At 46.9% G+C, this 288358-nt stretch overlaps 3 protein-coding genes across 5 annotated transcripts; all 3 read right to left on the reverse strand.

The window, feature by feature from the left end:
- Positions 1-11754: 11754 nt before the first annotated feature.
- Positions 11755-19385, reverse strand: SELENOS (selenoprotein S). Its single transcript, XM_045560881.1, has 6 exons — positions 19223-19385; positions 18392-18526; positions 16812-16918; positions 14101-14190; positions 13936-14008; positions 11755-12404 (listed from the first exon to the last, which is right to left on the reverse strand). The coding sequence occupies exons 1-6, from the start codon at positions 19296-19298 to the stop codon at positions 12325-12327; spliced, it is 561 nt and encodes a 186-aa protein (XP_045416837.1). The 5' UTR covers positions 19299-19385; the 3' UTR covers positions 11755-12324.
- Positions 19386-24369: 4984 nt separating this feature from the next.
- Positions 24370-35791, reverse strand: SNRPA1 (small nuclear ribonucleoprotein polypeptide A'). The gene is made up of 9 exons (XM_045560444.1): positions 35611-35791; positions 33839-33986; positions 32830-32908; positions 29906-29952; positions 29526-29628; positions 28842-28921; positions 28361-28436; positions 27607-27700; positions 24370-24633 (listed from the first exon to the last, which is right to left on the reverse strand). The coding sequence occupies exons 1-9, from the start codon at positions 35690-35692 to the stop codon at positions 24575-24577; spliced, it is 768 nt and encodes a 255-aa protein (XP_045416400.1). The 5' UTR covers positions 35693-35791; the 3' UTR covers positions 24370-24574.
- Positions 35792-40195: 4404 nt separating this feature from the next.
- PCSK6 (proprotein convertase subtilisin/kexin type 6) lies at positions 40196-200188 on the reverse strand. 3 transcript variants are annotated; one of them, XM_045560660.1, is made up of 22 exons: positions 199830-200188; positions 153806-153910; positions 141301-141411; positions 140625-140768; positions 139016-139092; positions 136929-137017; positions 115920-116092; positions 110912-111124; positions 107138-107238; positions 102361-102464; positions 100586-100703; positions 90399-90587; positions 87405-87541; positions 61085-61264; positions 60893-60931; positions 55653-55755; positions 54364-54560; positions 52329-52416; positions 48374-48477; positions 43752-43881; positions 41994-42106; positions 40196-41603 (listed from the first exon to the last, which is right to left on the reverse strand). In XM_045560660.1, the coding sequence occupies exons 1-22, from the start codon at positions 200118-200120 to the stop codon at positions 41506-41508; spliced, it is 2904 nt and encodes a 967-aa protein (XP_045416616.1). In that variant the 5' UTR covers positions 200121-200188; the 3' UTR covers positions 40196-41505. The 3 variants fall into 3 exon arrangements, with proteins under 3 accessions (XP_045416616.1, XP_045416617.1, XP_045416618.1); XM_045560661.1 differs by lacking the exon at positions 60893-60931; XM_045560662.1 differs by lacking the exons at positions 40196-41603; positions 41994-42106; positions 43752-43881; ... (4 more) ...; positions 60893-60931; positions 61085-61264 and adding an exon at positions 73572-74664 and having other exon boundaries at positions 199830-200157.
- Between the last annotated feature and the right edge of the window lie 88170 nt (positions 200189-288358).

Consider the following 288358-nt stretch of genomic DNA (forward strand, 5'->3'; position numbering starts at 1 on the left):
CCTCTCGGGATCCGTCCGCGCAGCGCGATTGGCGCAAAAGTGAATGGGGGGCGGTTCACGTGGCCAAAGTTTGACATTAAAAAAAAAAAATCCTCCCGCGCGCCCCGCCCGCGGTCTGCCACTGGGGCTGCGGGCGGAGGGGGCGTGGGGGCCGGCGCGGCGCCCGCGGGGCCGGAGCAGCCCGTTACCCGCGGCCACGCCCCCGCCGGCCTGCGCTCGGACTCCCGGCGGCGCCGGGGCAGTCCGCGAGGGCGCCGTGCCCGCGGCCAGCCTGCTCCCGCGCGGCGGCGTCGCCCGCGCCCATCTGGGCAGCGAGCTTTGCAGAAGGGGCTTCCTGGCCCCCAGACTCTCCACGAACCGCACGTTCCTCCCGCATAGACTGTCCTCAGATAAACCCACGGCCACGCCCTTCCCTCGAGCCGGGCCGACCTCCGCTCCCTCGCCCGCGTCGTCCGGATTCACACTGTACCTTTGTGCCCGCCGCTCTGTGGGCAGGAGCGGCGCTACAGAATCAACAGCTGGAGCCGTTTGGGACGTGCTCGCCTCGAGAGTGAACCGTGAATTCAGTTACCTTGTTCCCTGTCACTGGATTCTAAGCTAAATAAGAAAAAAAAAAAGCCGTATTTAATATTTAATGCCCAAACTCCTCACACAGTGCCAGCATTTAATGGATGTTGAAGAAATGGTAAATGATGTTAATATTCCGCATGGTAAACACTACTTTTATTTACGTTCTATGTGGGCAGATAGCTGGCTAGTTCCCCTAGCCTGAGTCTTTGTGTGTCTGTGTGTGTGTACATACGTGTACACACACACACACATACACACACACATATATATATAATTTTTTCTTTTTCGAGATAGCGTCTTGCTGTGCCGCCTGGGCTGGAGTGTAGTTGTGTGATAATGGCTCACTGCAGCCTCAATCTCCTGGGCTCAAGCCATCCTCCTGCCTCAGCCACCCCAGTAGCTGGGACTGCAGACATGAGCCACCACACCCAGCTAATTATTCTATTTTTTGTAGAGACAGGTTCAGGTTCTCGAGATGTTGCCCATGCTGGTCTCCAACTCCTGGGCTCAGGTGAGCCTCTCGCCTAGGCCTTCCAAGTGCTAGGCATCAGCCACTGTGGCAAAGTCATTGTCAATATCTTAGTATAGTCCATCTATAAACATGCTGTGGATTTCTAAAGACAGGTATTGGATACTAGCTCTTCTATGCTGGATTTTAAATTTTATACATGTTCTCTACAAAAACTCAGCTAAGGCAACAAAAGCTGAGAAGATACCCGTACAACAAACTTTATATAGAGTAAATATCAGTCTTGTTACTTAGTTGCCAATATATTGGGGTTTTCCCATGAAACTCTTGAAGAACAAAGTATTTCTCTGGGCCGGAAAAGTTCACTTCATTGAATCAAATAAACCCAAGAATTAGGGACAGAAAGTAAGCATGCGTGGGGTAATCCTTGGATCTTTCTTCATTAATATGACCAAATGATTGAAAGATTACACAGTTTAAAATACCAAGAGATGATAGCTGCATATACCTTCTCTGCAACTGAATGGTGGTCACTCTTGTTTATTCTTTGGATATTACCACTTTCTTTGACACTTGTGATTTATGTCAAAAATAGTTCATTACCCACCTTCCCACAGACTCCCTCCCTAAGAGGTGATCCACATCTAAAAATAAAATACTCATTATACAGTGAATACAGGATTCTAGCAGTGGTCTTGGGAAAAATACAGAACATACAACCATGAATTACAGGCTCAAAAACCATCCAAAGAGGTTTCCAGTAATACCGTAAACCACAAATGCCGAAGAGTCACCAGATCCCCCAAATTCAGCAACAGCCCCATAATTCACAATGATTTACATAAAGCACAAATCTGGCAAGATGCAGATGTTCAACTTAGTGACATAGTCAATGATTACAATATTTTCTAATGTTCTGTAGACTTGTCTAGTTTTCCTCTTCTAAACTAAAATCCAATGAAAAGCACATAAACGTGATGGGAATAATATTTTGAGGATGATGAATATTTTGTCCTCCTCAATTCCCTGGTTCCTGGCTGTCCCTCAGTTCCTAGGTCAACAGCCTCAGCTATCTCACCTGCAGGCTCAATGCGGATGTTTCTTTTGACAGGTAGAGAGGATACCCTTTTCTCCATAAAGGCTGACCCCGAAGGCTTACAGTCCCCAGGAGAAGGAGAAGAAAACATAAGGGAAGTCCTTCTAGGAAAAGAGGAATGCCAGGCCAAGGGAGGGTAGGAAGGAAAAGAGAAAAGCTAAGAACCTATAGAAGTCCAACAGGGTAGCAGGAGCCTGAGAATATGGGGACAGGGGCCACTTCCAGCAAGGAGCCAGAGTGGAAGCTCCAGCACAGCTGGAAGAAGCGGAGGCAGTTCTCCTGGGGAGAAAGCCAAAAGTGTCCCAGCAAGGGGCCTGGATCAGGAGACAAGGCTATTCTAAGTGGGGAATTCACATCCAGAAGCAAACACCTGGAACCAAGGACTTCAGTGACAGCCAGAGGCCCACGAGGCCAGACAGAGCTGGTAGCCCCAGTACGGAGGCCTGTGCAGAGACCAGCCAACACCAGCAGGGATCCAAGGAGGTCAGCAAGGGTCTCAGACATTTGCCCCAGTGCACACACATGCACCCTTCTTCCCCAAAGCCTCCTATAGGGCAGGGTGTCTTCTTGCCCTACTTGCCCCCCTCGCCCTAATTTATTTTTAAAGATGGGGAGAAGGCAGGTTAATTGCATTTTATGGGCATTTCACTGCAATAAAGTGAGGAAAGAATTTTCATGATATTAATACCAGGTTTCTTGATTTTGCTGCACTTGGAACTTCTGTGTTAAGTTGAGGTAGTCATTGACAGTTTTTCTCAAAAAAAAAAAAAAAAAGAGGTGTTAACCATAGTCAGGAACTCCCATAAGGGAAACCCACGAAGAATCCTAATGGCACATACCCAGCCCGAGAGGTGGATTTATGCTGGGTCCAGGTGAGGAGGGTGGGATGGGGTCTGAGTGCCACACTGAGCGAGTCCCACCTGCAGGGGCTCAGTGGCTTCGACTCTTTGTTTCTAAGTGGATTTTTGCACAAAATCAAGCTAAAGGCTCCTCTGTAGTAATTCTAGACCAATATTTAGAAATTTGTTCAAAAATGCCAGATTATCTCACTTCCTGTTTTCATGAATGTGATTCTCTGACGCAGAATTAAAATGCATCTCTACCTACTTTACCGTTACTAAACATTTTCTGACAAATTGCAACTTTGTTCCCACACAGGTTACACTTTTTTCTGTTACTAATACATTGAAAGCTTGTTACAAGTATAACATTTCATATAATTTGTAGCAATTTCTTGGAAACTCTTGGTAAATACCTCAATTGTTGGCAGCAAGCCTCGAACAACTGACAAGAGTTCCCTGTGAGGGCTTCTTTAAAGATGAAGCTTCTGGACTCACGCCTCAAACAGGGGTCTCTGGAAAAAGTGGTAATAATTTTTAAAACCTTTAGAAATGCCTCTTTTAAGAAACAGTGAATGCCAAGGAGAGAGTTATAATAGTACATCCTTTCAGAAGGGTCTGATAGTTGCCTGCAAAGAAGAAAATCTATAGTGACCACTTTACTAATATTACCACTTAACCTCTCTTAACCTAATAAAACTTTGCTTCATTATTAATGCTTCTATTAAACTGATAGGCAAGGTCTCCATTTGTTTATTAAGTTTGCTCCATATTTCCTTCTATTTGCAGCATTTCCAGTCAGATGCAAGAAAGGGCAAGTGACCAGGGCTTATGTTATGTTCTGGCTTCCAAACACTAGTTGTGCTAGAATGTCCTTCCATGCCTCACGCGACCTTGGGCTGCTTATCAGTTCTGTACATTCTGACATTGGAGTCAGTTTGAGAGTTTCTCACACAAGTATGTGCTTGTATGTGTGTGAGTGTGTGTGTATGAGAGTGACAGAGAGAAGACATTTAAATCTAGCACAACTCTGCATGCTGGCCGGATGGGATGTCATCTTAACTAACCAGAAAATGTTGGCCGCCACCAGCACAGGCACTATTGGGAAATAGCCTGAATGTTGTTTGGGAGATAAGCTCACTGCAGAGGCAGAGGAAAGTTTGCTTCTGGTCTAAGACTTAATCCTCGTGTAGCAGAGAAGTTTGCCTTTCCCAGCCTCTGCCAAGAAATGCCATTGATCTTTTAAAGCGGTACCAGGGTTTCCACAGCTGGAGAGTTTGCACAAAGACAAAGCTTCCATCCACAGGAGGGACCCCTCCCCCCATGGGAACCCAGGCTCTGGTCAGCTGGGCAGCAGCATGGCCACCTGAGGGCTAAACAGCTGGGGTCAGGTCTGGGCGCCTTGTGGAGATGAGCCAGATGTATACCTCAAACTCTGTTCCACTTGAGGCTTAATGAAGCATAAAATTGCTTGGGAAAAACCTTCAAGCTGCACGAGAAGGTTTAAACTACAAATTGAGGTAACAGAAATTTGGATCTACAAACACCTAGGGTATAAGGCAAGCATAAGAAGACATGCACACCATAATGCCTGCTGCTAAATGACCCGGCTTCATTTATCTTTCATACTTCCTGTTATTATGCTATTAAGCCCATGCCAGGGTGGGTCGCAAATACTCTTATCACCCACCTGATCGTGATAGAATTGTTTCATGGACCTGGCAATTAAGACCTCTCTAGGAATCCAAATTAATAATGGTACGATGATACATTCTGTTGGGGAGTCTATGGAAAGGAGGCTTTCCCAACATGCCGGTGGGAGAGCAGTTGTACAGCCCATTTGGAGGGCAATTTTGTCAACATTACAAATTACAAGTGCATTTACTTTTGACCCCACAATCCTGCTTCTGAGAATTTGTCCTCCAACCATAGTAGCACAGAATAGCACTTGTATGTGGTTATTCTCTGCTACAGTGTTTGTAACAGTAAAAGATTAGACCCAAGGGTCCATGTACAGGGGAATGGATTAAAAAACAAAAACAAAATGATGGTGCATCTGTCAGAGAATGAAATACTCTGCAGTGGTAAAGACAGCGAGGAGGCTTTCTTTATGCTGAGTGGAAAGAGTTCCACATGGCGCAAAACAGGAAGCAGAAAGGATAAGAATTTTGCAAGTGTTTTCATAACAAAACACTAGAAGGATACACAAGAAATAAAAGTGATACCATGGGGGGCCAGGGAAAATGAGGGGAGTTAAAAGGAAGGATGTGAGTGAGATTTCCCCATGGGTACTTTTAAATATAAGTTTGACCTTTTATTACATGATTGTATGACCTAACAACCACAACAAAAAATAGTATCAATTTTTCCACAAGTTAACTTCCCCCAAAATGTTTGCAGAGGCCATAGATTCTACTTGACAGTTTGTTTAGTCCAACTGCTTTGTCTTACGTAAGTAGAAACTGAGGCCCAGAGAGACGAAACTAGTTACTCACCTAGTGAATGCTGTGACCAGCCAATGAACCAGGCAAAACCCAGGCTCAAGATCCTGTAGATTCTATGTAAGAATCCCCAAAATATTTCCTTTCAAATTGTGTCATTCACCCCTTAGCAACTGGTTAAGGAAATTTCAGAGAACTGATTGAACTTTTACTTTCTAGTTTTCTGAACATGTCATGTGAGTGTTCTTCCATTATGGAAATATTAAGAGCCTTCTTAAATCATTAAAATGCCTGTAATTAGAATCTATTTCTCCACTTGTTTCATACTTGTTCCTCTATATACTTTATTGTTGGATCTTCCATAATATTAGGGTCTCGTGCCATGCCTTTTTTTTTTTTTTAACCCTTTACTTATAAAAGAATCTTCCAAAGTCTTAGATACTGTGATATTGAGCACAACAAAGGGTTGGGCAAAGGCAGTGTTACTTTGTGACAATGGCGCCCTCCTGTGGTATGTAGCTATTCCTGTTAAGTGAAGATTTGTTTAATCTTGGACTCAAATAGAACAATGGTCATTTTATTTTATGGCCAATAATAACCTATTTCTAATTACTACCTATTCTGGCATTTTCCAAGCTGATATCCTCCTTATGGATTTGTGGTTAACTAGCTGGTGACACTGTAAAATGTAAAATGAGAGGAGTTGAACTAAAAAATGTCAACTAGAATCTACCATTTGCATCGTGAAACTGAATGAGAAACTCTGGGGGAGGGGTGTGGGTTTCACACACACCCCAAGTGATTCTGACACTTAGGTTGATTTGAGAGCCATGGGTCTGTGTTTTCATGTGAGAAATGGGCCACTTATCTCCCAATGGATGCAAAACCTCAGCCAGTGTAAGTTATTGTGTATGGCTGTAAATGCTAGTTGAGAAGCTTTTGTCTTCCTGCACCTGCCCAGGCACCACAAGCTGCAGAGGAGTTCACACGGGAGAGGTTGTCTGGCAGCCCCTCGCTGCTGAAATTTGAGAGTCCAAATAAGCACTACATGTCTGTACAAAATCGGGAGTCGTTCAGGACACTATACTGCGCACACTGCCTCCAACAGCAACAAACATGCTGTGCTCATGATGCAAAAGCTCATCTGAATGCCGTCTCGAAGCCTGGCAAACCCTAATGTCTCATGGGGGCTGGTGGACATGGAGGAAGGGTGCAGTGGGAGGAGGGGTGTGGTTAAAGGTCAGAGAGGTGGCCCACATCATCAGGCCTTCATCAGTCTCCCCAACACCAATGCAAGCCAGTGAGCCCATCTTTCTCCCCTCCGGGGGTGGGGCTGTTAACCTCTGAAACTTCTGTTTTCTTTTCAATTCTCCTGAAAATGCCACTTTTAATCTGTTGGCCTTCATAAACTGGTGGCATGGGATTCTACAGACTATTTGCCTTGGCTATGTCCTCCTAAGAAAGTTCAGAAGCCACCAACACCTGAACTCAGAGGGTACTCCGAAAATGTGTCCTCATAGCTAGTAAACCGAAAGGAAGTCTCAAAGATAACTTGCTTTCATTATCACAAACCAGAAGTGGCCTGAAGATACAATTAGCCCTGGTATCCAGCTGCTGCCAGCAGAGCAGTTCAATGTCATTTCAGTGACGTTGAAATTAACAGGACATTCTACTGGGTTGTATAGTTTGTTTTCTTCTCTACATTTTCTGAATTCCATGAAATTTCCCAATCAATGTTTTGCTTGGTTAAAAAAATGAACATTTATGCATTTAACAATTGTCAAATCAGAAATGAACATTTATGCCATTGCAAAATATACATAATGTCTAAATATTTCATAGTGATAAAGCCAATGGCCTCACCTGTAAGCTACTGCATATACGAGTGCAAACATCAGGAAAAGGTGAGAAGCTGAGTCACTTAGACTTGGGCATGGGGCTGCCCGTGACGCTTGCCTGGAACATACGCCAGGCCAAACCACCTCTGCTTCACTCCTTTCTCAACTTTTATGATGTCAAAGGAGCAAAGCTTACAGAGACTCTAAGATCTCACACAGAGCTCCCACCCTGCACCAGAGCCACCTGTGTCATCGGGTTCCAGTCAGGCGACAGAAATCTTGCCAATGATTTGAACAGAGAGAATTTTTCAGAACAGTTTTTTTGACGTATAACTGATAGACAATAAACTGCACATTTAAAATGTATAATTTCAGTTTTGACATATGTATACACCTGCAACACCATCACCACAACCAAGACAGCGAACCCACCCATAGCCTCCAAAAGTTTTCTTGTGCCGCTTGGTCATTACTCCCTCCCTGTTCCCACCTGCCTCTTAGGCAACCACAGCTCTTTTCTCTGTCACCATAGATTAGTGTGCATTTTCTAGATTTTTGTAGAAATGGAATCATATAATATGTACTTTTTTTGGGTCTGGCTTCTTTCACACAGCGTAATTATTTTAAAATCCATGCATGTTCTGGCAGGTGTCAATAGTTCATTCCATTTTACTGCTGAGTGGCATCTCGATCTATGACTACACTGCAATTCATCCATCCACTCACCTGATGATAGACATTTGCATTGACTTCAGTTTGGGTTATTACATGTAAAGCTGCTGGGAATATTTATGTGCAAGGCTTTGTATGGACACGTGCTTTCATTTCCCTTGGGCAGGTATTTATGAGAGGAATGGCTGGATTGTATGGTAGGTGTAATTCCACTTTTTAAGGAACTGCCAAATTGTTTTCCATTTTCAATTCCTACCAGGAGTGTTTGAGCATTCCAGTTCATCCACATCCTCACAAACACTTGGAATACTAAGTTTTTAAATTTTAGCCTTTCTAATTAGTGTGTAGTGGTATTGCATTGTGGTTTTAATTTGTATTTTCTTAATGAGTAATGATGTAGGCCTGGGAAACCTATTCTCAAAATGGTAGTGGGGGACTGGGTTGCTCAGCTATTTAAGGAGCAACAGGAAGCTGGTGATGTATGCAGTGGCATCACGGGCATTCAAAGTATCCCTGGCCGTGGTGTAGGAAAGTGGACGAGAGCAGAGCAAGGTGATGGAGACCAAATGGCTGTGAAGTAGGCACCATGGCAACAAGGGTGATTCTGAAGACTGTGGGGTCACTGGCTGCTCCTGATGGCCCTTGAGTGTGGACACAGGGAAAAGGACAAGCTGAAGGTGCAATGCAGAACACGAGGAAAATCAGAAGCCCTGTTGGAACTCCCTCATCCTTTCAGGGTGCAGGAGAGAAATGGCTGAGGCCAAGTCCAGACCTGGCTGTAAGGGTTGCAGAGTGGCATTGCCAATGAAGCGCTGAACCCTGTCTGATCTCTCAGGCTAAGGACACTGATGGGAAAGGAGTGGGCCCCTGAAATATGGGTCGACACAGAGGAGGCTGAGAACTTTGAACCTCTAAATCCCTTCATTTCAGCCCCGCCGTCAGCGTCCTCCCGCAGAAACATCTTTCAGTGGGTGCATCTGGGGCAGCTGCCTGTCCTCTCAGGCCTCACCCCCATTGCTCGTCACAGCCTCCAGGCCACAGGAGTTTGATCCACCCCAGCAAATCCCAGATGGGAAAGTGCCAGGCCCACTGTGGGAGGACACAGCAGGAGGCTGGGAAGAATCCCAATAGTGGACTCCAAGGTGTCAGAAGGAGGAGGATGGATTATGAGGCCTGCTGGAGCCCATCTTATCAAAGTGGGATTCAGGGTTTATCGTGGTGTTCATATCTGCAGGGTGGCTGGCGGGCAGCACCCCAAGGGCTGGCCCGAATGGACTGCACGGGTGGGTTCCCTGCAGCTCAGACAGTTCGGCCTCTTGGGGCAGAACCAGGTGGAGAGTGGATACGGAGAGGCTGACATACACCATCCCCACTGTCCTCAGCCAGCCTCTCTCCTGATGGCCACCACCAGTGCCATTCAAGAATGCTGGTGGCCCTCAGCAGCACCTGCTTTGTGCTTTGATGAAGGAACATCCTTTGTTCCATCTCTGGAGAGCACTGTCGGGCAGGGGTGGCTGAGCAAGTTACCAGTGGCCCATCCATGCAACACGTGTCTCCTGAGCCTGGTGATTCCTCTTGGGGGCATCAATGGCTCCCCATGATAGCCACCGCCCCCAGGGTTGTATCATGCCTAAACCCTGCCTGCACCTGGACAAATAGTTCCTCTGTTTAAACACGTTCCTCAGTCAACCAGTGTGTGCGTGCCATGTTTCCTGCTGGAACCCCGACTGGCACAGGCCATTTTCCAGGCTCTTTGGGGGTTGGTCAGAGCAGGATTCTTTCCATTTGCTAGGCAATTCTCTTGATTGTAAATCTTCGTGACGGTCCTCACTACTCAAGTGGGGACAGCCTTGGTCCAGATTGGGAGAGGCGTCACAGGCTGAAAGGTGTATATGGGGGCTGAGTTCCCCGTGAGGATTTACTTCTGCAAAGGGCCAGTGTCTTCCCCTCCCTGCAGCCACACCTTTGCAAGGTAACTTTACAGCTCCTCCCACCACGAGGCAGTCTTTGCACTGGGACTGGCTTTATAAATTGCTTTGGCCAATGGGATGTTAGCAAAATGTGGAGCAAGCAGCAACTTGAAAAGCTGTGGCACACTGTTTTTGAAATTGCACCACCATGAGCACAAGCTGGAGCCAGCCAGTCACCTGCTGCCCCAGCTGACCACCAGCCAACTGGCAGACATGAGCCCACTGGGCCCAGCCTCCAATTGACCCACCACAGACCACAGATACATGAGTGAGTGCAGCCAAGATCAACTGGGCCAAGCCCAGTCGAATCTTAGGGACAAATGGTTGTTTGAAGTCATTAAGTTCAGAGTGGTTTGGGATGCTGGAAAAGCTAATGGATACATCTTTCAAATCAGAGGTCACACTGGCAATTTCATTTGTCTTGCACGTTTTGAGTAGAACCTCCCCATCTCCTTTGTTTTTAGAGATGGGGTCTTGCTATGTTGCTCAGGCTGGATTAGAACTCCTGAGCTCGAGTGATCCTCCTGCCTCAGCCTCCCGAGTAGTTGGGATTACAGGTGTGTGCCACCACACACCTGGAGAGTTTAATTATTACAAAGGATGCTGACTTAAACTAAGTATTGAGAATGACCCATCAGACTTATCACCACAGGTGACCTTAAAAACAGGTTTAGTGGAATGGATTTAATACATTAACTGCCATGAGGGTTGTATGTAACTCACTCTAGTTTTGACCCAGGGGCTACATGAAGTATAATAAAATCTTACTTTTTGATGTTCTTATTGCTACAATTAATAATAATTTAACTCTAAAAACATGGATTAAAAGAAGTCAATAAATTTTTTCTATTTATGTTTACCTTTAAATTACACTTGAAGTTTTTATTCTATTTTCATAATAAAACACTATGTCCCCAAGGAAAAGTTTCTGATTTTTTTGTATGTGGCAGTCAATGTGTTAACAGCAAATAGAGCAAGAGAAATTGGAGAAATACAAAATGTTTTCAAGAAAACCGGAGGCCATGGCAGAATTGGCAAAGGAGAGAGGTGTGTGCTGTCACAGGTGTAAGACCCGGAGTGCAGTGTCATAGATGGCGGAAGAAGGGAAGGCTGCAAGGAGGGGCATGTAGAAAATGTGCCATCAAGTCAAATGAGACCAAAACCTCCCCTCAAGCCTGAAGTCTGATGAATCCAGTAAGAGCAAGGGTCTAAGACTTCCCCAAAACTCACAGGGCCCCCCTTGTTCCCACTGACCTCTCTTCTGCCTGAATCCCCCAACTTCCTCCACAGTCCAGATGAAACTCAAATCTCTCCAGACTGAAGGACTTGGTCTTGACTATGCTGAGCTGTTTGTAATCACACAGCTCATGTGTCCTGTTTCTTGTCCCTCACCCTTTACCCATGGCCCTCCCCAAGAGATTTTAAGTACCACTCAACCAGACTGCACTTTCTTCCTTTTGTGTCAAAAGAGACAACCATGGAATATCCTACCTGCATCAGATACTCAATAAATGTTGACTAATTTATATAATCTACTGGCCAAATCCAGCCCATAATTCTTAAAAAATGTAAAAGACTATGCAAACAGAGATTCTATGTGGCCTATAATGTTTAAAATATTTACTATCTGGCCCTTTATAGAACACCCCAATATAGCTTCTAGACAAGAACAAATGAGTCATGGCATAAGGGATATAACCGATACGGCTCTCAGAAACCCGGGCAAGATGTTTCCTTACCCTATTAATTCAGCAAACTAAGCCACAAGTGCCTGATTTTGTGGATAAACCCCAAGGAGTCTGCCACTTGCCATACTCATTCCGGGGGAAGAATAATAAGTAGAGAAATAAATAGTAATAGTTGTGAATAATAAAAAGCTGTTTAATGTTTGATAGACAAATTCAAGTTCATAAAGAAATTTCCTTGAATTTGATAAAGATGCTAAAAATGTTATTTGCAAATTTTTTAATATTTACAGTTTTTTACAAAGTTCTGTACATAAAAATAAATATACAGAAACAAACCCCATCAACTGTCTGCATCAGTAATCCTTACTGGTGGGCTCACCATTTATAAGGAAGACATCATTCAACGCAACCTGTCACAGAGACTGTCCTAGCAGCAAGGACTTTAACTTTAAAGATCATTACGAGGCCTCTTTATCAAGACTACTGATCATTTAGAGGCCTTTACTTACTAACTAGCAATTAACCATGAAATCAACAGATGTAGTCACTGTCTTTAAGTGGAGTGTGACCAATGACCTATGCCTAGTGGCAACGTCTATACCATATGCTGACTGTAAAGAACAGAAATAAACCCCCTTCCCCTTGGCTAGTCACTGTGAAAAGCGTGCGTAAGGCAATTGAATCGAGGGTTAAGGATTTGTCTCGTTAATGTCACAAGTGACACTAACAAGATTCTTAGCTTCATCCGCCCGAAGACGGGCCTCTGCGTCCAGGTCTCCAGGAGCAGGTTCCACCTCCTTCACCAGACAGAGGGTTATAACCTGGGATAAGAGAAGGGAAGCAGAACAGTATTGACGGTTGGAAATCTGGGAACATTTTATATCAAAAATAGAATTCTGAGTCTGACAAGCAAAGCACTACAAAGATATGATTCTGTTCTCAAGGACATTAAAAACTTTTAGCTATGGTATGAAAAAAATACTTTATATCACAATTGCAGTTTGAATTGATTTTCTGGTGGGAAAAAAAGAAGCCATTCAGCTTCTTGGTCTTAACTTCCCAAAACACATGCAAAAAACTCACCAAAAAAACTTTCAGGATGGCTTGATTTAAGTAAATGAAGGATCCTATCACAGTGCTTAGAAAATATATACTTTCAAACAAGGGCTGTTCAAACAACAGAAAATAGATTTAAAAAAAATCAGAACAGAATGGACCTTGCCCCTTCTACACGTCAGAACTAGGTCACCTGTGTCCTCTTCTCCCTTTTGCGCATGAGCTTCCCAAAGTCAACGGACAACTGGTGACTTGGTTGAAGGCTCAGGCTCTAGCGCCTGCCAGACCTTAAACGAGTTGGTTTTGCTCCTTACTTGCAGTGGAATCTCTGGACAATAAATCCCCATGCCTTACTTGTAAAACTAGGCTAGTTAAAGCCCCAGCTCAGCACTGCTGGGGACACTGAAAGAGGCCATGCATGCAAGCAGGCCATGTATTACGTTTTCTGTGGTTTCCACTCCTCTCTTATACATCACCACTACTGGTGTCTGAACACAGGCTTCCAGCAAGAAAAAGTTTTAAAACAGCATTTTCTTTCCAGATGCATCACTTCCCTACAGCAAGCCAGGCTTGGTTCCCGACACAAAGGGGATTAGAGCTCAGCCTTTAAGGTCAGCCAAGTCTGCAGCCAGGCTGCCTTGGAGCCCCCGTCCCAATCTCCTTCAGTCCTCAGAGATTCCATCCGGCCTCCAGCCTCTGCCACCTCAGAGGATACAGCCTTCAGCCTAGAACTGGGTCCCACACAGTGTTCTAGTGTCTTTGCTCCCTGCTTCCTCAGCCCTAACTTGCAATTCCTAGCCAGAATCACAAAGGATTACTTATTTTCATTTGTGTGCAAGTCCCACCTTCCCACAGATTTGAAATTCCTCAAGGACGCGATAAAGACTGCTGTGGTATCACTTAAAGTGCCCAGGGCGGTGTTGCACACAGGAAAACGCTCTGAATCAACATCTGTCCACATCTCCTTGAGAAAGTTCTTTTTAAGAAACAAGGTGGCCCTAGCTAGAAAGACCAAAATCACGCCCGCTGACGCTCATTTGCACGGTGGGCAGGCTAGTCTCTGTTCTACTCAGCTCTCCCTGACAGGGCTGTGGGTGGAGAACACAACACCACAACTACAATCATTCCAATTAGGGCCTAGGAGGCGCTCTGCATCTGTTTATTTAATCTTCACAATCCAAAGCTTAGGAATTAGTCTCAATCTATGGACAAGGAAACAGAATTCTGATTTTAAAAGGTAAGCATATCCTATAAACATTGAAAATCCATTAACAATTGACATCAGTTGGTGCTTACCACCTCCCCTCAAAGGCTTTCTGTCAGATTTCCGTTTGGGGATGACAGAAGAAGTCCCAGAATTGTCTTCTTCCTGTTTGAACATACACAGAAACAATTAAAACATTCTTCTCGACAAATCTTCATCTACTAGAAAAATGTCAGCTGGCTGAAATCTCCAGTCACCTGAGGCTTCTTTGCATTTCCTTTGTAACTTTTTCCTTCTTGCATGCTGTCCCACATTTCAATCTTCTGTCTCCTTTTTTCTTCTTCAAGCTGAGAATCACATATAGTACACAAAAAAATTAATAAGCTAGCATCTTTCTTAAAGAAAATGCTAATTATGACAATTTTTTTTTTTTTTTTTTGTAGAGATGAGGTCTCGATACATTGCCCAGGCTGGTCTCAAACTCCTGGCCTCAAGTGATCCTTCTACCTCAGCCTCTCAAAGTGCTGGGATTATAGGAATGAGCCACTGTACCTGGCCCATGACAATTCTTAATTTAAATGTCCTTCAAAACAAAACTTCACCTTCATTTTCTTTGGTTAATCAGGAGTGAGTTTAACTCACAAACAGAGCCTTTGTTTTTTGTATACTATTAAAGAAAGCAAAAGGTTTCAAGGAAAAAAAGAATGCTAATTCCACTCTTCTGAACCTCAGTCTTATGTGGAAGAACTCAGACTTGGAATGGCAGGCGTGGCTAGCAGGCTGGCTTTGTTGCCTCCTGGCTATGCTCTAGGGAAAGTTATTTAACCCCTCGACCTCAGGCAGTGAGGATCAGATGAGAGATTTGAAAGTGCTTTGGGAAGTCAAGCATTAAGAAAACATAAGGAAAAACTAATCTCAGCAGAAAATTATGCTCAATAATAAGCACCTGAGAAAGCTCACAGTCAGATAGTGGATGGCTTCCCACGGCAGAAAGGAACACAACACACTTGACCTTTCCCTCTGCTCCCCACTGCTTGAAGAGCAGCGCTCCTGCCGGCAACTGAGTACTGCAACTCACATGCCAAGTGCATGCCAAGTTCACTTAAACCTCTCACTGCCAATGGAATCCAGACCCAAACTGCAGTTCATTCTGGTTCCAATTAAACTGTGACCTCACAAGGATATGTGAAAAGATGTCTCAAAAAACACATATACAGGAAATTTCTCCACGGCATTCAGGATCTGTTACTACCAAATCCAAATACTTGTCAACTCCTGCTTCTACTGTCTGCAAGTACACAAGGTCAAGAAGGAACCACTTCTTGACATAAAGGTTGTTTCATACTTACAGCCAGCCCTCAAGAACAGCTGAATGGAACCATAGCTAAGAAATTCTGACAACATAAACAAGAGTCTGATTTAACTGTTAGGCAGGCAGGTTCAGTCAGAACTACATACGCCATACAATTTCTAAACAGAACATAACCTTTCTGTCCCCCTTTCAATGTTAGGAGGCTCACATTACAATTTTTAACAGTGACCTTTTAAAAGATTTTTTCAGCTACATCAGCAAAATGAGTGAGCAAGCCATGTTACTAACACACACACACACACACACACACACAACTCAGACCCCAAAGTCATTGAATTCTGACACACAGAATTCAACTTATTGTATGGCTCTAGAAACAAAACAATAATTAATGGCAGGAAATCAGGGAAGAAAAAAAATAAAAATAGAACTGCTCAAAATGGAATATATGCATACTACACTTCCAGCTCTATTAAGAAGGGACCTATACATGTGTTTTTTATATAGAGATAAAATATTTCTGGAAAAATACCTAAAAAACTTAATATGGGATGCTCAGGCAGTGGAGGATGGAGAAGCAAGGAGGGGAGAGAATTAATTTCCACAGTATAGATTCCTACACCATAAAATCTGTTTTTACATGTGTGGTTAAAAAAAAGTTAAATAATAGTACACTTTAGATTAATGACTGCGTCAGTGAAATATAGGCAACCACTTCACATGAACCCTGAAGGCTGTTGGGACAGAGTGACCAGGGAGGGAGGGAGGGAGGGAGGGTAGGGTATGGTTCTGCCCTTTCCCTTCAGGCTCCCACCAAGCTGGGGAGACCAACGCTAGTGGATGATTATACGGAAACAACAAAGCTGCCAGCAGCAACAGAAAGGCACGTGACCTTGGAAAACACTAGAGAGACCCAGGTAAGACCACAGTAGAACCAAATTCCCTGCTGCCTGAGAGCTGGCAGAGACTTCCTTCTGAGGGAGTGAAGAGGAACCCAGAACCATCTGGACTGAAACTGGAAAGCACAGTCTACATTTGGTCCTCTCGGGGATCAGGTCACATTGGTGGGTGACCTTACTCCCGTGAAGAGTGGCACGATCCACCTGGCTGCTCACGACAATCCTTGGTTCCTCCTTCCCCCTCACCTACCGCCCCCAACCAAACCCTGTGCCTTAAAAAAAATCTTTCAATACTCCATCTCCAATATAGCACGAGCCTTGGCACAGCCCACTGCTGCCGTCCCCTGGCTCTCCTTTGATCCACTGAAGAGCAGCCCCACCACGCCAGCTTAAAATAGCTGGTGAGACACCAGCTTAAAATAGCAATGGAGCAAGAGTACACTGAATGTATATTCTGTGTGTCTGTGGCATGAGACCTGGACACACAATTCTGTTGGGTGATACTGCTGTAATGGAGTCACTAAAAAGCAAAAACAGGAACATAAGATACCTTTCTTTAAGACTATTTCTACCCTGAGCAGTAAAAAATTTCTACAAAGTTAAGTGGAAGTGATTCAAACACAATTAGTTCAATCTAACGGGCTAGGACCCTCTCCTAGAAGTTTATAAATAAAAACATACACACAGAGGCATTATTACCCACTAAGCCTCAATTTCTTAAGACTACATACATCCTCAAAGTAAAATCAGTTCATACCTGTCTTAGCTTTTCCTTATGCTTTTCAACTTGCGCATTTAGTTCTTCTTGCATTTTCAAACGAGCAGCTGCTAAAGCCTCTTGTCGTTTAACAACAACATCAGGTTCTAAAATGTCAGAAAAAATATGAGATAAAGCACCTTGTGCAATATAAAACGGCAACTCTGGAGTCTCCATGTTATTAAGAAGTATAGAAAGGCAGACATCAGACAATGAAAAAGCATGCTTTTATATGAGTAATCCTACCCTCTCTGCAAATATTTTCCTGCTTAAAGGAGCAGGAAAACATGTTGTTTAGCCATAGTTCTTAGCCCTAAATATCCACATAACCAGAACCTGTTAGAAATGCAGATTTCTGAGCTCCCCTCAGCAATTCCAATTCATAAAGTCTGGAATAGTGGCCCTGCAAACGAAATGAAAGTGGTCTGATGGCCATACAGAGATTCCATTACACAAGTTGGCTACCTCACTAACATCCACAATCTCCAGGTTGACCAGAATTCCAGAAGACAACTAAGGAAAGATAAAGTTTTCTGAACCCATCCCTTAATTAGCCCAGATCTATATCAGAAAGAGGTAAAGGTTCTCAGGTGTTTGTTTCTATGGAAAAGAAAAAAATCCTTCCAACCAGCATTAAGAATAGAAATGCACATAGCTTAACCTATGTTTTCTTTCTTTTCTCTCTCTTTCTTTTTTGAGACAGTCTTGCTCTGTCTCCCAGGCTAGAGTGTCATGGCATCAGCCTAGCTCACAGCAACCTCAAACTCCTGGGCTCAAGCAATCCTCCTGCCTCAGCCTCCTGAGTCGCTGGGACTATAGGTGCATGCCACCATGCCTGCTATTTTTTTCTATTTTTAGTAGAGACCGGGTCTTGCTCTTGCTGAGGCTGGTCTTGAACTCCTGACCTCAAGCAAGCCTCCCACCTCGGCCTCCCAGAGTGCTAGGAGTACAGGCGTAAGCCACCTCGTCTGGCCTTAACCTATGTTTTCATCTGGTTTGTAAACCAAAGCTTTCCACCTCAAAGTTAGTACTATACTGACTCAGCTAAATGCCAGTTTATATCTGTTTAATTATACGCTACTATTCTCAAAACACTTAATGTTTCTTTCAGATATGTTCACAGAAACTGTAGTTTCTAACTAGCGAAAAGGCTATCCTTTCAGGAAATCAGGTCTGTGAGTAAGTGAAAATCAAAATGAGGTGGACATGAAGAACTAAGGTGGAGTTGTCCTTACTCACAACGGTTCTAGAGATAACTCAGCCTTAGTAGGCAGACCCACAGGAAGAGAGAAACTATGAAGTTTTCATTTTAATCCATCCTAAAATGGAAAAACCATCCAACAAGCCATGCACTGATGAGTGTTCTTCACACCACCAGAAATGTTTTCCATTTCATTATCTAAAATTTTTTTTAAAAAATGGCACATGCACCAAAATCAACTTCAGAAGCATAAAATGGTTCCCCGAGCCCATACAAATGAGATTCATGTACTTCTTACTCTCAATTACAGACTAACTTTTAAATAATAAAAGAAGTAGGTGTAGAGCCACCGCCTTCATTTCCATTATCAGGCACTAACCCACAGCAGCTGCGGCTCTGTCCAGCTGCCTCTGCCTCAAGGCTCTCAGCCGGGTGGAAAGCTTCTGAAAGACCACGTAGAGAAGGATGCAGCTGAAGACGATGTACCAGCCATAGGTGGCCAGCAGGGAGCCCACTGAAAAGAAAAAAAAGTTTTCAAAAACTAAAAATGACACTACTAGTTGACTTTTCCATAAAACTCAACAAAGACAAAAATAATCGTAGATCCTGCCCTCAAAACCTTCACGGTCTACTTGAGGAAATGGCCTCCTAAGTAAACCATTAAAATATGAGCGAGAAGCGCAACAATTCTGGGGTCACTAAGAAGTAAGACTTCTCAACCATATGGGCCGTAAAGGAAGCAATCCGGAGCACGGAGGGCACAGCAGCCGGGTTTTGAAGGGTGAAGAGGAGCTTATCCGACTCAAGAAGTCAAAGAAAGACCTTTTAAATCTAGGGAACCATACACAAAGGGATGACAACTAGGGGTGTTAGAAATGTGTATAGACGTGGGGGCGGGAGGTGCCTAGAAGCAAACGCCAAGAACCGAGTGCCCCAGCAACTGCGACTGGAAGGGCTTGCTGCGCACAAAGTAAAGGACCTGCGCAAACAAGGGCCTCCCTCGGCCCCCCGGCGCCGCCCATGGAAGTGCGGCTCCGGGGAGGCCTCCGGGCAAGATCCGGGCCTGCTGCCCAGGGCCTGCGTGCGTAGCCAACGCCCGGCTGCCGGCCACCCGGCCCGGCGCGCTGCGGAGAACGACTCACCGAACATGGCGGCGCCCCGAGAAGCTGGCGGCGCGAGCCCAGCTGCACCACGGCCCGCAGCGACTTACCCGTGACGTGCAGGAAACGCAGCCCCTCGGTCTCCAACGCCGGCCGCGCGGACAAGGGCTCTCCGTCCAGCTCCATGGCTGCAGCCGTCGCCGGCCCAGCCGCGTCACGTCTAGCCGGACGCTTCCTGTCTGCCCTTACGTACACGTGGCGCGCCCGGGCGCCGCGGTCCCGGCCAATCGCAGATTGACCCCGCCCCGGCGCTCGGCCTATCGCAGAGGGGGTGTGGCCGGGGGGGGCGGGGCGAGACGGCACGACGGAAACCAGCCCAAGGCTCGGTAGGGGCGGGGCTAGAGCGCCTGGTTGCGGTCCATGCTCGCTGCTGGTCTCTGTGAGGGTGGACGTCTGACCTGTTTCACTTTATCGAATTTCTACTTTTTCACTAATTGGACACTGAAGCCAAGGAGGTTAGGGGTCGCCCGGAGACACGATTTGCGCCCACATCCTTGCCCTGGGCACAGTGGCAACGGGGCCCAGCGGGTTGACGACTCTCAGCCATTGAGGTTTGCAGCCCAGGTCCGCCCTCACAAAGGTGTAGTCAAGAGGAAATACGGGCAGCCAGTGTTACCTTTCAGGCCAAGAAAATCCACCTCAAAATCCAAACCTCCTGGGAAAGAATGATCAAAGTAATGGCTCCAACATGTGTCGAATTTTACCATGTGTCATAAGACATTATCACATAATTATAGTAGTGCTCTTGCTGTTTCCTCTGCTTGCAATGCCTTCCTCCACTCTCTTCCACTACTCAAATGTCACCACCTCTATGGTGACCATAAATAACCACACTATTAGATATTTGACCTTGAGGTTTCTTTGGAGAAGCATTTGAAGTGCGCCTATGTAGCTGTGTCTCAAAAGAAGGGCTGGGAATTATGAATATAACAAACTGAAAAGATAAGTGAACAGGTGATGACATCAGAATGCTGTGGTGCCACTATCGCCAGGAACGGCATGGGAAAGCCATGACACCAAGCCTGAATACAACCATTGTTTCAATCGCTGGTTTTCCAAGAAGTTTCTCAAGGGGGAATGGCTGCAGGGACTCATGCACGCACCCCATTAGGCTCTCCCAGCAATGTGTTCAGAAAGCAATAAAAGAGAAGGAGATTCCTATTGAAGGACTGGAGTTCATGGGCCATGGCAGAGAAAAGCCTGAAAGCTCTTCTTCCACTTGACAGCCACCTTGAAAGTAGACTCCTCAAATCACAAAATTGAGGACTCTGTATGTCTATTAAGTCTGTGAAGACAGCTCATTGATTTAGTAAGAAGTTTAGGAGGGAGTAGTTTTTTTTTTCTTTTTTCCCCCCTCATCTCTGTGTGTGGTAAGGAGGGGGATTTATTTCCTCCTTCTCAGTGTTTTTCTCTCACTTGTAAAAGATGATGAACCATCACTCTGCTTTAGAGTGATTTCTCACTTGCTCTGGCATCTTTACGTGCTAAAACTGAACATTTATGTGCCAAAACTGAACTTCTTGGGATTATGGTTGCAATACTTGGTGTGGAATCAGCTTTAAATATACCTTGTATATAAATACTGGTAAACTAGACAGGATGAGCAAGGTTGCCTGACCTCTTTTGCTATGATGCAAAGGACATTAGGTACACCATGCTGGGGTCATTGTTCATGGAAGCAATTGGTTTGGGCCTCTTTTTTCCCTCAGGAAGCTCATAGCAAAACAGCTTCAACCAGTGCTTGGGAGCAGTTTTATTGTAACTTAACAGGACTGGTGGCCTGGGTTAGTTAAGAAGACAGCTTTTAACAGACAGTTCGCTGTCTTAAAAAGAGGTGTCAGATTAAGATTTGAAAACTTCAAGAATATTGCAGTGAACACCATTTCAGAGCTCACAGTGTAGGTCGGGAGTTAAGATAGAATAGCTATGGAGGAAGATCCTAATTGCAAAGGTTTGCTGTTGCCAGCTTTCAACCCACGTCAAAGAATTAAGTCCACCTGTACATCATAAAAATGCCAAAATGCTGCATGTGGTTAAATGGGGGGAAAAAAAGAGTTTGCTTTATTTGCCTTGTTCATCCTCCCTGCCCTGTAATGTCTGTAATCATGAAGATGGAATAAATTGTAACAATTAATTTCTATCATTAAAAAAAGCAAATAATTCTTTTCACTCAGAACTTTGCAATATAAAATGGAAACCAGTACCACCAACTCATGAACATGCATTTTAAACATACACAAAGAAGTACCTTTATAAGCTATTGTGAACTACACTGTATACATATGTACACACAGTATAATGAATAACATATTCAACTAAAATCTAATAGATTTTAAATTATTTGAGTGGGTGATGGGCTTTCATTTCAGCTCCTAGCACATTGTTCTTATAGCCCCATTGATAGAAGTTACTAATTCTTCCTAGCCAGGGTTACCTTTGTCCCTTTAATCAGGTGTATCACCTCACCTAGCTTGTCTAGAACCATAAATTATTTTAGCAAATATGTTACTCAATATAATTACAAAAATAGGACAAAGGTGGACAGTAACCAGACCTGCCACCTGTCACTGACCACAGTAGATGAAATGATTGGCTGTAATTCATCCTTCCTTCTTGCAGCCATATCCTTGCTATGGTGTCAAGGTGGGAGGAGTGTATTTTCCCATCCTTTGTACTTTGTACTTGGCCAGGTGGCTTGCCTTGGTTAATGGCAAGTGGGCAGAAATAACAGTGTGTCACTTTTGAGTAAAGGCCTTGGAAGCCTCTAGTGTTTACTTTTTGTGCCTTTGCCAGGTTAGCCAGCTTGTCCTAGGAGACATGTAAAACCAAACCAACCTAGTTAACCCAAAGACCTGCACTGACAAGCAGAGCCTGACATGAGACTAGCGGTTGATGAAAACCCCCAAGTTTTCGGGTGGTTTGTTATGTAGCACTATTGTGGCAATAGTTAACCAATAAAAGTATATCCAATTGCAATAAGGGGGGATTAAGGATGTTGGTAGCTAAGGGCAATCTCAAAGATGGCAATCAAACAACAGTGTTTTTCAAACATGAATATAAGGAACCACCCCTTTCAACAATAAACATTCTTATAGACTCCCAATGTAACCTTTAAATTATGTTAATTATGCACATATATAAAATTAGACATGTATTTCCTTAATTTATAATTCTTAGACCTCAAAACCAGGGCATTTACTGATTATATACAAACACTACAAAACTAGTAATATTCAAATCACCTTAATGCAGTTCCATAGAAACCACGTTCTTTTGGGTGTTGCATGACTATGTCAACTGGTACAAAAGCTTCTGCTATAACATGATAGAAGTTATCCTGAACGAATCGCAAGCTCTGCAAAATTGCACACTGAAAATGTTGTGCTTCTGGGAGAATTTGAGTTGGGCCAAACCCAATTTTTCCAGTCCTGAAACATACAGATAGAGGTTGAGCTCTGAGCACACAAGGCCTCACTTTCCTCTGGTCAGTTTTGTCCTCACTTGGGACAATGGCATATATAGTATAACAAGGCACCCTTTTACTTTTTTATTACTAGGCCTCAAATATTAAACTTTTTGGTGTCAAAGTAATCCTACTCAGTCCAGATCAATTAAGGGAATGGCACAGAAGTCTCGTATCAGTGCTAAGTGCTACAGTGTAGTCAGGGTCACAGACCCAAAGTAAGCTACTCCTTAGAGGTAAGGAACATGATCAGAGAAAAGCTACCTTAGGACATTGACACTTAACTGCAACCAACTTGTCATCACTGAGGCTGTTGGCCAGCTAGAGTCCCACCCAGTAAGGTGGCTCATAAACGATGAGAACAGGGAACCTCCCTGGATCATAACTGTGGAAAAGAAAAACGGAATCATTTCAGTTGTCCTATCAGAAGCAGAAGCAACAGGCAACCCTGCGTTAACAGAAGGGCTATGTGGGAGTAGAAAAGGCCCCTCACTGGCCTGGCCCAGGCCACCAAAGACATTGCGGGAGGGGGACTCTGATCCACCCCAGGGAAAAGCGTAACTTAAACAGCCCCACACAAGTCCTTCTGTTCTAATCCCAAAAGGGTTCTTGGTGAGGGGTAGAGGAGAGCATGAATTATAGACATTAAGGTACCATCCTCTCAAACTAAATTAAGACTTTGGGTTTATAAATCCATCTACTGTACATCTGGTTTATTCCCTAGGTACCTACATGCCCCAGAAATTTGTAAAAAATGTTGATCTCCAAATCTACCAAGGTGAGGATAACACTTGAGAACAGAGCAATGCAATCTGGTTTGGGCCATCAATAAACAGTTTACAGAGGAACTGCTCCTTAAGGAGTTGGGAGTTGGAAAAGCACTGTCTTAGGGTCACATTGATGAAATCTAAAGGCCAGGTTCTCCTGAAGCCCAGGTGCCACCTCTTTCCCAAAGTATTCTGGAATGCTCCACCTCATTCTTATCTTTCAGTTGCTACTGCACTGAGGCCTAGCAGCACTATTTCTTGTGGTTGTCTTCTCAGCCAGACTGTCAGCCCCTGAAGGCACAGTTCCTTCCTGTCTTAGGTATTTTTCATCAGCAATCACCAAAAACTGTTCAAGGGACTATTTAGAAGAATGCTTCTCACAGCCGGATTCACCCAGGAAGCTTTAAAAAACACCCAAAACAAAGAAACCAGAATACCTAGAGGGGAGCCAAAGGCATTAGTATTTTAAAAATCCTTCCTATTAAGTCTCACATTCAGTCAGGGTTAAGGAATCAGTAAGTGATGGAAATGAAATCACTGTTGAGGGGAACTGCTGACTAGTGAAGGCCGGCAGATAAAGAACACAGTAAGCATCTAGGAGCTCAGCAAAGTGTGCCTAGCCCCCCCACCAGCGAAGCCACCACTCCCCTACCATGTTCTAAATGTTGCAAAATGCTGCTCCTCTGCTCATATTTCAGCACCTGACAAGCATAAGCCACACTTCCCCTCTAATTTTTCAAATCAACACTTTATTAATTTGTATAATGTTTGCAGGCAGAGTTAATGAAAAAGATCAAAGGATGCTGATTCATGAAAGTCCTAAAACCTGGTTGTCTTTTATGAAGAATTTGAAAATGTAAACGTTTCAGAGGGCAGGAAAGCCTACCTAGAAACACCACCCTGCCACATTTCCATCTTAAATTATATCTTTAGATCTCACTGCAAAAACACCTCAATGACACATAACTTGGCAACACAGTGAGTGGCCTTTATTTTTACTATTTATAGAAAACTGACGTTTAATTTCAGAACTTATATTACAAAATCATCACCAACAGTTTTAAGAATTTCAACAAGGCTGACAGATTTCACTTTGCTGACACAAACAAGGCTATTATCCCATGTTCAAAAAACATGTCCCAAGAGGGCTTATTACACATCTGCCACACGGTTCAGGACCCATTTGTGACTGTGTCTTCTTCCATCTCTTCTTCACCATCATCAGTCGGCCCTAAAGAAAACGACAAAACCAGTAGTCATTTCAATTTTAGAGACTCAGTTTGCTTAGTACGTGAGTGCCCATTCTGCGAATCCTGTGTGCCAGGCACTGGGCTAGGTACAAAAATACCGAAGGCAGCCCCTTGAGGAGTGTACAGTCCAGGGACAGTCTGTCCTTGGGCAGGGATCGGAAGGGATGGGCAATTTCTAAGGAAAAGGGTCATAAAGGTGTTTTATGAAAGTCAAAACCATTGGTTCCCATTATAGTTGAAAATAGTTCATATTTTATGATGGTAAAAGGTTATAATCGTGTATAGTTCTTGCCATTTTTTTTACCTTGGGCAAAGAAACTGGAAACAATCAAAAAACATCTGGGTATTTTGGGTATTACATGTCAGATACTGGGATCAGGCAGTAACATTATTGTCTCTAAATTAGGGAAATTTGGCAACAACCATCAAAAGAATGTTATATTTGTTCAATAATTTGTGGCAACGTATTCTGGAAAAAAATATGTTTTGGTCAATGTATTCCGAAAAAAAAAAAAAAAAGTTGTAACCCTGTCAATTGGGAAAATTACTACTGTTTGAATCTATTATTTCTATAGTTAGATCCAAACATCAGGTTTCTAAATATAAAACTATCAAGGAACACCACTAGGAAGCGCTACTTGGAAGCCTGGGCCTGTTGCGACCTAGCAAATGGGACACCAAGAAGGATACCCTATCTTCCTCTCCGCCATGTGCTTTCAGATTACATTTAAAGTCCCAAGGGACTCTATGGCCTATATAAAACATTCTGTGGGAAGCAAATCAATTCAGTAATTCAATCAAACTATCGTCACAATAAGCAGTTTTGATATTGCCCTCTCCGAAACTTCTGTTTGCACTGAGCCTTGAAAGCCTTCGAGAGATTTTCTAATGTTCTCAAGACTAATGACCTAATCCATCACACAGCCCTCAGCACCCTGCATGGGCTTATTCCCCATCATCTCATCTGGCCACATTCCCTCCCGCCCTCCATGCCTTGAGTTTCACTCACACTGGCCTGCTTTCAGTTCAAGTGGGCCTGGTATACTGTAGGGTTTTGGCCTGTGCAGTTCCTTCTTCTTAGGATGCCTCTCTGCCCTTATCTAGTTCAGCAGTTTCCATACTTTTCAGTGTTAGGACCCAAAGAGCTTTTGTTCACGTAGATTGTATTTATTGATACTATATTAGAAGTTAAAACTGAGGATTTTTAAAAACAATAAATCTATTACACGTTAACGTTTATATCTTTGCATATCTCTGTAATGTCTGACTTAACAGCAGTAAGTTGGATTCTTGTACTGGCTTCAGCATTCCATTTGCTGCAATATATTTTGAATGGACGGTATGAAGAAAATCTGGCCACGCAGACATATAATTAGAAAAGGGAGCAGTATTTTAATTGCCTTTGAAGATAACTGTGGATATTGTTTAGATTCTATGCCAAAACTTGACAAGTGGTAGTTTCTTAAAGGTTAGTTTGCATCGTGAAGTCTGAAACCTCATCAAATGAACTTTTCACACCCTCTTACTTAAAAATTCATTGGTCTATTTTGTACTTTGAGTGGACCCTTTACCCATGCATGATTTTGTAACATCATTTGGAAAACAGCGGTTCACTGAATTTTGCAGATCTTACAAATTGCTGAGCTATTTCATTACATAATATCAAAAAAGTCATATCCATTAATTCAGATCCATTAATATTACCATTGATTTCCCCAGAAAAGTCTTTAAATACTGGGAAGCTGTCAAGATTACACTGACAGATTCAAGTTTTCCAAATTTTAATTTTTTCTTGAAATATTGAATTTTATCATTGGCAATCAATAGTCAGTTTTTTCTGAAGTGACAGGCTCATTCATTCATGTTCGAGAAGATAGCTGCCTCTCAACTGAAAACGACTGCACCAGGGCATGGAGGTAACCATCCAACTCAGGTATGTAGATATGCATAAGTCCCATTCTGTCACCCAAAAAGGGGTAATATTTAATAAAATAATTTTCATTGCTTCATTTAGGACACTCTTAAGTGAAAATGGTATATATTTTACCAGGACTGCATAGCAGGGAATATAATAACTACTATCATTTTGGCCACTGCCATGAGGCACCAGTTCTACCCATCATTTCCCTTGCCCCATCAGTGCAAATGTTAATACAATGAAAAAACCAAGTAACACCTTGGTGGTATCACAGAAACCGTTTTGACCTCGAAGACCCCCAGTGGCCCACAGACCACACTGGCAAGAATAGCTGGTCCTAAAAAATGTCTTACCCATTTTTTAGCTCCCAGCTCACACATTCTTTCCCCAGGAAACTTTCCCTAAATTACTGGTCTAGGCAAAAGTCCCCAGTTATATTCATATCAAAACTTGTAATATGTATTTGAGTATTTTTTTTATTTTATATGCCCACTGCCCAACATGTTGCACTTGATTATTACAACAGTTAACCACTTATCAAAAACTCACTAATGTCGAACCTTGTGCTAAGCACAGTCTCTTAGTTATCTCAACAACCTTCTGAGGTTGGTACTATCATTAACTCAGATTTAAAGATGAGGAAATAGACTTGAAGACACTTGACCAAGGACAGAGCCGGTGAAACCAAGATTTGAGCCTCATGCTGCTTGGCTCTAGAGTCCATGCTCTTAACTACTAAGCTACCTCACACACACACATGTAACAGTCCACATGGTCACTTCCAGTGTTAAGTTTACTCCATGACTTTGAATAATGCTTGCTTCAACTTTTACATAAAAACCCCCCATAGTCCTATGACTTAACTGTCTTCATCAAATATTTTATCTTTAAAGAGCATTAAAAAGGATTTCATGTATATTAGATCTGAAGTAAGGAGGAACTATTCTGGCTTTCTTAGATTGTAGCATCTACACTGAGTCACACTTTGAGTGTGACATTAATTTGCATGTACAAAGACAGAACACCGCTTTCTGACCTGATCTGCGTTCTCTGCCAGGGATCTGACCAGACTGCAGCAACCCCTTCAGCCGCTCCACTTCTGCCAGAGTCGATGCATTTGCTATAGCATTCTGGAGGACGGGGGACAACAGAGATGGACAGTTAATGTCTACTAGTATCAATCACCCAGAAAACACCTCCAGAAATTCACAGCCCACTTTTCAAGTTGGAACAGTAAATAGTTTTGTGTTGGGGGAAGAATTTCATTGGTACACTTGAAATTAACCTAGAAACCAAATCATAAATTTTCAAAATTGGTGAAGAGATGCAGGCCCTCTTCCAAAACAGAGCAAATTATCATTCCACATGTCCTAAAATTTTAGCTACGTGAAGTACCTATTTGAGTTGTTACTGGATAATTTAGGAGGCAATATTATTAAATTAAGATTTCCCATTGATCACCCAACAGGATTGTCAGACAGCAAATCTTTGAAAGTAAAAATTAAGGCAAACACTGAGACAGCATAACAAGGTAACTAACTGTTCAAAGTAACAAATGCATCCCGGGAAAATGAGACAGAGAGCTGCCTCTACTTCAATTGGCTCATTTAATTAATTCAAGTCAAAATCTGGTCAAATAATTTTAAGTCAGTTTTTCCTCAAAACAGAAATATAGTTGTTTTCTAACAACTCTGGGAAAATGGAATCTGCAATGTTCACAACTTGTTTATTACACATGTCCTAAACCCATCTCAGATCTCTCCAGTCCAAGAATCCTAACACATTGTTACCTTGATTGCTTCCACATCCCCTGGAGATGGCCCACCTTTCTTTTTGTCAGTTGGCAAACCAGCACCTGGATTAAAACTTGGGGGGGGAGGAAAAACACAACTGTTAAACCCAGATCAATAGAAATTGCTTCTCTTTTACTTTCAAAAACTTTTGAAAGTAATTCAACCAGTGTAGTATCTTATCTTTGTTAACAAACTGATACAAGAACTCTCTCCTTCAGAAACACCACCCAGTTCATCTTCCTACAGAGAACACAGGACGTACATAATATCACAATAAGACTGAATGCTAAAATAGTTGCTCTGCTAACCTGGTAGAAATTTCTTCTGATGTTTGGACCACTGATAGTCATGGACTACCAGCACTCAAATTAAATACCTTATTAGTCACAGTTTTTGGGTAATTTTGTAGGAGGCAAACTGCCAGACAGACAGTGTTTCTGAAGGTGAAGTGGAGTTAAGTTGGATATCCGTATCTTACGTTTTGCTTCTCCTGGCAATATCCTTTGCAAGCTGTGCACCCCGTTTGCCCTTGAACATTTTCTCTGCTTCCTGACGCTCCTACAGCGACACCACACACAGAGTTAATGGAAATAGGAATACCACATGCATTTAGATGCATTCCTTAGAAACATGGAAGAGAACGCTCCTAGAATACTCTGGGCTGGTAAAAATAGCAAAAAGCCAATTGCAAATTAAAAGAAGACACAGTGGTCTTGCCTTCTCTGGTGAAGCTCCCTGAAGAAAGTTTCTTCTCTTACTAAGGAGGGGAACTAAGAAGGTAAAAACATATTTAAATAAACAAATAAAAACTGGACTCCCAATAAAGGGAAAAACCATTCTAACAATCAGAGTTGCTCAAATGTGGATTATGCTAAGCTCCTCACTGGGAATGTATCTAACCAGACAATCTACTGTTAATACTGTTCACTGTGGCTTTGACATCCTGTAAACTTTGGAATGGCCAATACTATATAAAAAGCTTTAGCTCAAAGTCATACCATAAACTCTGTTACGAGAAAGAAATCCAACCCACCATTCCCTCCCCAACATTTCTATTATAAAGGTTAAGATTTACTCAAATAGGCAATTTTAAAAATCAATAACAAAAGTATAAAGAAAACCACACACCTTTATAATGACTTACATGCAACAGAATACTTACTTTCAGTTTCACTTTCTGGAAATCCAGTACTCTGACTTGTGGAACTTTATAAATCACATATAGTCTGTAATGCTTCTTATTTGTTACAGGATTTCTTAGAATACTACAAGAAAAGGAACAACACAATGCCAACCTTGCTCATGGCACAGCATTCAAGAGGTCCATCTGAATAGTTTAATGAATCTATAAATCAAGGGAAAGTTCACTATTCTTCACATTTCAACCTCATGACAATTTAAATGACATTAAGGAAACATCTACAATATTTGTTTTTAAAAGATACTTTTTAACTAACTGAATGCACTAAGGTCAAGGCTGCTAAAGGTGTTATTTTAAAGGACTTCCTTAAGCTTTATCACCACAACAAATAATTTCCATACCTTAGATAAGTCAGTGATTTGAGAGATGCCAAAGGGTCCAGATCACCCTGAAAAGTAACAGTCACAGGTAAAAATGCTAATACCATATGTTATTTTGAGATTTTTGAAATGAAGAGTGTCTTTGGAGCAAGTATCCATATTGTCTTTATTTTTTCAACACTCTAGCACCAAGCCCAATACCAGCATATCACAAATGCTTAAATAATTTCTATTGAATAAACTAGTAAATACATTTGAGCTTCTTAAACTTAAAATCTTGACATGAACAGATTCTGTTTCAATAGCAGAAGAGACCAAAAAAGAAAAAAAGATTTCCTATAGCAATCTCAAAATGACCACTGAACAATGGTCTGGAAAAGAAAACAATGCCAAAGTTGATCTGACTCTCGAGCAACTATTCACACAGGGAACCTAAAGCCACCATTTTGGTGTAAGGTGCATTTTCCTACTAGCATCACCTTCAGGCGTGACAACTATCAGGGAAAGCACCTTTATCCTAGGCCTCCCACAAACCTCTTTAAATAAATTTTCAAAGATAAGGAGCAGTATGGTTTAAAAAAGACCAAATCATGAGAAGAAGGCAGAGTAGTTTTTGAACCTTCCCAAATTATTCCATAAAATACAGTGTAGCAGAATAGCAAAACCAAAAACATATGGTCAATAGCTACAACCAAACAAGATGACAAGATATTCCCTAAGAATCTTAAAATACGAACAAGTAGCAACAAACCATTTTGAGAGCTACAAGACTTGCATGGTGAGAGTATCTGTGCAGAAGAAGCAGAGGGAAGGCAAGGAGGCATGTGACAAACTGGAGAATTCTAAAAAGACTTGACAGGTACTCAGTTTGGGAACAGCAGGTGAAGGATCGACACATTCTAATAATGAGTACAACAAGCCTGCATGCAATAAGGTCTAAAGGGGCTCGAGCAATTTGGGTTCTCACTCTTAACACTAACCAGAAGTTGTGTCCTTTCCAAAACAAGACTTTACAATGAGAAAAAATTGCTAGGAACAGATCTAAATTCAGTAGACAGAGGCAACAGGCACAATGAGAAAAAAAGTCCATATAAAAACAGGGGTACACAGCCAGGAGTTCTCAAAAAGCAAGATGCCATCTTTAAATACTTCACAAACAACATCAGAGAGAGCTCTATAGCTTGATACTGTCATACCACCACTAAAGGTGATCCAAAAGGAATAAAGAACAGAAAAGTGGAAACTTTTATTACATATACACAGTATAAAAACATGATGATGATGTATTGATGAGACAAGAAAAAAGGTAGATTAAATATGTAACAAGTTGAGGGGGTGCTGAAATGTTTAAGGTCACTGTACTGTATTATTTAGGAGGTAATGGTATTGGTTAACTTTAAACTTTGATAAATGTGTATGTTTTAATTCCTAGGAAACTGACTAAGAATAGAAAGAGTAAATTTCTAAACCATTAGAAAGAAAAATGAAATGACAAAAGGGAGAAAGCATGCACAATACAGGAGAGAAAAAGAAATGCAGAATGGGTGGTACAAAAAGCCCCAGAAAAAAGACAAATTGGAATACACCAGTAATTACATCAAATGTAAACAGATTAATTATTGATAATTCATTTAAAAGACTTCAGACTGGATTTAAAAAATTGCAAACATGCTGTTTTTAAGAGACAAATCTAAAAACATAAGGTACAGAAAAATTGAAAGTAAATTTTGGATAGAAGATATCATGCAAATACTAACCAAAAGAAAGCTTTTTTGGGTATATCAGATAAAATAAATCTCAAAGCAAAACAGTATTAACAGAGATAGAGGGTCGCAACATAATAAAAAGGTTCAGTTCACCAGGAAGATATTAATAACTTAAAATTTGTATGTCTAAAATGAGATAACCTCAAAATATACAAAAGTAAAATTGACAGAATTTAGGGGGATGGTCAAACCCACTATCATGACATGAGATTTTAATCTTTCAGTAACGGAAAAGACCAACAGTCTTCATCTTTACAAAAAGCTTTAAACAGAACTATATATTCTCTAACAACACGTATTATGGGATACTTTCCTTATGAACGAGAATTTCAGGTTGAATACTTCATACATTTTAGAAAGGACATAGCCACAGACTAGCGCTTTCTTACTTTTGGCGCAAGTAAGCAACTCTTTGAGAATCTGAAGGGTGCTATGGACCCTGCCCACAGGGAAAGGAACACACAGTTCATTCTAAACAATGAGGGAAATAGGGAAGGAAGCTAGAGTCATAATAACGCAAATTAACTTACACAATATGGATTTAAACATCGAGGCTTGATATGAAAAATTTAGGTTACAAAAAAGTACAGTAACTCAATTTTGTTAAAAATTAGACATTCAGAGCAGAAATTTAAAAAGCATAAAAATAAATAGATCAAAATGATCACATACATATACTACCAAGAAAATCTGCCTGTATCTCATACAAAAATTAGTTCCAGGTGGACTGTTCATCTAATATGAAGAGTAACTGTTCAACAAAATTTAATGCATGTCAGATACATAATTTAAAATTTCCTAGTAGCCACATTAAAATAAACAGGTGAAACTAATTTTAATAATACACCATTTAACCTACTATTCAAAATATTATCATTTCAACATCAATGTAAAAAATTATTGAGATAGTTTACATTCTTTTTTTTGGACTAAGTCTTTGAAATGTGGTGTGTGTTTGACAATTCTAGCACATCTCGATTCAGAATAGCTACTTGTGCATATATAACCCAAAAGGCCCAGATCCTGAATTAAGAAAAAGACAAAGAAAGGATGATGAGATAATTTTATGTGAGATTTTCTGGATTTTGAAAATGTTCTTTAAAAAGCACATAATACCTTTAACACCGCCCCCCCCCACCACCCCGGCCCACAAATTCATTTTCTCCCTATGTAACTTACCAGTTCCACAAGACTATTGTTGGTGAGGATGAGTTCTGTCAGACAGGGCAGAGCCTGATCCAGTCCCTCACCTATACGGCTAAAATAAAAATAGACTCTTAGTAAAAGTGGAAATTATATAAGCTAACAGTTTAATCTACCTCCTTGCTCAGAGGATCTCAGACGGCAACACTGGAGGAAACTTGGAGATCCTTCTTCCAACATCCCTATGTGACAAGACGGGAAACTCGGCACAAAGAAGAAGCCTTATCTGAGCCCACAGGGTCAGTGATGGAAGTGGGATGATTTTAGAACCCCTGACTCCTGGACTCTGCCTAGGGCTCTTTCCACTGCCACACCATCTGGTAGAACCTAAGAAAAGGTAAGACTCCTGGGTAGGATAAACTACTTAGCTCACTTGGTAGCAGGTAGCACAGCAATACAAGTGATTCTGCATTCACAGCTCAGGTACAAGACATACAACTATACCACAGAGAACTATTAACGTGAGAAATATTTCTATTTAAAAAAACTCTAACTCACCACCCAGTACTTCTATAAACCTTCAATAACTTTTTTCCAATAAAGTTTATATAGAACTGCTGGAGGGTCAAAAAAGATCTCAATTTCAATAAACTAGAAATCAGTTATAGTTAAAAAATGTAGCAGAAAGTATGAGGTAAAGACAGATGCTCGGTCAAAAATATAATTGTTTAACTTTAAATATCCTTTTACTATGACCCCTCTGATTACTGTTTTAGAAGCCAAAAAGTGTACAAAGCAGCATCTTTTTAATTTAAATTAGAAACTTACCATGATTATAAAAATATATGATTTCTAAATAGATGCAAATAAGAGTAGACCAATGTCAAGTTACTCTCTGGATCTCGATGGGAAAAGTGCAGCTCATTTCTCATTTTAAGAAGGAACATGTAGGTTTAACAGGCAGTATGTGCCACAACTTCTTCAGGGAACACTGAAACATTTACTCTATGTGGAAAGCAATTACTTTCCACTACCAGCCACTTACCATATTCTGTTGTTGTTCACTAATAATGTTTTCAGTCTTCTCAACAAAGGAAAACCATCCAGTTTCCTGATTTCATTGTCAGAAAAATCAATAGCATCAAACTGGTCTAAGGTAGCGCCTAGATTTTCAATGACAGGAATTTTATACCCTGCAAAATGGAGAGGAAAACACACACACAAAAGATATAATTAAAAGGTCCCTTAAAACATTTAGCGATAATATTTCATGGTAATTTGACTCAAAGCTTTGATTCATTCACAAAGTATTTACTTAACGCCTATGCAACACCAAACACTGCAAGGTACTGGAGACAAAATGAAGAAACAGAGTCACAAATCTCCAGTGCCATGAAGCTTATGGTCTAGCAGTGAACATGAAGATGTTGATGACAACAAAGCCAAGGGCAATGATAATGGGGATTTATTAAGAGTAATATTGGTAACTAACATTTGTAAGAACACTTACAAGGTGCCTCACACTGTTCTAAGACCTTAGAGCTAGTTAGGCGGCACAACAGGAATTTACACTTTTGAGTTCCTTATTGTCAGTGTCCAAGCCTTGTTCACACATTGTGGACAACAGTCTCAACCTTCTGTGTTCCCACAAGCCAGATTCATAGAACCCATCAAGATCCTTATGACATGACAGTTCCCCCTTACTTACCCTCCTTCAGCTCCAATTCAGAGTTAAATAAAGGTCAAGGGTTCATACACGATGATAAATCACACTGTAAACTATTCACTCAAATACTAATTTGGGCGTAATTATTGTGCTAGGAGAAGAAAAGAAATGAACCCAGCCAAAATTTAAATATATAATTCAGAGTTGTACATACTAATATCAAAGGAAGCAGAGCATCAAAATATTCTCAAAACTGAATGCATTTCATACAGAGATCACCAAACGTATGCCACGAGAGTGACAGTGGTGAAGCTCTTAAACGGAATCTTTCTCTAAGAAACTTAATCTCAACAAAATCTGAAAGCACTGGGATTTCTCAAGGAACCTAAAGCCCGCCGGGATGGTTCTGAGAACGTAAGTCCCCGTGGGAGCCATGACTGCATAATCTCATCTTCAGAGAAACTGCTCTTCGAAACCTCTCTAAAGCTGTCTCCTGAAATGCTAACTAGCTAGCTGCGCTCTCAATTTCTTAACAAGCCCCACTAAAGTTGAAATAGCTACCGGAATCTGAATAGTTCGGAGCGCTTCCGTCCCTTATACATGGCACCCGGCGGCGCGAGCCTTGGTGAAACAGTCCCATCTTTACCATGTCTTCATAAAAGAGAAATACGAGAAAACTTAAGCTAATAAGTAGAAAATATTATTAGGAAGCAATTGCTTTTGTTCCAGGACTTAGTTTCCTCCCTCACAAATCACGGATAATTAACACATATCCTACCTACACTCACAATATCATTTAAGAACCAAGCACTCGCCCTGTACTAGGCTTACAAACACTAGTAAGCCTATCTTCCCCGTCTTCAAACTGTTCGGACTGAGAAACACGCTAGGCGAGGCCTAGCAGAGAGCCGCACGCACGCACCAGGAAGTAATTCAGTCAGCCGCGTCGGTGAGCAGGAGCGGGGGTAACAGAAGGCTCACTAGAGCCCAGCCGGGTGGTCGTTGGGCAACAACGGCAAGAATCACGCCGGGGCGGTCCCAGCGCAGCCTGGCTCTGGGCCCAGTTCGGGCCTTCGGCGCACGCCGCGGGGCGCGCACCGTAAGACCCCGCGGGGCGGCCCGCGGACGACCCGCCCGCTCCCCGGACTCACCCCGGAGGTCCAGCTCCCGGTCCCGCACGGCGTTGGTGTACTGTGCCGCCTGCTCGATCAGCTCCGCCGTCAGCTTGACCATCCTGCCGCCGCCCGCTGCCCCGCGCCGTAGCCAGCCCGCCGCCTCCCGCCAGCGAGATGTCCCAGCGTGCTTCGCGCCCCGCCGCCAGGCAGCACCAATCGCAGCCGGCGCGTGCGCGCGCAGCTCGACTGCCAGGCCGAAGCAATCGAAAAGCCACCTCCCCGCCCCGGGGAGGTTCTTACCTAAAGAACGTCCTGACGGGCGGGCTGGGGCTGTTTCTGGTTCTGGGTTCTTTCCTGAGGCTTATCTGGACTCTGAAGTGACCCTGATTCCAGGCGTTTTTGTCCAAAAGTTAAGGAAAATGTGGAAACACTGGGGGGGGGCGGTACTTTCTCATACATCACTGTACCTCGAGGTGGGAAAGGGAAGCTGTGACAGTCCTCACTCCACCCAGGAGGGGCGTGGACCGGTGGGATTCAGTGAAGGTTCCCGAGTTCAGGCTGCAGTCCGGGGCTTGGGATTTGGCCCAAGGCTACAACGTGAGAACCCGGGCTAGGTCATCTACCCGCAGTCCGGCAGAGGGCACGGTAGGGTGTGGGGTTAAGCCTGTGCCCTCTAAACATAAATATTTGTATGAGCTGTGATGTACAGGAAAGAAGTCTACAGTGTGATGACATGACCACTGAGTGAACACATGCGTGGCCCATGCCGGGGTCCAAAAAAAGAACACCGTTCTGAAGCCTCCCTCTCTTCCCAAAGGCAACCGCAAACCCAGCACTACAGATTGGTTTGCGTGCTTTTAATATAAATAGAATCATTTACAAGGCAGGTTTTGGTTTTTGTGTGTGTGTGGTTTTTTTGCCTAGTTTCTTTGAGTTTATATAATGTCTGGAGTCAATCCAGGTTGCATACAGCGACGGTTTGTTAGCTTTCGCTGCTGTGGAGCGTCCCATTGAACATCTTATACCGTAACTTACTCACTCTGCTATTGATGGACATCAGAGTTGTTTTCAGTTTGGCGCTATTCTGAATTATGCGGCTGTGAATTTTCTTGTACATAGAGCTGATGCACATGTGCCTGAGTTTCTGCTGGAGTGGAATTGCCGGGACATAGGGTATGGTATCACCAAGAGGTAATGCCTGACAGGCTAAAAGGCTGAAATAATATACACACCTAGCGGTGTCATGACTTAGGAACTGTTCCAGATTGAAGAACATTGAAGAGACATCATAACCACATGCAAAGTGTGATTCCAAACTGGATCCTTTTGCTAAGAACATTATTGGGACAACTGGCAAAAACAGAATTCCTTCAGAAGGTTAGATGGTATTAACATATCAATATTAATTTCCTGATTCTGATGGTTGTGTAGGAGAATGCCTTGTTTGTAGGAAATACCCACTAAAGTACTTGAGGGGGGGATGTCATAAAGTATCATATCAGCAACTTGCTCTCAAATTGTTCGGAATATTTCTTTGTACTGTACTTGCAACTTTTCTATGATTTCACTTTATTATTGTTTCAAAATAAAAGTTAAACAAAATAAAACAATCAAAACTTCACTTAATTCCAGAGAGGACCACCAGGTGGAGCCCCTAAGCCAGAAAGCTGCTTTTTCTTGGCCCTTCTTTTGCTGTATTTAGAAAAAGGGTGCTGATGGAGTATTTCTTTACTTTAAAAAGTGAAAGTTATACAAGTTTCCCTTCCTTCAGCACAGGAACAGGGACAGAAATCAAACCAGATGTAGTTTTATTCATTTTAGGGTAATTCTATGAAGTTGCAAGCAGAATTTTTTTTTATTCCATTTCTTTTGGTCAGTGTTTCTCCACCTCAACACTATTGACATTTGGGGCTGGATAATTCTTTGTTGTGGGCACTGTCCTGTGCATTGCAGGATGTTTAACAGCATCCCTGGCCCTTACCCATTAGACTCAAGCACATTCCTCCAGTTGTGACAACAAACAATGTCTCCAGACATTGCCATTTGTCCCCTGGAATACAAAAATCACCGCTGGTTGAGAACTATTTTTGGCAACAAGATGTTCTCTGCTCTGGGCACTTTGGTTCCTGTTGGCTCAATGGGGAGGCTAAGTTATCTGGTCACCCTTAGTGTGGCTGGTCCATAGTGGTGGTGGTGGGGCTTTGGGTGGTGGGACTGAACCCCAGGATCTGAGGTTTGGTAGCTCAGTGATGCATCACCAAAGGGTGCTGTTCTATGCAAAGACAAGACACAGAGCCTGGGATGTCAGGAAAGGCCTTAGACAACTAACCAGGAAGGTTCATGGAAGGAAAGCAGCAGTGAAGGCCAGGGTGGGGGAGCAAACTCCTCCCTCTCCCCCTAGTAGCCAGTACCCACTTGCCTCCCAGCTGGCTGGGCAGAACCTTACCATGCTGGAGAATGGCCTTGGTGTACTGCTTTCCATCACCCCTGCTTGTTCCTATGAAAATGTCCTCCTTTCATACTTCATTTCTCTACCTCCTTCCTTTTCCATCCTCGGATCTGAACCTCACCTGCTCTCAGGGGCCCCAACATACCCAAAGCTTTCAGGCAAAAGGCCCCCTCCCACCATATTACCAATGATGCAAATACAGTGGATGGTGGTCTCCCCAAGTTCAAGGACTACTTCACTCCTGGACACATTTGCCCTTTTACTTTTTTAAAGCTCTGTCCACCCTCCTTCCCATTATAGGTGTCTTCTCTAAAAAGTCCAATTCTCCCCAGCCCTTTGAAGAGCTACAAGATACAAAGTCGGTGATGGTGTCAGGAGGGATGGGGATATGCACATGGGGGCCACTGTGAGGTGCCAAAGAATTTGGGGATAAGGTCAGAAAAACTCACGCCCTGGGAATGTAGCTAGTTTAAAACAAACGCAGCATGGCTGCATTTGGGCAGCTGCAGACTGATACTCCTCCTGCAGAGAGCCAGCCCCCCTCCCTGGGCACAGGCATGGGAGCAGCTTTCCCAGAGTGTCATCCAAGGCAGGTCACTTCACCTCTGCGGGCCTCAGTGTCCTTGTGTGGGAAACAACAGATTTAGAGGAGATGACCCAAGATCCTGTTACTTAAAATCCATAAACGTATCCTGCCCCAACTGAGTCCAGACAATCTTAACCTTAAGGCTGGACCATCTGTGAACAGGTACTCTATGTGGTCAATTCCTTTTGACAAGGTAGCATTTAGCCTTTAGGACTTTGTGAACAGCTTCTCAGCTCCCCATCCCACCTGTCAGCCCTAGGACGGGGCTGGCCCAGCCACTTGATGAGGGTTCCTGCTCCTGAGGTTGCCTGGTTGCCTTCCTGTAATTGGTGTCCCCCAGGATGTAAAGGTAGTTTATTTCTGATTCAGCTCCACATGTTAGACTGTCAGCTCTCAGTGGGCAAAGAGCTCAGGTTTATTGATATCTGGCTGAGGGGCTAAAAGGGTGCCTTGCACCAGGGATAATTAACAAGTTGCTGGTTTTAATTCCTTGTCAGTCTCATGGGGGAGGTTGATTCCATATCCATATTCTGCTGAGTCCTGGCCACAATATCCCAAGCATGCACACTCACTCCTTCACCGCTTCACATTGACAACTCGGGTTAGCTCGTGCTTGCGGTGGACAGCTGTTGGGTTGTGTGTGGCTTTCCCCACTTTCTGAAAGCTGCACACTGCTCCCCTCCTCTGGCACAAAGGTCCTTGCAGCCACAATCTGCTGTGCAAGCCTGTCCCTGTGGCCACAGTGGATGGTACTGGGTGAGCACCAATGCAAGGCAGGCTGACCAAGTCTTGTCCCTGGGGAAAGCAGGGCCAAGAAACAGACCCTGAAAGTTTGCTCAAGGGGTTGGACTTATGCCAGTTTCACTTGGGAGGCGCTGATGGTCTTGCAATTTGTCCTATCAACTGGAGAAGCGGGCTATGGAGAGACAGAAGGGTGCCTCTGCAGTGCAAAGAGGGTCCAGGTGACATTTAACGCTGGTCCCAGGGTTCCCAAGGCCCTGCCGCACCCTTCCTTGAGACTCAGAATCAACCCTGCATTCACAAAGCAATGACCCTCACCCACTTTGGTTTTTCCTAAGTTGGTTCTAGTTGGTACATTTCCTTTACTTGCAGCCAAAGGATTCCTAGCAAGTACAAGCTTCTGACCTCACAGAGAGGCCATGGTAAAAATCCCATGCAGCACATAAGCCCTGGGTGCAGGGATCTCAGTCACTGTGCGAAAGACAAGCTGTCACCTAAGTAAATCATGCTTGGCAGCTACAGGTGGAGAGGCTTGCAGTCTGGGCTGTGGAGGGCTCCTCCTTGACAGATGGAAGGTGTTCCTATGTCTGGGGGAGCTCTAGACCCTCCACCCAAGGGGGCCTTCGAAACCTGAAGAGGGTCTCTTTGCCAAAGGATGTCCTGGGGTTGGAACTCTGGAATTTCCCCCACTGCTTTGTTACACTGACACTTGCTAAAGCTCAAAGAAGACCTTCTATTTAATGACATCAGATCCCCAAACCACGAACAAAGCGATGTCCGTTTCACACTGTGGTCAGCACTCATGTTTAATTTTTTTGTGCCTTGGAAAGAAATACAGGCTCCTATGCCATGGGATGTTAACTCTTTTATTAATTTAGGGTTAACATTGTATTTGCTTTGTCGATTTCTCTTTCGGCATCGTGGACTTGATGAACAACAGCTGGGTTCTCTCCGGCTCATGGGGACAAGGCCAATGTGCTGTGGTCACAGAGAGGAGCAGGACAATATGGAGAAACAAGAGGTCGAAAAGATTTAAGGCAAATGTTACTCCTGTCATACAGGGAATTGTTCAAGCAGATCTGTGCACTTCAATGAAAATATATGAAACATTTGTCAAAATAATTAATATTGGTAAAAATTAGAACATGTAGCTTATAAAATGCCTACACAGGTTTGGCAGAATCAATCCGACTGCGTCCCGTAGGCTCGTAATTTACACAGACACAGAAGCGTCCACCTTAAGAGCAGGTCTCCTGAGGGCAGAGGCCAAGTGGACCTTAGAAGCAATTCCATAATGTGGGACGTGATGGATGACTAACAATTCGTGGGCTGGGCTTACATTTTGTTAAGAGGAATTGCTCGGTGTCTCCTTAGCACCCTCCTCAGAAGGCTCTGCATCAGGTAGAGGTGGGCGCTCGCCCCTTAAGACTCCTGGAGACACAGGTAGAACACAGTCCCAAGGAGAGCGCGGCTCACTCAAGGGAGAACGCTGCAGAGAAGGAACCTTCCGATCTGGGTTTGGCATTTGACTTTCTAAGCCACTGCTGCGGTTTCAGAAGCAGCCGATTATGTAGAAATAGATGCTCCGTCCCCAGTGGTCATACCTTTTAGGCCCTCAAACCTCTTTTATTTACAGTCTGACCAAACCGTCCCCTAGACTGGTTGGTGGCAGGAGATGAGCAGGTAGACTGCTGGCCCTTTGTCACGCATGAGGATGGCCCAGGGCTCGCTGGCCAGGCCGGTGAGATTTACTATGGAGCTGCACAAAAGCACGGGGAGAACAGTGACGTGTTCTGCCAAGCGTCTTTCCTTTCAGCTTTGGTCTTGAAGATTCAGTAAACTTATGGTCCCAGAAGCTGCTCCGAAGCCGGAGCTGTGGATTCCCAGAATTCATTTTGTTCCTGTTTAGAGTTTACCAGAAGACTGTAGCCAGCAAGCAGTGTTTGAGAGGATATCACCGTTTTGGGAACACCTCCAAAAGGGCCACCACCCACCTGGCTTGGGTGCCCAGAGAAGCTGCAGAAGGACCTTGCTCCTGGGCAGATAAAGCTGTCAGATGCAGGGCGCCGCCCCTGACTGGCCAGTAGTCTGGAGGAAGGTGGACGGACAGATGGGTGGACAGGAGAGCCCTGCCCTCTGCGGGTGGCAGGTGCCCCTACCCAGCCAGCAGGCACGTGCGGCAGCAGAACTGAATGAAGAGCTTCCGTTCACAGAGCCGGTTGGACTTCACCATCTCACAGAATGTCTCATCAGCTGGGGCCCCGCGTCAGGAAGAAAAAAGGAGGGAAAGATCAGCCTTCAGGGCCAGTTAAGATTGTTTCCATCCTTCCATGTTTGCTGTGGTGCACCGGGTAGGGGGAACAGAGAGGGAGGCTGGTGGCACCAGGGCAGCCCCTGGAGTCTCCCTCCTGCAATGCACTTGACTGTGCAAGCGCAGCATGGCAGAGGTGGCACCTCGTGTACATGGGCTCTTGCTAAGTCTAAGTGACCTGGGGGAATTCACAAGGGGGTGTAGGGGATGGCGTGGGAGGGGTCTAGGGAGAACACCTGGGCTGGGCCAGCAGGGCCCTTGGCGCACATGTGCATCTTTTTGGACAACTGTGCTGGTGGGGGCTGAGGGCCTGTCACCCTGCCGGTGCTCACCGTTGCTGCACGTGTGGTTGGTGATGCAGGAGGTCCCCAGCTGTGTGAAGCCTGCCTTGCACCTGCTGCAATTCCTGCTGGAGCCTTCACAGCTCAAGCAGTTCTCGTCACACCTGTGGGAAGATACGGTTCCTGCTGCAGCTCGGGGAAGAGGCCCCACCGCTCTGGGCACCCTTCCTGGAGCCCTCCTACCCTCCTGGGACCTCCTCCTGGCCCCCTCAGCTTTGGTTACCTGTTGAGAGGCTGCAGCTGTGTCCCCCACGATGCCCTGAGACATGGGCCGTGTGTTTGCATGTCCTTCCTCCTATCCGACCTCATATTGCCCTGGGAGGGCGGAGACAGCCACGCCCAGTTGGTAGGAGTGTGCCCGGGATAGGAGGACAGCCCTGCTGGCCACTGGCACCCAGCCCACACGTGCTCCCTCCAGCAGCTGCCGGGCTGTGATGGCTGTAGGCTTGGGGTCAGGGCCAGACTCTACCCAGGGACGTGACAAACCTGACTCTGGAGCTGACTGGAGGGGCTGCTGCTGCCCACCAGGCTGAGCCTTCTTTCCAGCATGTGCGCCAGGGAGGCGGGGAGATGCCCTACAATCCCTGCTCCTCCCAGACAGTTCTGGCCCAGCCTGGGCTGCCAGCTTCCCCTCCCGTGGAAACGAGTACCCAGGAAACTCCCATCCTCCGGTGCCCAAGGAGAGGTTTGTGGGGCTGCCTGCCTCCTGCCTCCTGGGGGCAGGGGATGCCAACACCTCTGGGTGCCCAAGGGGGTCCAGCTGCACAGTTGTGTGCATACTCAGCATCCCCTGAACTCCAGGGCGTTTGACAAATGACAGTGATTAACACTGTTTGATTCCAAGTTCTCCCTGGGTTGCTGTACTTAATTATCTGCAAACCAGCTGGCTGTTTAAAATGAAAGGTTTACTTCAGACACCTGAGCCCTGGGCCCTGCTGCACCTTGCAGGTGGGTGGCAAGTTTCCTATTTCAACTCAGTAGATGGGGCTGATCCTTGCACAGAAATGTACCCCCAACCAGACCCCTTTTTTTGTGGGTCACACAAGTGCAAGAACTTAGTGGTCTCTCATAGGGTTTTGTTTGTTTGTTTTTAAGGGAACAGGTTACAACCCACAGCAGTTCTCATGCACAGCCTGGGAGGCAGACCCCTGCGTGGGGTGGATCTGCCGGTGCTGCCAGGTCCCCAGCTGGAGCTGCCCTCCCCTGTGCCTGGGCTCTGGGCTGTGATGTCCTGATATAGGACAATGTTCAGCAAGACACGAGGGCACCAAAGCAAATGGCTTCTCCTTTAACGGCCCATGTCCAACAACAAAAGGGAACACTGCAAGGCCCAGAGCCACCAGGTAAGAATGGTGGAGTGTGTGGGCACGTGGGGGAAATGGGCGAGGAGGGTGAGGAGGGTTAAAGTACGTGCACACGGACTGCATAGGAAATGACCTTAGAATGAGCAGACTGTTGGATCTTTTTACTTTCTCTAAATATCTCATAAAAAAATCTTTTTTAAAACCCAAAACATGGTTTTCCTGATCACTACCAGTGGGAAGGATGCACCCTGAGCTGGGGCATAGACGGGGGCACCCCGTGGAGAACGCAGTGGGGAGTGAGCTCCCTGGGGCAGGCACCTGGCTACTCTGCTTCCCTGCAGCAGCCCCTCCCCCAGCCCCAGACTCAGCCCTCTGGCCGCACCCTCGCTGGACACAGCTGACCACCAATCCCCAGCAGTGTGGGTCTGAGCCGGGAAGACCATACCTTCGACACACTTTGTGGGGCAAACCCGGCATCTCCTCTGGGTAGAACCCCTCACCACAGGTTGGCACACATTTCCAGTCTTGGAAGTGAAAGTTTTTCGCACAGTGAATACATTCTTCTCTGCTGGGCCCTGAGAGGTGCAGGAAAAGAAGCAGATGACAGGGACAGCCACTGATGACTGCGGTCCAGGCCCGCTGCAGCACCCTGGGAGAGCCAGGGTACCACCCCAGGCCACTGGCACAGCTGGCATTTCCCAAGTGCCTGCCGAGGGCTGGGCTGTCTTCACCCACTCCCAGGGGTGGGCATCCCCATCCCCGTGTCTCAGAAGGGGACATGGAAGGCATGAGCCGATCTCAGTGGGGAGCGCACCTCCCCACAGCCCGTGCCACGGTGATCGGCCCTAATTCCAAACACTTCCTTTCTCCTTTCCCATGGGGCCTGGGCCCACTTCTGCTAGAGCCAGTGCAGTAGCCATGTGCCAGCCACGTGTGGCTTTGAGCACTTGAAATGTGGCTGTGCCACACTGACATGGCTGTGAGTGCACCTTCCATATGCACAGGGTTTCAAAGTCTTCGTATAAAAAAGGATGTACAACAGCTTGTTAATTTTTTATATGGCAACATGTTGAAATGGTAATATTTTAGATGCATTAGGTTAAATAAGATATGTTGCTAAAATTATTTTTGCCTGTTTCTTTTTACTTTTTAAGATGTAGTTACTAGGCAACTTAAAATTGCATCTGTGGCTTGCATTTTGACAGAGCACTGGGGAAGGTGACATGGGGGAAATTAAAGATTTTTACCAACAGAGGAGAAAAATGACAAAGGGCTCATGGGGCAGGGAGGAGCGACCAGAAGAGACAAAAGCTCTGAAGGAAGGATCCAGAGTCATGGAGGAAAACCTTCGGCTTGGCCCGGAGTCAGAGAAGGACTTGTCTGCCCAGGCCAGATGCTGGACCACAGGGACTACACTGAGTGCCTCCTCTGGGCCAGATGTCCCCAGGGAGCACCTGCTGGGATGTCAGAGAGGCAGCGAGGTGCCATGGCTGACAGCCTAGAGGGTTAGATGTGGCAGGGACCCATCTCAGATGCTCTGTGACAATCACAGTGCCTGGGGAAACCTTTGCCCCACCCACTTAATTTGATTGTGGTCTTAGGTGGGGGCCTGGCAGCTAACGCAGTGGTATCTCTTCCTCCCGGAGTAAGTCTGGACTAAGCTGGGGCCTCTCTTTGTGTCAAGGGAACACCCTTTGCAAGATTCTGGAGCCCTGGGGGCTCCAGGCACAAGGCTCAGGGCTCTGGGCTTCGGTCCATATCTTAGAACCGCAGCTGTAAGCCTGGGAGGGGATTCTGAGCTCCTCCTTTGATAGCCAGGAAGAGTGAAGCCGAGGAGGCCACAGGATTTTAAGCAGGAAGCAGAAGCGCAGCCCTATGGGGCAATGGGGCTTCTGTGAGGACCAGCGTCTCCAGGTAGGGGGTCCTCCCCTTTTCCTGCAGCACAGTGGAAGAGCTCCCCACCCCACCCCCGCCCCATAGCATTCTGTCTGGTTTGTGTTGTTCTAGAGTGGAAGCTGCTCTCATGCTTTGGCCAATCCTACCTCTCCCCAGGGCTGATCTCCGGGTGGGGGTGTCCACAGGTCAGGTGTGGCGGGTGGGTGCACACGGCAGGGCGTCACTCCGCATCGGGCCTCGGGAACTGTGCAGTGCCCGCCACTGTCCTTCTGCTCTTACCTCACCTGCTGAACCCCGTCACCCCCTCCACCAATACTAGGGCCGCTCGTTCTTGTGTGTACTTAGTTTCGTGCTCAATTTATGAAACTTAAAAGTTAAACGCATTCAGTTTGGGAAGATGAAAAAGCTCTGGAGACGGGTGAGATGGTTGCATAACAATGCGAACGCACTTAATGCCACCAAACTGTACACCTAAAAATGGTCAAGATGGTAAATTTTATGTTATGTGTATTTTACTACAATAATAAAGCTGATTAAACATACATTTTCTAAGCAAACTACTTTTACAACTATTAAAAATTATGAATTTCAGAACTCAGTGAAAGTCTTTTAAGGATTCCATTAAGTCACAAGTCTTTATAGGCTTTGAACGCTTTAAAAGCACCCACGCTCATAACAATAATAGCAAAATGGGTTATGCTTATACAGGACTCGCTATATCATTTGCGGCCCCAGCACAAAGTGAAAACATGTTGTTCTTGTTCAAAAAGCAGGAAAAACATGCCACTACAGGTATTATGATAGAAAACATTTTCTTTTCTTTTGCTATCTCTTTCTCTCTGTCTCTGTCTCTGTCTCTCTCTCTCTCTCTCTCTCTCTCTCTCAGCCTGTTGCAGTGTTTTTATTTGCTATTTCAAGTCAGGCTCTCTCAGGCACTGGATGCTCGGGAGCGAGGGCTGACCCTCACAGGTGCCTGGCCATACCCCTTGACTTGGTGTGCACGTGCCCACGTGCATGTGCCCCACTGGCTGGGTAAGTCGAGCCCCGCAGGTCTATTACATCAACCCATGGTGGACAGGCCACCCCCAAGCATCACGACCTCCATGCACCTGGGACTGTAGAAGGACGAGAGGCTCATCCTCACTAAGTCTCCCGCCAAGAGCACCGGGACACTGAGGGCTCAGGGTGGGGACAGATGCCACCACACTCTGCTCTGAGGATGCCACCAGCCACTCACACCTGCCCCTGCTCCCGCCCGTAACCCTGCCCAGGCCCCTGAGTGGGTGGTGGGCAGCAGTGATCACGGGCAGGGGGTGGGGAGCAGAGAGGGGAAGGTCAGGTGGGTCTCCAGGGCACAGGGAGTGGGTGGCTGAGAACAGCTGCCTCTAAGGAGGTTCACACCTGACCTGGAGCAAGAAGCCCCCAGGTGACTTGGAGCGGGGAAGTGGGTCTCTCCCCACGGTGGCCACCTGGGCATGGATGTACAGGCTTCCAGGAGCTTAGAGAGAACCAGGCGGAGGGTATGGGGAAGAGGGGGAGACCCCTGTCCCCACCCCAAGAGGTTTAGACTTGCACGCTGTTGAACTAAACACCTGAAGTGACAGAGAAGTCACCGGATTGAGATGAGAAAACCTCCAAGTGACTCTATAAAGCTTTTTGCCATCAGGCAGTCTGGGGGCTTAGAGAAAGGAAAGTAAATGGAATTACTGAAATCAAAACAATTAGTTATAAAACCATGTGCCTGAATGTTATGAGTTCAAGCAACTATGAAATTTAAATAATCAACATCAGCGATGCTTCTTCATCAACCTGGGCTAACAAACAAGTCAAGGAAACAAAGAATGAAAATGATGGAGCTGGCCTCGGTGGTGTGCACTTGAAGACCCAGCTACTCAGGAGCCTGAGGCAGGGAGAGTCATCTGAGCCCAGGAGTTCAAAGCCAGCCTGGGCAACATTGCAAGATCCTGTCTCTTAAAGAAAAAAAAAAAAAGGAGAAAAATGATATATAAAAAGGCAACAGAGCAAACTGCTAGGGACACTGCAGCAGGTGGAACCCTTCCAAATGCTGGGCCTGGCGCCTTTTGGGGCTGTCCCAAGAGGGAACTGAGGAGGGCACATGTCCCACAGGTAGCCTGGGGTCAGCCCCAGTCATCACTTGAAGCCATAGCCTTGGCTTCTCAGGCATGTCTACTCTGGGACTGCACAGCAAACGGTGACACGGGGCTCACATGGCCGCACCAGGCGGCATTTCCGATGAGAACAGTATCACGGCAGCTGTGATCTAGCAGAGACTGCTGCAAAAGCTCAATCTCACGTGAGTTTCTGAGAATGGACCAAAGTGCTGGGAGCAGGAAGAAGAGCTATGAGGAGACAACTTAACCCAAACATATCTGAGCCCACAAACTCATGGTGTGCTTCAACTTACCTGCGCAAAGAACTCTGCAAAATAAAACCCAATAAAACAAATGAATTCCCCACTTTGCTGCATAAAAGCTGTGCCTGGGAGACATCTGTGCTATCATCTTTGTGGGGAATTATAAAACATGTAAGTTGTTTATAGAAGTCTTTTCCTCTTTGAATAAAATGTTCAGAATAAGTGGGTATAGGTACCAAACACTAAGGCTGTGTTTTAAAACATCCCCACTCCCATCTGGATTCATCTCTGCCTCTCGGAGTCCTCTGAGCGGCAGACAAGGCGGCCCCCAGCAGTCGAGCATCTGTCACCCTGTTCACCGCTGCCTGGCTGGGTCTCTAACTAACGCCGGAAACCCAGGCTGCTGTTCAAAGCGGGCCCTTTCATTATTTGGGTTATTGTTTGAAATTTTTTAAATTGTGGTAAAACATACATAACACAAAATTTACCATCATAACCATTTCTGAGCATATAATTCAGTGGCATTAAGTACACTCCCAATGTTATGCAACGATTGCCACCATCCATCTCTAGAACTTTCTTCATCTTACCAAACTGAAACTCTGTACCTGTTAAACATTAAATCCCCACTTCCCTTCCCCCACCCCCCGTAGGGCCTTTGTGTTTTGTTTTGCTTTGGGAGTGTTTTAACGCTGCAGTAAATGAAGAAGCCCATGAAGTCCTAGGGCTTTCCCGGTTTCAAGATAGCCTATCCATGCCTGTCCCTGCAACGAGACAAAAGCAGGCCGCTGACTCACCCACGCAGGTGCGGCAGGTGTGATGGCATTCCCCGCATCTGATCTGCTCCGAGTCGAAGTAGGTGCCCGGCCCACAGTCTGGAATGCAGCTGCCCCGCGCAAGGCTGTGGAGAAGAAAGAGGCAGCTTTCCACATCTGTTCCAGAAGTCCCTCTAACGCTTTTCCCAGGAGGAAATGAAGGTTGCTGGACAGGGATCTTTGTGGCACTGCAGGTGCCCAGCTAAGGAAAGCTGGGAAGCTGTCCTGGAGCCGGCTGGAGGTCACGCTGGAAGGGCCGCCCTGGCTGGAGAAGCCGAGCCTCCACCATCAGGCGGTGGGTGCCGGGCTCCTTCTCCAAAGCCTGTGGCCTGGGTCCCCTGGTCCCTGGGCAGGGATCAAGACCTCACACTTTCTCCTGCTTTGGGCCGGCTTCTCCTTACTGCCATTTCTCCAACTCAAATCCAAATGCAAGAGGAGAAGTGGAGCCATATGGGTCACCACTGGTGGTATGCAGGCTCAGTCTCATGGCCAAGTCCCCCTCGAAGTGTCAGCACTTGTGTGTGTGTGTGTGTGTGTCAGGCGGCAGGGAGGGTGTTTGGCTGCAAGGCTGACCCTGAACCCGGATCTGCTCCTGCCTCTCCTTTGCTTCAAACCTTCCCCAGCTTCACAACAAACTTGAAATAAAATCCCTCCTTGGGCCCTGGCAGGCCTGTCTGACGCAGCTCCTGCCCTCCTCTCACACCTTCCCTGCCTGCCCTCACCCCACTCTGGCCTGCCCAGGGCTGACAGGGGCACAGACTCCAAGCTAGACCACCCACGCCGACCACCTCTGCACCTCCGGCTGTGTGACCCCAGGCAAGCCAGCCAACCTCTCTGCACCTCTGCTTTTTTCTCCAGTTAATTGGTTCCTGAATCCTAAAGTTGCTTGGAGGACTCAATGAGCAAATGCATGTAAACCTTCCGGTGTCTGGCGGACAGCAGTGTAAATAAATGTCACCTACCGTTATTTCCTCAGTTCCTTAGATTGTAGTGTGTTTGATGCACACACTGTAAATGGGTTTGCCACTAAACATGTCAGATCCAGAGATTCCTATTATGAGACTATGATTTGTAAGAGGAAATATATATTTGGTCTTTGTCCCAGAATGCAGCTCCTAAAACTCTTGGAATTACCACAGTGACAACTGACTTTTTGTATGCTAATGACTGGTGGGGGGTGGGCTTCTGGATAGCCTCGGGATGGGGGCTGGTTGCCAGGGGAACCAACCACATGATTAGAAGGTTGGAACTTGGGGCGAAGGTTGAATCGTCACCAACAGCCAATGATGTCAGCAGTTGTGCCTATGTAATGAAACCTCCATAAAACCCCCAAAGGACAGGGTTTGGAGAGCTTTGGGGTCAGTGACCAGGAACACATCCCAGGTGCAGGGAGGGTGGCGTGGTCCAGCTCCACAGGGATGCAGGCTCCAGTGTCTGGACCCTTTCAAACCTGGCCCGTGTATCTCTGCATGTGGTGGTTCATCTGCTTCCTCTGTAACACCCTTTACAGTAAAGGGGTAAACGTAAGTCCAGCGTTTCCCTGAGTTCTGGGAGCCGCACTAGCAAACTAAGAACCCGAGGAAGGGGCTGAGGTAACTCTGATTTGTAGCCAGTCAGTCAGAAGCGCAGGTCACAACCTGGGACCCGTGGCTGGTATCTGAAGTGGGGGGCAGTCTTGTGGGGCTGAGCCCTCAAGCGTGGGGTCTGACGCTCCCTAGTCATGTCAGAGTTGAGCTGTATGTTACAGGACACCCCACTGGTATCCACTGGGGAACTGCTTGGTGTGTGGGGAAAACCCACACAGATTTTGGTGGCCAGAAGTGAAGCGTGTTGCATGGACTGCGTGGGAGGAGGAAACGTCTGCAGGTTCTCACGCCCCTCTGCGCCGATGCTGGACGCCTGTCCAGGGCTCTGCCTTGTCATGGGGCCAGCGCTGCTGCAAAGGGCAGTTAAATCATGTCTTTAATAACTGACACTCCCCTGCGAGCATTTATCCCCCTAAAGAGATGGATAGCTGGGAGGCAGCGGCTTGGCTGCTTTCTCGCTTCAATGTGACAGCAATGATTTGAAGTCACAGCTTAAGAGGATATTGGGCAATAAAGGGAAGCTTTCTGCTCATTACTGCTGATGATGTTTTCAGAGTCTGCATGCCTCTCCGAAAGCTCATCACTGCTGGAACCACTGCTTCTGTTTGTGCAGCTACCGCCGCTCTCCCCATGACACTATCCCTGACTGAGTGTCTGACTTCCCACCTCCCCTTCCCCTCCTGTGGGACTGGAGGCAGAGATGTGGTCCTGGGACTGCTCAGCACTTCTCTCCTGGGAGACAGGCAGGTTCCAGGGAGCTGGGACCACAGAGCCTCCTCTCCCTGACACCTTCAGTTACCAGCCTGGGGTAAGGACCCGCTCCTGGGCTGCCTGGCTCCCAGCGCCTGGGCCATGGCAGATGGCCTCTCTCAGGCCCCCAGCCACAGCTGCAGCTGAATGTCTCCTCCTTCGTCTTTGGCTCTTTTTCCTTTCGGGGATCTCTGTCCTGGACCAGTTCAGTCTTTCCCTCCTAATCCTGCCTCGTCCAGCCAACAGGTTTAAGTGACAGCAGGTGTGATGTGTGACTTTGGGGGTCCTGCTTCCCCTTCCCAGCCCCGGGGCTCCCAGGTGCTTGGGACCGTCTCCTCCCCAGTACTCTGATCTAGAAGAAAGGGGCAGGCTGAAGGAAACCTCACGAAGGCAGCAACATAGTGCCTCCTGGGGATGGCAGGTTCGTCTCCCCTGTTTGCAAAATGTGAATAATAACTACATCTACTTCATAGGTTGCTGCAAAGATTAAATGAGGCGCTATGTGAGAGCATGTGGAATAAGAGCAGACATGCTCAGTGTGTTTTCTTCCTTCATTCCTTACTCCAATAAACTCCTGCTCTATGACGAACTCCAGGCCCAGCAGCCTTTGAGAGGAGACAGGGCTGGGGCAGGGGGCTGCAGCCCTCCAGTGCCTCACTGGGTGAAGGCTGCTCCCCACCCGGACAGCAGCATCCTCCTCACCTGCCAGCCTGCGGGAAACACAGAGGCTCAGGCTCTTCCCAGACCCACTGCACCAGGATCTCATTGGAACGTGAGCCCTGGTGATCCCCGAACACCTCCCCTCTCCACCTCTGCAAGAGGAGCTGCTCTCAAGACCCCTTCCCTTCCTTCCCGGCAGTGCAAGCTGGGTGCTCATCCTTCCATTGTGGGAGTGGCCGTAGCGCAAGTTCCACCAGAACACTTTGTAAGCTTCTAGAATCTAGATAGTAATTTGGAGGAACAAGTAATGTATATTTGATTACATCAAATGTGATTTGGTTGCATTAAATAGGCTAAAAAAATGTTTGGAAATATTCCAGTAACAATCATTCACCCAGTAACAAGTTTCTAAAGGAAATGTGTGCCGAGCCTCACAGTGCTTAGCTTGGTGGGACAGGGACAACGAGGAATCTAAAATGCATCCTCAGGGAGCGATGAGGATGGGGAAAAAAGAGAGAGAAGACCGAGTGGGGAGGAGGGAAGGTGGGTCAGGCACCATTGCCGAGCCCTGGCCCAGACTGGAAGGGGCACTGGAGCAGGGGGAGTTACCGGTGCCTAAAAGAAGACCTTGCTGCTGGTTGGAGCGCCTCACCCTCCAGCAGCAAGCGCTACTTTATGTGATGTGATCGAGTGTTGCTCTGACCAATCCTCCAAATGCTGTGTAAAATGCAGAGATTGTACCCGTCCTCTCACTTTCCGTCTCAATCAACCATCTCTACGTGGACACATGGTTTCCACACACTCGGAATCTTTACCCTGAAATGCTTTGGGTTTTTGAAATTTTAGCATTTAGGAAAAGATGCAAAAACTTGGTAAATCAACGGCAGAAACTAAAAAGCGCCTCCACACTTTGATTCTTCAGGTTTCCAGGGGAACTTTACCTGAATCCTTCTTTACAGACAGTACATTTCTCGGGTTCTTCCACGCACTTTTTACAGCTTGGGTGGCATTTAAGGCAATTTTTCTGACCTGGAGAAAAAAAGAGGAGGGAGGGACAGCATTGATGGGAATCAAATGTGGGCAAACGAGCCCCAGCATTTCCAAGCGGGGTTGGTAGGATGGCTCTGGCCCCGTGTCCCTCTCCAGGATGGATGCCACAGTGCTCAGCCAGCAGAGGCCACGTGACACCATGCGCCCAGGGCTTTGGGTCACAGGTCCTCACCTTCCTTTTCTAGGGTGAATTGCTCCTGCCACCGCCAGGCTTTGCAGGCAGTCCCTTTCCAGAGGAGACGGGCCATGCTTCTGCTTATTCAACAGTGACTGAGCGGAGTTTAAGCAGGTGGAAATCCTTACCAATGTGACCAGGTGTGTGTGGCAGAGGCCGGGGATGCTACTAGCTCCCCCTCAGTGCGTTCACAGGGGCCTTTCCTGAAGACTTGCAGTTCTATACGGTGAGATGGGAACCTAGGACGAGCTATCATACCTCCCAGGGGAATTCTGGGTCACCCCTCCCCCCACCTGCATCTGCAGAGGTTGTTATCTGGGTCACACACGTTGGCACCTCATTAAACACCACCTTGAACCACTGCTAAGTGCTTGGGTGCTCCGGGCCTGGGAGCCAAGGGCTGCCTGCTACAACTCTGTGTGTCCCCCTCAGGGCCCCACAGGTGGCTTTACACACACGAAGTGGCTGCTTAGCGAGGATGTGTTGGGTGAATGACAATGGCTGATTCTGTGGCCTGGGGAAGGGGCCAGGGACAAAGACACCCCCACCCTGAAGGCAGGTCTGGCTGGCAGCCAGGGCAGGTGTTTGCAAAGGCTGTGAAATGCGTCTTGCATGACTTTTTGTTTTCTCTCTAAAGAGTCTGGTTATTTGATGGCTTCATATGTTTTTAAAGATTTCCTGGCTCCTTCTCCACAGTGGCAACAGCAATGCCATGACAGGGTGGATCAGTGACCCCTCCTGTGCAGCAAAGACCCAGAGAGGTGGGCTGTGGGAAGGCCTGCTACCTACAAGACCGCACACATCGAATGGTAGCTTCTTCAACTTGTTTGAGAATTATTCCCCCATTAATTTAACCCAAACCCTCTCTTGTGTCTCTCCCAGGGTGAGGTGAACTGCTGGGCATGTGGTCCTGGTCCTGGGCCCAGAGCCCCTGCCTATCCCCCGGCCCTCGTGGGACAGGTGGGACAGCAGGACACCTGGTTTTGCTGCTCTGAGCTTGAGTCCCAGCTCTGTCACAACTAATGGTGGGCCTTTAACCTCTCTCAGCTTCGATCCCCATCTGCAAGATGGGAAACCACTGCCCACCTCTTAGGGGTGTGGTCACCCTCTGGCCAGTGTGCCACAAAGGCTAACCTGTTCCTTCTGAGCCCAATTTACATCAGTCAGCAGGCTCCTCTTCATTTGTGGAGGTCTGCAAACCTCCCCACACTTAAACCCCAATTTCAGCTCAGCAGCTCTTCCTAGGAGGGCCTTTCCCCCAGCTTCAACCACCAGCTCCATAAGCTCTGGCTGAATGCCCCGATCCCCACCCAGTGCACATGGCCTGTGTTACAGAGAAGCTGACAGCATAGTTTTTCCTGGAGGAGAAATTATAGGATAGACAGCAGGACATCTTCTTCTGGTATCTCGAAGCAGACTGAGCCCAAGAACGGCTGGCCTGAGCCATCTCTCTGCCCACCCTCAATAGTGGACATGGACTTGCTGATGTGTGAAAAACCCTGGACTGTCAGGATTCATTCCAGCGTCACTTTGAACTGCTCCTGGCCAGGTCTGGGGGTGAAACGCTGTTAGCCGACAGGCCTGAGAGCTTTGATTTCACCGTCCCCCCACCTCCCCTGTTAAGGGCCCTTACTCAGAACAACACAGTACAGGAAGCAGAGGGCCGGGAAATTCTCCCAGTAGACAGGACACCAGCCCAGAGAGGGCAGAGCTGGCTCCCCCATTCTTGTGCCCAGGGACATGCCACTTACTCTCATCGGCATAGAATCCTGCAGGGCAGAGGGTCACACAGGTGTTCATCTCCTGGTGGTGATAGAACCCACGGCGGCAAGACAGGCACTGCGTGGGGCTCCTGCCAGAGCAGGTCTCACACCCCTTGTGACACCGGCGACAGCGTCTTGCTGCTGTGTCCCCAAAGTAGCCCAAGGGGCACACACTCACGCACTTCCTGTGGGAGCAGGAGCAGGAGCGGGTGAGGACCCGCAGGGCCTTGCCAACGCAGCTCAGCCCCACGCCCGCCCTGCGGCACCACCCTGAGTCAGCAAAGGGCCCGGGGGGCAATGTCAAACCCTACACCCCTTGTCTTGGTGAGTGCAGTGTGAGGTCGAGGACTTGGATAAGAACCTGGGAGTCCTCTCCTTTCCAAGCGGGCCCAGTGGGAAGTCCTGAAGCTGTGTGTGGCTTCCCATAGGCACCGTGATGTTGGTATTTGACTTTTGCAGCTTTTGGCTCTGGCAAAACCCACAGCATCTCATGGGCAGTGAGAAAGCCAGGAGGGTGACTGCTTTTGCAACGTGGCAAGTTGAGTGCATGTTGGGAACTCTAGGATACCATGAGAGCCACGTGGGCACCCTGCTCCACCGTGCAGGGCCACACCCCTGCTAGGGCCCTTGTGGGTGTGCACCAGCAACTTGCAGGTGCATCTGTCACCCAGGCCTTTAGGACACCCAGCGGTGCCGTCATCTTGGCCTCCTGGGCCTGGCATGTGTAGCACATGGTAGGTGCTCAGGAAAGTTTGTGAAATGCATAAATGGACAAGACAGCAGCTGCAAGACCGGCCAGGAAGGGAATTTGAGAAAGTGGTAATGCCAGGAGCTGGAGGAGTTCAGGGGACAGAGCTCAGGGCTAGACGACAAGGCCACACAGGAGTATACAGCCTGATGGAGAGCTAGGTCCCCCCAGCTAGCCCAGTGAGGCCAACCGGCCTGGGCTCATGAATCCGGCTTGTCTGCAGTCCCCCTGCAGCCGTGCTGTGCTCAGTGTGATCCGTTTCTGTCTAACAGTGTGGATAGAAAAAGGTTTATAAGCATGGATGCCACAGTGCCACGGCTTCTGATTTCTCCATAGTAGATATTACTTGTGTGATCAGAATACAAACCACTAAAAATTTTAAAAGTCCAAAGCAGTTAACCACAATGTGATGTTTTTTGGGGTGTTACATTAATTCCTAATTAGAGCATCGGGTCGTGGGGGGGCTAAGAACACAACTCAGAACAGGCCGCCTGAGTGGCACGCCGCGGGGCTCCAGGACACGCATTACCTGCCGGTCTTGACGTTCCCCAGGCTGAAGTGGATGCAGTTCAAGCACTGGTCTGCGTTGGGGCCGTCACAGCCTTTGTCACCACACTCCGGATGGCACGCACCTTAAAGAAACAAGCATTGCCTTTCATCCAGAGAGATGCCTTCTTGAGCAAATGCAGTCCCATGGGTCCCCTCATCTGGATGTCACACCTCAGCAGGCCCTAAGGAGTGGCCGGCCCTGCTGGGGAGTTCGGTCACCCCCCGAGCTGAGCCTCAGTGGGCTCCAATGGCAGGCAGGGAGTCTGAGTGCTCTCGACAGCACAGAGCAAGCCAGCACCCAGGGGTAGATGTGGGACCCAGACCAGTGGGGAGAGGGGGACTGTGAGCGTGTGGAGGAGAGATGATGGGGACACAGAGGCTTGGACAACTCTGTTCAGTTTATTCACTGGCACCAGAGAGGCTCATGCTGGGGCCAGCTGGCACTTTTGATTTCCAGGGGAAGGACGAGCATGGCAACAGGGGGTGTTCATGGTGTTAGGGAAGCTGCGATGAGCAAACACGGATTAGGCAGGAAGAGGGGAGAGAACTCCCCACGTGCCGCTGTGCTGGGAATGAGGATGGATGTGCCCGAGTTCAGGACTACCCCATGTGGCTGTCGCCAGGCAGGTCTGGGGTGGGCAGAGACAGAGCCTGGCCGTGCCACCTGCTGCTGCTGCTTTCTGTGCACAGCTGGGCCCCTTTCAGCACAGCTGAGCCTCCCTCTGGCTCCCGCACTCCGGCCCTCAGTGCTGGGCCACCAGTGTCTTCCCACTAGTCCCCGAATCCTAACTCTGAGGGCCTGTGTGTTGTTGGAAAAGTGACGGAACTGTAGGGGAACTCAGCCGACTCTAGCAAACATCACCCTTCTAGGTCCTTCCCAGGTAGGCCTCAGAGACGAGCCCTCGGCTGGGGCGGGACACGTCTGCAGGCATCCTCTCCTTCCTCGTCTGCAGAAGTGACACACTTCCCAGCGCTGGGGTGGGCCTCCCCGCCTATCTGCCCACCTGTCCCTCCTGCACTGGTGAAGTGGCCCAGGAAAACTTACTGGATTGTTCTGAGGAGATGCAGGGAGGACTAAGCAGGGCATACTACCGCTTTGGGTTTGGAGAAGAAAAAACTTTTCTCCAAGGTGTCAGTTGTTGGGTTGGGGGCTTGGGGCTGGGGAGTGAGTTCCAAAGCAAAGAAGAGTTTATCTGCTGGCCAACCACGTTTAGTGGGGACTTGAGGGAAAGACAAAAGTCCTCATTCTCCGCTGCCCACAATGGGGCTTTGCTGAGGCACACAAAGCCCTCTTCATTCGCCCTTAAAGAGTCTCCTGCCCCTCCCGGTGTCAGACTCGGTTCGTTGCGCTTCCTCCCCGGAGGCTCGAAGGCTCGCCATTGCGTAGTGCCCAGGTTTGCACTGTGGGGTCTCTGCTGCCTCTGTTCCCACCATGCTGAGTTCCCCTTCCAGCTGAGTTTGCGTTGGAGGACGCTCTGGATGCAGCTCCTGGGTGGCACCACCAGCCATTTCCAAAGCCCATGGCTGAGCCAACACCTGCTCCCTCAGCTCCAGGCTGTTTGACTATCTTGGAGTCAATTCTCATCTGATTGGATTCTTTGCCCACCTCATCCCAGGCCACCTCTGAGGGTAGCCCCAGAAACCCTTGCTGCTTTGTACCATTGTTTTTAAGGACTCATTGAGCCAAAACATGAGCCCAGTGCTGGGCCCCTGCCTCCCACCAGGCGCAGGCCGCCCAGCGGTGGCCTTGCTGACGCAGGGACACTGGGACGCCAGGGCTTCCCTCCCGCCTTCTCCTGCAGCACTTTCTCCCTGAGGGCCCAGAGGCAGCAAGTCTGTCTTGCTTGATAAAGTGAACAATCTCCTCAATCTTAAGAAGAGGGGGGCGGGGTGGGACAGGGAAGTGACAGGCCGATTTCCTCACTCTGTCCAGGCACAGGAGATGGGAGCTAGGCAGGCAGGATTTGGTCTAGCGTGTTCCCTGCTATGTTCCCAGCACCTGGAATGGCATTTGGCTCAGAGCAGGTGCTCGATACATGCTTGCTGAGGGGCAGAACAGTGAGTGTACAGACGAGAAGAGAGTGGACGGGAACATGGAAAGCGTAGACGTGGATGCCTTCACCGTTCACAGACAGAATGTTCCAGGATGTCCCAGGCGGGCTCAGCCTTGGGGAGGGGACTGGTGTGGTGCTTCTAGCCGCTGGCCCACGGTGTATGGATTTCACCCCCAGCCCCTGGCCTCTCTGCAGTAGAAAGTTTAATCAATAATCCCGAGGGCAGCCCCATGCAAGGCTGGGGGGCACTCAACAGTGAGGGTGGCAGAACCTCCCCACGGCAACAAGGTGACCCACGGGCCAGGCTAAGACCCCATCCAAGGGCTGAGGATACCCAGATAAGCATCTATAAACAAACCTCCCCAGCACGGCTCTCTGCCTGAATTGTGTTTAAAAGCCAAATATCAAGATTCATCTCTCCCATGAAGTGTTCTTGAATTAAATCCACCTGGCTGGCCATCTTGTCCCAATCACTCTATCACCCTAAGAATGTTCTGGTACAGCTGGAACTCATTCTCTGGGTGAGCATGTTATTTATGTTGCAGTTTGTACTTACATCTGCTTTTCCTCCGTCCTCAATTAGCGTGAAAGTTCCTCCCTGACCCACTCACTTCCCAGGTCACTTTCCATAACTCCTAGTAAGAGGCTCCGAGACAAGGGGGACTCCAGTAACGTGACGAACGCACTGGCTGACAGCTGGTCCCCCTCTATGTGGGGTTAAAACCAACACAGGTTTATTTGAAAATCCCACCTTAAATCCTTTGCGGAGCAAATCCAGGATAAAAAAAATACCCAAACAAATAAATGTTAGAAAGCAACCTGGGAGTCCTCGGTGGGCTTTGTCATTATGTGCTCAGACCAACTGCTGCAGGAAGAGCAGGGTTTTGTATCACCATCTTTTTTGCCAAGAAAAGTGTGCTGGAACCTCATCGTAACACTCCTGGACGCAGAGTGGCACCCAAGAGTGGAGCTGGTCGACTGCAGACAAGAGGTGCCAACGAGAGTAACAGACCACGCTAATTACCAGTCTGGTCTCTTTCCTGATTGCTGTGTGACCTCAAGTTTCTTAATGCTTCTGCGCCTCTGCCCTTGTCTGTTGAGTGAGTGTGGACCTGCTGAATCTACAACTCCACACCGTCCTGCTCTGGACAGGCCTTGCAGTCTATGAATCAACTCCCTTGTACCCTGTCCTGGCACCCTGGCTTCCAGACAGCACCGTGTGGGCTCCCAGATCCCCCTGCAGCCCCGCAAGGATGACCATACTGTCCCGGGCTGTCCTCAGCCCACTCAGCTTCTCTGGCTCAATGACTGCTTCTTTCCTGAGACCCAGGCTTCCCTGCATCCCCACAACAGATCTGTCCTGGCCTCTCGGCCACTCTCTTGTGAGCCCCTGCCTGCCTCCTGCCCTCATCCTTGCTGGTTTCAGCGTCTTCCAGCCCCCAAGCCCACGCCCCCTCGAGTCACCTAGAGTGCTTGCTACAGGTGCAAAGTCCTGAGCACCCCAGACCTGCTGACTCCAAGTCTCTGTGTAGGACCAGCCCCGGGTCTGCTCCTCAATCCAGCATCCTGGTGGGTCCCTGAGGTGGCCTCCAGCTACACTTCTGACCCAGTGGGGCAGCCGTCACCACAAAGCTGTGGTGCCACCTCCAGTACTGTGGCACTGATGTCTTCCTGGTACCCTGCTCTGCCCTCTGAGGCTGCAGCCTTTCCTCCCCACTGGACCCTGGTCCCCAGTCCTCCCTCTCAGCAGGCGATCTTGTCTGCTGCCATCCTGGAACCTTCGTCGTCCGTGATCATTTCCTGGACTTTCCTCTTGCAACTCCTCCATTTCTCAGCAATTGCTCTCTTATCCACAGGGTTCAGGGGCCCATCACGCCCAGCACACCATGCCCATGGCCAGCTCCCCGCATTCCCGGTGCACCATCCCACAGCCTCCTTGGCCTTGCCATGGACTCTAAGGTTGCTGCTCCCCCTTCATCCTTTGCCTTCCACACCATGGCACTCTCTGGTGCTGGCCCCTCTTTCACTCTGTCCCGTCTCTGAACCGGCTCTCCCTGCCATTCCTGGTCTGCCTGTCCCACTTGCCCCCAAGACTACAGAGTCCTTGAGGGCTGGGAATGTATCTCATTCCCATGGAGACCCCCTCTGTCCATCTGGGCCGTGCTCGGCAGAGACTGGCTGATTCAGACTACAGAACAGAATTATAGCGAGTGTGCAAGGCTGAAGTAAGCAGCAGATTTTAAGGAAGAAAAAATCAGTCCTTTATTAATAATTACTGAATCTTGCCACAGTTTATAAATCACAGGGGGAAGCAGAGAAGATTAGTCCATACATAATTCAATGCTCCATTTTAAAGGAATAGCAGGAGAAATTTAAAATGGAATCAACCATAATTTATGCTTGATTTGTGTTGGTAGAATTCTCCATTTTGTTATTTTTTTTTTCAGAAGATATTAGATAACTCAAATCCTCAATATTCTTCGATATCACCCATCATTTATCAAGTAGCTGTAATATTTAGCTAAGGAAAATATGCCCAACCAGAAACACCCCATTTTGAACAAATCGCTGTTGGATGCCTCAGAGGGAAAGGAACAGTTTCGAACCTAACACGCTAATAAAAACTGGGCCTGGCTCAGCAGCTGGAGATGTCCCAAGCCCTCCCTGGGCTGCTGTGGCTCTCGGCCACCTTGCAACATAAGCTGGTGGCCCAGAGCCAGGGGCCACCTTGGCAATGGGTGGCTGGAGAAAAAGGATTTAGACAAAGCGTCTTTACGTGCTGTAGGATTTTTAAGACTTTTTAGGCAGCATCAGTATCTACTGATGTCATCTCTTGAGACCCTCTCCTGGGTCTTCCATCCCTCCCTCCGGGCGGTTGCGATCTCTGGGGCCAGCTCCTTCCCTGGCTGCGCTCGCTGGACCCAACCTTCCTGGGCTCTGTGAGTAACCTTGTCCTTCCCACATCCCGGCCACAAGGACTGGAAGTGGATGGACCCGAGAGAGTCTGGAGGCTGAGCCGTGAGTGGGGGCCTTTGAGGAAAAGGGGGTGCTCCTGGAGCCAGCTGTTTAACCAAGGGGCAAGTCCTGGTTCTGGTTGGGCATATAGGACCTTGCTTTCCCAGCCTGCGAAGGTTGGAGAATACTTACTGGTTTGAAGCATACTTACTGGTCTGTAAAATATTAGGAGAGCCTTGGGTGGAGGGAGCTGTGTGAGTGCAAATTACCATCATTATTATGACTCCAGGCAAGAGAAGACAGAATCATCACCCCCACCTTTTGCCAGGAACAGCCCATTTCAAGAGTTACAGTGGAAAAACAAACTTGCAGAGGCCCTATCCTCTGGCTTCAGGTTCATTACCTGTGTAATCTTCTTCGTCCTCGGGAACCTCAACCTGGGATGGTGGCAGAGCAGGCTTGGGTGGCTCCAGCTCCGGGGCCGAGAGCTCCAGCATCCGTGAGCGGGACTGATGGGAGCTGAAGGTGTGGTACGGGTGCTCGGCCGTGCCATACAAAATGAGGCTCCATTCTTTCAACTTCCCTGCAAGGCACCAACCCACAGAGTCACCTTGGGAAGCCCTTGATGCACCTGTGGCCTCCTCGGCCTGTGCAAAGGCCTCTGTCACTCACAGAAATAAGTGTCAGGTGCTACCTGGCTCCTCCTCTCACAGCTGGGCTCTGGCCTGCCACCTTCACTTCCTGGTTACCTGCCGACCGGGTACAAACCTATTGCCCAGGCCACATGCCGCCTCCTCCGGGGGGTCTTATTGCTATAAGCTGACGCTTCTCTGCTCTTCCTGTCCCTGCTGGGATGAGGTCAGCCCAAGTCGGACTCTCCACTGTCCTGGAGACTGTCCTCTGCTCCCTGGCCTCACTGCAGCCCCTTTGCTGCTGCCTCCCCCATGGGTGGCACCGCCTGTCCTCCCCTCTTGTGATATCCAGTGGGTAGATCCGGTGCCAGGCCTGGCCAGAAGCCTTGTGCCAAAGCCTCCAAATGTGATGGCTGGGTCACACCAAGGAACCCTGCTACTGGACCACGGGGAGACTCAGTCTGCGGCTCTCTCCTTCGCAGCCAGCCCAGGGTGGGTGGGGAAGTTCTGGCGGGTAGCAGTGCTGGCCCAAACTCAAATGTCTACAGAGGCTGGGTGGAGAGAGAACCCAGCCAGACTCTGGGGGAAATGAAAGACAGCCAGGCCTGGGGAGGGCAGGGCTGGCAGGAGAGCAGCAGGGACCTTGCTCCACTGAGTGCCTCCACCTGGGATTGACGATCCGTGTGGCTAGGTGTTCTCAGGTGTACAGAGAAGTGCAAAACCTATCCTGCGATTTCCAGGTGAATTTCTGATGTTATAAAACACATTACAGATCGTCTCCAACTTAGGACAGTTGAGCTTACAACTTTTCAACCTTATGATGGTGTGAAAGCGATGCACGTTCAGTATGCTCCTCGAGACTCCATCTGGACAAACCCATCTTAAGTTGAAAACACCATCAAAATAAGTCAACTTACAATATTTTCAACTTAAGATGAGTTGTTGAGGAGCATCTATACAAGTAAGCAACACGTATTTGCAGGCTGGCGCAGCTGTAGGCCACTGAGTTCAGCTTCTTTTTCTTACTATAGTGTCCCCAGATTCAGAGCAGGGGAACTGTGTTTAGAAGGTCATTGCCTTGTACAGATGAGGGGGACAAGGTCCAGTGTGACCTGCCCAAGGACACGCTGCTCATGCTGACGGGACTCCTTGTCACCCAGCCTGTCAGTGCATATTTATAACTGGATTGGCCAACAGGAGACACACGCACACCAGCTGTGAGCCCCCTCATTGGACCCTCATGACTGGCTGCTGGGACTCCAGCTGGGGACAGTGCCTTTGCCAGCTGCATGTCCATGTTGGCTGGAAAAGTCCTTGGCTTCCTCTTCCTTTTCTGTCACTGGGTTTCTTGGCAATCAGGATGCTTTGGGCAAGGGGAAATATTGCTCTGATTCTCGGGTATTTATTGGGTTTTTACTGTCACTTCCCTCTGCTCACGCTAACTACTCCTGCTCTTTGCTCTGAGCGGCAGGCCATCTGTCTTTAGATACCTCCTAGGTCCTGTTTCTGCAATGCGGGCAGCTCCACCTGTACAAATTCATCTTTTGTTTCAATTCTGGGAATCTCTTGGCCTCCCTAAATCCCAGAACAGGGGCTCCTGCTCGTCACCATGCACAAGCACATGGGCTGTGACCCATGCCATCTGGCCATGTGGGCAGGTGGGACACAGGCAGGACTGGCCCTGCAGTTCACTAGGCCAGACTCTCGTACTACCCTAAGTGGCATTTGACTTTGACCCGGTTACACAATGTGGCACATAGTAGCCCTGTTTTGTTTTAACTGTCGCCCTCGCTAGCTAAGCACCAGGTCCCAAAAGCCTATAGCCCCCAATCAGACCCTGTATTGTCCAAGCCTCTCTCAGCCTGGCCAGGATTAAAGGATGTAGGCAAGGCTCTTCAATTTGGAAAAACATTCCTGAGCGGACTATTTGAATCCTTTATTAAAAGGATTTGTTCTGTAAAATTTGGATTCAATCCAAAGGCTGCACTGAAGGATCCAGAAGGCCACGTGTGGCCCCAAGGCCGCAGGTCCCCCACCCTGACGTACAGCAGCTCATCCCCCTAACACGGCTCCTAACCCAGGCTCCACATGTGACCATGGCAACATAAGACGTGCTCTACACGGTCGCAGGTGCAGAAAACAGTCACTGGTGATGAATCTTTACCCCTTTCTCAACATCTTAGGATCCAATTAAAGTCTTATTTCAAATCACAGAGGAATCTGAGCACTTCACCTACCGAGTGATGAGCTGAGATTAAGGTGGGGTATAATGACTACAGGACAGGGACTACAGGCTCTGAAAGCCATCATTTGAGCTGGAATTTATTTCAACTCTATAGGATGTCTCCAAAAACACCCACAAAAAGCCTAGTCCCTAAAATTAGATTTTTATTTTTTGATATAGTTTTGGAAGCACACACACAAGGAGCTGCTCCCCACTCAGGGTGAGTGGTGTGCCCCGGGCGCAGGGAGAGGGAGCAGGAAGGAACTCAGGAATGGAAGAAAGACTTCATTTTTATGATATTCCCCTGGAACTTTCTTTTAAACTACAAACATATATTACCTGTTCACATATATGAATTTTAAAAAGTTTTAAGTTTAAGTTTTAAAATCTATGAACAAAGTGATTGTACGGTCAAAGAAAAAAACATTAAAAAGCAATGGTACTTGGCTTTGATTTATGTTTCTGAGTAAGTAACAGATCAGGATGGCTCAGAATCCAATCCAATCCAAAAGTATATAAGGGAGCCAGTGGAAGTCTCCCTCCCATCCTGTGCCCTGGTCACCATCCCTCTTCCCATGGGCAACCATGGTTACCTGTTTCTTGTGTAGCCTTTCACGGACATTATATTCTTAAGCAAATATGAACTTTTTTTGCCCTGTCCCCTTTATTAACTCACCTACTAGCACCTTCTACTCCTTGCTTTTTCCATTAGCAATGTATCTTGGTGACGTTTCACGAGTGCATTGGAGAGATGAAACATCATTTGCTTAAACAATCCCCTATTGATGGGTGTTTAGGTTGGTTCCACACTTGTGCAATGACAGTCATGTGTCACTTAATGATGGGGATACATTATGAGCAATGCATCGGTAAGTGATTTCATCATTGTGCATACAAGTTGTATGAGTCTTATACCAACATCACAGAGTGCACTTACACAAACCCAGATGGTACAGCCTACTACACACCTAGGCTGTATGGTGTAGCCTGTTGTTCCTAGTACAGCATGTTACTACAGTGAATAGTGTAGGCAATTGTAACACAATGGTGTGTATCTAAATATAGAAACAATACAGTAAAAATATAGTATTAGAATCTTATAGGACAACTGTTGTATATGTGGTCCACTGTGGACAGAAATACCATTTTGTGGCACGTGACTGTACAAACAGTGCTGTAGCTTTGGTCACACAAGGCGGGAATGGGTGAGGTGGGCAGAGCAAGGGCCCTAGAGCAATGCGGTCTGAATCCTGGCTCTGCTCCCTACTAGCTGTGTGACTCTTGGGCAGATTACTCAATCCCTGTTCTTCAGTTTCCTCATCTGTAAAGTGGGGGTAATAATAATATCTACTTCACACAGTTATTTAGGAGATTAAATGACTTAATGATGGTAAAGCACTGACGGCATATAGGAGCTGCTGCGTAAGTGTTTTGTTAAGGAAAATAGAGTGCACATATCATTTCATATGTGTGTACATATAACTGTAGGCTACATCCTACAAGTAGAATTGGGCATCAAAAGAAGTGTGCTCTCTCACAGCCTGGAACTATGGCTGGGATCGTCAATCTGATAATTGGGAGAGGTTAACTTTGCATTTCTCTTATTATGTGAGAAGTTGAACATCTTTTCACAGGATTAAGAGCGAGACAACTTTCTGATTTGATAAAATTTGAATCAATTTAAAAAGTTGGAAATTTACCAAAAACATTTGCTGGGAACAAGTAGCAACACTTTCAAGATGCATAAAAGCAGATCTTAGCCACATTCATAGCAAGGACAAGCAGAATGAAAAGGCGTTTTGCTCAGACCTGGTTTATATTTTTGTTCTTTTCTCCGCCTGCAAGATATTCATGAGCCCCTACCAAGGGCCAAGCCCTGAGCAGACGACTGTGGAGCTGAGAGTTAGGAGACCCACAAAAGAGCAGGCAGGGAGGGGCAGTGGGCAGGAAGCAACCCCTTCCTGCACATGCCCCAAAAGGAGACCTTCCATGCCTAGGTAGGTGCGATTTGCAGAACGTGACCTAAGGTTAAGCTTTACACAATGGAAATTTTGGATACATTTATCTCTTTTTCTTGTACATAAATGCTCTTTTCACTTCCTCTACCAAGAGAGCCACTTAGGTTTCTCTGCCTTCAGAAGATGTAAAAATAAGTATTCTGTATCTATGGCATAAAGTGTATGCAGAAATCTAAAGCATGATTCTTTTTTAAAGTTATTTCTTCTCTAGTTATAAAAGAAGAAAAATTTATTAAATACTGAAACATATAAAGAAGAAAATAAAAATCACTTCTTTTGGCATATTTCTGTTTGGGCTATTTTTTTTTTTTTTTTTTTGAGACAAAGTCTTGCTTTCTTGCCTGGGCTAGAGTGAGTACGGTGGCATCAACCTAGCTCACAGCAATCTCAAACTCCTGAGCTCATGCGATCCTCTTGCCTCAGCCTCCTGAGTAGCTGGGACTACAGGTGCTCACCACCACACCCAGCTAATTTTTTGTTTCCATTTTTAGTTGCCTGGCTAATTTTGTATATTTTTAGTAGAGATGGGGTCTTGTTTTGCTCAGGCTGGTCTCAAACTCCTGACCTCAAGCAATCCTCCCGCCTCATCCTTCCAGAGTGCTAGGATTACGGGCGTGAGCCACTGTGCCCAGCCTATTTGGGCTATTTTCTATGCATGTGTATTTTTTGTTGACAACGTGGTTCACTATTTTCTCTTTTTTTCTCCCCACTTGGCATTTTATCATGTTAATCACATTCAGAAGTTATCTTACTTATTTACTTGTTCATTGTTTTCTCTTCCTTCTTCAGACTAGAGGCATTACATGAGCAGGGAATGTGTCTTTCTTATTTGGTGCACTAGCTTTAGGGTGTAGCAAGTTTCAGGCACACAGTAGGTGCTGAATAAATGTTTGCTGAATGAATTATTACCTTAAAACATAATATTTTTGATAGCAAAACATTTTACCCCATGAATGTAACCATTTATTTAACCAATCTCTCATGACAGGTTATGACAGAACATTTATTCCAGTTCCCTTTTTTTAAATACATAAATCTGCCAGAAATATCATTTGATGCAGTCTGGACTACTTTCTCCTAATAGAGTCCCCAACGTGGAACAACTGGGTCAGAGAATAAGACATGGTTAGGGCTCTGCACACATAATGCCAAATGACCCCACCAGTGTTTGGCATCCCATGAGGCTTGATCCCAAAATAGCCAGGTGAATGACCACAGGCCACCTGGGTGAATCAGTTCCCTTCCAAGAATCACACCCCATACACAGTCCCTTCCCCAAACCCCAGCCCCAGCTTAACTGTGGCCAAAGGGTCTGATACCAGTGACTTAGCACAGCAGACTAAGGCATAGACACACAGGGTGAGCTGCTCTGGGGCTCTGGTCTTCAGGGGGACCCTGCTCCTCTCTGTAAGTCAGCACGACCCACCAACCACGGCACCAGCACGCACGCCAGGACAGGCTTGCCAGGGCCATCACCGCCCCCCCACACTGGGCATTCCCCAGAGGCCGCACTGTCATTGGGAAGATGAGACACGTGGATAGAGAAGAACCAAGGAAGAGGAGAAGGAGAGAAGGAGAGAGGGCAGACCACGTGCTGGCCACCGTGGCCAGAACAGAGTCCCCACTCAATAGAACTGCCACCTAGAGGCAGAAGGATTGTAGAATGTTGGCCCTCTTCAGACAAAGCATTTAATAAGAATGTATTATTTACTATTCAAGATACTCAGCAAGCCTGCTCAAGTTTACTATTATAGAAAGCCAGCTAGTACCATGAATCCCTTAGTTTCCTGGAGGGGGGTCTAAAAGATACCCAAATCCAAATTCTTTGGCTTTTGTACCACTAGATTTCTGAGCCTGTAGAAGAAAGAACCACAAATCCACCTGCTTAAACATTTGGGGACAGCACTGCCAGCAAGCTGCCTCCAGATGTCAACAGCAAAGGCCAGGCGATTGTCATTGTGAGAGGCAGAGTATAATCCGCGGCTAATGCCATCTGAGGCTGCCAATAAACGGCTTTATCATCATTCACTATCTTCAATGCAGCATTTCCCCTCAATGCATTAAATTCATAATGAACAAACAGGATTATTCCTATTATGCAAAGAAAGAACCAGAATTAAGGGAAGACTAAGGTTGCATTTGCCGATAGGAAAGTACCAGCGGTAATAAAGCTTTTCTCTGCCTGGCATTTTGAATTAAGCATTAAAAATCCTTGAGAAGGGAATTTACAATTGGAGACAAAGCAGGTAGGGGTGAGGGGAAAGTTCTGTTAGATTAAGGATTCTGAGCTAATACTTTTGAATCCCTGGGTTTTCTTGGCCATGACAGAAGTTATTAACAATAAAGAGTTTATTAATTCTCCCCCTTGCACCCCCATACCTAAAATATGCAGGAAGAAATTCTTTAGTTGAAACATGGTAAAGAAAGAGGCCTGGAAAATCAAGTAAATATATTTCAGTCTAACACTCTGGTGGAAGTTTCTTCCTTCTGAGGTCCAGTGAACCAGTCACCTGAGGGCTGCGTTTAAGTTATGCAGAGGTTTAGGTGGAAGGAATAAAAAAGACTGGCCTCCATCTATTTATAAAAATATACAAGAACACTTTAAAAGGGTGAATTTTATGGTATGTGAATTATATCTCAACAAAGCTGTTATTAAAATAGTGTGTGTATGTGTATATTATAAATGCTGAAATAGCACAGAAATAGCAACCTCTACTCATTAAATTTAACACATAATTAAAAATGCTCTTTAAGTCCACATTATGGAAAGCAAGAGGGAGGAAGATAAAGGGAATTTAGGAGATGGCTTGGAAAGGAGGATAAAGAAGAGGGCACATGTGTGTGTGTATTCCCCATGTACACACACATCCATGCATGCATGTGTGTGCATACAACATGCACACATGTGCATGTGTACATACATACACGCACACACAAACCCTCAAAGTCTCAGGTGTAAGAAAGAAGAAATGGAAGAGTCTTCCCTGTGCTACTGTAGCCATAAAAACCTGGAAAGATGGTATCTTAAGTGCCAGGAAAAGGGTCTAAGAATCCCTAAGTTCCAATTTTTATTTGAGTGAAACGTAGAAATATACATTCAGTAAAGAACTCTGTACGACAATGTATAGCATGGCACTTTTCTTAATGATACCTATTAATATAAGGATAGACAGGGAAGACTAGAGTACTATCTTTTAAAATTTTTCAGTTTTTTCCAAGTAATAATAGTTTGAAAAGCCAAGTAATACTGTAAGGTCTATAACAAAGACAGCATTCCTCTCTACCTCTTGGAGTCCCTTCCTTTGCTCCATAACAGCCTCTTTTAATACTTGGAACTGATTTTTCTGGCATTTACCCCTTCATTGCCAATTAAAAATACTCATTTGTTATGCGCTAGGTTCTTGATTTTAGACATTGATCTAGGAAGTTGAGAATTCAGTTCTCTTCCAACACCCTGTACACACTCACGTTGCTCCCCTGCCCAACCAATATTCTTCAAACACAACTTCTCACTGTGTCAATATTTAGTGTCTTCCCACCCCTCCCATTTCATTTTCTGGGAGATTTCCTCAAGTTTGTCTTCTAACTTATGTGTTGCATTTTTAATTTTGGCCTCATATTTTTCATGTTTAAGGCATTTATCTTGGTTCTCCCGACGTTCTTTTTAAAAATTCAGCACCCTGTCCCCGTCTCCTAGGTGAAATATTTTCTCATATCTTCCTAGAGGGTACCGATCACAGCTTTTTAGACATTTTCTTTTGCTGCCTGATGGCTCCTTCTGCCTGGGAGTGTGTTCTTGCCTAGAGTCTGCTTCGGCTACAACGCTGGATAATTTCCTCAGTCAGATGCCTGGTGATGCCTGGACTTCCTTTCTTATTTAGTAGTGAGGTGCTCAAAAGCTGATTAGAAGTTGCCTGTGTGTTCTAGGAATATGGAAATACAGTTTTTATTTGTTTTGTATACAGCAAACGTGTGAGAAAGAAAATTTTGTGGTCCATAACATACCAGTTGGCTCAGATATATTAATAAATAACATTTACATGGCAAAAGTAGATATTTCCTATTAGAAACAACGAAGGTCAGAAGAAAAGTAGTATCTTTAAAGTACTGAAATTAAAAAAAAATACCCCCAAGCCAGAATTCTACATCCAGTGAAAATACCATTGAGAAATGGCATGAAATAAAGATATTTTTCAAATAAATCAAAGCTTAGCAAATTCACTGCCAGGAGACCAGCATGACAAGAAATGGTAAAGGAAGTCTTTCAGGCTAAGGGAAAATGATACCAGATGAAAATCTCAATCTATAGGAAAGAATAAAGAACACCAGGCATGGTAAATATGTAGGGAAACAAAGAAGATTAGTTTTTTTCTTCATTTCTTTAAAAGACAAAAGACTGCTTAAAGCAAAAAATAATATTACCAGTAATATGCAATTTATGAGGTATACCGAAGTAAAAGAACACCACTGTGGCACAAAAGAGGGAGTAGAGGGATGGAACTACACTGTTATTAGCTTCTTACGTTTGTGAAGTGCAAAGCCACTCAATGTTAATTCTAAGTAAACTGTAATAAATTAAGGATGCATATTATAATCCCTAGAGCAACCATTCCAAGTACAGCTAAAAGCTAATAGAGGAAATGAAATGGAATATTGAAAAATATTTGATTAATCTAAAGTAAGGCAGGAAAAGAGAAACAGTATATTACCTTTTTAATACTTTTAATACTGTTGGATTTAGTTTGTTGATATTAGACTTAAATTTTTTGTATTTATGTTCTTGAGTGAGATTGGCTGAAAATTGTCCATTCACAGAATGTGCTTTTGGGATCTGGTATCAAGGAGGTATTGGCTTCATTAAACTAACTGGGGATAGCCTCCCTCGTTTTCTACTGTCTGGAAGAGTTTGTGGAACATTGACATTATCTCTTCCATTTAAATGTTTTGCAGAATTTGCCAGTGAATTTGTCTGGCCTTGAGTTTTCTTTTAAATTATAGAATCAATTTCCTCAATAGGACAATTTTAATTTTTACTTCAACTTTTATCAATTTTGATAAGTTGTATTTTTTTCTTGGAATTTATTTGTTTCACTTAAAATTTCATTTTGTGGTCAAAAGTTTATCATATCCTGATAATAATAGAGATAACAGGATCTATAATAATGTTCTTCTTTTCATTCCTGAAATGATATATTCTCAGCTTTTTCCTTGATTGGTCTTCTTAGAGGTTTATCAACTTTATTAGTTTCTTCAAAGAACTAACTTATGACTTTATCGATATTCTCTACATAGGTCTGTTTTCTATTTTATTAATTTCTGCTATTTTAAAAATTCCTTCCTCCTGCATTGAGTTTATGTTGTTAGTCTTTTTCTGCCATCTTAAGTTAGATGTTTAGCACATTAATTTCCAGACTTTTCTCTTTTTTCCATTAAGGCTTGAAGAGCCAGTGTATTCTTCTGTTGTTGGGCATGGTGTTCCAATGTGTTCGTTTGACCTAAATTGTTAATTGTGATATTTGCATCTTCTACCCTTCCAGACTTTTGCTGTTGTATCTATCAAATGTATTGGCGGTACGCTAAATCTCCTCCCTGCGTATGGAGTTTGTCTGTTTCTCTTTGTAGTTTTAACAAGTTTTTGCTTTATATACTTTAAGGCTATGTTACAAATTACATAAAAGATTAGAAGTGAAACTTTCAGAATTGAACCAAACCTTTGATCAATACAGATGGACCCTCTACACATACATGGAGCTACATACAAAGCTCTAATTATGTTTTTTGCCATAATATTTTTGTTTGTCTGATGTGAATATACCTGCAACAGCTTTCTTTTCATTATTTACCTACTATACGTTTTCTAATCTATTTTTAACTTTCCTGTTTTCTTATGTTTTAGTTATCTTTCTTGTGTATAGTTATAAAAGTCAGTTCTAGCAGGAAGCAGATAGCACAATTAAACTAGGATAATACAAGAAGGCTTTAATAAATAGACTATTTATAGAGATGTGAGCAGAAGGGAACAAAGCCACAAAGGATGGTGCAGGTCCCTGGGGCCAGTAGTGTTTCACAGGTAAGGGGAAGGTGAACCGTGACTTTAAGGCATGCTGGCTGCTGAGGAATAGCTAACTCATAGATAATTATCTCCTCCCTCCTTCCACTCTTCTGCTGGACTTTCCTCTTGGCTGAACTAAACCATAAGCCACAGGCAAGGGAGTCTATTGGGTGCAGAAGAGTACAGAATGGATCTGGAGGGCAGATGAAATATGCCTGGTCTGGGTGCAGTGGCTCACAGCTGAAATCGCAGTGCTTTGGGAGGCTCGAGCAGGAAGATTGCTTAAAGCCAGGAGTTTCAGACCAGCCTGGGCAACATAGCAAGACCCTGTCTCTACAAAAATTTAAAAAAAGAAGAAAAAGAAAGAAAGAGAGAAAGAGAGAGAGAGAGAGAGAGAGAGAGACAGACAGAGGGAGGGAGGGAGGGAGGGAGGAAGGAAGGAAGGAAGGAAGGAAGGAAGGAAGGAAGGAAGGAAGGAAGGAAGGAAGATGCCTGGCACTACAGTAAATACATTTGGGAAAAAACATCCAATATGACAATCTGTCTTTCAAGAGGAGTGATGAGTCTATTTGTCTTGATTGAAACTACTGATAATGTTAGACTTATTTTTAACCACTTGTTTTGGGTGTTCTAGTTGCACAGCTTTTTCTGTGTCTTTTTCTATCCTTTGGTGCCTCTGAGATCCCAGGGTTATCAGGTCTGCTACGAAACTCTTTTCCCTAGGTGGGCTCCACAGACTCAGCAAATTCCCTAAACCAAAAACTGGTATCACTATTCCATTTGGTTCTTTGGCTATCAACATTTCAACCAACATCTTAAATTCTTTTCTGTGGAAGGGAGATTTCAAGACACCTCATCTTCTGTATTGTTGGAAGTGGAAGTAAACAACATCTTTTAGCATTTTGATTCTATCTTTGTTTTGGAGTAATTTGTTACCAATTTAGAAAAAAATAGATTATACTAAAAAAAGAAAAGACCAGATTATGAAGAAAATCAAATCATAAGCAAACAGGGAACTTTTAAAAAAGGAAATAATTATCAAAACTCTGGAGGGGAAAATTTAAGATTATTTTTAAAAAAATCAAAAGCCGAATAGCAGGCCAGAAAAAATATTTATAGGAACTATGACACATAAAGGGTTATTGTATCTATATTTTACACTTCATACATAAAATATTTTTGGATACATATATGGAACACTTATCAGCTTGATAAGACTGGAGACTTCTTAGGATAGACAGAAAGGGCAATTTTCAAAAGGAAAAGCACACTAGTACAGAAACATTTGGAAAAGCATTCACCCTCATTAGAAATGATAGCAACGCGTACTAAGGAAAGCATCATCCACCTTACCTAGAACTGGCACATCAGGGTGTCCATCTGCTCCTGGCGAGACTATAAATTGGTTCAACTATTTCAAAAAGCAAATTGGCAGTATGTATCAAAAGCAGGTAAATTTGTTGTTTCCACCTCTTCTTTGTCCCAGAAATTTTACTTCTGGAGAACGATCTCAAAGAAGTAACATTAAATTTAGGAGAAAGCCTTCTGTACTAAGCTGTCCATTTATAACAGCAAAAAACGGGAAACAAACTACATATCCAACAATAGAGAGATGCTTAAATACATTATGGTACTTGGTGAAGTATCATAAAAACCTATAAAATGCTGCTCACAAAGGATAACATTGAAATGTTCTTGTGATACAAGTAACAAAAAAAAATAACAAGTTATATACGCAGCATGATTAGAACTCTGTAATATGTTAGGGGAAAAAAAGACCAAATGGAGACCTGTATAGTCATGTTTTTGAACACGATGTGTTTCTGGAAATAAGTAACAAAGTCAAATGCTCAGAAATGCAACGCACTCATATACCCTGGGGCAGATTTGGTTGCCAGAACTCGGAGCTGTGCAAGCAGCAGGAACCTCCAGGCACACCTTTGCTCCTAAGTGCTGACTGAGGATGAACCTGAGAAAGGGGTTTTAGGAGAGCTCTTCCTCTTCTCTACTTGTCATTTTCACTTTCATTCATATTTAGTATTTTATTTGCAAAACTTCAATATGAGGGGGGACATTATCTTTTTGCTACGTTTGCTCTCGGGAGACAGAGATCCGACTAAACAACACCGTGATTCATAATGTGCACAGTGGCAATTGGTATCCCTCACAGAAATAAGTGCAGATAATACACTTCTTTGTTTCTGGAACTAGAGACAGTCTAGGGAAAGCTGCCACTGTAACGGCCCCTCAAAAGAGAAGGGAGGCAAAGAGACCCAGTGTGATATTAATGCAAATGGGGTTAAAAATGGAACCTTTTGACAACTGCATGTATGGTGACTGGAGACTACGCCAAGTTCTTCAGTTCTGTTTCCAAGGAAGTGGGAGTGATACTCTATAATCACACTTTCCAGAAATGAGAGTTTAGTGACAAACTTTTAAAGTCGGCACAGAAGGCATGTGCTTTAAATCTGTCTTCCTTTCTAGCGTCAAGCACAAGATAGATTGAGCCATAGAACGCAGACTGCAGAATTTCAACTCTTATCTTGGAAATAACGATTAGCTTGAAACAGATGTCAATAAAACACAGACCAAGAAAGCTAGCAATAAAATGAGAACAGTTACGTTCTTAGGAAAAAAGACATGTATGAAAGGGACCCAACAGGAAATCAAAACTCCATGGAACTTTTTATGATAAAAAAAGGAAAAACCAGTCACACAAGAGAGACTAATTTCTTCCCCTTTTACTCGATTATTAAACATTTTACTGAGTATGCACAGTTGAAAAGAGTTGATTAAAATTATATGAGCTCCTGATTTAAACAAAGCTCATGCTAACACACACATTCACTTATTCAATGATTCAACAATTATTAATACTTGTTAACCGTGTTCTAAGCACTGAGCCCTCAGGGGAGAGAGCTGAGACCCCCAGTTCTGGGCTTCCAAAGGCGATGCAGTTCTAAACTGGACCAGTTCTACACGATGCCTTTGCAATATTTCATAGAGATTATCAAAGCTCTTGTTCACTCTGATCACGTGTGTTTTAGCCCCAGTTCCCTAGAAAACAAGGGTCTGAAGCGAAGCTCATGGGCTGAGGCTTTATGGGAAGGTGCAACTCCAGGGCAACAAGAGTAGGGGTCAGGGAGGAGCATGAGAAAGAGGGGAAGCAAATGTGAGGTGGTGTGTTCCAAGCTGGTGGCAGCTTTGCAACAAAACAGGGCAGTTGGTAGGCCAGGGGAAGTCTTCCAAACAGGGCTTGCGGGACTGACCTGCCACTGTCAGTGGGATGGGGGTCAGCTCCATGTCCCTTTTTCACTGGGTAAACCTCCTTTCTGGCTTCTGTTACCTGCCCCCTCCAGGCAGCTACATGCTGGGGAGGCCAGAGGCCAAGCCTCACTTGCAAGTGGAGATAAAAGCCACAACCCCCCCAGGTCCTACAAGGGTTGACCTGACCCCTGGAGTCTCTGCAGCTCCTACCTGGATGGGCACAACAGCAGCCATGCCAAAGCCCAGCCTACACCACAGGGGAGGCTGGGGGTACCCGAAGAAGTGAGAACTGGATCCCTCCACCAGTAAAGAGGCAAGGCCCGAGCGCAGCAGGGCTGAGCCCAACTGGGAAGGCATGTAACGGGGCCAGTATGACACTTAGGGAGTAAAGCGTAATCAAAATACATGCTTCGAGGTATACAGCAAGAACTGTCATGAGTAATGATAGAAAAGAACCTACTGCCCTGGGCTTTCTCTCGTCTTCCATTCAAGTGAGCACAGCACCTTGGTGAGACACTAGCTAACAGTACAAGGCAGAACTGCAGAGTTTGGTATGTAATTGGCATGTGTAGTTGGTGCCAACGGAGCTTAATACCAAGAAATACTATTGGTGTTTTTGACGTTACAGGCACTATGGACAAAGACAGATCATGATCCTGAAACCTTTAAAATTCCTCGTAAAGGATTTGTTCATATAAAACTTCCTTACATTTGAACCTCCCTCAGGCCTGGTGAGGTAGATACTGTTATTCCCACCACATACGTGCAGAAACAGAGACACAGAGGTTCCACGTCTGGGCCAGCAAGTGGCCAGTTGGAACTCAGAGTACACCTGCCAGACGTTCTCACCATCCTCAAATCTGAATCCTGCCCAGCGACTCCAGTGTCCGACTCCAGTTTCCATGGCAACCTGGTCTCCTCCCATCATCCTCCTGCTCCTCACACAGGTTGACGGGAATGTGGGTCAGGCTTGGTCTCTGTAATGTATCTGTGCCCCGACAGCTTACTCAGCTTACTTTTCTTCAGCTCTGCAAGTTTTGGCAAAAGCACTGACTGGCCCTCTTTGATCTCACCCCGGCTTCAACTTTATGAGAAGGAGAGAACCAAAGATGGGATTCCACGGAAGCGAGCAGGTGGTATCCGATGCACTGAGCTGAGCTCCAGAGGAAGCCAGGCCATGTGGGCAGCTGTTTAATGGGGTGCACACAGAAGCCACTGAGAAGCCAAAGCAGTTCTGGGCTTACTATCTTCTCCCAGCAGTCTCAAACCAAAGCTCTTGGTTAGCCATTTGTATTTCGCTTAGAAAAAAAAATGTTGCTTAAGAAGAAGAAAGTTAGAATAGAAATGTACCTGCTGGGTTCAAGAGTTGCAAGAGCTTTCCACGTGGGCCAGTTAATTGGATGGCAACCCAGCTGCCTCCAGCACAGTAACCCTGGATGATCCTCTTGTTTCCAAGCTCCTGGGTTCTCCAGAGGTCACAGCCAGTTTGATCTTCCCCAAAGGCACAGAGGCAGGTCTCTGCCAGTTACTATGGGCTGGGACTTTCCCCGAGGGCAAATGGACCAGTTCCTAAAGACTGTAGTAAAACCTACATTTGCAGCAGCAGATGGGAAAAGGAGAGAAAAGGAACCTGAGCTTCCATGAAAACCTATTACAGGTTAGGCTAGAAATGTTGACTGTCACCAGGTGCTCACAAGATACTTATAAGGGAGTTATTACTCACAAAGTCTCCTAGCCAGTAGTAGGTGGAGCTGGTGTTGGGACCCTGGCCTTTCTGCCTCTATATCCATGCTCTTTTCACCAAATCACACTGTGGCCCCAAGAGCAGAATGCCATACACATTCTGGTATTTGTTTTGCAATCCCTGGAACTTCTGCTTGTTGGCTTTCTAACATGATATTTACCTTCCTGTGTTTTATATTTTCTTCAATTACCACAAAGGTTGACTATCTTTTGTTTACCGGTTATTTGTATTTTTCTTTATGAATTGCCTTTTTAGGCTTTTTGTCTATTCTTCCAATGCGGTACTTTGATTATTTCTTAGTGATTTGTGAGCACTGTTTATATATTGAGGCTATAATAATTATAATGCTCTATTTGTGATCACCTAGCCTTGGGGGCTAAGATATTAGAGATAAAGAAGGTGTCTGCCTATGTATTGGAATTTTTTATAACAAATATTGTTTTAATTTCCCCCTTTGGAAAAATGACTTTTTAGCATATTCAGAATTCAAATGATGACTGTTTACTGATAAGATATTTAATCAGAAAAATAGTGTGATTTATTAAATAAGCAGTTAAACCAATGGCAATTAGACCTTCAGTCCTCTGAGTGGGTCCTGGAAAGACACAAACCAATGAAACAAGGGCCCCTAATTGTGATGTATAGTTCTGGGGGAGGGACCAGGGCTCTACTCAGAGGGGCTGGCTCCTTATGGATAAACAGAAGTCGGGGGTGGGGAGTAGGGTACTTTGTAAGTCTAAGCCTTGGTCATGCATTGCATACATGCATACACCCCCCTTAAAGTTTGCAAAAGACAACCCTCTCCCTATTCAATTCCCAGTATGCAGTGGTGTGCAGGGTCTGGCTAGCACTGATTTAATAGAATCCATTGTTAATATTATCAGGAACTTTGTGAGCTGGTTGTTAAACATAGCTTTTATCAAAAATTAAATTACATAAGCTTATAATTAAATAAGTTATATTGAAAACAAAGGTAACAAATACTCACAAATCAACCCTTTCTCATTATTTTACTGTATTTTGTCATTATCTATGCTTTGGGGTTACTCACATCTGTTGTATCTAAACAGCAGAAACACCACCCGATGTGGCTACTGAGCCTCTCCTGCCAACTTGTCTTCAATGAAGTCACGCTGGCAGCTCAAAATTGGCCATAGTGGGAATATTTCCACACAGAAATCAACAAATGCTGCAAATAAGGGCTTAATTTACTATTGATTTTCTGGACTTAAGAAAGTGATGGAGAAAATGTTAGGAATGCCGATTAAACTTAAAAGCCTTTTGGGTCTGTAGCCATTACATTGTGAACAGCATAAAAAACTGAGGAAATATTCTTCTGGTACTTGAAAACTGTCATCCAATTCAGCAAAGAAGTTGCTCATGCCATTGACAAATGAATGAAGTTCCAACATGTCTTTGTTGTTTCTCTGACAAAAAATATTAGCCAACATTTAAGTTGGAAGGATAAATGTTCATGAATTACAACCACAAATTGGTTATGGATACAAAAGTTTGTGAAAAATCAACGAAAGCATTCTCTGAGGATCGATTGGCCATATGAAATTTACCACATGAACAATGTATATTTTATTACTTGTAAATTGTTGGCTACACATCCTTTATATCAGTAAAATTTATAATAAACGTACATGATGCATCTGTATCTACACATAATTTCCCTACAGACGGTTGTTAAACATTTACCAGCACACGGGACAATGTGGAGCCACAGGTGGGAAAATGGGGACAGGGTAGGATGTCTTTGTAACAAAGAAACAGCACTGAGTGCTTGGCAGAAAACACATAAGCACTATTTATCATCCTAGTCCCCTCTTGTTCTTTTGACAAATCTGACTTCTTCTCTAGGTTGGTGGGAATCTGGAGATCATGCTGTTGGAACCAAGAAATACAGAGCACATGTGGGTTGCTACCTTTTTGGAAACAGAAGAAAGATTAGAGGAAAAAAAGAGAACTTTTAATTATGGAGAAAGAGTGAATTCTCAGAGTTCAAGAGAATGACATAGATTTTTTTAAAAATGCCATCAATTGTCTCAGACAGCCTATTTATTACTATGTGAATACCAAGTATGTAAAACTAAAACTCTTTGGAGCCATGAAATAAGATACATGGTGTCGATTACAGAGAGGAGATTAGAAACATGCTTGACCATTTTTTCCATTTAAACATTGATGCCTCACAGTTCTCTCTGGCAGGGAACATGGTAGGAGGTGCCATAGCTCCTTAGGTGGGCCCTAGGCCATGCCAGTGAAGTTTGGGCGCAGCGCGGAGAGCAACCATACCTGGTCGAGCTACCTGGAGGCCACTGGGTTGGGCCCTTGGGGTGTAGGGGGGCAGGGATAAAGAAGAGGGAAGCACGCTTCACTCTGTGCCTACCAGCAAACCCGAGTGTGCTAGGTGTGCAGTCTAGGTGAGTGTGTGCTCAAATGATTGGAGAAGCACCAAGCAAAGCCACCCCTGGTGCCACACAAAACCAAGCATGACTCCTGCTGAGCAGGGAAGACCCTCGCTTCATGTGCTCCAGGGGTGCTCACAGGAGCTGCAGGACGGGGGGGTGCAGGGCCCTTCCTGTGCCCGAGGGTGCTGAGGGGACGTGTACCTGGGCAGGGAGGCTGGCCTCACCCCAGTAGACGCACAGGCTCTGCCTTGTGGCCCAGGTGCAACCACCAATGTGGGCTTCCAGGGGAGGAGGGCAGGATGGGGAGGCCCCTAGCCCCAGTTGCTTGGTCTGGGTCACCACTTCTGCACAACCCCATCTCACCAGAGAGGGGCTCGGCACAGGCCAGAGAGGCAGGAAAAGTGAAGGCAGGAGGACCCAACCCCAGGCCTGTCTGATGCCTGATGCAGGAGAATGAAGTATACATGTTTCCCAGAGAACTGAAACTTTCTGCACTCAGTGTCCAAACTTAAAATCTGGGGCATTCTGGATGAAAACTCTCTAAAATGCAGCCAAACTTCTCCAAAAGATGCTCTGCAGGACAGGACCCCGACCCCTGCTCTGACTGTACTGTCGCCGGGCTCCCTGCACAACGACTGGCATGCGGCTGGCGTGGCCTGTGGGCTCGCCTGCAGTGGAAGCTGCCCCTCTCCCACACCTGCACACGCCAGGACTGCATACGCCTCACACTGCACGGGCAAGGTCCTGGTGTCTCCAGATCTAGTGCTAAGAAGCGTTCAGTGTAGGCGTGCTGAATGCAGGGACGGATGCAGCGCCACCTGCAAACTCGGCAGGGCTGGGAACTGGGATTTCACTCCATTCCATTCCTAAGTTGTCTCCTAAAGGAGCCTGGTCCTGGGAGAAGACACACCCTTCCCTTGGCCCAGGAACTGAAGAGGAAAACAGATGATTAATTTGCTATTCAGTTTTTAAAAATGGTTTTTAAAACTAATCACATAAACCAAGCTCAATCTGACAGGAGGTGAGTATTATACGAGCTAGCATATCATTCAGATCACTTAATTACTTCATAAATGCTGGTTTCTTAGCCTAGATTTTAAAGCACTTTTGCACGGCACACCACTGGAGCTGAGTCCCCCCATGTACCTTTCTTTAAAGCAATTAAACTGCAGAGATTTGAAGGAGGTTGAAATGAACAACACAGAAACAAAGCACCTTGTCCCAAGCACAGCTTCTCGGGATCCCCGTGAAGAAATGAGGACGGTGCTGCTCTTTCTGGGTGCTGTGCCTGTGTCACACTGGTACCAAGGCCAGTGACCATGAACTCACAGGCCACCCTGACCAGGCAACCAGGGGGTGAAAGACTGTGCCACCTGGGATCAGTTCACACCTCGGCACTGACGACACCAGCAAGGCCCTGACCTGGCCCACATTTTCCTGGCTCCAGAACTCTGAATCCTGGAGTCAGCAGCAACCTCCTGGGTCATCTGGTGTCAGCTTCCTGGACTGGGGTCCCCTACAGACACCATCAGGTCGACCTGAACATTCCAGTGTGGGGACCATCCTTTCCCACAAGGCAGACTGGCTATAAGGGGGATCCTCCTCCCCCCATCATTGTGTGACACATCCTGCGTTGACAATAATGTATGAGTCCCCTCTGCACCCACACACTGCCGGAGCACCCTTCCCATGGCTGCCTCACCCGCCCGGCGTAGCCTCTCAGGTGTGTCCCCAGGCTTGGTCTCCCTGGGAACAATGCCTACTCCGGGAGCCAGGTCTGCGGGCATGGCGTAACCAGTGCTTAGGGAACGTTCAGCAGACACAGCACTTTGTTCTTAAGCATCCTCTCACCCCTCCCGCCAGTAGTGTTTCGGGTTCCGACCATTTGCAGAGATCTTCTCAGATGCCCTCCATGCCTCAAGGCCCCGTTTGCACCGCAGCCCTGCCTCAGTGCACCGACACGTCTGCGGGCACGGAGCGTCCTCCCTGAGGTGGTGGTGGCCCATCCCTCAGGTCAGCCTGGCCAGGAAGCCTCCTGCCTCTGCTCTGCACTCAAGGAGGGCCCCAGACCTGCCCCTGGAGAGAGTGGAGTTGGCGGGGTATCACCGAGGACCATGTCCTGGCCTGACAGCCCCTCGTTTGCCCTCGGGGTGGGGTGGGAAGCCCCTCTGCAGCCCCTCCCCTGGCTGTGAGCAAGGTCAGCGCTCGGGAGCCCTAGCCCGGCCCAGTGTGGCAGGTCATCTGCAGGCATGCTTGACACTTCATTTTACAAAACCAGAGGGACAGCAATATCCTCTGGGCCAGTCTCCATCTCCTGATGGCCTGTATTTTCTGTCCTACTTAGGTAAGAAAAAAAAAAGTGACACAGGGGAGGTTGTGAAAACCCAGTAGGCCTTCAGCAGACCCTTGCTATAAGCCCTTCCTTGCTCTTCTCAGCCAGAAGTTGCCACCTGCTCTGCTGAACTCCAAGGCACTCCCCCCAGACTTTGGTGGCTCTTTGGGGTCTTGCACACAGTACTATTGGTTCCTGAAAATTAGAACATTCCCGACCGGCCTTCCAGCTCCTCAGAGGCAGAGATGGCATCTCAGGGCTCTCTGTGCCCCTGAGCACCTGCATGGTGTCTGGCACGTGGTGGGACCTCTGCAAACACTCATTGGGTAAATGCCTGTCAGGGCAAGCAGATCCCCCGGCTTTGACATTGCAGGGACACCTGGGAGAGGAGACTTTCATTTGGAGGCTGAAGAGGGCTTATCCCACATCGACCTCAAAAGCACGAGGCCCCCACACCAGCCCAGGAAAGGGCTTCCTGGCCTTCATTCGAGCCCCTCTGCCCTGTTTGGGCCTCCATCCCATTAGCTGCCACACTGAGCAACGAGCTCAGAGGCTGACCCTCGACTGAGGTGAGAAACACTGGTTGGGGAGATTCAGAGGTGACCGCAGTGTCCCACGGGAGGGCCCCGTGGGTCTCCACTGTGGAGAGATGCTGAGCTCCCGCACCGAGGCCAGCTGCAGCCGCACTTAGGGAGGACGATGAGTGAGCAGCCGAGAGAATGGAGCCTGTCCTCGTCATGCACGCAGGAAGGGCTTGCCCTGCATCAACAGTGGCGGAACACTTGCCTGCACTTGCTGTTCCTGGCAGAGACCACGTTCAGGAGTGGCACCTCTTTACAGGGCAAAACTTGCGTGGAATGAACCGACCACAGAAGCCACTGCAGGAATGTGCAGGCTCTTGCTGACAACACTGGAGAATGTGTCCCCGCCCACCCAAATCACCATAAGTCACTGGAGGTCAGAGCTAGAAGGTACCATGAGATGTTTATTCTGCTCCTATCTCAAGCTTCTAAACACAAAGCCCCAGATTCTAACCATGCCTAGGGATAGAGACTGGCCTGTCTCAGGACCTAATCTGGGGCCACGCTTGGGGAGTATCCACTAATCCTATGTCCTCATAACAGAGCATCTGCCCATGTGGTGATTACAGAGGGTTCCAACCATACTAATTACTTCACCAATATCTATTGTGTATCTATCTCAAACCACACCACAGGAGTCACTGGAGACGCAGTAGGATCCGGAAGACAAGGCCACAGACAGCAAACATGTCAGTGTTAAAGCCATGGGCAGAGCTGGTGAGTGCCGTGTAAGCAGGAAGTAGGGAGCTGACACGGCAGCAGGGTGGGCAGGAGGAGGTGTGGGCAGGTGCACAAGTGTGCATGACATGCGATGCTTTGCTGTGCACTGCTGCACCCTCAAAGCTCGCTCAACACCTGCATCCAGTAGGCTCCAAACATGTGTTCATCATTGCTATGTAAACAGATCTCCTTCCCTCGCCCATCCACCTTGAGGGGCTGACTTAACACACCTGATGTGTATTCCTAGCCTGGTCCCATCCCCAACCTCCAGGTACACATCTCCACTTGGACTTGCCATAGACATCTTCAATTTAACCCACTCAAACCAAGCTCCTGATTTTCTCTTCTGATCTTCTCGCCAGTATCCTTTCTCCCTGCAATGTTCCACATCTAGGAATTACAACTCCATTCTTCTATTGCACAGGACAAAAACTGTGGAGTCTTCCATGTCCCCTCTTTCCTCTCATAGCTCACATCTGATCTGTCAGCAAGTCTCTCAACCATACTTCCAGCATCTGACTCCCCAGATGCTACCCTGGTCGGAATCACCTTCATCTGATACTGCAGTGAATTCCCAACTGGCCTCCGGCCTTGGTCCCTCTCCCACCCCCACTTCCATCTATTCTATTAAAAACTGTGCTGTCAGTGGACCTATTAACATGGCAGTTCATATCTCCTCTCTCCTCTGCTTGAACCCCCTGGGTGGCTTCCCACCAAGTCCCTGCAATGGCCGACAAAACCCGGTGCGATCTGGTCCACGTTCCCTCAATGAATGTCCCGTCCTGTTCTACTCCTCTCCCTGCTGCCACCTGCAGCCTCAGGGGCCTCTCTGCTGTGCTCCTGCCCCACCCAACCCCTTGCCAGGAATACCCTCTCCCCATGTCTGCAGAGGTCACTCCCTCATCTGCTCCAAGCTTTTCTCAAACGCCCCTTTAATGAGGCCCCCCTGGCCACCCTGTACCCCCTTTTCACTCTTCCCTGCTTTACTTTTCTCCTTAGAGTTTCTCCTCATCCATTGGACAACTCCCTTCCTAGCGATCTTGTTTAAAGGCCTTCTCCACCCTGGAGAAGGTGCGCTCAGCGTCTGTTTTGCTCACTGCTGTATCCCCAGTGCTTACAGCTCAGCAAATGCTCAATAAATATCTACTGGATGAAGGCTGCATTCTTGGAGGGAGTATTATTCTTTGAGTAAACCAATGAATTCCAGTTCCTAATGTTTTATTTAAGATGTTTGTAGCTCTATTCAAATTTGCCTATAGTTCTTTCTCTTTTTTCTTTGCATATCAATCAATTTTTCTTTACTCTTATTTTCCTCTAGTGAATGGGAAGTTCTGCTTCTTGGTTTGAATCTTGGTTATCTCTATATTATTTTAAAAAATTGAGTTTATACGTCTCTATCAGTGCTAAGAATAAAACAATCTATCACTCTCCAGTGAAAAATGAGAATCTTAGCAAATTTTCCCTTCCTCCCCATTCTCATCTCCAACCTCTATGTTTCTATAGGAATAATATGGGGTAGAAGAGCAGGAGGACACACAGATATTTAGACAAGACCTCTCCACGAGGCCACGGCCAGCTGCAGCCATGGGAAGCCGGGTGGCGCACTCCCAGTGGAGGGAGCAGCAGGTGCGAAGGCCCTGTGGTGGGTTGGACGCCTGTTCGGGGAACTGATGGGAGGGCAGCGTGGGGAAGCAGAGGAAATGTGGTCATGAAAGTGATTAGCAGAGTCCATCATCATCTAAATTATATTTTACAAGGATCATTGGGTGCTGTGTGGAGAGTGGGTCTAGCCAGCAGAGGTAGAGACAGGAAGGCTACTGGGAGCAGGAGGTGAGAGATGGTAGGGGACTGGACCGAGGCAGGAGGCAGACGGTGGAGGTGAGACAGAAGCATTGAAGGTTAACTCCTGGGATTCGGCTGAGCAACTGAGTGCACAGTGAGGTTGATTACACTAACGAGGAAAACAGGGAGAAGCAATGCAGGAGTTCTATGTGAGATGCACGAGCCCAGGGCCTGTTAGACCCACGCCCAAAGCCCAAGAGGCTGCCATAGATCAGTTCTGGGTGCAAGGGGGCAGGGACAGGTGGGCTTCGGGCACCGCCAGCAGGTATGAGGTGTTCAGTATCACAGGGCTGAGTGAGGTCCCTGGGTGGGAGGGAAGACAGAGCCGGGCCCCAGTAGCAGCCTGTGAGGGAGAGAGCCCGTTGGGTGTGCAGTCACTGTAGCCAGGCCCCGAGGGCACCTCCAGAAAGGGGAGAGTGCTGAGTGCCGCCATGTGCCGGGCCCCGCTCTCAGCACCCTGACTGAATTACCTGATTTCACCCCACTACAACCTGACGACTTGGGCATTATCACCCCATTTTCTAGATAAGACCACTAAGGCCCAGAAAGGCTGAGGGACTTGCCCAAGGTCACAGGGGTCAGTAAGAGCTGGAGTCAGCAACCACCCCCAGGTAGTCGGGATCCCAAGCGTAACCATGGGGGCCCTGGAGAGGATGCTCAGCATGTTAGAGCCACACACCCTGCCTTTACCTGGTGAGGACAGAGAAGGGACCACCAGCTTGGGCAACAAGGCAAAAAGGACTGTGGGGGCTGTGAAAAGCCCCAGTTTTGGTGCAGTGGATGGGAGTGAGCAGGAGACGGCCACAACAGGCAGCCTGTTCTGCTGGTGTCACTGTAAAGGGGAGCAGAGAAGTGGCTGGCAGCTGGGGGGATGCGGGTTCAAGGACACGTCCATGAGCCCAGCGGGAAGGGGAAAGGGAAGGACGAAGCATGAGGGCAGCCTGGAGCAGCACAACCCCATGGGGGTCTGTCCTATCCCCTTGAAGCTGCCCTGGGACACAGGGAGAGCTTGTTGTATTCTGCCCATGACACAGAGTAAAGATCACAGGCCCAGAGTGGTGAAATGACCTCGAGGCCTACGCTGCAGCCACTGGCCACTTGCTGCCAGGGAAACAGGCGGTGCAGGCTGACGCAAGAACTCCGAGTTGTGGGAGCAGTGTATGCTTGATGATGCAGCTTGCTTGAGGAGTCGACCCCGACTTTTAATAGTATGCCAATATGCTTTGGGGCTTTTAAAAGAAAGAATTTATGAACGAACTTCTAGTTTAAAAATATGTAAATTTTAGATCGTTTAAAATTTTATGGTTTCGTATTTTTAGAATTTGTTATAGTAACACTTTTTTAATGATATTTATTATTTTAAAACCAGAAAGAAAGTGATTTGGGGAGGTACATGTTCACTATAGATAGCTTGATTATTTAAAGCCAATTTTCTACCCCAGGCAAGTCAATGCTCTTCCTTTCTTCTTGGTAAAAATATCCCTAGAAACTGTGTATCACAGAGAATCAGAAAAGAACCAGGGCAGGGGCAGGTTCTCATACACCCCGAGGCTGATCAAGAAGCAGAGTGCATTTTCACAGAAAAGGGTACAAGGAAGAACGGAACAGTGAATGCAAACCTTGAGGAAACTCATCCACAGAAACTTAAGACCCAAGCAGAGTCTGTGAACTTGACTATGAATGCAACAGAGGGATCAGAGGGAAGAGATTATAGAGCTTTATGGATAACTACAGGATGAAATCTGATGATTTTTCTAGTTCTCTTTCCTGGCTATAACCCCATCATGTAGATCAGTGCCTGGCATTCAATAAAGATAAGTTCAATAAATGATTGATTATTAATTAAAAGGAGTTAAAAAAAAGAGTACAAGGATTATCAGAAAAATAAACAATCTGAAAACAAAATTAAGAAAACCATTCCATTTATAACAGCACCAAAAAGAATAAGATACTTAGGAACAAATTTAGCCAAGGAGGTAAAAGACTTGTATACTGAAAACCACAAAAAGCATTGTTGAATGAAATGAAAGAACAGCTAAATAAATAGAAAAGCATCCCATGTTCATGGATTGGAACACTTAATATTGTGAAGGTGGCAATATTCCCCCAAACGATCTACAAATTCAATCTCTATCAAAATTACAACTACTTTTTTTAAAAAAAGAAATGCATAAGCTTATCCTAAAATTCACTGGTGTAGCCAATGTGGAAAACAGTTTGGCTGTTCCTCAAAAAGTTAAACAGAGTTACCATATGACTCAGCAATTCCAATCCTAGGTATATACCTAAGAGAAATGAAAACATAGTTCCACACTAAAACTTGAACATGAATCCTCATAGTAGCACTATTTGCAATAGATGAAAGGCAGAAACAATACAAATTTCATCATGGATGAATGGATAAACAAGTGGTCCATCCATACAATGGATATAAGTAATGGTATAAAAGTAATGCAATTCTGATACACATGTATGAACCTTGAAAACATCATGCTAAGTGAAAGAAGCCAGACACAAAAGGCTACATATTGTATGGTTTCATTTATACACAAGAGGCAAATCCATAGTGACAGGCAGTGGATTAGGGGTTGCCAGCGGCTGGGAGGGGAGGAGGGAATGGGGAGTGATTGCTTAATGGATATGGGGTTTCCCTTTGTGGGGATTAACATGTTCTGAATTTGATAGTGGTGATGGTTGCACGACATTGTGAATGTACAAAAAGACACTGAACTGCATACTTTACAATAATTAAAACAGTGAATCTCATATGATGTGAATTTTACCTCTAGAACACGAAACAAAGAATTCCCAGAGGCACTATAGTGAAATAAAGGCCAAGTTACTAAGAGGATTGAAATACAGAGGTTGCCATGGAATTCCTAAGAGCCACTGACCTTGTTTCTCCGGGTTGCGGACCTGGGATGGCATGTCTTGGATTTCCAGTGTCCATTCCCCTTCAGCCTTTTCTCCCCAACAGTGCACAGTCATGAATTCCCAGTTTGTAAACCCTTCGTTGGAAAGATCCAGCAATCTGCAATTGGAGATTTGGTGTCAGAAAATGAAGGTCCTTGTCCTGGGTGGCTTGGTGGAGGGACCAGCCCAAGGAAGGTTCTCTCCTGTACTGGAAGAATCAGTCTTCAGGAGACCTACAATCCAGCTGGAGCACACCCCAGGGCAGCAGGGGTGGGAAGAGGGGAAGAAGGGGCCTGGCCCTCAGCTGACATGAGGGTGTCAGGTAAAAAGCCGAGTGTTTCAAATTCTTACAGCAGAGTGTCTCCTCCATCACCTCATTGGACCTCCCTAACATCTGAGAGGCAGGCAGGCCTCACCCAGCCCAGTAAAAGATGGGGATGTGGTCAGCAGTGGGCTCCTCCCTCACATCCTAATTTATAGATGAGAGAGACCCCAGGGATACTGGTTTGCTGCAGGTCCAACCACCAGTAACCAGCCGAGCCAGGACTTGATCGAGGACATTCTGCCTCCTCATTCTATGTTCTGTCTACTACCAGCAGGTGTTTTTGAGGTCACCGATGATACCCTCAATCCTGCCACTTTCCTGCAGAAGGTGTTTGATTCCTTCCCACCCCCGGGAACGATCTCACAGGGCCCACGGCCCCAGTGGCTGGATGCACAAATGCAGACAGAGGCTGGGCCACACGAGATCCTTCCACTTAAGCCCGAGGGTGTTCACAAAGGAAGCCTTTGTAAGACGCTTATTTGTGGAATGAATGAAACTTCCACATTTGTCTTAGAGCCAGCTCTGTGCACTGTTCTCCAGAAGATACAAATAAGGAAAAAGGAACAACTACTCAAACTTGTGGGGAAAGTTTTGTCCCTTCATCTCCAGGGCTTAACCGGTTGGCAACAGTTGCATTTGGGGGAGGTGACGATGACAGGCCTGGCTGTTTTCCAGTGTGGGTGGAAGGCACACCTGGCCAGGAGGCGGGGAGGAGGAGGAGGCTCTCATTCCCCAGAGAGGCCCCCCAGAACCCGCCTTGCAGGTTCTGATGAATGTCTCTGCCCTTCCAGACTGGAAGGTATTTCCCAACTGTGCCCAGCATGCCTTCAGCCTCATGTCTGACTCAAGCAGAAACAGGAAGCAATGAATCGATACCCTCTCTCTTCCAACACCCAGTGCTTTCCTGAGAAGGAACTTAGAGGAAACAATTACAGGTTCTTTTCTCTTACTCTTTCTTCATAGTATAATATTCTACCTCTATTTTAGAATAAAACTTTTTAACATGGGGCTTTTTATTGTGCATCAGAAATTCAGGCCGGATGTTGTGGCTCATATCTGTAATCCTAGCACTTTGGGAGGCTGAGGCAGGAAGATTGCTTGAGGCCAGGGGTTTGAGGTTGCAGTGAGCTATGATGACGCCACTGCACTCTAGCCAGGGTGACAGAGTGAGACCCTGTCTCGACAAACAAAAAAACAAACAGAAATTCAAACATGTAAGTTTTGTGTAATGTAAGATTCAATTTCCGATTTGGGGATTCTCTGAACACTCCGTGCATGAAAGTGTTTATCAAGGGAACATTCTTTGCACGGAGCACGGTGTTGGGGGTTGCGGGGAGAAACATCCTGTGCCTTCTTCTAGGAATCCACAAAGGTCAAGGCTGATTTTAACACGCAGTGCCAAGCTGAACCCAACACCATGGGGACAAAACAAGGACAAACTGTCTTTTAAGTGCTGAGGTTTAAGAATGTCAACTTACTCTTAGTGAAAAAATTTGGCAACCTGAAAAAGCTGCCAAAGAAAGATGTGAAGTAAGGTAGAACGTAATCGATCCTAAAACACAAATTCTTGATATAATCACAAAATCTGTCTTAGAAAAAAACAAATTCCCAAGACTCAGGTGACAGCCAAGTGGCCTCAGGGCAGGTTTTTAAAGTGCTTGATGGCATAGGTACAGCACTACCCAGCAAAACCTCGCTGTGTCCGAATCTCCACAGCTCCCAGGGCCCCAGACAGCTCACCCAACAAGTCAAGTGGGCCAGGCAAGTGGGGAGGGGCCGCAGCCCAGTGGACAGGGCAGGCTGGTCTGGGTGTTTCCTGCGGGGCGTGGGGGATATAGCTGTCAGCTCTGGTTTTCAAGACAAGCTAGAAGTGCTGATTTGTCTGTGAAACCTTCTTCTTTCTCGCTTTGCTTCTTTGCTAGAGAGAGACACACAGGTACCCTAATCATTCCCAGCCCCTCCAAGTTTCACAAACCCCTTCATTCTAATTACCTGCAAATCATACAAATGCATCAGTGAATTTCCCCTCATTTCTAAGTTTGTTGAAGAAATGACTCCATAGCCTTCCACAAACCAACTGTGCACGAAGCTTCAGAATTCCAAGTCCCATGTCCCAGCACGAGACTTTAGGGGAGAAGGTGGCAGAGAGCAGTTTGGGAGCACCTTTCCCTCACCCCATTCATGTCTGCGTCTTCCCGGTGACAGACCCCGCCTGTGTGGTCCTGAAGGACAGCCCAGGACTGGGGGGCAGGTGGAGGGGGAAGAGGGGCAAACAAAGCCCCTAGTGGTAAATGCTCCCTTCAGAGGTCAACTGAATAGGATAAAGGGACCTTCGATGCACTCGTTAAGGCACAACTGGAATGCCACAACTCTCTCCACTGAAAAACAAAACAAAATGGAACAACTCGTTTGTCACTTCTGAAGGCGAAGGTCTTCCACGGCCTTTATGAAGGCAAGATTTCAGACAATGGTTTTTCAGGTTTGTGAGGTCTACGTGTGAGGGTCTCCCAGAGGAAGGAAGCTGCCAGCAGAACCAGTGGGATCCCCTGCGTGCCACGGGACGCTGTGGGCCAGGCCTGGACAGGTGCCCTTGTGCAGCCTAAATCCCAGGGAGCTCCTGCACTACCCTCCTGGGCCTGCCTCACCTTACCTCTTTGCCAAAAGCTGAGACTTGGTTCCTGAGGGAGAAATCAGGTAGATCTGGAGGTCTCCCCGGCGCGGGTGCGAGATGGAGATCCGAACGACCACGTGCTCCAGGTAGACCACCCGCTGGTCCGAGTGGTCGGCACAGGCGTTGGTCAGGGCCGTGGTCCGCAGCGTCTGCACTATAGGGATGCTCCTGGGGGAGGAGGGAGGGGCTCAGTGCTCGGCATCTGAATCACCAGTCTCACACAGGCACCCAGAGTGCCCCCGGGTGGCCCCCAGGGAACAGCAGCAGCCTCCCTACGTCTCACTCTTCGGTGCTGCACTGTGAGTTACATTACCTGCCCAGAAGACATTTTTGGTTCTGGAATTTGTTTACAGAGATTTAAAGAATGGGCTCTCATGCAGACTTGGGTCAACATCCCCAGGGATGCAGGGATCAGCCCTCTTTGGTGCCCAGGGGGTGGCTTCTCTTAAGTAGCATCTGGCCCACTCATTTCCTCAATTGCTTGGGGTTTGCAAAGCTTTGAAATCTCATGACTTTGTTTCAAAGACTGGCTTCGAAAACAGAAGTCACAAAGCCAAGTATTAATAACAGTAAACACCTCCTAAACAGACTGGGCACCAGGCACCAGGCACTGGTCTGAGAATTTACAAGTATTAACCCATTTAATCTCAAGAGAAATTAAGGACTGCACCCAAGGTGCAACTAATGAGAGGTGGAGCAGGGACTTAAGGCCCCAGGGTCCACTGCCTGGACATCTGTGCCCTGCTGCCTTTCAAGGATGCTTGTACGGACCCACATTCAAGGGACAGGGGCTCAGAGGCCGCCCTCTGTGCAGGTCGAGGCTGCCCCAAATGTACCAAAATCACTGGAGCTGGTGACGTTCCCCAGCTGCCCTGCATAAAGTCTGGTGTTCCCTCCCTCTCCTGCCCTGTGACGGAAATGGACGATGGTTCTCTTTACAAATGCAGGGCAGTTTCACCATATGGGATGGAATCTGAGGACAAGCACAAAGACTAATCATTCAAGAGTCATTTCTACCAGAACTTTCTGATCCACTCCCCAGACAAAGCAGACACAAAGTCTGTACCCAAATGTTGTCCTTGCATCTGAGCTACCAGGGCTCACATCTCCATGAACCCCGGACCCCTCACCCCACTGATCTGCAAACTGAAGAAAGATGGCATTCTTCGGTGCAGACCCAACCACCGCCCAGCAGCACGTTAATAATTCCCCACCACACAACCGGCACTCGGTTTATTATGGGGAGCGCTTTTCCCGTTATGCCCCGACTTCCCTCTCGGGAGGCTCGAGGCTTATGCTCAGAGCCTCTCAGGAATTACATCGCTTGGCTCTACTGGGCCTGAGTCATAAAAAACAATCAAAACAGTTATAAACAGTGATGTAATTCCCTCGGAGACTCTGTAAATATTTGAAAACATGCTTTGCATGCACCATAAATTGATTTAGAGATGCTGACTTCTTTCATTGCCTTCTCCCAAGTTTTACTGCTGGTGTTTACCGGTCAGCGGGCGCCCACCTGGCAGATACAGAACACAACAGAAAGCTCTGGGGAGTTCCAGGCCCTGCAGGGCCCACAGACATCTCCAGGTAACGTGTTCGTTCACCCATTCCCCACCCCCACCGCACACAAAGTGGGTGTGTTGGGGGTATCCCGAGTGTGACAGTGGGGCAACACCTAAGCCCGCAGACTCACTAAACACTCCCCTGGAGCTTCAAGATGTGGCTCCCAATGACGACCCCAATACCCAGGAATAACCCTGCACTCTTCAAACTGCTGACAGTTTCTCAGGGCTGAATCGCAAGATCAAGGTGAAACAGAAACAAAAGCCATAACAAAGCTTAAAACACTATCCCACTCTCCAACCATTTGCTAATTAATTAGCAGGGAAGCAATCAGTCTGCTCTAGAAATAGACCGAGAATCCTGCTGAGGAAACCTTAATCCTATTGATAAGTCCCAGGATTTAAGAGAACAGGAAGAGATCAAAATAAAAGACAACCGAACCCCACCCCTCACCTGCCCCACCGCCCTGCATCCCGCCCATCGGGTGTACACCTAGAGAAAAAATCGGAGTATTAAAGTCTCTTGCATCTGACTTTTTTATTCCTGCTAAGGCACTCCAGCGGCTGGGTAAGAAAGGCTGGGCTGGGTCTAATCCACGGGGAGCCACTCTGCGGGGCCTGCAGGGTGACTGCCTGGCAGGGGGCCCTACTCAGCTCCTCCAGAAGTTAATGGCCTCACTAGGTTTAGTTTTCAAAGCGAGACATTACCCTCACCTGGAGGCTAGGAGCCGGAGCCCACCTCTGGGAACTAGGCTAACTGTAACAATTAGTTTTTATATGAAATCTCTTAACTGTGAAATCGCTCAGTTACAGCCCGCCAGGACTCCTCACTTCTGCAAGTTCCAGGGCAGCGTGGGGAGCCCAGGATAGCTACCGCAGGGACAGCGAGTTCTTACCTTCCTTATAGGCAGTTAACTCTCCACACATTTTATTTCTGCTGTTGCAATCGAAACAAATAACCTAATATCCCAAATTAGGGGACTTTTTGATTTCCTTAAGAAAAGAAATAAAAGAGGAGGCTTAGAAATGTATTATGATAGCTGAGCTGAAATCGTTCTTAATTTCAGATAGAAACTCCAAGAAGTAGAGATGAAAAAAAAAATGGAAGTTATTCTCCACCCTACAGTTATTTCAAAGATAACACAGAAAATGCAAGTTGACTGCAAAGTAATTTATTTTTTAAGTCAAACAACATGCAGGGATTATCGTTGTCACACGAATACAGCTAAGTTGTATTTTCATCGTGAAAATTGATTTAGAAAGATCTTAAAGTTCCCAAAATAACCGAAAATGTTCTTTTGCTATTGAATTCTGAAACTGTTGCCTGGGTACATAAAACCATCTTCCTAGGTCCCTAGAGGAACCCAGGGAATTAAATGATCCCACAGGACCTGCCTGCAGATTGAGCAATGTTTAAGCCAGGGAGACTGCCAGACTTGGAAAAGACGTCTAATGACAGAGAAATGCCACTTCCTGTAGAGCCACATTTCAGCATTAATTAATCCTCGTTCTCCAGATGTTCTCCATTCATCCTAAACTCTCTTTAACAGCTCCCTTCTCCCAAGGAGCTGGAAGGCTACCAATGGCAGTGCCATAATCACTTCTACTGTCACCAGATCACTGAAATGCTGGCCTCCTAGTCTTCGCCAATGCATAACACCATCTAATAAATATCTCATGAAGATGTAGAAAAGTTCCTAGTTTGCTAAAATCACAACACTTAGAATCTTGAGGCATCAGAGTAACATTCAGAGTCAAAAATAAATGTTTGCAAGTAACCACGTGGCAAGGGAGAGCAGGCAGGGCAGGCCATGGGCCAAAACCCTCCGCCCCGCCAAGCCTCCCACTCCCCATTTGTCTTTGTGTTCTACCTGTGAAGCTGCTACAAGTCAGAGTTTCTCCCTCCCACCTACAAGACCTCTCGCCAGCTTGGCTTCGTGGGCAGACCTGGACCGGTCCAGTTCCTTACTAGACAATTCCAAAGTCACGCCGGGGGCCCCGCCAGAATCAAAGGCAGCAGCGTCCTCCCCTCTGCTGTATTTGGCATCTGGCTGGGGGAGAACAGCTCCATGAAGAGCTGAGACCCATTAAAGCAGAAGGTCACCCAGGAAACTCTTTCGCCAACCTTCTAAAGGGCACGAGTGGAGTGGAGAGGGGTTAATTGGCACAGACTTGTTAAATTAAACTCGGTCTGTTGTAGGGCACAGGGCACCTGTGTGAGGATAGCGAGAGGCTTCTGAGTCGCTTCTCAGACCTCTGCTGTAGGATGAACGTTCTCGACAACACCGGTGTTAGGGTCTGAGGCAGGCTGTCTCATTAATCTGTTGACTTGCTTATTCATAGCAGTTCAAGCTGAGAATCTTCCTTAGATAAAATTACTTTTGATTATCAAACCATGGCACATCATTTAGGCTAGAAATAAAATTTAACCAAAAAAAAAAAAAAAAGAAGCTAATCCAGTACATTAATTTAGACAACACTGTCCGTGATTAATTGGGCTATAAGGTGTTTTAATATATAATGTTTAAATTTATGGCACACGTTTTTCTTCTATGTGAAATGAGGGGGCTCAATTAGCTGCCTTTAAACCTGCCTTTTGATTCTAACACGCTAAGATTCAATCTGATGGGGAGTAAAAAAGACAATAAAACATAGTCAATTCTCATTATTCACCGATTCTGCATTTGCATCTTCACCTACTCAATAAAATTTATTTGTAACCCCCAAATCAATACTGTGGCACATTTTTTTTTTTTTTGAAATGCAGTCTCTGTCTGTGTTGCCCAGGTCGGTGGTCTTGAACTCCTGGGATCAAAAGATCCTCCGGTCTCAGCCTTCTGAGTAGCTGGGATTACAGGCCTGCGCCACTGTGCCCAGCTTTTGTGGCACTTTCGTGATCATGTGTGGACGTGCACAGAGTATCAAAGTACTTGAGAAGGCCAACGTGAACATTCCCGGCTGAGGTCAAGCAAGGCAACACTCTGCCTTGTTGCAGATCTCATGCTGTAAACAAGTGTCCATTTCAGGATGTATTTAGTGCCATGTTTCGCATTTTTGTTCTTTTTATGGGTGATGTCACTGTTTAAAATGGCCTCCAAGCACAGTACTGAAGTGCTGTCTAGCGTTCCTAAGTGCAAGAAGGCAGCGATGTGCCTTACAGAGAAAATACATGTGTTGGATAAGCATTGTTCAGGCATGAGTGATAGTGCTGTCAGTTGTGAGTTCACTGTTAAAGAATCAACAATATATTAATATATTAAACAAGGTGTCTTTAAACAGACACATACATAAAACAAGATTCCGTATTGATAGGTTGGCAAAAATGTTGTGCCCAGATGCTCATAGGAACCTAACTCCGCATCTGCCCTAGGAGCAATGGTTCAGTATTCGCTAATTCAGTGTTTGTGGCGACTCTACAGAACGTAACTATCATGGATAAGGAAAATCAACTGCATTCAAATTCAAATACTAATTTTAGAAGAAAGTTGCCTTTAGAATTTGGGGAAAAACAGGTTTGCTTTAAAAACTAAGCTAGGAAGGGCAAGGGCTGCAGGGACATAGGCTGCTGGTTAAGTTCACTAGGGCCCGCAAGGGTGTCACAGGAGACAGGACAAGCGTCGTGGGCCTAGGATGGCTACCCCCAGGGCAGGACTGCATAGCACCCCACAAATGTTCTGAGAACACCCGGCAATGCCGTTTATAATAATGGCCTGATACGAGAAACCAGAAGCAAGGGTCTCATATGGCGGCCAGGTGTGTGCAGAGCTCAGATGCCCTGGAGGGAGGTGCTGGGTAAGGTGGGAAGAGTGTGGGAAATCTGCATAGTTCAGAGAGAGCCCAAAGGAAAGAGGGGCTTTCAGCTTCTTAAAAAGATGTCAAACCAGGCTGTGTGCCTGAGCTCAGCAGAGAGTCGGGCTGACCTAGGTCAGAACCATTAGGCCACTGCAGTACCTGGCTTCTCGGGCCACCTGGCCTCTCGGTGGTTTGCCTAGTTAATGTGTTGCACATGGGCCACCAGGGGCTGGCCTCTCAGGTGCTGGCACCTGGCCAAGGCTGGCCGGGACCAAAGTGCTTCCCATCCTCAGAGGCAGTGTGCCCAGCTAGCAGGGGTCACGGAGGGAAGGGAGGAAACATTTTCTGTGGGGCGTGCAGGTTACCCTACTTGGCTCAGTACTGCCCGAGTTCCTACCTGGAGGGGCAAGGCGGACTCTGGAGACAGGCAGCCAGGGTGGAAGCTCAGCCCTGTAGCACCCCAACCCAGGGCCAGTTTCTTAACTCATTTATGCCTCAGTTTCTTCAACCATAAAATGGGGAAAAAGTAGTACCCAAACCTCACACCCTTGTTGGGGATTTTTATGTAAAGTGCTGAGAACAATGCCTGGTGCATAGTAAGTGCTTTTATAATCATTATCCATCATCTGTCATGCATGGTCATATGTCTTCATACGGGGAGTTGTTTTAAAATGACCATCGTGCACAGTCTGGTTTAACAAGATACCAGAAAAGTAAGCAGTATGTGGTTAATCCAGAGTTAATTCCCAAACATCTATAAATAGATTATCTGCTCTACAGATAATCCTTGATATTCAAAGCAACACATTGGCTTTTGGGACTGATGTATTATGTGAGTGTGTGAGTGTGTGTCCTTTAAATGAAAGACAGGCTGAACTCAGCTGTAAACTCTGCTGGGATGGTAACTTTCCAAACAAATAAAAACTAAAGACATGCAGGTAAGTTCTTATTGCTTTATGTTAGTTCAAAAGACTCTTCTGTTATTATCTTTCCAGCATTGAGGCTGGAGTCACGGATGTCATAAACTATCTCACAGGAGCCTGGATTTTTAAAGAAGCAAGAGAAGTACTGGCTAGAAAATTCCAAAGGGTCAAATAAGATGTTGAATAGCTGCGCCTCCATTTCACTCATAGGAATCATACTAAGCTTGATTTTCTTTCTCATTTGAAGAAAAGCTATAAAGTATTAATTTTTTCCTTCTCTATTTAATACACATAGATTCTTAAGTAATTTTGCACTGACAGATGTCACTGGTCATGATCCTACTTACCTTCTTTTAATTGAAGAAAGGTTCTAAATAGATGAAAACTATTTGTGTTCAAGATCAGGTAAGAACATCTTTGATCTACTACACCTGTTTAAATATCACAGCAGAGGCCCGAGTACAATTTGTACTTTCATCCAGGGTCATCTTCGAGGACTCTAGCAGGTCATTCTCTTTTGCAAAAAGTACCTGTCACTCAGTTCAAGTGATTGTCCCTCTCCCTTGCATCTAAATTTAGCTCTCATGGAAGGCTGCCTAGGACAGGCCTTGTGCCCTGTGGGCTTCTGGAGAGGTGGCTCAGACACCACGGCCTCGGTTCTGGGGGCCCAGTCATTCTGGGGTGGGGTGGACGCCAGGTGGTAAAGAGGCTGTTCAGTAAGATCTGGTGGCGCCCACCCCCACCCCTGGAGTCCCCTCTCCCCTGTTGGTCTCCCTGACCTTCTCCACACTCCTAGGAACTTCCTACCTCCCAGGCAGATCCAGACAGAGTCAGGCTAAATCCCTAAACCTCACAGTCCCTTAGTGGGCAGTGTCCAGATGAGAAATGCCAATGTATTGCTTAGGGTCCCCTTTTGGCTGGTCCTTTTTCACATCACATATGGCCTTTCTTCAAGTGACAGAGCACCAACACAGCTTCCTCCTGATGGGGACTGCATCTGGTGTGTCTGCCATCATAGCCCAGCTCCCTCACACTGCAGTCCTGACTGTGCAGTGTTGGTGATCTTTCTGCTCCTTTTGGCCTGAGCATGACCCAAGGGCAGGCAGGGGCTGCGAGGTATCTGCTGGGGCAGTGTAGGAGACTGCAGCTCAGCTGGGGACACCATGCCTGACTGAGCACAGACGCTGTGTGATCACTGAGGACACAGAGGATGCAATGCCAGTTTCTGAGCACAGGCTGGGTGTGCATGAGGGGTCTGCAGAAGGGGTGGCCCATTTGACGGCTCCTGTAATTGCCATGAGAACTGGTCCCTTGAACCATGACCACATCCCACCTGACGGACAGATCCCAGCCCAGGGCTGGGGACAGAGAGAGGTGTCAGGGCTCTTCATTCCTGCCCCTGCACGTACGTGACCAGAGGGGTAGATGCATCAACATCCCAGCCGCTCTAACTCAGGACCTCACGTGACATTACGGTAGACACAGCAGGCCTGGCAAAGGTGCCTTCCAGGAATCCTGTACTTATGTCCAGTGAACATACTTCTCTCACCTTCTGCTCAAGAGCAAAGGCAGGTAAACATATTCCATGCACAGGTATACACAAGATGGGCATATAAAGAGGCGGCCACTCTCCGTCCCTCCTTCCCTCCCTCCCTCTCTTCACCATGGGAAGCAGCTGAGCCAGGTTGGGGACATTCACAAAGTCCTAGGATTCCACCATGAGAGGAAGAAACCAGAATAAGGCCAAGAGAATGGCAGCTGGACTGAGAAATGTACATGAGCACATGGAGAGGGAGCAGCTAGAATAAGAGGGAAAAAAGATGTGTGGGGACACTTCCTTTTCATTCTTAAGCCAAGTGATCCAAGTGGCTGGGGCAAAGCTAACAAGAGCCCTGGTGAGGGAAGCTACCCATAACCGCAGGGGCATGCAGCAGCCCTGGTTCAATGAGCTCCAACAGGCAGGCAGCACTGCCAGGGGGGAAGCCCAGGGTGGAAACGGGCCCAGGGTGCAGCTCCCTTCGGTCACGCCCCTCTCTCTCTGGAGGCCCTTACATCCTTGGGAACAATTGAGTTGTGGACTTAAGTAAGTGGTTTGAGACAGTAGGTCGGCTGAATATTCCAGAAAGAGTCTGAAACTGCTAAAGGTAAAGATGATTTTTCTTTAGAAACAGAAGTCTGATTCTTCCCCTCTCTTGGAATTTGTGGAGCCCTTACTTTCCTCAAAGGACAGGAACAATGTCGTATTGTATGTCACGGTGGGTTGCCTGAACCTGTCTAGACTCTGTGCGCTTTCACTTAAAAAACAAAATAAAATAAAAATAAAAACAACCATTCGCCACCTAGGCACCACTCTACCATCTTAAAACGATTTCTGGCAGGAGAAGAATGCTTCGTTCAGGAGCCACCCTGACGGGGGAACCAGCAGGAGGTGAGGGCTGCCCGCTGGCCACCGCTCCCTCTGGGGCAGGGGGCAGCCACGCTGGTCAGGTCGGGTTGGGAGCAGACCCAGGAGCCCAGCCTCAACTCCCCTGCTGTTTGATTACCTGGGTCGCAGGCATTTTCCAACAAACAAAGCCAAAGAAGGCAAAAGGTCTCCGTTATCTCAGAGAACTTTCCACTTTCTTTCAAATTTGACAGTCTAATGCTCTTTAGAGAAATCGATGCCTTAGAAAGTTAAGATTGAGACTTGCTGCTGCCCGGCTGACCTGTCGGGGCTTGGAGTCATCCCCTACTGGTCTGTCTGCACAGTCAGCCACGGGATGGAAAGACGATTTTTCAAAGGATCGCTCTGTGGTTATTCAGCCTACAGATACTTTCCGAATCCCTACCATATGCAAGGCATCCGCGAGAAACACTGTTCTCAACATTTTGCGGCAAAAGAGCATGTTATAAGATGATAAGCACATTCAAGGAAGAGGAGTCTCAAAGACAGTGATCTGTATTTGTTGACAAAGCAATGTATTACTTTTAATCACTGAGTTTCTTTTCCAAACACACATTTTCCAAAGGGAACAAACAGTTATAGGTAGAAATGTACTCATTCTCTATCCGATATTAAGGCCTAGAGAAACATCATTCTCCCTCTTAAAAGGACAGCTGCCATGGCAGAAATCAAAAGAGTCATCTGATTTCTTCCCCTAATGGGATAGAGTTCTTGCTTTCTAATTTACAGCTCATTTTTTTCAGCAAAAATTTCAATGAACAAATATAATACAATGCACTTAGAAAAACTGACTCCAAAGTGTGGTGCCAGGGAATGCCCTGCGCAGGGAAGAGAGATGACGCCAGGGTCCTGGGCACACTCACTGCTCAAGGCTTGTGAAAGAGTCCAGCCCTTACCCCTTAAGAAGGTTGTAAGAAGCCAGATAAAAGCCACACGAGCAGCCACACACTTTGAACGACAGCCCCAGCCCTGCAAGAGAGCAGGAGCAGCCGCAGCCGCGCCTCCCCACGCCTGATGGATTCACATGTAGCCGCGGCTACGGCTCCAGCCTCTGGTGGTGGTGACAGAAAGGACACCTGTGACCGCTCCTCATTTCACCCCCCTGGGCAGGGCATGCCCCTGGTCCGGCCGGTTATGGTAAACGTTATGGATAAGAATTGCCAACACTAGGTCTGAGGGATTCAGGCTGGGGGACCGACTCCCTATCATGGACCAATCTGCTGCAAAAGGGGAAGGGGCTTCAGAATGGTCACCGATTAAGAAACAATTCTTTTCCCAGCCGTACAACCCACAAGAGCAAAGGCACACACGTACACACACGCACCACCACGCGCACACACGCACACAGGAATGCGTGGGTAAACACCCCCTCTCGCAACACCTGCAGCAGAGTCAGGTCCAAACCAAGGTGTCTGAGAAGTCACCGGTGCCGGAGCAGAGCCTTACCTGGGCCTCTTGTCCGAGGTGGCCACACACGTGTGCTGGGACGGCACTGCTGTCCACTTCTTCGCCTCCACGACGAGAGCTTCTGCATCCACCAAGCCAAATCCATAGAAATGGCTAACTGAAAAGACAGGCCCTTCAGAGCTGGGCTCTCCTGCCCCTCCCCAGGAAGGGGGCAAGGCGGGTCCTCACACTCTGCTGGGCTCCCAAAGAGGACAGACTCACTGTGTCCCCTTCTGGGCTCCTGAGGGTCTAGGCTATAGGACCAGTCCCCTGAGGGCTGCTCCAAGGTCCCAGCTGCTTGGTTCTCTCTCTGAACCCAATTCCTTCCCTTTGGTTTAGGAGTACGGGCCAGGAAAGGTGAACCATGTTGGTACAGAATAGAAGTATAGATAGGCTCTAGGACTTTCTTTTTTTGAGACAAGGACAGGTTTCTTTACATTAAAAGGATGTGTGGGCATCTATACTCCTTGAATCTTAGACCAGACAAGAGAAGCAAAATCTGACACCTCTTGGTTCACCTGACTATGATATGCAATAAATGCAATAAAACAAGGCTGCGCCCATCTTTTTGCCGTTTTCTTTCACGGCTGAGTTCCCCGGGCATTCAGGGAAAGCAGCATTGTATAGCACCTAGATGGGTTTGTGAACTGTCCGGATCCAGTGTTTAATTTGGCCAAGGCAGGAGAGTTTCAAAGTTTAAATTAAGAGGCAAGATCGAGAACTAGATACAATCTATTTTCCTATTTAATTAGGCCCAAACTGAATGTAGGTCAGCTCTTGTTACAGCATACCACTACCAACAACATTCCTGCAAAACAAAGATGAATTAGGCCCAGTCAATGGCCTTCTTATTAAAAGGAATGTCCCTTGGCACTTAGGTAACAATGCTGGACCTATATTTTAAAGATAGTGATATCAGGGTTGGCATCAAAATAGTTAGTCACCTGAGCTTCAGAAAAGGTTTAAAAAAAAAAAGTCCTCCCTAGCAGCCCATGGCTGAACGAAATCTTTTTCAGTATCTCAGGTAAGAAGTCAGACAAACAAAGCCAGAGGCACTGTCCTATAATTACCTGACCCTGAGGGCCCAAATATCTAGGTTAATCCAGCCCTGACTGTGGGTTGATTTCATGGTACCTGGGTCTGCACAGGCTGGGCTGGGGGTGGAGGCCCTGCTGTCCTATGGGTTACTTTACAACATAGGGGCCGGCCAACAGGAGTCTTACAGTTAGAAAGTAACTTACGGAACTATCTCAATGTCCTCGTACAGATGAGGAAACTGAGGGCAAGTTTCAAAATCACAGAGTTACTCAGGGCTAAGAATGTGCGTGACCCTTAGCACACAAACAAGCGTCATTTGTTTTGATAATTATGGATTCGTTTTAATGTGCATTAGAAAAAAATACATAACTACTTATCAAACTCATGATTAACTAGGTGTAGTAAAGTTTTCTTTTAAAATACATTTCTTTTATGTAAGACAAAAAGGGAGTCAGTTTAAAGAGAATTATTAAGTAAATACTGCTACAGGTGGCACCTGGTTGTGGCCAAAGTCATGGAGTTTAGGGAACCCTGGACTCCCATGACCTGATGGTTCTCCCTTAACATCAGTGAGGTTTCCAGGATACGTTTCTTAAATCACTGCATATGTGTTTTTCATTCTTGTAACACACAATAATAACAATGTCATTTAGGGATTCCTTTTAAGGAATTCATGTCACCCCTTACTACACATTCCAGGGGTCCCCCCAGGGTCCGCCAGGACGCCACTGCCGCACCTTTATGCCCAGCGCCATTGACTTTCCAGTCGCTCGCTTTCAGGTGGGCCGGCCGGGATGTCTTCACTAGCAGGTGCTGGACGTCCCTCCAGGTTAACTGGCTGCTGCAATGACACAACAGACCGCCGAAGCCCACACAGGTCAGTGACGGTGGCAGCACAGGCCATTGGAAGGTGGTGTATCGGGAACCAACCCGAGTCTGAACTTGGGCATACCCCTGAGGCTAAGGACTGCATTCCTTATGAAGGTTTATTTCACAACCTCTTTGTAAAGAATAGTTTCCAGCAACTAAATCCTGAGAAAAAAAATAGGACAATGGGTGACCTCAAATCCATACGCATTAAAACCCAGCCTTACTGCCAAGCTCTACTTGAGTTTGAAGTGAGACATACAGGAAGTTTTGAAAGTAGAGAGAAGTACATTTCACGTACCAGTAAATGTTTATTAAGTATCTGGGGCTATTCTTCCCATAATGAGCAAAAGCTGCGACACATAAGAGCATGCTCAAGGCACGATCAGCCTAGATTCCATTTTATGTGGACCCACGAGCTACAGATTATAATTCAAAATTTTAGTAATTCTAAACTTATAAAACATTCATTTTAATGCAAAGAAGAAACATTACATGAAAAATCACATGCCTACTAATAAATATACAGATGCTATTTTTTGATTCTAAGATACATTTGCCCACCTTTTTTAACACCTCTGAAATCCAGATTTATCTTATGATTTGATGCCTCCTATACCCCTCTGTCCACAGCAACCAGGACCAGGTTATACCGCCTAGGGGTGCTGAACTTGATCCTGGTTATTCACATTGTCATTTCCAGGTCTAAATAACTCTTAGCCTAAAAGAACTCTTCAATAGTTGTGAAACTTCTAAGAGATATGAAAGTATTGTATTATTAGCAGCACTTGTGGTTTCTGCGGTACATAAAAAGGGTGCATCTCACAGCCTATGGCATCTTGGATTCAGTGACATACAGTATTTTTCATACTATCTCTAGGCAGAGGGTAGTATAAAATAAAATCATTGTTCCTTTCTTCTAAGCAGTATTGATTGTTATGAAATCTGCACATTTGAACATATACGCTTTCTGCAAGGCTGCTTTAAACTATGGTACATATAATTCCTATATGAGTCGCCAAAAAAGGAATATATTAATATTTTTGTTACATAGAACACCTGAGTGAAAAGAAAGATGTACAAATTCACAGTTCCACCCACAATTTGACAGGTAAATATGTATAGATATTTTATTCCTTTTTCAGTCCATTAAATTGACACACATCTATGAACTTTTAATCAATCAGAAAATTAACCAAGAATGAATGAGCCTCTCTTGTGTCTGAGACCCTCATTCCCTAATATTGTAAACACACATTCTTTCTTTTCAGACTATATTTTCAGGACTCTTTGGGATAGAAATGACAGGAAGGACAATCCCCAGGCCTCTCCCAGGAACTTAATCCCTATGCGGGTTTGTTTACTAGGAAGGCATGCCACGCCACGTGTATCTACAGCAAGTGCCAACCCGGCAACCTGGGACTAGAAATAGGGCTAGAGCTGCTGCTGCTAAGGGCTAAGGATATTTCCAGTAGCCAATTGTGCGTGCGTGTGTGTGTGTGTGTGTGTGTGTGTGTGTGTGTGTGTGTTAAAATGCACATACACAAAATTTACCATTTGAACCATTTGTAGGTGCACAGTTCAGTGGCATTAAGCACGTTTCACATTGTTGTGCGACCATCACCACCATCATTCTCCAGAAATTTTTTTAATCTTCCAAAACTGAAACTCTGTACCCATTAAACACCAACTCCCCCTCCCCCTCCCCCAGCCCCTGGCACCCACCATTCTACTTTCTGTCTCTGTAAATTTGACTGCTCTAGGGAATTCATATAGGTGGAATCATGCAGTATTTATCTTATCTCACTTAACATAATGTCCTCGAGGTTCATCCATATTGCCATATTATCAGAATTTCCTTCCTTTTTAAGGCTGAATAATATTCCATATTATGTAGGTACCACAGTTTGCTTATCCACTCATTCACCTGTGGATACTTGGGTTGCATCCACCTTTCAGCTGTTGTGAATCATGCTGCTATGAACATGGGTGAGCAAAAATGCGATGGAGCCCCTGCTTTCAATTCCTTTGGGTATGTATCCAGAAATGGGATTGTTTGGTCATATGGTAAGTCCATGTTTAATTCTTTCAAGGAACTGCCATGCTGCTTCCTACTGTGGCTGCTCCATTTACATTCCCACCACATACCCGCTCTTTGCCTGTTGTCCTATGAGGAGCTCACCTATGGCGTAAGTCCTGGGGTACGCTCCTTTCCTTGGGGCCCACACTCTCCAGGCTGCAGCCCTGGCCTCCCCCGATTTCTCCGTGTTCTTGCTGCTGCACTGGTTACAGGCCTCTGCGCTGCCTGCCTCCCCTCCCTGCCTGGGCTGACCTGCTCTCCTCCACCATCCACTGAGCCTCCTGTGGGCCCAGAGGCTGGCCTCAGCCAGGAGAGGATTCCGAGACTCCGGGTAGCCCGTGGCTGTGTACCCTGGTGGAGTGATCATGGGTGCAGGCTTTCACGTTCAGACAGAGTTGATGAGACTGCACCCCATGCTAGCCGTGCCTCCTGGCAAGTTACTCAAGGATGGCTAAACCCAGTGCTCCTGGAAGTTTAGCGCTGAGATGCCAGGAAGCATGAGCTTCAGAGTGGAGGACAGAATGCATCCAGAAAGCGAGAAAGATAGAAACCATTTTATTACAGCAAAATCTATTTTATTCTGGACTCCAGTAATAAAATCACAAATATAATAGTATGGAAAACAGGTTTAAGAAATGGTGTTGAAAATTTTTTTTAACAAAGAAGGGATGAATGGGAAGTACCAGACTGCCCCAAACTATGGGATTACCTTTGGACAATTCTTATACATGGAGGTCTTTCTTCACTCTCCTCACACACTGTCCCAGGCCTCCCCATCCCCCCTGGGACTTTCTCCATCTGTGACCATTGGCTCTGTCCCTGTTTCCTTCCCCAGCTATAGTGGGCAGAGAGACAAGGAAACCCTGAGGCCATGCTGCCTAGGCACAAGCTAGCCCAAGCTCTAAATCTCCTAAACTTAGGCTTTTGGGTCCCTAGACTGCATTTGTTCTGTCCTTGACCAATCCTGTAGGTTTAAAATGCTCTAAATTGATGCTGTTTTCAATAGAGTTTGCTTGATTTGCCACCTGTAAATTTCTGAGAAGGAGCTAACAGGATGAGAAGATGGCTATCTGAGTCCTCATGTGTCTGCCGGCCAAGTTTAACAGACAGTCTGGCACGAAGCAGGGTTGTTGTTTTGTTTTTTTTTCTCCTATTTAATTTCGACTAACAAAATTCCTTGCATGTTTCTAATAAGCAATGGAAGAAAATATAGAGCAATGACTCACTATGTACGTGAATGCAACTTTCCACACAAGTAACTAATTATTTAGAATTTTTTAAAAGAGCCTCAGGACACAGAAGCTAACATTTCAGCCTGTAAATTGAAAATATTGAACTGTTTCTTTGTTAAATTGGTAGCATTTGAGTGTTATGCTCTCTTGTCTTGCGCAAACCAACATGCAGACATGCATAATTACAAGGACTTAAGCATCCCAAACATTCTTTTTGAATTATTTAAAAACTCATCGACAACAAATGACTACTGCAAAGAGCTGGGCTGTTCTGTGCCAGTTTTGATGTCTAAACTACAATTTGTTTTTGACCTCATGACTGCATGTGCAGTTGACTCTCTTGACTTTCTGACCCATCCACACACTAACAACTCTCGAGTTTTTCTTTGGCTTATAACAGACAAAGCTTCGCACTTTATTGTCAATTTACATTACCAAAGAGAAACCTAAAGTGAGGTTTTGGTGTGAGCTGCAGAATGGGAGGAAGGCTTGGGTTTCTGGCCCACTGAGCCCGCGTGTCCTACAAAGGGCAGGAGATTGTGGGCTTTAAGAAGGGCAGGAACTACTTCATGGCCATTAGGACGGCCTAGAAAGGGAAGGAGATTCTGACACATGCTACAGCGTAGGTGAACCTTGAGGAGATTATGTTAAGTGACATAAGCCAGTCACAAAAGGGCACATACTGTGTGACTGCACTTATATGAGGTCCCTAGAGTCATCAAATTCACAGACACAGAAAGTAGAATGGTGGTTGCCCAGGGCTGGGGGGAGGGGGCAATGGAGAATGTTAAGGGCTGAATTATGTCCCCTCCAAAATATGTATGTCGAGGTCACAAGCCCCAGTACCTCAGAATGTAATTGCATTTGTAGAATAGGGCCTTTAAAAAGGTAATTAAGGTAAAATGAGATTATGAGGTTGGGCGCTAATCCAAAATGACCAGTGCGCTTATGAAAAGAGGACACAAGGAGAAGGCAGCCATCTGCAAGCCAAGAAGAAACTAACCCTGCTGACACTTTGATCTAGGACTTGCAGCCTCCAGAACCTGGAGAAAATAAACTGCTGTTGTTCGAGCGCCCAGTCTGTGGTGCTGTGTTACAGAAGCCCGAGCCAACTAATACCGGTAGTCAGTGTTTGATGGGTACGGGGTTTCGGTTTGGGAAGAAGCAGTTCTGGGGCTGGATGGTGGTGGTGGTTACACAACTGTGTAAATGTGCTTAATGTCATTGAGCCATACACTTAACTATGGTTAAAATGGCCAGTTTTATGTTACTTGTATTTTACCACTATGTAAACATTAAAAAAAAGGAAGATCAAGAAGGGAAGTGGGAACTTACTTTGCTTCCAGAGCCAGGGCAATGATGCCGGCCACCATGGGCGCCGAGACTGAAGTCCCGGTGTGGCCGTCGGTGCAGCGCTGCCGCAGATCCGTGGTGACCTGGGTGAGAGGGTGGCACAGTGAGGTGGCAGAGGCAGAGGCTAAATCGCCCCCTGGAAAAGGTTAAGGCCACTCAAGATGAGGCTAACTGTTCCAGGAACAGGAAAGGCATGGGCAAACGCATCTCGGCAACTGTGGTTTTCCACGATGCCTGGTGCTCCCTGTGAAATCGCTTTGCTCTCACGCGCAAGATGTGAATCCGCTGTGGGAACAGGCTAGTCTCGGGGTGAGAACAGGGAGACAGGGCAGAGGAAAGGAGAGCAGCTGGGAGCCACACACCGCGAGCTCTGGTCATGGCTCAGTGCGTCCCCTCACCCCACAGAGGTGTGCATGGAGAAACAGGTAAGGCAAACAAAAAAGGAGGGGCCCCCCCAGAGGCCCTGCTCATCGTCTCCTAGCATTGTGCCCTGTCCCGAACGCCTGAGGGTTCCCATGGCAAGATCATTTGCCAGAGCCCCCATTAGCAACTCCTAAGTCATCCCCTGACTTCAGAGCAGCTGGAGGAGCCAAGGTGGCTGTCTTTAGCCAGAGGGTCACAGGTCAGGTTCTCCACCAGGACACCCTCCTCAGACAGCTGACAGGTCCTGTGCCCAAAGCACCCGATTCCACCTGCAGAAGCAGATACACCTGGAGCATTCTTGACCTCCTAGGGCCTGCTGAGTGGGAGGACAGGGCTGGCCATTCTGTTTGTGAAGGTGAGACTGGCTCTGCCAGCTGGGGGCTCTGCCTGCCCTCATCGGAGGTGCTAACACCAGGCCGGGTCGGGTGTCGACTCTGGACCTCACCACTGCTTGGCCGGATTTGTACGTCCCCTTTGAAATGGGGAGCAGCTGCTGTGGGCTTGGCCCCTGTGGGTCCCGCTGTGCTAGATGGGATTGTGGCCCCATGACCTTTGCCCTTGGTGTTATTCCCATGCACTTTGCAGATGGAATTAAGGTTAGTAAGCAGCTGACCTTAGACGGGGAGACTATCCTGGCTGATCTGGGTGGGCCTGGTGCAATCACAGGGCCCTTCAAGGTGGAGGAGGAAGGCCATAGGGTCTGTCAGAAGACATAAGACACGAGAAGGACACAGCCCATCACTGCTGGCTTTGAAGAGGGACGCAAGGGACACAGCCAAAGAATGTGGGTGGCCTCTAGACGCTGAGAACTGTTAGCTGACAGCTTGCAGGAAATGGGAACCTCAGTCCTATAACCACAGAGAACTGAATTCTGCCAACAACCTGAGTGAGCAGGGAAACAGATTCTCCCCCAGAGCCCCAGAGAAGATCACAGCCCTGCCAGCACCCCCATGTCAGCCTGTGAGACTCGAAGCAGAGACCTAGTCGAGGATGCTGGACTTCCAACCTATAGGACTGTGAGATACCAATTTGTGCTGTTTTCAGAGCTGCTGCATTGTGACAGTTTGTTATGGCAGGAACAGGAAACTAATTAGCAGCTGAATCGCCTAACCTTTAAGAATAAATTCCTCCAGTGATAACCGTCCAGATCCTCTTCCAAACTGAGTACCTTCCCCGCGCATATTTTAGCTGGGCCGACAACCACCTGGTGGGTTTGGCCCGTGTCACACATGCACAGGAAGACTTGACAAGGATGCTAGCACAGACCAGCTTCCTCCCTGCCCATTTCAGCAGGGCTGGGGCACCTCAACGTGGGGAGGGCAGCTCAAAGCCAGGGAAAAGGGGTAAGAAAACAAGCTCTCTGTCTCCGGCATCTTCACATGCAAGTGGACACGTGATATGTACTTCCCGGGGCTTCTGTGCAGATCACAGCTGGGCACCTGCACATATGTGTGCTTGGTAAATGGTGGCCAGTGAGAGAAACCAGGGGTGGCTGGACAGGAGGCCAACCTCCCAAGAGCATGTGAGGTCCATGGCTGGCTCTCCAGCCTCAGAGAAGGGGGCTCCCCTAGGGAAAGTAGGTAGCCCCCTCCTGAGTCCTAGTGCTGTGCCTGGGACATGGCTCATGGTCAAAGAATGAACAAACCCTCCTCTTCTGGCCAGAGACACTTGCTTTAGGTTCTACTCCTTTTATCAAGAGTCACACCTCACTACCAGGCACCCTCACGCTGGGTGGACACTGGTCAGCATTTGCCAGACAGAGAGGGATGGAGAACATGAGGGGACAGAGCTTTGGTTGCCATCACAGACCTGCCTGAACTCTGAGACTGTGATAGCCGACAGTCCAGAGCAGCCACGCAGCCCCCTGCAGAATGTCTAAGAACACTCAGAGCCACAAGTGGGCCCCAGCAGAGCTGGGAAAACATGCCACCCACACTGCCAGAGTTCACTTCCAGGACAGCAACCACGACTATGTATGTTTTCCTTTCACCCCTCTCCCAACTATACCCTTCTTACCTATATGTTATTACTCAGAGAATATTTTTCTATAAAAAGACAACTAAAGCATTTTCTAGCTAAGGCAGGCATGCACACACTCACGCACATATAAACACACACCCTAGCGTGATTCATTAAGCAAATAAAGCTGCAAGTTTTGCTTGCAGTATTGAGGGACACCACCTCTCTGGACACAGCCCATGGCACAGCATCCCTAATGTGAGCCAGGACTCCGCATCCGCTCGGCCAGCAGGCCTTTGTCAGGTTCCAGCACAGCGTCTGTTTAACAAGATCCCAGCAAGTCTGCATTCCCATGAGCTGGATGCCTACACAAACAGGACACCATTCAGAATCTCAGCTGCCTGTCCCAGGGGCGCGTGCTCTGGCAGAGAAGGAAAATAACAACTTAAATTAATACCTTAGTTAACCAGCCCAGGTCACTGCCAGGCTGGCGGTGGAACAGCGGCGGTGGCTGACCTTTCGTGGGTGCAGAGCAAAGCAGAGAACAGGAAGCCTGTATGCTCCCACAGAAAAGTGTAAAAATAAATGTGCAAATAATTTCTAAAGATATGGCTAAGCAGCAGGAGAAATGAAAGGATGCTAGTGAGCTTTAAAAGTTAACTATGTCTGGCCAGCTCCACGATTTCATTTTTAAAATGTCTAAAAGTCAACTTAATGACTGCACATTTCAATTCTGCATTAATTTGGACTGGAAACCCTCCCTTCCTCTTTTTTTTTTTTTCTTAAGTAGGAAAGTAGGTAGGAAAGGAAGAAGCACAAATTCCACCCATACACTACAACAGTTACTCTTTAAAAGAGAAATCACACGTATATTCACTAAAGTGAGCAGAACACACAGAAACCACTGCTTGACTTAGAATTGCCCAGCGTAAGTTTGTAGCAATGGAATGCCCAGAGCACTGGCATTTCTAGAATGTCTCAGTATAAAACTTTCTCTTACTCTACTGCACACGTTGGAACGGGACTGGTCAATTGGATTCCAAGTGATGTGACCACAGAACTTCAAAGAGCTAAAACAAGACAGGATGAGAATGAACCCCCTTCTTAAATGATATTTTTAGCTCTCTAAAGCCAGAGAGGATCTTAATTGTTATTTCTGTGCAAAGATTAGAAAGGCAGGGTCCGAGGAAGGCTGCCAAGGGACTGGGGTTTACCTCGAGGCTCAAACAGTTCAGTGCTGGGTAAGGCTGGGACCGTGGGATCCAGAACAATCTAGCCTCGACTGAGTCATCTTTTTGTTAAGGGGAAAAGGAACTCATTCCCATGGGGCCGAGGCATGTGTTATAAACTCTGCAACTTGCCAAGAGAACTTACAATTTTGCGCTCGTAAAAGGCCCCGCTGCTGTAGGTGGTGGCGAGGGTGGAGGCACACTCTTCCAGGTACCAGGGCTTGTAGCCGTTCTCGGTGGTGCTGCTCACGGAGATGGTGTAGATGCTGTTGGTGTAGCCGTCACACGAGCAGTAGTCGCCCTCTCTCCCGCCGTTCCCGGATGCCCAGACAAAAATGGAGCCCAGGCCCTGCCGGCCCTGGAGGGGAACAAGAGGAGCAAGACCTCAGCCCCAGCAGCCAGCACCTCTCGGGGTGGGTGTCATACCCAGCTCAAGTTCCTTCAAAGGGATAAGAAGGATGCGTTCAGACCATCTGGAGAGCACCAGGGACATGGCTTTGTGGGCTCTGTTTTGATTTTAATAGAGCACTTCTGCCTGCGGCAACAGCATTAGAACCGCAGAATCACAGGATCGTATGGGGCAGGGGTGGGAGTGCAGAAAGACTCCTCTGTTCTTCACAGGAAAATCCAGGGGCCTAACAAAAGCTGCTCTGTTTCAGAGCATTGCCAATAATTTCCATTATAATGGGCTATGATCAAAGAGACCTAGCAGCGCCGCAAGTAATACTGAAATGATAGATGATGGCAGAATTTATAACTAATTTTTCTGAATTGAAAGAGCTGGTCTGGTAGGGAAGAAAATGAATTTTCCTGAAAAAATTTGCCTGAAGAAGTACCCTCCTTGGAGGGCAAGCTGATTTTGCAAAGAGGGATGGGGACCATGAATTCTGGATGAAGATGGAATAGGTAAAAATGGTCACGGGCAGGATGCCGGTGGCCGCTGGTGGGTGTGCTGTTCGAGCTCCCTGGGTCTCCACCGTGGGTGGGTAAGTCTTGGAGGGAGCAGACCGTCACTGCCAGCCAAGGCCAGGGGCCTCTTGTGCGCAGGCTGTCATCATTAGGAATGCACGCATGAAAGCAAGGCCTTTGAAAGACACTGGCACAGCGGGGCACGTTCCTGCAGCTCTGTTTGATCCCACACCCAGAGGATCATTGATTTCTGACCAAACCAAGCATCATCCCAGCCACAAGCACCAGCTAAAGGTTAGCTAGTGGAAGACTGAACTGACCGAGTCTGTCCAGATGGCTGGACCTGCCAGGGGTGCACAGGCAGCCCCAGAGCAGTGTCAACATCTGTCTCCACCTGAAACTGGACCCATGGGGCTGTTGACGGCAGTGTCCTTACTGAGGACCCTCTTTTCCAAACACACAGAGGAAATTGATACTTACGCCCAACAATTGGCCAATTTAATGATAACTTTCCACCAAATTCTGCAATCTCTATAAAGTCAAAGTGAAGCACTACTGCTGACTACACTCACCCTGAGAGTTCAAGTCCACCCCTGCTGAGAAGGCCCATCTACTCTGTAACAACCATGCCAAGGGGCTTTGTAGACCAAGGGAACCCCGTTTCAACTTGGGGCTCTCAGTAGAGCCCACCAGGAGGTTCCTGGTGCTCACTCAGCCCTGCTGTTTAAATCTGCCTCATTCACTCTGTTTTCTGCATCTCTAAGGTGGACCAGTCCAACGGGCCAAGAGCTTAACAGAAAGGTCACTCATGTTTAGCAAAAAAGTTAACCTTCTAGAAAAAAGGCACAAAGTATGAAGGAAATGGGTGGGTCTGTTCATATAATTTCCTGTAGGAAGAAATTCATCAGAAGCTAGTTTAAAGCAACAAAAATCCAAATAGAAAGGTATTGAGCCCATCAGAGCCTGTCTTTGTTCCATCTGCCCTAGCCACTGCCACTCTTAACCCACCCCACTGAAAATGATTTATCAAATGTTGTGATTTTGCAAAGTAGAGCATGCAACTTTATTGCTCCAGGAGCAGAGAGAATAGCCTAAAACAGTGCCCCTCAAACTTGCATGTGCACACACTGGAGTCCCCTGGGGATCCTATTACATGTAGGCTTGGACCCAGCAGGGCTGGGGTGGGCCTGAGATTCTGCATTCCTCACACACTCGCAGGGGACGCCAACGTTGCTATTCTGCACCCCACTTTGAGTACCAAGGCCCTAACATGCTAAAGGTTTGCATTTACTGCTCACACTGTGTGGTTTACACAAGATCACTCCATTCTCACAAGGCGTCAAGGTATCAACAGCCTCTTTCCCTTCTGAAAGCGGTTTTCTGGAAAGAGAACCTAGCAATGAGACAGAAAAAACACCCAGATCCGAGGTATGAAGAGATGTTCTAACTGTTTCTGAGAACTTCATTTTCACTTTCCAGATCTTCCAGTGGCTTCAGATGGAAGCCATAGGACAAAAGCTATAGGGGACATTTCAGCCCTAGCCATGAACTTGAATTTCTGTTCAGTAAAGCCACAATTTCAACCCAATCCCGTTGTATTTCAGTGTCTTCCCTGGGGAGCAAGAGTTTACCTGTGAGCTCACAGGCACTGCTCCTGAGGGCCAGCAAACACCAGCCGCCTGGATGTGGCCAGCGTGTTTAGCCACAGTGAATGACAAGCTATGTTAGGAGTAAAGCTGTGTAAGGACCAACATTAAATAGATCTCTGTGCCTAACTATGGCTTCTAAAGCCTCCTCTTACCAGAGCACATTGTCTACCAAAGATGAAGTCAGATTTCACAGGGGAAGACCGTAGGTGACAAATGGGAGGCAAGGAGGAAAACAGATGGGGTAATGTGGTTTGGTTTGAGATCATCAAATCTCTAGGAGAATTTTCAGTGACAGCTTTAGACAGCTGCGATTTAAGGCTCTCTCTATGATATATTGTACTTCCGAATGACTGAAAAAAAGAAGTTAAGTGACCTCAGTATTTTGAGAAACTGTGACAAAAATGAGGAGGAACCACATGGTCCCCACTGCACCTTCCCCACTCCCCTGACAGTGTGATGAAGCCAACACTGCGCAAGATGCAGAAGGCAAAGGCCCCTCCCTGCAGCTTCAGCTCCGCAAAGTCTTGCCTGGCTCTGTCAGCGCAAACCCAAACCACTGCTGCAGAACCACCATTACCTCTCCCGGAAACATGGCGCCTCACCCTGAGATCTCACATCTTTAGAAATCATCCCACAGAAATGACAGACATTCAGCATGAACCCCGTTCAAAGCAAAATGTTCCACGCAGAACATGCTGATGTCTGACTTAGCCACCCTCTCTGAAGCTTAAATTGAGCTTCATTTTGAGGATGTTCCACTTGTCATCAAGACTCAGATCTGAGTGATCTCGTGGGCCGGAGCGGGGAGTTGAGTAATGGAGAGATGCGATTTATTTACTGGGCGGCCCCTTGCGGGCAGTGGCTGGCTCGGTCATGCCTGAGTCAGACAGCACTCACTCGGCCCAGCCTGCAACCCAGCCCGGGTGCTCGGCGACCAGATGGAAGCTGCCTTTGAGTTTTCCTGGAGTTGCGGACATAAAGAAGGCTGTCCAGTGTTCCAAGCATGGGCATGAGGTCCCTCTTCCTTTGCTTTTTTTCTCACATTGAGTGTGTGGGTAAGTGCTAACTCTGAGGGACACACGGAGGGACACCCCTGCATTTGGTCACCAGCGTCCCAGGCATTCAAGGGCTGAGCAGTTGGGGGTGGCGGCTACAGAGGAGGAAGCCTCTGTCTCACACTTGCAGAGCAGCCTGGAGCAGCCTCGGAGCAGGTGCATCGGCAGGAGGTGGAGCATGCACCTGACACCCGGGAAGGGTAAGCGAGTGGGAGAAACTGTGGGGTTTCAGCAGAGTTGGGGGTCGGGTGGTAGGCTGGGGGCCTTCCAAGAGAAACATACTCATCCCCCCGTATGAGGAAATTCACAGATAGTGACCAGACTCAATGCACCCAGGAAAGCAATCAAATGATATTTAGCAAAAGGAAATCATGAAAAGAGTTAAAAAGAAAAAAAAAAAAGATTCCTCCTCTGTGGGCAGGACTAGGGTGGGGTGGGCAGAAGGAGACAAAGAAAGACCATTTTCAATATAATCCTCTGGTTCTATTTGATGGATTTATTAACTATTTATTAACCACATTTTAATCACTGTGCATGTGTTACAATAAGAATTTTAAAAAAAGGTTTAAGTGACATAAACAATAAAATGGGCTCAACTTCTGCCCACCTTCCCACCAAATCTCTGGTCTCCCACAGGAGAAGTCAGAGCAGCCTGCACTTCCTGCTGGGACCCCCCCAACCTCCATGCCAGCAGTCACCGGCCACACCTTATGCTCTGGGCTGGGGCCTGCTGGGCCACCCAGGGCCTTCTGGATGCTGACCGCAGCCCGGTCTGCCTGCTCCAAGAAGCTGTCCTCACCCAGAAATCCGCCTTGCCACCCCGCCTGCATGCACTGGTTCATCTCCAGCCACCCTTTCCCCATCTCTCAGCCTTCCTGACCCATGAGGACCCAGAATCGATGACAGTATGGCTGGTGGGTGGGCCTTCCGGGAGGAGCCTGCCAGCCTTACCGGCCTCCCCTTAGCTGGTCAGTAGGGAACCAGCCTCTCAGACCTTTGCTCTGCTCAGCCCCTGGTGAGGTGCTGCCCGAGAAATTCTAAACGTGCTGGGCTAGGTGCTGGCTGAGGGCTGCCTACACCATGGCTTCCTTCTGTGGTGGGTTAGAACACACCCTATGACGGATGCGGAAAGCCCCATGGCTGGTGTTTCTCTGGGCAGTGGGCTGAGGCCCAAGACGCCCACCCACCCATCCACTTGCAGAGTCGCAGTAACAGGCCGGGTGATCTGACTCGGCCCCCTCCCACCCCTTGCACCTGCACTTCAGAGGGACAGGCAGACTCCAAGGCGGTGGATGACCAGCTGGCTCTCACTGGGCCTGCTGTTCTGGAACAAGGCGGAACACTCCCGCTCTCCTTGGTAAACAGCCACTTCCCTGAGCCCCTGAGTGACTCTTTCCTCACTCTGGCCCTGGCACCTGGCACAGTAGTGCCTTACTGTCCTGTTCCTGGGCTGTGGCCTATGTCGTTGATATTTAGTTGTTACAAATGTTTACTGTCCCCCTCGCCCAGAGAGCTCCCCGTAGCCCTGGGTTACTCACACCTTTTTAATGCCTTGCTCAAAAGCCTGTTTAGCCAGTCGGCCAGGCCCGTCCACCGTCTTCCCGTCGTCGTCCGGCCCCCAGCTCGCGCTATAAATGTCGATGTAGTTGGGTCTGATGCCCAGCGACTTTGCCTCGACCACGTCCGTGACGTCCCCGTCCAGCATGCGGATGCCTGAAGGCACAAGAGGAGGCTGGATGTCAGTGCCCAGTGTTCCCGTGCACAGCGGTGGCCACCCGGGGCCCAAATAGCTTGGACGGTGACACTGTCACCGAGCTCCAAGCAGGAGCTTCTCCCCGTCATTTTGGAACACTTGCTCCCCCTCTCCACGCTGGCTGATGTGAAAGAATTAAAATGACACCTTGTAAAGTGCTCCCATTGTGAGAAGGCAACACAGGAAACCAAGCTACTTCTAAAAGAGAGGATTCCAGCAGCTTCCCTCAGTACCATGACGTCAGGCTGGTATCTAAAAATGCACATTTCTATAACAGAACTCCGGAGCCTTTTTCAACTTCCCCGGCTGTTGACAGTTTACGTCTACCTACTTCTCTTTCCTTTATGACCCCATCCCTGAGGTGTAACTTTATGATGAACCAAACTGAGCCCGAGGCCACGCCCTGGCCTATCGCAGAGGGGGCTGGGGGCCTGGACTTCGCTGGCCATCTCGTCTCCATCTGGGCTCAGGTTCTGTGTGCCCTGGAGGGGTCGTCAGAGGTGGGGAGTCCACCTTCCTACCAAGCACCCCAAAACAAGAGCAGTGAGTGGGCTCCCTCTAGCCTCTCCCAATCCTGCCGCTCCAGCTGGGGGTCTCCCCTCCTCGCCCCATGCCCAGCATCTGCCTCTATTGCTGACGGCACTCTGCACCCAGCAGGGGTGCCCCCCACAACATGCCTCCCCAGAGAGGCAGTCGGCGAGGCCTTGCGTACGATGGGGAGGAGGGGCTCATGGCAGCCACCTGCACGTCTTTCCAGATTCTAGTAGATACACACAGTCGGACTCCTGTGAGGCTCAGGAAACCCTGCCACCCCAACTTGGGTCAGCACAGCGCCCACAGCCCCCGACTCAGAGGCCCCAGGAGCCCCCAACACCAGGCCCAGTGCTGTGGGTGTGACAATCACGCCTTTCATCAAGTTCTCAATCTAAATCTTAGAGCTATTTAAGATATAACAAAAGAGGAGACTTTTTCTGATTGTAAGAATAGCACATGTTCTTTGCCTAAAGTTTGGGAAACAGAGAAGTAACCAGTGATATTATTTTGGTTATTTTCTTCTTATTTTTCTTTGCCTGCAATATGTACTTTCTTTCCAAATCCTTTTTTTGTTAACTTTATACAGAGCCTTTCTCTTTGCCATTGAAGACCTTCCCAAGGCATGGTTGTTAATGGCTCAGGCAGCAGCACCCCCAGCCCAGGCAGCCCTCCTTCTGGGGCTCACCTCACCAGGCAGGGGGCCCCCACCTTGCCTACGCTGGGCTGGGCCTATTCTTCCTCTATCTCAGAGTCTGCATCAACACATAGTGGGTACTCAAAAGCAGAAACTTGGAATATGACTGACTCTAGAAAACAAAATCATGACTTTCCCCTGAGGTTAAAAGAGGTGGTATAGGATGCCAGCAGAAGAGTCACAGGAAGGAGACCCTCCCCAGGTGCTCAGGGACAAATGTCTTCTGTGAACAAAACCCCACTGTCTCATCCACCTAAGCTATCATCGTGGGGGGTGCTCTGCTGTCACTTTTGATGGAAACTGATGGGCAGAGCTCCCTAACATAAATTTCAAATTCTTTGTCCTATAATCTCTCCCCACTAGTGCATGGATTGTAAACAAATAACTAAATGCACTTTGTGACTTGCCAATGTGAGAAACTTCCTGCCTGAAGGAAATTTGAAAAAGATTTCATTGCAATAAAATTTTCCATCTACCAATTCATTCCACCCAGTGTTGGAGGTTCAGATTTCCCTAAGGTTCTCCCCTTTAACACTTGCCCTGAAGCTCTCCAGCCATGAGCCAAGAGAGAGCATACAAGAGTCACTGCTGAGGGTCCTTGGGAGGCCAGGGAGGGTGGCCAGTGGTGGTGCGGAGGGAGGGCTGCTCTAGGGCACAGCGTCTTAGGTGGGACACGAAGCTTAACTGCCAATTCCTGTTCTGAAAGCCAGTGAATCATACTCAAAATCGATGTCAGAGAAATTCACAACAAAAAAATAGAGAGGTTGAGGTGTGGGGGACACCAGATTTTCAACAACAGTGCTCACAGCCATTTGGCAGTGCCAGCCAAGCGGGCACAGGCCAGGGCTGAGGACGGGGCTGAAGCCGTGGGAAGAGCAATCTCTTTATAACTCGAAGGCCTTAAAAGTGAGCAGTCAGAATAAATTTAACTTTGGTGTTATCCGTTTTCTCTTCTGGCTCCCTGTCCATTTCCCTCCCTCTCTCTACAACCTCAGCTACCTGGCTGTGGGATGGCCCGGGGAAGCCACCCTTGTCCAGGTACTGAGACGGCACCACAAGGCAAGTGGACTTAGACGCCTTGTCTCCTGCTCCCAAGGGAGGGCCCCTGGAACAGAGCTGTCACCCACAGTGTGCTTCGGACCCAGCAGGAGGGAGGCAGGCACGCCATGGGCAAGAACCCTGCCTTGACCATCAACTGTGGCCAAGTGGTGACTTTGGCAGTTGTCTTGTCTCACTAAGCCTCAGTCTTCTGTACCCTGCAACGATAGAAGTTATTGCATCCATAGGGGTGCCGAACAAACTAGAAAGGATGGTTCAGGGAAAGTGCCTGGCACCCAGGAAGCATTCAATGCCCATATTTGCTGCTACTTTGACCCCACCGAGCCTCAGTTTCCCCATCTGTAAAAAATGGGGGTAGTAAAAATAACTGATTACTTTTTCTCTTTATTTTCTAAAAACATACTATTTGATATGTGCGAAGGATTGTATGCCACATACATGTTATAAAGCCTAACAAAATAACAGACACCCATGAACCCTCCACCTGATACAAGAATAAGGACGTGACCTGGCCCCTACCCACCCCTGATGCCCTACCCAGCTGTCCCCCCAGTCACCTCCTGCCTCTCGGAGGAAAACGATCAGAATTTTTGGATTATGCATTCCATCGCCTTTTATTAATCAAAACTGCTGTTTTAATATAACTTTATGTATGCGTAAACAATATAGTGTTTAATTTTGTTTGTACTGGGAATTAACCCTTTATTGGTTACACAGCTTATAAAAATCTCCTCCTAGTTTACACCTTGTCTTCTCACTTGGTTTATGGTGCCTCTTGACAAGCAGAGGTCATTAATTCTAATGAGCTAAAAGCTCATTTCCCTTTGAAGGTCAAGGGAGTCCTGGTGGGTGCCAGATCTTTCCTGGGTCTGCTGGCATCTGTGGCAAGTTTCCTTTCTCCCTTTCACAGGCAGGCAGAGCCACCTCTAGCCACAGCCCATGTCGGCTGTGACATCAGCTCATTAGGCAGAGAGGAGGGGTCAGGCTGGCCACGAAGCGCTGTCGTTCCCCACTCTCTGGTCTGCATGCCCAGCACTTCTGCCTCCATGGCTGTGTCAGGGACACTGGGCCCAGGCACCCAGCTCTTCCAGCCATGAACCTCCAAGAGAGGGGCCACAACCAGTGCGGGAAGTTGGCAGTGTGGTGTGGCAAATGTGTGGCAAGATGCAGAGCAGGTCACAGACAGGGAAAGAGAGCTGGAGTCAGAGAGTCCTGGGGTGAAACCTCAGCTCCACGTGCCCTTGGGCCATGCTCGCAACCTCTCTAAATGTCTATTTTCCACAATATTTACCTGGTTGGGTAGTTGAGACGATTAATGAGAAGATAAGGTGTGGCCCTGGCACCCGGTGCTGCTGGATAAATGGCAGCAACGTTCTTTATGCCCTTGCATTCGGAAATGGATGGTCCAGGGCAGGAGACCCACTGGCCACACAAGTAGCCAAGACCAAGTCTGATGTTCTCGTGCTGAAATTGAACCTGCTATTCTAGGACTTCTCCACACAAGTTATAGGTGGTGAAATGCCTATTTTTGAACAAGAAGCAGAGGATGCCAGAACACATCCAAAAATACATAAAGACATATGACCAGAATGATTTCCCAACACCTCTCACAATGCTTTTCATCTTGGAAGAAGACTGACTGATGTGTGTGAAAGCAACTATCATGTATTTAGAGTTTAATGAAGCATCTATTTTCCCCAACACTGACAAGTTGCCAACAAAGAAAAGATAAATATTTTCAGTAGAAGCCTGCTGCTCCAACATTAGCTTTAAATGTGAATGGCTCTCTGGCACTGCCAAGTAGAAGGAAAATAGTAATCATTTCTCTAATGAAAAAAGAAAGACCCATTTCACTATAAATCACTGGGTATAAAAATAATTTGGACAAATCATTTTGATGGCAAATTAACTCCCCATTGTTAGCTTGCTAATTGATCGCCTGGGTTCAGAGCTTCCGGCGGCCGATAAACATCCTTGACTGGTCCACTCTAAGGATGCGTCTGTGAGCTCGAGGTGGAAAGAGTGTTGAGCAGAAGGAAGACGGTTGCTTTGGAGACCTGGTGACTTTGTGCCCGGGTGAACAACTCAGAGAGCTACCAGGGCTCAATCCCCCAACAGGCAATTCGGCTGTCCACAGAAGCTCCATCCAGAAAACAATCACCCAGGTTGGCCTCACTTTAAATAATATACACAGTCCTATAAAATCGCCTAAACCCAATAATATTTTAAATGCCCTAGGAGCTCTTGCTGAAATAAATGATTTTATAAGTCTCTTGGTAAAGTTAAAAAAAAAAAAAACACACCACTTTTTTCATAGGGACCCGTCTCTCTCCCCTGTCCCCTGCTTCTGATTTATATCTCGGCCTCCCAAATAACAGGCTGGTATACGGCAAGGAAAACCTAGCAACAGGCAGGCGGCCCCATAAACGCCACAAGACACAGCATTTCCCCCAAACACCCTCTGAGGAAGCTCAGTGTTAAAGGCAACGGGAAGCACACCCACCCACACGCACCAACACGAGACGTCAGCCACCCTGCCCGGGCTGTTAACGTCTGCAGGAGGGCAGGGGACCGGGATGTGCTGGGCCCAGTTTTGTTTACTGAGAAGTAACGTATTTTGCCTTCGGCAAATGAATGGCAACACAGGAGCAATGAACAGCAGCGAGTAAAATTAGATTGTAGCTTCCTGAGTGTGACAAATAGGCCTTCCCAACAAATTTTGCTCATTAATCTTGGGTTTATTTGAGTAAAGCCACACAGAATTGGGTTTTTTTATTTTTGGGGTTTTTGTTTTTTTCAGTAAAACTATAGTACATTCTGTTTTATGAGCAGCCATTCTGGGCCAAGTAAGGTTTCAACAGTTATTCAGAAATGCTACAAACAGAAAAGGTTTCTGTCAACTCTCATTATCGCCTAAGACAATAACAGAGCTCTCAAATGGCTAAATATGCCCCCGAGTGACAACCGTGTTCTAGGAAGCCCAGGGAGCCGTAGTCTACCTCATTGTCAAGGCATGTCTGTGTTCACATTGTCACATGATGTGCATGGAGACCAGCGGGTGACCAGCAAGCCAAGTCTGTCTGGGCTTCCTGCTCTGCTCCTGGTCTCCTGACAGAGCCATCCCATCTCCTTCCAGAGTGGCAACGCGGCTATACGTGGTGATGCACCAGTAAACTCAAGGGCATGTCCTGCCACGGAGCCCTGGATCAGTGAGGTAAGGCCTGTTCTAGGTAGGGTCTGGTGCTAACTGTGTCTTTTTATTGTCTGCGTTCTGATGCTTTGACATTGGGGGCTTTGCTGACGTTGGAGAGACCAATCCTTCCACGTCTAGCCAACCCCCCAGGATAGTAAATCTGTCAACATCCCAACCACCTCTGTCATTGGGCTCTCATATTCCTGGCCACTATGCCCCTATCCTAATCATGCCACGGCCAGGTAGCAGGCAACTAGGGGCAGCCCCAGTGCCCCAGAGTCTGCTGAAATTATTCAAATCAGCTGATTCTAAACTTGCTTTTCATTGGCCAGGTACAGGGGCTCACGCCTGTCATCCTAGCACTCTGGGAGGCCGAGGCAGGAGGATCACTTGAGCTCAGGAGGTTGAGACCAGCTTGAGCAAGAGTAAGACCCCATCTCTATCAGAAATAGAAAAAATTAGCTGGGCATGATAGTGTGCACCTGTAGTCCCAGCTACTCGGGAGGCTGAGGCAGGAGGATCACTTGAGGCCAGGAGTTGGAGGTTGCTGTGAGCTAGGCTGACACCACTGCACTCCAGCCTGGGTGACAGAGCAAGACTCTGTCTCATTGATTCATTCATTAATAAATAAATAAATAAACAAACTTCCTTTCCCTGCCTCACCGCTTCCTTCCCACAGAAACCACAATAAAGGCTTCTGCCCATGTTTCCCCCTCACTTTCTCTCCCTCCTGACCAACCCAAGCACTTGCCCGTGTGGCCCTGTGTGGTGTGATTAGCCCCATCCCCCAGGGAACTGGGAGCAACAAGCTACCTTTTCAATCAATGGCAAACCTAAATAAGAATGAAAACTACTGTGTGTTTTTAAACAGGATTCTCATAATCAGGTCCTATTGATGCTTCAAAGAATAATAAAAAGCTGGAAAAGCCTTAGTCATTGTCTAGAGATTTGGCATCTAGGGAACAAGGGCTGGAGAACACAAGGGACCTGCCCAGTGAGAGCTGGCAGCTTGGGACGCAGGACGGAACCCCTCTTCTGAGCCAGAGGGAGCAGCCCTACATCCACACCGCAAGCCAGGACAGCAAGGAACCCCGAGGGGATGTGCACTTGCAGAGAAAGCAAATGCGTGGCCTGAACTGACTTCTGAAGGAGACAAAGAGATGGTGAAAATGAAGCACTGCCGCTGCCATAACACAGGCTGCCTGAGAGCTTGTCACTAAGACTTGGATGTGCTCTTTGCTTCTATACTACCTGTCTGTCTTTCTCACATACACCAAGGAATAAAGCGACTCCTCGGCAGTGTTTGTGAGGACAACCTCAGGAACCGAGATCTGTGCACCTCAGCACTCAGGAGACAGCCTCACCCGTCCTCTGGGTGTGGCTGCAACGGTGCAGCCTGGGAAGGGCGCAGCCACCAGAGAGACACAGGGCCGAAGGGGCTACGGCTGGGTCTTGTCCATCTCCTTCTCTCATGGCTCCTACTTAGCCTGGGGTGCTCAGGCCCAGCAGGGAGGGCCATGGATAAGAATGTGGGAGTAAAGGAGGGGTCCTGGGGAGCCCCTGTGTCCTGACAGCACCAGCTCCTAACATTCACCAAATCCCCCCAAACCTCCCAATGCATTTTAAATCCCACTGCCGTTAAAAATGCACTTGGAGCCTTTGAAGATTAATCTGCAGCTTAAACTGTTCTCTTAAGATGCTCACATGCCTTAACTGCTTAATGGAAACGCTAATGAGACTGAATTCTGTGACTGAGAATTAACATAATTAACCAATTTATGGGCACAGATTAATTTGGCAGTTATGTACTTAACATTTTCATGTTTATGGAAGGAACAACATGATTCAGTTCCCCAGTCAAAATATGGAGCAAAAACACCAACAGAAATTTGGCTGCTGCTGTTTACTTTCCCTTTTGAGAAACAAGAGTAAACACAGTCTGAAAGGACGTGCGTACTTCTCCAGGCCTGAGCAGGGGAGCTTTTCTGTTTCGAAGCATTTGTCGCGTGTGTCAGGCTGGACGGGCATCCTGGCGGGCTCCAGCTGTTCCACTCCCTTGCTGTGTGCTCCAGATGCTGACTGCTCCTCAGCAGCCTTGGAGATCCCGTCCCTCGTGCTAGCGATGCTTCTCAAAAACAGGGCAAGCTGGGCCAAAACAGTGTCCCTCATGACACCCCTTCTGCCTTAGGAAAACGTCTGAAGCGTGCAGAGCATTGGCGCAGGTGAGGAACTTGTCAAAGGGTAGGCACCTTGTAGAGTTAAAGGGGCTTCCCTGACAGGGCAAGTTTTGCTTAGGCTGGGGCAGCACATCTGGCTCCTCAGTGAACCTGTCTCAGAGGATGCTGGGTAGGGCACGAAGCCAGGACGACCTGATGCTGTGGACAGGCTCACAGCCTCAGCCTGCAGTCCGGGAGGGGCCTTCACACCTCCGCAGGCCCCAGCAGGAAGGGCTCACCATGCAGCCCACCTTGTAGGTGAGCTTCTGCTGATGGGCTGACGGCAGGTGGAGGGAGCCAAGTCTGAGAGCCCCACCCCCAACCAATGCCAACCAAAAGCAGGTGGGCTAAGAGGAAAGGAGCATTAGAGAGAGCAAGAAGGAGAAGAACATTTAGGGCTGAAATTTTTTAAAAAAGGTTAATGAAGTGAGAGAGCAAAGAGAGGTTAAATGAGAAGAGAGGCCAGGAAAGATGACAGCCACTCTCTTGCTTCCTTTCTGTGCTGTTCCCATTATCGTTATTTTTTAGGCCAGGAGGAAGAAGCAAGGCCGAGTTAGATTTGGGAGGAATAGGAATTCAGTCAAGAAAAAGAATACACTTGCACACCAGGAAGGCTTCCTTTCTGCTTCTGTTTCTGGCCACTGGGCCGGGTGGCCGCTGTCTTCATCCAATCGTCACTAGGATGACTGGATGATGACTGCTACTGCAAAAGGGAAATCCAGGCTTCGAGCCAACAGGCTGGAGTTCACATCTTTGCTCTGCCTCCTGGCAGCTGTGGGAATCTGGACATGGGGACCCACCTGATTGTTAGTGCCCCCTGGTGTAAAATGGCCATAGTAATGTCCAACTCACAGACTTGTTCTGGGGATTAGATGCAAAGATGACTAAGAATGCTTGGGGTAGTATCTGGCAATGAACGGCAATCAGTGATAGCTGTTACTATCATCACAATGCAAATACTAAGGAGCTTGGACCAAGAAGGAAGACTGAGCGCACAGCCCACCTCTCCTCAGAGCACAAAACCTTAGAAATAAAATTTAAAAGAAAAGGAAAAGAACAAATCTATAACAGCCCTGGAAAATAAGATCAGCACAGATGAGATGTTCTGAGGAACACAGCAAGCAGATGGGAGCAACCAGCAGGAGGAGCCAGCGGCCTGGTAGGAGAAGACTTCTGCTGAGGTGGGACCGATTCGTGAGACCCCAACCCCAGGTGTGCAAGGACAAGAGGGACCCTAAGCAGGCATCAGTGTGAGGAGCCTGAGGTTAACGCAGTCAGACAGGGCACCTAGGCCACAGAGCCAGGACGGTGCCCTGGGAATAGGGAGTCCACCCACCATCCTCCCAGAAGAAATGCTACCCAACAACAGGTCCCTCCCCCTCAAACATCACAGAAAGACCCCTGCCATAAGACGAGACAACCACCCCCAGCCAAATGGGGATCTGTGAGCACAAACGTGAGTGGCAACCAAGAAGCAGCAAATATTTGAGGAAAACCAGTAACAAGAAAGAGAAGTGCCAAATTAAAATGCAATATAAACAAAAACCAGGTGAACCCAAGGAGAGAGAGCTAACAGAAAAAATGTAAAAAATCTTCAAATAAGTAAGCCAAACACTACAGAAAAAAATTGTGACAACACCTCCACCTATGGCAACAAAGACTGAGTGGGGAGCCTAGACCTTACCCTTGAGAGGATGTAACAAGGTGCCCCAACCTCCCTGCTGGGTCATGTCAGAAAAGAGTAGTAGGAAGCAGGGCTTTTAACACCACCAAACAAAAAAGAAGCCCACCCCCATGGTGTCAGTGGATACCACATGGTGAGCTGGGTCTTCCACCCACACTGAGCAGTAAAAAGTATCTCTCCTCCTCCTCCCTGGAGTTGTATCAAGAGGCCTGGTGGAGAGTTGGGATGTTCACCACTGTCCACAGTAATGAGGTAACCTCCACTGTGGTGTCATTGCAGACACACAGGGAGCTGGATCTCCTGACCTGAGCAGCACTGACAAGAAGCCTTTCCACCCTCAAGTATCAGCAGAGGGTGAATGCGGAAAGTGACCACATATCCAAACCTAGCAATAATGAAACGGTGCTCCCTTTCCCTGCTGTAGCAGTGCCAGAGTGAGCCAGCTGAAACAGAAGGCTTAAATAAGATCTAGAGTCTCACACCATCATACAAAAATGCACAGGTTTGAAATGAAGGTCACACATCATACCAAGAACAACTAGGAAGATCTCAAATGCATGAAAAAAAAGACAATTGACTGCTAAGAACACTGAGGTAACAGAGATGTTAGAATGATTTGACAGAAAGATTTCATTTATTTATTATGTTTTTCTTTCATTTATCTTTTTAAAAATTTATTTCTTTTAATTTTTGATTTTTATGGATACATAATAGTTGTACATGACAATTAAAAAACAGAAAACAAAAGATAAAATGGTAGACTTAAACCCTAACATATCAATAATTGCATAAATATAAATGGTTTAAATACAGTAATTAAAAGACAGAAATTGGCAAGGTGAATGTAAAAACATGGCCCCAAACTATGCTGTCTACAAGAAACTCAATTCAATTGTAACAACATAGGCAGCTTTAAAGTAAAAAGATAGGAAAAGATATACAATGCAGCCATTAATTAAAGGGAAGCAGGAGTAGCTATATTGATGTCAGATAAAGTAGACATCAGAGCAAAAAAATTTACCAGTGACAAGGAGAGACCCCTTATCAGCAACACTGGATACCAAAGACCATGGGATAATATTTTAAAAATTCTGAGTGAAAATTATTTTGAACTTAAAATCAAATCTCACCCAAATTTGTAGGGAGAAAAATAGACATTTTTAGACTTCAAAGACTCAGAAAGTTTACTATCCATATAAATATTCACATATATATTCATATATAGTAAGCACTCAAAAATATCTTTCGAAAGAATAAATGATTTACTAGATGAGAAAATCTAGTGAAATAAAACAATCAAAATAACAGAAAGATACAAAATAAACGAAACAATGGTGGCCAAAAAAGTCAGTCAGTCTTTATAGTTAAGCTCACAAAATCGTTGATGCATAATGCAAAACTGTTAAAAATAACATGGAGTTAAAATCCTGGATGATCCCAATTTGGGGAAGTGATGAAGGAGAAGAGAAGATGGCAAAGAGAAGTGGAGCTATGGTAAGGTTCTCATTTTGCTCAGCAGAAGGGGATAGCACTGATTAGAAATATAAATTCAAATGTATGTGTCTCAGGATAATAGACAAACAGAATTAGAATATAAACATTTCCAGCCATTAGAATGAAAGAAAACAAAGAAGAGAGAAGAAACTACATCTACCCAGGAAAAGGCAGGTAAGGTTATATATAGAAAACATATATAATACATATGCATATATTATATATAATATATGTATACATCATATCACATATATATGTATGTATATATATCATATTATATATGTATTTATATTATATATGTATATATTATATATAATATATGGGAAAGCAAAATACAGTAACAGAAATAAATCTAAATATATCTGAAATAAGCATGTGTGAATATTACAAATTCCTTCTTTAAAGACTCTTCAGTTGTGTTAAAAATAAATAAATCCAGATACATGCTGCTTTCAAAACCAAGGTTAGAAATAAGGGAATAAAAAATATATCAGGAAAGTGATGATAAAGTAGTTTAGCTAATTTTATCAGCCAACTACAGGTGTGATATATCAGCCAAAGTATAATTAAAAGCAAAAAAGCTCAGAATGAGTTTGAGAGAATTTTTATATTGATTAAAGCTGCATTATACCAAGAAGAGATATCTTTTATGCACCTTGTAACATAGCTATAAAATGTGTACATCAAACACTGAAAGAAATTGACAAATCCATGATCATCATGGAGCCCAACATCCCTTCTCAGAGATAGATCAGGGAGACAAAGAATAAGAAAGACTCGAGAACTTTTGTATGAACTCGATCAAACACACAGGTAACAAGAGCAGATGCCTACAGACACCAGGCAGGTGGAATAAATGGCTGAAGTATGTAGGTCTGTTAAAACCATGTGGGGATGGGTGAATTGCCCTTTGACTTAGGAGCAGCCCCTATGCAGCTTTGGCTAACTGTTGCCATGAAGGAATGAGGGCCCCTCATGGCCAGAGCTTCTAGTTTTTCTAGAGAAATCCCAAATCTGTATTTTTACATAAAATCTCTTGACTTATAAATATTTTCTCAAGCTTTTAAAAATACATTGTGTGGGTCAAGCAAAACAAGCCTGCAGGCCAAAGGCAGCCTGTGGGCCACCAGCTGCGACCTCTAACCCCACATAGATTTGTGCTCAATAAGCATAGAATAAAAACACTCTTCAAACTCCCACTGGAATATTTACAAAGTTGAACATGCATTAGGCCACAAAGAAATTCTCCACAAATTCCAAAAGGCAGAAATACCATAGAACAGTCTGTGATCCCAATGCAATGAAGTAAAAAATTTGCAACAAAAGGAGCACCAAAAAAATGTATTTATCCAGTTGAAAAATTTTATAAATCCCATCTAAAAAAAAAAATCCTCCTGGGTTAAAGAGAAAATCAAAGCTGAAATTTAAAATTATTCAGAAATAAATAGCAAAAAGAGCACTATATAATTAAACCAGTAATAAAAAAGGAAAACATATAAAAATTTATTTCTTTATTAGAACACATAAAAGCCTGAAAATACAGAACTAAACAAATATTCAAGGAGCAAGAAAACAAAAATTAAAAAGCTGAAAGAATTAATAAACAAGGAAAAGTAGAAATTTATGACATAGAAAATAAAGGAATTCAATCAAAAACCTAGTTCTCAGGAAAAAAAAATCTATTTTATAAGAAACAGCAACTTTTCATTTATCAAGGGAAAAAGAAACAGTATCACAAATAAGATTAAAAATAATTATAACTATAAATATGAAGATTTTTTTTTTTTTTTTTGAGATGGGGTCTTGCTATGTTGCCTGGACTAGAGTGCAGTGGCATCGTCATAGCTCACTGTAACCTCAAACTCCTGGGCTCAAGTGATCCTTCTGCCTCAGCCTCCCGAGCTGCTGGTACTACAGGCACCCACCACCATGCCTGGCTACTTTTAAAGTTTTTTTGTATGTTTGTTTGTTTTTTCTCTAGAGATCAGGTCTTGCTCTTGTTCAGGCTGGTCTTGAACTTCTGGCCTCAAGCAATCTTCTCACCTTGGCTTCCCAAAGTGCCAGGATTACAGGCCTGAGTCATCATTCCTGGCTGAGAATATGTTTTTAAATTGCAAGAATATGGCCAGGTGCAGTGCTGCATGCCTGTAAGTCCCAGCTATTCAGGAGGCTGAGTTAGGAGAACCACTTGAGACCAGCCTGGGCAACATAGCAAGACCATGTCTCTAAAAAACATTATGAGACTATGATATTAAGTTTAAGTCAAATACTTGAAAATTTGGAAAAATGGATGATTTTCTAGGGAAATTTAATTACCAAAATTTTTGCAAGAAGAAATAGAAGACCTGGACAGATCTAGTCCTTTAAAGACTCATTATATCCAATCAGATTGATTAATCAGCTCTACCAATACTTCAAAAATCAGGCAATGCCCACAATATATAAACTGGTTCACACCACAGTATAAGAGAGAAAGTTTCCCAATTTATTCTACAAGACCAGCATAACTCTCCTACTCAAACTGGAGACAAATATCACAAAACACAGAAACCATAGTTCAATCTGTCTTATAAATAAAGATACAGGCTGGATGTGATGGCTCACGCCTGTAATCCAAGAACTTTAGGAGGCTGAGGCTGGAGGCTCACTTGAGACCAGCCGACCAGCCTGGGCAATAGCAAGACCTTGTCTCTACAAAAAAAAAAAAAAACTAAAAAAAGTAGCCAAACACCTGTAGTCCCAGCTACTCGGGAGCGGGAGGCTGAGGCAGGAGGACTGCTTGAGCTCAGGAGTTTGAGGTTGCAATGAGCTATGACGATGTCACTGTACTCTAGCCTGGGCAACAGAGCAAGACCTTTGTCACAAAAAAAAAAAAAAAAGAAAAAAAAGATGCAAAACCATATGTAAAATATCAACAATTGAATTGCAGCAATGTATTTATTAAAATAACAATACTCATGATCAAATAGAACTTATTCCAAGAATGCAAAAAATAAAAACTATTAATATAATTTACTACTTTAAACAGATTAAACAATAAAGTTGAAAAATGATATAATCATCTCAGTAGATGCTTTAAAAAAGAGCTTGTAAAAAATTCAACATCCATTCCTAATCAAATCTCTCAGAAATCTAGGAATACAATAAAATTTCCTTAACTTGATAAAGAGTAACTACAGGAAACCTATAAAAGATATCTACAAATGGTATAAAACTAGAAGCATTCCTGTATAAAACAGCAGAACCTACAAACCACCACTATTCATCAGTAGACCCTTAAGGCAAGGAAAAGAAATAAGAGTTATTAATATTAAATAGATAAAACCACCATTATATTTATAGATATCTATTATTTACATCTATCTAGAAGAGCCAAGAGAATCAAGGGAAAAACAATTGCATCAGTAGAGTTCAGTAAGGTGGCCAGAACTAAAAACCAACACACAAAAATCAATAGCTTTCCTATATCCATTTCAATGATGACCAATTTGAAAGGTAATTTTTTTAAAAACCAACCTAGATATAAACCTAATAAGAAGCACATAAGATCGATATGGAGAAAGTGATAAAACTTTTTTAAATGATGCAAAAGAAGACCTGAATGAATAAAAACATACCATGCTCCTGGGTGGGAAGACTCAATATTGTATAGATGTCAATTCTCCCCCAATTAATCTATAATTTCCATGCAATTCCAATCAAAATCCCAACAGGATTTTTTATGGAACTTGACAAGCAGATTCTCAAGTTCATCTGAAAGAGAAAATGTGCAAGAATAGCCAAGAAGTTTTTGAAAAAGAACCGTAAGAGAAAATTTGTCCTATCATTTATCAAAAAACAAAAACCAAAGATAAAAATTCTCTTAAAGTATAATAATTAAAAGTGTGGTACTTTTAGGGCTTATAAAGAAATAGACCACTGAAATCTAAGGGAGGACCCAGTGTCCATATGGGGATCTAGGATGTGACAAGGGCAGCACTGGGAGATGACTGAACATTGATTTAGGGGGAATGAAGCTGTATCTCTCTTTCACACTATTCACAGAAATAAATTTCATATAGATTAAAAAGATAAACAGAAAAGACAAAAACCATAAACGTTTTAAGACAAGCTATTGTTCTTAAACTAAGTTTTTAGAGGAAATACAGGAAAATAGGTATATTACCTGGGGCTTTTCTAAGCAAGATCCCAAGCCCATGAGTCATAAAAGGAAGCTGAACAAATTTTAAACAGATTTTTATTGAAATATTTCACATAGAAAAAGGGCAGAAACCATCAATGTACAGCTTGACAACTTAAAATAAAATGAAAATTTCTCTACAATGAAAGACATCAGGGACTTCCAGTTAACATGCAAGTGTACCCTCTCTCCTCTTTGAAAACAATGAGGTTAACATGTGCCCCTGTTGGGTTCCTGAGAGTGCATCATTTCTCCCCAAGGCAGGTGACACATCTGAGGGCAATATGACTGGGGACACTGGTGGCAGAAGAGTTTGTTTTTAAAGATATGATTTGGAACAGTTCCACTACTTCTTTCATTTGATTTAATTATTTTTATGTGTCAAAACTTATATATGAAATGCACAGTTTTACAAAGAAACTTGGTAAAAAAAATTATCTAATTTATATAAATATGTAATCAACTTTTTAGGATCCCATCTGTGGTGATTTTAAACTATGTCCACACAATTTTTGACACTTTTCAATTCAAAAGGTACAGCCAAATTTCTTTCCCCTTGAGTGTATGTTAGACTTAATGATCCATTTCTAATGAATAGATGGCTGAAGAGATGGTGTGTGACTTCTGAGACTACTAGGTCATAAAAGACTTTGCTGGCTCCTCCTTGGTTTCTCTCTTGAGTCACCTGTAATGAGGGAAGCTAGCTATCATGTTATGGGGACACTCGAGCAACCCATGGAAAGGTCAGGCCTCCTGCCAACAGCCAGCAAGGAACGGAGGACTCCAGCCAACAGCCAGGCAAGTAGCCCTTCTCGGAAGTGGATCCTCCAGCTTCGGTCAAGCCCCCCCTACAGCCAGCAGCCAACGGTTTGACTATAACTTTATGAATGACCCTGAGCCAGAACCATTCAGCTAAAGCACTATCTGTTCCGGATAACAAATGTTTGTTGTTTTAAGCAGCTACATTATGGAATGACTATCATACTGCCATAGATAACTAATACACAATTAAATTGATAAAGAAATACAAACCACAAGCTTTAGTTTCAACAATGGCAGAGTAGCTCATATCAGACAAACTCTTCTACAGCTAATAATTATAAACTCTGGACAAAATATTTATTTGGAAAAACCCAATTTTTTAAGAGCATTGGAGAGCAAGCAGAAGAAGGCACAGATAGGCAAGGCATTCAATTCTTGAAAGAAGGGAACCATACTGGGTACCATCCAACTTTACAGGACTTTTCCTCTGAGGAAACACCCCATTTCTCTTAGTGGACAGAGGCTAGAACTTAATCAGGAACATGTGATCATATTCTCCTGTGGAGTCAGGGGATGGAGTTTGGGACAGCCAGAGCAGCTAGAAATTGAGAGGAGGAATCTCAGAAAGGAGACAGCTACTGACGAGAACATAGAAACTCCCCTCAACCACGTGGTTGACCTCTGAACTACACATGGGCGACACTCTAAGAAATCCAGTAGGAAAACAACAGCTGAAAGGCTGAATAAGCTGAGCAGATATTTCAGCTGCTGCCCACTGCAGGGGAGACAATTTGGAGTTTGAGTCTTCTAAATTAGAGGTCTTGGTGAACATTTCAGGCTTTCCACAGAAATACCAAAAGGGTCATGGTCTAAGAGTAAAGACTTCATGCCTGGGCTAAGGGATTTTTCCTGAGGCTATGGGCAAATCAGAAAGTGACCAACCATAAAAAAATGAATAATTGAGTCTCCACCAGTTCAAATTTGACTGCTAGAACAAAACTTAAGAGTATTCAGACAAAGAAAACAGAATCCAGAGTCTCCACAATGTAACATAACAAAGTCTACTGAACAATAGAAATTACTAGATGTGCAAAGAACAGGAATACAGGACTCATTGCACAGAGAAAAGTCAATCATTAGAAACATACCCATGAATGGCCTAGGTATAGGAATTAGTACAAAAGACTTAAAGTAACTCTTACAAACTTCTTAAGGAGTCTGAAATAAAAATAAACACTATGGGTGAAGAGATAGGGACTCTCAGGAGCGATCTGAAAACAGTAAAAATCACCAAATGGAAATAAATCACAGACACAAAAGTACAATATCTGAAATTTTAAAAATTCATTGGGAGGGATTAAGAACAGACTGGACACAACAAAAGAATGCATTAGTGAACCTGAAGTGCAATAGAAATCATCTAATTTGAAGCACACACAGAAAAAAAGACTTTAAAAAACAAACAGTGCCTCAATAACCTATGAGATGTATCAAACAGTCTAACAACTATAACTGGTGCCCAAAGAAGAAAAAGAAAATGGAATTGAAAAATGTTTGAAGATATAATGACAAAAATATTTCCAAATGTGATTTAAAAAGAACTACCCACTAAAAAGCACAGCAAACCCCAAGCTGGAATTAATATGAAGAAAATTACACAAAAGGACATTACAGTCACAGGCAAAGCACAGATAGAAAAAACATGATAAAAGCAGCCAGAGGAACAAATCACATTACATAAAAGGGAATGACAATAAGAATGACAACTGAGTCATCATCTGAAACAACTGATGCCACTAGACAATAGAATAACATCTTCAAAGTGTTGAAAGAAAAACATGTCAAGTCAGAAAGCCATGGTCAGTAAAATTTCTTTTAAAAATGAAGATGAAGTAAAGATTCTTTCAGATAAAATCTGAGAGAATTTCTCACCACCACTCCTGAACCTCAAGAAATACTAAAAGAAATTCTCCAGGCTGAAGAAAAATGGAAGCAAGATGGAAATCTGAAGCTAGGGAAAGTAAGGAAGAGGACTGGGAATGGTACATATGTAGGTAAGTGTGTTTCTTTTCATAAGTGTTTTAAAGTCAGCCAAACATTTAAAGCAAGAATACATAGCAATGCACTATGGATTTATAACTTATGAAGTAAAATATATAACTACAATAGCACAAAGGATGAGAGTGAGTGTGAATTGAAACAACCTGTTTCAGATTTAAACATTATACATGTAGTAGTATACTATTAATTCTAGATAGACTGGGATAGGTCAGGATATACATTATAATCTCTTGAGTGCCAAATAAAAAAAACCGATATAAAAAGGTATAGCACTAGGGTCAGCTCCAGGGGCATCTCAGAGAAATTCCCTGCTGTGTGCCAGCACATTCAGAGAGGGAGGCTATGTTAGGTGGGCTTGGAGGGAGAGGCAGGAGGAAGGGGTGGCTGCCTGCGTGGAAAGAATGAAGCTGTGTACAGCAGCTTTGGAGCCATTGGCTGTCACAGTATCCTCAGGTTAAGGCGAGTCTCAACCTGCCTTCCTGTACAGCCCACTTCAGGTCCCTTGTCTCTATGTGGCATGCTCACGCCCAGCTCCGTTTGCTGCAGACCCCATTGTTTGCTTGGCAGTCAGACATGCAGTCAAATCCTCCCTCATCAAGCTCAAGCTATGCACTTGTGCTTCTGCTCTCACTAAGAGCTTGCCCTGCTGCTCCTGTGGTTCCGTGTCTGCCCCCCTCATTTCAGCACGTGGTCCTGTACTGTCTTCCATATTGGTTCCCTCCAAAGACCTGCTGAGCTCCCACCCTAGAGGCCCCAAACTGTGTCTGTCACCTCCTTCTTCTCCCCTTCAATGGCTGGCCCCATATCATACATGCAGCACATGCCCAATGATATTCAACCCATTAATTAAAACATATTCCTGTTCCAAAGCCCAGCAAGTAGAGGCACTCTCTCCAGATTTTGGAAACTTGTACAATTCTGAGCTACCTAATGAAAACAAACTATATTTACTGTGCGCCTTCTCTGGGAGGATCTTTATGTACGTTACTGCAACTGACTCCTCCCCCCAACCCATGATATAGGAGTTACCTGCCTGCGTGATCCCCGAGAGTCTGCTAAACCAGCACTTCTCAAATTGTCCTTTGTAGACATATCCTCTAGGGATCTTGTTATAATGCCGATTCTGACTCAGTAGGTCTGGGATGGGGGTTTTTGCATTTTTAACACCTCCCAGAGGATGTCAGTGCTGCCAGTCTAGGGACTTTCAGGAGCAAGGCTCACACAACCAACCCCAAAGATGCGGTCAACCCCCTCACTCAAAGCAACACAGATCATTTTTATTCTCCCTCTGAGAGTTTCAGCAGGAGGGCTGGCGGAGCTCAGCGACTGCCTGCAGAGTCACCCTGGGCCCGGGGTTTCACACATAGCATCTGACTTCATCATCATAACACACCTGGGGAGGCAGCTGCAGCGTTGCCATGTTCTCCCGTAGGTGAAGAAACCTTGGTTCAGCGAGGTTATGTAAGTTGTCTACAGACACACAGCCAGCGAGAGGTGGGAGGGGAACTGGAACCCAGGTGAGCCTGACTCCACAGCTCATGAAGGGACTTCTCAGGGGTCTCCACTCAATATCAAAGGCTCCCAGGAGAACGTATACATCTCAACGTATAAGAACTATCCACAAAGGAGTGAGGCCGGTTGATACAGTCTCCTGATTTATTCGCAGAACATACCCTTGGGGGCTAATTCTGTCATAGAATGACAAGTCTCAGCCACCTCAAAGATTTCCAAGGGAAAAGGTAGGCAGAGAGTCCTAATCAAGTAAAAGCTGAGGACCCTCTTTTTGACATTCAAGAATTTCCCTAAGGACTGGTGATCCAGGGAACCCCTGGTCCAACCTCCCCACCTATGCTGCTTGTAAGTGGAGCAGTTGCCCTCACGAAGGCTCAGTGGCAGGAATGGCAGTGGCCTGGAAGGGTGGCTTTCCACCATGGCCATCTGAGAGAGCACGAGCACTTTCAAACCTAGAGGCAGAGAGGCCTCCAGGGTGAGGTCAGCATTCCCTGGAGGCTATCCGGCAGCCCACCCTTCTGCCCTCACCTGCTCAGTTCCTGGTTCAGTGATGTGCGCCTAGCGGGCACTTCAGAATACTTGGGGACTGAGCTGTCACGGTCCAGGCTCCAGTAGGGAACAGAAAGACATGTGACTCTACTACAGAGCGCCAAGGGCAGCTTGACTCACCAGTGTGAGAAGCTAAATAACAAAGCCAGACACACCTGGGGTCAGACACTGCTCCTAAATCACTGGAAGAGTTGACAACTCCGGTGAACAAGATGGGGGTGCAGCTGGATTCAGGGTGCACTTCACAGAACAGGGTGAGCATGAGTGGCCATATGTCACAGGGGGGCTGAGCCAAAGGGAGAGGTGGAGGAGGTGGGGTGGGAGTGGTTCAAGCCCAGGTGTTCTCAGGGAAGACAGGGCGTGTCTGCGGGATACTCATACTATGACAAATGTCCTCTGGCTAAGGCCAAAGACAGCGACAGAAGTGAGCCAGCAGGCTTGCGTGGGAGTTGGGACCTAGGAAAGTCCTTCGTCCCAGGTAAAGACTGTAACTGTGTCTGGGAAGTGACAGGGAGCTCCTGAAGGACTGTGAGCAGGGGACCCCACACAGCCCGTCAGGAGGGGTGGTCCGGGTGCCAGCAGGAAGTCAGCAGCCAGGCTAGCAGGACCAGAGGAGAGCAAGGTGGCAATTCTGTCATAGATGGGCCCTGCGATGGATTTTCAGGCAAAACCCTGAGCAATTCCTCTGTCTCAGGGCCCCAATCACTGTGTGCCAGCTGCCTGGGCCATGGCACAGATGGCACAGCTGCCTCCAGCCTAAGGGCCTGACATGGCCAAGGCCAAAGGACGGAGGCTGCTGAGACCAGCAGAAGGGAGCTCTCCAGCCCCCACCCCAGGCCCCACAGCCCCCAGGCTTACCTCCTATTTTTGCATTGTATGCGATGCCCACGATGCAGTAAGAGTTGTTTGCTGAAGCGGCAACTTCTCCCGCACAACGAGTACCATGTCTGAAGCAAAGGAAAAAATGAAGTTAGGACCCAGCCCAGCAAGCTCTAGTGAATTCAGTGCATTGCTCAGTTCTCATGCAACAAGACAGTCAGCTGTCCTGAGACTGAAGTGTGACATTAAAGCCCATTTCTGAGTGTTCTCTGGGAGGGAGCATCCACTCGGGCTTGGCACGGCCCTTCCTGCTGCCCTGCAAATGGCAAGCGCTTGCTCACGGGTTGTCTCTGCCAGGATGCCTCCCTGACTCCCAAGCTGGAGTCAGGGCACCTGTGGCCCTGCACCTCCCTCCTCGCAGCACTTGTGGTTGGCACTGCCACTGCTGTGTACAGGTGGGGGCCGTGGTGGCTCAGCCCTGTGTCTCCCATGAGCAAAACCAGATTGCTCAGCAAGCACAGGTGCGGCATCAACACTTGCCTGACCAGCAGGATGGAAGAAAGAGCAAACAGGTACTCTGTGTCTCATGTCTCATCCCTGTGCGTCCACAACACCACACTCACCCCGAGACAGCACCCCCTTCACGTCTACCGCCATTGAAGCGAGAACGGAGGGAGAACGCTCTAAACTGAACACTCAGCAGCAGCTGCGGGACTATGAAGGAATTACCGGAAAAACAAATTGCTTTCCTCAGTAATGACCCCAATCTCCAATGTGCCAAACTGAGTCAATTCCTCTGGCAGGGACCAAAATATGGGCAACTTTAAACAGCACATCTTTGAGAGGAGTCCACAGGGGATGCGAATCACTGATTCACATTTAAAGTCGCCTTCAGAAAAGTCCCACAGTCTGTGTGCTAGACCTTTGGAGGGAGTCACCCGTTGTTCTCTGGAGCCGGCGGCCAGGGCTGCTCGCAGGACACGGAGCTCCATGGCTCATGACAGGAGTCAGTCCCGCCCTTCAAGGGTCACTGCATGGCATCTGGATCATCCCTCCCTGGCTCTCTGATATGTGGCCATGATCAGGCCTCTCTGTCCCAGGCGTCCTCACTGCTGGCTGGGAAGGGCACCTTGGGACGTGAGAGGCTGCAGCCTCTGCGGCCCCAGGGAGCTCTGTGTTGAACTCATGGGGCCGAGCCTCCCTGCACAGCACCGTGTGAGCACCGGCGTGCAAACCTCAGAACCGAATCAAACACAAGCTAAAATACTACAGTGGGAGGACGCACCTTGGCAAGTGTCTTATCGACAGCAGGGAAGAAAGAACGGGCTTTTGTTATTTTCCTCTAAATATGTTAGGAAGAATGGTAAGTGCTCGGGGCATGGGACAAGCAGGTATAGCAAACAAACGCCCAGGAACAACCCCACGGCTGCCATTTACACTGCACAAGTCACCTGATGTCTCTGGACCCTGATGCCTACACTTGCAAAATGATGGTGACACAACAACCCCCTCCCCCATCATTTCCTGAGCACCTGCTGTATGCATTCTTCACACATCAGCTTACTGATCCCTCCAGCAACTCCACAAGGTAGCGGGGGGCATCATTGCCATGGAGAAGCCTCTGAGACACTTAAGACATGAGTCTTGAATAGGTTGCCCACTGCACACAGAGCCACACAGCCAGTAAGGGGGAGAATTGGGACTGAACCTGGATGTGCCCAGCATCACTCAGGCCCCCTCATACCCCTTTCACCTCTCTCATAGGATCACAGACAGAGTCACAGAAGCATGTGACCTGTGTTCAAACAGACCAAACTGCTGTCTTAACACAATTGGCCATGGAAACCACTAGACTTAAGGGTTATTCTCTTAAAATATTCCAAGAAGTTTGGAAATAGGAACACTGTCAAACATCCATTTCTAGCTAAATGCACAGGAGCTGCCTCGTGCCTGAAGAGCTATGCCTGGTGCAGCTTGTGACTCCTAGATAAGCATCCCCAGCGCCCAAGCAGGGGAAGAAGTGCTGACAGCCTGTCACCTCTCCAGATCCCTTGTGTGGACATTTAACTGCAACTCTGCAGGGAGAGGAGAGGAGAAGCGAGGGGAGAGGAGACAAGGCAACATACTTATTTTCATTGCTGGCATCATATCGTGGAGATGGGTCATAATCGTTTCCATTGACATCATAGCTTGCAAAGGAATCCTAAGAAATTAAATCTTGGTGAGTGAAAAGCAGTGACGCAGCATATTACAGCCCTGTTTTAAATTGTTTTTATGCCCTATTGGAAAATAGAGAAAACCACACAGAGGGTTTATTACTGTAACTATCATCTTAAACATTTTTTTAGTACAGTAAAATATACATAACATGAAATTTACCATCTTAACCATTCTTAAGTGCCCAGTTCAGTAGCATTAAGCACATTCACTGTTGTGCAAGCATCACCACTATCCATCTCCGGAACTCTTTTCATCTTGCAAAGCTGAAACTCTGTACCTATTAAACGGTAACTCCCCATTCCTTTCTCCCAGCCCCTGGCAACCACTACTCTACTTTTTGTCTACTAATTTGACTACTCTAAGTACTTCATGTAAGTGGAATCAGTATTTGTCCTTTTGTGACTGGCTTACTTCACTTAGCATAATGTTCTTAAAATTCATCTGTGTTGCCGCATGTCTCAGAATTCCTTTAATTTTATATTTTTAACAGGGATGTTTTTGTTTACATACTTTTAAATAACAGTATTCATATAATTTTGTACCCTCCTTTTAAAACATATGATAGGCCGGGTGTGGTGGCTGACGCCTATAATCCTGGCACTTTGGGAGACCGAGGTCAGGAGTTCGAGACGAGCCTCAGCAAGAGTGAGATCCCATCTCTACTAAATACAGAAAGAAATTAGCTAGACAACTAAAAATAGAAAAAATTGGCCGAGTGTGGTGGTGCAAGCCTGTAGTCCCAGCTACTTGGGAGGGTGAGGCAGGAGGATCACTTGAGCCCAGGAGTTTGAGTTTGCAGTGAGCTAGGCTGATGCCATGGCACTCTAGCGAGACTCTGTCTCAAAAAAAGAAAAAAAAAATGGTAAAAGCTTTCCAGTGTTATTGATGTAGTCTTCAAAATTCATTTCTAAGGGCTGCATAATTATATATCAAATGGACTCAGTACGGTTTACTTAACCACTGTTAGGCACACAGGTTTCTAGAGTATTTACTGCCAACCTCTCTTCTTTATATTTATGAATGAATTAATCCTTACAGTAACTTTAGGAGCTAGCAATCTTCTTATTAACCCCATTTTACAGTTGGCAGCACTGAAGCACAGAGAAGTTAAGCACTTTGCCCAGAGGTCTTGGAGCTAATAAGTCGCAGAGCCAGGATAAGAACACAGGGGTCTGGATCCAGGGCCCATCTTTTAACCCTGTAACTGCTCATGTTGCTAATAGCCATATTATGACTATCTTCACACGTGTTTCCTAGTTCTTTAGGCTCCATTCGTAGAAGCATATGTCACTCCTCAAACATGTGGCCGAATCCCTCCCCAAAACCTCTCTCCCTGGCACCAGGACAGCAGCAGGTAGCAGGATATTTGTTTCCCCAAACTTCTCAGCATGCTTTTATTTCCTAATCTAATGGGGCTAGGAGGGAAATAGCACCTTACTGTTTTTCAAACTGGCATTTATTTAATGACTGGCACAGTTGAATATCTTTGCATGTTAGTTCCAAGGCTTGACTTACATAATTTGGGGCCAGGTCGGGGTGATTCCGCTCTATGCCATCATCGAGGATGGTGACCACCACGTTTTTCCCCGTGTAGCCCCTCTTCCAGGCTGCCTGGACATTCATTTCTGATCGGCAGCGACTGTTCTTGTCACCACAATGCTGTACAGAAGACACAAAGCCCCCCCCCAACATGGACACTCCTGACACAGAATGGACATTCTGTCCACACCCGCAGGGAGGCACTTATAAGTGCAAGTAAATAAGAAGGAAATGTGTGGTCTTGTCTCATACAGTGAAGATCCTCTTTCCCCCACCCTGATCTGGATGAGTAAATGTGGAGGGCTCCCCTCGCTTTTTCTGCACCTGCAAACTGTCTATCATCGTCCCAGGGCATCATCTGTCTTCAGGGACTCTGTCCAGGGCTGGTCATCACCGTTGAGTTAGTCCTACAGGCTGCATCAAATAGCTTCCCTACTCAAAGAGCTCCCCTTGGACCTTCACATAATTTCAGAAAAAATTTCACAAGAAAGTGCGTGCTGCACAGTCTTGAAGTAGGAGTTTTACACACTCAAGATGAAATGTGTCTGTCTGGAGCTGTCCCACCAATTTAGCTTCGTTGGGGGAAATTAATACATTTCAGACATGTGGTGCTGCAAATGCCCTGGGGCAGAGAGAGGCCGGTCCTACTCACCAGGTACCACATGTTGGACCAAATGGGGTCGTTGAAATAAAGGGCCTGTGGGTCACTTCGCACCTGCCTCTTCACCCTGCGTTTCACTTCTTGTTGCTGCAGCCATTTCACCTACCGGGAAGAAAGGCAGTTACTAGCCATTTTAAAATAATTTCCTGATTTTACATAGCCTCTCTGTAGATGCTATAGGTTTCCTTTTGCATGAATATCTGTGTCATGGTAGATGTTTAGATGATACGTTCCAAGGGGATCCCTTCACTTCAAAGTGACTACATTTGAAAAATAAGAACCTGTTTGTGTATATGTGTGTGTAGAGGGGGAAACAACACCTCTGACAGATTTTGAAGTCATTCTATTAAAAAAAAAAAAAGGGGAAGAAAGAAAGACCTTGTGAAGTTGCAGATAAATTGGTGACCCTTGTTCCGAAAAAAAGGGAATACATGTATGAAGCAACAGATGAGTGAGGAAACTGTTTGGTCAAATTGTTATTAGAAGTTGCTTGACAGTGAGGGCATGAATAAGTCAATTATGACAAGCCATATATTGAAATTTTTGACAGCCACTAGAAACATGGTACCAAAACATGCACAGAGAAAAATCTAGAAAGGGATATAGCAAAATATTAATAGCAGCAATTCCTAGATGATGACATTATTGCTAATTTAAAATTTTTAAATTACTTTCAGGGTTTTACAAATGTCTTTCAGTCAGCATGATTTGCTTTCATGATGAAAGCGGAAGGGTTTGAGAGGTAGCGTGACTGACATTTAAGTGCCAGGATCCAGGGGCCAGGCTGCTGGATCGCAAGCGCAGCCCCACCCTCGTCCGCTGTGGGACCTGGAGCGGGCAGTCGGCAGGCCTTGGGGTGCTCACTTGCAGAGTGGGAGATCCGGGTTGTCTCGAGGGTTAGCACACGAACCAGCGTGTATAAAGCGCTAACCAGTGCCCGGCACACAGCTGTTCTTACCGTCCTGTGTGTACATTCTCGTAAAGCTGGAGAAACTTTTTCATTTTTCAAGGATCTTGAGGAAGAGAATCCCCGGGCCCTGAGTGAAAACGTTTTCTTTGGTCTTGCTGCAGGGGCTGCACCTGATCCAGTAATGCTCCAAGCTGGAGTTCAGCCTGGTGCTGGGGCCTGAGATGGGCAGGATGAGGATGAGTACCCAGCCCCTGCTCTCAAAGAGTCTGTGCTATAGTCGGGGGCTCCCAGCAAGCAGACAAAGAGTGTGATGTGAGCTCCAAACAAGGCAGGCTGCCTAGAGGAGGTGGCATGGGGGGGAGAAGAGGAAGGGAAGGAATGTGGCAAGAGAAGCAGGAGGAGAGGGGAGGGAGCCCAGGGTGACCCCAGGCTGGTGATTCCAGGCAGTCCTGGCAGCTAGAATGGCTGTCACAGTGAGGAGCTGCCTGAGGCTGAGCAGACAGGCATCCCCAGGCTGGGGGAGAAAATTTCCCTTCCTTCTCCCTCAGCCTTGACCTGTCCACACTGTCCTGAGGGAGGACAGCTGAACACTCTCACGCACAGCCTCACATGGAGGGGTAGGGATTGACCTCAAAGGCATCCTTGGTGTACAAGACAAAATGCTCAGAGAGAAGTATCATAGGCTGCCCCACCACCAATGTGATTTGTCTATAAAACACCAGTAGAAACACTGCAATGAGCTCAAAATCAATGCTGGTTCAGACACTTCAAAAAGCCTCAGCACCGAGCCCTAGATAATTTATAACAGCCGCTGATAGATACTTCTATGGAAAATAAAACGATAAAATGAGATATTTTGTTCATAACACTCACTGATGGCATTTTGAAACTTCCCCATATATCACCACCTGAACTAGAAAGCTTTTACCTGGTATAAAATACCGCAGGCAATATTTCATAATCTGTTAAACACCCTATTATAAAATACAGTGGTATGTAGATCTCTCAGAGCTTCAGGTTCCTGGGATGTCTCCATCCCCCTTGCCAGGCTGAGCCCTGATTGTGCTAAAGGGCTCCAGACTCACTACTTGACCTAATAACATCTGCAGGGCCCTTTTGACCGCTGGGCCCACCAGGCCACGCTCCCAGTAGGAGAAGGAGGCAAACTCTGCTCTTCCAAGCCCAAGTGGACACTTCCCCCAAATCAGTTAGGTCACCTGGGAAAGCATGTTACCAGATGTCATGAAAAGTTCCCTAGCACGACGAGGGCCATTGAGCAGATCCCTCATAACTTTGAATTTCAGACTTTTCTCTTTGTGAAAAATGTACAGGAAGAGACAGTCGTGCACATTTACTCACCTCTCAAGGCCATGGACTTGGAAAATTCATCCTAAACCCAAGTAAGCCTACAAATGAGTGGGCCAGGGGCAAAATAACATTATTGTGGCTATGTGTGTATGGTAAGAGTTAAGCTCCTATAGAGGGGCCCCCAACCTTCTTATGGAGGAGAGAAATTTGTACTTTCAAAGCCTTCAGATCCCTGGGCTGAAGGAAGAGGAAATAACTGCAGACAGCAAAGTGCCTGATCGTTCTATTTAATTGTCTTTAGGTTTTGGATAAAGGGTCTTTGCAGATGGAATCAAGGTAAGGATTTTGAGATCAGATCTCCCTGGATTAGCTGGGTGTGCCCTAAATCCAACGAATACCATGTGTACTTACAAAAGAGAGGCAGAGGGAGGAGAGGGGGCCATGCAGAGACAGAGGCAGAGAGTGGGGTGATGCAGCCATAAGCCAGGAACACCTGGAGCCCCCATAAGCTGGAGGAGGCAAGGAAGATCCTCCCCCAGAGCCCCTGGAGTGAGCGTGACTCCAACCTTTGGACTCCAGAACTGAGACAATAAATTTCTGTCATTTTAAGCCACCCCACTTGTGGCACAGGTGATTTGTTACAGCAGCCCTGGAAGATTAAACAGGTTTAAATCACAGCCTTAGTCAGGGTTGAGATTTACAGTGTTTGAGGATTTGTGAGGCTGTCCTGTGAGAGAAGGGTCTGGAAGCCCTGGCTGGTGCTAGTGGTGAAGGCATGGGGTCCCAGAGAGGGAAGGGTCATGGTGGCCGAGCCTGCAGGGAGGCGCATGGGGCAAGAGAAGGGGCTCGAGGCAGGGGCTCTTTATCAATACTCTAACCACTGGACCAGCCACCCCCATGTACCCACTGGTGCCGTCTCTGGCTATGACCAGCACCCCCCCACACACGAAGACCACCCGGACCCCTGGCGCTCAAGCTGACCGCTCTCTCCCCTGCACTACATTGGGTGTTGGACACCGGTCCCCACTGGCATCTCAAATTAAAGCTGCCCCATAGTGAAACCTGCTCCCCACCCAGGTCCCCTGGATCTTCCTCAGTCTCCTGATGTGACAGCACTAAAGTCCACCCGCTCCCCACACCAGAACAGACTGGGACCCTCTCTAACCTGAGTGTCTCACACTGGTCTTCTAAAGCTGCCAGGATCCTGTGCCCTTCACTCATCACTGTGTACTCCCTGTATCTGGACAGACACAAGGGCCACCTACAGGGTGTCCCTGCCTCCAGCCTCCACATGACTGCCATATGACCAATCTATGATATAAATCTGACCCCCTACACCCCACAACCCCCTAGGGCCCCTCTGAGGCACCCAAGGCCTCCCTAGCCTAGTGTCCCACATCCAGAAGGCCTGCGCTGCTTACAGCATCCCTGCAGGCCGGGCTGTTCCAAGGGACAGCTCTGTGCCTCTGACAAAAGGCCCTTCCCCTCCTCACTGGGCCAACCTTTAACCCTCCATCCTTTAACCTTCACCACCTAGAAACCTTCTCTGGCATCCAGGCTGGACAGGATGGGAGCCCCCTCCTGGGATCCTAGGCCCCTCTACAAGTATCTTTACCACTCCGTCACCCCAATACACGGATATTATCTATTTAGAATCACTTCTTTCCCTTTAGAGAGAGGGATGTGTCTCAACCATCCTTGTTTCTCCAACTCTACACAAACATCTGCCCTGTAACAGGTACTTGCTCAGCAAAGGTTTGGACTAAAGTACTGTCTCCTCTTTCTTATGAAAAAGCAAACTGAGAATTGTCCCTGGATGAAAGCAAAGTCAGGTGTGTCTCCCTCAAAGGTAAGGGCCTGTCTGTAGCTCCCCATTCTAGCACTGGCCCCAGTGTGTGACAGGATGTATGTGGGGTGATCTGATCAACCTCTGCTCCCTCACTGGTCTGTATCCTCCATCAGGACAGGGACTGTGTTTTGTTCTTCATTGTATTTCATTGTGCCAGGCAAGGCATGGCATACAGCAGGAGCTCACTAAATGCTTCTTGAATAAAGAAACGAAGTTACACTTGAGATTGTAAATATGAATACATTTAAGATTATAAATATGCTGCCACCACAAGGAAACTTTTAAATACAGGCTACTGAGTAGAAAATGGGATTGGGTCTTAATGATGCTTGATGACATTTATTGCCTTTTTTGTGGAAGATCAACTATAAGTGATTTGGGGCAAGGGCTAGGTTTGCCAAATGTCACTTTTAGCCCAAACACAAATTGTATCTCTTTGCAAACCTGTATAAAGTGTCTTGATTTTTTTAAAGTCATATTTTGAAGGTGGAACTTCACTCTGACCTTTTCCTCTCATCTGTTTTCCAAAGGTTTGCAGGTTTCCTGCTAAACATGCAACACCCTTCTAGATAAGTTATTTGCTCTGGGGAAGAGAATACTAATCACCAAGAAGCCTTCATAATCTTCTCAAGATTAAGTTAGTAGCCAACACTTTCTTTTGTATCGTGTGCCCCCTCCAGCTTTCTTCTTGAGCAGCCAAATTAAAATTCGGCATCTGTTGAATGTCCTTCTGCTGATAAGATAAGGTAGAATTTAAAGATCCTCATAAAAACATAACATAAACCAGCAGAGACCCAGGAGGAGTCTTGCCATGGTCCCAGTAAATGGTCAGAGATGTCACGGGTTATCAGTGCTACTGAGTCGTAATAATTGTCCAAGCAACTTTCTGGCGGGCAGCTGCAGGCAGCCTTGGCCACGTCCTCTTCCCTGTGGGCCACAGGTGGGCCAGAAGCCCTCCTGACACACAGGGCCTGGGGCTCCAAAGTCTTTGCTCTGGGATGGCCCTAAGGCGACAACGGGCATTCACAGAGGCCCCTCCCCAGCGGTCCCACAGGGCATCAAGCGGAAGGGCCTACACTTGAACAAGCTGCTAAACTTCCTTAAAGTAGACACCGGCAGGGCTGCGACAGTTGGGTTCATGTAGATTCTGCACTGTGGTATCAGAGCAAGAGGCAGCTCCATCAGCTGCCTCTGTTCTCTTTCCCTTTGTTTCATCAAAGTGAAAGTGAAGGACACTTTATTCTGTAACTGTGAAGGGACAAGGAGGAGTCCCTGTACTGCAAGCCAACCCCAACTGCACACCAGGGCACATCTGGGGAGGAGGTCAGAGGCCAGACCCCCAGCATCCGGGAGCCACCAAACCTTACAGCCTCCTTCAGGAGAGAACAATTGCACTGGAAGTCCCGTAGAAAATAAACCTCTTGCTCTCTCTGTGTAGGAGGTGGGCACACTGCCTGGGCCTCAGCCTCAAAAATGTAAAGCCGGTGGTGAGATCAGCCCCCCTCTGAGCACCTCTGCACCCATCTGTCTGTGAGGCTTAGATCACAATTACCATCAGCACGGACTGCTCCTAGCACCTTGCTGGGCCAACACCCAGCCCACTCGAGAGCTAAGTGAGAAGGCTGAGTGATGAATTTAAAGCAAGAAAAATATTGCTCCCTGGCAAGTGTGTGTCACCTTTCAGGGTGCAAGGTGGCCCTTCTCTCACTGGCAGGCAATGGTTTAATGCACATGTGACTTAAGTGGGGAACAGCTGAGGACCTCTTGCCCGGGGGACCAACAGTCCCTCAAGGAATGTTAGGACAGGCTCAAGTCCTGGGAAACCTCAGAATGGTATGCAAAATGGTGTGGACATGAGCATATGATTTCTTTTTTCCTCTGGAGAGAGAGAGCCCACAACTTTCATCTGGTTTTCAAAAGGGACTGTGATGCCAAAATGGTTAAGAGCCATCAACTAAGCTGGACTCACAGAGGCAGAAAATGGATCAGCGTTTTCCACATGTGAAGGGTTGGTACAACTGCTATTATCTTCCCAGAGGGCAGAGGGGATTGTCACCATAAACAAGCTTCATTAAAGCCTGTCTCAGTGAGATGCCCAAGCCCACCTGTGGTCACCTTGGGGTGGGGCTGGGGGTGCCAGGCTGCTATGGCAACTGCACAGCTGGAACCCAGTGATTGAGACCAGGCAGTAGAAGTTGGAGGAACTAAAAAAATAAAAGACATTCTAACTCCTCCTAGAAACCCCTCGCCCCCCTTGTCACCCAGGCAACGGGGAACCCGGCTCCCTCTCCACTTCCTTACTGCAGCAGTGTATAGACCAGATCTTGAATTCTTCCTGCAAAAGCTGAACTGCATTTGCCAGAAGAACACAGCTTAACAGTCATAAGAGAGGACAGTTCTCATTCTGCCAGTTTGGAAATGGGACAGTGGGTGTGAAAGTACTTGGGGAAAGTAAAGCCATTCATGTGTGAGTCAGTTCTCATTTTGCTGCAAGGGGACAGAAGGTCCCCTCTCCCCATTACCTGCCACCTGCCTCCATTCATCAACAATGGAATAGGGGGAAGGTGCCTAGCTTCACCTATTGTTAGGGGCTCAATTGTGTCTCCCCAAGTTCTTATGTTGATGTCCTAAGCCCCAGTACTCTAGAATGTGACTGTGTTTGGATATGGTGTCTTTAAAGAGGTAACTAAGTTAAAATGAGGTCATAAGGGTGGGGTCCTAATCCAAACTGACTGGTGTCCTTATAAGAAGAGGAGATTAGGACACAGACACACAGAGGGACGACTATGTGAGGACACAGCAAGAATGTGGCCATCTGCAAGAGACCTCAGAAGAAACCAACCCTGCTGATGCCTTGGACTTCTAGCCTTCGTAATCATGAGACAATAAGTTTCTGTTTTTGAGCCACACAGCCTGTAGTCCTTCATTACAGCAGCCCTGCAGACCATACACCTACGAAGTCAGATGCTGGACAACAGGCCCGAAGTCCAGTCAGTACTTCTGTTATTTTAGCTTTAGCAATACAGGATACTGCCTTGGTAACTCCAGCTCTCATTAGAATTTCTGCTGTAATTTAGCCAAAGTGTGTCACAATTTATTTCTAAAGTATTTACCTAGAAAGACATTGATAAGCAAATAACATACAATGTGCTTAAGTGAATCTAATCTGTGAAAACTGAGATACATTTCCATAAACATGTACTATGCATCTGTCTACTATTCACGGGACAGCTGCTGGACCTGGAAGGGAGTAGAAGCAGTGAGATGTGGCCTCAGTCCTCAAGAACCTTCTATTGCATTGCCAAGAGCGGAGCTTGCGTGCTTCCAACTACACGTTCCTCTCCCACGGTGCATCTGCGCACCAGGTCAGCCTGACTTCCCATCGCCTCTCCGCCAGCTCTGGAATACTAAACACTCTCCCCACCCTCCTGACGGTCCAGGCCTCCCAGGAATCATCTGCAGCTCCCCTGCCAGCCCTGTCTCTGTCGCTGTCCAGATCCCAAGCAAACTGAACCAGTCATCGTTCCCACTCTGGGGCCAAATCTAGAACATAAACATATAACTGCTAGGAAGAGCAAGCCACGCCTGAGGACTCTGAGCAGGCTTTGTGGCGGGGGTGCTTGAGACGAGAGCGTAGGGCAGGGAAGAGAGAGACAGCAGGGGGAGGTGGGGAGCAGTCTGTGCAAAGGCGATGCAGAGGGGAAGAGTGAAGGTCATTTGAGGAGGATTGTAAAGGCCAGTATGGCTGGGACACAAGGGGCCACAGGAGGCCAGACCAAGGAGGGCCTGGGAGGTTGGGGCAGGTGATCCTACGGATAGTGACGCCATCAGACCATGTATGTCAGAGGACCCCTTGAAAGCATGGAAGCTGATCGGTGGGGGGCAAGGATGCCCACAGGAGGCCAGTGAGGAGGGCAGTGCAGTGGTCCAGGTGAGAGAAGACAGGAGCTTGGCCTAGGGCAGGAGACACAGGACGTGGACGGGGTGGAATTGTACAAAATGCAGATGAATGCTTCTCTCTGAGGCATGTGGGGGCAGAGACAGTGAGCTGGCTTTAGAACATGTAGACTTTAGAGTTATCCTTGTGATGTCTAAGTTTAAGTGCTAAGCATGCAGGTGAAATAATAAAATGTTATCTTTTAAGGAGTATTTTAAAATCCAAACTTTTTACTAATTCATAGTAGCCATGCCACTAGAACCAGTTGTTGGGTTGTGCTGAAAATGTGAAGAGACAGTTTGTCACCGTCATCTGATCACCCCAGATGGGAGTGATGGTTTATAAAACAGCCGGTTAGAGCAGCCTCAGATTTCTACCGGGCAATTCTACTGGGCAGCAATCTGCCCCTGCCCCCCACCCATTACACAGTTCATCAACCCCTGAGACCAATTTGGTCACTTACTGTCTATGTGCTTTTATTTGCCAGGAACTTTTTGTTTGTTTGCACTTCGAATGGCTCTAGCACACAGAACTGTCAGATAAAATTCCATCTGTGGTTAATGGAAAGATCTGCTTAAACGTTGCATCACTGCTGGAAAGAAACCTGAGCTGTGATTAAACTCTGGGGGCAAAGTCCCATCCTACAAAACAGAATGCCTACTCCAGTCCTTGAAATCATTTCGCAACTTCTGAGCTTTTAAAGCACTAAACGAGGCATCAAACCAAGGGCTCCCACCACCCTGGAAGGAGCTGTCAAGGGCCTCCCTAAGAACAGCTTTATCCTTCCATTTCCATTGTCAATCCAACTGAGGACTGTAGCGAAGGAAAGGGCTGAACCCAAGTCATTGTGCTAAAATGTAAGGTTTGGAAGACACAGGCAGCAACGTCTAACTATAAGCCAGCTTGGAACACAATCAGAACAAGTAATTTAAAAAAAATTTGTGAGCCCTTTCAGCGATTGGTGGATGCTTCTGTAACATCCACCCTTCTCCAGACTTTTGGCAAAAGAACAAGTTAAAAACAAATGCTTTCAGTTTGCTTAAATGACAGTCCTTGGAAAAACCCGGTGACTGATACTGCACACTGAGAACACTGGGGCTGCTCCCCCAAGGATAGGGCTGAGCAGCAAGGCAATCCCAGCAAAATGGCCCTTTTCAAAGATGATTAAAAAAAAAATCAAGTGAAGGTAATTAAGAATGAAGGAAAATGATTGCACAATTCTGGTACAGGATCAATGAAAAACGATGCTTAATAAGTGTGTGTGCGTGTGTGTGCACGCACATGCATGCAATTAAAGAAGAAAGTCCTGTGCTTGACTCCTCTCCCACCTTGTGTTTTGTTTGGTTGTAAGAAATGTACATTCTAGCTTTTATGTGACGTAGGGGTGGATTGTAAATTCCATCACTTATCAAAGCACTTTTATACAATAGAGACTGGAGCTAATTAAAATAAAATACCATCTGCATTCGATTGAACTTTATCCTAAGCCTTATAACATTCATTTCCAGTTTGGTCATTCAAACACAATGGCGCTTTTGCATTCCAATGTCTCTGTATAATATGAAATCATCTTTTCCTTTTGTTAATAATATTAATTACACAACCCTCCAGATGTTAAGGTGTCACAAAAATACTTTGCTAATGTAGGAAAACGTTCCTGATGTGCTGCAAAAAAAAGATAACCCTAAATCCTTATATAAAACAACCAATTTCACCAAATATTTAATTGTAATGACTAGGCAAAGTAAATATTAGTCAGACTGACAGCTAATTGATTTGGTTTGCATTAAAACTAGACTCATTTAAACAGAGGTATTTCAGTTACGATTCTGAATTCATAATTGGTGCGGATGTCTATATGCTTTCCCTGGGGCTAAAAATTTAATTAGAACTGTGAGAAACAATCACCCAATCACGTGGAAGTCCCAGGCAGGCTGGGATGCCCAGGCTGTTTACCTTTTTTTCTCTTTCTTCTTTACTGGCAGGATGCATTGATAGCAGCCCTGCCAGGAGCTTATTAAGAAGCTCTGCGACAAGGAGATTTTTATTTGAAAAAATTTAACTGCCATCGCCTTTGCCTAGGAAGGCTAGCCTTCCTTCTGTTTCCTTCAAGAGACAACTGACTACTGGGAATACTTTGCCCTCAGACCCTAACTGACTACAGTCCTTTAAACACACCTAAAATGAATAAACCAAGCAGCCCAGATGCGGCAGAGACAAGGTAGGTCTGGGGCACAGCAGCGCCCAAGCCCTCCACAGACTCTCCCTCTGCTGCCCCTGTGAGCACCGTTCACACACGGCTCTCCCATGCCTGACTTCACTGTGGGCGCACCAGCGCGGAGACCTGCCAGGCACCTCTGCATTCCCCGGGCACAGGGCCCTGCACCCAGCAGGTGCACAGTTAACATTTTTTGGAAGGAAGGGAAGACAGGTCAAGTTGAGTACCTTGAAAAGTTTTAAAACATAGTCACCAAAAATAGAAGATGTAGACAAAACACAGATTAAGTCTCCTACTTCGACTCTGCCTTAGTGCTAACAATTGAGAAACTGCTTAATTAATTCTTGGAAACCTGCACGGAAAAGGGATCCAAGAAATCCCCTGTCCCAGTCTCTTCTCAGAGCCCGCCTATGGGGGGGGGCTTCCCACCTGCAAACAGCTTGCCCCTCACTGTAACTATGTGCATGGTAGGAGCTTAACAACTCCAAAGACTTCAGATGAAGAACAAGCATATTGTCTTCTCCAGACAGATCAATTGCTTGCTTAAAGTGAAACCAACCATAGAGGGTGGCTGCAGTGACTTCCTTCCAAGCTTAGAATTTCCTCCCAGATGACAGATGACAGGCCACTCTTCACCTCACAGAACCCACGCCTCCTGCAGATCTGTCTGCGTGCTCTGCACGGAGCACCCTGCTGCTGTGTTCTACTGATCCACACGTGGTTCTGCTCGCACACCCCCGATTTCCCCACCTTGTGGGAATGAGCAAGCACAATCTGGCTTTCTTCCTAGAGGAATTAAATACACCGGCCCTCTTTGAAAAACACTCCTTCACGTTCTATGGTGTGAGCACAAGAAGATGTAATCACATCCCCATATGATGAGATGAGATGATGTATGTTAAAGTGCCCAAGCACATAGTAATCCTTTAATAAACATAAATTCCTTTCCTTGCTCTGAAGGAATAAGAGGATTATCATAAGGTTCTACATCTGTCTCTACCTATCCATCTATCTATCTATCCACTCACCCATCTGTCCATCCATCCGCCTATAAAATAAATCCACAAATATATTCAAGACATGAATGAGCTCTATGGGGACCACTTCCTCATGTGCTTCAAATCAGAACTGCCACAGAGTGATGCCCCAGAGAAGGGTGATTCAGGTACAGCGCCTGGGATAACCCATCTCTCCCCACCTCCCCCAGCTCAGTCAATACAAAAGGAGTCATGATTGTTAGTGGGGTGGCTTGGGGCAACACCCAGAACCCATTTTTCCATGGAAACTAATGTTTTCTGGGAACAGTCTAAATAGCATGCACTAGCTGGGGAGCCCAAACTGGCATTTAGCATGTTGGTTTTTAAGAGAAGATGATTTCCATGTTCTAAAACTATGATCTACCAGTGGCCACGTTTCCTTGTTGGAGCTACTACTGCTTCTCACATGAACTTGACTTTCCCTCACAGCACTCACTGTCTTGTGATATGTCATACATTTTTCTATCTCTTGCTTCATGTTCCATCAGCCTCCTTGCCAGCTCCACTGGCCCTGCTGTGGACAAAGTCAGCCACATGGCAGGTATTCCAAAAATACCTGTTGAATGAGTGAACTCATCAAAGGCTCACCTGGCCATCTTACATTTTTAACCTTACCAAGTATCTATTCACTGATATTTGTCAAATATTAATTTCAACTCCAAGCAGAAAGTATAATTAACCACCCAATAAATAGGAATTATATTAAAACTTAAAATGTTAACCTCTTTCCAAATCACATTTCTTTTAATCTCAAAGATCACATGAATTTTTAAGGAAAAAAAGCTATATTTACTGCCCCAGTTTTCAAATTTATGATAACCATTAAGATATGTGTTATGACAACCACCAAAACATCCATCTGCCCGATCTGTGATTTAATTATTAAAATACTCATTTGAATTGCCTAGTGTTTTTGCTTTATGGGCAAGATTCACACATGTATCTCCTGCAATTATTGTGTATTTTGTTGATTTTAAAAATATCCATAGATCTACAGTCATGTGATTATTGTTTCAAACTAAGATCAAGAATTTAAATTCTCAAGTCTGACAAGGCACCTAAATATTTGGAGCATTTAGATGGTCTGATATGTATCTACACATCTGTCTTGTTTTATTCAAAATGGATGTAGAAAACTAATGTCATCTAGAATCATATTAAAATTCACACTCAGCCATTTTTAGGGCCATTGACCCAAACACTCCAGCCCTTAGGAAAGTATCCTGCCCATCTGTACCTGAGGGTCCATTCTGAGGAAGTTGTGAGGGCCTCTGCTACTCAAGGTCGATCTTTTAAAGGTTCTGCTATGATAAAAATGGTAGTAATCTTCCAAGGTTCCAATCTGCAAAACAGGAAGCAGAATACTATCAATTAACACAGTGGTACAAACAGCTTCGAAAATCTTCCATCCCACAAGACTCTTCCCCGTATCTGAGAGGCTTATTTTCCCAGAGGAAACACTGGCTCCCTCATGCTCCCCCCTCACATCTTGGCATTTGTTCAGTGTTTATGAACATGAGGGTAGATTTAGAGACTCCTTTTTAGATAAACACCACTAAGTAACGTTTCCCATGAAGCACACACTCCACCAAATCTCGTAGTAGATTAATATCATTGAAAGTGTGCACTATCTTGGCCAAGTGTTTTAGGCAGAAATTAATGTTCATTTAGGGTCAAGTATCCCTGAAGTAGCTAAGTTAGTGTCAAGTCAGGTCTACACCAAAATATTCATTTATAAACAAACTCCATCCTCTCCACCCCATGGGTAAACTGAAATATCGAAGAAACGAACACTCGCTCTCAAGTGCAACAAGGAAGCCAAAGAAAACACGTAGATCCATCTGCGTGGGGATTGTGAAAGGGTCAGATGAGAACATCCAAACCCCCGGGTGTCCCAGTTTTCTGCCAGGGGCAGCTTGTCAGGACAGATTTCGGCTTGAGGGCTGCATGGAACCAAGAGCAGCCCTGTGGCTCTCCCCGCAGCACCGACGTGCCCTCCTGTTTGACAGCTCTTGAGCACCGAGACATTGTTCTCTGAGGCCTGAGTCTCATTCTAAATCTCACTCATCATAGAAAATTGCCAGTTAATCACCAACCTCAAAAGAAACCTTAAATAAAGATGGACTAACTATTATAGAGACTCTCAAGTTGACTTTCTTGGGTAAATCACCCTAGTTTCTTTTCCAGCTTCTGGTTAAAAGATGAATTTAAGACTAATTGTCCTCTAGAGTAGTTCTATGTGGTGGTTATGAACATAGGTTTTTAGTCAGACAAACCTGGTCCAAACCCTGCCCTCCCTCCTCCCAGCCATTTGCTATGTGACCTTGGGCGAGGATATTCAACCCCTGTGAATCTCATTCCTTATGTGTAAAATGAGGATAAAGCCCCTTGGAGTTCAGTAGGACTAATGTCTACCCCACTGACAACAACCCCTTGCATGCCCCCACCTCAGTCACGGCCATTTTGTCTGCTATGACCTGATTTCAAAAGAGTTGACTGGCCTAAGCAGAGACGTGGAGGAACTTGGATGGTGTGAGTGGCCATTTCCACATCTTTGCACAAGAAGTTAAGGCAAGTGTACAAAAGAGAGCCCTCCGGCCTCTTTACTACCTCCCACTTCTCATTTCCAGCAATCCTGGCCATCTTGTTGCCTCCTGTTCCTGGGCTTAGGAAACACCCCTTTATCTCTGAAATAAAGACCCTCCTTTTTCACATAAGCTTGCTTCCAGTGTGTTTCTGGCACTTACAACCACAGAACATCAAATACTAAGATAGTCATGAAGATTAAAATAGGTATTATCTACATAAGTGCCTGGTTTAGTGCCTAGAACCTAGTGGGTGCTCAACAAATGGTGGGAGAGCTGGAATTCTCTCTGGATCCTCTCCAAGCCATCTCCATTCCCTCTCTGGGTCTGGGATGCTTTGGATTTTGGCCAAATAGAGGTTTGCACCTAACTTGACCCCTTCCTACTGGGTGACCTGGGCTTACCTCTTAAGTTTCCTCATGAGAGTAATAACTACCACCTTGAAGGGGTTGCTCCAAGATTTGAATGAGATATGTATGTGTGAAGGACCTAGCAGAGTGGCCAGCAGGTAGCAAAGTCTTGACAAATGGTTTTCTACCATTCTGATTCTCAGTTCATTTTCTACCTCAAGACACTTTTTCTGCCATCACAAACCTCATTATTCCTGCCCTATTTTGCATGCAAGCACTTTTATTTTTTTCCTACAGATAAGTCACCTTGCTCATTTCTTCAACAAAGTTAATTGCTACATGTGTCAAAAGGTTCCTCCCAACTCACGCTACAGTGGTTATTTAACCACAGAGGCAATCATGGAGTCTTAACTTACAGCAGTGTTTAATCAACATGTTTGCTTATAAGCTGCCACCATCCCTGGGAGATGTTACACAACTTTTGGTCTTTTAACTCTGGGCATTCAAGTCAATTCCCATTCAGGAACATGAAGAAACTAAGAGTAGAATGAGACTTGGTGGCGAAGGAATGGATTCATGGCAGAGCTGCTGACTCTTAGCAAGCCTATGTCAAGGTAGCTTTGGATGCCATTCAGGACAGCACCTGGTCTTTGGGCAGCTGATCCAGGCTAGAGGTAGCCACCCCTTCCTTTGAAGGCCAGTCCCAAGGCCGTCCAGCCCCCTGGGCTGCCATGATCCTCCTTAGCAATGGTCAACAGGGTCTGGGCTGACAGTAGCTATTCTCCTCAAGCAATCCAGGAAAGGAACAGACAGTTCCCATGGCACTGACCAGGCAAACAGCCTCTGGGGGCACCAGTGGCCAGCACCACATCTGTTTGGACACTTATGTCCTGCTCAGCATGGGGATTGAGGGTCTAGGGAGGGCTACTCCCACCGCATGGGAGAAGGGGACACCAGCCAAGGCCACCTGTCTGCCCTTGCAAAGCCAGCTGCAGAAGAAGCTGGAACCTGACCACTCCAGTGAAATGACATAACATTTGTCCTTTTGAGACTGGCTTATTTCTCTTAGCATAATGTCCTCAAGGTTCATCCATGTTGTAGCATGTGCTAGAATCTCCTTCCTTGCTTTTTAAGGCTAATATTCCATTATATGCATATACCACATTGTGTTTCTCCATTCATCCACTGATAGACACTTAGGTTGCTTCTACCTTTTGGCTATTATGAATAGTGCTGCTGTGAACGTGGGTGTTCAAATATCTGTTTGTGTCCCTGCTTTTAATTCTTTTGTGTATATACTCACCTATTTTTTGATATAGTTTTATTGGAACAGAGCCACACCCATTCATTTACCTACTGTCGATGGCTGCTTTTGTGTTACTAATACTACAATATTATTACAATATTTTGTAATACTACAATAGCAGAGCTGAGTAGTTGCAACAGAGACTCCATAGCCCACAAATCTAAAATACTTCACATGTGAACTTTACAGAAAAGTCTTGCCAACCTATGATTTAGAGCATTCACTGTTGGGGGTATTCTGCGAGTCTACCAAGTCCTGGTGTCAAGCATGACTTCTTGAAGGTCAGGAACTAGCAGTCCGTACACTGAGGGACTGTTTTATAACAATAGGTATGGCTGCAATCCTAGACCTTCAGCATCTCATTTAGTCACTGAGCTATCCTTTCTCTTGAACCCTCCTTGCCAGATGCCCCAGGAGGCCACACCCTTCTATGTGACCCACGCTGTCCTGCCCTCTGCCCTCCCTCCCTTTTCCCCCCACCGCCTCATCAGGCATCAGGTCAGGAATGTGAGGTTTTCATGGTGGCAAAACGCCGGAGAGAATCAGGGGTGGCAGAGCAGGAGGCAGGGGCAGCTGACAGCACCTGGAGCACGGGCTGGAATAATGGGGCATTTATGACGCAGCTATTTCCTGCCTCCTGCCATTCACCAAGATACGTCCTTCTCCAACTCAGGAGGCTGCTCCTTCAGCTCTTGGGGGGCCTTCTTGGGGAAGGAGGACAAGATACCAGATCCTGAGGGCCCCAGGCTTGGACAGGGTCACTAATGGGAATGTGGCTACTGGCCTGGTTCAACATGCAGTTCATCCTGACTGCCCTCTGGCCCTCACTCACAGATTGAGGTGTGGGAAATGGGGGAGGGCCACAGAGATGGCCCCATTTTACAGATGGGGAGACTGAGGCCCAGGGAGGTTAAGCCCAATGTCACACTGTGGGGCTCCCAATTCCTGAACCAACAGTCTCCCATTCTGCCCACAGACGAGCACGTGACAACATTTGACACCAAATGACTTACAGATACACAAAATAGGGTGTAAGATTATCGCTACACTTTGGTGCACCTTCAGGGTCAAATTGACAGGGGCTGGACTCAGAAGAACAGACAAGAAAGTGGGGAGGGGGTGGCATAAAGACTTTTTAAATTCAAGGCAATCTAAGGAAAAACATTCTGACATTCAGATTTTATTTGACATTTGCATTGATATTAAAGTAGGTGTTCCTCCCGGTTCAGCAGCCTGGCCATCCTGGGCTGCTGTCACTCGGCCGCAGCCTGGGACAGTGTCTACACCAGGCATTGGCTCTGCTCTTGGGATTGTGACTCAGGGGCTCTGTGTGCCCCTTCTCAAGCCAGTGTCTAGCAGTCTGCCTTTATCAACGCAGAGCAATGGCTTCTACGGAATGCTGCTATTGGAGGGTCCTGGCAACTTCCTCCTCGAGAACAGAGACTCTGCATCCACCATCCCAGGCTGTCCCCCAGGCCTGCTCAGTCCCCCAGCTGTCCATCTGCTCTGCATCAATGAATCTGACCACTGGTCTGGAAAGCATTGGGTTTTTAAGTCACAACATACAATTTCAATATGTTCACGTTCTCTTTCATGCCCATGGTATTTTCACAATGCATTAATTAGAGCCAGTCTCTCAATGCACCATTCAAGAAAATAAATAATTTGCTGAATACGGAATGCTCACATTTCTTTACTTAACATTGATATGTAATTATACACATTAGTTGATAAAACTGGTAACATCATTAACACATCATTAAAAAGCTTGCTAATTATTCCCAATGAGAACGTTGGAAGAAATGAGATCACAGAACTCACAGTGAGGAAAGTTGAATGTAGTGTAATTCTCTTTAACAGGATGCTTTATTAGACATTTAAAAACATCTAGGTAATATAGGCACACAATACAAAATATGGAAGCTACAAAAGGATACAGAGTTCGTAGGGAATAGCAATTCCCCCTCCTTCTCCTGTCCTCCAGCCAGAGTTCCCCAACTTTTACTGAATGCCTCTGGCTCATAACAAGAGCAGCTGATGCTTGCTGAGCACACACCCCGTTCCAGGCAGCAAGCTCAGAGTTCAGATGAATTCATGAGTTTAATTCCCACAACAACCCTGGGGGTAGACATGATGATTATCCTCATCTGGCAAATGGGGAAACCAAGGCACAGAGCAGTGAAATTGTTCAAGACCACATATGTAGTCAATAGCACAGCCAGGATTCTTTTATTTATTTATTTTTGAGACAGAGTCTCACTCCGTTGCCCAGGCTGGAGTGCAGTAGCATGATCATAGCTCACTGCAGCCTCAAACTCCTGGGCTGGGCTCAGGTGATCCTCCTGCCTCAGCCTCCCAAGAAGTTAGGGCAACCAGTGTGCACCGCCATGCCTAATTTTTTTATTTTTTATTTTTAGTAGAGACGGGGTTTCGCTATGTTGCCCAGGCTTGTCTCAAACTCCTGGCCTCAAGCAGTCCTCTGGCCTCAGCCTCCCAAGTTTTTGGGATTACAGACGTGAGCCACCGTGCCTGGCCTGCACAGCCAGGATTCTTAACCATCTTACACCTTCTGTGTCTTGGCACAGTCAAGACCACTAGTTGCTATGGGGGATTCCAAGCACGTGGTCCTGTCCTCAGCAGTAGGTTCTCCCACATAGAGGAATTACCTCACCACGTGTTCCCTTTCCTTCATTCCAATACAGAAATCATGGGAAATACATATGTCACATGTACATATACATCTGTCTGTATATATGTGTGCCCGTGTATGTATATGGATGTGTGTTTATATATATATATATGCACATATTTGTACCTCGGTATCCATGGGGGATTGGTTCCAGGACCCCCTCCAAAATCCATGGATGCTCCAGTCCCTTATATAAAATGGTATAGAATCTGCTGATCGGTACTCAGACACATTATTCATTGTGCCAAAGACTTCTAGATTTGATAAATGAATTCAGTAAAGCTTCAGCATATGAAATCAATATACAAAAATCAGTAGCTTTTCTATATACCAATAATGATCAAGCTGAAAACCAAATCAAGAAATCAATTCCACTTATAATAGCTACAAAAAAATTCCTAGGAATACATTTAACCAAGGAGGTGAAAGATTTTTATAAGGAGAACTATGAAACACTGATGAAAGAAATTATAGATGACATAAACAAATGGAAAAGCATTCTATGCTCATAGATTGGAAGAATCAACATCATTAAAATGATCATACAGCCCAAAGCAAGCTACAGAGTCAATGCAATTTCTATCAAAATAGCAACATCATTTTTCACAGAATAAGAAAAAACAACCCCAACATTCATATGGAATAAAAAAAAAAGCCCAAATACCAAAGCAATTTAAGCAAAAAGATAAAAACTGGAGGCATCACATTACTTGACTTCAAATTATATTAATACTACAAGGCTATAGTAACAGCATGGTACTGGTATAAAAATAGACACATAGACCAATGGAACAGAATGGAGAACCCAGAAATAAAGCCACATACCTACAGCCAACTGATCTTTGGCAAGGCTGACAACAGACAGTGGGGAAAGGACACCCTATTCAATAAATAATGCTGGGAAAACTGGATACCCATATACAGATAAATGAAATTGGAACTCTATCTTTCACCATATTCAAAAATTAACTCAAGATGAATTAAAGACTTAAATGTAATACTTCAAACTATAAAAATTCTAGAAGAAAACCTAGAAAAACCTCTTCTGGACATTGGCCTATGCAAAGAATTCATAACTAAAACCTCAAAAGCAAACGCAACCTAAATAGACAAATGGGACTTAAACTAAAAAGCTTTTGCACAGCAAAAGAAATATAATAATCAACAGAGTAAACAGACAACCTACAGAATGAGAGAAAACATTCACAAACTATGCATCTGACAAACGACTAATATCCAGGATCTACAAGGAACTCAAAAAACTCAACAACAAAAAAACCCCAAAGGACCCCATTAAAAAGTGGGCAGAGGACATGAACATTTTTCAAAAGAAGACACACAAATGGCCAACAAGCATATGAAAAAATGCTCAACATCACTAGTCATCAAAGAAATGCAAATTAAAACCACAATGAGATACCATTTACAGGAGTCAGAATGGCTATTGAAAAGTCAAAAAATAACATATGTTGGCAAGGATGCAAAGAAAAGGAAACTATTACACGCTATTCGTGGGTATGTAAACTAGTACAACCTCTATGGAAAACAGTATGGAGATTTCTCAAAGAACTAATAACAGAACTACCATCCGATCCAGCAATCTCACTACTGGGCATATACCCAAAGGAAAATAAACCATTATCATTACATCAAAAAAACACCTGCATTCTTATGTTTATGGCAGCACTACTCACAACAACAAAGATAGGGAATGAACCTTAGTGTCCATTAACTGATGATAGGATAAAACAATGTGGTATATATATACCATGGAATACTACTCAGCCATGGAAAAGAATGAAATGTCTTTTGCAGCAACACAGATAGAACTGGAGGCCATTACCTTAAGTGAAATAACTCAGAAACAGCAAGTTAAATACCACATGTTCTCATCTACAAGTGAGAGCTAAATGATGTGCACACTCAGACAAAGAGTGGCATAATAGACATTGGAGACTTGGAAGGGTGGGGGGGGTGGTGAGGGATGAAAAATTACTTAACGGTATAATGTACACTATTTGGGTGATGGTTACACTATAAGCCCAGACTTCATAACTCCCCACTATGTCCAGGTAACAAAATTGCACTTGTACTCCCTTAATCTATAAAAATGTTTTAAAATTTTTTAATTAAAAAAAAGTCATAGTTTATTTGCAAATAACTGATGCACATCCTTCCATATACTTTCAATCATCTTTATATTACTTATAATACCTAATACAATGTAAATGATATGTAAATAGTTGATATACTGTTTAGGGAATAATGATAGGAAAATAAGTACATGCAACATCCTTTTTAAAAATACATATACATTTTTGATCCAAGGTTAGTTAAATCCACGGATGCAGAACTCACGGATACTGAGGGCCAACTGCATGTATTCAGATGTGTGTGTACACAGATATGCATGTGCCTGTATATGTATTTGTGTGTGCGTTTATGCAAGGTGCATAAATAAATGGCTCTGAAGCATACTGGGCAAGTCCCTGGTCTTCCCACAGCTCTCACATCCAAGTAGGCCTCCTGGGACCACTGCTGGGTTTGGGCTGCCCGGACTCAGAACCCCCGAATCTGCGGCTCACCACCTTGGTGCACACCAGAATCACCTGAGCAGCTCCAGCAAACCCACCGGGGGCCCGGGCTTGATGCCAGATGGAGGTCCTGGTTCCAGAGGTCTGAACTGCCGCTGGGCATGTGCATTCTGGGGAGGGAGCCCCAGGAGAAGCTGAGCTGTATCCAGAGACTGTGTCACATACCGAGAGGACGACCCTTTCAAGAAGGCCTTCCTCTGGCCAACCCCTGCTGGCCTTCCAGGCTCAACTTCACATCGTCTCTTCTACGGAGCTGCCCCGTAATGGCTGAGTCATCCTGGGGCTGGGCCATATCCTCGCCATCTTTGTCCCCTGGGTCCAGGCAGAGCATGTGGATCAGCAGACAACTTCCACCATAACTATAGCAGCACCTGCATCACTGTGCACCCCTCGCCATGCCCCCCCAAATCTGTTTCTCCTCCCGAGGAGTTCCTTGTCTTGGTGAAAGGCACCACCAAATCCTCCCAACGTGACTCCTAAACAGTTCCCAAACCCGCTCCACCTGTCACCCTGCCCTGGTGCAGGCACCCCCACCCCTCTGCTCAGACCCTCTCTGGCCTCTTAGTCTCTTCTACAATGCTGACAGTCCCTCCCTGGCTCCTCCTGGTCTTAGAGGATAAAGCATGAGCGCTTATGGGGCATATGAACGTCTCCATAACTAGGCCAGGTCATCTTCTCCAGCCATAGGCCTGGCCCCTGCCCACATTGTCTTCTGTTGTCCAGGGAGGGACCCTGCCCTCACTCGCTATCACCCGTGTCTGCTCAAGCCAGTCCCCTCACACCAACAAGACTAACTCCGACTCTGTTTTTAACCATCACCTCAGCTGTCACTGCCTCTAGGAAGCCCTCCCGGACCTCCGAGGCCCAGGCTGCCCACACGTGGCTATCGCGCCCTCCCCTTCCCTCTCTCCACTGTAAACTCTCAAGGGCAGGAACTATGTCCTCTGTCAATCAACCTCAGGGCCTGACAGCATCTGGTACACAGAAGGAGCTCAGACAAAGTTTGGTGAAATGAACAGACTTTTGGCTCCACAAGACACTGGAAGACACACAGCTCTCTCCATTCCACCTGTATGCAGTTGTCCAGTGCAGTCCTCAGTCCAGAGGGGGGCAAACGAGACCCTAGCGCTCCAGCCAAGGCTCTGCTGTCTTGCCTGTGGGCTCTCCCTCAGTCGCCCTCCCAGGACAGTCCTGAGGCCAGAAGTGCAGACTGTGGAGTCAGGCAGACACCTGCCCACTGTGAGGTCTGGGCAAAGCCCCCTACCTGCCCCTGAACTCTCTGGTCTGAAGATGTGAGGCAGGCCATGCCCTGCTCTGCACTCCATTCAAGGGGCCCTGCGTTCTTCATTCACCCCAGCTGTGTAGGGGAAGGCACTGGGGGCCCACAGGTGGGAGGCACGTAAACAGTTTGCAAAGCCAAACAAGGCAGGGGCATGCTTTTTCCTTAAATGCAAGTCTAGCCAGCTTCAAATGCCTTCCCTCCTTGGAGAAGGCAGGTGTGAGGTCTGACAGATGCCAGCGGGTGCTGCCAGCTTGGCCTCACCCTGCCTTCTTGAAGGAAGAGAAGACAGCGTTTTTTAAAGATCCTAAAGAGTGGAGGAGAGTCCCATCTAATTTAGCATGTTTGGCAGCAAAGTCACTGAAGAGCATGCCAATCTACCCCAAATGACATCAGATGGTTCCAAAAGTCCACACACCCACTCAGCTCTCCAGTGGGCGTGACTGCAGACACAGGTGCAAATCTGTAAGCCCTCCAGCCAGCAAGCTGGGTTTTTTTTGGGGGGGAGGGGGTTGACTAAGTGCATGCATACTTTGGTCAGTCCACACACACCAAAAAAAAAAAAAACAAAACAAAACAAAACACACCACTCCACCCCCAGGCCAGCCCAGCTACACCCTGCCTCAGGGAACAGCTGATAAGCGGCCACAGAATGTCACAATTCAAGGTCTCAGAAATGAATGGGCTGCAGATGGTACTTCTGACTTTGCAAAAAACTATTCACTTTATCACTCCCAAAGCCTGCCCTTGGCTGGAAACAGATGTTCCAAGCCCCGTCCGCTCTGCAGCTGCAGCCTGCCGGCTTCCGGAGCCGCTCGCCTGTCCTCTGGCCGGCATTTTCTGAGGGCCTCGGCTTCTGGGAAGAGTCTATGTCTGAAAGTCATGGTTGTCTGGGTTCAGTTATATAATGCTATCGATCCCAGTTGGTCTGCTTAAGAAAAACACAACTAATTAGCGCCTATAAAAACCTACACACCAAATTAATTCTGCATTGCTCTGGTGACTTCCTCCTAAAAAAGTTATAAATATAGATGACCACTGAAACTATATTTAGCCAGCACTGGGTTACCTGGTATTTATAATTAAGGAAATGCAGAGGGAGAGACAGAATGGACATTTTGTTGTTATTTTTTTAAAGCATTTTTTAAAAACCGCTTCCCATTTCAGTCACATATACACATAACAACATTCTGTTATTGCAATAATTACAATCCTGACCCAAGTTAAGATTATTGCACAATTTCCCAGTCCCCTAAAATTACTTTCTTCAACACGTATCCACCCAAATAGGGCAATTAAGCTGCTCAACTTCCTACAAATTCCTGAAAAATCATTAATTTTTACTTAGCAAGACTTCATTTTTCTCTTCCTTTTAGTTGCCAAACCAAATGGCTTCGGATGAGAATGTTTAATTTATATATGTGGCCTCAGACTATATTTTTAATGTCCATGAAGAACTACCTAAAAAACTTTACAGTATTCACTTTGATTTCCATTTTAAATCATTTACCGGTTAAAGGTTTCTTTATGGCTGTCTGGAATTAGTCATTTTGCCAGATTCCTAAACCCAACACCTCTTTAGCATTCACTTCTGATTTAAAAGTAAAGTGTAAAACTCTTCTTCCAGAAAAGTTTCATCCTAGAGCCATCATACGGGGCACAGCACGGCATGTCGGGGAGGGCTGAGGCGAGACCTGGGGTGGCCCAGAACAAGGCACCGCTGGAGCCCAGCAGGTGAGCAGCAGCCCACTCTGGGCTTCAGAGTCCAAGCTGGGTGTGGAGGTGCCCACTCGGGGAACGTGTGGACAGAGGACGTGGCATACTGGTTACCCATGGGAGACTGATCATGTATGTTCATACACGAGGGGCAAGGGGAGCCAGGTTTCTCACTGCTGGAGAAGGAGGTGATACATAGCAGAGGGAAATCTACAATGAAATCTGTGGTGTTGGTTTGGAATTAGATATCTATGCACATTCACAGTTTTCGATATAGACAGAGAAATAAATACACATCCGAGTATGTGTGCGAGTGTGTGTTAGATACAGGCACGCAGTCCCCTCTCTTCCCACAGAACAGGCCTGGGAGCAGCAATACCCCGACAGCAAGGAGCCCACCTGGAGCCCAGATCTTGGCTTCACAAAACCATTTTCTCACTAAAAGGAACCAGAGCTCCTTGGAGAAATGGCTGATGCCAGGGTTAGGGAAGCAAAAGTGTAAGAAGAACCTGTAATATAATGTATTAATAGAAAGCAAGAAACTACTGTTCAAAGAGCTCTAGAGACATACCAAAAGGACTTAACAGTCAGACTGAAGGTTGCCACTGGCCAACTCAGGGACAAGGTGAACATAAAAATAATCACTCTTACGCGCTATAATCCAGTGAATAAGAAGCCATGAGTCCCTAGATATAAGAAAATTAATAATAAATTCAAAAATTTACAGGAACATCTGTTTTTACATAGTTTCAAAGTACCTTTCCACAAAATACTTACTAATTATAAGGACAAAAAGAGAAACTTTACAATGTAAATCCTGGTAGAAGACACCTTAACTGAGAGCTCAACATAAGTGTCACCAGTAATGGGATAAATTAAAACATGGGCCACATAGCCAGACACAGCAAGAAGAACACAGCGCCGCCTCCACCATCCTCCCATCAAATGGGCATAACCTGAACCTCATCAGGAGAAAACAGCAGACAGACGCAAACAGAGGGGCACTCTGTAAAACAGCTGGCCAAATATGCAAAAGCAACCACTTTGCAAAAGTTAAGAAAACCCTGAGGAACAGGGGGCAGGGCACACAGCAGTGCAGTGCGAAGCCACATTGGAGCCAGAGGCAAAGGAAAAATCAGTCACGCTGCACATGACTTTATTTAGATTTTCGATATTTTGTTCATCATGGATTTTATGGATTTTGTGAATTTTAATTAAAAAATACTGCATTAAAATGTTTATCTGGATTACTGAGGCTTTTGGCATCTCCTTATATTTTGTACCCCAACTAGCCGTCACTTGCCTTGCCCTAGTCCCCAACTCTGCTAAAGAGACCTGCTGACTCAGTGCAACCCAGGGGTTATGCCAGGTCACTCAGGGTTCTTTCCCTGTGAAGATTATTGTTGAGCAACTGGCAAAGCGACTGGAAGTGAGGATCAAAGGACAGCAAGGGGCCAGGGGTAATGCCCAGGTTTCCACGGTTGTACAGCACTGTTCCGCAGAGATTGTCCTCGTTCAGGTGAAAGATACCCTGGAGTACTAGGGCTGATGGGGCCAGGCGTGTAACGCTCTCTCCAATGGGTCAAAGTTTTGTACTATGCTTTCAACTCTTCTGTAAGTTTGTGATTGTTTCGAAATTTTTTAAAAAGAAATTTTTAATTGCCATAATTAAAAGAGGCCCACTGTTTACTTTTTCTTTCTGGTATACAAGAAGTAAGAGGCTGCCTTATCCTCAGAAAGTCTCATCCGGAAAATCTGCCATGGGGGAGACACTCTGGTACAACCCCAGATTTGCTCTTAGCAAAGAGCTGCTCTGTTTGTAAAGAGTCAAGTGTGTCTGTGACCTTCGGCACCAGTGGCTACATACAGCACACCTGGGCAGGCCGGTTACACCACGGATCCGGATCAGAGAACAAAGCTACACTGAGCACCCCAAGGAATTCAGCTGGGGGTGGGGGCGTCTGGCTCCTGCCAGCCCTCTCCCAGGCTCCCCAGCTTAAAGAAGGGTCAGTGCTGGGCTGCAGCAGCTAGGGGCTACTTGACAAAGGAAGGTTATGTTGGAGGAAGCTGCAAAGTTTAGAAAGAAAGATTTTTGTCCTTATGAAAGAAATGTTGGAAATTCAGATTTTAATACCTAAAATCTCCTCACTTTAGAACAGTTATCCTAAGGGAAATTAAAAGGTATTTTGGAGAAATTAATCTTCAAAATTTTAGCTTTAAAAATAAATATTAATATCTCCTACACCCAAAAGAATTGAAAGCGGGGTCTCAAAAGATATTTGCACACCCATGTTCATGGCAGCATTCTTTGCAACAGCCAAGGGGTGGAAGCCACCCCAGTGTCCACTGATGGTTGAGTGGATAAAGGAAACGTGGCAGATACACACAATGGAATAGCATTAAGCCTCAAAAAGGAAGGCGATTCTGACACATGCTACAACAGGGATGAAACTTCAGGACATTATGCTAAGTGAGCCTGTCACAAAGGACAAATGCTGTATGATTCCACTTATATGAAGTCCCTAGAGCAGTCAAATTCACAGAGACAGAAAGTAGAACAGTGGGTGCCAGGGGCTGGGGGCGGGGGCTGGGGAGTTGGTGTTTAATGGGTACAGAGCTTCAGTTTGGGAAGATGAAACAATTTTCTGGAGACGGATGGTGGTGATGGTTGCACAACAATGTGAATGTGCTTAATGCCACTGAGCTCTGCACGTAAAGATGGCTAAAATGGTAAATTTTATGTTATGTGTATTTGACCCCAATTTTAAAAATCTGTTCTTCACATCAACCTCACCTTTCCTAAAATTGACACCTCTCCTGTGTCATTCAGGATGCTGGGACCAGGGCTCCAAGGTGCCAGCAGCAACTAGAGCCCCAAGAGGTAGAAAGCACAGCCAGCCCAGAGGTGCAAGGGGCAGAAACCAGAGCACCAGGACGCTCCTCAGCTGTGATCAGTGACGACCCTTTGCTCCTCTGCCCCCCTGTGATGTGGTTTCCCTTAAAGGGAAAAAGGACACAGGATGGAGGTGGCAGTGCTCTCAGAGGTGGCCTGAGCCCTCTAACCTCACCATCACTCCGCAGCCCCTGACTGACAGTAATGGGTGGTAAGAAGTTTAGCCAAACTAGATCTCGGCTTCCTTTCATCCTGATGCCCAAGGATGGCTTCAAAAGCCTGCTGACCAGGCGGCACGGTGACCAGGCTCCTATGCTTGCCCTACGGAGACAGGCGGCTCACAGTTCACTCAGATACAGAAAACTTTAATCCAATTGCATCAATGGCCAAAGTCAACAACACCAATTAAAAACAGACACAGAGAAACACACACTGTCATTCTGCTTCTGTGACTCAACCCCACGCCAGCAATTAAAAATGAAGAAGCTACCGATGAGGCAGCTATGATGACTTCACCAAAATACAACTGGAGGGACACCCTTTCCCAGCTGCAAAGCACATCTGGGTTTGTGAACTAAAAATAGGGCTTCGTACAGTTATTTTCACATAGCCCTTTAAAAATGGCTATTGGGACTTCGTCTGCACCCCTGCTGGCCTCCATCGCTGCTCTCCCACGGGAGACACTACATCAGCTTTTCTCTCCATCCCTGTCATGCTAACGTTTGTGGTTTGCAGAATATTTGCCAATAAATGATTTCAACATAACTTTCATATTCACAGTAAAACTTCAGAAGCATTAATTTTCAGTGGAGATGTTACTGTTTGAAAGGGAAGTGGGAGAAAACAGAAAATCCCCTTCTCACTCTGCCCTTTCTCCTTCCTCCACCATTCACTAAGACAATGCATATAACAGCATCTTATAAACAGGGACCTGATGAAGACCTACCCACAGGCACCGGCGCCTCTATAGTCTGTTTATGGATAGCGACGCCCACCCTGACTGCTGGACAACTCTGACCATTCCTCCCTTTTCCTTCTTGAATCCATGCCCTTGTCTTCTTGAGCCACTGCAGCTCTCCAAAGCCATCTGTCCATTCCCTCATTCCTTCCTTCAGCAAGTATTTGAGCAGTTGCTTGAGCCAGGCGCTGTTGTAGACGGGGGATGTAGCAGAACCAACATAAGGCCAGGGCCTGCCTCCAGGGGAGAGGCTGGTAAGAGCGAGTACCATACCACACAGCAAGATAAAGGAGGCATTCTTAGAGGCTGCAGTCCCAGCATTGGAGAGAACATCTCTACTGGCCTTTCAAGGATGGGGCCAGGGAGAGGGGCAGAGGATGGAAGGGAGGCAGGGAGGTGGCAATGAAGGGACCCCAGCCATCACCTTGCACAGACCATAGAGGACACTCCAGTGGGACTCAACTCAGCAGTGGAGATCTTGGGCCTTGGAGCCAGGCTACCCAGATCTGAATCCCAGCTCCTCTGTTTAATCAAAAAGAGACTCTGGGGAGGTTCCTTAATTTCTCTTAGCCTTCATATTTCCCTTGTCACGCAATGGGATTAATAGCACAGCCCCACCCAGGGTTGCTGGGAGGATGAATGAGGCACGAGGCGTGTGAAATGCTTGGCCTAGCACACAATGGACTGCTGGTCAGGTAGTTTTTTCATATTATTTCTTAAAGAATGGAAGAAGGGAGTACCTCACTTTGTGTGGGGAAAATGGCGCAAAACTAATAAAGTTGGTTGCAAAGTTATTTAATAGTTAGGTAACAAATCCCATTTGCCCTTTGATTTCATTTCTAAAAACATAGGGTACTTCTTTATCAGTGGTCCCTGTGAGGAAAATAATCCCACCAAGACAGAGCCAAAAAGGTCAAGGTGGATACCAGCATCCTACAGGACCAGCCAAGGAGCCGTGCTCGGGGGACAGTGCCACACACAGCCTGCCCCAACCACCACCTCCCAGGTGTGCGATATCACCCGTGTCTGGTAATCCACTGGATTTTCCAGTTCCCCGAACTACCTTATTTCTTATCCATTTATTTTTATAAACTCTTATAAAATGAGGCTGCAATATCTGTCCAATTCTAGGCTGAAACATTTTTCAAGTCCAACACTTCTGACTTTGTAAAATGAATCCATGTCTTACATCATCTTTTATGCTCACAGGTCTGTAAAGACAAGTTCACTTCGAGTGAGAGACATGCTCATTAGGTTCTGTGACATTCTATCTGATGCATGCTCACCACCTGCTAGAGCTGACAGCTGGTACCTCCAATGCCCTCGTGGATGACGCTCATGGTCTGTCCCTCCGTGGGTGGAACTGGGTCTGGCAATGGTTTAGGTGACTCACAACAAGGTGGCCACGTACATGCCACAGTCTGCTCTCTCACGCCCTGCTCAGTGGCTGTTCATCCCATCAGGGATCACAAAGTGAGGACCTGATGTGGCTGCCACATGTGTTCTCTCAGACAATGACCAAATTCGCCCAGCTATGGGTGGCCACAGACCAGGTCACGGTGATAGGAACGTCTGTCGTGAAACTCAACTCCAGTGCTGTGTGGCCACTTTCCCCCTGGGTGGGTTTGAGTCTCTGCAGCAGGCAGTCAACACGTTAAAAAGGTTTTCTGCATTGCTTTGAGCTAGGGCACAAACCCTAAAGACACCAGCCAGGGTGGCCCGGGCTACACACAGTCCTTGGACCACCATATGACCTGGCTTCCTGGAAGGGTGCTCCATGCAAACTGGAGCGAGGCTCCCGGCTGTGTTTGCTCCCCCATCACCGTGGTCCATCTCCAGGGACTGTGCCCACTCAGCCTTTAACGATGTGTTTCCACCTCAGAGTCCCCCTCGGCAGGGAACAGACCCCGGCATCCCAGCGCGTGTCTGATGGCACCAAAGACTTCACGTCCTCGGCAGATCCACTCCTTCCAAAGACTTCTGTTCTGCGACATTTCTCCCCAGGGACAACTACACACAAACTTTGTCAAATGATCGCTTGGGCTGTCACTGATGGGTCTAATTACTCGATACACTCCTCTCTAACCCCTTTCTTTCCTGAATCCAGGCTAAATTTAGCAGTTTTGGGCATATCTCTGTCAGCTTCTACCTAATTCCTCCATACCCACCTCACTTGGAAAAAAACAAATTGCCTTCCATTTCATTTGATTACCCCTACATGTGCATCTAATCTTCCCCCAGGATGCTTTATGTGCCTGCCTGGGTACCACCGACGGTCGGGTGTATGACTGGGGCTCACCACGCCACGCTTTCAAGGGGAAGCACACGGCTTCTCTCAGCCACGGCAGCAAGGCTGTTTAGACAGAACAGAAACGCTCTCCGAGCTCTCTCCTCACCCGGCCTCACTACTAGCTCCCCTCACTGAGCTCTTGAGAATCCCTGTTATTGAAAAATAATAATAATAAGCCCCCCCAAAACAAACAAACAAACAAACAAAAAAACACTTCTCTACTGCGTTGGTATTTCTTGTGCACTCCTGCTTAGTTGAGAGCCCTCACGTGCCTGACAACCCTTCCCAGCATTGTGTGTCCCAGCTTTCTCCATCCTGTTGCCCCCGCTTATGAGGTGGCGGTTCTCCCCTCACTCTTAGGAACACCCTGGGTTGTGCAAGAAATCCTGTGGCCACGGTCATCCCACTGGGAAAGGATGCGTCCAGGCCAACACAGCTCCCACAGCACAGTCCACATCTCCCCTGCCCGGGTCCACACTGCCTGCAGCCATCACGCTCATCCTCCCCACATTCCTCTCCACACTGTCCACGGGCCCAGCCTCTTCCCCGGCACCATTCTGACACTGACCTCCAGGTAGACAACCCTCTCATACCGACTCTCACCCCGACCCCTCCATCCCAGCAACCGTCAACACTGCCCCAGCCAGGCTCCACACCAAAGCCTCCACCCCACTACGACATCCCCCTGCCACCATGACCTTGATTGCGCCTGGTCCTCAGTCCACCTCATGACCACCTGGTCCTCCAACCCAGCCTGGTCCCTTTGGGCAACTGTTCCAACCACGTTCTCCTTAGAACCCTAGATGCCCACCACCCCCATCTTCTGCCACCCCCGATTTCCCAGGCCCCAGGTACCATCATTTGAATATGGTTTGTTTATCCCTACTCAACCTCATATCCTCAGAGTGGCAGTGTTGGAGGTGGGGCCTAGTAGGAGGTGTTTGGTCATGGAGTGGATCCCTCATGAGTAGGTTAATGCCCACCCACAGGGGTGAGCACCTTCTCATTCTCCTAGTTCCCAAGAGAGCTAATCGTAAAAAAGAGCCTGCCACCACCCCCACCCCCCCAGCCCCCACTCTTCTGCTCCCTCTCTGGCCATGTGATCTGCACCCGCCAGCTCTGGCTCCGCTTTGCCTGCTGCCCTGAGTAGCAACAGCCTGAGGCCCTCACCAGGTGCAGGTGCCCAATCCTCAACTTTCCAGCCATCAGAATCGTTAGCCAAATAAACCTCTTTCCTTTATAAATTATCTATTAACAGCTCAGGTCTTCCTTTATAGCTACACAAAATAGACTAAGACACCAGGTCAAGCTGAGGACCCGCTTACCACACAGTCACAATGTCACCACTTCATCCCGGGACCCGTCAGGTAGGGCCCATCTCAGTGACCAGAGCAGACCCCCTCCACGGCCCAGGCCCACTCAGCTCTACGCCACTGGGAGTCCTACTCTTGGCAGACCCTCTCTCTCATCGCCCCTCTTCCAAAGAGGGGCCTTTGCCAGGCCCTTGCCCAAATCTTCCCCTTCTCTCTAGCCCTCTTCCCAGAGGCTACACCACTCCCTGGCCTTCCCTCCCCAGGATTTATGCTGTTCCCTCTGCCCAGGCCCTCCCCCTACCTCCATCAGGCCAGATCCTCCTCACCCACCAGGGCGAGCCCAAGTGCCTACTCCTCCCTAAGGAGTCCCCTGATTCCAGCAGCCATAAGGGACAGGGCTAGCCCTGAAGAGCAGAGGGTCGCCCAGACAAAAAGTCACTAGCGGTAGAAAGGATGTGAGCAACTCTCAGGCAGCGTGCTCTAGCGGACTTAGAACTCCACACCCACCAACAGAACACCATCCTTCTCCAGAGACACAGAACATTTTCAAAGACTGGTCCAGTATCAGGACTTAAGCAAATTCCCCCAAATGCCAAAGAACTGATTTCCAAGACAGCACAGACACTGATACCAATGCAATTAAGTTACAGAATACAAAGAAAGATTTAAAATGCCACACATTGGGAAATTAACAAATATACGTTTATGTAACTTGCAGGCCAAAGAAAATATAATAATGGGTATTTAAAAATACTTAGAATGGAATAATAATGAAAATGTTATTTAGGACAACTGAACATTAATGAACATGGCCCTGAAGACATGTGTATAATCTGAGGTGTTCGTATTAGGAGAAATGCTGAAAATTCATGGGATTAAGTGTTCAACTAAAAAATTAAAATTATGGGTCCACATTACCCTTGAAAATAGAAGCAAAACTCCTAAGTAGACTATCAGAAAACCAAACTCAGCAATGATAAAAAATGATAATCTACCTGACCAAGGTGAGTTTATTGCAGAAATGCACAGATATTTTAACATTAGAAAAATCAATAAGTATTATTTTTAAACATTAGCAGAATGAAGGGAGATGCAGGAAATGCACTTGATAAAATTCAAAACCCCTGTGATTAAAAACTCTTAGCAAATTAGAAAAAGAAGGGAACTTCCTTAACCTGTTAAAAAGGTATCTACAAAAAGTAAACAGCAAATATCAATCTTAATGGGGAAATACTGGAAGCCTTCACTTCAAAATCAAGGATAAGGTAAGAATGCCCACGTCAATGCTTTTATTCATCCTGAAACTAAACGCTGTAGCTGGCAATAGCCATAACAAATAAATAAATAGCTTAAAGATTTAAGCTATTTAAATAGCTTAAATTATTTCAGATAATTATTCACAGATAATACAACTATCTACATAGGAAATTATTCACACATTATTACAATTATTCACAGATAATATGACTATCTACAAAGGAAACTATAACAAATCTATGGTTTCCTATGGATTACGTAGGAAACAATAAACAAATTATTAGAAAAAATAAGAGAGTTTATAGCAAGGTGGCTGGATATGAGACCAACATGAGAAAATAAGTTGCATTTTGATATGTTAGCAACAACTGTTAGAAAGCTTTAGGTAGGTACCTATATACTTAACAAAAGATGTGTAAGTCCTATGTACAGAAAATTATAAAACTTTACTAATAATTGAAGGACACAAATAAACAGATATACCATATTCATTGATAGGAAGGCCCTATATCATAAAGATATATCAAATACATTTATATATTAAATAAAACTTCAGTCAAAATCCTGACTGGGTTTTTATTTGCCTGTCTTATGGGACTTGTCAAATTGTTTCAAAGTTAATATGAAAGAATAAAGGGCCAAGAATAGCCTAGAAACTCCTGAAACAGAATAAGACCTGCCCTATCAGATGACAGACAAGGCTTAACCTAAAGCTATGGTACTGAAGCCTGTGAGCCACTGGGTCAGGGACAGAGAGTTTAACTCAAGGCACAGACAAGAGAGACAGACCCATGCAAACACAGAACTTGATTTATGAGCGAACATCCATGGAGAAAGGAAGGACTCACCAACAGATGATGCTGAGCAAGGTGGTTATTCATCTGGGAAAAAATAAAATTAAATCCCTACTTCACATAAAACACAAAAACAAATTTGAGCTAGCTTAAGTGTGAGAAGTAAAACTAAGGCTTTTAGAGGGCATGTGACAGTGTGTTGGATATCCTCTGTCTGCCCCTCTAAATCCACTTTCCACCTTCCTCCACCTTGCTCTCTGCCCCAGGGATACAGACTAGCTCCGCTGGGCTCCGGTGCCCTCCGGCTGTGGGTTGGGTTTGGTAAAGGCGAACCCTGGGAAGAGATTGGAGAGGCAATGAGGACAGTGCAGTTGGCCGGTTTTCTCCCTGGCCCCTCCCTACGGGGTTACTTCGGGCTGGCTGTGACTCTCCCTGAAGATCACTGCTCTTCTGGAGGAGTCGTGTCAACACCATCTCTCCTTCCAGGTTCAATAACATTCTCTCCCCTTTGCCTTTGGGGCCGAGGGGTGGAAACACTCTACTGCTAACAGTCCCTGGTGGTTTCTCCAAACTCTGTCCACACCTTTGGAAAAGGTTTATTAACCGCCCTCATAGTACTCTAGTTTGAGCATGCCCTATTTTTCCTGCTGAGACCTCGACTGATAAAGTGATTGTTGCTGAAACTCACCTTAAAATAGATCCTTACAATGGTATGGGATCAGGTTGTTCATCTGTTCCAGGAGCACGGGGATAGTCACGTTTTTGGTGGGGGCAGGGGGGTGGGGCATGTCTCTGTGTGTTTGTGTGTATGAGTTAAGGGTAATCTACAGCACTTTGGATTATACACAAACCCACAGCATTCACGATGACACATCATACTGGGTCCCACGGGATGAAGTGCAGCATGGGGTGGGGGGCACTGGGAGAACAGCGTGCAGCAACAATAGTGTCTGCAAAGGTTGTAAGCTCAGGTATGTTCTTCCTAGGGCCCTGGAGAGCACACGTAGGGGAAAAGAGAAATGGAAAGCTGTAGACATTCAACTAAAGACATGCAGAGAGAACCAGAAGGCCCCCATGGCAGCTCCAGGGTGTGGTTTTAAGGTTCCAGAGTCAAAGAGCCATTGAAATGCTCAACTCTCCCAGGTCTCTTACAGTCAGGAAGGTGGGGAAGAAAGGGACCCAGTGGGCACAGGGCAGGGCAGACGCTGGCTGCGGCAGAGAACTCTCACCCCCTAGCCTGCAGAGACACCCTCCCGGCACACATGAGGAAACAGCTCCTCTGCCAAAAGCCTCCCAAGGCTGCTCACGGGGCCGCTGCCTCCCAAGCTGCTGCCCTTTCTCCGAAGGACCCACCCCACACCCTTCACTGCCTGAGCCCATAAAACAAGTAGCTGTGTCGGAGGAGGTGGCCAGTGTTGGGGCAGGGGCCTGGAAGGTATGTAGGAGTGGGTTCTGAGGGGACAAAATATAAACAGGCCAGATGGGCCACACGTGTGGACATACATGCTTTCCTCCCAATCGTGTTATTTAACGTGAACCTCGAACATCTAGGGGGTGTGTGGAGTCTACAAGATTGGCTAATTAAAGTCTAGAATTAACAAAAACCAATGCTGATGAGGTCAATATGCTGGGCCTCCCTGACCTCCTGCAGAGCGGTGGTTCTCCATCTCATGGATAGTTTATTAAACCCAGACTGCTGGACCCACTCCCAGAGTTTGTGATCGAGTGGGCCTGTAGTGGGGCCCAGGAATTTGCATTTCTAACAAGGTCCCACATGCTGTTGCTGCTGGTCTTGGAAACTCAGGGCAATGGGAATACTGGAGGCTCTAATATGTGACACTGCTAAGCCACCCCAACCAACACGCCCTGGGAAGGCCTGGAGGCTGTTCCCCTCCCCAAGGGGTTAGGAAAATGCCTGGGTGAGGGGCAGGAGCTTCTAAAGGACCCCCAGGGGCATCCTCTCTCTCTTGCAGATGACCAAGGGATGCTCCAGCAGCACAGGCTTCCAGACTGTCCATGGGAACCATGGGATCCTGAATCACTGAGGCCAGTGGCAGGCAAAGGGACAGCGGGGTGGAGTGCTACACAGACTGCCTGACTCGAAGGACCTGGGAAGTAGCTCTGAGGGGAGCAAGATGAGCAGCCTGATAAGATGCTGCTTGACACACAGAAGCTGGAAATGACCAGGCCTGCTGGGTAGATCTACACTGGGGACTCGGGATGTCTTAGACAGCACCCAGACCCAGAGGCTCTGAACAGACTACGGGAAGGCTGGGTCCCATTAAGGAAAGGTACTGCACGGGGCAACAGGTGCATGCAAGGAGCCTTCCTCAGATCTTTCCAGAGACTCCTGCGCAGCCACTTCCCAGGCAGCTGTGCACTGGGGACCTCTCTGTGGCTATTAGGCACAGGCTCTGAGCCTGCACTGATCCCACAATCCTGCTCTGCTGCCGTGGCCCACGGGTCCTGCCTCTGATGTAAACCCTCCTCGTATCGTGCTCACAGAAACAGGACCATCTGACAGAGCATCCAGGGCATCTGCAGGCCCCTCCTGAGGTTATTCCCCCAGCTCCAGAGTGGAGTGTGAGAAGATCACCAGGGGATGACCAAGTCCCCACTGTGGCTCTGTACCGGTAGGTATGGGTTATTATAAAAAGAGGGCCAAGGTGCTACCTGTTGCCTTCTGCGGTACTTACTGATACTAAAGGAGATCTTTCTGATCCTGGGTAGGAAGGATTTTTTAAACAAGAACAGAGGAAGCACTACCCAGGAAAGAAGAAATTGACATCACAAGGGATGGCTGGGGAAGGGAGAAAAATTGGGAATGCTCTGTTATAAGGCACCTGCACTACATGTGAAGGAAGCAGCATGGTGTGAAAGTGGATTTAAATTAGTCAAAAGTGTCTATTGCATCGTAAACACTAAGGAAACCACTAAACATTTTTTAAAAGAAGTATAATTGATACACTAAGCAAGGAGATGAAACGGAATTATCTAAAAGGCTCAATTAAAACAAGATAAGTCAGAAAAAGGTGGGGGTGGGAGGGAAACAAATGCAACAATAGGAAACAGTTATAAACATGGTAGATATTAATCCAACAATATCACAATCGCTTTAAATGTGAATGGTCTAAATATACCAATTAAAAGGCAGAGAACATCAGAGTGGATTAAGAAACAATTAACTTTTGTGCTGCAAAGGATGACATCAAAAAGGTGAAAAGACAACCCACAGATAGGAGAAAATATCTGCAAATTATACATCTTATAAGGGACTTCCATCTATAATACATAATAATAAAATAAACCAGTTAAAAATGGGCAATGGATCTCAAACAGATATTTCTCTAAGAAAAGATATACAAGTGGCCAATAAGTACATGAAAATACGCTCAACATCATTAGCCATCTGGGAAATGCAAACCCAAACCACACTGAGCGACCACTTCACACCACTGGGATAGGTATGATTAAAAAAGAAAAGGCAAATAAGAACAAGTGTTGATGAGGATATGGAGAAATTGGAACCCTCATACACTGCTGGTGGGATCGTAAAATAGTGGAGCCACTTCTCAAAACAGCCGGGCAGTTTCTCGAAACTTTAAACACAGAGTTACCACATGACTCATAAATTCCACTCCTAGACATAATCTCAAGAGAAATAAAAGCATATGTCCACACAAAAACTTGTACACAAAAGTTCACAGCAGCATTACTCACAATAACCAAAAAAGTGGAAACAACCTAAATGCCCATGGATAGATGAATAAACAAAGTATCCATATATTGGTACAGCCATACAGTGGAGTATCACTTAGCAATAAAAAGAATGAAGTACCGACACATGTTACAAAACGGATGAACCTTTAAAACATGCTAAGTGAAAGAAGCCAGACACAAAAAGATCATATATTATATGATTCCATTATGTGAAATATCCAGAATATGCACATCTACAGAGACAGAAAGTAAATGAGTGGTTGCTTGGGGTTAAGGAGTAGGATGGGCTGGGGAGTGACTGCTGGGGTTTCTTTCCTGAGTGATGAACATGTTATAAAATGGATTGCACAACTCTGTGAATACACTACAAACCACAGAATTGTATGCTCTAAATAGGTGAATCATAGGGTATATGAATTGTACCTTAAAAGACTTATTTTTAAAAGAGAAAAGATTGATATATACAATTATGTAAAAGTTAACTCTCCAGTTTAATCAGAAGACACCCATACAGGCAAAAAAGGAAAAAAAATCACAAAGTGGGAAACATTTCCCACACTTGTAACTGACAAAGGATTTGTATCCAGTGTACATACACCCAGACATACCAATCTTAGGCACATACTCAAGGAAACTGGCATTTGTGCATCAGAGGTCACGTACAAGGCTGTTCTTGGCAATGATATCCTTAATTAAAATCACAAACAAGCCAGGAGAATGGACAGATACATGGGGATTTCTTGACCAATGAACATTGTATAGCAGTGAAAGTAAATGAACCACAGCTAGGTTGGGGCTACAGCTACAATGTAGCTGAGCCTACGTGATGTTAACTGAAAAAAGCAAGTTCCAGAAAACCACACACAGTATATATTCTCATAGGGCTCAAAAATGAAACTAAGGCCTGGCGTGGTGGCTCACGCCTGTAATCCCTGCACTTTGGGAGGCCAAGGCCAGAGGATTGCTTGAGCCCAGGAGTTCAAAATCAGCCTGGGCAACATAGCAAGACCCCATGTCTGCAAAACAACAACAACAACAAACCAAAAAACAACTAAGCAATACATTCTCTAAGCATATCATCCCCTGCCCAAGGACAGCAGTTCCCTGTGGGGGTTGGAGGTACAGTGGTAGGTGGTGCGGTGGAAGAGGAATGTGTAGACTATTATTGGTAATAATAGTCTAGTTGTTCGACTGAGTGGTGGCTTCAAAGGTTCTATTGTTGTACTTTATATAACTAGCACATATAGGAAATATTTTATATGTATCAATAACATGTTTTAAATAACAAGGAAAAAGTGTGGTGTCAGCTTTGGCTCTGCCATTTCTAATTGGGATAAGTCACTTAACTTCTCTGTGCCTCAGTTTCTTCATCTGTTACACAGAGGCAGGGAAAGGCACTTGCTTTGTGGGGTGGCTGTGAGGAGTGAATGAGAGCAAGCCCTTTGAGCAATTTCTTGGCCTGTAAAAGTTTACCATACTTGTCATTGTCACTGTCATCATCATCATCATCATCGTCAGTATCTTCCTGCTGGAAGTGAGGATCCCCCACTGCCCAGTCCGCCAGTATTGCGTGCACCCTCCTGGACACTCTACCACATTCTGCTGGCATTGTGATTACTGATGCAGGCATCTCCCTTACTAAGTCCTGCGACCAGCTGGCATTGTGATTATTACTAAGTCTTGCTACCAGCTGGCCTGCCTTAGTCTCCTTTGTGTTCCCCACAGCACCTAAATCACAGCCTGCCCCTCACTGAATAGCTGCTTAATCTTATCAACATCAAGAGGTGGTTTTCCCTGTGGAATAACATAAGGCTGTCTCTCTCCCTCCTTCTTCCTTTCTTATCATTCATAAGACAGTGGAAGTATACTACACCCATTGTGATGTGTAGAAGACACCACAGGTTGGCTGATCCCACCTCTATTTCCAACCCTTTCTCCTCTGCCTGCCTCTTCCACTGAGGTTGCAGAATAGAAAAGTTTCATCTCCCAGACTCCCTTGCAGCTAGCACAGCCACGTGACATACTTTGATCCCAAGAGCTGCAGGCACAAGTCCTTGGGGATGGTGCCCCTTCCTGAATGAGAAGGAAAAAGGCTTCATCCTCCTACCTTTTGCCCTGAACCCTGCCTCCTGCCTGGAACTCAGACATGAGACCTGAAGGTGTATTAGCCATCATGCTGCTATAAGGCAATGACCATGAGAACAGAGACCTCTCTGCTGAGAGTGGCAGAGCAGATGAAGTAGTGCCAGCCCTGGATGGCCATCTCCAGACTTCCGTGAAAAAAGTGAGCTCTACTTTGTTTTAGCCATTATCTTCTGGTTTTTGTATCTGAATACATTCCTAGCTACTATTTGACAATGCTCTGGAATCAGTGACACACAGAGTATTATTCCCTGGCAGAATGCAAACTCAAACTATCCACTCTCAGAGGGGGAGCTTTTAGATTACTGGTTAAATTAAATTGCAGCAATTTGATCATTTCAAATTTTAACTCTCATGTCAAAAGGCGGGCTGTGACTCCAAGACTCCAGAAACACCCAGAATTCTATGGCCCCTTCAAAATCCAATATGGAACTAACTCAGGCAAAACATGGGGAAGGAGATGGCAGTGGGTACTAATAAATGGGGGAGGGGCACACATTCTCCTCACCCTGGGCCACTAGTCACCTAATACCAGCCACTGGTATTAGGTGTCCATACGGGAAGCATGGCTCTCCCTAGGGTCAACACAGAGTGTGCCTGTCAGTCAAGGAGACAGACTTCACATCTACACTAATGATGACAGTCCCTTCACAGAGGTATAGGTATATGCTGTGATCCTCACAACAGCCAGATGTAGGACTCTATTTTGACAGTTATTATTGCAATCATACTTTACAGATGAATGATTTGACACCCAGGGATGTGAGTGGCTCACCAATTATTGATCAATGTGTAGGCAGGCAAAAGCACTGGGATTAGTACCTAGCTCTTCTAATCTCAAAGCTTGAAATTTTGCTACTGACTCTGCTTGCAAGAGCTACCAGATCAAAATAGCCTTATAAAATGAAAAACATGTGCGTTTTTCATGCATTCTGTGGAAATTCGGCTATCGTGGGGAGAGCAGAAGGAGAAAAACATGCCGTCTTTGCCTTACAACTCCTGCTCATTTAATTAAGATGGTCAGTGTTCTGTACAATCCGACCTGAGTGATGCCCGGAGCAAGAAAGCTGGAGGAAAGGATAAAACTCCAGTCTCTCCAGGCACATCGGTTTCTTTTGGGATTGGAAGAAAGTGAATGTTTGTAATTAATAGGCAAATGCACATTTGTAGAGAACTGCTATGTGCCCTGTTTGGCTGTGTTTAAAGCAAGAGAGCATTCCACCATCAGCTTCCATATCGGCTCCGAGATGCTCTGGGATGCCAACATAGGCTAACTGATAAGACAGACCCTCTGTCTGCCATCTTAACCCAAAGTTTTATTTTCTTTTATCTTTAAGATAAAATCCTTTATTAAGTAACTCCAAGCAAGACATCAGTGGTGGTGGGCATAAGCCCTGATGAAAGTGCCAGGCCAGTGAAGGGCTGAGGAGGGCTGTCCCATGTGCTACTGAGTGGAGCAGCTACAGTGGGCTCCTTGCTGGGAGCTGGCTCATGCTCTGTGGGCTGGAAATGTCCCAGCTGCTTAAGTCCTGGCTCATCAGTTCTTTCATAGTCTGGCTTAACTTTTGCCTTTTCTATCCTAAGCTTTTCAAATCAGCCAAGCTTTTCCCCAAAAAGGCAAAAGGTAAAAGAAACAGTGTATCCAAAATCTTCTCCATGACACCCTTACTAGCTTTCAATTCCTACTTTAAAAACAGTGCTTTCCCAGTCTGACTCCAAGGCTTGACAGTGGGAGGACATGTTATCTCCCTCTTTTGGCATTAATAATAATCACTGTGATGACAATAATATTATTAGCAAAAACACGCACTGAGTGCTCACTTGGGGACTGGCACCATTCCAAGCATTCAATTGTTGGAGATGTAACTAACTTAACTTATATTTTTCAGAAAAAAAGAGCTAAAGCACAGAGAGGTTAAATTACTTTCAGTAAAGACATACACTTTCATGCCTTAATTCATTAGATTTTAATCTTAGAAGGTATTTCTATTGCTTTCCCCTTTGAGTGTGTATTTTAAAATTCCTTATTTTAAGGAATCCTCATTCACTCATCAATTCATTCACTTAAAAGCATTCATCTGATTCCAGATTTTCTAATATAAGTGGCTATTTATCTTGTATCTTGTCCCATTAATGTGCTATCTCGAGTATCAAAAATCCCTTTTTTTATACTCAGGAGGTGAGGCACTGTATCAGCTGCTGCAACACAGCAGGCAAATTATGGCTATTTACATATTTCATCGTATTCAATACATTTTATTTTGCCAATGTCTCTTAAAGAACATTAAGTATTTAATTAGTTTTATTTCCTTTTACAGCACTGACATTTTATTTATTTGTCTTTGTAATGTAATTAGTATAATCTCTGTATTTGTTTTCCCCTTGAGCCAGCTTAACACTTTCTCCTTTTCATTATGAAATATTTTATGTTTCCTTCCAAGTTTTCTGTTAACCAAGTCCTTATTTTAATTCACTTTCCCTGCACAGTGAATTAGATGATTTTATTTCAGAAAAATGTCACATCTTCCTCTTGGTACTAAGATTCTCTTCTCATTTTACCATTGTTCCCCATTTTAGTTTAACATCCTTTCATTTCTATTATGTGGTATGTGTTCCAAGTTTTACATCTCTCCAGCATTCATTTTAACAGAATTAGGAGAATCTATAAATAAAAGCAGCTTCTTAGAATAATGCTTTCATTCTTCTATTCTCTCCCTACCCCCACTTCTCAAACATGCCCTAAATTTACCAGCAGATCCTCTCAGGCACAGGTTCTCCTACAAGGAGTCAGATTGCTGTACCTTTGCTACATCTGATCAGAAAGCCCCTCAATGACACGGGGGCAGAATTCCAACTTAGGACACCCACCCGATAGGACTCTGTGCAGAATGCTACTGGTCCCGCCCTCCAATTTGACAACTCGGGAGAGGCTAAAAATTCTACACAAATTCAATAATTCAAATCCTGACACTAGCAAAACACTGCAAAGTAAGACCGAGAAGATAATTAGCAGCCAAGCAACCCAGACTACCACGGCAGTGCCAGGGGTATCTGTCCCAGCCTCATCTCTCCCCAGCAGGAAGGTCCTTAAACTGTGGGACTCTGCTCATTTACATTTACTGGGATGCTTCCCCCTGGGGCTGAAACTCTCTGCATAAGGAAAAACTAACAAGTTAGGGGCTCAGAGAGCTGCAGTAATCCTTTCAGATGCCAGTGTAACCCCAGAACACACTTTACAAATGCCCCTAAACCCAGATTCCATGGGAATTTCTTGGATGACATCATTTGCCCCATTAAATCCCTAGAACCTTCTAATCCTCATCTCTAAAGATAAATTTATGATTATGTCTCCAAGGATAACACAGGATTTCTCCAAAGGCCATCCCATCCCCACCATGAACATAAAGATCTTTTTCTCCCAACATCTTGTTATGAAAATTTTCAAACATAGAGCAAATCCATATCTCCATCACTTCAATTCTACCATTAACATATTCACTCAAATTGCTCTATCACATTTCTCTCTAACTAGCCGTGCCTCTATCCATCTGTCAATCCATCTTATTTTTGGATCATTACAAAGTAAACTGCAGTATCAGTACATTTCCCTTAATACTTCAACACACACATCATTATCAAGAGCTCAGTATTTGCTTATAGATTGTTTCTTTTGAGGTAATTTTTTCATATGATGAAATGAGCAAATGTTAAGTATACATTTCTTGAGTTTTGATTAATGTAAACAGCATTGTAACCCAAATAAACCCCTTCCAGGATTCAAAAGACAGCCATCACCCCAGAAAGTCTCCTATGCACCTACCCCATCAATCCCTAGTTTTCATTCCCCTAGATTGGTTTTGCTCATTCTAGAACTTCCTATAAATGGAATCAACCCTTGTGTATGGCTTCTTTCACTTGGTATAATTCAATGAGATTCATCCACATTGTTATGCCTACTGGTTGTTCCTTTTATTGCTGAATAAAGGAATGTTCATTGTATGAATACATCACATTTGTTTATCCATTCACCTACGGATGTACCTAAGAAACTTAAAATTGTGATAAACAAGTTAAATGACCCAGGAAACTCTGTAATCCTCTGGGGGAGGAAAAAAACAGTCAAACAGAGGCAGCATCCCAGATTGCTGAGAACTCAGTGGGGGGACAGCAGACTGGTGACATGCTCTGATTGACAGAAGCACTTGTTGGTTTGATTCTCTCATCAAAGTCCCACAACCAGGTGGGGAAGCTACGCACCAACTCCTGTGGGCCCAGGAAGGCCTGTTAATGTCAGTCAACACGTCATCTTCTGCTCTGAAAGGCTGATGCAGAAATCAAACTGGGCTCAATGCTAACATACCTCCCTGAAAAGATCTCAGGACAAGGGCACAACATTTTAAAATGGACTGGACAGGTCTGGTAGGATGACTGTTCCCTCCCGGCTGTGTCCATTGTTCCTAACCATGGAGCATCAGTTTCACGTCCACGGTGCATGCAGAAGCGCAGCACAGCCTCAAGACTTGCAATCTAATTCATGCAGCCTGACAGCACGATTCAAACAAAACACAAACACCGCGGCGAGAATGGCAGTGGCTGGTGCACAAACAAGCTCCCTCGGCCTTGGGGAGATAAAAAGATTTCTCAATGGCAGAGCCTGGTCATTGAAAGACTCCACTGACAAGGTCAACATTCAAGAGAGCCCCAGGAGGAGGCTGAGCAGCTGCCTGGCACGAAGACGAGCCCAGGCTGGCACGGCCTTCAGCACAGACCAAGCACAAAGCACCATAAGTGACTAACCTCAGGAAAGGAACCAACTGCTGGAAAGTAGAACTAACTTTTAGTAAGCAAAAGAAATTGGCTTTAAGATAGGGATTTTCTGTAGTTCTCTGCAGCCACTGAACTTCTGACACAAGAAAACAGCAAACACATCCAGGGCTCTCTGTGAGTGAGAATGAAGACGGAGTGTGGAAAGATCCTCCTGTTGAGGTGCTGGAAATGGACTTAGCTGGAATAGGAATGCTGTTAAAATCTGACTCATTGTCATACGGGTTTGTTAGTTCTGGTCCCCTCCATATGAGCCTCCTAACCATGGTCTTCTACATTATTCTAGAGTCAGTGTCTCCACGTCTACCTCTGAGATCTTATTTGGATTTCAAGACTATTTATTGTAAGAAAGAATCAGTTTGGTTTTCTAATGTTCTGGATGTGAACAGATATCAGAAAAAGGTAGAATACCATGTTCCTCGAAAAAGCAAATAAAAGCAATAAAAAAGAATTAGAAAGTACTAATGAGTTCATTTTGTACAAGAACACAAAACTCTGGGGGAACAGAAAAAAATCTATTCCCACAAATGGGCTTCAGCATCATGTGCTAAAATGAAGGGTTGTGAGGGTCATGAATTGGCAAAACCATGGTACATAAACTTGTTTAAACCTCTGAAACAAATCCAGTTTCTTGTTCATGGCTAATACTGTCATACTCCTGCAAATCAGAAATTAAAAGACATGCATAAGAAGACTGTTAATAAGCTCAGTCATAGAAGGTTTCTTTGACAGCAAAATAGAAATAAGGTTTCTTTTCTTTCATAGACACTAGGCTTTATCAAGAGGAACATAAATTAGGATTTTTTTTGTTTATTTAAGTTTTAAAAAAACAGCAGAAGATCAAGATGTATGTTAGACTGAGTCCAATGGTGGCCAAAAATGGACTTATTTTTCCATCTTAAACTCTGTCCTCAGACAGACACACCTAAATAAACTTCAACTGGGACAAGGAGGCACAGATCCAGGTACGTGGGGTCTAACAGACATGAAACCACAGGCCTCTGCTGTGACTCTCCAAGAGGACACAGGGACAGCTCAAACTGGCGCCACAGTGGAGATCACTGGGGAACGGGGCCCGCCTGACCCATCTTTATAACCTAGTGCCTCGCCCGTGACAGGCTTAGAGCCAGCACTCAATAAACGTGAGGAATAACAGCGGCAGCAAATGAATCCCCCTGCCTTCTCTAATGATATCACGGTGTTTGCGGAGGTATTAACATACCCAGAACTTTTCTATCTCTGTCCTTACCTTGCTGTGCTAATTTTTCTCCCTTTGGGCGCCCCCCCCACACACCCCTGACCCAATCTCCACCCTTCTCTGCCCTACTCTGTGCCTGAGAAGCTGAGCCCTCCAGGCAATACTCCCAGGCCAAGGAGAGGCACTAGAAGGAGGCTGCATCCTCCACATCCTCCATAGCAGAGCCACTGGGTGCTCTGCTAACATCATTTTGCCCTTGACTCTTCAGCCCAAGGCAGGGCAGCAACTCCCCACCACTGCTAGTCCCCAGGTGCATCAACACCCTTTGTAGGTTCCCTTTCCCTGCTCACACCCCTGTAAGTGGCCCCTTTGTGAGACTTTCTTTACCTAGGTCATCGAAGGTAAGTTGTTTCCCAATGTGACGCGGATTGAAGGAGTCACTCACAAGCCATCTGCCTAAACATGCCTGCCCCTTATTCCTGTCTGTGAAAATCCTGTGGACTCCTCAACGTCTGGCTCAGACGCCAGTGGTCACAAAGCCTGCCCTGAGTCCCCAAGGTGAAAATGTGCCCGCTGTCCTCCATTATCCCAAAGCATTTGGATTCCACTTCTGTATTGTGTTCCCTGTTCCTCTTGCAATAGTTACTTAAGTACTTCTGTTGTAGGTAGGGACTCAGTCTTATTCATCTCTGAATGACACAAAATGATAAGCCCAGAACCTGGCAAACAAACGGGACTGCAGATTTTATTTCAAAAAACAACAAGCAGGCAAACAAACCCTCTGAACAGTGTTCAATGAAAAGTGACAGATGGGAGAAATATATGCAACATATTTAAAAACAAGGGATTAATATCCGTAGTATAGAGAGAGCAATCATTAAAAGATGAACAACCCAATTGAAAAAAATGGTCAAAGAATATAAATAAGCAATTCAGAGGAGGATTACAATGGTTAACAAATATATGAAGAGACATTTAACTTTAGAAGTAATCAGAAAAAAGGCAAATTAAAAGAGGCACCAGATCTCATTTTCACCTGTTAGAATTGGCAAATATGACAATTGATCATCTCTACCCAAGTTTGGTGACGGCCCTCTCACACAATTCTGGGGACAGTGTCGATTGGCACCACTGCCTGGAGAGCCACTGCCAATGTCTAGCACAATGCAACATGCACATACATGTTGACTCGGCAGTTCCCAATAGCTGGAGCCAGACCATCTGGGTTCAAATCTTGTCTCTTGCACTGACAAGCTGTGTAACCATGGACAAGTTACTTAACCTCTCTGTGCTTTTGTTTCCTCATCTATAAAATGGGAACAATAATAGCACCTACCTCATAGGGTTTCTTAAAAGATTAAATAAGTCAATACAAGGAAAACACTTGGAAAGTTACCTGGCACACAGTAAGGGCCAGAGAGGTATCTGTGATTATTATTTCTTATTATAACTATTATTCATTTTGTTATTATGTATCCTGCAGATGTGCACAGAAAGGCATGAATAAGGATAACATTGCAGCATTTTTTATAAACCCTCCCCAAAACTGGAGGCAAATCAAGTGAAAATTCACAGATATGGTGTAACAAAACACACTGCGTCTATAAAATGCCATAAAACTATTTCAAACTATTTTAAAAGGATGAGTTAGATTTCTATGTACTAGCATAGAAAGATTTCCAAAACATATTGCTAGCTAAGAAAACCTAAGTGCAGAAAAACATGTTTACCATGATCCCATTTATGTAAAAAAAAAAAAAATCACTAAAACTCTTTATGTATACATATGTGCATAAACATATCTGTTAAGGCATAGAAACAGGACATACATATGCTAAAGTGTGAACAGTGGTAATACTTGGGGGAAGGAGTAAATTGGAGATGGGATGAGAGGAGGAAGATGATTTAGGATTTTACTTCTTTATATATCTGCACTGTCTGAATTCTTTACAATGGGAGGGTATTTATATAATACTCTTAAATTTATAAATTTATATAATGTATAATTTTTAAAAATAAAACAATGCTCAATAATTGAACAAATGCTATCAAGTCATGGACCCTCTGCAAGGCTAGTGATGTAGGATGGGACATGCAGGGAACTGAGACCCCCATAACCAGGGGCACAGGGCATGTCGCTGGGGGACAGGGCAGTGGCAGAGCTCCTGCCCCCTCCCCACACAATCCAGACATGCCAGACCAGCTGCAATACCATCCACCTCCCCAAGCAGTCACAAAGAATTCACTGACCTAAATGTCAGGGAAGAATTAAGTAAATTATGGGCCAGCCACGCAAAGGCATACTGAGCAGCCATTAAAATTACGCCACAGAATAGTTATTGACTTGGGAGGTACAAGTTGCAAAACTACACAATCCTATTTGTATAAGACATTCATGTATATGTGAATGTGTGCGTGCACGCATACATATACAGGCTGAGAATCCCTAATCCAAAAATCCAAAATCTGAAATGATCCCAAATCCAAAAATTTTTCAGCACTTACATGATGCTCAAACGAAATGCTCACTGGAGCACTTTAGATTTCAGATTTTCAGATTAGAGATGCTTGACCGGTAAGTATAATATAATGCAAATATTCAAAACTCCGGAAAAATCCAAAATCCAAAACACTTCCTGTTCCAAGCATTTCGGGTAAGGGATACTCCACCTATATATGAGCACATATGCACACACAGTTAAAAAAAATAAAAACAACAAAAGGATAGGATCCAGAATGTTAACAGTGATTATCTTTGGGTACTGGGATTATGGATGGTTTTTGTTGTTTTCTTTCTTTTCTGTGTTTCCCAAATTTTCTGTATCCATATATTCTTTTTGTATTACACTGAGAAAAATCAAACAATGTAAACATTTTATAACTAGGCTGTGCCACCCTCCATGCAACCCTGAGTCCTCACCAGGTCTCTTCTCTCCTCTTGGGGACTAGCTCTCCTGCTCTGATGTGCAGTGCTCCACTCTCCTCCCAGGGGGCTGGGAAACCCAGGGCTCTAGGAGGCTGGGGGAGGGTGTCCAGGAAAGGTTCCCTGCCCTTGAGACTCTTAGACTCCAATGTCAAGAATGCTGCCTTCATTCCTGCCAGATAAGCCTTTGAAGTGAGCTCCTGGCCAGAGCCCGGATAAGAAGGGAGGGTCCTAGGCGCAGCGGGGACATCTCCGTAGGCTCCTTCCTGGGGCACCCCTTCTGTCCCAGCCCCCACCTGCCTGACTGCACCTCTCTGCCTTAGCCAGTTAGAAAACCCCAATTCAAGAAGCTCCACGGCCTGCTCAGACGCCACCTGCTCTTTGCAGCCTTTTCTAATAGGACACAGACACGGTCTATGAATGAGACCTAGAATCCAAGCTGTCTGGGTTGAAAGCCTTGCTCTGACACTTACGAAGCTGTGGTAAGTTACTCAACCTCTTTGGGCCTCAGTTGGCCTGTCTGTGTAACGGGGTTAATACCAGGGCTCTGGGGTGATTATCAGAGTGCTTGGCGGACAGCAAGGATGACGCAGGAGCCGGCTGGCAGCAGTCATGGTGGAGGTAACCCACTGACCCAGTTACCATTCTCACAAAGCATGGTCATACGTGGGGACAGAGAGGCTGCGTGCAGTCAGGGCACAGGCTACTCCTTTACAGGAAATAAAACTGTCACCGGAAAGGCTCCACTGCGCTGGGACACACCCATGCCTCCTTATCTTAGTCCTTTTCTGCTGCCACCCTTCCTCCCTCCCTTCTACCCCCTTGGCTTCCCCAGTCCTCTTCTCCAGTTCTGTTTTTGGCTTCTTTTCTTCCCGTTCTTCTGCCCGCCTAAGGGCAAGGTGCTCACCCCTGACTTCTGAGGACTCAGGCTAGCTCTAGTGGGGAGGCAGACACCCTCCCATGCTGTGGCTGAGCCCCTCTGTGGACCTCGGAGAGGACAGTGCTCAGCACTGCCGGGCAGCAGGCAGGTCAGGAAATGGCTTTAGCTGATCCTGAAGAAGAGCAAGGTGCCAGGTAGACCACACAGGGAGCGGGCACCCAGGGCAAAACAACATCAATGAATAGGTGCAGAAGAAAGAAAAAGCATGTGGGAAGATCCTAGAACATCAAAGGCCTGGAATTGCTGGAGCGTGTGGTAAAAGTGAAGGGTTCTGATTGAGGACGGAGCAGGAGGGAGGTAGGGCTCGCTCGCCGAGGGCAGAATATATCATGCTTTGCTGTGCAGGAGCCTCTGCTGGTTTTAAGGCAGGGAAAGGACAGCATGAGGTTTATGGCTCTAAGAACTGTCTAGTTGGCAGTGTGGGAAATGGCCTGGAAGGGAGGCAGGGACAGCAGCAGCCAGTAATCAGGGCACTATTAGGGAGGGCGGAAGAGTGTGAGGGAGCTGGACAGTGGCGTTGGCAGGGGCGGGGGAAAGACCCACAGACAGGCTGGACAGAGCTGTGACCAGGAGACGGACATCACAGAAGGGGGACAATCCAGAGTGACGTCTACTTTCCCACACGGAAGGCAAGGGATGAGAGGGGGGATGCGGAGAACAGGTTTGGAGTGCAGGGTACCCCATGGAGCCTCATCCTGGACAAGGGGAACGACAGCCCGACCTCTGCAGAGAGGGCCCTTATATGACAAGTGGGCAGCTCCCTTTCCCTCCCCCACTTTCCAGATTGTCCACCCAGAGGAGATTCTGGCAGTGACCATTAGGGTGGACTTGGGCCTTTCATAGACAAGAAGGAGGTCTTTGATGATCACTGCTGGGTTCGCCCCAGGTGGACAGTTCGGCAAGATGACAGAGGGGAAGGAAGGGCTGCCTCCTTGTCGGATAAGGAGGCTCTGGTTAAATGAACACAGGAGACCATCTCTGAGAGTTGTCAGCAGGATGTTTTGAAACCAAAGAGGGAAGGTCTGGAAATCAAGGTTCTTTGCAAAAACACAACTGCTGCCATCAGTCACTGATTTATTCACCCCAAGGCGAAGTCTCACTGATCACTCAGACCTTCAGCAGTCTGATCCATCTGCATGTTTTTGTCCCCCTGAGAAGATGAATTTGCCCAACAAGGACTCTGTAGATGACGAATATTGGCCGGTGGCAGAAACTCAAGAGGCCCAAGGAGGACTCGAGAACTAAAACTGATGGCCCCTTCCCAGCCTAACTCAGCAAGGGGGTCTGTGCGTAGCTCGGCAGAGCTGCACACTGGGTGGGGCTGCAGCGCCCTGCCCAGAGCACAGCTTGTTTGTGCCCAAGCGGCTGAGGGAGACAATGAGACTTTCTTCCTCTCCACGGTGCCACTGTCTTGACACTGAGGGCATTGATGGGCTGGTTGCCATGGGAACACAAAGCTGACAATCCCATCCCATGGAGCATGAGGCTCTGGACAGCTGATGGCTATTCATCCCCGTTCCCCGCAGGACTGGGCAGGGGGCCTTGCGCCTGCCACCAGGTCTTTCTTTAAAATCCTCAAGGAGTAAAGGCACAAGGGCATCAGGAAGACCCACAATTTTACAGGCTGATGGGACCTCCAGGTCTGAAGCATCCACGGTGGGCTCCAGGGTCCTGCTAGGGCCTGCTGGGTGCGCGGGGCTCTAGGCTGAGTGTGGAGCTCACCTGGCCCAGAGGAAAGCTACAGTGCTACAAGGAGGGTGTCCTTGTGCACAAGCACACACGTGGGAGGGGCCGGCCCACTGAGTTACTCCAAAAAGCAAATGATTAAGATGAAAAAGCAGCCGGTGGAGACGGTCAGGAACTGACACTAAAGTGCAGGAGGCTGACCTTGCTCCCTCAAAGGTTCACAACCACTAAGAAGCTCTTGCAAGGTAGGGGCCACATCTTTTTTATCTCTGAGTGGCCAGCACCAGCAAGAGCACACAGCAGCTGATCACTGAATAAATGAGTGCGTGTCCGCCAGCCAACAGAGAGGTGGCGGAGTTGGAATTGACCTTAGAGAGCAGCCAGAGGACTAACTTTGGACTGATGTGCTCCAGAAGCCCAGAGCCCAGTGTCACAAACAGACAGACCAGCAGGCAACGTCACGGTGATGGGCTGGGGATGGGGAGGGGCTTGGGAGCCCAGAAGAAGGCACATGGGTGGCGCCAGGGAAATCAGGGCAGGTCTGCCAACGGAGCTACAGTGGAGTGGAGCCGGGAAGGACCAGGGGCTAACCAGGTAGTGGGGGAAAGCCACTCCGGAAGAAAGAACACAAAAAGAAAGCCTAAAAGGAAGCCAGAACATGGAGACAGGGGATCAGCAGAGCTGGACCTGCAGCCAGGGCCCGAGGTGGTGGCAGGAGCAGCAGGAGGTCCTGCAGCAACACAGGCAGGTGGGGAGGACGGAGGCCAGGCCAGGCAGTGGCAGGGCCAAAGCAGGGACCCAGGAGCCACTCAGGAGGCTATGAGACAAGCTTGGGTATAGACCCAACGGAAGGCACAGGAGCAGGAGGAGGCGATGCTGACCCCCAGGTCTCTAGCTCAGGCACCAGGGTAGAAGGTGGCCCCTTTCTGTAGACAGGAACCCACACAAGGAAGAGGCTGGCCGCAAAGGATGATCAGTCTAGTTGATTGATAATGTGCACTTTGAGCGACTAAGTGAGGCTTCCTAGGAGGACTGGAAGGGGCTAGTTTTTTGTTTTTTTTCCACACTCCCATAAGGAGAGATGTAAGTCTCGATGCTGATGAGAAGCAGCCAATGCAGATTACCCCAGACAGAACCATGCTTAACGTGCAGCCCTGCGTGTGTGCATGTGTGTGTGTACATGCATGTGCATGCATATGCATACGCCAGGTAGAGGGAAAGAGAAATGGGGTCCATGTAGGTTCATGTGTCATTCATTTGTTCATTTCAGCAGAGAGCTGAAAGGCTTTCCCTCTGATGGCCTACCCTTGTCTGAGAAGCAGGGACAAGGCCCATTTGCCAAAGGTGACGACAGTAGAAGGCAAGTCAGAGGGTGTGGGTTCAGGCCCTGGCCTGTCACCAGTTTCCCAGAACCTAACTGGATCTAAGGCATCATTAAATAGGCCTGGTGACACCTCCCTGCAGGGCTGGCACAGGGCTCCTTGAGCAAGAGGCCCCACACAAGAAACATCTGCCCGGTCGAGCACAGGCCAGGGCTTCTGGTCAGTGCCAAAGCCAAGACATGGTCCCAGGGGACCGGGGGAGTCAGACACCTGGGACAAGCGTGACTTAGAAGCCCTCCATTTGCAGGGTGCTGGGAGAAGGATGGGGAGAGGTGTCAGCAGCCTGGGCCGAGCTGTGGAGGGTCAGAGGAACTACTTTTTAGATGGCAAAATCTCTGCAGAGGCTCAGAGATCCCAATGAGCTCAATATGTTCCCCAGATGGCCCAGAGTTGGTGGACACTGGACAACAGTGTCTGAACAGCCCTAAATGTCCCTGTTGCCACCCACAGCTCAAGCCTAGGCAGGAGTCTCAGACAGTATCTCCAGGCTTTCCCACTCCATCAACAGCTTTATGTTTCTGATTTGCTCCCTTGGTTCCTGCCTAGAGAAACTCAAACCCTTCCAACAGACTGGTCAGCTGAGCCATCTGCTCAGGCCTGATTCTGAGCCCACCTTTGGACACTGCCTTCTGGAGCTTTCCCTGGCTCTGCACACTGCAGCTGGTTCCGCTTTGATCACTGCTCTCCACCCCAGCCCCCGTGACTCAGGAGGGCAGTCCACTCAATTAAAATGCTGTTCACTCACATCTGTTACCATCTGAGTAAAGATGTCAAATGGGAGGGTGTGACACAATGAGCTTCACAATCCTAATCTTGTCTGTGTCCCCCAGTTCACACCCTGAACCTCTCCCAGGCCAGCCACGCGTGTGGCTTTTGGCTCAGAGCATAAAACCAAGACAGCCTTAGACCAAAAATCAATACCAGAGAACTAGGTCACAGGTGACTGCTATTCTTGGCTTCCCTTGTCCCTACCAAGCCCCCAACACTCTGGCTGGAACAAGTTCCAGCCCATTATTTTTGCACCTGGTTAAGGCTTCAGCTTGTTTTTCATCATAAGAATAAGTTGTCTGCAGCATGATCATTTTCCTCTGCTGACAAACGAATTGTGCAGGCCCACCTGAAATTTTCAGCCAGGTATGTCCTGCTCAGTAGCTATTTTAAGTAAAACTATTTAAGGCAAGTTCAAAATCATTTAAGGCTCTTAGATCTTTTAGGGCCCTGGCAGCCAGCCTGCCTTTTAATGTTCAGACTCAGAACCAACAAATTAGCTCAATACCCCAGGCAAAGCAAAAACACAAGGGAAAGTATGGCATCCAGCTACCACCCTTAAGATAAACATCACTTCCGAGAGCTGCAGACGCTGAGCTGTTGTGATTTGGTGAGTGGAGAATATTCTTCACACAAGCAACCTGTCTTTTCTCAAAGTCGGCAGCGTCAAAGGTAACAATGCACACAGGTCAGAGTGAGGGCCCCCTCTGCCAAGAAGCAGGGGAGAAGGGACGGGCAATGGCTGGGAACCTGGGTTCCCAGGCTCTGCGTCCAGCTCTGTCCAAACAGCCTGTGACCTGCAGTCAGGCATTCTCTTTCTCTGGGTCACCATCTCCTTGACAAGTGGATCAGGCCCAGCCTGGTCTAAAGCAGGGGCCTCTTAACCTGGGCCCACAGGCACCTGTGCGTCTGTAGATGTGCTTCACATGGTCCAGAATCTCCATGGTATGTGTGTACAATGTGCATTTTCCTTTAACATTTTATGTGTATCTGTGTATATGTCTGTGTATGTAAATATATGCATATACACTTGTATACATCACCATATGTAAGCTATTCTGATACAAAGAAAAAGTACAAAATGCCTAAGTACAATTTTGTTTATAATCCATTTATATTCGTATATACATACATACATGTGTTATGAAATAGAACACTGAGGATAAAGTTTGAAGTTCCTCTCCCTAGTATCTCTCCCCTCCCTCCCTTCTGAGAGGCTATTACTAACTAGAATTTGATGCTGATCCTTAAAGCCCATGCTTCTATACTTTTACTACATCTGCAAACATCCATAAATAATATAGTATTGCTCTGTGAGCTTTTTAAAGTTTATGTAAATACTATCACATTGTATGTCTGCAACTTGCCTTTTTTACTCAACATTATTTCAGAGATTTATCTGTATAGATACATATCTGGTTTATTCATTTTTAACTATTATAGTCTTCTATGGTGTGACTATTTTGACTTATTTCTCCATTGTTTTACTGATGCGAATTTAGGTGGTTTTCCCCTTCATTTAAAAAATGCCCCAATGGACAATCTTATACAAGTCTCCTTGTGCAAGAGTTCCTCCAGAACAAGCCTAGATGTGGACCTGCTGCTGCAATTCAGCCTCACTGTGCACTGCCAAATTGCTCTCCAAAGTAGTTACGTCAACTTCCACCAGCAGCATCTGAAAGTTCCCATCGCTCTACATCCTTGCCAACATGTGATGCTAACACTTTTCCATATTTGCCAATGTGGTAGGTGTGAAATGGTATCTCACTGTTACCTAAGTCGCATTGCTCCAGTAACTCCAAGCAAGGTTGAGCAATGGTGAGCATCATTTCTTACGTTTATTGGCCATCTGGATTTCCTCTTCATTGAATTCTCTATCCACATTCTTCTCCATTTTTCTACCTGGTGTTTACCTTTTTCTTAGTGATTTATAGTTTTTAAAATAAGCTAGGTACCAATCTCTTTGTATATGTTGTAGATACTTTTCCCAGTCTGTTACTTGCTTTTCAACCCTGTTATGATGCCTTTATTTATATATAATTTTTTATTTTAATGTATCAATCTCTCCATTTTTAAATTTGTTTCTTTTTATGCCCTAAGAAACCCTTTTCTTTCTCAATGTCATAAACATATTCCACTATATTTGTTTCTAAAAGTTTTATAAACAATCAGGTCTTCCGCCCTATCTGGAATCTATTGTGGAACGTGCAGTGAGGAGCTAATTGTTTTTCCACGTGGCGAGCCTGTTCTCCCAGCACCATTTATGAAATGGCCCATCCTTCTCCACCCACTTGTAACTCCTCCGCTCGCACGCACAAGCTTCCATACACGCTTGGGTTGGAGTCAATTCCACGGATGGACTGGACCACCCCTGCACCAACGTCAACCTGTTGTGATTGCCACAAGCTCCTCCTTGTGCTCTTTCTCAGAGCTGCCTGAGGTATTCTTAGACCTTATTCTTCCATAGGAATTTCAGAGTTCCTTTGTATGACTTCATATTCCACATAAAATCTTGCCAGAGTTTAAACTAGATTATGTTAAATTTAAAGATTAATTGGGGGCAACTATGATATTCAGCCCTCCCATACAATATTTCTCTCCATTTATTCAGACTTTCTTTTCTCAATCCTTCTTTTAAATATTTTGCAGTTTTCTCTACAAAAGTCTCACCTTTCTAAAGGACTTATTTCTAAGTATATTATCGCTTTAATGCTGGAATGAATTATAATAATTTCTTTTATCGTCTCAGATGTTGCTGCTGTAGAGGTAGCTACTGTTGATCAAGCAACCCACTCAACTGTTTTACCCAGGTTCTTATCCATGTACTTAGTTGTGTTGTCTGTCAATAATGACATTTGACTCTTCCAGATTTTCATTCCCTTTTAAAAATCATGTTACATTATCTGAAATGATGAACAGAGGGGCAAAAAGAGGCTATATTGTGTTCCAGATGATGCATATTTTTCAATGGAGAGGATTCAGAGCCTTATCAGATGCTGAAAAGGATCCATGATTCAAGAAAGGTGAATAACCAACCACTGGTCTAAATTACCTTTGGATCACGTGAAATAGCCCGAATCAGATTATTAGTTGTATGAAAGAAAGGGAAACAAGCAAAAGCTTAGAGCACAGGAAAAATCCAGGAGAAAACCAGGGCTGTGATCCAGGTAGGTACGGAGCAGAACACTAATTGCCCATTAAGCGCTTGGGGAAAGAGTTACATAAAGGAGATCTTAGAGCAGAGAATACAGGAGACAAAGAGCAGGGAGTGTAATTGTCAGAGGTGACATGTGAACACAAACAGCTTCCTCCCTTGCTTCACTCTCATTTACTCATCTGTAAATCAAAGCTAATAATATCTACATCTTATTTATGAGTCACAAATTCTCCTGGCTGAAAAAAGGCAAATAAGGCTTTTAAAGAGTTCTTATTGAGTGGGTCGAGGCTGGAATGCTCCAGGCCTTTTCCACATTAACAGTGCACTTACAGGGGGGAAGAGAAAAGCTGGTTTTGGAATAAAGAGTAACAGGCCCTCCTGGAGTAATCACACACAAGCCTTTGAGACAGCTCACATCCCCAGCCAAATGAACCCTCAGTTTGTGAATGTCTCCACAATGTTCCCACCAGCACCGTGCCTACCAAGTGGAGTGACCAGGCCATGTGGAGTTTCCCTGGCTGCACTGTACAGAACTGAGAAGACCCTGAGAGACTCCCCAGAATGTCCTGGGAAGCATTCAGGGAGGAACCATCTCTTCCATAGGCAAAATCAGGAGAGTGGACTTTGGGCATAAGCAACTCAGTGAGTCTGACAGATGTTGTTTCAAAGGCCCGGCATGGCCAAGGGTCGGGCATTTTTATTCCCATGGACTAGAACTGTAAGGGGGAGTTAGCTGTGCCTCTTTCTGCCTCTCTCTTGCAATGACCAGGAGCTCACTGCTTGACTTCAGTTCTCCTCTGCTCGTTTAATTATAAGAGCCTGAAACCCAGGCACTTTGTAATTTACCATGCAATTTAAGAGTCACTTTTAGCTGAAGACAAATTGCTGAGCCACCTGGGCAAAGAATGAAGTGTGGTAGGAGCCAGGGACGCTAGGCAAACACGAGGAGCACCTTCCTGAGTCTGGACAATCAGCCAGAGAGATGTAGGAACTACAGAGGAAAACGAAGTCAATGCAACCCAAAGGCAAAAATCTTAAATCACAGATCTTTGACGAAACTTCAGTGGTTACATATAAAGATGTGCTTGCATTCTCTCAGATAAACTCCAACCTACCCTGTGAAGTACAGTTCAAATGGTAGAATCTACCCTTCCAGACGGCCACACATCTCACATTAGCAGCATCAACACCAGACTCAGGATGCAGAACAAATGTCATTTCTATCAGGGCGGCACCACAGTTTGCTGGCTTCTGCCAAGGATAATGATGAAACTAAATTTAACACTGCCTGGCAGTGCGGTTTGACTTACAAGTCTGCACTTCCCTGTCACTTCACTTGATCCTCTGAGTGTGCAATTTGTAGATCTGTTAACTGCACTGAGAGGCCCCTAGTGGGGCCTCACATTGGTGGCCCCTCCAAGAGCCATACATCGGAATGAAACTCATCTCCTCACCCCTTCACCGGGTTGTGGCAGGAAAAAGGGACCCTCCGTGGTGGCAGTCCTTTGGATTTATGCTGCCAGGGCGTGACTTGCTTGAGAACTGACAGCAGTAATGACAGCCAGGGTGGGGCTGGGGGGCTGGGGGGGTCCTGGCTTGTCCAGTGAGGGCCAGGCCTCAGTCCAGGTTTTGTGGAAATGCAACATTGGATTGTCCCAACAACCACACATTATCACTGTCTCTGTAGATAAGCAAGTCAGGGAAGTGACTTGCCTAAGGTCACACACCTCCTATGCAGACAGCTGTCATTGGAACAGCCAGCAGCAGGAGCCCAGAAACAAAGCGACCTCCCTCAGTGCCTAGAGAGGTTTTTAAACCCAGGACCCCTGCCCAGGCGCTGATGCTGAGTTCAGCGCTGTCTGGAAAACCTCCCTGACAGCAGCCTGGCTCCCAGGCGCAGGCTCCCGGCTGCTCTCCTCCGGGGAGCTGCGGACACCCAGGGAGCGCGAGTCCCCGAGACCCCGGCCGCAGCCATGTCACCCAAGGAGCGGCCGACCGCCCTGGTGCGCGCACATGGTCCAGAGCCCCGCGCTGCCCGTCGAGGGCAGAAGGGCCGACGGGGCGGAACCAGGGCTGGAGGCCAGGGAGCGCTGGGTGGGCACTGAGGCTCGGGAAAAGCGCGGCGCCCGCCCAAGACAGCTCCTACTCCGCGAGAGCCGGGCAGGTGCCCGCGCCAGGCCCACCTTCTGAGGCCACACTTCGAGCGCCAGAAGCCGGCAGCACTGCCCAGGGACTCGTGGCCGGTGCGCAGGGCCTGCGTGGGCGCCCACGCGGGCCACCTGGTCCTCCCACAAGCGTCCCGCGCACCGCGCTCCCGGGTGACTCCCCACAGGGCGCCTCAGCCGCCCGTTGCCCCACGAACGTGCGGGCCGGGCGGTCCCGGACGCCTTCCCACGCGCGGCCACGGCGCCGCGGGCCCGGAGGGTGCAAGACACCCCTCGCGCGTGCCCGCCGGCCGCCGGGAAAGTTTTCGGCGCGCGGGGCCAGCCGCACTCACCTGGCCCAAGTTGAGGTAGCCATGCGCAGCGGCCACGCGGTCCGCCGCGGCCGGGCCGCCCAGCACTTGCACTGCCCAGTGGTTGGTGTAGACGGGGCGCGGCGGCGGCGGCGCGAAGCAGGCGGCGGGCAGCGCGAGCAGCAGCAGCCAGCGCCAGGGGCGCGGCGCGAGCAGCCGGGTCCCGGGCCCGCCGGCGCCCCCCGCGTCCCCCGCGCCCGCGGCGCTGGCTGTGGCGGCGGCGGCCCGGGGCGGCGGCCGGGGCCCGGGCGCAGGCGGCGCGCGCGGAGGCATGGCAGCGGCAGGCTCGCGCGGCGCCCGAGCGGCGAGTGCGCCGGGGGGTGGGGTGCCGCCTTTTAAAGCCGCTCCGCGCCGGGGAAGCGCCACCGCCGCCGCCGCCGCCGCCGCGGGCGGGAGCCAGGGAGGAGGAGGCGGCCGCGGCGCGTTCCCGCCCGCGCGGCCCGGGGGCGCCCCTGGGCCCGCGCTCATGTGGCCGGGCGCTGGGGCCAGCGACCAGCCTGGGGCCCGGTGGCGCGTTCGGCCGCAGGGGAAGCCCGAAACGCCCCCCACCGGGAGGAACTTCTCGCAGACTTTTGGGGCCCTTGGGACATAGGAGGGCCCGGAGAGGCAGCCTCGGCCCGTGTGTTTCGCCGGGAGCTGAGGGGCCCTGGGGTTTCTCAGGTGAGGCCCCTGTTCCCCAGACCCGTGGGGCACCTGATAGCCGCGCTCACCTGGGAGGCTTCCAGAGGCCCGGTGGCTTTGCCTACCTCAGCATGAGACGGTGGGCTTGCAAGTGTTCAGGGTTCTAGGGGAAAGCACTGGGTCCCCCAGGGCCAGGCCATGTTGAATGGATCAAAGGCATGTGGCAGATTAGCTGCGTTCAACAAGTGTGTACTGGAGAAACCGGAGTACGTGACGGAGGACACAGCCCACCTCGGAGTCAGGCTGTGCAGGTGAATCCCAGGCTGTCCACTTAGCAGCTGGGTGATCTTGGGCAAGTTACTGTCCTTGTTGAGCACAGGGGCTCCACCTGTAAAATGGGGATAACAATGATACCTACCCGGTAGGGCTGATTTGAGGATGACATCAGCTCTTACCCTGCAATAAGCTGTCGATAAACGTTTGTTTTTATGAGCTCAGGGCCTGCCACGTGGTAGCTGTTCACTAGATCTGCGGTCCTCAACCCCCACCTGCAGCCTGTTAGGGACCGGGCGGCAGAGCTCTGCCGCCCCCGCACCCCACCCCCATCTTTAGAAAAATTGTCTTCCATGAAACTTAGGAAGGGGGGCGCACAGCAAGAAGCGAGTGAGCAAAGCTTTGGCTTCACCGCTCCCCATTGCTGGCATCACTGCCTGAGCTCCACCTCCCCGCCCCCTCAGCCTTACTCGCTCTCCGTCACCCCGCAACCAGCCATGGAAAAATTGTCTTCCATGAACCGGTCCCTGGTACAAAAAAGGTTGGGGACCGCTGCACTAGCTCCTGTGTACTCTTAAAAGCACCCACTGAACTGGGATCAGTCAGTGGGAAAGTGAGTTGAATCATCCTCACCCCTGCTGCCTGGAGCAGCCTGGTATCCGGTAGATAATTATTTGGAGCACCTTGGAGATTTATGGAAGTGTTCACACCATGAACAAGCAATTATGAAGGGTGAAGATGGCTGCAAGTTCTCTCATCCCTTCCAGGACCCATCAGTCCCACCTAAGCCCATGCAGAAAGCAAGCCATCAACCTGATTAATGCCCTAGGGGAAACAAACACACAAAGGTGAAAGGCCTTGAGGCGGGAGAGAAACTGCTTATCTGATGCTCCTGTCCGGGGGCAGTCTCTTTTGTTCAGAGAGCTGTGTAGGAGTCACCTGCTTGAATCTGTGGTTTGGCAGATGGAGGTGAGGGGTTGGGGCAGGAGTGAGTGGGGAGAGGGCAGGATCCACACGGGTGGCTTCCTGAGGTCCTTTCCAGCCTCTCTTTCAGGAGTCCTTGAGTTTCATAACCCACATGATTCATCCTTTCTGCAGGCGTGAGTCACCACTAATGGAGGTGGGAGAAGGAACGAGAGGCGTGGTGGGAGGCCCAACCAGGACAAGCCAACTCGGTGTTCACAAGGGCTCCTGCCAAGGGTCCCCTCTTGGAACCTGGGGATCAATATCCCACACAGCCTTCTGTTTTCAGCAACAGATGCAGCTTCTCCCCTGCTCTCCCCTGGCCAAGTGGAGTCAGTTCCATGGGCAGTCATTCCAGACCTGCCCCAAACTGCAGAATACAGGCACCTGTGTCCCTCCTACAAGTGGACTGGAAGCCAGGCCCTGCCCCATGGAGAGATATGAGGCCCTCATGCAATCTGGGCAGCCCTAGAGGAGAACCCGCCCCACTTGTTGGGCAGAAACAGTACCCAGAACCCTCAGCTATCTCTGCCCAAGTTGGCCCTGGTTTTCCAGTCAGCTGGCCTGCAGAGGTGGGGCAGTGGACTGAGTTGGGGGCTGGGTTAGAAACCTTGCTCTGTCATTTGCCAGCAACATGTCTGGGCAACATAGGTCACCTTTCTGGCCTTTACTGGCCAGACTGTCTCTCAGACTGATCCTGGGTCCTGTGTTGTACTTCTTCAAGTGTGTGGCCTGCTTTAAGATAATGTACACTGCACATAATCCAAGTGATTATAAAGCAGCTCGTGCCTCCCAAGAGAAGAGGGAAACCCACAACAGCAGTGATTTTGACAGGCAGAGATAAGGATGTTTCCATAATAATTTGGTAGATTAAGGGATTCAGCCTACTGAACTGAGAGGAGACTAAAATTCATCTGAATTTTTATTTGGAGGGGATCTGAATTTATTTTATTAACAAGTCTCATCCTTTTGAACTAAACTTCCTATTGGTCCTGGAAGTGCTGGGGCAATATCTTGGCTCCAACATCATAGGAAGACCAGCTTCCCAAAATGAACATCCTAAATCAAATCACCCCCTGTGGGTTTCCCACTGATTTACACAGTGACAGGATTAGCTCCATCACAGGAGCACCAGCTCTTGGCATGGGGTAGGATCTGTAATAAAACTTGACTCGTCCTCCTACAGGGAAGGGATTTATTACTCACTCAGCTCCAGCTCTCCAGATGGCCCTTGAGGTCCACACAGCTCCGTGAGGAGAGGTAGGTGAACCTGGGGAGGGACAGGTCATGGACCAGAAAGGTGATTGGAGCCTGGTCACATCTCAGAAGTTTTAGGAAATGCTAATACAGAGATGTGATATTTACACTAATGCTAACATCTTCCCAAACTGGCACATAGGAAGAAGAGTCACTGAGAAGATGTTATTGAATTGTGTGTTCTCATGCCCACAGCCGATCCCTTTACAGCAATTACAGTACTGCTCATCTGGGGCCCAGGAATACCCATATAGCCAAGACCACCGGCAGCAGAAGACTTTGAACAGCCTTCTTGCATGTGTCAAGACAGAAATTGATTCAGAAATCACCTCCCTTTAGGCAATAGACACTTTATTGAAAAATTGCATTTTTGGCAACATGCTAGTTTCAGCGGGCCAGGCTGGCATCCCTCAAAGAATGTCTGACGGAAACCACCTTCAGGATACTGGAGAAGAGCGTGGACTCAAAGCACAGCTTTGTCACTTACTCATGTGCAACCTCAGGCAAGTTGCTTCAGTTTCTTCTGCTGAAAGTAACAGTAATGCCACTGTCCCCATGCAGAAGTGCTGAGGATGACAGGAGCTGATATATGCAGAGCCAGAGTGTCTCACCCAGCACATGGCACTGAGTAAGTGCTCCATAAATGGCAGCAATGGTGACAGCTACTGCCACTGGGCACCAGGAGCTCCCCAGTGGGATGGAGTAGGTAGGGCAGGATACTCTGTCCCTCTGAGCAGCTCACAGGCATATAAATGTACTGTCCTCATCCATGGGGACATCTTAAAATTGGGAAAAATCTCACAGTTGGTGTTTTGCAGTTGCTGCTGGCCTGGACTGAAACATAGTTCTTCCAGAGAGGGTTTGTGTTTGCTTCTGCCAGTGATCTGGGGACACCAGCTCCTGTGATCCCAGATAAGCAGCTGACAGTTCTAACGATCACTGCAGGGCATTTCTCCCTACTTCTCCCTCCACCAGGGTCAAGGTAGAGACCAGACCGTTCCTTGCTGTTTCTGTGTGGCGGGTTTATTTCTCATTTTTTCCTGTACAGTGAAAGTGTAGCCTTTGATTGTTCCAGCCTTATGGAGTGTCTGTCAGACTTCCCATCTTGGACACTTTTTCTTTCTTGGTAATATGTAAAATAATGATGCATCTTCCAATCGAGGGTGTCTCTTAGATTTGATATGTGACATATGGTATTAATGCCTTCAAGACATATTGCAGTAAAGATACCTGTTGAATTCTCACAAATGTATTTGCCTTTTTTCCCCTTGTGGCATCTATCATACTAACATCCTACAGAAAAGGTATGGTGAGTATAGCATTTTTTTTGTGTGTGTGAAAATCTTGTGAATCCTTGGCAAGGCAAAGGCTCTTCCTAAAGTAATTGGCTAGTTTGGATTTTCAAATACTACATTTCTATCCCGAGCACACTGGGAGACTTTGGGCTGCACAGCGGTCAGAGGTGAGTTACCTGATGGGACTTACAGAGACATTCCTTAGAGCTGACAGAGCTTCCTCAGCCCAGATAAACACAAATGGTCCAGTCCCCAGGGAACAGGAGAGCTGACACAGATCACACAAGCAAGTGGGCGTGAGACAAGGGAGAACCCGGGAAAGAGTAGACAACTGCCTCCCACCAGCTCCCGCCCCGCATCCCAGGGGAGCCTTACCCGGGCCCAGGATGTCTACAAACAGGGGGCTGCCCCAGCCAGGTCCTCTTCTCCCCCTTTCACTCCCATCAAATCACACCCATGCTGCCCCCTCTAGCAGTGGTGGGTCAGGGGTCGTCCCTTCCCCTAAAGTTCCAGAATCCACACCCTTCTCTGAGTTCTGCCTTCCACTCTGTGTGAACAGTTTCTCTCAGTGGTCCCTTCAGTATGTGCCCATCCATACTGAGCTTTATCTCTGCTGGGGGGATATGTGACCATCTAGGGTGGGGAGGGCATGGAGCAGCTCCCACCCCATGATTCGCTCCTCTGGTTAGACTTTCCCTTTATATCTGGATCCTACTTGTTTTAAGACATAGCCTTGTGAAAACTGCTTCTCCTGCAAAACAATTATCATGGATCTAGCAATTATGTATCTCGTGTTCCTTTCATAAACTGCCACGTGGAAATTTAATGTCAAACAAGGGATTTAGGGGCCAAAAAGCTGAAACTCCCTGAGAAGCTCTTCCTGAGTAAGAATGAGAGCTTTGCAATTCATCTGCTTTCTTTTTTTGCCTCAGCTTCTAGGAGGCCTGGAGCCACATGTGATAGAAAATCACAATTGTTAATTTCCTCCTTGTTGCAGCAGTTAGAATGCATTTGGTTACAAAATATTAGAAGGCTCAAATAGAAGGAGTGCAAGCAATAGGGACAGTTCAGGCCAGCCATGGTGGCACACACCTGTAGTCCCAGCTAATCAGCAGGCTGAGGCAGGAGGATTGCTTGAGCCCAGAAGTTCTAGGTTGCAGTGAGCTATGACCACTGCATTCCAGCCTGGGCAACAAAGCAAGACCCTATCTCAAAAAAAAAAGTCAGGTCAGGTCAGTTCATTATTTCACAAACAGGAATTTGGAGGTAGATGGATCTAAGGTGACTCAAGATAGCTTCTCTATACTCCTCACGGTCCAAATGACTGCCACAGATGGGCACATTGTATCTTTTGAAGACGGCCTCCGAGGAAGGAAGGGCAGGAATGAGCTTCTCTTGAATGTCTCTCATGTCCTTAGGGAGGAGACACCCAGAAACCCCAGCCCATTTCCTCACAGCAACACTGACCAGAACTGGGTCACAGGTGCACCCCCCACTGCCAAGGAGTCATTGACAATGTGAACAGGGTTACCCTGGGTGCTTTGCATCAGACTTAGTTTTTCTCCTGGAGGACATTCCCTGAACACATTGCTGCCCCGGACTGAGCAAAACCAGGATTCTGTTAGCAAGATGCAGCACCAGGAAGGCTGCTGGGTGGGTCCCCAGGGTGGGGTGGTCTACCTCCTCCTCTTCTCTGTGTCTATTGTATCACCTCCATATAGATTTTCGTAGGCACACAGCAGACTCCAAACAAATATTTATTGAAAGGAGGAAAAGAAGGAAGGAAGGGAGGGAGAGAGGAGATGAGGGAAGGACGGGGAGGAAGGAGAGAACAAAGAAAGGGGAGAATAAATGAAGGGGGAAGGGAAGGAAGGCTCAAGTATTATTTAGAATGAATACATTCTATATATTAAATAACAACCTCAACCAGCCTTAAGCAGCTGTGACTCTGACCTTCTCCACCTCCCCCCACCCCCATGCCAAGCAGACCCAAGGATTGGGTTGCATTTTACCCAAGCCCGGCGGCAGTATATGCCTCCTGTTCCTGTGTAGAGACCTTCCTTGACTCCAGGATGGGTTTGGGGTTCGTTGCCTAAGTACTCTTCCCCAGCGAGAGAGAATGAGGAAGTTGGTCTCCCTCCCTGTCATGGCAAAGGCAGGGAGGCAGTAGGTGGGGTGGGAGTGGGGGCCTGGCAGCGGCAAGCCAGAGAGAAGAGCTGGAAAATTATTCCTGTCTAAAAAAGTATAGTTTTGAGAGGCAGAGTGTATAAAGGCAGCATAGGGAAAGGGCACTGCAGAGGATCTGCTGGGCTGGGCATGAATGAAGTGGCCAGGCTGGGGGTGGCTGAGGAATTGGCAAGTTCCTGCAGCTCCTACCCTATAGCTCTGTGGTCCCCAACCCCCCCAGTCCGTGGACCGGATGCCGTGGACCAGTGTCTGCCAGTCTGTGTGTCCTCCTGCCATCACCACCAGGTTCTGGAGAAGGTCACATAACTTCACTCCTCCCTGGAGAGCCGCTCTGTGCCCACCCCTCCCTTGCCCTCCACTCAGTACCTGCACGCAGCTGGACGCAGGTGGAGAAGAAACAAATCCACCCTGGCCGGCCTCACCTGACAGTCATCACTACACACCTCCGACTGTCATCATCGCACCGGCTGCCCACTCTTCCCCATGACTGTTCCAACCCTCCCTTCTCCAACTCCCGTGCCCTCGTCCTCACCCGCAGCTGGTGACTTTGCTTCCTTCTCACAAGGGACCTTCCTCTTCCACCTGCACCTGCCCCACTGCTGTAGGTGACAGCTGGTCCTCGCCCCTCCTGGGGACTTCCCTCTCTGTCGTGTGCTGGATCCCAGCCCATCCTAGTTTCTCAAAGACACCCCTTCACAGCATCCCCATTCCTCCTGCTAAATTACCTCCATGCACTTACAACACACTGTGACTTCATCTGTCTAAAAAAAACCCATAGCGCTCTCTCCAGCTACCCTCCCATTTCTCTTCTTCCCTTTATAGCAAGACAAAACTCCTCCAAAAAGTTGCCTTTACCCACTGTCTCAGTTTCTCTCCCACTCTTGCCTCAACCTGCTTCAGTCAAGCCACACCCTCACACCTATGCGCCACCAGCAGCCTCCAAGCTGCTAAACCCAGGGGACAGTTCTCAGTCCTGCGGTCCCTCATGCAGCATTTGACAGGGCTGACACCCCTTGTCCCTGAAGCACGTTCCGCATGGTGTGCAGCTCCCACTTCTTCCCCTGGTTCTCCTTAAGCCTCGGTGGCTGCCCTCCTCCGGCTGCATGGCCGGTTCCTTCTTGGCAGCCGAGTGCCCCAAGCCTGGGCTCCTGGGCTGCTGCTCCTTTCTATCCCCCCTTACTCCCCGGATGGGCTCGGCCATCCTCATACCTTGTGATACCCATTACATGCAATGACTCCCGGTACGAATCGCTGGCCTGGACCTCGATCCTGCAGTCTGGATGGTTGACAGCTTCTCCACTTGGCTAAGCTGCTTCACAAACCTGAGTGCCTGATCTTGCCCACCCCCCACCCCCCCCGCAAAACGTCCCTCCGCCCCGCCCTGTCCTCAGTTTCCCCCATCACAGTCAACACCAACTCCACCCTTCCACTGCTCAGGCGGAAGCCTGTGGCCACCCTTAACCCCTCCCTAACCCCAGCACACCCATGTCTAGACTGTCAGTGAACCCGGTTGTTTCTACCTCTGAAATCCACCCAGAGTCTGACCACTCTGACCATGGCCCTGCTCCCACCCTGGGCCAAGCCACCTCACCTCTCACCTGGTGAAAGTCAGCCTCCTAGATGGCTTCCCTGTCCTGCCCTTGCCTTCTTTAATCAGCCCTCGACACAAAGGGGCGTGGGAAAACAGAAGTCAGATCCAACAATCCTCAGGTCAGAATTCTTCCTGGGCTTCCAGACTCACACAGAAAAAACTCCAAAGTCTTCACGGTGCTCCAAAGGCCCTGCATGACACCCCCACCCCTCCCCACACACACACAGTGGGGCCTGTCATGGTTAGGGCTTCCTGGAGGAAGTGACTCTTAAGTTGAGCTCGAAGAAATAAACAGAGAACAGGCAGATGAACGGACCATCAGTCAGATCTAAGCAAGAAGATAGAGATCACGCTAAGTATTTACAGCCCCAGGAACTGGTGACCTGGGGGATGGAGTGCTAAGATGGGGGGCAGAGGAGCAGCCCAAGAGTAGCACAGTCTTTCCCACCCCTGGGGGAGATGTCCCCCAGCTCCAGGCAGAGTGTCAGCATTGGGACCAGCATGTGCAAAGGCCCTGAGGCAGGAGGAAGTTTGGTGTGGGGGAGGTGTTCGAGGGGAGTCAGAGGGGTAGTGGCATGGACCATGGTGGGAGAGGGGCAAGAGGGACAGCCAGAGGCCAGGCTATGAGAGCTTCATCTGCCTCAGCAGGAATTTGGACTGGGTCCCAAGGGGAGTGGATGGCAGAGGAGGGCACTCCCACAGTTCCAACCAGCCTGGCCTTGGTGGCTCTCAAACCTCACGCAGCCTCATTCCATCTCAGGAACCCACACCTTGGTTCCCACATCTTTAGCTCCTTACTCAATATCTCCATTCTCTCTGGCCTCTCAAACCCACAGTGACCTGTGCCAACTTCCTCACCCCCAGCCCCCAGCCCCTGGGTTCCCTGTGGCATTCACAGGAGTGTCACTCTACTGACTCCCTGTCCACGCCTGTAGCTCCCTCCCCAGCTGAGGTCCTTGACATGCTCACAGGCTGTCGTGATAACCCCCCAGGTGGTCTCTCTGGCTCCAGCCGCTGCCTCTCAGTGACCGTCCACTATGTCCCTGGAGTCTTGGTTCCCAGGCACTCCCACCTGCCTGGTTAGGCCATCAATGAGTCTTCTGCACAGGGTGGAGACCAGGCTCAGGGGCACGGCCTTCCGCAAGCTGGCACTGTTTTTCTTGCTCTTCCTGCCCCACCATAGGGCCAGTGGCTGTTCCCAGACGGACTGGCCATTCTGGCCCGGGCACCTTGGCTTTTGCCATTTCTTCTCTGGGCATGCCTGTCTCTGCTCCCCTCCCCCCTGCTCAGATTCATTCTGGCCAGCTGACACCGCAGGTCACCTCTGTGAAGACTTCCTCAGCCAAACCCCCTTCCGACTCCCCAACTCTCCCACTCTCCCTGTGCAGGAAGAATGGCTCACCCGGCTGTACGGCCTTATGTGTCAGACCCAACTGATGAGTGGCCTCATGCCTGGTTCAGTGCTGGACCTGTGCTAGGGTCTCAGCGGCTGCTCTCCATCTAAAGGGGCTCCCTGCATCCCCATCTCTCACTGGTAGGATGGAGCCTCAGACCTGGTCATCTTGCTCCACCCCTGCTCAAACAAGGCAGAACCTCTGATCTAGTGTTTTCCCACCACAGTCTCTTCCAGAGCCTGGGAGAAGGAATCTGCTAGTGTGACGCCGGGTGGCAGGGCCGTAAAGGCAGTCCAACAGAATAACCAAATCCATCAGAGCCCTGGACTTTTCTTATAAACAGGATGGCTAGTTTTATTCCTAAATGTCACTCTCTCCAGGTTGTCTTTCCCTCAATTTTAGGTCACAATGATTTCCTTTTTTTTTTAGACAGAGTCTCACTCTCTTGCCCAGGCTAGAGTGCCATGGTGTCAGCCCAGCTCACAGCAACCTCAAACTCCTGGGCTCAAGCAATCCTCCTGCCTCAGCTTCCTGAGTAGCTGGGACTACAGGCATGCACCACCATGCCCGGCTAATTTATATATATATATATATATATATATATTTTTTTTTTTTTTTTTAGCTGTCCAGATCATTTCTTTCTATTTTTAGTAGAGACGGGGGTCTCACTCTTGCTCAGGCTGGTCTCGAACTCCCAAGCTCAAACAATCCGCCCGCCTCGGCCTCCCTGAGTGCTAGGATTACAGGCATGAGCCACCGTGCCTGGCCTCACAGTGATTTTCTTAAAAGAGTCAAGAACCTGTTTGTAGGTATGTAGGAGCCGGCAGCAGCCTCTGAAGGCAAGGACCAGAGGCAGGAAGGTTTCAACTCTGGGTCTCGCTTGGTTCTGAGCAGCCCCTGTGACCAGGGTGGGCTCCAGGCTTCTTAAGCTGGGGCTACAGGAGTGCAAAGGGGTTTGGGGATGAGTCTGTGCATAGAGTGAAGTGAGGGCCAGAGACAAGAGAAGACTGAGGACCACAAGTGTCCAAGAAGCAAGGCACAGAGGCGGGCAGGTTCCTAGCCACATGCTGCGGCAGTTTTCTGCTGATTTTAGCATGACTTCCCGCAGGATTGCCTTTTGTGTGGGCCTTGGCTAAGAGTGGAGTCTCGCCCATTGCTTGCTGGCTGTGGGACCTTGGACAGGGCACCTAAAACTCCTGTGCCTCAGTTTCCTCCGCTGTAGATGAGACCAACAGCGGCACCTCCTTGTGGAGAGCAAGTGAGGTCATCACGCAGGACGAGGCAGCACCTGGCAGCTGGCACACTGGCAGCGACCCTCCTGCAACACATGTCCTCGGTTCGGCAGACACTGGCAAGGGTTGTGGTGACAGCCGACACGTGAACCATGACAGCTGAGTGGTGACAGGTGGACGGGTGCTATGCATTTAGACCTTACCAAAACGTAAGTGGTTCCTGTTAATTTGCTTGGATCTACATGGTGGATTTAGGGCTTCCAAAAATCCTCTTGAGGCTTTTTATGTACTCCTCACTATTTATAGTCTAAACTCCCTCAAATCCCCAACCCAGACAAAATCATTCCCGCTATGTTTCCTTTCGACACCAAACTCACCAGCAGCAGAGACTGTACCATCTGAGGCCCCAACAAGATCCTCTCTCTTGTTCCTCCAGGGGTGAGACTTAGGAAGTCCTTTACCCGTTGCAGGTTCTGCCCTGCTGAAACCTCAGGGCCACCTGCCACAGCGTCAATCCCTCCCACTTGTAGGAACCCCAGCGATACTGCTGATTCCTGCCATCCAATACTGTCATTGCTCAAAGGTTGAAAATTTGGCAACAAACAACATTTCTGTGGCTCAAATGATTTTATGTCTGGCTCTCTTCTTTTGGACTGGTACTGATTCCCTTATTCTTTTTCTTTCTCCTTCTGAGCCCTTTCTCCATCCTGTAAAATTAATCTTTCATTAGAAACCAGCATCATGAACCAGTGTGTTCCCTCCTGAGCAGGTACCATTCAAGAGTTATAAGTGGTCACCATCATTAAGAAGAAAGTCTAATTCAGTCCTCATGGTTCTTTGATAGATGGGATGTCTGGAACATTCTCACTCACAGCCTCTCAGGTCAAAGTTCACTGAGGACTTGCCACAGCACACAGCAGGGCCACAAGGCAGAATGACGTGAAATGACACTCAAGTCCCGTCCCATGGAATAGGCAAGGCATGGTCCAAGTGGAGCAGGACTGCCCAGGCAGGAATATGAGAGGACAGTAGGACTGTGATCAGGGCACAGATCCCAGAGATGACCATCCGGGTTCTCATCCCAGCTCTGCCACTTCCTAGCTGTGTGGCGTGGGGTGAGTCAGTTAACCTCTCAGTTTTCCCAGCTGAGCATAAAATGGGCATAATATTTGTGTCCATCGCAAATGAATTAGCTTAGATAAGTGCTCCAACTTGCGTCTGGCACTCAGACAGCAGTATGTAATAACTATTATCGTAAAGCCAGAGGTTTGGCAATATCTGGTTGCTTCTTGTAAATGTACCTGGTTCTAGAAGTATCTGTGTGGGTGTGGCTGTGTGAACACAGACATGCCGTGGGCTGGCCAGCCCCAAGGGCCTTCCTTCTCCCCCAGAAGAGACCCTCAGGCTAACGTCTCTTGTCCCTCCACATCCCAGACCTAGAAGGATCACACAGCCCAGGGGACATCAGCGCCTTCCTAGATGTGCCTGATAAAAAGGAGGGAAACAGCAATGAAGGAAGAAAGGAAGGAAGAATGGCAGGGGAAGAGACACAAACTCACATTTACTGAGCCCTCTGGGAGGCTTCTGTGTACGCTTATGTCTCAGTTGTCCCTAAAACTACCCTGTGCTGGGCTTCTTGTGTTTTCTGTTTTGCAAACAAGAGAGCTGAAGCTCAGAGGGAGGAAGGCCCTTGCCCAAGGTCTTGTTACATGAACAGTTAAGGTTCTAGAGAGTGGGGAGGCTGGTGGGGTGGCTGTGAAGGCACAGGACAAGGGCAGCGGAGGGAGCCAAGCAAAAGCCAGAGGCCCCTGTCTCTTCCTGCCAAGCAGTGAGGGGTGCTCTTGGCCAGGATCAAAGCACAGGAGCCTTGAGGGAAGGGGAAGTAGGACTCCCCAGCTGGTCCACCCCACGGGGCAGAAGAAACAGGGGACCGGCCTGGGGGAGTCCCTGGTCATCGGTGACCATCTGCGGAGTCCCCGTCCGGGACACGCTCCGAGGCGCTCAGAGGCTGGAGAAAGAACCGCTCCCTGGGGATCAGCAGGCTGCACCGTTGCCCCCTAGAGGAGACAGAAGGAAAGAGACACAGCACCTGGACTGGCCAGCCCAGTGAGCCCGAGCTGGGGACAACCTGGGAGGGCTTCAGATTCCTTTACTCTCCGTCTGTCACACCCTCCAGAGCTCTCCTGTCAGGGGGAACCCAAGAGAGTGAGTCCCCAGGGTGGTGGCAAGGCCGGTCCTTTGGGATGGAAAGCCTGAGTCTGCAGCTGCTCCCTTGCCGCCTCCCTCCCCAGGCAGCGAGCGGGCCGGGTCTGAGGATACACCTTCTGCAGAGGCTGTTTCCATCCTTCTGATGCTTCCCTGCTGAAGGGTAAGTCACTCTGTCTATCAAGGGTCTTGAACGTCCCCAGAGTCTGCCCTCAATGTCTGTTTAGAAGTCAAGCCTAACTCCTGGCGGTGGCATTTGGGAGTTGAATTATACCTTCTGTATAAAAGAAGAAGAAGAAAAAAAGAGTGCTTCTCTCCAGAGTGGCATTCAGATGCACAGGAGCTCCACCATCAAATATGAATATTCTCTTAAAAATAAAAATTATGGTGCACTTAAAAAGGAGCATGTTATGTCAGCACTGGTGATAAGACAATTTATTACTGTCTACAAAAAGAAGGCTCTAATGCCACAGCGAAGCTGGCTCAGCGGGCTGTAAATTATGAACCATTCTCTCACTGACGGAAATATTAATAAATCCCCTTGTCAGTCACCGCGGTGTCCCCTGGACAGGCCAGCGGGCAGCGGGGAGCGGGCAGGGTCGGGAATCAGATGCCCATTACCTGAGACAGCCGCACCCCCCAGGCTCCGGGTGCCCCCACTGTACACGCGAACACTTAACAACGTCTCCGCTCACATCCCTGGGACACATCTTTTGTGCCACAAAAAGATAGCACCTGTTTGTGGCCTCGTCACAGGCAGAAAAGAATAACCAGAGTTCAGTGGAAAAGGAGGACAACAGATCAGAAGGCCTAACCCGAACCGCCTGACTTGAGGGAAACTTCCTTCACCTCTCTGAGCTCTGTTTTCCTCCCCTAAAAAATGGAGTTGGACTAAGAGGCAGAGCCAGGGGGTAGAGCTGTTCCCAGGGGTGGGGGGCTTCAGAGGCTGGGAGGGGTTCAAGAAGGCCTGGGGGAAACTGTCGCAGACATCAGGAGGGACTTCCTCCACCCTCCAGGAGCTTAAACTCCCAGGGAGAGTCCCAGGGCCAAACCACAATTCCAGAATTCAGTGAAAACAGTGACAAATCCCATTCCTTCCTGACCTCCACCTGACACCTGCCTCTGGTAAAACTGGTAAATGCCCCTTGTCTTCCATCTTCTCTCTTCGTGGACTGACCACCTGCCGAAAGCGACCTGAGCAATGAACCCCCTCCTGTGAGTGCAGCATTCTAGGTGTGACTCAGAAGGAGCTTCCTTCGGAGCTCGCTGAGACATCCTGCATGCACCCAAACAGACAGGGACGCTGTGAACCAAGATCGTGGATAATTGCTAGGCAATAAATATGATTAAATGTGTCTGTTGTATATGAATTTGGCATTAAATGTTTCCATAGAATGGTTGAGGGATTAGCTGGTAAGGTTGTCAGATAAATACCAGATGCTCAGTTAAATTTGAATTTCAGATAAACAATGAAAGAAAATTAAGTGTATCCCATATAATATTTGGGATATACTTGCACTAATAAAATTATTTGTTATTTATCTGAAATTCAAATTTTCCTGGGTGTCTCGTAATTTTACTTGCTTAATCTGGCAGCTCTGGGGACAGAAGGGAAGGTCAAATGCTCAAGCTGGAATTGGATGGAGAAATTTATCCCTGATATTTTACAAAGATGTGTCAGGCTAAGGTTTGGGTTTAAAAATAAAGAGCATTTTCTGTTGGGGCCAGGAATTGAAGCAACTCAAACCATTAAAAGTGTCTTGCTGACCTCACATACAGCCCATGAAGGCATCCGGGCAGATTAAAACAAAACAAAAATAAATACAAATAAAGACAGAGGCAGAGGGGAGAGAGAGAGAGAGATCAAGACTAAATGGAACATCTGAGATGATCACAACCCTTGGGGCCTTGGCAGGCATATTCATGGGAGCCGTGATGGCTCAGAAACTGGGCACATTAGGGAAGTTTGCGAGCTGGTACTTCAGGAAGGGTTTGGGGGACTTCGGGAAGGGTCCTTTTGCCAGCCCATCCCTCTTCTCGTCCCAGCCTCAACTAGCTTCTTGACAGGAAGCGCAGAGGCCAGAAGGGCTCCTTCCCCAGGACCTGAGAGGGCCCAGCCTCTCTCCTGCTCCCACTGTCAACCCCAGACACCTCAGCAGAATGGACAGCCGTCCAAGTCAGAGCCCCCCCTCCGAAGAATTTTTATTTATTCTATTTCATCATTTTCTTTAACATCTCATTTGTCCTCCTGAGTTTTCTGTTTTGGCTTTCCTCCATTTCCTTGTTGCTTATTTTTCCCCCCCAAAATATCCTTTCTGATGGTCAGTAAGATATTTGTCTCCTGTGGAGGGACCATGAGATCCAAGGTGAATTCCCAGTCTGTGTCCATTTCCACCCTAGGAGATTAGGTGCCCGGGAGCTTGGCCCGCTCTGTGTGGATCGGGCAGGTGAGAACACCTGCTGCTCCCCCATGCCTGTGGTGAGGCACACTTAGAACGTGAGAAATGCATCTCGGGGCAGCTCAGCCCCAGGCGGGAGGCCAAGCGGACACACACTGTCCTTTACATGAGGAGGCCAGCGCAGAGGAGGAGGAGTGACAGCCTGTCTTCTAGTCCCCAATGTTAGGCAGTTGAGGTAAAAGGGGAAAAGGCAGGGTGAAAGCCTGCAAAGCTGGTTTATCCAACCTCCTGTTAACTGCAGTTCAATGTTAACCAACCCTTCTGAGGATATGCAGTACAATGATAACGTTCAGACCATCCATGCTAACACTGTGAGAAGTCCCAGGCCTGTCTGAGTCATGGGTTATACTGTATCCACAAGGACTTTATTGAATCGTTTTCTAATTATTTAACAACTGTTATTCTCATCAGCCATCCCCCGTAGTGCTGTGTCCTAACCAGGAGTTTTGACTCATCCCCACTTTGTCAGGTTAACAGAGAGCCAGCTGCACCTGCCATCTCCAGGCCCAGACTTCTTCCTATTCTGTATTATTTTGCGATTTGACCCAGAGAAAAATGATGGATAAAGGCAGAAAAGCAGGTAGCAGGCTGTCCCCAAATGAGCACATTAAAAGGCAAGGAGCTATCAAAATGTCACAAACTTCTGCTACTAGGCCATCATTGGAAGGCTTTTCCAGCCAAATGCATCTGCCTTGACATACTCTCCCTGTCACCAGGCGAGAGGAGGCTTCCCGCTGACAGATATTATGGACACGGACCAAACTTTGACAGGGTGGATTAGCCCTGGTATCTGGGGAGCAATGAGGACGTGTCATGTCAGTGGGTGTGTGGGCACTAATAATTCCCTCACATGCCAGGATTCTGCTATCTTATCTTCCCTGTGTGCTTCCCATGAAGTCGGGGTGGCTTCTCTTTTAAATGATGTGGTGATGTGCACTGACCACCACTCAAATACATGTCCCTCGGAGACTTTCCCACAGGTGCCAGCAAAGGGATCAGCCCACATCCCTGAAGGGAAGACAACCAACTGGTCGTTAAGACTAAGAAAAACACAATCACGGTAAAATTGTGTTGGTGGAGAAGACAAAGACACCGAGGATAGCCTGAAAGCCTTAGTAAGATGACCTGCACTTTTGGCCACATGAGAACATTTCCCGTGTGATATATGTAAGTGATCTACGCGAGTGATCTTGTATTCAGGGAGGTCAGAGCACTCACTGATGCTGTAATTCAGGGCCTCCTGGGCTGCTTGTGTCATCCTTACCTGGCTGCCAGGGCAGTAGGTGTGGACGTGTGCGGTGAGATCACCCCCGGGTGTCTGCTGTTTCAGAGTCTGCAGGACACTGTGCCTGTGACCTGGACGTTTAGCATGGTCCACGGAAGGTTTTTCCACGAATGTATGTAAGAAGTAATACAAAGGAGGAACTTCCTCCCACCACTGTGGAGGAGGGAGACCTGGGAGGACAAGAGGCCAATTATACCTGCCAGGTGGAAAGTCGAGTGAACTTAAGAGTGGGTCTGTCTGTTGGAACCCAGCAGTGGCTGCCTGTTTATGTAAAGGAGAAACAAAAAGGATTCCAATTCTCTTGAACTAAACCAAGCCACTTCACATAACTCTCACAAAAGACCAGCACACAAGGGACTCTCGTGACCAGAGGCTGCAGGAGAATTCCACCAGAATGGAGGGTTCCAACTGGCAGTTGGCTCTATCACTAAAGGTCATAATAATGGAATTTCACTTAGACTTAACCTTTTATAGGTCTTCTGAATCACATTTTACAAAAACAACTTGGCAATTTTGATGAAAACCTCAGACACTTCATTTTTCCTGTAATCCTCCTGCAAACACACACACGTGCACACACACACACTACTGTCAAAACAGCGCCTCGTGCCCACTGCAAGCTTACGCTTAATTTGGGGGCTGGAAGTACTTATGAGGAAGAGACTGCTCCCACCCTCTGGCAAGGCCACCATCCTGCAACCTGGGAACAAATGGATGACAGATGCTGAGCACCCTCCGTCCTGATTCTCTAAGAAATTGCTTTTCACTCTCAACATGTTTTTGTATCTAGTTTTGAGAACATGGGTATATTCACAATGAACATTTCAGTCACTTAAAACTGCGGTCCCTACAGGGCCAGTATTATTAACTATAAGCCCCATGAAAGGTTAATTATTAAATTAATGTTACATTTATGTTTCCTTTATGTTTAGACATAGACATAAGTTCCTTAAATAGCTTTTTATTTTTCTTGGGATTTTTAATTGTCTTACTTTTTCCTTGTTAGTAAAAGAAACATGCCTTTGCCAGCTCCACGTAGTTATCAAACCTCTTCATCATACTAATTCTTGAAGCTTTTTGCTGGGTTCTATTCTTCAGTAACAGAAAGGGGGCTTTGGAGGTCCACGTACGTGCTCTGAGTATGTGTAAATCTAAAACTTTCTGTTTTGTTCACATGCTAACAATTTTCTGGGTATAGAATTCCGGGTTTTAAATTATACTTCCCAGAATTTCTTCTTCTTCGTATCCAGTGTTCCTGTAAAGACGTCTGAGGCCAGTATTTTTGTTCTTTTGAGAATGACTTTTTGTTCTCTCCTGGAAGCTCTTAGGAATTTCTCTTTATGTTTGATGTTCTGAAATATCTTGAGTCTGTTTTTAAGACATGAGTCTTTTATTCTTCATCCTACTTGGAACTTGGAGGGTCTCTTAGACTAGAAATAACTATTCTTTTTTAATTCTGGAAAATGTTTTTCTATCATGCCTTTATTCTTTTAATTTTAATAGAAGTTGTACATTTACATGGTTTAAAAAAGTAAATAGTTCCACAAATCTAACAGCAATGTTAGCAATTTCCTTCCCACTCCCTGGAAGACACAACTTTTGATGTTTTCAGTCTTATAGTATTTGCCCCCGTATTTCTAAATAGCATGCTTAAATTCCTATTTATTGATTTTTTAAATTTTGAATATATTTACTTCAAGCAGTGGACACTAAAGGTTTAGCTCTCTTGCTCTATTCCCACACCCTTAAATATATTTCTTTTCCCTCTCATTCTTCTACTGGAAGGACCATAATTTGGGGGCAAATCAGTATTTTAACATTTATATTATTATGACTATGTAAATACTATCTGAGGCTGTTGCTATATAGCGCATTATAATTTCCTTTCTTTTCTTATGCAATTTTTGTTTTCACTGACATCAACATTATTTTCCATGTGTTTAGTTGTCTATGTACCTAGCACAAATCCATCTCTAAACTCTTCAACAGAAGAAAAAAAATCTTGCCTGAGAAAGAATGAACGATTTTAAAAAGTTGAGACAGTGCGTGTTTAAAATATTCAATAGTCTTTATTTTATCCTAGCAGCATGTTGATAGTTTTGCTGAGGATACAGAATTCTAAGTTGGAAATCATTTTCAATGAGAATGTTGAAGGTCTTGCTCTATTATCCTGTAGCTTTCAGCATTGTTGTTGAGGAGGCTAATGCAGAACTAATTGTAGACTTTTTGTATGTGACCTATTCTTTCTCCCTGGGAGCTTTAGTAAGGTCTTCTTTGTCCCCAGTGTTTTGAAGCTTCTCGCTGATGTGTTTTGTTTTCATTCATTATGCTGGCACTTGGTGAATCTCTCAGTCTAGAAATTCATGTCCTTTGTGTTCAGGAAATTTTTTTAAATTGCTTCTTTGGCAAATTGCTCCCCTCCATTTTCTGTTTTCTCTGTTTTTGGAAGTTCTATTATTTATACTTCCTGCTTTGTCTAATTTTCTTACTTTTTAGCTTCTATTTTCCATTTCTTTGTTTTAATTGTTTTCATCATTAGGAAATTTCCTCAACTTTCTTTCTAGGTTTCTACTAAATTTTTCATTTCTGCTTTTGTATTTTTAAATTCCAAGATCATTTTTGTTTTCTAAATGTTCCTTTCTACAAGAATATTCCCTTTTCAGCCTTACTGAGGTATAATTAATATATAACTGTCCACATTTAAAGTATATAATTTCATAAGCTTTTACATATGTATATACCTATGAAACCACCCCATAATCAGTGTGAAAAGAATATCCATTATCCCCAAAAGTTTTCTTACACTTTTTTGTAATCCCTCCCACTCTGCCATCCCTGTGTGTTCTCATCCCATCTCAGATAACCAGTAATCTGCTGTCTGTTACTGTAGATCAGTTTGTATTCTTATCAAGCTTTATATTATTACATAAATGGAATCAAATAGTATATACTCTTTTTGTTTGGCTTCTTTCACTCATCCTAATGATTTTAAGATTCATCCATGTTCTATGCATAAATATTTCATTCTTTTTCATTTCTACATCATATTCCATTGTATATTGTGTATAGCACAATTTGTTTAATCCATTCACCCAATGTTGATTGACATTTGGGTTGTTTCCAGTTTGGGGTTATTACAAATCTGCCATGACCATTCATGTACATGACTTTGTGTGGACATATGCTTTCATGTCTCTTGTGTAAATACTAAGAGTCGAATGATTATGTCACATGATGGGTGTGTGTTTAACTTTTTAAGAAATTACCTATATTAATTATCTAATGATGTGTAACCAATTACCCCCAAAATTACCAGCTTAAAACAACCCACATTTATTACTTCAGGGTTTCTGTGGGTCAGGAGTCCAGGCATAGTTTAGTTGAGTACTATCAGGTGTTGGCCAGCTCTGAGGATTCATGTGAAGACTCAGCTGAGCAGGGATTTGCTTCCAAACTTACTCATGTGGTTGTTGGCAGGATTCAGCTCCTGGAGGGCTGTTGGGCTGAGAGCCTCAGTCCTTCAGTGTCTGTTGGCTGGAGATGGCCCTCACTTCCTTGCCATGTGGGACTCTCCAATATGGTGACTTGCTTCAACAAAGCCAGGAAAAAAGAGAGCCTGTTAACATGATACAAGCCACAATCTTGTGTAACCTAGTTATGGAGATGACATCTGTTCAATGTTGTATTATATCAGTTAGAATAAGGTTACTCAAGAAGAGTGGATTACACAAAGGCATGAATACTAGGAGGTGGGGAGGCCAGGAGGCAGTCACTGGGAGCCATCTCAAAAGATGCCCACCACACTGCCAAATAGTTTTCCAAAGTGCTTGTGTCATTTTACATTCCCATCAGAAGCTTTTCAGAGTTCCAGTTGCTCCTATCCTCACCAACATTGTAAGTCATCAGACTATTTTATTTTAGTCATTCTAAAAAGTGTGTAATGGTATCTAATAGGGATTTCAACACATTTAACTGCCATGTGAGTTGTATTTAACTCATGCTAGTTTTGATCCAGGGGCCTGATGAAGCATATGTAACTCACACGTCTCTTCACCTTGGAACCCGTGTGAACTATTTTTCAAGTTGCACATAACTCACGTACAGAAAACAATAAAAAATAACAATTTTTCATTAAATTAGAAAGTATCATTTTGTTTTTGAAGTTTTTATTCTATTTTCATAATAAAACACCATGACCCCAAGGGAAAAATTTGTTTTTTCCTAGTGGGGCAGTCAATGTGTTAACCTGCATTTCCCTAAGGACTACTGATATCGAACATCTTTTTATGTGATTATTTTCTGTCTGTATATTTTCTTTGGTGAAGTGTCTGTTTAAATCCTTTGCCCATTGTAAAAAAATGTGGGTGGGTTGTTTGAATATCATCACATTTTGAGACTGCTTTATGTATTTGGGAGACAAGCCTTCTCACCAGATATGAATTTGTGAATAATCTCTCCAAGTCTATGGCTTGTCTATTTATTTTTTCAACATCTTTCAAAGAAAAGAAGTTCTTAACTTTAATACCATACAAATGATCGATTTTTTTCTTGTATGTATTGTGCTTTTGATGCCATAGCTGAGAAATCTTTGTCTGACTCAAGCTCACAAAGATTTTCTCTACATTTTCTTCATTTATAGTTTTAGGTTTTACATTTAGGTCTGTGATCCAACATGAACTAATAATCAAGGTTCACTATTTTTTTGCATATATACATTTGTTGCTCCAGTGACATTTGTTGAAAAAGCTATCGTTTTCCCTTTGAATTGCCTTGGCCTCTTTGTCAAAAATCAATTGCCCTTATATATGTGAATCTATGTCTGGACTCTCTACTCCCTTCCATTAATCTGCTTATCTATTTTTACACCAATAACCATGCTGCTCAATTACTGCAGCTATATAATGTCTTAAAATCAGGTAGTGAAAATCCTCTAAATTTGTTCTTTTTTTTCCCCAAAATTGTTTTGGCTATAATAGGTCCTTTGCACTTCACTACAAATTTTAGAAATAGCTTGTAAAATTTCTACAAAACAGTCTGCTGAAATTCTGATTGTTTTTGTTTTAAATTTATATGTCAGTTTGGGGAGAATTGTCACCTTAAAATATTGAGTCTTCTGATCATGAACATGGCATATCTCTTCCTTGATTAAGATCTTCTTTAATTTTTCTCTGCGTTGTTTTGTAGTTTTCAGTGGAAAGGTCTTACGCACCTATCTTAGTCCATTTGTGTTGCTGTAAGGGAATGCCTGAAGCTGGGCAATTTATAAAGAAAAGAATTTTATTTGGCCCATGGTTCTGCAGGCTGTACAAGAAGCATGGAGCCAGCATCTGCTTCTGGTGAGGGCTTCAGAGAGCTTCCATTCATGGTGGAAGGTGAAGGGGAGTCGTGTGTACAGAGATCACATGGTGAGAGAGGAAGCAAGAGAGAGAGGATGAGGTGCCATCATTATCACCCAAAGTCCACAGTTTACATTAGGATTCACCTTTGTACATTCTATGGGCTTTGACGTATGTATGATGACTTGTACTCACCATGATAAAATCATATGGAGTAGTTTCACTGTCCTAAAAATCCTCTGTTCTCCTCTATTCATCTCTTCCTCCCTCAAATACTGGCAACCATTGATCTTTTTACTGTCTCCATAGTTTTGTTTTTTCCAGAATGTCATATATTTGAAATCATGAGTACATACCCTTTTCAAATGAGCTTCCGTCACTTGGTAATATGCATTTTCGATTCTTTCATGTCTTTCCTTGGCTTGATAACTCATTTCCTTTTAGTGTTGAATAGTGTTCCATTGTACAGATGTACCACAGTTTGTTTATCCATTCATCTACTGAAGAACATCTTGGTTGCTTCTAAGTTTTGGCAATTACTAATGAAGCTGCTATAAATGTGTGTGCAGGTTTTTGTGTGGACATAGGTTTAAAATCATTTGCATATATACCTAAAAGTAAAATTACTGAATTGTACAGTAAGAATGTTGTTTCTTTATAAGAAACTGCCAGATTGTTTTCCAAAGTGGCTGTACCATTCATTTCTACCAGCAATGTGTGAGAGTTCATGTTGCTTTGTATCTTTGACATTATTTGGTGTTGTCAGTGCTTTGGATTTTGGCCACTCTGATAAGCTTGTGGTGGCATTTTCTTCTTGTTTTAAGCATTCTGTTTTTCCCACAAAGTTTAATGTTATCAGGAATGGCTGATGGATTTTATTAAATATTTTTTCTACATCCATTGATATGGTCATGTGATTTTTCTTTTGTAGTTTGCCAATAAGATGAATTACATTGATTTTTTTTAATGTTAAATCAACCTTGCATTTCTGGGTCAAACCTCCCTTGGTAATGATGTATTATCATTTTTATTTACTGTTAAATTCAGCTTGCTAAATTTTATTAAGAATTTTTGCATCTATGCTCATGAAAAATATTTGTTTGTAGTTTAATTTTCTTTTAAAGCCTTTGTCTGATTTTGGCATCAGGGTAATTCTGGCATCATAGAATGAGTTAGGAAGTATTCTCTCTCTTCAATTTCCTGGAAGAGTTTGTGCAGAGTTGGTATTGCTTGCCTAAATGTATGGTAGAATTCACTAGTGAAGCCATGTGGGGCTAGAGTTTTCTTTTAGGGAAGGTTTTTACTTACTGATTCAATTTCTTTAACAGATATAGGCCTATTCAGATCATCTATTTTTCTTTTTATTGCAACATAATATTCATAACACAAAATTCACCATTTTAAGTGTACAATTCAGTGGCATTAAGTACATTCACAATGTTCTATAACCATCACCCCTATTTTCAGAATGATTTCAATCATTCCAAACAGAAGCTCTATACTCATTAAACAAAAACTCCCCCTTTCTCCTTCCTTCCAGCCCCTGGTGACCTCTATTCTTCTCTATGAATTTGCCTATTCTGGGCACCTCATATAATTGGAATCATGCAATATTTGTCCTTTTGTGTATGGCTTATTCACTTAGCATGAGATTTTCAAGGTTCATATATGTTCTGGCATGTATTAGAATTTATGCCTTTTTATAGCTATTTCTTTTTGAATTAGCTTTGGTAGCTTGTGTCTTTCAAGGAATTTGTCTAAGTTGTTGAATTTATTGGCATAAAATTTTTTATAATATTTTCTAATCTCCTTTGTAACATCTGTAGAATTTGTAATAATGTCACCTCTTTCATTCCTGATGTTGGTAGTTTGTATCTTCTCTCTTTTTTTGCCTGATCTTTCTGGCAAGAAGCTTATCAATATTATTGATTTTGTTCAACAAAAACTTTTGGTTTTATTGATTTTTTTCTATTGTTTTCCTGGTTTCTATTTCCTTTATTTATATCCTAACCTTTATTGTTTCCTTTCTTCTGCCTTATTAGAGCTTAATAGTCTAATTTGCTCTTTTTCTTATTTCTTAAGGTAGAACCTAAAGTAATTTATATAGTACTTTTTTTTTTCTAATAGAATCCTTTAGTACTATGTATTTCCCTCTGCATACTGTTTTAGCTTCATCCCACAAATTTTGGTAAGTGGAATATTCACTTGAATTAAGTTCTCTTTTGATTTTTCTTTTATTGTTATTGTTGTTTTGTGTTTTTGCTTTTGTTTCTCACTGTTGCCCAAGCTGGAGTGCAGTGGCCACATCATAGCTTACTGCAACCTCAAACTCCTGGGCTCAAGTGATCCTCCTGCATCAGCCTCCCAAATAGCTGGGAATACAGGTATGTTCCACCATGCCTGGCTAATTTTTCTATTTTTTTGTAGAGATGGGGTCTCGCTATTGCCCAGGCTGGTCTTGAACTTCTGGGCTCAAGCGACTCTCCTACCTTGGCCTCCCAAAGTGCTAGGATTACAGGAGTGAGCCACCACACCCTACTTTGAGTTAGTTTTTTAAAAAGATAAACAAAATTGACAAATTTAGCTAGTTGAACCAAGAGAAAAAGAGAAAAGAGTCAAATGAATAAAAACAGAAATGAAAGAAGAGACATTATAACTGACACCACAGAAATACAAAGGATCATAAGAGAATATTGTGAACAATTACATGCCAAATGGATAGCATAGAAGAAATGGATAAATCCCTAGACATATACAACCTACCAATATGAATCATGAAGATAGAAAATCTGAACAGACCAATAATGAGAGGAGATTAAAGAAGTAATAAAAAGTCTCTCTATACACAACTAATGGGGAGCTGTGTGCACTGTCTGGGGGATGGACACGCTTGAAGCTCTCACTTGGGTGGGGCGAAGGTGATATATGTAACCTAAACATTTGTACCCCCGTAATATGCTGAAATAAAAAAAAATACTAAAAAAAAAAAGTCTCTCAACAAAGAAAAGCCCAGGACCTGATGGCTTCACTGCTGAATTCTACCAAACAGTTGATAAATAACCAATGTCAATTCTCCACAAACTATTGCAGACAACATACTTTGATTTAAATTCTTATACATTTATAGAATTTTTTGTTTTGTTTTGTTTTTGTTTTTTACTGCTGGAATATAGTCTATTTTTGAAAAGGTTTCATATGCACTGCAAAAGAATGTTTTCTTCTGTTGTTAGGTAGGGTCTTCTATAAACGTCAATTAGATCATGTTGTTGAAGGTATTGTGCAAGTCTTCTATATCCTTACTGATTTTCTATCTACTTGTTCTACAAATTATTAAGAATAGGATGTTGAAATCTCTAACTACGATTTGGATTGTCCATTTCTCCTTACAGTTCTATTCACTCTTGTTTTGTGTATTTTGAAGCTCTGCTGTGATGTGCATAAATGTTCAGGCTTGTTTTGTATGTTCTTTCCTCCTCTATCATTATGAAATTACCCTCTTTATCTCTGCTAATATTATTTGCTCTGAAATTTAATTTATCTGTTAACACCTCCTGTTTTCTTTGAACTGGTGTTAGAATAGTATATCTTTTTTTTCATCTATTTTTCAGCTATTATGCCTTTTTCAACTTTTACTTTTAACCTTTTTTGTATCTTTATATTTTAATGGGCTTTTTGGAGGGCATCCTGGGAGGTCTACCTACCTCTTATCTAGATTTTCAACCAGTCTTCCTCTTTTCAGCCTCACCTATTCCCTTCGCTCAGAGTTAACTGATGCTTCCAACTCCCGAGTCTTTTTAGGGCCCTTCAGTTTCTGGATTTTCCTCAGAGCCAGTGAAGACTTCAGGTTTCTTGGACCTATTAACAATCACTCACCCATCAGCTTCCCAGCTTCCAAATGGATTGCTTTAGTCTCCTCTCCTGTTCTCTTTGTCCTTATAGGTTTATCCTCATAGTCAATTTGGTGAAATTTTAAGAGGGAGCAGCAGTAAATTCAGGTGTTGTCTCTGCCAGGATAAACCAAAAAATAGATCTCTTTCTATCTCCATTTCTCAGTGGATAATGTCTTCCCATTTTCTATCTCTGAGATTGTTAGTTGGGTGTTGCCCCCTCTTGGAGTAATCCTTCAGGTCTCTTATATTTTCTCTCGTATTTGTAATCTCTTTGTCTTTGTATTTCACATCTGGAAGGTCTTCTTAAGTTTATCTTTTAGCTTTTTTACTTAATTTTTAGCTTCAAGAACTCCTTCTTAGCCTCTTTTCATAACATCCACTTCTGATTTTGTGGGTTAAAATCTCTCCAAACCTCTCTGAGGATATTAATTAGATTTGTCAAGGTCTCTCTGTTCCTTGTATTATCCTTGTTTCCCTATGGGGTCAGCTATTCTGTTTAATATTCTTAGTCATCTTCTTTCACATGGCTGACTTTTCCCATATGTTTGCTGATCCTTTGTCCTCCGTTCATATTTGAGGATGAAGGATCACATTGCCAGTAGCTGACATGTCATGGCTCTTCAGCGGTCCTTCCCTTGAGTTAAAAAAAAAAAAAAAGCTTGAATGGGACCTCATGTGTTGGGTAGAGATTTGTGTGCCAGCAGACATTTTAATGGTTTGGGGACCATCCTTTGATGTTAGAATAGGAGCACAGCAACACATTCACTAGAACCTTGGATTTGCTTGGTCAGGTGTCTTTAGAGAACAGCCTTCTGGTCTGTTAATTTGTTTACCTGGGGGTAAATTTCTGATTTTCAGGCTCTTCTTGTGAAGTGGGGAGGGGATCAGAGAAGGGACTGATGGGCGCAAGTGTTTTGTTGACAAACCTTTAATGAGATATCCTGTCTGATGCCCTCCTTCACTCCCAGCCCTGACCCACAGCCTCTCCGCGTCTAGTCTGGAGGATTGGCCCCTGCTGTGGCCCCACTGCTCTTGCCTCTAGAGCTGGCGCACCTGCCCTTAGCACTTCCCATCTGTTACCTGTGCCCTCTGCTTTCCATCTCCCTGTATCCATGTTAATGCCTTGCTTGCAAATAACCCCTTCTCCAACCCTCCTTCCTGTTTTAGGAGATTATTTCATTCTATATTTCTTTATTGGGATTTGGAAGGAAAAAGTCCATGTGCAAAATCCACCATCTTAAACCACAAGTCTGTTTTCCCCTAGTTTTATGAGCCCTTAAGCTTCTGCAGAATAAACACATAATTGGCTTTTTCTTAACTTAGAGAAATGTCCAAGTAGGAGTCAACAGGCTTTCCAAGTTCTTGAGCCAGCTGGTGCCATGTGCCTGTGAAGCAGAGACTTTTTGTCCCCTAGTTTATGGGGGTAATATAGTCACCTGGGATGGATCTAAGGCCAAATTTGCTGTAGCAAGATCTGTGACTCCAAAGGATTACAAACACTGAATTATTGCAGTGTGGACCCAATAAGCAACCCAAAGCTGCATCATGGCATTAAACTGAGTTAGAGCCCGTGCGTATTGCTCCTTGGGTGATTCTATCCTGCGAATGATCCATCATGGGAGGCCTGGTCCTGGAGACGGACAGCTGCAATACACATCCGAGAGACCTGTTGCTCTGTGCGTGCGGCTCCAACCCGTCATCCCGGTGCCGCCGTCTTGCCGATGCCAGAGAGTCCCCACAGGTGATGCATCACACATCGAGGAGATGGCCCCCGGAGGAAAGGAAGGATCTGCGAGAAAACTCTGTAATAATTATTGGAGGAAAGACAGCTACCATGCTGCGTATAAAAAGTCTTTTTTCCCCTGCTGTCAACTGAGAGAGAATATAGATACTTTTGCTTCTCCCAAGTTATTTCTTCTGCTTCTGTATAATATGTTCAAAGGTAACTAAGAATAATTCTTCAGATTCGCCCTCCAATTAAACAAATAATTCCCTATTCCCCGAGTATCTCTGAGCCTCCACAGATTCAAAGACAGATAAGCATTAAACTGTCACAACTTCCTGAACATGGTGCTTTCAAATTTCCTGTTTCACAATTACTAAGATGTAATTTGAAGTGCAAAAATATCTGTCAGGGAGAATATTAAACAACTCCACACCTTCAGCCATTCTGTCTTTAGCTATTTACAGATATGTTTTAAAAGCACACCATTTAAATATGAACAGCAACTTCCTGTTAAACTTTGGATGTAGCAACCAACAAGAAATATGGCCCCCGGTGGTGAGAGAGGAAAAAATAGTTTCTGTATACAAAGCCCTAACACAATAAACAAGCAGAAGCACTTCCTGATAAACAGCACCAAGCAAACATTCAGATCCTTGCCTCTGCTGTATTCAAAATATTTTTACTAGACCAAGTGCAAAGTATTATTATCATTAATATTAAGTTTATCCTTCTTGGAACTGACCCAGGCTCCAGTTCTACAGGAAGGTCTGGTAGGAGCCAAGGGTATGGACGTTTATCATGGCAGATACTTTGGTTTTAATTCCCTTCATATAAATGCTGCAAAGCTGTGCATGGATATGAACGTTACTGTGCTTGATGGAACCCACGCCCAACAGCCCCAGGACCGCAGCAGCCGCCCCGCCAAACTATCAAAACGGAAATTCCAGAGCAGTAAACAGGCCAAACTCAGATCCAGCTACGGTCCCTGTAGGCATGCCGGGGAAGAAAAGCAAGGACAAGGCAGAGAGAGATGGGTGCCCACAGTTCCCTCCAGGTGGGGACTCGGCCAGGGCACGGATGTAGACCCCCTTCAAAAAGGGGCCGGACTCGGGGCTTCTGTTCTCTTTGTTCCCCAAAGCGAAAGTCCAGTCTGAGTGTTCCCTTTGTTTAAATCAACACACACACACATACACAAACACACTCACACACACACTGCTGTTCACTGACATATCACATATAGCCAAAAAAATGCACATATTGTATATGCGCAGTTTCATGGATTTTCATAAACCGAGCCCACTTGTGTAAGCCACAGAGCATTAGCATCCCCCAAGAGGCATCCCTGTGTCCCCCTGCCATCAGTATCTGCCCCCATCCCCACCCTCCAGGGCAACCACCATCGGAACAGGAACCGGAACCCAGAAATTAAATGCAGTAAGTTAAGTGCAACTTTGTGCCAACGTATTCGAATTGAGGCTGCAAAACCCGCATGTGACACGGAGTGACTTCCCCAGAGATCCTTTCAGCACCCCGCAGGGCCAGGGGAAGGCACTGTGGCAGAGGCAGGAGAGGAGTGAGGAAGGGAAGTGCTCAAATGGAGAAGTGTGGGAGAAGGCAGAGTCCCCGTGAGATGTCAAGGCCCTGAAAGAAAGGAGACCCTGGTCAGAGGGGCTGGGTTTGGGGAGGGCACAGCAGTACCAGCAACAGCCACAGAGTTACCTCTGCCATGTGCTGCCCGCCACACGGGCTCAGCCATGCAGCTGGGTAGGCAGCAGGGTGTCTTTGTTGGAAGTCCCCATCACTGTCTGTAGGAGCTGGGCTTGGAAGCTCTGACTAGGTCCTATCTCCCCCCGAGGTGCTAAGCAACTCCCCAGGCTGGCCACTGAGGATCTGGGTCACAAAGGCCACTATCCTGCCCCTGAGAAGCTCATAGTCAGGTTAGGAAGTCAACTGGGTAATTGGGGTGAGTGCCACACAGCAAGGTGCAGCACACTCTACAAGTTTGTTGATAGAACCAATACACGAATGAATGAATGAACGAACGCACAGAACTCCTCTTGAGTCCTGCCAGTGGTGTCGTTGAAAGCGAGCCTGCCAGCAAGCTGGGCAGACCTGTGGGACAGGGGCCCCCTCGGGAGCCCTTCCACGAGGACGCATGCTGAGCTGAGAGTAGGCACCAGGAGGGGTTGTGGCCCAGGCCATCCTCCCGAGCCCGTGGGGTGCTCTGCTGCCAGAGAGTCCTGTGGGCTGTGGCTTAAACAACAAGGACGTTTTGTTATCTCACACGCGCACAAAGCAGGAAGTCAGTAGGCAGATAGTCCCCAGGCAAGCACAGTGCCCAGCAATGTTGCCAGGGCCTCTCCTCTATCCTTTCACTCCGTCCCTTCAGCTGTCGGTGCCTCCTCCCTCCATGGCTGTCACAACACAGCTGCCCGGGTTCTGTGCATCCTGCCTTCAAACTGCTCCTCGCCTTTTAACAAGGAGGGAAAAGCAAACAACCCCTTGTGTCTCATTGGCCAAAATGTGGTCACCTGGCCTGCAGGGTGCTGAGATAGGGCGTCTCTGGCCACTGGAAGTTGCTGGAAGCCTCTCTCTACAGAGCTCTGCGGGTGCAAGGGACATGATTAGACGCTGTCAACACATCTGAAAGCACTGTGTGCACTGCCCTGGTGTCTCCAAGACCCAGTGTGGACCATTCAGTAAAGCAACCAGGAGCACAAGGTCCGGGACTTGCTGGGTGACCTCAGGCAGCTCCTGCGAGATTTTGACCTTCACTCTGTTCCAGTGACATATCTGTACAACAGAACCAGGAAGTCCTTCCCAGCCATGAAAGTTGAGGCTCCCTCCATATTTCTGTCCCATCCCCCAGGTGAGATGCCCCGGCAGAATTGTGTTAGCTTGTTTCACAAATGAAAAGCTTGGGAGGAAAATAGGATTTTTCTAAGCAGCTAGCTTATGTGTTAGACACAGCGTTGCTGTGTAGTCTGAAAATCATGTTAGCGATGACACGCAAGTAAGAACGGCTCTGTACAAGGATGATTGTACTGTGGGTCGAATTGCATCCCCTACAAAAGACATGTTGAAGTCCAAACCGCAGTACCTGTGCGTGGGACCTTATTTGGAAATGGGGTCTTTGCAGATGGAGTCAAGTTCAGATGACATCATACTGAATTAATGTGGGCCCTAGCCCAGTGTGACTGGCGTCTTATGAGAAGAGGAGAGAACAGAGCCACACACGGGGAGAATGCCGTGTGATGTTGGAGGAAGAGAAGGAAGTACTGCAGCCACAAGCCAAGGAAACTGAAAAAGGCAAGGAACATTCTTCTCCAGAGGCTTTGGAGGGAGCACAGCCCTGCGGACACCTCAATTTTGGACTTCCAGCCTCAAGAACTGCGAAACAATCCATTTCTGTCATTGCTGGCCACCTGGTTTGCGGTACTTTGTTACAACAGCCCTAGGAAATGAACACAGATAACAATATTTTAAAAATCCAGGCCTTAGCAGGGACACTGAAGGGTGTCTGTGTCCTTCTGTCAGCTCTGGGCATCAGGTAGGGAAGCAATCCAGTGAAATCCGCTGTTACCCAAGGCCACAGTCACCAACAACTGTCAGGGAGCAGCAGTAGCATGTGGGAGTTAAGAGCGTGGACTCTGGACCTTGAATTCAAACCTCTTCTCTGCTCCTTCCTGGCTGTGTGACCTTGGGCAAATTACTTAACCTCTCTGTGCCTCAATAGCCTCATCTGTAGAAAGGAGATAAAATCTGGTGGTAAATGAGTTAACAGATGTAAAATGCCCAGAATAATATCTGGTGCAGAGTAAATGCTAGCTAAGAACGAAGATCATTATGTTCTTAAGTGTCTCATCCATCCCTTGTTTACAGCATGGCTGCTGCGGGTCACCTAATGGCCTGTATTGAAGCAAAGCGGGGTGGACACAGGGCCCAAAGGATCTGGCCAGTACCTGGAGTTATGCAAGGTCAGGAGTTGAAGCCAGGCAGGAAGAGCCACCAGCGACGTGTGAACAGAGTAAGGACCAGACACATAACGTGCTGGAAATGCCGGCAGGCAGACTGGAGCTCAGACGCCAGAGGACAAAACAGCTGCTACAAGTCCTGGCAGTGGGACTCAGAGGCTTACGAAGGTGACATGGGAGCATGCCTGATGACAGAGGCGGCCCTTGGAGGAGGCGGGGGCCTCAGGAGACCCACAAGTAGTGGGTGGGGAGGGCACCACGGCCCACTAGGTGCCTGTGCAGGACATCGGACAGGGAGTGGACACCAGGAGGGTGGAGACACTGTCTGAGGCCACACGGCTAGGGAGGGCAAGCAGGGACTGGAGAGCTGGGCAATGGCTGGCAGGCACGCCCTGCTGGGCAGTCAGACCCGCGAAGGCCGCTGTGGGTGCCCCATCTCCCCTGCCTCTGCGCTCAGCTGGATGTAGCCGGAGTCTCCCAGCGGCACAGTGGCCACAGCCCTGCTGAGACAGCCAGCTTGCTCCTCCGAGGGCATCTGGAGCTGTCCCCAGTCTCAGTTTCCTGCCCTGAGCAAGCAGGAAAGGGAAAGCAAACGTGCCTTTGGCCCAAAGTGCAAATCTGAGAAGTTAAGCAAGTAATAGCTAATTCGTGAAGACACACACGGCTTTGTGGTGGTTGCAGTAAGACAGACCCAGCAAACCCCTGGCAGCCTCTTATACCTCAAAGTAATGCAAAAATACTTTCTAAATACTTTAGGAAGCAAATGGTAAAGGCCAAATACAAAACAATACAAAACCTGCAGGAGGAGGTCCCCACCCGGGATCCCAGATGCCATGCCCTCTGGGACACGGTTCTGCGGTTCTTAACCTTGTTTCCATTTTTAAAAACAATCTACTCACCATCATAATCCATGCTATATGCTTATATCGTTACTGCTTCACGTGTCCCCTCTAGACAGTATCTAGTGATTCTGCCTACTAAAAAATGAGAATTTCACTCATTTACCCTAACCCCACCTCCTCCAAATCACGATTTTTAGTTCTCACGTTTGTTAGATCTACAACTATAAATACGGACCTGAACACTCCCTGCCTTTCCACCCGCTTGAGACAGTGCTGACTCTTCCGCAGACCGTGGCGGCCGCCGCAGCCCCGTGCTTTAGGCCTGTTCCCCTCCCTGCCTCCGTCCGCTGGGTTTTCCTCTTACAGCACCAAGTGATACTCTGTTTGATGACCGCAATTAAGTTTTCTGTTCTCTGTTAAGTTTTATCTACCTGTCGAAAACAAGTAAATGACATTTGCAGTTTTACAACTCCGCAAGGACTCCTCATCGCACTCAAGTGGTTTCCTTCTCAGCAGGGCTGATGGCTTTCCCAGGGCCACACAGAGGAGAATGATCTAGCATTAAGGTGGAACAGATTCCTTCTCTCATAAACCTTCCTCTTGCTTAAAACCACGACACATTTTTAGTTTGTTCATGATTAGACCATGGCTTTTGTAGACAACTTTTGGGTTTTTTTCTCCCCTAAATGTTAGAATTGCCTTACTTTTTTCTTGTTGACAAAGAATATCTGCCTCCTGATTCTCAAGCTTTTTGATCTTGCCATCTGTGCTGTTTATTTATCTGTTGGCATATCTCCTAACATGTCATTCTATGCTCCCATCTGTACTGCCAGGGCTGGAAGCCTGTGAACTACATTTCCCACCTTACCTTGCCAGCAAGTTTCTGCCAATGAGAGGCACTGGGGGCTGGAAGGCTGGAGTATGGGAGAAAGCATTTCCCCTCCTTCTGGCTCCAGGGTAGCAGCTAGCAACTGTGGGTGATTGCAATCCGTAGGTTGGTAGTGGACATCACAGTAGTGATGGAGCTGTTGGTTTCCAGGCTTTGTAGCAGCAGTCAGAGGGCTTAATGCTGGCTTTTGGATGAGTAGAAAACAAGCTCTGGGTAACTCCACTTTCCATTTCATTCCTCTAGTCTAAGGGAGTTAGTGGCCTCCTGTAGCTGCTGATCTCTGGGTGTTATGGACTGAATGTTTGTGTCCTTCCAGATTCATATGTTGAAGCCTTAAACTCCAATGTGACTGTATTTAGAGATAGGACCTTTAGAGGTAATTAAGGTTAAATAAGGCCATAAGGATGGGGGCCCGAATCTGGTGGAACTGGTGTCCTGATAGGAAGCGAGCAGAGATCATGCTCTCTGAGTGAGTACACACAGAGGGAAGGTCGTGAAAGGACACAGCGAGAAAGCAGCTGTCAGACAGGAAGAGGGTTCTCACCTCAACTAACTCTAATAGCACCTTGACCTTGAACTTCTAGTGTCTGGAACTGTGAGAAGATAAATTTCCGTTGTTTAAGCCACCCAGTCTCTGCTAATTTATCATGACAGCTCAAGCAGACACACACACTGGGCAACATCACCTTCTTCTTTTTGCTCCTCTGTCCTTTCAGTACTTTTTTCCCCCTCTTAACATTTCAGTTTTGTGAATTTCTACTGACGTTTCTTGAAGCTCACTGATTCTTTCCTCAGCTATGTCCAGTTTGTTGATGAGCCCATCAAAGGGCTTCCTCATTTCTGTTATGGCATTTTTCATTTCTAGCATTGCCTTATGCCTCTTTCTTAGAGCTTCCATCTCGCTACTTACATCGTCCATCTGTTGTTGCATGCTTTTCCCTTTTCCACTGGTGCTCTCAGCATACTAATCTTAGTTGTTTTAAATTCCTAATCTGATAATTCCAGTATCCCTACCATATCTGAGTCTGGTTCTGTTGCTTGCTCTTTCTCTTCGACTATGTCTTTTGTCTTTTAGAGTGTCTTGTAATTTTCGTTGAAAGCCAGACATAATGTGGTGGGAGATAAAAGGACCTGAGATAAACAGGCCTCTAGTGTGAGGTTTTCTGTTTATCTGGCCAGGGGTTAGGCTATGTTTATTACTTACTATAGCTACAGGGATCAGAGCCTGAAATTTCCTCTTGTTTTTGTTTCCTTTGTTGTCTTTGGGTTTCCCTATGGAATTCTTACATAAGGTCTGAGGTATGTGGTTCTTTTGGATAAATTCCCTTTTTTATACAGGAGTCCTATTGATGTGGGGTGAGGGAAAGTGGTCTGTATTAATAATTCCAAGGTAGATCTCTGACTTTTAGTGAGCCTGTGTCTCTGGTCTGTGACCTTTGTAAGTGCTTCTCAGTTTAGTTTTGCTTGTTTCCCCAATTAGGGGAGACAGAAAGGCTAGATTGTAGTGGAATTGGGTATTTTCCTCTCTTGCGGTCCATTATGCCCTAGTAAAACTGTCAGTTAGGCTCTGGCAAAATAATTTCTCCTGAAGGCAGGCCCCGTTCAGAACAGAATGCTCTGGGTGAATTTCAAAATGGCGACTTTTCCAATCTGCTTGCGAGAAGTGCAGGGGACATTTCTCCTATCTTCACTGTGAGATCCTGGTAGGGATCTTGGAGATAAAACTCACAAAAGTATGGACCACTCCCTAATACTCCACCCCCTGGAGTTTTTATCTCTCAAACTTGTACAGTAAGAGTCCTCAGCAATTTGTCCCTTACGGTTCATGTTTTCCAACCCTTGCACTGGTCTCCACAGGGCTCTTTGGTCCTGGGCTTCTGCTCTGGCAAGCTGTGATTCTCTGTACTCACTTGTTTGTCCCTCCACGTTGGGGGCCAAAGTTTTTCCCTGTGACCTCAACTCTCTGATAGATCTAAGACGAGTTGTTGATTTTCAGTTTGCTCAGCTTTTTTCTTATCACGAAGATGTGACCGATGACGTCCAAACTTGTTACATGCCAGACCAGAAACCAGAAATTGCTTTCAATACTTTTTAAAAACAATTTCCTGATTACAAACCCCCTTCTGCTTGAAATATCTGGAGGAGACTTGTTTCCTTGACTGGACACTCTCTGATAAGCCATCCTCCTGCATAGACTCTTCCCTGCCTGGTGACATCCATCTCGGAGCCTTCAGAGTTCACACTCAAATCTGGACCGTCACTCCCTGGGTTGCTATAGCGTTGTCCTCTGGGACTTTTCATCACTGAACTGTTGGGGTAGAGCTACTGTTTCTTGGATCCTGTGTCTTCTTAGTTTTGTTGAAGTACAAGACTAGTTTGTTGAGAAACGCTGTAAGAAAAGCGTATAGAATTTCTGAGTTTTCAGTTGTCTAAAAAATGCATTTGTTAGTCCTAATCTTTTTTTTAAAAATTGCTTTGCAGGGTATAGAATTTAATGTTTAAAATATTTTCTCTCAAATCTTAGAAGGCTTTGCTTCATTGTCTTTTAGAACCCACTGTCCCTGAGGAGATCTGGTTTTTATATCTTTGCAGGCACTAAGTTTTTATTTATTTTTTTCTTTCTGGAAGCTTTAGCATCTTCTTTTTCTTCGTAGTGTTCTCAAATTTCATGTGACTGTGTCTAAATGTGGATATTTTATTATCGATCCAGAGTGGTACTTGGTAGGCCTTTCCTGTCTGAGGACTTCCATCCTTTGCCTTTGAGAAAATATCTTTTATTATATCTTAGGTTATTTCCTTCCCCTGTAGTCTCTGCTTGCCCTGGCACTGTAGTAGTCAAGTGTTGGCTATCCTGGATTGACTTACTATGACTCTTTTTCTCTCATGTTTTCAGTTTCTTTCTCATTTTCATTCTACAATCTGGAAAGCTTTGCAACTTTATTTTATTGACAATTTTTGAATTTTTACTTAATTTACTAAATTTTTTATTTAAACAATCATATTTTTAATTTCTAAGATTCCTTCTTTATTATCTAATTGTATCTTTTTCATAGCATCCAGTTTTTGTTCAACAGAGTCAGAAACTTCTCATATATATCTCTTTGTAGCTATTAGTTAAAATTTTGAGGAATTCTCTTCTGATCCCCAAATTATTTCTTTTTCCCATGGGGTTGGTTGTTTTCATATTTTATATTTCTCTCTTGCCACTGGTCTTTCTTATGTGTCTGGTGACCCTTGGTCCTCTCCTTTCACATTTGAGAGAGAAGCACCAGCCTGGCTGCTCTCGGTGCCTGGTGTGCTGCTTATCTGTGGTTATGGTAGGTCTGCATCCCCGGGAGGCCTCTCCCTTGACTGGGAGGGCAACAGGGAACACTGTGTAAGGTTAGGACTCATGGCCCCAAAGCTGATTTTGGGATAAGCCATTGAAAACATAGCTGGTACATGCTAAGTGAGGCAGGCCTTATTCTAGACCGGTGGGTCTCCATGCTGGCTGGATCTGGTAAACTTAAAGGAATCCTGATACCCAGACCATATGTAGAACCAACTATGACATCTCTGGGGGATGAGAGTCCAGGCATCAGTATCTTTCAAAGTTCCCCTGGGAACTTATTAGAAATACAAATTCTTAGGCCTACCCTAGAACTTCTGAATCAGAAATTCTGCAGGTTGGGCCCATCCATCCTTGTTTTAACAAGTCCTCCAGGAGATTCCAGGTGCTGCTGCTGCTGCTGGTGATCCAGGAATACATTTTGGGCACCAGTGCTTTAGAGCAGCTGTCCCCAACCTTTTTGGCACCAGGGACCAGTTTCATGGAAGACAATTTTTCCATGGACTGGTGGTGGGGGGGATGGTTTGGGGATGATTCAAGCACATTACATTTATTGTATATTTTATTTCTATTATTATTACATTGTAATATATAATGAAATAATTATACAACTCACCATAATACAGAATTAGTGGCAGCCCTGAGCTTGTTGTCCTGCAACTAAATGGCCCCATCTGGGGGTGATGGGAGAACAGTGACACCCAAAGTATATTGCTCATGTCCAGTCTACTCCATAATCTCATTTTGGTTGTTGTCACTGCAGAAAACCCTGCTTTACAAACATAGGATGCTGGAAATAGAAGCAGGCTTTTCAGTGCTTTTGTGGCAATCTCAGGATATTCCACCTTGACTTTAATGCAGAACATACGGAGATTTGAAGTTGTCTCAAACATGCTTTTAAGGCCACTGCCATTTGTGATCTCAAGTAGTTGATCCTTTTTTAGCACAAAGTCAATTCACCTGGCTTATTCATAAATGGGTGGCAGATCCATTCCTTCCCAGTTTGGGGGTCTTTTGTGGTTGGGAAGTAATGCTCAAACTCTTTTGAAAGCTGAGATAAGTGATCATGCACCAGCTGGAAGAAAGAAGGCCCTGACTCAGTCTCTTTCAAAATCTCTGCTAATGTTTGAAACGTCAAAAATCCCCATGTTCACTTGTCACCCCTATAATTCCAGTTTTGCTTTGAATGCAGCCATTTTATCTGCCAACTTGAACACAGTTGTCGTTCTCCCCTGAAGATTGACTTCGTTGAGCAGGTTGTATATGTCACAAAAGTAAGCAAATTTTGCAGCCTATTCTGTGTCACTGAAATGTGCTGCCAGTGGTGACTATCTTTCTAAAAGAAATCTCTGGAGTGGCTCTCCTAACTCAAAATCTCAGTGATCTACCTTTAGAAAGCCATCTCATTTCTGTGGATAAGAGAAGACATGTGCTCTGAGTCCATCTCCTCACAGAGCTGCACAAACAGACGTGAGGTAAGGGCGCGTGCATTAATGTGGTTAATAATTTTAATCACATCCTGCAAAAGGTTTAGTTCAGGTGACATTTTTTAGCTAGCCAGCATTTCTCTACGAATAACATAGTGCATACACTCACATTCAGAAGCGACCTCCTTGACCAGAGTAGTGAAAGCAAAAAGCCGTCCAGTCATGGCAGCCACTCCGTCCATGATTATACCAACACAAAATGACCAGTTCAGTTTTCCTGATATGTAATCATTCAAACACTTGAATAGTCCTGCAGCTGTGGTGTGGGTTGGCAACAAAAGTGCACATGACACATCCTCATGTACATCCTTCTGAAAAATATATCCCACAAAAACAAGCATTGTTGCTTTGTTGTCAACATCAGAAGATTCGTCAACCTGGATTACGTGCCACAGTGACTCATTAATCCTCTCTAACAATTGTGTCTCAATATCCTCTGCCATTTCATCAGTTCATCTAGTTATGGTGCTAGCTGAAAGAGGAACACGTGTCACCTTTTGAACTGAGCCTCTTCTGAAAGTTCATGGCAAATGTCCTTAGCAGCAGGCAGGATCAACTCCTCACCAGTAGTAAAGGGCTTCTTAGCCTTAGCAGTGTGGTCAGCCACTAAGAATAATGCTGTCAGTGCAGACACATTTGATGAAGTGGTGGCCTTCAATAATTGCTTCTGTTCTTCATGTTCATGGTTTTTTTCTTTTGAAATACTCCAAAGGCTTGTCTTTTAATGCAGGGTGCTTGGTCTCCATGTTGCGAAGCAGTTTTCAAGGTTTCGTGGCTTCATTGAATAGCTGGTCTCCGCATATTATACAAAGTGGGCTTGGAAAATGTGAATCACCTGTTGCAATGAACCTGTAATTTAAGTAGGACTCTTGGCGTTTTCTTTTAAATCAGCTTTCATTTTCTTGGCAGTCTTAGAGGCTTCTGCTGTCTCATCATTGGGCCTTTCCCCCTTTTCAAAGAAGCTCTCCAGCAATGTTTGCGTTTTACTCATTTTTGCTACGGTTAGCTTGTGGGCTTACTTGTGACCGAGACAAGTGCACAGTGTGGGAAAAAGGCACAGACAGCAGTGGTAAATAAAACAATGGGTGGGCCACATGCAGACTAAAATAAGTGTCAGATTCTGACTTAAAGCCTGCCACCAGATGCAGCTTGTCACTTGCCATTCACTGATAGGATTTTGGTAAGAGTCTGCAAGCAATTGATTTATTATGGTCTCTGTGCAGTCAAACCTCTCTGCTAATGATAATCTGTATTAGCAGCTACTCCCCAGCATGGTATCACCACCTCAGCTCCCCCTCAGATCATCAGACATTAGATTCTCATAAGGAGCAGGCAACCTAGATCCCTCGCATGCACAGTTTACAGTAGGGTTTGAGCTTCTATGAGAATCTAATGCCGCCGCTGGTCTGACGGAAAGCAGAGCTCAGGCAGTGATTCCAGCGATGGCGAGTGGCTTTAAATACAGATGAAGCTTCCCTCACTTGCCCGCCACTCACCTCCAGCTGTGCGGCCTGCTTCCTAACAGGCCACAGACCAGTTACCAGTCCACGGCCCGGGGGATCAGGACTTCAGCTTTAGAGCAAATCTGCCCACACTCGAAGTCCAGCTCTTCTTGGGAAGTTTGTCCAATTTCCCTTTAAAAAGTGCTTTATTATTGGCCTGAGGTTGCAATCACTCTGTCATAAACAGACTTGCGGAAAGTCCTGCAGCATCCCTCTCCCCCAGGCCTCCAAAGCCTGCCTGCTCTCAGCCTGTGCCCCCCTGGGGTTCAGGAAGAATTAGTCCCCCACCCCCATCCAGCCTCCCTCTGACAATGCTCTGAGCTGTAGGTTCTGACTTCTTTTTTCTTCAGTCCTCACCTGTCCATTTGGTCTCCAGCTTGCAGAATAGTTTTCTCAAATTTTTCAACTGCTAATGACCTTGTCTCCAGGCCACCCTGCACGGTCAGCCACTTGTGCTCTACCACCGACCCCACATGCATCTTGGAGGCTTTCTGGTCTCCCAGGACAGGCCTGCTTTCCAGCTTGCAGTCAGGGCTGTCGCCGTAGCTCATCTGTTGCCAGCTGTGTACCGGCACTGCGTTTTACTGACAAGGTCTAAGTCAATTCTCTGACAGCACCCTGAGGTAGGTGCTGCTATTTTCTCCACTTAGAAATGGGGACAGTGAGATGCAGAGAGGCCACACTGCCAGCCCACAAACCATAGGCCCAGCGCTGTGCTCCACCTGTCCTCTAAGAGGACGCTCCTCCCATGGGAAGTGGTCCCTGGGCCACAAGGGCGCCCCACCTAGGACAAACAGGAATTGCAATCTGGCAGCCACTACCCCTTCTCTCTGTTAAAAACAGATATTAAACCAAAATAATATATCTTTTAAAAATTAAAGTGAATTGAAATTCATTTTATTTTGAGAGCTTCACGGTAGCTCTTGAGATAAATTAAAGTGACTTTAAATGAGCTTAGTTTTGAGATTATCTCAATAGCTCTAAGGATATGTGTAGTTGTCTTGGAGTCTCACAAAACTAGGCTAGAAATCTCTGGCTGCAGCTGGAGAAAGATAATTCTCTGCCTTCCACCTGAAGGTTCCTCGCCAGGGAAGGAGAGACCCCAGGCAAGAGGCGAGGAGCGAGGGTGGGAGAAGCTGCCCCTTCCTCTGCACCAGAGAGCCCGTTTCTAGAGAGAGCCTTGGTGGTGTTTTCATGCCCAGGCCTCCCCCCTCAGGAAGGAGGAGCCTAAACACACTCACCTGCCTGTGGTTCCCCTGTAGCGCCAATTTGAGGCTAGATTCACTGAAGTTTTCACAGCCAGGTCTAGGCAAGGGTGCGGTTTTAAGCAGAATGTTCCAAAGTCCTGTGGTTATGACCAAACGCCACATGGAGACAGAAACATCAAGCACAACATGGATTCCCAAGAGCCCTAGTGTTCCAGGCCCTCCAAAATCAGCCCCTCTCTCCACCCGTTCTCCTCGGGGCATGGTGCCGAGAGCCCCAGCCGTGGGGCTGAGGCTGCACAACCTTGTGTGGCTCATCTGCTATCAGAGCTCTTAATCCTCTCTTCCGAGTTTCACAATGCGCCCAGGGAAGAAAACAGGTGTGTCTCATGCAAACCCTGATGTGAATGCAAAGTGCAAATAGTGAGAAAGGCTTAGAGGTAAATTGTCGTCACAGTGACGGCGTTTCGACAGCCCCCTGGGTGCGTGAGCACACGCGCATGCACAGGTGTGAGGGCGTGGAGGGGTGTTTGCCCTGGCTGCTCAAGCACGCGGTGGCTGTACACAGCTGGCCACAGATGAGCTACGGCCACAGCCCTGGCTGCAAGCTGGAAAGCAGGCCTGTCCCGGGAGACCAGAAAGCCTCCACGACGCACATGGGGTCAGCGGTAGAGCACGAGCGGGCGACCGTGCAGGGTGGCCTGGAGACAAGGTGACCACTGCCCACTCTGCCCAAACCACAGGCGACGGAGCGCGTGCGTGTGAGGCAGCGCTGCTGACAGGCCACCTGCTCCCAGGAGCATCCAAACAGGGCCGGAGCCACGGGCCTCTCCGCGCAGCCCTTGGGGCCGAACAGCCCCTCAGCGTTCCTGGAGGCGTGAGGGGCAGCTGTTCACAGTTTCTAGCGCTCCTCACTGAAAGACAGTGTGCGAGGAGCTGGGGGGAAAGGAAAGAAGAAGTAGGAATGTTGGACATTTCACACAACGCTGCGACCAGGGAGGCAAGAGCAGTTACAGAGCAGTTTGAGCCAAAGTGTCACTCAGGGACGGGAACAGCGATGACTTAAATATTTAAAGCAGACACCCCGTGAGTTGCTGTGGAGGCGGCTCTTTGTTAATATTTAACACAAACCGGGCAGTCACTGGGAAAACAACTGTTTACAGGAGAGATTAACCAACATCCCCAATTGCTCAAAGCCCTGGGGAGACTACAGGGACAAGCAGCTGCTTGTGTTTCTAGATTACAGCAGCCGAGGCCACAGGGGTGGGGAGGCCCTTGGCCGTCCCAGGGGTGCGGTGAAAACTGTAAACACGCCCGCTTGGGTCGCCTGTCCTGCTCCAGAATCCTGGTTTGCAGGAAACCCAGCCCAGCAGCTGGGCCTGGGTGGTGGCTGCTGGCCGGCAGGCCGGCCCCTCTCTTGGGCAGCTGTGGCCTGCAGCCCCCGCTGGGCTGTCCTTCGGGCCCCATGCGCTGTCCCAGGCAGGCTCCTTGCAGACTCCCTGCGTGAAGCTAGGGGCAGGTGCTCGCAAGCGGAGGGGCTCTAACTTGTGGAAGGAGTCACAAGCCTGCTTGGGAGTCCTCCAGCTCACACTCAAGCCTGGGAGGACACCGGGCCAGACAGTCTCCTGGAGATGACAGCTGGCCTGTTTCCAGGCATTGTGGGACAGGAGTGTTGTTCATGACAGCTTCCAGCTCAGTGTGCGGAGCCCCTGTGAGCCTGGCTGTCTGCTTAGCCTGGATGGATCAGCCATGGGTGAAGGATAATGCCCTTACCTCAAGCCTTACTCCCCCGGGTCTCCTGCCAACCATCCGACCACCCCGCACCCTCCCACCCAGGCCTTGCGGCACTACACAAGGATCCCTCTTGAGTCCCTACTGGATGTGGGACCCCAGTTCAGGACCAAGGAATGCCAGAGTCTTGAATTCTGACACTGTCTCCGGGGTGCTTTACACCCACAACCCTGGGTGCTTCCCGGCACACCACAGCCCACTCTGCCCAAACCACAGTTGACCTTGACCCACAGACAACTCTCCAAACCGTTGTTTGCACACCTGGCCATTTATTATAAAGGATGAAATGCTGAACAGCACGTTCTTCTCTGAGGAATCCATACGAGAATCAGGGCCCTGCATATTAATCCTCGTTAAAATAATTTTTAGTTTATTAGAGCCAATGTTTGGGATATTTAGCCCTCGGTTTCACAGCATAAATATATTTTTTTATATTCTGAGAACGACTGGCACAGGCTGTCTAAGGTATTAGAACAGTCCTTAACCTTTCTGTGTTCACAGCATAGTTCTGAATATGAGAACCTGAAAGAACACATGAAGGGGTTAAAAAAAAAAAAACGACATCAAAGCAGTCAGCAATAATTCCATCTCGGCAACGCGGAGGCCCCAGGCTCCGGTAACATCCATGGCCATTGAGCGGTCACTGGGTCATTCTTGTGGATGATTTTCATTTTACGGTTGTACAACATCAGAATGGCCTTCTGACATTTGGGGAGTCAGCTGTCTTGGTGGGAGGCAAGACCCTGCTTCCCTCTACAGAAGCGTAAAAGGCCAGAAATGCGCCCTCCCTGAGCCTTGGAGGGGAGCAGGGCTCAGCAGCCACATGTCCCAGCAAGCGTGGAGACCTTATTATTCATCCCCCCCCCACCCCCGTTCCCAAGTGGCCGGAGCAGCTGCATCAGTGTCTTGGGTACAGGGAGCATCAGCAAATGCATGCTCAGTACCAACAATGTCCTGGGGCTGTGGCTGTGGCCACCTGGCACCTCTGGGTTCCTGACCATTTCCCCAAAGTGCTTCTGCGGCCAGTTATCTGTGGGCCACTTGATATCCTTTGATACACTCCTCTTCCAATGATTAACCAAAATCCCTTTGCAGGCAGGAACCCTGACAGAGCCTGGCCCTATACTTCTGTTTGAGGACCATCTCCTGCCCTGGCGGTGCTCTTCGAAGCTGCCACGGGCCTGCTGGATGTGATGCCCATGCAAGCATAGCCTGCCCTCCTTCCCTCCCACCCCAGCCCTCCTCGGCATTCTGATGGACTTGGTTGTCCCCAAAATTGCACACATCAATCAAAATTCGGCAACACATTAATGAAGGGTGGGGCACCAGGGCACTGCCATGTTCCAGCTGTCAGTCACAGCAGGTTGAGATAGGAATTGCAGCCTAGAAGGGGGATAGCAAACTCTGATTTTTAGCCACAGAATGCAAACAGCTTTTCCACCTTTCCTTTCTGAAGGCCACTTCAGCTCCCCGAAGCTGTGCTCCTCACACTTAGCTGAGCAACTAGACACATGCACAGTTACTATGCACAGGTGACTGTGACCCCAGCCAAGCTTCATGCAACAGAGAATTGTGACAGAGGAGGAGGCTTGAGACCCCATGTTGGCTGAGATTCAGTCCTCATTACCAGGTGGAATTGAAGTTTAAAATAAAAACTGTGTTCAGTTATTGAAAACCAGGGCAAGTGTCCACTTTCATGATCCTGAGTTCTGGAGCGAGGTTTATGCCTCCAGGGGTGTGAAGAGTCATGGACTGGGGTTTCCTGAATGGAAACCTCATGTCACTTTTCCTGGCCAAGAGCATTCTCTTCCTTCTCCATTCCCATCACTCATTCTCACTCAACACAGCCTCGCTGAGCACCTACTGTGTGCATGAGCCCAGCTGTGGGCAGGCCACAGGTTCCAGAGGAGGGCACAGCCAGGTGCTTGGTCAGGCTGGGACAAATGTCAGGCACTGCTGGACTTTGGGCTCCACGCTTGCCAGGCTAAGCTGAGGGGAAGGGGAAGCCCAAACAGCCACAAGGCATTTGTGGGACTGGCTGGGGTTTGGGAGGGCCAGTGGGTACGCCAGGGCACAGGGGTGGTGGGGGATGCGATAGGCTTCCGGACACTGCCTGAGGGTACCCCGAGATGACCCCATCACCCGACCGGCCAGCTGCTTACCCCTTGGCTCTGGCCTTGGGCAGAGGATCACTGTCTGCCCTGTGCTGTGGTCTGCTGGTTCCTTTGTTCCCTTTTATGGCCACCCCCTCAGCATCGTACTGTGTTTAATGTGTGTCCTTCATTTGCATGTGTCTAAGCCTGACATGCGCTATGGCATTTTGGTTTCTTAAAATTATTTCTTTACTAGATTTAAAATGTTATATTTTTATACTTTATTGTGGTAAAATATCCGTGATGTAAAATTTACCATTTTAACCATTTTTAAGTGTAGTGTTCTGTGGAATTAAGTACCTTCATACTGCTGTACAATTACCACCACCATCCATTTCCAGAACTTTTTTATCTTCCCAAACTGAAATTTTGTGTTCTTTTTTTTCTTTTTTTTTTAAGGCAAGGTCTAGCTCTGTTGCCCAGGCTAGAATACAATGATGCAATCATAGCTCACTGCAGTCTTGAACCCCTGGGGTCCAGCAATCCTCCTGCCTCAACCTCCTGAGTAGCTGGGACTACAGGTGCACACTCTCATGCCCAGCTAATTTTTAAATTTTTTGTAGAGGTGGAGTCTCACTATGTTGCTGGTCTTGAACCCCTGGCATCAAGTGATCCTCCCTCCTCAGCCTCCCAATGTCCTGGGAGTATAGGTGTGAGCCACAGTGCTCAGCCAAGAATTTCCTTCCTTTTTAAGGCTGAATAATATTCCTTTGCGTGCATATACCACATTTTGCTTATCCATTCATCCGTTGCAATCACCATTGTTTTGTGTTATTAATTTACACAAATAACATTCACTACTGGCCTTGTTCGGTTCCTTATGTTCACTCAGCACCACAACCTTCAGATTGGCTCCTGTTTCTTCATGCACGTTGAGCCATTGCTCTCAACAGGGCCCTGGCATCCGAGTGTGCCCGGTGCACCTGGCTCACCCCTCCTCCGGCGACAGACAGCCCCTCCCACATGGAACATTCCCGCTGGAAACATCAGCATGCACACCCCATCTATCATCATCTTCGTCTCCACATTTATGTTTTCCACCCTTCCTATTTCCATTTGGTTCTTTTATGGCTCCCTGTTTCTGCTTTATATTATTAATACTGCCCCTTAGCTACGAATATTTATTATGCTTATTTAAATTCCAGATCTGACCTGAAAATTCTGCTCCGTGGGGTGATTATCATTCAGTGTGTTGTCTTCATGTGAGAGAGGCACACTCTCTTGGACTCGAATTTGCCTTTGGCCTGTGGGTGCATGTCCTCCTGGGGGTGTTGGCTGCCCTCTTGGGGGACAGGTAGTGAGGAAGGTGCTGGAGCCCAGGCCCTGGTCTGGGTGTCTGTGTCCCTCCTGGAGGGGTTTATGAGAGGAAGGGGATGAGCCCCGTGACCACAGGATGACTGCTGAGCACCTGTATTTGCTGTTGCCAGAATCCTCCCTAAACTCACAGGTGTAGGTGGCCCTGGGAGGTGATGGGTTTTTCAGGTCGCAGCCCACCAGCCCTGGGAGCAGAGGGGAGAGGTGAGGAGGGGCATCCCAGGAAGGCTGATCTGATTGTACCTGGCTTCCACTCAAGTACCTAACAGGTGCTGCCTGCTGAGACCCTTCTTGCCAGTCTGTGAAGGCCTCAGGGAGGGTCTGCAGGCACACTTGCTAGCCGCCACTTGCTGCCTCCGGGAACATCCTAGCGGGTGAGGGAGGCGTTCTCATCCATCCTGGAGTTACTGCCTGGGCTTCCCTCTCGTGCTGGCCCCACCTGTGTCCCAAAGACAGCACCCTGGGCTGTCCCCTCCACTGCCGTCTGCTTCCAAGGGGCTGCCTTTCCATGTCACGTAATGGGGGGCTTCTCTCCATTTTTCCTCGCTTTCCGTGCAGCATGTTCTTTCCCTTTTCACGGTGTTTGCTCCAATCTTGGCTTCGGCTTTAGTGGATAGCTTCCGTTCCTATTTAAACTTTTTAAAAAGCAATTCAAACTCAACATACAAATGAGGAATGTAGCTAAAAATGGGAGACGTGAGGAGTTTTTTTTTTTTTTTAAAGTCAGAGCAAATATTTTTGGAATTTAATTTTCCCTAGGAAAAAACGCCTTGCAGACAGAGAGTCTGCATCCTGTGTTTGAGCACCAGTGGCCTCTGGTGTCTTTATTTGTAAACCCAACATGGTGATATATGACTCCGCAAAGCCTCACTTCCCTCCTAGCAAAATTAGAACAAGGGCTCCTGTCTTCCTCCCACCAGTCCTCCCCCACCCCCTTCACGTCTCTCCCCTTTCCTCCCTTTCATCTTCTTGGAGGGTTGTGGGCAAATAAGACAACACCTTATGGGAAACACTTAGAGCTATCAGACAGGGAGTGTCTATAAAGCAAGCCACTGCCACTTAATTGCAAGTGCATTTCGGCTCTGGCATCGTGAAAGGGATGCAGACAGGTGGGAACTGCCGTGCACTAGGAGAGCAGGGACAAAGGAGAGTGGTGAGAAGGGAAGCGCAGGCTGCAATGCAACCGCTTGTGTTCAGCCTCTGGGACACTGTGCTCCTACTTCATCGATGTTAAAATGGTGACGGAGAAGTAAATCCTCTCTTCAAGTCCTTCCAGCCACCCCAGGATGGCCAACCCATATGGCTGGGGGGCCCATCTTTGCTTGTAACCAATGTCGTCTGCCTGGCAGCTCACCCCATTGTGGTCCCCAAGAAGTCTGGGGTTGGGGGTGAAGGTGTCTACCTAGTTTCACAGGGCAGGTCAGGTGATGGTGCACCTGGTCAGGGCCACCGCCCAGGACCATTTGATTTTCCTCAGTGGAAATTGCAAAACTCCTAAAGGCCCAGCCACAGATTAGTGGTTAAATAAACTATGATTTTTCCAGACATGTGTGAACCATGCAGCCATTCAGAGTGAAGACTGGCGTGGGAAACTATTAATAATATGTTGGGGAAAAACACAGGCTAAAAAACTCATCTTTGGTGATAGAAGTCACGGCGGGCACGGCAGTGGGGCTGGGCAAGGGGCATAGGGAATCCTCTACCTGTGGGAAATGTCCTCTATCTTGACCGGTGGGGGTTACACGGGAACACACACTTATCAAACCACTGCACTGTGTCAATGTTATATCTCAGGAAAAAGTAGGAGGCTAAGGTAGTTTACAAAGCTATATGTATAGTAGGAAAATAACTTTTAAAATTTAACGTGGCAGATTGTATTTCTCCAAAATGACTAGAGCAATATTTTTGGTCCCAAATGCACTTCTAGAACCTTGACACTCCCTGTCTGGAAGTGAAGTGTCCCTTCCCTCCCCTTGAACTTGGAAGACTTTTGTATCTCTTTTAACTGATAGTAGGTGGTGAAAGTGATGCCTGTAACTCCTGAAGTTAGGTCAGGAAAGACTTTCTCACCTGACTGTCTCTATTTCTCGGAACGTTGCCCTCAGAACCGAGCCACCATGTTGTGAGGAAGCCCTGGCCACCGGAAGAAGCCAAAACCAGCAGCTGATGGCCAACACCAGCCACTGGCATGAACGAGCCTGCAGGGGACTCTGAGGCTGTGACTGTTCCAGCTGAAACCTTCCTTAGACATCACACGGCAGAGACAAGCCACCCCCACTCTGCCCTGTCCAAATTCCTTCCCTGGCCCACAGAATGATAAATTGTTGCATTATGCCGCTCTGTTTGGGGGGTAATTTGTTACGCAGCCATTTGTAACTGGAAGCGTGTATGTGCACACACAACTGGAAAAAAATTTCTGAATGTCTCAATAGAAGTACTGGAGCTGATAATCATTTGCTTTCCCATATTTTCTAGTGTTTCTGTAATAAGCTAGTACTATGCGTGTTATAAGAATAAAACTTAAAAAAAACAATACAAATGAATTTCTTAACTGGAGACAGGACCACAGCACAGATTCAAGCATATGGCTCCAGGTCGGCTCATGTCCTACTGCCCTCCGGGCACGTGGGCAAGTCCATGGAAGAGTTGAGAAGGGTGGAGTGAGCTCTCACAGAGAGGATGCTGCAGCCCTGCTTCCAGCTGGAGCGGCGTTTGCACCTGTGTTTGTTGGACAGCGGGCAGCCTCTGGAGAGGGATTGTGGGTGTATGTGTGTGTGTGTGTGTGTGAGCATGTGGGGGCCGCAAGGGGCTCCCATTCGGCCAATAATGCTTTCCTGGCTACACTTTCCCACTCTAAGCATCTTCCAAAAATCAAGTTAATTAAGGGGCCTAGCCTTGAATGCTGCCTCTAAGAACAGGATTAAAATGTTCATATAAATGCCCATATTTTGAGTTTTAGGAATGCAAATCTCCAGGTGATGAGACAAATGACTTCAGCACAAAATACAGTGTGTACCACAGTCCCTGGCTGTGGAATCATGGCAGTCCAGGCCCGGGTCTGCCTCGCAGTATCTGGAGAAGCAAGGGGCGGAGGGACCTTGACGTGTTTTCCCCTAAACCAGAGTGGGCTCTCTACCCTTTCTTACGCCTGTCCCTGCCTCGCACTTCCCGCACCCCCTCCAGCGCCCCACCCACCGTCTGCAGTGTTCGAAGGTCAGACAGCCGCCCAGCAAAGCCTGTTAACTGAGGGGAGGTCTTTGTTTAGGACTCAGGCTTCAGTAGGGTTGGAGGAAGTTAGGCCTTTCCTGTCTTTCCATCTTTCTTTGCCCTTCATTATGTACCACAGCTGGGAGTTCCAAAGAATCTGAACCAATCAAGGTGAGTTTGCTTTTCAACCTGAACACCTGGTGTGGGACACGGAGCCTGGAGGCTCACCGCGCTGTGGTTTCGGTGCTGGTGTCTTCTGGGGCTCACAGGCGGAGCGCAGGGAAGGGCACTGGGGCAGGGCGGCCATCAGCACGTCCACCCCTGGGCAGGCGCCTCAGGGCGAGAGACCAGCAGTGCTGTTCATAAGAGGAGCCCATGGGGGAGCAGGGGGAGGGCCAGGGTCACAGCTCTCCAGCTGGGAGGACAAGCACTGCTGCAGGGGACAGTCAGGAGCCGGCCCTGGGGATCCGGCCTGGGGAGGGTGGTGTCACAGCCCCATTGTCAGGACTGGTCTGGGAGCAGGAGCGCGGGCCCACGGAAGGGCGAGGGAGCTGGAGCTCACCGTGGGCACAGGGCCAGTGTGGGGTCTGGGGGTGCAGAGGCAAATAGCCCAGGGCTGGGGGTGCGACTCCAGGGGCAGGAACTAGAATGCCAGGTTGGACCCAAACTGGCCTGGGCTGCCAGGAGAGTGCGTGGAGGGGAGGAGGGCTCCAGAGACAGCTCCCCATGCCCACCTTGCACTCTGGGCACCACAGAAGTCCAGTGCCTACCACACAGCAGAGCTCCTGGGATAGTCTGGGGTATCTTGGGGATAGACTGGGAGAGAACGCAAGGACAAGTCCTCCCTTTGGTGGCGAAGAGCCTTGTGAACAGGGCATGTCCTCTGGCACAGAGAGACCACCAGGGCTCTGGGGGCTCCTGGACCCTGACTATGGCTGCTGTCCCCACACCCAGCCGAGGCTCCTCATTTTGCCCTTTCCCCTGCCTGAGAGACCCCCAGCCCCTATCTCATCCCCAGCACCTAAACTCACTGCCCTGGGGTCTGGAGACCAACTTGAGCAAACTCCTGCTTTGGTGGTCGCTGTCTGCAGCCACAACGGAGGGAGGGGTACGGGAGCTTGAAAGGGGTGTTCCAGGGGCTCTGATCATCACCTGGCCTTGGTCATGCCTGTTGTCCCTGCGGGGAGCAGTCTTCCCTCTAAATGGAGGCCAGGGAATATCTACTTTTGGGGTGTGTCTGGGAGTGTGGGGGTGCCCACAGGGGCAGCTCTGGCCTCAGTGTTGACTCCTGTGCACCAGCCCTGCCTCCAGCCCGGGCCCCACCTCGCAATCTCACACAGGGCTGTGGCACCCGGGTCCCCACCCAGGGGCCAGTGCCTGCCAGGCCAGTGGAGCTGGGCTCTCGAGGACTCAGCCCACAGGTCTGAAGGGTGTGGGGTCACCCTTTCTCCTCCTGCTTCCCTCTCTCTCCTGCCTCTGACATGTTTACCAAGCCAAGTGTTATGTTCCTTGTTCTTACTCTAGAAAGTAAAACACAAGCAACAGCTATCAATAGCACTTATTGAGCCCATAGCGTGTGCCAGGCCCTTTTCCTGACGTTGACTTACTCCCCACAACGAGGGCAATGCTTCCCCATCCTTCCACAGCCGAGGAAGCTGAGGCCCCGGAAGGGCGAGTGACTCTGCCAGCAGATGAGGGGGATGGACGTGAAGCCACAAGGGCCAGCCTCGCAGCCCACACGCCAAACCAGGGCTCCATGCTGCCTAGAGCTCAGCGCTCGATATGTCTCATTTTACTCAAAAAGAAAAAGGTCTAGAGGTTATGACAAGCAGCCTTTGTGTTGGCATGGGGTCCTGAGTGGACTTCCCTCCCGGAGGCCCTCAGCAGCGGAGCCAGCGGTGGTCCACATTCCACGAGAGGGAGGGCTGTGACAATGGCCCGGAGCTCCGAGAGGCCCAGTCCTTGGAGAAGCTTCCGTTCACATCCCTAGACTGATGAAAACAGGGGAGGCTTCACTTCACAGAGTGTTGTGCACGTCAGTGCTTGGAGCCAGAGGATTCCCGAGGATGCTCTCAGTCAGCTCCCCTGCACCCCTCCCCACCCCCCTGGGGCAAGCGTGCAGGGTCCCACCGTTTCCAACCCACTCCACCTCCCCCTGCCCCGCCTGTGCTCCCGATGAGAACGGGTGACAGAGAAGCCTCCACTGCTGGCAAGATAGTGGGAGAAACTTACTTCATAACAGCCTCCGGGGGGCTGACACCCTCCAGCCCATCCCTTCCTTGCACCCACCCACGTGGCTTCAGCCTGCGGCCTGTGTGCTCCTCGCCACATAAGTAACGGCCACCATGGCCAGAGGCCAGTTCTCCAGGGTCACGGACCCCCCTGCCCACTGAGACCGTCTGGACGGCCAGTGCCGAGCGACCATATGTGTGGGTGGAAAGGAGTCTGAAGGGAAAGCCAGTCTCCAAATAACAATATGGAAAAAATGTTAAAGAGACGAGCGCTAACATGGGATCTCTGCAAGCCTCATTCATTAAAATAAGAAGTAAGGAAAATTGGCATGGGAGGCAGGAAAATTACAGGGTATTTCCTGCAAGGAATATATGGGACATCCTTGGAAATTTCTTGAGGCATAATAAGTTTACTGTTCCTCTTCTTAAAAAAAAATCTTGTTGTGGCTCACCTGTCCCCCCTCCCTGCAAAAAAAGCAGTTATTTATGGGTGTAAAATATTCCCTGTTTCGAGCAACTTAAGAGAACAAACACTGCTGTGAGAGTCTCCCCCAGCAGTAAAGAATTTGGCACACGGTCAGGATCTGAGGTTTGGGTATTTGCTCGCAGCCATTAATTGCTGTATAAAGCCTTTGAAAAAAGCCCTGTATCTGGGAGTCTCAACTATAAAAGACCATTTAGAACTAGTGGGAAGCTGGTCTTTAAGTTCTTGTCGACAGAGACTCCAGTCTCCAAGCAGGAACTCTCAATTACACATTTACTGGATAAAGATATAGGGGCTACCTGGGGGGTAATTAAATGCGAAAATCCCTCTTTGAACCTACTATTGTGGGATGCCCAAATCTGGTCCCAGAACCACCGCCTTTGTGACCACAAGGGAGCCCAAAGAGAATTGCCGCGAGATGGAGGAGAACAGAAAGGTTTTTTTTCTCCCCCTCTTCAACTAAGAATATTTTGACCTACTCTCTTATTGTAAAAATTACCAATTAAATGCCCAAGTGCAGCTGTTTAGGCACATGCCAAGGGAATTATTTCAAAAGCAAACGCCTAAAATAAGCCCAGACACAAACTCACTCTGCGGCAGAAGATGCTGCTGACGTGTGCTTTGCGTGAGCGGACAGGGTTTCTGAGACAATGTTTCCCAGCTGGGCTGCTTGGCACAGGATGCAGTCGGGGTCCAAACACTCCTCTTGCAAAAGCAGCAGTCTCCTTTGCCCGCTGCAGTAACGGGCCCTGAAATGGGAAGAAGAGTGGAAACGGGAAGGGCTGCCCACTCGGAGCCTGGTTCATGTCTCTTCTCCCCGGGACACTGAGTACTGACCCTGCGTCTTCCCTTATCACTGCATTTATTAGAGTCCTGGACCCTCCAGGATCTGCCAATTGCTTCGTGGCAGGACCCAGCCTTTGTGGTCAGGATGGCAGGACCTTGAGCCCCACAGGCTTAAATGTGAAGTGGCTCCTGTCATCAGGGGAACAGGCGTTGGAGTCCTTAGAACGGAGTGAACACCAAAGTCCAATTTCCATCCATCAGACCCACTGGGCAATGTCCGTTACCTATGGCCCTCATGGAGGTTCGTACTGAAAACATTCTGTTGAGTAAATACACAAGGCCAATAAGCACATGAAATAAGGCTCCGCCACACTAGGGGTCAAAGAAAGGTAAAAAGCAAAGCTCCATCCCCTTCTACAGTTAGCAAATGGCAAAGATGCAAAGATAAGTGACTTTGGTATGGACGGTGACACTCAGTGTTGGCGAGATGTGGAGAAACAGGCTCTGTTGCCCACAACTAAGAGCAAAGCTTGCTGCCACCTTTCTGGAGGGCATTTGGCAATGTTTCGAAAGGCCTTAAAGTATGCAAACTGATTTATGCTTCCAACAATGCTGGACTAGCTTGTTTCAGATCAACCCTCCCATCAGGAACAACTAGAAAAGCTGAACCAAAAAATATATATGCCCTCCTGCTCCCCGCCACAGGCACAGCTAAGGTGCAGAGAATGAGCTCAGCAGGCTTTGGTGACTCTCCCCAGGCCTCCCCTGGCCTTTGGAGCAGGGAGTGACTGAACCCCAGGATGTTGTCGGAGCTCTGGGCCAGGCGGACAGCAGAGGCTGTCAGGGGGTTTCCTTGTGCGATTGTTGCCCCGAGGCAGCACAGCCTCCCAGGCTGGGGGAGGTGGGGTTGGGGGGGTTGGCTGTAGGGGCTTGAGCTTCAGGCAAGGCCACTGTGGCTGAGCTCAGCCCCAGCAGTATTGCCACTTAGGTGTGACTGCAGGGCCAGGCAGGTGGTGGCAGATCAACACCAACAGTAGCACTGGCAGCCACACAGGGCAGCCCCACCAGGGCCCGAGTGCTCCTTGTATGCATCTACAAACCTCCTGGGGCTCTCGTTTGCCCTTGCAGTAGGGGGAGGCATCTAGAGTGATCTGCACTTCTTACCCAGGTTGGTGGTACCTGCAGGGGCAAAGCAGCTCAGAGACAAGTAAAACATCATGCATCTTTATTCAGAATAAAGAGAGATCCAATTTTGTGCCGCTAAATTCTGCCAGCAGAGTAAGTATAATATCCCATGGCTGCTGTATGGACCCTCTGAAACCAGGAGAGGAGGGAGGCTAGCCCTTGGGCAATCTCTGCTTTGGGACTTTAGGTACCCTTTGTCCCCTCAGAAGAAGAGCCTGAGATGACCGGATGCAGCACCCAGGTGCAGTCACTCTGTCCTCAGGGTGTCAGGGACACGGGCTCCCTCCAGCTCCTGAACTGTAATGGTTTGCAGGCAGGGCTGCTTCTGCAGGGAACTTAAGTGCCAGGAGAGCAGAGAGTGGCCTGAATGCCTGGGCATCCCAGCACCCAGCAGTGACCGGGCTGTAGCTTGAAGGACAGGTAGTGGACGTGAAGAATAAAAGGACAGGTGCAGTTTTTACAAGGCAAAATCTCTTAGCTAAGCCCTTCAGAGTGCAGCCTGTAAGCTTGGAGCCAACGAGGGTTGCCAAGCCTCAGGCATGTGCTCCTGTAGGCTGGCACTCCGCCATGGCACTTCGGCCTCCAGAGGGGTCTTGGAGGACTGTCCTTCTTCCAGGGGTCCTCCCGCCCAGGGTTTAGAAAAATCAATGCACCTGATTAAAGAAAGATGGATGCACAGGGACACATCATCCCTTCCTCCTTCTGCACCCAGGGACCTACGACAGAAGCCCAGGGGCTCCTTGTCCCACACTCTCCTGATTGTCCCATTGGGTAGCCCTCAGGGATAGCCCCTTTTAATAAATTTTCCCTTAAATCAGAAGTATTACAAGATCATGGTAGAAAAAATTTAAATGTGGGGAAGCAACAAACTAAAGAATAAATCCCTCATAAAGCTTTTGCTATTTCTTGTTCCAGAGATTTTTCATATATATATAAATGTATTATCCCTATACTTTTTTTTTTGAAAAATGAGTTTAATCTCTACATACAGTTATATCTTTTGCTTCTTTCACTCAATATCATGAAAATTCCATGTTATTCAAAATTTTTCTTCAACGCTTTTGACTGAACAGTATTCTGTTACTATGTTCTGGATTATTGCAAGTGACCAAGTACCCTATTATTGGACGTTTAAATTGAAAATCATTCTAAAAATCCTGTTGCCATTGGCACTGTTATTCGGCCCTTTCCTGTAATATTTCTAAAAATTCTCTTGTCATCAGCACTCTGATGATTTCACCATTTTTCTGGCACCGCACAGCCCCAACCGCTGTGTTATGAAGCTTGTTCTCTTTCAGACAAATATTTACCATGTGCCCACGTTCCTTGCAGGACCCAAAGCGTATATGATACCTGGCGCTGACCTCCAAGAAGAATACAATCCTACTAATACTGATTTTGATTGCATTCGTTTCCTGTTGATGCTGTAACCAATCACCACATATTTAGTGGCTTAAAACAGCAACGGCACAAATTTATTATTTTACGGTGCTGCAGGTCCCAAGTCCAGCAGGCCTTCCTGGATTCCAGCCAAGGGCTTGGCGGGCCGTGTTCCCTCCGGGGGGTCTGGAGAATACGTTTCCTTGCCTTTTCCGGCTTCTGGAGGCTGCCCTCATTGCTTGGCGCGTGGCCCCTTCCTCCACCTCCAAACTCCCTCTGCACCTCTTCCATAGGCACATCTTCTAAGCACAACTGGGAAAAGGACATCCGATTTTAAGGACTGTGTGATTGGATTGGGCTCACCTGGGTCACTCTCCCCATCTCAAGCCCCTTAACCTTAATCACATCCGCAAAACCCCTTTTGCCGTGTGACACGGCACGTTCACTAGTTCCGGGGATGGAGGTGGGGGCATCTTTGGGGGGCCATGACGCCACTTACTGCAGTGCTAATAACCCCCATTCAGTGAGTAGTTCCTACTGTCAGTGCTGAGCTAAGCACTTCACAGGGATTATTATCTCGTGTAACCCAGTCCCAAACCCATGAGGCAGGTATGATTATTATCCTCACTGGACAGGTGAGGAAACCGAGGCTGAGAGCGGTAGTTCAGAAGTCAAAGCTGAGCCTCCTGAGTAACGTGAGTCAGCGAAAACTATGGGCCTTCTTGCTTTATTTATTTACTTAATGACAACATTGAAACCTTAACATAGACCCAGCGCCTTCTGGGAGATTGCTGTTTATAAACGCCGAGCTGGCCAGCTCTGTTTTTAATCCTCAGTGTCTGTGAAGCGTCATGGCACCCTCAGGTGAAGGCCGTGGAGCTGGCCGGCAGGGCTGCCTCCGGCTGGGGAGGCAGGGGCTCGGGCCGTCATTTTGCCAAGGTTGGCACATTCTTCCTGGAGTCCGACGTGGCTCTGTGTGACTTGCAGATCTCAGATAGCGCTTGTGAAACTGCTAAGTGTACGCTTGGGCCCTCGTATAGAAAAACTTTTTCATTAAAAAAAATTTTAAAAAGAAATTTAAAAAGCCCTGGGTGGCCAGGTGTGGTGGCTCATACTTGTAATCCCAGCATTTTGGGAGGCCGACATGGGAGGATCACTTGAGGCCAGAAGTTTGAGACCAACCTGCACAACATAGCCAGACCCTGTCTCTACCAAAAATAAGAAAAATTAGCTGGGCGTGGTGGGGCGCACTTGTAGTCCCCCCTGCTCGGGAAGCTGAGGCGGGAGGATCTCCTGAGCCTAGGAGCTGGAGGGTACAGTGAGCCATGATCGCACCACTGCACTCCAGCCTGGGCAATAGAGTGAGACCCTGTCTCTCAAAAAGAAGAAGGAGAAGGAGGAGAAGGAGAAGACATACAAATGGCCAACAGGTGTATGAGGAAAGACAGCCCTGAGTGACCCTGCTCTTGCCTTGTTGGGGTGAGGCGTCGTATTCAGCTTCCGAGGCGGCTTCTCAGCGGGCTCCCCCTACCGATGTGGAAGTCAAGCAAGTGCCCCAGCCAAGCACAGCAAACACTGGAACGCTGCCTGCAGAAAGAACTGTTTTATGTCCTCAGACGCTGGGTGGCCATCCAGCAGGCCGATAAAGGAAACATGAAAGGGCCAAGTCCGAGTGGCCACCTGGTGCCTCCGGGGCAGGTGAACTTTCTTGTCCCCAGAGGAACTAAAATGAGGTGACGTTAGCATCCCTGAGGAAGAGGACTACCAGATTCAGGGGGAATAAAAACAAGACTCTCAGTTAAATTGGATTTGGATTGTATTTCAGATAAACAATGAATAAGTTTTGAGTGTAAGTGTGTTCCCAAAAATGCGTGGTTCCACACTTACACAAAAGAATTATTTGCTGTGTGTCTGAAATTCAAATCGAACCAGGCATCCTGTGTTTTATCTGGCAGCCCTGCTCAGGAGGGAAGACACATGTTTCTAATTCAGGCACCAAATTCAGTGAATCCAAGCCTTGTGGTTTAGCCTCCCTGACTCAAGGGAAAATAGTTCCATGTCCTCTGTGTCTCATGAAGCTTTTTTTCCTCTCCCCTCTTTGCTGCCAATCTAAATTCTTCAAGGCCTAACTCATGTCTTGCCTTGCCTCTTCCTCCAGGAAGTCTCTCCTGATTACACTTCCATTCAGCCCAAGGCTGAGGGAGGCCCCCTGTGTCCCCACTGTGCACTGTCCCAGGCTTATAGTATGGAGAAAGAGACAGAGCTGTAAACAGAAATCTTCAAAGAATGTGAAAATCCTTTAAGAGATGTAGCAGGAGGCTGGGGGGAGGGGAAGGAAATGATTATTTAGAAGCACAAAATCACCCTGTCCACTTCTGCCTTTGATGGGGAGGGTTATCGCCCCTGTCCATGAGTCAGTAAGTCTCTACCCGTGTTCCAGGGACAGAAAAAGTGGGAGGCAGAGAAAAGGAACAAGGGACTCCTTGGAGCTTCTGCTTTTCCCTCAAACTCATCCGGGAGGTGCCCCTACTTTAACTGAGCGTCTATTAGTGAGTATTTAGATACACAAGGGTAGCCCTGTGCAGAGTGGGGTGAAGTCTGTCTGCCTAAACAAGCCAGGGGATTGATTGCAGGTGTGAGGAGGCTGAAGCGCGTGGGAAGTCTAGAGGGAGAACAGGGATTAGCAGAGTCACTGGCTGTGGTGGCCCAGCAAGGTTCCAGGCAGCAGAGCCACCAGGGCCTTGGGGGATAGAGATGTCTAGGTTGGAGCTAACTCTGTCCACAGCTTAAACCCTCCTCTGGGCACAGTTCAGCAAAGACTGAGCACGGGTGTCCCGTGGGTGAGGAAGGCTGCATTGCACTACGAGGCCACGCAGGACAGAAGGCCAGAACAGGCCCCACAGGCAACAGCAGGAATCACTGGATCCAGCCCAGGAAATCGGGGCCCTTGGAAGAAATCAGGCGTAGACAGACATCTTAAGGACAGCACCAAATATCTGTCAGAATGGGGTATGGGGGAACAGCGAATTTTTAAGAACTTCAAGGGACAGGTGGCCTCAGCTGACACCCAGGTTACACAGAAGCATGTACTAGACACTTCAGGCAACAAAGGGCCCAGCTCTACGACCAAGGACGTCTGAGGTGGCTGCTTCCATAGCAGGGTGCTGGAGGAGCTGGTGGGGCCCAGGGAGAGAGGGGGAGTGACAGGTGAGGTCACGTGGGTGCTCCACTGTGGGCAGCTCCTCAACGGGCATCTGGTGTGTGTGGGGGTTGGGTGGGCTGCCGGGTGCGGCTGGGGTCTGTGACAGGGCTTGGACAAGTGACCGTGTTGCATCAGTATGTTGGGTGTGCTTGTGAAAGGCTTTGCATGCCCTGCAAAGAGCCTCAGACCTTGTGCTGAAGTTATGAGTGAAGGAGGTGGGGTGTGATATGATAGGTGATTAAAAAACCAAACCAAACCAAAAACACCCATTGCAGCAGAGCAGGGAACAGACAGGAGAAATTCGTGTCCGCAGCCCTGGAGGAAACGTGCTAATGTTTCTCCCTGGTCCTACCTTCGCTCGGATTAAAAACCCAAAGAGTGGAAACTGAACAGGACTAAAATTCCTGTGGGTTTCAATGTTTGATTCTTCATGTCATTTGGGTTTTTCCTTTTGTTTTTTGTTTTTTTTTTTCTCCTGGCTAGGAAGTATTTATATTTGAAAGAGTAAATTCAGTCTTACATTCCAACTGCTGGTCATCCAAGAGGTTGCCAATAACTAGTTAACTGGACAATGTGTTGACCCAGGTCTTCACTGAGAGGGAACAGCTGGAATTTTGAGGACAACCAGTGATGACACTGTTCCTCCTGTGCCAATAGGGAGGGCCCGAGTGCCAGCGAGGAGATGGGCGTGGCCAAGAAGACATCTGATCTGGGTGCATCAAGCGCTCCCATTGGTACTTGGAATGCGTTTTTAAATGGACTGGTTTACCAGTGAACGTTAAATGTTTTTGAGGATGCTGCATATACCTGGCAAATGATCGTGCCAGGAAAGAACAAGACAGAAACTTCCAGCTCAACGGTGTCTGGAGCTCAGAGACAGACGGGATGGCGGTGCGGCTGTAGCAGCCTCTGGTGGGAATCCCACTGGCACTTTGGTGTGTGTCTCAGTCACTTTGAGGCCTCTAGGGTTCTCCAGAAGGGTTGATGCTCCTGCTGGTGTGTCCCTCTGGGAAGGACTGTTACTCCTTCCTGAGCTGCCAGCCTTCAGTTCACGCCCCCTAACTCTGTCATCTGGGTTGGTGGACACCGCTTTGAGGGCCACCCCTGTCCTTAGCCTTCTCCCGGGCTCTGCCACAGTCTCTGGGCTCGTGCACAGGAGCCAGGTCTCGCAACTACACCAGAGAAGCATTGGTCCTGGCAGGACGGCAGGGGTCCTACCAGATCTTAATTGACAAAGTCCCGATTTTTGGTAGATTTTCTCTCCTCAGTTACTCATTAAAAAGCTGCAGCCACTTTCATGGAGGAACTGGCGACCACATGTCTTCAGCTTTAAAAATATTCCCCTTCCCTGAATGTTGCAATAGCACCAAAAGCCGATTTCTCTGGAATTATACTCTTGTGACCACCAAAGACAAATATTCTTAGGAGAGTATTTTCTGCGTGAACCTTTGGTCTCTCTGTCATGGGTGCATTAGGGACATTGCAAACATAAATTCTTTAATCCATGCAGAGTCCAGCAAGCTGGGGAGGAAACGGTTAGGATTTACTTCAGGTTCACTGTGGTGGTTATTTATTCACTGCAACCCTCCAAAAAAAGTTGTCTGGTCTAATTCAAGCAACCAACCAGCTATTTTGGAAAACCACATGACAATCGATGACTGTGTCACAAGAGTTTCTGTGGATGCACAACAGGTGGGAGCAACCCAGGGCACATGGCCTCAGCCATTGTGGACATGTTTCCTGGAGCGTTTGGATTTTGGCTAAGTCCCCAAAGTCAAGGACAACAGGAATGAAGTACCTCCCACATTTTTAAAAGAGCTCCCAGCGTCTTGCTACCAGAAATCCATTCTCGGGGTTTGCTGAGAAGTCTAAACTGGTTTTGCAGCTCTTAGCCAGTGGCACCAGCCAACCAATTGTAAAGGATACCTGAGGAATTGAGAGGCATGGAGTCAGGTGGGGGACTTGAGGGGAGCAGTGGGGCATCACATGGTGGGGAGTGTGGGGAGGTGTCCCTCAAACCAAGTGAAGTGGTGGCGAGAGATCCCCTTATAAATCAGGGTGCCTGCAGATGGGTGATGGGAGATCGGGGGGATTTCCTGGTTACACATACGCCCACCCTGTGCAATTAATGACCAGTCCCTGGTGAAAACATTCCTAGGAGATATTTGGTAAGTGTCTGAAAGTAGAAATGGGCAAGAGAGAATAATGCCTGCTTCTCTCCTAGAGGCCTCTGAGGATGGGAGATGGCTGGAGTAGGCAAGGTTGCAGGGTTAGGGCAGAGGGCAGAGGGCGATAGCATGACCTACACTCCAGCCATTGGGTGGGGCAGGTCACCACAAGCAGCTGCAGAAGGTGGCCACATGAGCCATCCCAAAGGCTGCATGTCCTGGAAGGTGGTCTGCTGGCTGAGGGACTCCCACGGACGGTCGGGGGCCTGCCAGGTGCAGACGGAAAGGGAAGTTGTTGGTCAAGGTCCCAGCAGAAATCTGCCCTGCTTAAAATAAACAGATTTTTAAAAATTGAGTTTATCGAGATAAAATTTATATAAAATGAAATTTATCCTTTTTAGGTACCCTGTTTAATGAGTTTTGTCAAATGTTTGCAGTTGTGTAACCACTACCAGAAACCAGATCTAGAACATTTACATTACCCCCAAGAAGTTCCCTCATGCCCTTTTGCAGTCCCCTCTTACCCCCGACCCTGGCCACTACTGATTTGTGCTCTGTCCTTATAGTTCCGCCTTTTCTAGAACGTCATGTAAATGGATCGTTGAGGATGTGCCCTTTTGTATCTGGCTTCCTTCATTTAGCGTATTTTGAGATTCATCTGTGTTGTGCATGTGTTGGTGGTTTGTTCTGCGTGTGCTGGGTAGCGTTCCGCCATTGCTTGTGTATCCCTTCACCTGGTGAAGGACATTTTGATTGTTTCAGTTTTTTGGTAATTATGAATAGAGTTGCTATAAATATTCACATACGAGTCTTTGTGTGTGTATATGTTTTCGTTTCTCTTGAGTAGGTATCTAAGAGCTAAGATGCTGGGTCGCATAGTAACCCTCCCTTTCTTTCCTTCCCTCCCTCCCTCTCTCTCTCTCTCCCTTTCTTTCTTCCCCTCTAGATTGAGACATCAAGATATCCAAAATTTCATTTTTACAGACTGGGAAATGTGTGAATGTTATGAGCTAATTGACTTGTGGGGAACATTGAATAGTTGTAATTTTTTCTGATAAGAGATTTAAAATAAAAATACTCATCCTTATTGGGTCATTGGTGCTCATGTTCTCATGCACAATACTGAGTTCTAAGGACAGGGCCCCGAACTGTTGCTCAAGTCCACACAGAGAGTCAGTAAGGGGATTAGAACTAGAAACCCTGACATATGACCCTACACTCGTCTCTTCACCACAGCACAGTTCTCTGGAGGCAAAGATTTCGGAGCTTGTGATTTGGCCAGAAACAGCAAAGGATGAAAAGAGGACAGGCCAATGTCTGAAAGGGTCTTCCCAGCATCTTCTTCTAGAATTCTTAAGGTTTCATGCCTTAGGTTTAAGTCTGTTATCCATCGTGAATTGATTTTTGTGAGAGGTGAGAGGTGGGGATCCAGTTTCAATCCTCTGCTTGTAGCTATCCAGGTTTCCCAGCACCATTTATTGAACAGAGGTATCACAAGATCGGAGGAATAGCCTCCATATGTACTCGCCATCAAACTGGCACTACCTGATCAACACTATGGTGCTCACACGGTAGTAATATTCTCCAGGGATTGGGGAGGGGGGGTAAACTCACAACTAATGGACGCGGTGAGCATTGTAGAGGGGAAGGGCATGCTTCTAATCCTCGCTTGGGTGAGGCAAACACATAAAATGTAACCAAAATGTTTATACCCTCATAATATCTTGAAATAAAAAAAAAAGAAAGAAAGAAAGAAAAGAGGACAGGGTCCCACCACATCATTTGTGTTTATGACCAGGCTAGCTGAATTAGAAGTCAGGAGAATGGAGCTTGAACAATGTATTGAGCTGAATTATTGTTTGTTGTTCGTTTTCTACAGGGAGTTACAGTTCAGAGGGAAAAAGCATGAGTGTACAGCCCGTTCCACCCCTCACACATCACCAGCGTGTCCCCCCCTGCAGGAGTGGGGTCTCAGGTCCCCACACAGCCCTCCACACAGAGCAGGCACTAATGTGTCAACAGAAGTTTCTGCTTCTTTCTGAACACACCTGCTCCAATACAGCCCTTTTTTTTAAACAAAGCATGGGAACAGTCTGTGGCAATTGTCCTAAATAGAGATGCTCATAGTGGGTGGGAAGGACACTGCCGAAATGGACAGGCAGACTGAAGCCACAGGCTTAGCCTTCATTTTCTGCCCAGAGAAGTGATGCAGACACAGGAGAGAAGCTTGTGCCTGGGCGCCGGCCAGGGTGTTTTGGATGAAACTCTTGAGTTTCTCCATCAGCTCAGCTGGTAGCTACTGTCTCCGGAAGTCACCAGACAGAGGAGCAACAGCGGGGGGTCCACCTGCACAAGTCTCCTCTGGCGACCTCACTCTCAGGCACTGGGTTACAGGCCGGCTTCAGTGACCCAACCACAATGTGAAAGTTTGAGAGATTTCAGTACTTATAGACACTGGGAACACATGGCATTCCTGGAGGACACACACACACACGTGCATGCACTACAGGCAGTGCAGGCAAAGAGAGAAATGGCCCTGGGAGGGCAACGCCTTTATTGAGTCCAGGGAGTGATGCAAACAAGTTTCCCAAGGGGACCTTAAGTTGGTGGGTTTAAACCAAGCAGGCACTAGTTTCAGGTCAGGCTGTGACTGAGAGGTGGTCACTTCAAGTCCGCAGGCAAACACCTGCCTGGTCCCTTTAAGGGCAGCAGCAGGAGAATGGGGGGACCCCCACCTGCTAGGTCGGGGGGAGGCCTCTGAGCTTTATCTCTGGCCCCCGGCTGGAGCCATTGCAGTGGGGTATAGTATTATTTAATAGAAACTGTGTCAAGGGTGACTGAGCCCTGCTTCTGGTATGAAAAAGTTAAACAGACTTGTATTTTAAAATGGATGCTGAGGCCAGAATTATAAGCACTTGCTACACGGGCCTCCCAGGGGTGTGAGTATGAAGGAGGCCAGCAGCCAGCTCGGCAAGTGGGTCCAATCCTGGCACATGAGCTTCTGAAAGGTTGCTCAGAGGAGAGGCGAAAGCCCTCACTGGAGTAGAAGGAAGGAAGAAACAATGATGTTTGTCAGGGGCGAGTCATTGAAAAATGAGAATAGCCGCTTCTTACCCAGCGTGTCTTCTGGAGACAGATGGTATTTCATGGAGTCAACCGAACAGGAAATGAGTCAGTGTTTGAGATAACAGTGGCTACAAAAGATTTTTCTTAATTCTGCTCAGACTGGAGAACAATAACAGTGTCAGTGTCCGGGAGATGTGAGCTCTCTGCCGTGTGTTGAGGAATAACACAGAGTTCAGCAGCCTGTCGGGGAGGTCTCGGAATTGGGTATTGGATCGCGTGCTTTGCTGTAAAACCACCTATTTATCTTTGCCAGGAAGACCCAGGGTTGCAGAAACTGAAAGCTTTGCTTTGAATGTCCTTTCTCAAATGGATGCTGGTTCCATTTTATGGCCATTTTTCAATAATGAGAGAATCAGAGGTCATATTCCGTCTTTGGAACTTCTTCCCCTGCAGGGGGGTGGACGTGCTTTCCCTACCGGGTTGGGCCACCTCCCGCCAGCAGGCTGGGAATGCCCTTATGTGTCCAGACGGGGGCATGGAGGGAATCCACCAGAGGGAAAAGCCACCACGCAGGCCACCAGAAAAGTGTCCCAGTGATCTCTGGCAACCACTAGTACAATTTCTAAGGGCAGGGTGGGCCTAGGTGCAACCAGGTAGAAGGAGCACACAATAACAGGATTTGTTGCATGAAGAACAAAAGAGGAGACGGCAGAATAAAAAGGGCCGAGAAACAGCATTAGGGGAGAGGAGGGAAGAGACACGGAGGATCGGTCGTGGTGGAAAGGCACCTCGGCGCCTGCAAGCACGTACAGGAAAGGCGGCACAGAGTGCCCGGAGCAGAAAGGCTGGCAAATTAAGTCTCTGGAATCACACGGTTGTTGAATGAATTCAGAACATACAGAGAGCAGCCTTGGGAAGAGTTTGGGGAGCCTGACACACTTAGGATGGGGGCAAACAGGTGGAAAGACCACTCTCGGTTCCTGGGTTGCTCAGTGTTCACGAGTCGGACTCTCTCTCTGCTGCATCAGCCTCTCCGCTGACGGTGGGGTTGGGAGGACCAGAGCTCAAGGTGGGCGAGAGGGCTTAGCAGACAGAAGCTGCCTGGAGTGAATACACTTTCCTCTATGGAAGAAACACGGTAAGTGCCCTGGGCCCCGGCTGCAGCTCACCAACACCCGCTGAGCAGCCTGCCCTCCGTGTGGCGGGTCACCACTGGGTGAATGTATTACTCAGCTTGGGCTGCCCTAGCCAAATACCACAGACTGGCTGGCTTAAACAGCAGAAATTTCTTTTCTCACAGTTCTGGAGACTGGGCATCCAAGATCAAGATGCCAGCCAGGTTGGTTCCTTCTGAAGGATATAAGGGAAAAATCTATCCCAGGCCAGAATCATAATGCTAGTAAAACAAAACTAAACTAAACTAAATTATCAAAAACAAGAAATTACTTCTGGAAACTACAAATATAATAGAAATTTAAAATTCAACAGAAGCCTTGAAAGATCAAGTTGAGAAATAGTCCAAGTACAATACAAGACAGAGGTACACAAAATTAAGAAAAATAAGCACGTTGAAACACGTTGTTGATTGCAAAAGTAGCCACAATTCTCTACCCCTCCCTAGATCCATGCTGTCTTAGTCAGTGTGGGCTGCTATATGAAAAATACCATAGATTGGATGGTTTAAACAACAAACATTGGTTTCTTATGGTCCTGGAGGCTGGAAGTCCAAGGCTAAGGTGCTGGCAGATCTGGGGTCTGGTGAGGGCCCACATCCTGATTTGTAGACGGCCTTCTCACTCTAACTTCACATGACGAGAGAGAGAAAGAAAGAGAGAGAGAGAGAGAAAGTTCTCTTCTTATAAGAGCACGGATTCCATTATGAGGGCTCAACCCTCATGACCTATTTACCTTTCAAAAACTTTCAAAAACTCCATCTCCAAATAACGCCACATTGAGGATTAGGGTTTCAACATATGAATTTTGGAGGGACATAAACATTCAGTCTGTAGCATAAGCCCTTTGTGTTGTGACTTTGCCGCTCCTGCCGACAAGCAGTGGAGTCTACTTCCCTCTCCTTGAATCTGGGCTGGACTTGTTAGTTGCTTTAGCCAATAGAATACAGAAGTGATGTATAAGTTCTGAGCCAAGGCCTGGAGACCTTGTACATTCCTGCTTGCTTTCTTGGAATCCTAGCCAGCTGTCATGTGAACAGACCCAGACTAGCCTGCTGGAAGGCAAGAGAGCATTTGGAGGGAGATGAGCTTGCCTAGCTGAAACCATTTTATGCCAGCCCACTACCAGCAAGCCTGGCGGCTGATCGCTTTTGCAGGAATGAACTTAGCCAAGTCGTAGAAAAACTGTTCAGCTGAGCCAAAACCAAACTGCCAACCTGAGGAATTATCAGCTAAATAAATGGTTTGTTGTTTTAAGCCACTAAATTTAGGGGTGGTGTGTTCTACAGCAACAGCTAATGGATATAGAGCATCAGTCCAGGAAATCTAAAACCTCCACACTTGAAGTGTCAAGAAGCAAGAACAAAGGAGAAAAAGAGAAAGAAATTTCCAAAGATATAGTACAAGAAAATTTCCCAGACTTAAAAGATGAGTTTCTAGATTAAAAGGGTTCACTAAAATTTCACTATAGTGAATAAAACAATCCTACACTACCAATATCACTATAAAATTTCAGAATACTAGAAGAAAAAGAGAAGTCTCTATAAAATTTCAGAAATGGAAAAAATGGTTATAAAAAAAGAATCTGGAGTTAAAATGGCATTGGACTGTTAAGTGGCCACCCTGAAAGCTAGAAGACAGTGGAGAAAATGCCTTCAAAATTCTCAGGGAACAATTTCCATCTGATAAATCTATATTCAAACTATCAACCAAATGTAAATATTCATGTCTTTTTCTCAGAAAGCAACTGGAGGATATGCCTCATCAAAATTAGTAAGTAGTATAAACCCCAGAGAATTGAACACATAGGTCCACATAAAAACTTACATGCAAATTTTATAGCAGAATTATTCATAATTGCCAAAAAGTAAAAAAAATCCAAATGTCATCAGCTAATAAATGAATAAACAAAATGTGATATAGCCATACGCTGGACTATTATACAGCCATAAAGGGATGAAGCACTAACATGCTGAAAACATGAATGAACTTTGAAAACATTATACTATTAGTAAGTGCAAGAAGCCAGACACAAAAGGTCACATATTGTATGGTTTTATTTATTTGAAATGTCCAAAATAAGCAAATCCATAGGAGACAAAAAGTATAATAGATTACTAGACTAGTGGTTTCCAGGGTCAGGGGGGAGGCAGAAATGGAGAGTGACTGCTAATAGGTGCAGCGTTTCTTTTTGGGATAATGAAAATATTCTGGAATTATATAGTGGCACAACTCTGTGAATATAATAAAACCACTGAATTATGCACTTTGAAAGGATGAAATTTATGGTATATGATGTATTTCAATTAAAAATAAATATGTAAATTGAAAAAGTAGAATTCTGGAGATTCAGAATTCCAGGGGCTTGAACATAAGAGAAAGACAAAGGGAATGCCCTGGGTGACATGAACATGCTGGGACAACAACCATGCAGCAGTCTGGGGAAGTAGCAACTCAAGATTAGAACAGGAGACAGAAGACTTTGAGAAAAGTCTCTCCAACTCAAAAATAAAGTTGATGTTGGTGGGTTTGAACATATTCAAAAGAATTTTATAATATAACCAGTTTGGTGATAAGTGAGTGATTCCTACATAGAAAATCGACCAAATGGAAATATGAGAAAATTTTTAAGTCTAGAAATAACAAAAAGCTGAACAAGAAAAACCATAGTATGCTATATGACTTAGCTGTGAATAATAGTTGCATAGTTGGTTGTAATGTAAACACAACTATGTATATAACTAAAAATTGATGTAACAATATGGCAGAAAAGAAAGTACATGTGTGTTTGTGGACAAGGAGTGGAAAGGAATTATCAGTAGACAATATCTAAAATTGAAAACTCAAGAAATAACAGTATAATCAAATATATTAATAGTATATAGACATATGGATATAAGAGCCAGGAAAAAAAACACAGCTAAAATAGTTAAAATCATTTATCTCAGAGGAGTAAAAATAGGAAGTTTCATGGATGAGGCAGAAAACTACTATTTTTACTATTAGCCTATTTATTTTTAGATAAATTTTTATTTTTAAAAATACGTATATGACTTCATTAGAAATTTGAAAATCATTGCATAGACAAATAAAAGAATGCATAATCTTTATTTGAAGAATCTAAGGTTTTTACATTGTCTCTCATACTTTCTCTCTACCTCTCTTTAATCAAGATCATGTACAGTACTTTTTAAAAAATAATACAAGAAAATTTCCTAGAATTAAAGAAGACAATTATTCAGATTGGAATAGACTACTGTATACCTCAATTTTACATGAGTGGTTATTACCACATATGTCTTTGAAGCCCAGTTTAGCAAAATTAAATTAAAAAGCCTAAGGGGATTTTTTTTCCTCTTGAAGAATCTGACAAAATTTTCAGACTAAAGCAGTCTAACCACATATAACAAAAAGAAAAAGCACAACTGGACTTTCTTCTTTTAGTGGCATCAGATGTCACAGAGACATTGCATGTGGGTTGATCTCAGTTTGGATAGTTCGATTTTCACCACCCTTCCTCCAAATTCCCCAGTGGTCTAACTTTTAGAATATGAACAGGAAAAACTAGCAATGAGACTTGGTGTGCTGATCATGGACAGCTAAGACTTGTGGATGTGAAGCACAAATTTATTCTCTGCATAGTTGGAAAACAGAAATCTTTACCTGTTGGGCAAGTGACACACTCTTTTTCCTATTAAGAGTAGGGTGGGTTGGAAGAATTAATAGTGATACACTGAATAATGAATTGGTTCTGGCTCTCTGTTATCTATCTGTCTGTTTGTCCCTCTCTATATCCTCACCCCCAAGAAAACCATGCCTATTGATCACATTATTATTTAAAGAAGCAAAACTGAAGGGAAATACTTGTAAACATTTTTAATTGTTCTGCATAGCTTTGAGATGATTGGTGTCAGAATTTTGGGTGTCTATATTTGAAGGCATGAAATAAAAATTGAAAAAATTTAAAAATTAGAAATGGCCTACTACTCAACAGCTATTCCTCCCTCCTTCCCTGTAACAGAAACTGATTGTTTTAGGTCTTCATGTTCCCCCGTGCAGCTCCATCCCCAGTGCCTGGATCTGCATTCGTCTAATTCAATCATGGCAATTCTAGTCACAAGCATAGGAAGAGGCATGTGACCCAATTCTAAGTGATGAGCTATTAGAAAAGTCTCCCAGGAGGGAGTCTGTGATGGATTTCTTAGTTCTTAAAATAAGACACAAGGAAAAGACAGTTTCCTCTTCCGCTCTGGACATTGCAAGGCAAGAATGTGTTGCCTGAAGTCATCGCAGTGCTCTGCAGCTAGCCGACACGTCAGGTCAGCAGAGAGAGAAGATGGGAGGCACTGAGGCTTGATGGCAAGGCTGAGGCAACCCTGGGGCTGCAATGCTTTGGCACTTCTTATTATATGAGCCAATAAACCTCTTTATTATTTAAGTTTCTGTGAGTTGGGTGCTCTACTACTTGCAGCTGAAAGCATCCTGAATGATACAGAGATCCACATCTAAACACACATGATGGATTTTCAAAATAGCCAGGATAAATCTAAAAAAAGAAAAGAAAAGAAAAGAAAATTCTAAAAATCATCCAGAGGGGAAAAAGACAGATGATCTTCAAAAGATTGAGAATCCGACAAGCAGTAGACTCACAGCATCGATGGAGCAGGGCCTTCAAAGACCAAAGGAAAATGGCTGCAATCTAACAGTCCAGCCAAAGTGGCCATTCAATGTGAGCATCCACTAAAGAAATTTTTGGACACTTGTGATTTCAAAAAGTTAACTGCCCATGCATTTAAGTAACTAAAGAGAATACTCCAGCAAAGTAAGGGAATGAACAAAGAGCAGGGAACAGAAAGACTCCAGAAAACAACAGCTTTGAACCCAGAAGTCCCAGGACTACGTCTGAGCGGCAAGCCTGGATAGTACCCATTTTATACTGGAGCAGGGGGTCAGAAGGCTCTGGAACGGAGAACCCGTGAAAACATGGGCTCCAGAATACAGCATGCTCAAGACACTGGAAGGATATGAAGTTATGACAAAGACATAACACGTAAAAAGGAAATGAAAAGGCCTCAAAGTGCTTCATGAAAAGCAAAAGGATGTAGAGTCACCATCAGTCTATGTATGAAGCACCTGATCCCAATTGGTATAGGATTTGGGTGGGATTCAAGAATAGGAATGAAAGGGATCCTAAGCAATGTAGAATCATATGAAACAGGAAATAGTAGGCATTTGTTGGATAGGGTGAAAGTTTCTTCTCTACAACAGAAAAACAAACTGAAGAGACAAGTAATCCAGACATGACACAAACCAAAATGTGTCATGATTTTGAGCAGTGGACAGTATGAAACACATTCAATTTGGAACTTTTTCTTTTAGCGACTCAAAGATAATGACAGTAGAACCATACGAAGGACATGTAATTCTAGTACGTGACTTGGCTCAGCAGTGACTGGAATTTACATAGTCAAAATTGTGTTACCTTGATTTTTTTGCTTATCTGTTGGTTTTCACCTTTGAGAATCAATCTACAAATAAAGTTACAGATAAACTTTATCAATCTTAACACTATAAGGGCTGAGCCTAGGGGCTCAAGCCTGTAATCCTAGGATTCTGGGAGGCTGAGGTGGAAGGATTGCTGAGGCCAGGAGTTCAAGACCAGCCTGAGCAAGACAAGACCCCGTCTCTACAAAAAATAGAAAAATTAGCTGGGCATGGTGGTGCGTGCCTATAGTCCCAGCTACTCGGGAGGCTGAGGTAGGAGGATCACTTGAGCCTGGGACTTGGAGGCTGCAGTGAGCTACGCTGACGCCACTGCACTCCAGCCTGAGTGATAGAGTGAGACCCTATCTCAAAAAAACCTCACAAAAAACATAAAAACAAAAAACGATATAAACGTGTTTGACAGAAGTTGAGAAACAAATGGGAATGAGTGGAGGCAACAATGTCCTCATTTCACAAAGAATCAAGAGACTTGAACTACAGTTCCTAGAACAAGAAATAATATAGATAAGATATTTATATAATATCATTTAAAAGTCTCATTCTGATTCTAATGGGAATGCTTACAAAATTTCACCAGTAAATATGTTTCCTGAGGCTTTTAAGAATTTTTTTTATTTCTGAGAAGTTTTAGTTTTACAGAAAAAATTAAGCAAAAAGTACAGAGTTCCCATAAGCCCATCCCTGGCTAATTCCTCCTAATTTTGACATTTTGTATTAGTGTGGGACATTTATTACAATGGTACATTGTAACCATTGATATAATGGAGCCAATATTGATACTGTGGCTTGTTTCTTTAGGTTGAGAAAGATTCCTTCTATTATTAGCTTATTGAGAGTTTTGATCAGGCTGGGTGTCAGGTTTTTAAACTTAAGAAATGTATCAAGATGAACATATTTCCGCTTAATATGCTCATAAATTATGTTAATAGATTTTTAATGTTGAATTATAACAGTGAAAAATTGGACTCATCAATAAATATTATTTGGATGTTTTGGAGCAAAAAAAATAACTTAGCTTGGTACCTCACACACCACACCCAAAAGTAAATTCCAGCTAGAGTAAATATCTAAATGTATATATCAAAGCCATGAAAGAGACAGAGGAAAATATAGAAGAATATTTTTATAATCGTGGGATTGAGAAGCTCTTCCTAACCAAGAACCAGAGCCCAGAAATCATAAAAGGAAAAGATGCAGAGATTTAATTACATAAAAATTTTAGATGTTTACTACCCCTCTAAAAGCTGCCACTAACAAAAATAAAATAAAGTAAAAATATCAGTGGTTGCCAGGGGGTGGGGACAGGGAGAGATGAACAGGCAGACCACAGAGGATTTTTAGGACAATGAAACCATTCTATATGATGCTACAGTGGTGGACACATGTCATCATTATATATTTGTCCAAACCATAGAATGTACAACACCAAGAGTGAACCCTAATGCAAACAATGGGCTCTGGGTGACAATGATGTGTCAGTGCAGGTTCATCAGCAACATATGTTCCGCTCTGGTCGGGAATGCTAACAGTGGGGGAGGAGCATATATTGATCTCTGTACTTTCTACTCAATTTTGCTGTGAACCTAAAACTGCTCTAAAAACACAGTCTATCAAAAAAAAGACAAGGGACAGGCTGAGAGAAAGTACTAGCTGCATGTAGTAGACAAAGGATTAACATGCATAAAATATAAAGAGGCTCTGCATATTGGCCAAAGAAGAAACAACTTATGAGAAAATGGACAAAGGATATAAGCCAGCCATTCACCAAAGAACTCCAGCTGCTTGTAAATGCACCATCTATCCATCCACCCTCTCCCCACCAGCATTGCCTGAGGCACCTCCAAACCCAGTCCAAATTTTTCCTCACACAATGTCTTTCAGAGCCTCAGGTCCCCTGGAATATTTCTTTCTCTGGAGTCTGATGATTTCTCTTGCATTATCCTTCATATGCTCCCATTATGGTCAGGGCTCATGTGCAATCACAAAAACTACCCTCACAGGTTTGTGCAGAAAGGGAGTTAATCGAGGGGATTAGGTATGTACAAATCACCCTGGCTAGAGGTGCAGGCTCTTGGAGTAGCTTTGGGACTGGTTCTCACACTGCAGAACTGGAGGTGCTGCTGCGTCTGGCATGATCAGGAAAGAGGGGAGAGGAAGGACAGCCACTGGCTCCCCACGCACAGCCTTTATTGAGGAATCCCACCCACCTCTCGGTTCCAGTACATTGGCCCCTCAGCCGCAATCCACGCCAGCCACACAGATGCCCTCCACCTGCCTCTCGGAAGCATGAGGCCGCTGCTGCAGACAAAACCAATGCCTCTTCTACCACCCCTGCCATCAGGGCAGAATGAAAGCAGCAGAAGCAAGGCCTCAGTGTCACTTCCCTGTCCAAGTATCATGCCCCTAATTGTCACACTCTTACTGATGATCCGGAAGCAAGTGAGTCTGAGAAATGCAGGTTTGAACTTTCCAGCCTCAAGAAGGCATCTCCAAGGAAGCTGGAATGGAAATAATGTGACCAAATGACATCTGCCACAGCCACCACAGTGCCCAGCCCTGCCAGGACCCTATCCTCACTGGCTGTGCACATTTGTCATCACCAGTCACTCCTTTGAAGCCATAAATAGTGTTGTACCATACCCTCCCCCTCCCATGAGTGTGTATATGCGTTGGAGTCAGGGAGAGAGAGAGAGAGAGACCTTGAAGACAGGAGACAGTGATGGAGTCCCTTTCCCTGTGCAGAGCGTGAGGCCCGGTTACTTTTGCTGAGTGATGTGGCTGGAAGTGCTCTGGGGGAAACCCAAGGATATCAGAAGCCCCAAAGTGGGAAGGGAGCTGACTTTTCACAGACTCATAGACAGCTGCATGTCTGATGGTTGAGATGGGGTCAGGTTTTGGCCATCAAAAAAAATCTAGGGAAAACGGTGCATTTCAGAGCTCTTTGGACTTGGAAATTACAGAGAAGGGATTGTCAGACATTGTAGCTTTGTGTTATTTCTGGTTTCCCACTTACTTCTCACAGGTCTGTAAGGTAGCTAACTCGTGTCATAGCAAAGAAAACTGTGGCTGGGCCGGAGGATTGCCCCTGCACGGTCCTGGCGGGTGTGCTGCCACACCCTTTCCAGCACGGTGCCAGCGCCACTTTGCAGAGGAAGAACCGGGAGTCGGGGCCAGTGTTGGTGTCCTGAGGAACAAATAATGCACACCCCAGATTTACTATACAAAAGATTTAGTATCTATTATTATGACTCTTTCAGTTGCTAGTGACAGAACTTCAACACAAAAAACCTTGTAAGTTTAAAGAGGGGGCAGTTGGGAGACTTAGTGGCTTGTGTAATGGGGACTTCCAGGGAAGACTCTGGCTTCAGGCATAGCTGGACCCAGCGGATGGGCAGCCTGTTGCCAATGAAGCCTATGATTGGCCCAGCTCAGTTGTCCCTTCCCATCCCAAGGGGATGGAGTTCTCTGATTGCCTGGATCTGAGTCACATGTCAAGCCCTCTTGCCAGAGGGTTGGGTAAGTCCCAACTGAAAGAAGGAAGGAGAGGTAGTCTCCTAACCAGAGCTGTCCCGGCAAAACATAGGCACCTTCAACCCAACTCCCCACACGAATTTAAGTCCCAACTTGTCCTGACTCCCACAAAGGACGGAGGAACTCTTTCTGAGGCCAAAAATCCTTTCATGGGGTGGAGCACGCTTCTCTGGTACCTATTTCTCTCCTTCACCTGAACATCACGCTCAGCAAGTCTGCAGAGGCATATTAAAGTATAAAAGCCACAGAAACAAAATTGAAAATAAAATTTATGACCCTTTTTCCAAACCAATATCCTAAAGCTGACCAAGACAACCAACCAGATGGGGTCCCCTAAATTGCAGGAGAAATTTAACGGGCACTTATATTAAACCACATGCGTGCAGGCGGATCTGGTCATTTTCCAGTTCCCCAGGGAACAGATGAAGAATGTCTCAAAGATCTTGCTCGAGATAGAGATGAGCTGTGTTTGCCAACAGTCAGCTCCTCTCTTCCTTATTTCTGCTAATCTTGTTGGAGCTCATCTGTCACAGTCCTCAGGCCACCTCGGCAGGTCCGGCACTGCTGCAGAAAAGTTCTGATGAAGCCAGAGAACTTCTGTGTCTCTGGCTTAGAGATGCAGGCTGTGAGGCAAATATCGGAGCCAGATTCTTGTCAAGGATGTCTCCTTGCCTCTCTGTCTTTTTTAAACTTCTATTTGCATTTATTTTATGCTGAACTTATTCCCACATCAAAGGTTTGGGTTTCTTCAGATTCTTCTGAGATATCTTTTTCTTCTGTGCAACGTTCTGGTTTAGGAGCAGTATGTTTCTTTTCAGCGAGGATCATCTCACGTAACAGGGGAGGTCACGTATGGGCTAAGGCGACCACAAATGACCCTCCCATGTCAGCTTCCAAAAGTGCTGGGATTACAGGTGTGAGCCACCGTGCCCGGCCTGGATTCTTTTTCTTACTAGGGCCTTCCGACTGCATACGTTTTGAGCCCCACTAGCCTGGATCTGCCCGTGTGGAGCCCATTCTTCTGGCCTATGGATACCCGCTGTACTGGCCGGGGGCCTGGTTGGAGCCAACAGAACCCGATCAATTTGGTTTCAGCGGGTGGGATGTGTTCATTAGTTTGAGAAATCTCACGGCCCCGTCAGGGGGACTGAAGGACTCGGCTCTGGGCTGGGCCTCTGGAACCACAGAATGACAGAGCCAGCCTTGCTGACCTCAAGGCCACCCTGCCTCCGCTAAGCCAGGGGAGGGACCCCCACTGCCACTGACCCCTGGGACAACGTCCCCTGCCCTGCTGCCCCTGGCATGCTCCACACGGACGCTGGCCCTGCCTGGTGCTTCCCGGGGCCCATTCTGAGGCACAAACTCGCCCGCCGTGTGACAGGCAGGCGCCACGCCAGGCGGGGAGAGGAGCTGGTTTGGAAGGCAGGCTGCACAAGGTGTGGGGCTGTGAAAGTGTCTGGCACACTTATGAAGAGATGATGGCATCCCTAGTGACCAACGCCCACCGCACCTATTCTGTGACAAGAAGGCACAGGGCTCCAGGTACAGACGGGAAAATAAGGCAGGGTCGCGACTTCCAGGACTCCCAGGAGTACGGGGCAGACAGACCGGTGCCCGGACGCCCCAAAGGAGCGCATAAGGGCTGGCCACAGGCGCCCTGAACAGTTCTCAGATTGAGTTTTCTGGGAAGCGAGGACCACGGGCTTCAAGGATTCTCTGAAGGGTTTATTCTGAGAAGGCAGAGGCAGGGGTTGACCTTGCCGGCACCAGAACAATCTCCGGCTTCGCGTATCTCTTGCTGCTGTTGCTGCTGCCTCAGGAATTCTCAGTTGCTGGTAAATGTTACATTCCATCACATTTGTGAAAAAGAAGGGGAACTTTAAAAACCTAAAAATATGATATATACCGAACAGCCTCTTATTCTCTCACCCACATAGTCACAGAATATAAATGAAGGTGTTCTTTCAGAGTTTCTAAATTTGTATGTATCTACAAGATCAAAAAATGAAAGGATAACTAACATTTCAAAAATACAATCCCCCAGCAGATGAAATGTAGAACGTTTGTTAGGAACATCGCTTCTGCAATCCAGGATGGGGAAAGAAGGGAACCAGGCAGGAGATATTAATAATGATTATTTGAAATAGAAAGACCACAAGGACAGAAGCAGATAGAAAGATGCTGCTGATTCCACTAGATATTTTGAATTTTTTCCTTTTTTGATGGGATATCATCTGCTTTGGAAGGATGCTAAGGAAAATGGTATATAGTGTATAATACATATGACAGATGCTAGGTAGGAATACCTATCTTGTCTGTTTGGAAATTATGGGTCTAAGTATTTCTGAGCCATGCTGATTTTTCAATCAGTCATGCCCGTCAGCCCCTGAGGTCCACTTGCCATAGCCCAGGTTCGGGCATTAGGTCTGGAAAATGCAATTGCTACAATTTTGAGGTAAGAAAGAAGACCGTGGGTTTACTGAGCTCCTCCTCTGTGCTGGACCCCGAGTGTCACTTTCCACGAGTAACTCACCTGCTCCCTTCGCCTCACTGGGAGGTGGCTACGATTACTGCCTGGCCTCCCCTTTCAGGGAAGGGGCAGACACTGTCAGAAAGCGCTCCTGCAGGTCCCCAACCAGCCACCCCCGTGCCCGCCTCCTCCCCACCCAGCCCTCCCACCTAAAGCCAGCTCTCTGCCCACGCGCCAGACCCAGCAACTCTTCCCTCTCTCTCCCGCATCGTTCATTTCCCCTCTGCAGGATCACTTCCATCACATGCACACGATGCTGCTTCTCAGAGCTCAGAGGCCTCTCCTCACCCAGTCCTCCCCAGCTGCCGTTTCTCTGCTCCCCTTTACCGCGTGGCTGACAATGCTGGTCAGCACTGTTCTCCCAGTCCCCTCCTCTGGGATAAACTGAGCCCACACTGGTCAGCTTCCCCCACCCTCCACGCCACGGTTATAGCTCTAGTCACTAGAACCCTGTTGCCACTCCCCATGTCAACTCTCAGTCATCATCTCACTTGACCTGTTGGCACCAGGGGACCCAGTGGCCTCTGGCTCAGACCTGAAGCATTTTTCCCGAGGACTCCCAGGATTACGTACTCTTTCAGTTCCCTTCCAGACTCATGGCCACCCAGCAGTCAACCTATGGTTACACCTGACGACTGAGTGTGCTTTAGACATGAGGGATGGTTGATATTTTCATTTATGTTAACAAGTAAGACAAAAGTGAGACAATGAAGGCAAATGTTGGAACTTCGCTTATTCATTGATGTAGTGAATGACTGCTGAATCAGATTGTAGTTTTTAGTTGGGTTTTTTTGTTTGTTCATTTTTTTGTTTTTTCAAGACAGGGTCTCACTGTGTTGCCCAGGCTAGAGTGCAGTGGTGTCATCACAGCTCACAGCAACCTCAAACCCCTGGGCTTAAGCTATCCTCCTGCCTCAGCCTCCCAAAGTTAGATCTGTTGACCCAAGTAAATGACTCAGGCAAAAATCTCAATCCATGAAGGCTTGTTATGCCAAGATTTTGAGGACATGCCCAGGAAAAAACACAGACCACAGACAAGCTGTGGCTGTTCTTCTGAAGGGGAAGTTGGAACCTTCGGCATTTTAAAGGCAGCCAGAGAGAAGGAAAAAGGCGGGGGAGGTGGGACTGATGAGGTTACATTCTTCTGAGGCCCAAGAAATCTACATTTTACATAAAATAGGGAATGTTAGATGGGAAAAAGGGAGTGAAGGAAGCATCAATTATGTAGGTCTCCTTGGGTAGGTGGAAGAATGCTTGATTCTGTCTTGTCTCCAGTTCTGTTATGTATAAAGATAAACTTGTAATTCATTATTAGTGTGGAATGGGACAAGCCTTAGTTTTAGGTGCTAGACATAGGTGCAATTTGCGTGTCCTTGCTTATGGGAGGCCAGCAGGGAATTTCCTTACTGAATGATCTGAGGGGTCAGTTATTCACAGGTGCCTGAGGCCTTCACCTTCTCTTTTGTATAAGGAGTTGGGGGTTGGCCGTGAGATATTGGTTTTCTTTTTACAGATCATAGTTTTTAAATACTAGAAGAATATGTCCTCAATTTTCTGTGCTTGTCACAATACAAAGGTGTGCCAGTGCTGTGGGCTAAATAACGGCCCACAAAGACATCCAGGTCCTAATCCATGAGACCTGTGGATGTACCTTATGTGGCAAAAGGACTTTGCAGATGTGATTAAGTTAAGGATATTGAGATGGGGACATTAACCTGGATTACCTGGGTGGGCTCCGAATGCAGTCACCCTGATGAGGGGGGTCATGGAGAGATGGGGCACAGAGGAGAGGGCCATGTGAAGACAAAGCAGATGCTGAGCCACTGCCTTTGAAGGTGGAGGAAAGGGCCACGAGCCACACAATGGTGGTGCAAGTCTAGAAGCTGCAAAAGCAAGGAAACAGAGTCTCTCTTCAAGCCCCTGCAGGGAATGCCCTTCCTGACACCTTGATTCCACCCCAGTGAAACTGATTCTGGACTTCTGACCTCAAGATCTGTAAGAGAACAGTTGTGCGCTGTTGTAAGCCACCAAGTTTGTGGCAATTTGTTACAGCAGCCACAGGAAACTAATACAGTCAGTTTTAATTTATTGCATCTCAGTTCTGTAAAGGAAAATAAAAATCTCATGACCATGCTCCAGCTCCTTAGGCAAAAGGGCTGGTCAAGCCTGGAGGCTGAGTCATGCAACAGCCACTTCCAAATGAATAGCTGTCACTAACATTGTGCATCACCCAGATCCCCATGGGAAGGGGAAGGCCTCAGGCATCTGCAAGGACTGCCCCCACAGGTCATTCATAAGGAGATTCCTTGCTGGTCTCCCATAAGCGAGGATATGCAACTTGTAACTTTAGGCCTACAGGCTAAGTCTAGCCCCTAAAACTCAAGTCTGTTCCATTCCACACTAATAACGTTATCGCACGTTCATCTTCACACGTGCAGAACAGAGATAAGACAAGATCAATCATTATCCCACCTACCCAAGGACACCTACACAATTGAGTCTTCCTTTACTCCCTTTTTCTCTTCAAACATCCACCTTATCTTTTGTGAAATATGGATTTCCAGGGCCTCACAAGAATGTAACCATTTGTCTCACTGCCCACCCCCTCCTCCTTTTTCTTTCTCTTTGCCTTCTCCCCTTAGTCACTGAGCTCCCAAGTCCCCCTTCAGAAAAGACAGTCACAGATGCATCTGTGGTTTGTGTTTTTCCCAGGTGCATCCTCAAACTTTTGCTTAATAAACTTCCATTGATTGAGATCTTTGCCTTAGCCACTTACTTTGGGTTGTCATCTTTGAATGCTCCCTTCAACATATGTCTTAGGCCAAAGAATGAGTCATTCTAGCCCTCCCCCACACCCACCATGCAGCCTGTCCAAGGCCGGAGGAGGCCCACACGAGTGGCAGCTTCCTCTGCAACCTCCCCACCCTCGTGTGACCCCAGCGCTCTGAGACCCCAGCACTCTGAGGGCCTTCTGCCCATGGGCATTCAGATTCCCACTGCAGGCCCGTGCCCAGGGCTGCTGGCCACCTGCCCCTGGCCTACAGTCGGGAGTGTACACTACTGTGTACCTGCTAACTCCAGACCAGCTCTGGTCTGGCTAAACTTCTCTGCCATCCGGTGTTGAACCACACCTTCTCCAACAACACCTGAACCCCTAACAAGTTTGTCCTAACTTGGGTAGCTCCCTCAGCCCTAGGATACCACATAGAGTTTCCTTATTGTACAGTTATTCTTTTATTATTGTTAATAATTTTATGTTAAACTTCCCTTATTTAACCTATTTTGTGATTTCTGTTTCCTGATTAGACCCAGACTGCTGCTTGGGAGCTATTTATGGCTCCTGACATGACCCAGTTTTAAGTTGAATCTGTATTAACATTTTTCATCACTTTCTTAAATCTAGAAAATCAACGAAGCAATAATGTAAGCTCTGATATGTAGTGTTAGCCAATTTCCATGGTGTAAATATTCCTACCGTGGCCAGTTTCAAGCTACCAATGTGATATCATAGAATGTGGGTTTGGGAAGAGATCCCCAATAGCCATCATTATATACTTTTCCCATTGTGTTGATATAATAGATGTAAATAACCCCCAAAGCACAGATAATAGCAAAACATAGTAACAATAATTGGAAAGTGATTTTTTTTTTTAAGAGACAGGGTCTCGCTCTGTCACCCAGGCTGGAGTACAGTGCCATGATCATAGCTCCCTGTAACCCCCAACTCCTGGGCTCAAGCAATCCTCCTGCTTCAGCCTCCCCAGTAGCTGGGACTACAGATGTACCAGACTGTCTTGCTAATTTTAAAATATTTTTTAGAGATGGGGTCTTACTATGTATCTTACTATAATCTCAAACTTCTGGCCTCAAGCAATCCTCCCAAGTTGGCCTCCCAGAGCACTGGGATTACAGACATAAGCCACCATACCCGGTCACTGGTCATAACATATTTAATTGTAAGTTCATAGAGTTGTTAATAATGCCTGTATTTACAACTGGCTGTCAGAATTCCAGAACACTTACTATTAAAAACAGTTGGCTCTCACTGACTAGTACAAGCCAGCTCCAGCCCAGCACTGGGATTAAGAGCCCCCGGCAACAAGCCAGGGGGAGTGGAGCATTCTTCAGGCCTCCTCTGGAATCCAGACAGGTCTCGGGTGTGGCCTACAGCATTGAGACTGAGGGGGTTTGGAGGAGAAGGTGCAGGCAAGAGTGTCTCTGCTGTAGGCCTCACTCATCACCTCCCCGTGGCCCCTGACTTCAGCCTTGAACGTAAAGGCAGCATTGGACCCTTTCCCACATGGTTGGGATCTGCCACTGGCCATGAATCTGAGAGCTGTGGTGGTCACTCCTGCTGTTGCTTTGCCTTCATTAAAGCCATTGAAGGTGACAGTGAGAAAGTGGCCACGGGCATGTTGTGGGGAGTCAGGGGTCTGGTCCTGACATCATGACTGGTTGGCAGAGGGACTTCGGATCAATGGGCCACCCTTCCAGGCCTGACACCCCACCTGTACAGTGCGGGTGGGAATGATGAGCCCAGGGCTTTCTTCCAGCTCCAGGACAAAGTGCTGCTTGGATGGCAGGCGCAGCACACGGCCACCCCAGGAGGATGTGGTAGCTGCAGCAGCATCAACTGGTGCCACGGTCCTGCTGGGAAAGCCTCACCCTGGGAACCAGCCCAGGACCCTGATCTCAGGACCCGCCATCAGATCGCTCAGCCCTCGCCAAGAGAAAACAAAATGCTGGCGGGTCATCTGATCTTCCTCTTCCACTTTCCCAGGGACCAATGAGTCTCTCTAATAAAAACCCAGTGGAGACAGTCCCTTCCCAGAGATAAAACCCTTTCCAATTCCCCCACCCCCGTGCCCCCGGCTGGCAGGGAGCCCCCAGGGCTCTCCACCAAGGGAGCTGGGCTGGCAGAGAGCCTGCTCTGATGGGGGAAGAAAGTGACGCTCTGCTTTGGAGCATGTCACCACTGATGGGATGCAGGATCAACTTCTCCCAGGAGCAGCAAGATGCCACATGAAGGTCCCAGGACATGCGGGTATTGGGGTGATGCAGAGCACCTCAAAGTACCAAAGGGCAGAGACAGAAAGATTTGTGGCAGGCAGTTCCACCCTGGCCCACGATCCAGCCTGTAGAGTGCAGGGCCAGTGACTGTCCCCTTCTCCCCGATGCTGTCCTTCCCTTCCTGCATCACCCTCCCCAGGCTGGAGTCCTGGATCTAGCAGCCACGCTGCACTCTCAGAGACTGCTTTCTCAGGCAACTCAAAAGAGTGCCCAGAGGGACCTTCTTAGCAGAGACTCTGTTTTCTCCAACAGCCCCTCAGTGCCCTTGCCCCTTCCCTCCCTTGCCTTCTCCCTCCCCTTCCAAGGCTCAGCCTAAGGCCCTCCTTCAAGTCCCCTCTCTTCCCTAAAACAGCTGCTGAAGTCTGACAAAGAATGCGGTGGCTCAGTGTCCCAGGAGCCTCATCTGCCATCCTCCCTCAGGGGCCCTTCAAGTGTCAATAAGTCATGAATTCGCAGGCGTGTTAGCGCCCTGGCTTCCACTTGCTCCTTTTCTTGGTCTCACTAGTGCAAGGTAGATGAAAAAAGAGTAAAACTAAGGTCTGACTCACCAGAAGGCTATTCAGGAAGGAGAGAGAGGAGAGATATTGTAAATAAATGTACACATCACTGCATCTCTCTATACTATATGTAGTGTGTGTGTACATTATGCACATATATGTGTGTGTGCATGTGTGTGTATATGTATGAGTGTATGTACATGCATATTGATACACATACACACACATATAGCAAGTGCCTTAAGCGCACAAGGCTCAACCTGACCAGTCATCCAACCAAGCGCCAGGCAGTGCCCTCCCAGAGAGAACATTCCACCCAAGGCAGGAAGCCCAGAGGGGTGCCAGCTCCGCACGCAGGGTCGGCAGGGTGAGTGTCCCCGGTGCTCACACCCCCAGTGGCAGGGCAGGTGTGGGCAGGTGTGGGTGCCCTCTTTGCACCTTACTGTTCTCTCCCTTGGCGATGCTGGCCACGCCTGTGGCTTTAGTCACCAAGAGATGCTGGGGATCCTGGCTTCTGCCTTTTGCCTGGGGCCGAGTTCTCTCCACCATCCTCCCTGGCCACCCACCCAGAAGCCTGGGTGCTGCCTGAACAGCGCCCCTCACCCCCAGCCACCCATCGCCAAGTCTTCCTGGTTTTCACCCCAAATTGTCCTTGGATCCACCCACTGCTCAGCATTGTCACCCCCACTCTGGGTCATACCCACTCTTGCTCTCTAGTCCGCGCAGCCAGGGTGGCCTTTGCAGCACTTAGCTCTCATCCCACCGGCTGCCGCTTCCCAGCAACTAGGGCAACACCAGGGCCCCGGTGGGCCTGCAAAGGCCTGTGAGCCGCCTGCAGCCACCACCCCCACCTCCCCACTCCCCACCCCAGACTCCCCAGGCCCAAGCTCAGCGCTGGCCCTGCCAGGCTCCTGCAGTGCCAGAGTCAGGCCTCTGGGGGACAGGACCCCAGCTCACTCTAGCACACTGCCTGCAGTAGGGGTTCCACAAACATTTGATTAAGGAGAGAAAAAAGGGAGGGAGGGAGGAGACAGGGAAGGGCGGGCCCTCTCTGTCGCAGGCCTGGCCGCCCTGAGCAACCGAGCCCCAGGCACAGGTCCAGCCCTGCTGTGAAGCTCAGACCCGCCCCTGATGAGACTGGAACCAGGCACCGGCCCAGCCCTTCCAAGTTGGGGTGACGCCTCCATCCCGGGGTCTTTACTGACAAATGTTTGAGATTCCACAGATGCCCTCGGTGGGTGGGGAGGAGGGCACCGGGGTTTGGGCTGAGGCCCCGGCCCTGGTGAGCGCAGCGCTCTGGCGGGTCACCCAGGGCTCTCGGGGGCGGGCGGGCACACGGCGCGGCGCGGGGGTGACCCGGGTGCCACCCCGCCTCCTTCGCGGCCTCTGGCAGGTCGCTCAGCTGCCTCGCACGTAAAGCGGTTGATGTGGGACGAGCTCAGGGCAGCCGGTGGCTAACTCGGGTGCCCCCGCGGGGCCGGGGCGGCTGGGCTCGGGGAAGAGCGCGCCCTGCGCGGCGTGTCTGGGCCGCGGGAGGACCCGGGCGCCCTGGGCGCAGAGGCCGGGCGGTTCCCAGGGGTGGCGGCGGCTCCCCGAGGCTGTCCGTGGCGCGCACGTTATTCTCGCAGCACTTCCTGGGCGGCTGCCACCGTGGGGAGCGGAGCAGGGGCTGCGCGCCCGCCTCCCCGCGGGCTGGGAAAGCACGCGATTGATCCGAGCAGGGGCCGGCTTTAAGGAGATGCCCGCCCACCTCCTCCCCGCTCCCGCTGGCTCGCCGCGGGTGGGACCAGATACACCTGGGCCGGAGGGACCAGATGCACCTGGGCCGTGGGACCAGATACACCTGGGCCGGAGGGGTCTGCTCGCTGGGCCCAGTCGCTGGCTCAGACTCCAGCCCTGGCGCCCCCCGTTCCTAATTCACGCGAAGGTGCCTTATGTGTAAGGGTGGCCCCACACACTTGCATAAGGACTGAGGCATCTGCCAGGAAAGGATGTCAGGCGTGACCAGGCCACTGGGGGAGGGAGAGGAAAGGGCTTTTCCACTAGAGACTCTAGGGAGCCCTTGGAACATGAGTACAGCGGGGAGACAGCGCCGCAGAGAATGTGACAGGGAGGAGGTGGCCATCACAGTCATCCAAGCCCCAGGCCACAGAGTCCCACAGGAGAGAGGATCCTGCAGCCCTGGGGTGGGGGGGGGTGTGGGGGGTGGCAATTATTCCTGGGCTATTGCGGGGATGCCCTGCAGCAGCTCAGAAATGTCAGGCACTGGTGACTGCAGGAAGGGCCCCAGTGTTACTGGGGAACTTAGATCTCCACAAATGCTCTGCTCCCCACAGGCCTTGCCTGCTGCTCCCCAGGGAGTTGTCCCTCAGGGCTCCAGCCCCGAGCAACAGCGTCTTCCCTCTCTGTCGCAGGCCTGGCCGCGACAGGCACTGTCTTCCTTCCCAGGAGTAAGGAACCAGTTCCCCACACATGGCTGCAAGGGGAGGCTGACTGGAAGTCCCACTCCTGGTCCCAAAAGGCAGCATGATATGCTAATTACCTTCCCCAATGTCCCTTTCCGGGAGCAGGGGAGGGCACATGGTGAGGGTGTGGCCCCAGTTGCTGTCCAGCCTGCCCTCTGGGACTCTGACTAGCCAGATGGGACAGGTGACTGCTGCAGTTTATCAACCTTCGAATTTGTCCCTGAATAGCCTGCTTCCAACTGCTCAGATACAGACTGGCCTCACCTAAGTGGATGAAGACCAAGTTAATGAGGGTCATTGTGTTCCATGGGACTCTACCAGAGTCCAGGGAGCCAGGCAGAGGGCAGGAAAATCAGGCCACCAAGGGTCACCTACGTGCAAGCCCAGACTGGCGATGTCAATGTGGCTGGCAGGCAGGTGCAAGTGTAAGAGATAAGAAACCATGTTCAGGATACTCTCTTACAGGTCTGCTCACACCTGTGCACCAAGGAGTCAGCACAGGATTCTCATCCCACCGCAGTGTGACTGCAAAATTACAGACTCACTGACAGGGGCCTGGTTGAGTAAATCATAAGCTACGCAACGGAAACCCACACACCCATAAAAAAGACAGGGCACACCGGTGAGCTGCTAGGGAATGAATGGTAGCCGAGATTCATTACGTTTTGGAAGCAAGACTCAGCAAAGTGCTCCTGGTGTGTGTAGCAGGGTGTGAGGGGGCATGCGGTCCCAGCTGAGGCCACCACACTGAGAACAGTAAGAGCTGAGTGTCCTACGAGAGCAGATGATCTCTGAGACCCTACTAGGCACTACCGCACCTAGGGAGACTTGCCAAGAGGTCCCTAAGCCACTAGAGCCCTTCTAGAAACATCAGTTTGATCAGGGAGCTGGGAAGTGAGGAGTTCTTGTTAGGGAACTTTGGAGACAGTTTGACAGGAGGTCTGGGATGTCATCCCTGCTTCCACAGTGGGGAGTGGAGCAGGGGCTGCCCGCCCACCTCTCCCCACACCTGTCCCCTCTCAAGCCCAGTGCAGAAGCTTGCAGGGTCTGGGCACCACGAAGGCAAGGGAGGAGAGCCTTGGGGAGCTCTGCCCTGGAGTCCGTGTGCATGAACTGGACCCGGCTCAGAGGGGAAGAGGAAGGCTGGCCGCTAGGGGCCTGCAGGGGAACAATGGATTTGTCACTGGGAAGAAGGAAACACTGCTGAAGGGGTCTGAGTTCAGGTCATCTTGACCAGGCAGACCCTGCCTCAGAAATGACCTGCAGGGCTGGGGGAGGCCACAGGAGAGATATCCTTGAAGAATCCCTAAAAGCCCCCCATGAAAGAAAGAGATGGCTTTGAGCACCTGCCAAAGGGGGTAAGAATGCCCGAACCCTCTGCTGAGGCTGAGAACTGCCTAACGAGCAGGGCAGAAGAGCCCTCAGCACACTGAAGAAAGAAGAGAAAGATAAGTGTAGGGATGCAGGGATGAGGGTGTGAGAATGAGGGATGAGGGACCAAAGATGAAGGATTCAGGGATGAGAGGTGCAGGGATGAGGGCAGCTAGGCAGGGAGGGGTTAGGTGGGACATGGGAACCAGGGAGGGAGGCAGGAACAATGCTGGGCACAGGAATGCACGGATGCAGAGATGCAGGGATGCGGGGTACGAGGTGCACATTTGAGGGATGGGTGGGAGAAGGATGCAGGGGTGAGGAGTGTGGGATGGGCAATGCGGCTGTGTGGGAAGACGGGTAGGAATGCAGGGGTGCAGGGATGAGGGGAGGGAGGTTCAGGGAAGAGAGAGAGAGGGGTACGGGACAGAGAAATGAAGAACACAGAGAAGAGGGATGCAGTACCGATAATCCAGGTGTTATCTTAAATCTCCCAATATCTAAATGCTGGTGGCAAATTCGAATTTGTGTAAAATACCTTGCTGGCTAAACACACGAGCCTCCCGCTGCCTCCCTGGCCACAGGTGTGCCTGCTGCGGCCAAGGGAGGGGAGGTTGTGGGGAGCGCCCTGTTGGTTTGGGTGCCTTCACAGAGGCTCTCCTGGCTCTGCAGGGCCAAGACTTTCTGGATGCAGAGGTTTCTGTGACCTGTCCCCACCCCCACCCCACCCTGCAGAGACAGCACGGCAACTACTTGGTTCTCATCTGCTGAGTGCCGGTTGTCATTATAATGTAATAGTAACAACCTAGCTAGGAGGCTTCGGGAGTATTTTTCACACATTTATCATGTCATCTGCCTCATTTTCCATGAGTGTGGGGCAAGAGCTGGCTGCTAGGTGAGGATGCCAGCTCCCCGGCCAGAAGAACCCTGTGCCCGCCAGGGGGGCCTGGAACCCGAGAGGCAGGGGCAGAGGAGGAGGACCGCAGTTCCTGGCCCCTGGGAGCCTGGGTGGGGCCGGAGCCTGGGCTCACACCTGATGCTCCCATCCCGGGCACACGCTGCAGTCTGGGAGCGTGGTGCTGGCTGCGGCCCAGGCCAGCGTGAGTATCGGTTGGCTCAGAGGGTGGGGAGAAGCACACGTCAGCCTGGGGAGCACAGAGCCCCAGGCAAGCAGGGGGGAGCCGCAGAGCCCCCAGCCAGAGAGCGTCCTGCCTCCAGCTGCCCTCTCTGTCCCCACCATCTCCAGGTAGCCAGGGCCATGTCCCGCTGGCGTTAGCCTCCACGCTCACTGGCCTGTCTGCCCTCCACAGCTCCGTGCTCGGTCCTGTCCTGGCGCCTGGCAAAGAGCCCACGTTCATCAGCTTGTGGAGTAAATGAACCATGGGATCTGGGAGAAAACCGCCCGAGTTCAGAGGAGTTATTAAAGAAGCACTTAGGGCCGGGCGTGAGGCCAGGAGTTTGAGACCAACCTGAGCGACACAGCGAGACCCTGCCTCTGCAAAAAGTTTAAGTTAGCCGGGCGTGGTGGCTCACACCTGGAGTCCCAGCTACTTGGCAGGCTGAGGTGGGACGATGGCTTCAGCCCAGGAGTTCAAGGCTGCAGTGAGCTGTTGATCACGCCCTTGGACTCCAGCCTGGGTGACAGAGCAAGACCTTGTCACTAAAAAATAATAAGAAAATAAAATAAAAATGTAAAAAGCACTTAGGCACTGAGCATGGGAAAGGGACTGGTAATGCAGGGACCCCACTGTTCCCTCTTCTGAGAGCCTCCCACCCTAAAATAAAGTCCCCTGTGTAAAGTCTCTGCTGGAGCAGCAGGGCACGGGGTAAAGGTTCACCACGTACGACAGGTGGCAGTTGGCCGCCCAAGGGATGCTGCAGTGCCCTCCGAAGCCCCCCCTCCATGGCTGAGTGTGTCCTGTCTCCATCCCACTGAGCCTGCAGCCTCTCACTGCTGCTTCCTCCGATCCCGCCCCTGGGTTCTCTCCTGCCCCTGGAACAGGCTTGGCCCAGCCTCGCTCCCCTAGTCTGTTGTCTGCACTCCCTGGACAAGGGCCTTCTCCGGCCGGCAGCTCACAGGACAAAGCCTTCTCCATATGTCACAATAACTAATGTCTATTATCGACTCCCCACCCACCAGGCACGCGGCACCTTGCTTGTTTCTCGCCCTCTGAGGCATGTTGTAGAGAGTGGGAAGCTGGGCCCACAGGAGAGAGCTCCTTTGCCCAGCATCGCCCAGGTAGAAATTAGCACAGCTGGAGTTGATCCCAGGCCCCGGTGCACCGAGCCTGTGCCTCTGAAGTACGGCCTCTGTTAGGCTGAGGCTCCGGGCCTCAGTGGGTCTGGCCACAGCACGGCAGCAGAGTTAGAACCGGGGTCTGGAACCGAGTGCTGGAGGCACCAGCCAGGCAGAGCCGCACAGCAGTCAGGTGCTGTCTGCTGGGGTGGGCTCAGCTGCCCAG

Source organism: Lemur catta, chromosome 9 (genome assembly GCF_020740605.2).
Source record: "Lemur catta isolate mLemCat1 chromosome 9, mLemCat1.pri, whole genome shotgun sequence".
NCBI classification, from domain to species: domain Eukaryota; kingdom Metazoa; phylum Chordata; class Mammalia; order Primates; family Lemuridae; genus Lemur; species Lemur catta.

Bases quoted from the DNA above. Each gene is read 5' to 3' on its own strand.
- SELENOS (XM_045560881.1), bottom strand. From the start codon at position 19,298: ATGGAGCTGGACGGAGAGCCCTTGTCCGCGCGGCCGGCGTTGGAGACC. The intron at 14,191-16,811 runs GTATGAACTGAT...TGTGATTCTCAG, and splicing joins ATAAGGAAAAGCTAAGACAG to CTTGAAGAAGAAAAAAGGAG. The intron at 12,405-13,935 runs GTAAGCACCAAC...CTCTTATCCCAG, and splicing joins AAAGCCTTTGAGGGGAGGTG to GTTATAACCCTCTGTCTGGT.
- SNRPA1 (XM_045560444.1), bottom strand. From the start codon at position 35,692: ATGGTCAAGCTGACGGCGGAGCTGATCGAGCAGGCGGCACAGTACACC. The intron at 29,629-29,905 runs GTATGGAAATTA...CTTTTCTTGTAG, and splicing joins AAATCACTGACTTATCTAAG to TATTCTAAGAAATCCTGTAA. The intron at 24,634-27,606 runs GTCAGAAAGCGG...CGTTTTCTTTAG, and splicing joins TGGCAGAGAACGCAGATCAG to GGCCGACTGATGATGGTGAA.
- PCSK6 (XM_045560660.1), bottom strand. From the start codon at position 200,120: ATGCCTCCGCGCGCGCCGCCTGCGCCCGGGCCCCGGCCGCCGCCCCGG. The intron at 54,561-55,652 runs GTAATGCGTGTC...CTGCTCCCACAG, and splicing joins GGGAACGTCAAGACCGGCAG to GAAGTGCGTGAGTGTGTGCC. The intron at 48,478-52,328 runs GTAAAGTTCCCC...TCTTCTCCACAG, and splicing joins GTCTGTAAAGAAGGATTCAG to CCTTGCGCGGGGCAGCTGCA.